This window comes from Eubalaena glacialis, chromosome 2 (genome assembly GCF_028564815.1).
Source record: "Eubalaena glacialis isolate mEubGla1 chromosome 2, mEubGla1.1.hap2.+ XY, whole genome shotgun sequence".
Classification (NCBI taxonomy): domain Eukaryota; kingdom Metazoa; phylum Chordata; class Mammalia; order Artiodactyla; family Balaenidae; genus Eubalaena; species Eubalaena glacialis.
In genome coordinates, this window is record NC_083717.1 from 67,970,116 (window position 1) to 68,212,505 (window position 242,390).

Here is a 242,390-nt window from a genome sequence, read left to right on the forward strand (position 1 = left end):
AAGCACATTAAAATGATAGAATCAGAAATCTAGAGCCGTAAGATTTTGTTATTCTCTAGACTTCAATGTCAGTTTCTTACAGCATGGCCTTTCTCAGCTGCCCTTTAGCCTATCTTGGTGGCAGCAGTCATTGGTAAAAACCCCCAAGGGGTTCCAGTGCCAACAGTGGAGTTTCTGGGTCTTCCTTTTGTTAAGAAAGGTGGTACTTCTTAACAAGATGGGTATCAGGTGAAGGGGGCTAATACAAACACAACAGAGAGAGGGAGGAGAATGACTCTTTACCAGGAAATGTGGGAGAGCTTCTCTGAGACCTTTCCTAGAGGTCTATAAAAGACAAGTTGCTGTCTCCATCAGTATTCAAGAGCTTTTAGCATCCATACTCTCCCAAAATAAGACACTAGACTCTTGGCTTTAAGCCCCAAGATGCCAGGCAGCCTCTAATCGAAGCAGCTGGCTTAATCATGCTTCTTTTCTGGCATATGACTCATTGCAACCACACCTCACCCCAAACATGAAGTGGCCAGGTTTCTCCACCAGATACGCCTTGGGTGATTGACTTAATACAGACATTAGTAGTGAATGGTCCTGTCTTCACCACACTGGCCTTTGTTTTTACCTTTAGCTAATGTCACGTTGCCCTTTATTCTGCACTACTTCTTACCTTTAAAAAAAAAAAATCCCCCCAAATTATCCTTATATTACTATTAATGTCAACTAGATCCCTCTCAAAGGACAGTCAAGCTTAATCGACCACATTAAATCTGCAGAGTGCTTTTGTGTCACTGTCTATTCCATTAGCTTTGACATCACACTAAAGTAGGACAGCATGTTCCAAACAAAAACTGAAACCGGAACATAGGAGCTTTGCTGGTGTAGCTTGAAGGGAGGGTTACAAGCCTGGCACCTGGCCTCTGAAACTTTTCAATAAGATATAGGCTAAAATGTACCTAGCAAACTCACAAGGCTCAAAGTAGGGTATGAGCAGAAAAATATTTTTTTAACACAGATGGGGGCACCATTCCTTAAGGACTCATCCTTTCTAATCAGTTGTGCATGTTCTTTGTTCCTGTCTCCCTGGTACTATATTAAAAATGATGATGGTAAAGTTTTCTGAAACGTTTTCAGAAGATGGCCCAAGCCAGAGTTCAAAAGTAACGTCTTAAACTTTCAGAATTAAAATTTGAGGAAAAATAGAAAATCAGATTTCAAATAGAGACATCTAGCTGGACAACAAGCTTACCAAGGACAGGGACCATGATTCTTAGTTTTTGTATTCACATCCCTGATACAGTGCCTGACACACAGTAGGTGCTCGATACACAGGAATTTCCAACTGTTTCTTCCTACTGGTTGAGGCCAGAGCAAACCCCAGTTCTGTTCTCCGGATGAACTGAGCAAACCAAATTTACAAATCACAGGCAAATTAGAATATATAATTTTGTCTAAGCTTGCCAAAAAGCTAAGATTTTGTGAGCTACCTGAAATTTGCATCTCATACTGAAATTTTCTAGATCAGGTATCTGATGAAATATATTACTGCCAGCATTTTCTTTTGTCTGGACATCTGTTGCTTTAATACAGCAGACATTACTTGAAATACAGAAAAAAAAAAAAAAGATGATTTAGAATTTGGATGATTTCTGCAGTCCAGTCAGATATTTTTGCCAGGCACAGATCTGGCAGAAATCCTAAGATGAGCTTCTCTGGTACTGGTGTGAGAGTCTTACAGTGAAAGAGCACTGTTCAGCGGGTCAGTAAACTCAGAGCCTACCTCAGGCTCTGACACTTGGTCCTTGTGCGACCTTAGATGGACAAGTCACTTCTTTGTGAGCCTGTATCCTCAACTGTGAAGTGACAGAGTTGCCCTAAATGATTTTTTCAGATCTCTACAAAGGGACTCCCTAAATCTAAATGTGAATGCAAACATGTGCGGAGGATGTGCTCCAGTACCACCCTTTAATACCCTTCTGGTAATCTTAACTATTGTAATTAGGTAAAGGAAAGAAATATGAGGTATGAATACTGGAAATTAGAAGGCAAAATCATCATTACCTGTAAATGATGATTAGTGTATCTGGGACATCCAAATGAAGCAACTGAAAAAAATTTTTTTAAAAAAAAGGGAAATCCATTAAAATGCCTATATCAAAACATTAACATTTAGAAGTATATACAGTGGAAGAAAGGTTCCTATCTACAATATAAACAAACTAACTAATGATTAAAAAAAGGAAGATATTTGCAAGACCTTCATTAAAAATAAACTTTCTGGTTAGAGAAAAAAGGCAAATGAAGAAACATCAGCCCCACTTATATTAATACTTAACATTTAGCAGGCACTTCACTGTTGTAAGCACTACATTAAGCGTTTTAATTCTCTCACTTGCTCATCACAACCTAGATAATATTATTGTCCCAATGTACAGAAACTGAGACTTGGATCGAGGTCACAGAGCTAGTAAGTGATGGAAAGAACCCAGACAGTATTCCTCAGGGTTCCACCACACTGCCAGGCCAACAGAATAGAAGAGAGAACCCAGAAAGAGATCCAATTACTTTATGGGAATTTAGTTTATGATTCATATCAGTGGAAAATAATTAAGAGAGTTCTTGGCTAGCTGGATCCTTAATCAAAATAAATTCCAGGTAGATAAAAGATTTAAACCAAAGACGGCGAGAAGGAAAGGATGTGGAGGAGAAGGAAGAGAAGAAAAAAGAGGGGTGTGGTGGGAATGGGGAGAGAGAACTGGGAGGGAAAAGCCATAAAAGCACTAGAAGAGAACATGGGTAAAAAAGATATATGAACTTGGAATGGAGACAACTTTACAAGCAAGATACAAAATTCAGTAGATATAAAAACTACTAAAAGTCAAAAAACAAACTACAAACTGTGACACATGACAGAAAATTTCCTTAAATTTCCAAGGAATTTCTAACTCGTAGCAAGAAAAAGACCACAACCCAAAAGCAAACAAAAGAAACAAAAAAGGTCAGTAAATATGTCAACCTCATTCATAATAAAGGAACACAAATCAGAACCATGAAATAATATTTTCCATTTCCATCATCTTGGCAAAAACTAAATGATTAGATAATATTTGATGTCAGTAAGGATGTAGGGAGATGGAAGGCAACTGGATCACCTCTGTCAAGATTTTAAACACTCAGTCACTAAACCAGAAGTTCCAGAGCTAGAAATGAATTTGTTCTATGAATACAGTATATAAGGATGTTCACTGAAGCAGTATTTGGAATATCAATAAACTGAAAACCTAAAAATCCAACAGTAAGGCCTGGTTAAATAAATTTTAAGTCCATCCATAGGATTAAATGCTATAAAATTGTTTTTTAAAAAATCTATACACACCAAAATGAAAAAATGTCCAAGATATATTGAATGAAAACAAGATGCAGAATAGCAAAGGAAAGTTAAAAGTCCATTTGCATCAAAGAAAAAAAAACAAAAAGGAGAAAATACACATATATACACATAAAATTCTGGGAAGCTACTCAAAAAACTAGTGAGTACCCTCTGAAGAGTCCAAATGGCAGGCAGAGAGAAATGAAAAAGTAAAGTTTTTTTTTTACTATTTGAATTTTTCTTAACTATCTGAATTTTTTCCCCCATGCACATGTATGTAACTTTCACAACTTTTTAAAAATGAATTCAACAAAAGATCATCTCAACACTGAACAATAAAGACACACACTTCAAGGCAGTTTTTTTTTTTTTCAAACATTTACTGAACACAAACACCATTTTTTCCTATTACACAGCAATATTGTTAGTTTCAAATTAGCTGGGCTATTAGGACTGTCAGTTACCACGAAATTAAAAATGATTCTACATGTCAAACTCAAATAGAAAATGTCATGCAATATATAAATCACTAACAGGCCTCTGGTGCAGTCAGCAAGTTCACTATGTTTATTAAAGTCATGTAAATGGTTTGACAAAAGTGCACAATAGAATGACATCACTGGTTTGTTATAAATCACAGTGAGTTACTAGAATACAACAATGTAATTCCTCTACGTGGAAGATTGCAGGATGGGGTGAATATTATAAAGGATAGGATCTTTCAACACGTTAAGCCAGTCAGAGTTTACTCCCCAGCTATATACTTGATTGGTTAGCAAAGCTGAGGTTTTTTTCCCTCATCTTTTCTCCTCTACCAATTACTAAGCAACAACAACAAAAAAAGGCCATGCACAAATTTTACAACACCTGATAAAAAAAGTTACAAAACCTTGTGCATTGCTTGGATGAAGCTTACATCTTTGCTCCTTCATTTTTCTGATTAGGCCACTCACCACATGACTCGCCCCTAAATGAAAAGCTGTTAACAATTTAGCACTTCTCACCCCTGCACACACATCAAGATAACCCATAACCATCAAGTCAGTGTCCCTTTCCTATATATTAACACAAATGAACACACCACAAACCTAGGACTAGAGACCACATTTACTTTACAGTTTTAAAAATTAATATATCACCACTATCCATGTAGTATTTATTTCAGATCCCATATTTGGAGAAGGTACTGTACAACCCAGCCCGTCTGAAGATTTGGGCAAGTCTGCCAGGAACGTATGAGAAAGCTCGGCAATGTGCCATACACATTAGGAGCTCTCTACTTTCCACAGAAGGTATCCAGAGCAGGGCTGTGCATTTTCAGAGTCGGAGTCAACACACAGCTTAAAATCTTATGGACTAATAACTTTTCATAGAGCAAAAGGCAGAGGTTTGTTTTCTTTAACCCATTTTAATGTTATAGTATAGTCAGTGAGGAGAACAGAATAGTCATCTGTACACTGATATATCTGGCTAGCCTGAAAAGGAACATTTAAGGTTTTTACAGAAAACCTACCATAAAAGCAAGTCCTTTATACTTTTATCCGTCTACTCTCTAGTTCCATCACTGGCTGCTTCTAAAACCAGCAAACTAATCCAAGGTCCAGCAACTCATTCCTCACCCTGCCCCAGTCCCCCAGAAAGAAATGCTTCTGCTTGAATAATCTAAAGTGGCCTTATTCCTCAAGTAGCTGCCTCAACTGAGATGGAGACTAGTGACAGGGTACTGTTCCCTCGGGATTCTGATTTTCAAAACCACTTGCCAAATGCAGAGCTGACACTCACGGAGCTGCTGCCCCCACATCACATTTTACTTCAAACAGTGCTATCATGCCTAAGTTTCTCATGATTACAGTTATTAATCAATGATCAGCGTAATGCAATAAAACCCTTCCCAGAAACAAGCAAGACCAAAGTTTGCTTTTTGGTTTGTTTGTTTGAAGTGCCCACAGCAAAGAACCTTAAGGTAGCTGGACTGTGGCCTACTAGAGAGCAATCCAGGGTAGACTGAAAACAATGTTGTGTCAGAGTTCTTATGTCAAAAATTTCCTTTCTGATCAGTTGAAGGATGGATTTGCTGCCCATTCCTTGACTTAAATAGTTACCTAAACTCAAGAGTTCAATTTTACCAACTCTTAAGTGCAAAACCCACCCAAGGTTTCACATGGTTTGCCCAGGCATTCATCCACTTGGGCCTCTAGTTAACTAAATTTATATGACAATTACTGAGCAAGACCAAGAAGTTTTGATTGAATTTGTAATGTTATCAAGGAAGACGTACAATCTAAAGCATAATTCTACCAATAATAAACACAAAATGACAAAAGTGGCTAAAAAATGGCAACAGCCCAGAGTTCTCAGCTGAGATACAGAACTATCACCTTTCTTACTTATTTATTTTCTTAAAAAAACAAAACAAAACAAAACTTAAGTTTGGGAAGGGTTTGGCTAAACAGATTTTAAAATAATTCTACCAAAAAAAAAAAACACAAACCAGGCATGTAATCCCTTGTTTCAAGAATGGTTTTATACAGGTGTTTCACAATACGTATTTGGATTCGTTTTACAAGACAGAAGTAGATCCTTAGCAATACAGTGCACAATGTACCGCTATACTATAGTTTAAAAAAAAAAAAATCTCGGTTACCATTAGCAAACTTTAGTCCATTCCGCTGTCTTCAAATTCTTTCTCCAGCTTGTCAGCATTTCAGTCAGCAGTTTTACTCTCTCCAGCATTCAGTCCTCCCTTCTCAAAAACACTGAGTGTCATTAAATTTTGATGTCTGAATATGTACAGGTAATCATTATCCTCGTTTTATAAGTAAGTAATATCTAAAATAGTTCTCGTCCTGGGTAGCCAAAGGGATGAAATGGTTTTTAAAACATGCAACATTATCTGATATTTTAAGTTTTGATGTTTAAAAATCATATGCATTAATAATGGAACCAAGTAAATACCAAGTATCATAGCTATTCCTCAGACTGTCAAATAAGCAGGCCTTGAAGTCTGAAAAATACAGGGTCTGATCTGAGCTGTGAAAAAGGCGTGATTCACTCACCTGGAGGATGAGCATTTTCTCTTTCAGGCCATGAGAGTTGCCAAGAGCAAGGTATAGTAGTTCCCTGATTCACACCAGGAAGATCAAGGCCAGTAATTTTCAAATTAGGGCTCATTCAAATACCTCCCTTTAGACCATCCTAAAAAACCTTCCTTGTAAAAATCTCAGGTTAGGGAAACAGAAATATATTACTATGACAGAATTTACCATCAAAACATTCCTAACTGAAGCAAGAAGACATGTGAGGTATAACTACAGCACAGTAAAATTATCTTGCGTTCTTGGGGGAAGAAGTTTTTAAAGTACCCCCATCCATTCCCTCCTATCCTCCAGAGTGTTTCATTTCATGGGGTATCTATTTTGTTTAAGGCCCTAGGTGCTGATTTTGGCTTAGTCATTATGTTTTATACTGATCCGGCTGCAACCTTTTTCTTACACTTCACAAAGCAATATCCATACATAAAATGTTAACTGAAACCTTACCAGTGGTTTTTGTTGTTGTTATTTTTAGTTTATATCTGATGTTGCTGCATCATTATAATGCTTTTCATTAAAGAAAAAAAGCTGCAGGTCTTCACTTACAGTACCATGCACTATGATAGCTAAGGCATTCATTTGGCACTAGAGAGAAAAATACAGATATAGCTAATTTTATTTTCTTTATCATTTTTAACATTGAAAGAAATAGGTGTGTACCCTTTACTTGAATTTCTGTGATGCTTAACAGATAATCACAGAATATTCTTTTAATTTGACAGTTTACAATGTTGCCATTAAAACAAAACAAACAAACAAAAAAACCCCATAAAGACCTCTGTACAGCCTGTCGGAATAAGCGACATTTTGTGGTTCCAAAATTTGCTGCCCTCAGGCAGAAATATCTTTCCAAATGGCATTGAGAATTATTTTTATTATCAAAAACATTGAATTTCCTATACCACACTAGTGATTTTTCTACTTGTCACAGACTGAATAAAGTGAAAAAATTAAAAATATCCCAGTTCCTTTTCATCTGTCATAAAAACCTTCTTAAGGAGGCACAAATAATGCCCTCTGGAAAAGTAGTTTCCAATTTTAAAAGATACCACACAAGAGGAAAGGGAGAAGGGGACAAAAGAAGAACATATAACTATATTGTGACAATTTGTTTCCTAAGAGAGACACAGCATTCATAATTTTTACATGTCTGTGAGCTGAGTCAAATGCAGACTGCTACAATTTAGATTAATTACATTAAAACAGAGACTTCCACACATTTTAGAATCCAAGCCCAAAGGCAAATAGTCCATCAATATTCTCTGAAAAGTTGCTTTAAGATTACTGCTGTGTAAGTACCACGCAGCATAATTCAACAATTTCAATGGATTTAACTTCATAAATTTGTAACTATTATTAAGTTAGCACATTTTTCAGATTAATCTGCAGTTATATTTTTAAAAATCCTCCTGATGTTATAATGCGTTGATCTCTTCACATAAATAATGGAAGAGTGAAAACTACCTATAGCAGTTTGGCATGTGCAGAACATCTAGATATTCCATTACTTTTAATGTTCCTTTTCGTTGTTTTTCTTCATGAAATCCTCAAAACTGCTGTAGAGAATAACATGCTGACACAGGCTTAACAGAAATACTTTTCTAGGCAGTTTTTTTTAAACATTATCAACTTCAAATCATAAGGGCCCTTGTTACATAAACAAAATATTTTATATTCATTCCTTAAAAAAAAGAAAAATAGTTAAGTGACCAATATCCAAACACCTTATAGTTACACCTAAACAATGTGGTTTTGTTTAAAGTGTATTTGAAATCAGTAACCATATGAGGCAAGAAGACCAAATACAAAACTAAGGAAGGATGAGTAGGGAGGAAGGGTAGTGGAAAGAAAAGCAGATTTTATGAACACATAATTCTATTGTCTGTGATTAAAGTCCTTTACTTTTTAGCACCACATTAAATGATTTTACATATCCAGTCACTTAATGAAATCCAACAAACTCTTCAAGAGTTCTGGGGATCTGGTCTTGGTAGTTAATGTCATTAGCCCGAACTGCCCGGGCGGCCAGGCACTTGAGACTCATCTTCATTTGAGTTTTAAGTAGTATTTCTGATACCCCAGTTGTACTTTTGTCTAGCGGAGTCTTATTCTGTTTATTTGTCATGTCGGTGTGAGCGCCAGCTTCAACTAGGCTAATGATGATAGAGTGCAAGGTCAAAAAATCACTGATGGGCCTGTTGTACTGAACGATAATGTGAAGGGCACTGTTCCCTTCATTGTCCACAGCATTCACCTCGGCACCACAGTCCAGCAGGAGCTTTGTGACAAGCGCGTTTGGAAAGCTGCAGACATCATTGGTGTGGAAATCATCAACTGGGGTATTCGAGTTGACAGCTAGATGCAGCAAGGTGAAACCTTCACGAGTTCTGGGATCAAGGTGAATCAGGTTGTAGATCTGCTTGTTAATTTTGCACTGATCTTCTTCACTGCACTGTGTTTTGGTGGAAATGCACACTAAATACAGAAAAGTATAGAGATTACATTCATAATTGTCCATAGCACTGTGGACGTCAGCATCTGGAATATTTTTTACTCTGTTCATACTTTGTTCTATTTCCAAAACACTGCATCTCAAAACACATTCTATGTCTGGGGCCTTCACAGTTTCATTCAAATGTATCATCTGTGAAAAAACTTGGGCAAATCGAAGAAGATCCTTATGGGTATTCCTGTTACCTTTCTGTCTGAGGTGCAGGGCATGAAGCCACAACTTGATACACTGTTCGAATTCCATGTTATCTGCATAAACAGCTCCCCTGTAAATGATGGGATGGGAAACATCAATGTTGTCGGCACCTAAAATCCGTTCCCGAACTATAAGGCCTTCCATATGAAGAGCATCTCTGTCTTGCCGAATGGATTCCAGTTCCTGAGGATTTCTACATTCAGTTCTATTCCCATAGGCATGGATTGGTGGGAGAACCTCTTTCTCAAGAATGTTATCACCATCTTGAAACCTCTCCAACATAGCTAAATATAAATAGTGGTATGTCTTCATGATGTCATAGTTCTCACGGTCATTTGCAAAGGAGGCACCCAAGAGCTCCAAAGCTTCAATCCGACTTCTTCGGTCACAATCAGCATGAGAGAGCAACAGTTCGACAACATCAGCTTTACAGCTTTCAGCAGCTACTTTTAATGGCGTCATCCCATGGCCGTTCACTACTATAGCAGCACGCCATTTTATCAGCTCCTTCACAATATCTATGTGCCCAGCTTCAGCTGCAAAGTGCAATGCTGTGGCTCCACAATGTGCTTTAGCATTTGGATCAGCACGTTGTTCTAAAAGGTATCTGACCACATCAGTGTGTCCTTTATATGCTGCAATCATTAGGCAGGTGTTGTCATACTTGTTGGCAATGCTGATGTTGGCATTATTTTCAACCAAGTATTTCACAATGTCCAATCTGCCATCAAAGCATGCTGCCCGTAGGGGGGTTGAGTTAGTTACTGTGGTATGGTTCACGTTGGCTCCATGACTGACTAGAAGCTTAACAACTTCAAAATGTCCTGCCCCTGCTGCACACCAAAGAGCGGTGGCACCATCAATGACATACCTATTCATGAAAAGAACGAACAGTTAGAAAATGGAGGTAACCTGCCCTAACGTAAATTTAAAGGATGTATTCATTTACACTGACCCAAAACCTCAATCTGCAGAGCGTTAGTAAAACATTAGTTTGGCTGAAAATAAAATCAGGTAATTTAAGTAAAGCACTTTGCATAGTACTTGTACCTAGTATGAGCTCAATAAATGTTAGCGACTGTTGTTATTACCAAAGTATAAAAACCTAAAAAAAGAAAAAAAAATGAATCACTGACTTGCTACTAGCAAAAGTAAATAAAGTTCAGAAAACAAAGAGGAAATGTATGGAGTTTTGTAACTTCTTGACCACCAAGCTGATTCACTGGCTCTTAGGAGCACAGCATGTTCCTCCCTCCCAGCACCCCCTAGGTACCACAGTTTCATTCAGTACATCAGTGAGAAAGCCACCCCAATCTCTGCATTAACATTGTGTTAGAAACTGCTTTAGGAAGAAAAGTATTTAAGCAGATAATTTTTCCCTAAGATTATCTAAGCCAATAAGTATTATACTCTACTACAGCAATGAGAAAGAAACAATTATTGCCCCAACATGAATGGTACAACCTTATAACACAGGTCAAATTCTATCTCCCTTGAAGTGAAAAAGAGTAAAATCCGCCTGGTATAATATAAATATCATAGTTTAACCGCAATTATCAACACCATCTATCACTTCTGAAAATAAAAGACGCACTTTATAAACATGCAAGCAATTACTTCTTCAGTTTCAAATAATGACGCAAAATGTTTATAAGCAAAAGCATTCCCAGTAACAGCTACCTATGGGGTTACCTATGGGGGAGGGTGTAGGATTGACTCAGATGAGGCTTAAAGCTACTAGAAATGTCCTATATTTTGATCTGGGTAGTGGCTACATGGGTGGACATTTAGGGGAAAAAACTCATCAAACTGTACATGACAGATTTGTACATTTTACTGTATGAAAGACGTACCTCAAAATAAATTTGAAGACTTCTGAAGTTTCTTTTTAAAATTTCATTTTTTTAATGTCATTTAATTGTTAACTGATTTTTTAAACTAAAGAATGAATCAGGAAAATAAGACATTACATCAGTTGAAATGTTTTAGTGTTTGCCAACTGTACCTTTTGCAAACAATTCAGTTTCATTAAAACTCACTTATTACATTTTTATTGTCATGATTATAAACACAAAGTTCAAAAAAAGTTTTCTTTCACTGTCAAAAAAAATACAATTTACAACAGCATCAAAAAATACCAATATCTGATAGTAAATCTAATGAAAAATGTACAAGACTTCTACATTGAAAATTACAAAACATTCCTGAGATAAAGACCTAAAGAAATGGAGAAATATTCCATGTTTATTGTTTAGGAGATTCAATAATGTTAAGATGTCAATTCTCCCCCAAAATAATCTACAGATTCAATGCAATCCAAATCAAAATCCCAGCAGGGATGTGTGTGTGTGTGCACATGCACAAATGTGTGCATGCATCCACATATGTGTAGATATTGACAAGTCAATTCTAAAATGTATATAGAAATGCAAAGGGGGGCTTCCCTGGTGGCGCAGCGGTTAAGAATCCGCCCGCCAATGCAGGGAACACGGGTTCGAGCCCTGGTCCGGGAAGATCCCACATGCCGCGGAGCAACTAAGCCCGTGCACCACAACTACTGCGCCTGCGCTCTAGAGCCTGCGAGCCACAACTGCTGACCCTACGTGCCACAACTACTGAACTGAAGCCTGTGTGCCTAGAGCCTGTGCTCCGCAACAAGAGAAGCCACCGCAATAAGAAGCCCGCATGCCGCAACCAAGAGTAGCCCCTGCTCGCCGCAACCAAGAGTAGCCCCTGCTCGCCGCAACTACAGAAAGCCCACACGCAGCAACGAAGACCCAACACAGCCAAACATAAATTAATCTTAAAAAAAAATGCAAAGGACCTAGAACAACCAAGATAACCTTGAAAGAAAAATAAAGTTGGAGGACAAAATATAGTAATTAGGATAGGGTGTCAGTGGCACAAGGATAGATAAATATATCGATAGAAAACAACAACAACCCAAAAATAAATAAAAAAAAAAACCCTCCAGAAATAGATTCACACATACAGGATCAGAGATTAATGACAAAAGCTCCAATGAAATTCAGGTAGAAAGTATGTTCTTTCTAATAAATAGTGAAGAAGCAGCTACCAGATATCTGTTTGGAAAAAAATTAACCTTGACTGTACGCACAAAAATTTGATAAGTGGTGTAGACCTATAATATGCAAAGCAAAACAATAAATGCTTCTAAAAAAAAATAGACTATCTTCATGACCTTGGAGTTGATGATGATTTCTTAAACATAATTCAAAAAAAGCACTAACCATAAAAGAAAAAAATTGATTAGACTTCATTAAAATTAAAAACTTCTTTTCATCAACAGACACTGTGAAGAAAGTGAACAGGCAATCCACTCACTGGCAGAAGACATTTGCAATCGATTTATCTGACAAATCACTAAAAAGGCAAACAAGTCAATTTAAAAAATGGGTGAAAAGATTGAACAAGTATACTTCAAAAGTATATATTCAGATAACCAATAAGCATATGAAAAGATGTTCAAGATAATTACTCTCACCAGGGAAATGCAAATTAAAACCAGGAGTTACCAATACACACTCACCAAAATAGCTGAAATAAATAATACTGACATGACAATACTAAGTATCCGCCAGGGTGTGAAACAACTCAAACTCTCATTGCTGATGGGAATTGCTAGTGGGAATGCACAATAATTTGGTTCAACCACTTTGGTGGTTGGCTGACAATAACTATTAAAGTTAAACATACACCAACCTATGACCCAGCAGTTCCACCCCTTGGTGTATACTGAAGAGAAATGAACGCAAATGTCCACCAGAAGGCATACACAAAAATGTTCATAGCGGCTTTATTCATAGTAGTCAAACGCTAGAAACAACCAAAATATCCGTCAACAGGATAAACTGACATATATTCATATAATGGAATACTACAAAACATTTAAAAAATAAAAAAACTACTGATACATGCAACTCCATGGATGACTCTCACAGATATTGTGTTAAGCAAAAAGAAGCCAGACAGAAAAGAGTACACTGTATGACTCCATTTATAGGAAGTTCAAGTATAGACAGAACTAATCTATGGTGATAGAAGTCACAATAATCATAACTTCTGGGAGGGGAAAGGAGGGGAATTGACTGAGAAAGGGCACAAGGGAAACTTTTAGAGTGACATCAATGTTCTGCATATTGATCTAGAAGGTGATTACATGGATGTAAAAAAATTAAAATTTTATAACATTGTACGCTTAAGATTTATGCACCTTACTTGATGTTATATCTTAACTAAAAATAGATATAATTAAAAAACAAAAACAAAAAGGAGGCACTACATTACTACTATAATTTAACTTCTAAATCAATTTAAAGAAAAAGTTTAAATAAACACAAATAGCTAATAAATAATTTCCATGTGCCAAGCACTGTATTAAGTGCTTAATATACAGAATATCTTATTTAATTCTCATAATAACCTTCTCCCAATAATCCTATAAGGTAGATAATATTATTACGCCCATTTTAAAGACATATAACTAAAAGGCTTACATGAGATTAAAAATACAAAAGTACTTTGGAAACTATATAATGCATCAAATGTAAGGAATACATGTCATTTTTCAGACATGTTTCAATTTAAGAAGCTTTTTTTTTTAAAACTTCTTAATATAATCTATCCAAAAAATCAATACATAGTTAACATATAGTTATATTTACATAGTTACAAAGTTTCCTTGCATGCCTTAAAAATATTAAATTGTAATATGCCAGGAACATGAACATAAACTAAGTAAAAACTCAAGAAATGTTACATTAAAATAGGCATTCACATACATTATCTTTAACTCTTGCAATAACCATACAAGATAAATAGGACCCCCATTTTAAAGATGGAAGAAAAAGAGACAAAAGTGAATAAAATTTTTTTCTGGCCTCAAATTTCCCAGAACTAATGACATGAGTAAAAATTAAATTACAAGTATATACTTCACTTGGTTTTTATAATCGTTTAATACTTTTCCTGGTGTAATCTAATAATTTCCATTTTCCCTATGGTGATGTGACAGGAGCCTAAAAAACGTTTCAATTATCTATTTTTATTGAGACAATTAAAATTTTTTAAATAGTTTATGACAAAACATATTCACTGTAGAATGTGTTACAGAATGACTAATCCTTCAGAAACATTAGCCTTAGTGATTTTTAAATTTCTACATCTAAATAAAAACATTAAACATATTAAAGGGAATTATAATCCTAACATCTATAACATTTTTTGTCCATAAAATACAGCTAAAATTATAGCCATATACTGCCTCAAAACAAAATGCCAAACACATTTATAACAAAATGAACAGAAAATAAATAAAAATATAATCAAATTAATGCAATATTTACTTAATGCCTATGGGAGAAGCACTATAAAACAATCTTTCTAGATTGAGTCTAAAATTGCAATGCAAACTATCCATTATGTATTTCATCTTAAAAATCAAGAAACTTGGGACTTCCCTGGTAGCGCAGTGGGTAAGAATCCGCCCGCCAACGCAGGGGGCACCAGTTCGATCCCTGGTCTGGAGAAGATCCCACATGCCGCAGAGCAACTAAGCCCGTGCGCCACAACTACTGAGCCTGCGCTCTAGAGCCTGCAAGCCACAACTACGGAGCCCATGTGCTGCAACTACTGAAGCCTGCGCACCTAGAGCCCATGCTCTGCAACAAGAAGCCACCGCAATGAGAAGCACACGCACCACAACGAAGAGTAGCCCGGGCTCACCGCAACTAGAGAAAGCCCGCACGCAGCAACAAAGACTCAACGCAGCCAAAAAAAAAAAAAAAAAAATCAAGAAACTTTAATCTGATATTCACCTTTTAAACAAAATGTATGCATCAGATGATGGAAACATTTCACAATAAAAGATAACATTTCTGATCACAAAACTAAACTCATGTATTTCCTGGTTCAATCTGAAATAAAAATGTCTGGTTCAAGCATTTGAAATAGAAATAAAAATTCATTAAATGTAAATGATCAGCACTTTATTTTAACCAAAGTCCTTAAAATCATTTATTAGATCATATGTAGTTCCTTGAAATATACAGTGGAAATGACTTTCTAAATGAAGCCAAATGACGCTGTGCCCCTTACGCCTTTCCTCTACCTGGACATTTATTAGAAGTATTAGTACTAGCACTGACTTTAAAAGAGCACTCAACAAAAAGCCTCAGAATTCCCAGAGGTCCTGTTCTCCTTCCCATCCATGTCAGCAAACTTCTTCTAGGACAAGAGTTCCCCACAAACTCTGGCACACAGCAGTCAGGCCCTCAGAACTCAAACCAGCACAGTACTCCAAGGTCACATGACACCTCCCCTTTGTTCTGTTCCATTTCTATAACATTCTTAACAGCTTCCCATACTCCAACTAAAGGTTCTTCTTTCATTCCCATTCATGTAATTTTTCTCTTTTTTTTTACATTTATTTATTTATTATTATTTTTGGCTGCGTTGGGTCTTCGCTGCTGCGCACAGTCTTTCTCTAGTTGTGGTGAGCGGGGGCTACTCTTGTTGCGGTGCGTGGGCTTCTCATTGCGGTGGCTTCTCTTGTTGCGGAGCACGGGCTCTAGGTGCGCGGGCTCAGTAGTTGTGGCGCACGGTCTTAGTTGCTGCGCGGCATGTGGGATCTTCCCAGATCAGGGATTGAACCTGTGTCCCCTGCATTGGCAGGCGGGTTCTTAACCACTGCGCCACCAGGGAAGTCCCAATTTTTCTTCTTATCCACTCATCTATGTCAATTTTGGTCGTTACACAGTAAGCCATAAATAAAATAATCTCAAATGTTACTCCTAAAAATATGTACAAGGACTCAAATATCAGCATCAGGCTTCATCTAGGTGGGTGGCACCGTCCCCCTTTTGAGGCTCTATTATGAATCTACTTTAGTTTTCTAAGGTATTATAGATGTTTTTAGACAGAGTATAGGCTTTTTAAAATAAGTTATTTTAATGTCTCTGTGTGTGTGTGTCTCTCTGTCCCTCTTTCTCTCTCTCTCTCTCTCACACACACACACACACACACACACGCACACACGCGCAGAGTACAATATCAAACCCCATAATTACACAGATACTGTTGCTTAGGATGAAGCTAAGAAGTGAGACTTTTTTTTAATATTAGGCAAATAACAGGATAGGTGGTGAACGATTTGGCAAAAAATTGTGAAGATGGTACATAAATTACTGAAAATTAGGAAACACTAATCTACTTCAGCCCACAAAGACCCTGTTTGTCCCTATCTGGCCATGGGTCTCAAGTACCAATGGAATCTAAAGAAGGGGGGCTGGCTAAGTACCTCTCAAAAGCCAGTCCCTGAGGGGTGAGTGAGCTTCATATTATTAACACCTCACTCAGACGAACATTTTCACACTGTCTGGAATGAATGTAAAGTGAAATCATGACATTTGCAAGTAACACTCTCTTCATCTATTTCTGAAATGCCTAAATGACTGGAACAAACTGCAAAATAATCTCACAGAGTGGTGTGAGTGGGCAGAAAGGTGGCCATGAATTTCAATCCTTCTCTTTTGTTAATCTGTAAGCTCCTCGAAAGTAGAAACCTTACATTTTCTTCTACATCTTCCACATTAGCTGTGTGGCACAGGGCTAGGCCCATCACAGGCATTTAATAAGTTAAAAAACTAAACTAAACTACTTTGACAGAGCAGCTAATAAATCCATAACTGTAATAATCCATAAACAAAAAAAAGATTGAAGAAGGCTCACACAAAATCTCAAATGACAGAAATCTTTGCAATTCCAGTCTCACCAGTCTGACTCTTGATATTTTACATAAGGATCATCAAAATCTGGCCTCCACCTCACTCTAGTCTCCCACAATCTCTTTCTTAATTTCCCAGGCTTGAACCCCTTCCTGAAACTGCACTGAAACACTTGTCATTGCAAGAGCACCATGCTGCCATCCCTCTTCTTCACTTTCTACTATCCTTTAAGACTGAGCTCAAATATCACCTCGGCTGTGAAGTCTTCCCTGATTCTCCCAGGCAAAGCTGAGCCCTTCCTCTCCCTGTGTTCCCTCAGTAGTCCAAAAGATTTCTATAACCCTAAATGGCATGGCATCTACAATTACTCATTTTCATCAATTTCTCACCTCTGCCATACACCACGCCCCACCTCCAGCCCCCGCCTAGGGCACCAGACTGTCTTCCTCTGCAGTGGGAACAGTATGTCATTCATCTCTGCAAACGCAATCCCTACTACAGAGCCTGGCACACAGTAGGTGTTCAAAATATGTTTGCTTATTGAACCCCTTAATTTCACTGGCCAGTGCAAAATACTGGGCAAGGTAAGCCACTACACAGGCTCAATGCTACATTCCTAGCTATTTCAGGTTCTCTTAATTGCCACCTCAAAACACCTTTCTCTTTGATGGTTAAGAAAGATAAGCAAAGCCTTTCCAAATGCTTTAGAAAACTATATTTTCTCGCCACTATTCTCTCCTAATCAAAACAGGCCTCAGCAAGCTCCTTAGCAGCAGTGTAACCAGTAGCTGTTACTGCAGAGATTCATATCTCAATGGATGCTTATGCCTATACAACTGGAATGGTGCTGGAAGTTCGGGGGTCATCCTACTTCACTCCTCCTCTGCGTATAGGAAAGGCTGTGGGAATGCAGGGAGTTACAGAAAGGACACAGAAGCTAGTAAAAGAAAACGAACAAGAATCAGGTTGCCATATTTGGTTAATATGAAAAAGACCATCTCCTTAACGTCTAGAGAGGTGGTACCAGAGGTTAGCCACCACCCGTGGGCTATCATTTCAGTAAAATGTAATACCCTGAAATATTTTCCTCTCATCTAAAACAGAAGAAAAACTCTTATTATTTCAACCTACAAAAAGAATCAACCAAAATTCAACAATGCCCTAGTCATCTTCAAGAGGAATTGTTTTTTCCATCAGGTTTTAACCAAGCAGTTTTCAATCACCAAAACTAATGATACGTATCTTTATGCTAGGACCACATCGATCTCAAAAGAAGAAAATGCTAGAATAGCTTATGTACTGGCACAATTCAACAAAAACAAAAACAATTAATGCATCTTCATGCAGTTGTAATCTGTAAAACAGGTTATAACCATCCAGCACAGAAAAGATAACGTCAAACCTGACAATTCTGCATTCAACTCTATCATACCCAAAAATATGTACAATTAAACCTAAAGGGCAAGTTTTAACTCTGACAATATGAATTTTTGAACTCCCCACCTGGAATAACAGTATATCATCAAGCTTCCCCACAACATCACAGAATAACATGTAATTTAACAATGGCATCATCTTGTCCTACACCAGGTCCGGTGCCATCTTCGCAGCCAACATATCTACCCCCAGCAATGTGTGAGAGTCAGTATCATGTCTTGGGAAGCCTGGCTGCTTGACAACCCCTCAAGAGGCTGCAACTGCTGCTGGTTCTAGGGGCTTATTTTGACATTAAGGTCCCACAACCCACTAAGGGGCTTTATCGGACACTCACGTGAAGGGACAAAAAATGGGTGGCCAAATAACTCATCAAACAGAGGTCTTCAACGTTAATTGCTGACCTCGTTAATTTCTGATCTCGGTTACAACCCCAGTACTGATAAAGGGAAAGCCTGAAAAGGCGGCTACCTCCTCCATACTGCTTCTTCACAAACTATCTAGTAAAGAATACGGAATACCTATTAGGTATCAAGACAGAGGATGTGGCTATTTACCTATAGAGGGAATAAGGGGTAGGGGCCAATGAGGATGAGCAGCAAAACATGGGATGGAGTATTCGCCCCATAAGATGAAGTGGGCATTAATGAGGCAAGTCAGGAGGTACAAAATGGGAGAAGTGATACCTCCATGAAGCGAGGGGGGGGGGAAGACCCATAAAGTGGTGGGTCCGCGCGCGTTAGAGAGGAGGCTGGAGTTGGGATGTACCTACCCGTCGAAGCGGACAGTGCCAGTCTGCTGAGTCTGCACCCGGTAATGTTCTAACAGCAAGCGCACCACCTTGGCGTGCCCATTGCGGGCTGCGATGATGAGGGGTGTGGAGCGCTGCCCTCCCTGCTGGCTGACATAGCCAAGCAGATAGCGGATGTCGCTTTCAGACCGGTTGAGAAGCAAGGCGGCCAGAGTCAGCACCTTGCCCTCGCTGGCCGCCTTGTATACATAGCCAGCCAGGCCCTCCATGGCCACTGCCAACTCCAACACCCGTTTGGTCGCCACCGCTGCTGCTGCTTTGCGCCCCTGGAGGCCGCGTTCGCCAGCGCTTCAAACCTGGGCCCTCACAGCCCATTCAACAGGGCGCCGCCGCCGCCGCCGCCGCCGCGCCCAGGCAGCAGCGCGGCCGAGGGAGGGCGGAGACGCAGAGGTGGCCGAATGCCGCGGGGGGCAGGTCAGCGATCCAGGCCGGGCAGGGAGGAGGGCGGTCAGGGCCGCCCCCAAGGCCCCAGACGCCGGCCCTGGGCCGAGGGGATCTCCATGGTGGCCTGGCCTCAGGCTGGACCCCTCCTTCCTGCGGGCTGCGACAGGCGCGTGCCCGAGCTACGGGTCGCCGGCGAGGTCCCAAGAGGGCCGCGCGCGCCCTGGATGGCGAATGATGGCCGCGCTTCACCCGACCCAGCCCGCCGGGCCTAGGGCTTGAAACTGCTTCTGCCTCCGCCTCCGCTCTGCGTCCTCCCCAGCTGGAGGAAACCTGCAGGCCCTCGCCCACTGGAGCTCAGAAGAGCCAGACGCTGTCGATAGCTTCAGAGGTCCACGCCTGGGGAGGCCCCCAGAGAGAGGCGGAACGCTGCGGCCACAGCAACCCCTGGGCTCTGGACGGGGAGGAAGGCGGGCCTCTGCAGACAGGGCTGCGACGGGGAGGGTGCGAGCGGGGGACGGTTAAGTGGGGTGTCTCTTCCAAAGCAGACCGGCCGGCGAACGAGGCCCGATGAAGAAAGGTTCTGCTGCGCGACGGCGGCCCATCCCCAATTCGGCTCGGGATGTCCTCATTGCCCTTGATGCCTGGAGCTTCCAACTCGCCCCCACTAGGCCCTGGGGGTCCCTAGCCAGGGAGTGGGACAGAGTGAAGGCGCTGAACCGTTACTGCCGGTGGGTTTTGGGGCCCGCCCCGTTTTACCGTAGACATCGCGGGGCTCTTCTCAGCCCCTGTTTGGGGGCCCGGGGAGGGGGGTGCGCGCACCCGGCGGGGTCCGTTTTGAGAACAGGGCGGCGTCTCTGAGCCCCCGAAATGTGGGAGGACTTTGAGGGTCTGCACGAGGCTCTGAGAAGGAACTGGAAGTCCGGCCTGCCCTCCCTGGAGAGGAGGATTAAGTGTGTGAGAAAGGTCGGGAGAGATGGGGAACTGTGGAAAGGGGCGAGGTACCCTGGGAAGGAAGACGAAGTCTGTGTTCGGACAGAGCAGGACTCTAATCCTGAATCTGACGGGACCTTCGGTTTTCTCACAGACCTCACCAGATTGTTAGGATTTGAAAAGATCATTCATCCAACGAATATTAGAGATCTACTATGTGCCAGGCTCTGCTTGGCCCTAGGAATTCAGTGATAGACCAGATAGACACAGTGCCCCTTCAGGGACTGTGTTGTTGCGGGGGAAACAGACAATAAACAAGTAAACAAATAATAGACAAGACTGGCTGAGTTAGTATCATTACCATTTGCTATGAAGCAAATGAAATAGAGTGATGGGGGGTGGGAGGCGGAGCTAATTTAGTTTGGGCGGTCAGACAAGACCTCCATGACAGGTAAGGAGAACAGGTGGTATTCTGGGCAGAGGGAATAGCTAGTACAAAAGCCCTGAGGAGGGAACAGTCTTGGTGAGTTCAGAAACAAAGGTCAGGGTGGCTGCAGCAAAGTGGGCCATAGGAAGAGTGATAGGAGATGAAATCAGCAGGGTGCAGGTCATGTTAGGGCCCAGTTACCCATGGTAAAGTGTTTAATTTCTACTCAAGTGTAGTGGGGGCATTTGAAGAGTTTTAAACAGAAAAGTGACAAGATACAATTTATATTTTTTAAAAGATCACTCTAGCTACTATGTAAAGAATAAACTAGTAGGCAGGAGTCAAAGCAGGAAGGCCATTTAGGAGGAAGGGTTTGGGACTAGGATGGTAGGAGTGGAGGTGATGAATCTCATGGGGCAGTCACAGAAAGTATAAGTTCAATATGGAGGTCACTCCCTCCATACACACACAAAGGACAATATCTACCATAGAGAAAGAACAAATACATTTATTTGGTCCCAAGGGACCAGGCTGGGCTCAATGAGTTCACATAAATTATTTCATTTGAACCCCACCATTCCAATCCTAGTTGGTGAAGGCCTCGTCTTAGTTGCAGAGCTATTGGTGAGGGTTTGGGCCACTTCTCAGATTTTTCTCTTCCACTCTACAGTACAACTTTACCTATTTTCAGATCTCTACACTTTTTCACCCATGTTAAACAAAAACAACATTGGAAATCAGAGCTGAAGGTGGGGTTCTACCAGTAGAGTCTCTGAAATAACTGGTGGAAAAGAAGGGGAAGCTGGTTGTTCTCATTCTGGGGCTTCAGGGTTGGAAAAAATTCCAGTTCTTGACAGACTGAGCCAGGCTTTTTGGCCTCTGGGCACTTGGCAGTGACACATTGGGATGTAGGACCTGGGGGCTCCCTTCCAACTGATTTAATTCCTAGGCTCTATAGAGCAACTAGGCTCCTCCTCTTCTCTGCCCCTCTCTCCCTCTCTCTCTCCCTCTCCCTCCCTTCCTCCCTCTCCTTGCAGCCCTTTGCCCTGCATCATTCTTTTCACACCCAACTTTTCGAAGGTGATCCAGACACAGGCCCCTTTCACACCCAGCTTTTGAAGGTGATCCAGACACAGGCCCTTTCTTCCCTTTGGTTTCATTTTCTGAAAGAGACCTGATTCATCCAGCTATTCAGTGCTGAGTAAGAAACTTTCTTCTGGGACTTTCCTGGTGGTCCAGTGGTTAAGACTTCACCTTCCAATGCAGAGGGTGCGGGTTTGATCCCTGGTAGGGGAGCTTAGATCCCACGTGCCTGTGGGCCAAAAAACCAAAACATAAAACAGAAGCCATATTATAACAAATTCAATAAAGACTTTAAAAACGGTCCACATCAAAAAAAAAAAAAAAAAAGAAACTTTCTTCTTCCTCCTCTTGCCCTTTTGAGATGAACTAGGGTTCATCCTGGTGCTGACACCTCAATTTGGTTGTGTAAATGGATGAGTCCTAGAAAGGGTGACTAAACCAAGAGTCATGCCAGAGAGGGGCTCAGAACTTGCACTTCGGAGCCTCCTCCCCCAGATGGGAATATACTTCTGCTCCAGCAGCCCAAGGTCAGGAACCTTCTTTATTTATCACAGTTGCCTAGTATAGGGTTCTGGGCGCCTTGGGTTGCTCAGTAGCCATTGACTGGAGAGTATTTGGTAGCCTATATTTACCTGGGCTTGGAGGATGATGTTTCTGTGGTCAGGCTGGAAATGAGAGAGAGGATGTATAAACAGGACAAGGCTGCTTTCCCAAAGACCAGAGCCCACAAATAGCTCCTTGTGCTTCTGACCTATTCCCTTCCCCTTTGACAGAAAGCCACTGAGCAAATGATCAGTAGTAAAATGTAACTGAAAATAGTTGTATCCAGATGGAGATTGATTTGCTGATGACAGCAAACTGCAACCTTCTACCTGGACAAAAGACAGGACCAACATCCAGTACTTTGTTTTCTGGGGATTGGAGGTGACCTATGAGCAGAATTAGCTGTACCTTCCATAGAATATTCCTTTTTCCAAGCCAGGTCAGCCCAGCCTACAGCTCTGAATCAATGGAGTTTCTCAGATTTTGTATAAAATGTATTCAAAATGTCATTTTTCAAGCACCAGTAAAGATACTTGTTTTAGTCCTGTAAGCCTCCCACATACTCTAATGGAAGAGGATGACTTTCGGTGTTGAATAGATCTGGGTTGGACTCCCTTCTCTGTGGGTTAGCTGTGGCCTTGGGCAAGTTTCTTCATCTGTACAATGGGGGTAATAAATACTTTCCTTGCAGGGCTGGTGTGATGGTGACAGGCAAGCTCCTTCACCCAGCCTCGTCCTGCGAAGGAGTGCCTGTCAGTACACATTAGTTTCCCTTCTCCCTAGCTCCCACCCCAGTCATACTTCTATGGTGCCATTAACCTGTTCAAGAAAGGACTTCCCACCCCATCTGCATTCTCCCTGCAGGATGTGTCTGCCTCTGGACACATATGGAAAGTAAATCCATAGTATGCAAGGGGCTGGGGAGGTTAATTGACAAGAGCTGAGAAATTCCAACAGAACCTCCGAAGGAAGATGTCAAAAATCAGACTGATGACCAGTCTCTATTAGCCCAGTTTCAGAGGACTGGCAGCCCACTAGCCTTTGTCTCCTCCTCCTCTCTCTCCTAGACTTCCCCTGAAAAGCAGATGTAATAATTGTCAAAGACAAAACCTAAGGTGGAGGAGAGGGGGCAGCTGGTCTGTGTTATTTCCCGAGCCAGTTCACCCCTGCCACGTTTAGGTTTACAAGGAAAGTAGACTGAAGTCGACATGTGCCTTCTTTCTTCTGACCCCATTCCTCCCTGAATCATGGTACCAGTCAGGTACCCTGGGATTACAATAACAGAAATAACAATAGCGAGCTCATATTGAGTGCTTACCGTGTGCCAGGCATCATAGTAAACACTGTATACAGATTAGCACGTTAAATTTGAGCAGGCCTCTGAGGGACATGCCATTATTATCGTTCCCATTCTTCAGATGAAGAAACTGAGATAGAAATGTTGTGTAACCAGATGTAGAGAACAAACGTATGGACACCAAGGGGGGAAAGCGGCGGCGGGTGGGGGTGGTGGTGTGATGAATTGGGAGATTGGAATTGACATGTATTCACTGATGTGTATTAAATTGATGACTAATAAGAAAAAAAAAATAGCACAAAGAACATACAAAAAAACCCAAAAAAACAAAAAAAAAGAAAATGCACTGGAGAGCAGGGAAAGATTTAAAAAAAAAAAAAAAGAAAGAAATGTGTAACTTGCTCATGACCTCATAACTTGAGTGTGCTAGAATGTCAGGATTTGGATGCTGGCTGTCTGACCCCCATGCCCTGACCCTGCTACCAGCTTTCTGTTCCCTCTTTATCCCCCTCTGAGTGGCCCCCACCCAGCCTGCTCTCTGCAGCTAGGATCTCGGCTGGAGGTCCCCAAGGCTTTCTATGGTCCCGATCACTTCTCCTGGGCTTAGGTGCTAGTTAGCTAATCTGATCATCCATCCTTTGTTAATGGGAGAGGGCTAGAGGAAACTCTTCCCCACCTGGCAATCCCACACACACCCTGGACATTCCTCATTCCTACCCAGGAACACAGGTCCAAATCCAAAGCAAATGCTATCTCATCCTAGAGATCTTCCTTGTTTTGCCCTGAGCTCTGTACCACTTTATACCTCTCTTGGAACCCTTACCTCTTTCTTTTTTTTTTAATATTTGTTTATTTATTTGGCTGCGCTGGGTCTTAGTTACAGCACACGGGATCTTTGTTGCCGTATGCGGAATCTTCGTTGCGGCATGCTGGATCTTTAGTTGCGGCATGCGAACTCTTAGTTGTAGCATGTGGGATCTAGTTCCCTGACCAGGGATCAAACCCGGGCCCCCTGCATTGGGAGCGCAGAGTCTTAGCCATTGGACCACCAGGGGAGTCCCTTACCTCTTTCTAATAATAACTCATGTCTATATAGCACTTTATGGTCTACAACACTTTCCCATCCACCCAACCCAGCCCCCGCCTCCTAGGCTTCTTAACCACCTTCTGTAACTGGGGTGACAGAGAGCATGGTGGTTCAGCACCCAAGGTCTGGAATCTACTCTGCCAGCATCCCAGCTCCACCATTTGCTAACTGTGTGACACTGGACAAGTTGCTTATTTAGCTTCTTCACTCAGTTTTCTTATCTATGAAATGGGATAATAGCAGTGCTTCTGTCTGGTCATTGTGAGGGTTAAATGAGATAAACACAGAGACACACAAAAACACACACACAACAGCACACATACACACACAGCAAGCAACTCATTAAGTGTTGGCTATTGTTATCATTATATCATTGAGTCCCCAAACCCTGTGGGAAAAAACAAAGCAAGTCAGTTCTTGTCATCAGTAAACACAAATTTAAACCAGATAATCTCTAAGCTCTCTGCCAGCTCCATCAAGCTCTGATTCTACCATGAATCACGGTTATTTATGGACACATCTTAGTTCTTCTATGCTGTAGCAACCCCTGAAGGCCCAGCCCTTAATAGAGGGCCTTGTATATAGCAGACTGTCCTGCCAGGTCAGGGTTAGCATGTAACAGTAGTCCCTCCCTCATCCAGGCAGTGGGAGGAACTAACGAGAAATTCCTACATAGCCTTTAGCACAGTGTCTGGTACTAAGTAAGCTCCTAATAAATCATAGTTACTATTGTTCCATCTTACAGTGAGTCTCCCAAACATGGTCCTTAAAAACATAGACTCTAGAACCATACTGCCGGGGTTCATCTTAGTGCTGATCCTGTGAGACTTTGAGTAAGTTAATTAACCACCCTGGGCCCCAGTTTCCTCATCTGTAAGATGAACACGATGATAACAGCATGTGCCTAAATAAGGTTGTTGCATAGATCAGATGAGTTACTATAAGAAAGGCACATAGATTTGTGCTTGGCATATGCTTGGTATATGTAAGTGCTTTTTGTCATCGTTTACAAATGAGGAGACCCAGGCTCAGAGACATCAAGTGACATCCCCAAGCAGTGGTGGAGCTGGGATCCAAATCTAACTGAGTCTGTCTGATTCCAGAGCCTCAGTCTTTTTTTTTTAATTAATTAATTAATTTAGTTTTGGCTGCGTTGGGTCTTTGTTGCTGCAGGCGGGCTTTCTCTAGTTGCGGCGAGCAGGGGCTACTCTTCGTTGCGGTGCATGGGCTTCTCATTGCGGTGGCTTCTCTTGTTGCAGAGCACGGGCTCTAGGCGACCGGGCTCCAGTAGTTGTGGCACGCAGGCTCAGTTGTTGTGGCTCACGGGCTCTACAGTGCAGGCTCAGTAGTTGCGGTGCACGGGCTTAGTTGCTCCATGGCATGTGGGATCTTCCCGGACGAGGGCTTGAACCTGTGTCCCCTGCATTGGCAGGCGGATTCTTAACCACTGTGCCACCAGGGAAGCCCCAGCCCCTGTCTTAGTATTAGGATATGTTGCTGCCCCAGGCGATCCATGTATATTTTAACAGGAGCCTTCTCCTATGGTGGAGATCTCAAGAGTGGAGGAGAGTGAGTTGGCACCAGAGACCTCTGGGGTAAGGATGCCCTCAAATCATGCCACAGAAGTGGCTTTTTCCTCACCTTTGTCTGGCCATATGGTTTTAGCGTTCCATCAGGGCTCAGGCCCAGAAGCCCAGAAACATGGCACCACCTACAGAGGCCTCTAACCTGGAATCTGCAGCAAAACTCTCATTATGCACATTGATGGCACACTCAAAGCTGGGCCCCAGCTGTTTAACACAGACAGGCCCTGGCCTTGAGGCTTTTTCCATTTCTGAGGCATGATTCAGCCCAGGAGACAAGACCAGACAGACTTGTACCGGAGGAAGGAGGGCTTGGTGGTGGAGGGAGGGGGAGAAGAAAAACAGAGGTTAGATAGAGCAGGGCGAGTCTCTCAGCTGCTGGGCTGCAGGGGGAGGGGGCAGGAGCAAGCAGAGGGAGCCCGCCTGCTGGAGGAGCTGCACAAAACTGGGCCGCCCACTGACCAATGTATCTTCCTTGCAGTCAAGTTTATTGATTTAAACATGAATCCAACCATGCTTCTAAAGCCCCAGAAAAACACTAATAACATTTCACAATTGTGTAGCACAGTATGATTTCCATAGCATTGCACATAAATAAGCTCAATTTTGAGCTGCTTTTGAGAATAATTGGCTTCTCTTATTACAAAGCATCACATGCTTATTGAGGAATACTGGGAAATGTTTTAAATGTAAATTTTAAAATGTCAAATATGTATATATTATACCACTAGCAGTAACGTTTTCAGTAAAATTCTAACTAGGCTTTTTTTCTGAGCCTATATACATACATAGGTCACTTAAACAAAATTGGAGGCATACTACATAAAGAGTTTTAGATTTTTTTTCCCACTTAACATAAAATCATAGGCATTTTCTAATGGTGCCAAACATTCAGCTATAAAAATCCATAATGACTGCATTTATCAGTATAGAAGTGCCACAATTTCTGTAGCCATGCCCTAATTGTTGGACATTACAGATATTTACAGAAGTGTTTACCTATAAATAATACTGCCGTGAACATCTTTTTACTTACATTTCTGTCTATATATCTGATTATGTCCTAATAGTAAATTTCTAGTAATGGAACTACTAGCTCGAAGGATTTGAATATTTTTGAGTACATATAGCCGAATTACTCTCCAGAAAAGGTATTCAATTTACACTCCCACCAGCAACGTGTGACAATGTACCTCTCTACGTTTTGAGCCAGTGAGTTAGGTAACAAGCATCTCATGTTACAGATAAGGAAAATTGGGGTTCATACAACTAAAAGTCAAACTCTAGTGCCCTGGATTTGGTGCCAGGGCCCTTCCCACTCTGCCTTCTAGACAAGAAGAGCTCTGAAAAGGTTTTCCTTAGTAATGGAGTTGTATAAAATTTTATTTTTATATCCACACTTATTGGTGAAAATATTTTTGAAAATCTTCGGTTTCTTGACCTTATTTGTGCCATGGGCCCCTTTGGCAGCCTGGTTAAGCTTACCAACCCCATCTCAGAGTAATGTATTTGTATGCATACAATAAAATCATAGGATTATAAAGGAAATGAATTATATTAAAATATAAAAACAAAATGATGATAGAGTAATACATCTGCTCCTTTATAAATGCATTAATGACAAGATCTAGTACTACATGTAGGAGAGGCAGTCCACCAGGGGTTCTGGACATCCTTGCTGAGTTTACCCTTGTGATATTGAGCGGTTTCAGTAGGTAGTCACTTAGGCAACAGACTAGCTTATTTGCTGCTTACTCAAACAAGTGCTGGGCCCTCGGCTCTAAATTCTTCTTATGTAACATAATCTACTACATGTGCTCCAGTCACCTGGCCCTCCACATTGCCCGGTGGGAATTAGAGCTCAGGGAAACAGCGCAAATACGCTGACACTCTAGCTACCCCTTTTGCTGTGAGTAATAAAGTCTTACATTTGGGATCCAGGAGTTTTGTGTCTTCTGTCCTTATCCAGGAAACTATGGCAAGCTGACTTGTTAGCTTGCAGGGAGGGTAAAATCTCAGCGTCTTCACAATTCTGACCCTATCATTCATTTCAAAGTAGTGTTAAGCGTAAATGATATTTTGAGATGTATGCAACAGCTATAATGCAGACTGAAAATACCTGTAATTTTTACTTGTGCAAAAGTCACTGCGGTTTGTTGTGCACATTCATAGTTGAAGGAAATGCTCACTTTCAGTTAAAGGTTTCTGAAAATAAATGGCAGTTTTTTCTCATTCAAGTTCACAGATTTTAGGAGAACTCTTGGCTACTGTCGACTCCTCAAAAGAAGACCAGAAAAACCTGTTGATCAAGCAAAGTAAGTCTAAGTTAATTCAGTATTTACTGCAGAAAGGGAGAATAACACCTTGAAAGAGACTTGGTGTAGTTTCTAAGAAGGAGGATTTCAAGAAAGGGCGTTTATAGGATTTGGAGGCCTGGGCTCCAGTGGTTTTTCAAAGCAAGAAATTGATGGGGAGTGGGCACAGTTTGTGACATTTAAGACAGTTTAAGATCCGTAGACACAGAAAAGCAGGGGTCTTGAAGCAAGTCTCGTTAAATAAACTTGGTCATATATGTGAGCTCTTTGCCTATGTGAGCAGTCTGTGGTCCTGAGAGTCATCTGTCCTGTCCCAGATGAGCAAACTATTTGCCCAGATAAATTAATTTCTGGAAGCAAACAATTAATCTATTTATCCTCCTGGACTAGAATTTCCTAGAGCAGTTGTGTCATGTTGACATGGGTGGTCTCAGTTCTTATTTAACAAAACCAACTTCTTAGCTTGAAATCCCCTTTCTCACAAAAGTGGAAGCCTGCCTATTTTTGCCTGTTTTTGCTCTGTCCTTTCCATACTGTGAGTTCACTGTGTGTGTGGGCTAAATGTTATACTCCTAGATGTGGGGTTCATTTGTTTTCTATATATGTTTACCCAAAAGACCCAGTAAAAGACCTTTTTTAATATATGGGGGTATTTATTTGGTGAGGATTCCTTGTGCAGTACACTTTTCCATACATATGTAATACTTGAATAATTAAGGTGTGTTTTTTTTGTAATACCCTTCTGTTGACCCTGATAGCTGTTGCTTTTTTTTTCCTTTTTGCATCAAAATTCCAAAAAAGAGCCATCTGTACTCATTGTTTCTGATTACCCTTTCATTGTCTTTTTTTTTTTGAAATAAACTTCTTTATTTGGAAAATTACAAACATAAACAAAAGTAGAGAGAATTGTAGAGTACGAATCACCTGGATTCAATAATCATAAGCTCATAGTCAGTCATGGTTCATCCATACCCCATCCCACACACATTCCCATTGTATTATTTCGAAGCAAATCTCAGACATTTTATCATTTCATCAATAATTATTTTAGTATATATCTTTAAAAGATAAGATTTTTTAATCTAACCTATCATAAATCTGAAAAATAGTACCATATTATCTAAAATATAATATTATAAAATAGCATAATACCATAATATCTTAAAATCAACAATTAATTCCTTAATATCATTAAATATCTAATCAGGGTTCACATTCCTAAATGTCTCATAAATGATAGCACATGTTTTTTCATTTGAATCAGGATCTAAATAAGACCCATATATTGCATTTGGATGCTATGTACCTTAAATTTAATTTAGAGAGTCCCTATCCCTCCCCCCCGCCTTTTTTTTTCTTCTTCTTTTTTAATTTATTTATTGAAGAAACTAGGTCACTTGTCCTGTAGAGTTTCCTACGGTCTGAATTTTGCTGATTGCATCCCCTTGATTTGGTGTTTAACATGTTCTTCTCATCCCTATATTTTCTGTAACTTGTTAGCAGTTAGACCTGGTGACTCTCAGATTCAGTTTGAATGTTTAGGCAAGAATAGTTGAGAGGTAGCACAGTGGTATCCTATTACGAAGCATAGGATGGATGTCTACTCATCTCTTTCTCGCTTTATCTTGGTCTCTCTTTGCAACCATTGATGATCATTGCCTACATCCATCATTTCCTTAGTGGTTGCATTATTTCTTCTTTATTTAATAATGAGAATACTTTTATAAAGAGAAACTTCCTCTTGTTAACTATTTAGCTATGCTGACATACAGTTTACATAGAAAAGGCAGGTCATACTTGATTCTTTCCTTTTGTTTTTGTTTGTTTGTTTCAAAATAATGAATTGTTTCCCTAACATCCTCCAAAAATGAACATTACAGATTGCTGGGGAAGTTTACTGTATTACTACAAACTCATGGACTTAAACGTATTTCACATGTTTCTGTTCATTCTTATTGACGTAAATACCATTTTTAATCTAGCATATTGTCAAAGATCAAAAAGTTTGAAAACATACAGTGCTGGGGTGACTGTGTAAAATGGTTCAACATCTATGGACAGCAATTTGGCAATATTTAACAAATTATAAAATGCACATTTCCTTTGACCCAACAATTTTACTTTTAGGAATTTATCCTAGAAATGGACTTAAAAGCACGCAAAGTGATGTATGTACAAAGGTATTAATTGCAGTCTTGTTTATTTTAGCAAAATAAATGGAAAGAGGTATTTATACACACACATTTATAGCAGCATTATACACAATAGCCAAAAAGTGGAAGCAACCCAAATGCCCATGGCTGGATGAATGGATAAAATGTGGTATATACATACAATGGAATATTATTCAGTCTTAACAAGGAAAGAAATTCTGACATGTACTGCAATATGGAGGTGTTGGTTGCACAACAATGTAAATACTTGATGGTACTGAGCTGTACAATTAAAATGATTAAGATGGTAAATTTTATGTTGTGTATTTTGCCACAATTAATTTTTTTAATTAAAATATATAAAGTAAATTAAAATTAAAACTGTAATTACTAACATGAATTTTACCATTCATCTTTCTATTGTGCAATGCCAGTTTTAAATGCAACTATCATAGTATTTCACTCACACACGGAATCACACAATACAGAAATTACACAATTTGTGAGTTACGGTTTGTCCCCAGGGGTGCCTTGAGCTGTCCATAACTGACAAACACAAGAAAGACGGAGGAAGGTCGTTAGGAGGAAAAGAGCCCTCCCAATCCTCCCCCAAGCTCGGAGCCAGAGTAGGGCGCGCTTCCGGAACACGCGGACACTCTCTAGCGAGAGCGGTCCCCCCAGGGCGCATCCCTCCTGCAGGGTTGCAGCGAGCGCAGGCCTGCGTGCTGCTGTGTCCGGCTCCTGCCAGCAGATGACCGCCCTAGCCTGGCGGAGTCTGGAGAGGTCAGGCCAGGTGTCTCTCCTGCCCCAGGGCCCCCTGCCCAAACCGGGGCAGACAGGCGACTCCCAACGGTACTGAGACCTCGGCGCCGGTGAAACTCTCGCCCCTGGATTGAGGTGGGCGAGAGACCCTGCGCAGCCAGCCCGGGGAAGGGATGGGCACCATCACACCCCTGACCCTTCCCATGGCCGCGCCCAGAACTCTACCAGGGACGGAAGGGAGCAGCAGTCGCCGGGCAGGGCCAGGGACACCGGGAGGAGGAAGGAGGCGGGATGGCGCGTGAACCAAGGCTTCCAGCCCCTGGCGCATGCTCCATTGTTCTAGCAGACTTCCTTCTGAAACGCAAATTCAAAGATACAGTTAAGGATTTCGAGGCAGTAACAGCACTGCAGAACATGGGACCCCCTGTACGACTGCACCGGCCACACACCCATGCAGCCGACTCTGGTAGGTAGGGATCGCAAGTCTTGGTGATAACATCTAGAGCTGTGCTGTCCAATAGAAATAAAATGTGAGCCCCACAGGCGAGCCACGTATGTAATTTTAAATGTTCTAGTGTCTAATTAAAAAGGTGAGATTAATTTTAATGTATTTTATTTACCCTAACATATCCAAAAATATTATCATCTCAACATGTAATCAGTATTAAAATTACTGAGACATTTTACTTTTTTTTTTTTTTTTTCATACTAAGTCCTCAAAATCCAGTGTGTATTTTACACTTAGGTCACATCTTGTTCCAAGACGTCAGTTGCCACATGGGGCTAGTGGCTGATCAAGTGGACAGGGCAGGTGTAGAGCATGAAAAAGGAACTGGGTGGCTGGAGGACCGTTTGTGCTGTTGCCACTTGGTGGCATAACATTGGCTGCTAAAACAGAAATACCTACCAACGTTTGTCAGTCACTTCCTGTGACTGGTGCAATTTGGCACCAGAATTCCTGTGAGTAATTTTGATGACTATTGTGAATATTGTGCTGCTATTTTAACACTGTTACTGATTTTTAAATATTCCTGTATGTAACAGTGTCATCCAGACATCATTAAAGCAGTGGTTCTAATGCTAATGCTACAAAACCGCCCCTAATCAATAAACATTAGAAGGGGAAGTTAGATGTGTCAATTGCCAAGAGGGAAACCAAGTAACCAACGTTATGCTCCATGTTGTTAATTTAGAAATGAAACCTTGGGAAATACTGGAAAGTTCTGAAAAATAAAAATCAACATTTAAGCAGATACACTTTTAAGTTTTCAAAAATGGTTACATAAGGCAAAAAGAAAGGAAAAAACAAAACCTGACAACAGAGCTGCAAGATCCAGGTCAGAGTAATGTGCACCTGAGCTGCCCTGGTTGTGCATGTAAACACTCAGAACAAAAAGCCCTGTTTTACATTTTGCATGTGTTCCTACAGGGGAAATTGAGTGCTCACTAGAACACTGTCTTTAGGTACAGTTCCATTTTCACTAGCCTTTCCCATTCAGGAGTCACTTTACTGGCGGACTAGCCTGCCATGGAGTGGTGAAAGCGGGAAACTACAGGCCACTTTTTAAGCATTTTATGCATAGTATTTGAAACATCAAAATAATAAATGCAATATAAAATAAACACCTGGAAATGCACCATCCATCTTAAGAACTAGAACATTACCTATTTTTTAAAAAAATATATTTATTTATTGGCTGCGTTGGGTCTTCGTTGCTGCGCGTGGGCTTTCTCTAGTTGCGAGAGCAGGGGTTACTCTTCGTTGCGGTGCACGGGCTTCTCATTGTCGTGGCTTCTCTTGCTGCAGAGCACAGGCTCTAGGCGTGCAAGCTTCAGTAGTTGTGGCACATGGGCTCAGTAGTTGTGGCTTGTGGGCTCTAGAGCTCAGGCTCAGTAGTTGTGGTGCACGGGCTTAGTTGCTCTGCAGTATGTGGGATCTTCCTGGGCCAGGGCTCGAACCCGTGTCCCCTGCATTGGCAGGCAGATTCTTAACCACTGTGCCATCAGGGAAGCCCAACATTACCTATTAATGCATCCACCTGTATGCCTTTTTCTTATCTTATCCTGCCTCCTCATTAGAGATAATACTGGCTTGAATTTTATGTTGACCATTTTCTTGATTTTTAAAAATAGGTTGTTTTATCATTTGTATATGCATCCCTAAACGAAATATTGTTTCATTTACTCATTTGAGCTTTATAAAAGTGCTGTCATGATTTTATGCAGTTTTCTGCAACTTGCCTTTTTCATACATTATATTTGACCATGTTATGTGTGTAGCTGGAGTTGATTCCCTGTGGGAATAGATAGCTATTTATTTATCCGTTCTCCTATCAATGGACATTTGGTAGCCTCCAATTTTTGCCATTTTTTAACAGTATGGCAATGAATATTCTTATGCATGTGCAAGAACTTCTTTATAACATATCTAGTTCAATTTTACAAAATACAAATAGCCAAAGTGTCTTTCAAAGTTGTACCAGTTTACACTCCATTTGTGGTATATAAAAGGTCCCAGTGATCTTCATCTCCATCAGCAGTCGGTGTTACTAAATTTCTTAGTTGTTGCCAATGGAGTTGGAAAACAGGATCTTATTGTGGCATTGACTTGTATAATATTTCCCTGGCCATCAATGAGGTCAAGTGTATTTTAATTTTTATTGGAGATTTGTTTCCTTTTTTGTAAAGTGCCTATTTATGTCTTTTGCCCATTTTTAACTGGTTTATCTCTTTGTAATTTTAAGATTAAGATCTTAATCTAGGGAGATATATATCAGTTTCTGTATTTAGCAACCTTGGTGAATTGTTTTGTATTTAGCAACCTTGGTAAACTCTCTCATTAATTCTAATAATTTGTCTGTAGATTCTTTTGGGGTTTTCTACGTAAACAATTATATTAGCTACAAATAATGACAGACAGTATTGTTTCCTTCTCTCTCCTTATATCTGTCTTATCCTTGCCTTGTGGAGCAGAAGAGGTGATGGCAGACTCCTTTGCCTCGTTCTGCTCTTAAAGGAACAATGCTTTCAATGATTCATCATTAAGAATGATGACTACTGTAGGCTTTTTAAAAAAGATTACCTCTTAATGTTAGGAAGTTTTTTTTATTCCTGCTTTACTAAGAGTTTTTACCAGGCATGAATGTTGACTTTTACTGACTGCCTTTACTAGATCTATTTAGATAATCATACAACTTCTCCTTTAACCCATTAATGTGATGAATTAAATTCATGGACTTTTATGTTAAATGATCCAAATATTCTAGGGATAAATCCAGTTTAGTTATGATGAATTGCCTTTAATATATGCTGTTGGGTTTGATTTGCTAGTATTTTGTTTATAGTATTTCCATTTAATATGTTCATGAGGGATTCTGGTCTGTTATTTTCTTTCTCATACTTTCTCATACTTGACTGATTTTATTTCAAGGTTATACTAACCTCATATGAGTTGAGGAGCATTGCTTCTTTGGATAGTCTTTGTTTGTGTGAAATTAGAATCATTTGTTCCATGAAAATCTGCTAGGAATTGCCTGAAAACCAGCAAGGCTTGATTTTTTTTTAAGCCACTGATTCAATTTCTTTAATACTGTTGGGAACTCAAGCTTTCTTGTTACAGCTTCGATAAGTTATATGTTTCTAGAAATGTTTCCCTTTCTAATAAGTTTTTTAATTCATTGATGTAATATTCTTTATGGCATGCTCATCTTATCTTTTTAATCTCTTCTGTATTTTCAGCTTTCTCCTGTTCTCCATTCCTATTATTGCTTGTTTATGCATGCTACCTACTACCCTCTCATTTAATGAATCTTACCAAAAGTTTGTCTGTTTTATCTGGCCTTGGCTTGTTGATCATCTCTATTGTATATTCGTTTCATTTCATTAATTTTTGCTCTTATCTTTATATCTTTTCTTAAACTTTCTTTGTGTTTATTCTACTGGGGTTATTTTTCCTCTTAGAGTGAAAGCTAGCTCATTAATTTTCAGCCTTTTTTCTTTTTTAATGTAAGCATCTAAAGCTATAAATTTCCCTGTAATTACCATTTTTGCTGCATGCACCAGTTTTGATATGTACAATTTTCATCACATATCATATAGTTGTTTCTATACAACTTTCAATTTCTATTATGATATCTTACTTGACTCCTAAATTATATAGAAATGTACTTTCTGGGACTTCCCTGGTGGCGCAGTGGTTAAGAATCCGCCTGCCAACGCAGGGCACACGGGTTCGATTCCTGGTCCGGGAAGATCCCACATGCTGCAGAGCAACTAAGCCTGGGTGCCACAACTCCTGAAGCCCACAGGCTCTAGGGCCCGCGTGCCACAACTACTGAAGCCCGCGCACCTAGAGCCCATGCTCCGCAACAAGAGAAGCCACTGCAATGAGAAGCCCGCACACCGCAATGAAGAGTAGCCCCCGCTCGCCACAACTAGAGAAAGCCCGTGCGTAGCAACAAAGACCCAGTGCAGCCAAAAATTAATTAATTAATTAATTAATTAATTAATTAATTAATTAATTTTTAAAAAAGAAATGTACTTTCTAATTTTCAAAACTCAGGAGGGGATGTCATTTATCTTTCTGTTAAAGACTTAATTTAATTGCATACGTTATAACTATGATCGTAGGTCATAAAATGTGATTTATGTGAATCCGATTCTTTGAAATTTGTTGAAACTGGCTATAAGGCCTTTTATATGGTCAATTTTTGGAAGTGTTCCATGTGCACTTGGAAAGAATGTCTATTCCTTGATTGTTGGATATAGAGTGATTTATAAATATCCACTAAATCAAGCTGGTTAATTGTGTTATTCAAATCTTTTTTGACCTATTAATAATTGAGATCATTGTATTGAAATCTCCCACTATGTTAGTGGGTTAGCAATTTATTTTTTTTTTAATATTTATTTATTTAGTTAGTTTTGGCTGCATTGGGTCATTTTTTTTTTTTTTTTTGGTTGCACCAGGTCTTAGTTGTGGCCAGTGGGCTCCTTAGTTGTGGGAGGCAGGCTCCTTAGTTGCAGCACGTGGGCTCCTTAGTTGTGGCATGCAAACTCTTAGTTGCGGCATGCATGTGGGATCTAGTTCCCTGAGCAGGGATCAAACCCGGGCCCCCTGCATTGGGAGTGCGGAGTCTTAACCGCACTTAACCAGTGCACCACCAGGGGAGTCCTTGCATTGGGTCTTACTCGCAGCACGCGGGATCTTTTCTTTTCATTGCAGCACATGGGCTCTTCATTGCGGTGTGTGGGCTTCTCTCTAGTGTGGGCACGGGCTCCAGGGTGTGTGGGCTCAGTAGTTGCAGTGCATGGGCTCTCTAGTTGTGATGCATGGGCTCAGTAGTTGCATCACACGTGCTCCAGAACACGTGGGCTCTGTAGTTGTGATGCGCGGGCTCCAGAGTGTGTGGGCTCTGTAGTTGTGGCATGCAGGCTCTCTAGTTGTGGCGCGTGGGGTCAGTAGTTGTGGTGCACAGGCTCCAGAGTGTGTGGGCTCAGTAGTTGCAGCACGCAGGCTTAGTTACCCCGTGGCATGTGGGATCTTAGTTCCCCAACCAGGAATCGAACCTGCATCCCATGCATTGGAAGGCGAATTCTTAACCACTGGACCACCAGGGAAGTCCCAGATTAGTCAATTTCTATCCATAGTTCTATACATTTCATTTTATGTATTTGGATACTATTTTAGTAGGTACCCACAACTTTTGGACTATTATATCTGGTGGATCAAACCTTTTATCATGAAAATGATGAAAGGCCCTAATAATACATTTTGCCTTATAGTCTATTTTGTCTAATACCAATATATTGCACCAGCTTTCTTTTAATTAGCATTTTACTTTTGTTCATCATTTTACTTTCATCTTTTCTGTGTCCTTTTATTTTAGGTTTGTCTAGTTTTTAGGGTTTTTTTTTTTAATCTAGGTCTGAGAATCTGTCTTTTGTTTATCCCATTTGTACTTATTGTGATTACTGATAATATTTCTATGTCTTAATTTTTATTTTTTATTTGTTCTCTTTTCTAAAGTTCTTTCAACTTTTTTTTTTCTAAACTGACTTTTTGTTTTTGTTTTCTTACTCTATTTTCTGCTCTACTGGTGTGGAAGTTATACTGTCTGTGTTTTAAGTAATTACCCTTGAAATTTTACCAGGCACATTTAACAAAGTCTAAAGTCAACAGTACTTGCACCTTCTCAAGAAGAACTCAAAACACTCTACCTCCTCTCACCAGCCTCACTCTCCTTCCCCCACCTATAAATTATTATTGTCCAGTATTTGTGCCTGTCGTTTTTCAACCCCACAAATTACATGCCATCACCATCTTTCATTAGTTGTTTTTTGCAGACAGTGTGTTTGGAATTATCTACATATTTACTGATTTCTTTGCTCACCATTTCTTCTTGCATTCCAGACCTTCCTTCTGGGCTCATTTTCCTTCTTCCTGAAGTGCATCTTCTAGAAGTTGTTTTAGTGAAGGTCTGTTAGTGGTAAAATCTCTGTTTTTTTTCTAAAAATGTCCCTATTTCACCTTCATGTTTCTATCTTACACTTATTCTTGAAAGATAGTTTTGCTGGGTACACAATTCTGGGTTAACAGTTATTTTCTCTCAGTACTTTGAAGATATTTTTCTATCTTTTAGATTCACTGTTGTGGGGACTATATTCAATATCCTGTGATAAACCATAATGGAAAAAATATATAAAAAAAGAATGTATAGATTCACTGTTGCTGTCACTGTCCAATTGTTTCTCTGTAGACAATCTTTCTTTTCTCTCTAGCTGCTTTTAACGTGTTTGCCTTTAGTGCTCTGTGGTTTCCCTACAATATGTCCAGGTGTATGTCTTTTTTAACCTGCTTGATGCATGTTCTGTTTCTCCTATCCATGGGTTGGTGTCTTTTATCAGATCTGGAATTTTTTAGCTGTTAGCTTTTCAAATATTGCTTCTCCTTTATTCTCTCTGTTCTCTGCTTCTGGGATTCTGACTGGATATTTTTTAGACCTCATTCCATCTTCCCTTCTCTTAACCTCTAGTCATATTTCTCATCTCCTTGACTCCCTGTGCCTCGTTCTGGGTAGTTTTCTCAGATCTATCTCCTGTTCACTAATTCCCTATCCAACTGTGTTTAATCTGTTGTTTAGCCTGTCCATTGAGGTTTTTTTTTAAATAAATTTATTTATTTTATTTATTTATTTTTCTGTGTTGGGTCTTCATTGCTGCCCGCGGGCTTTCTCTAGTTGAAGCAAGTGGGGGCTACTCTTTTTTTTTTTTTTTTTGGCTGTGTTGAGTCTTCATTGCTGCGTGTGGCCTTTCTCTAGTTGCGGCAAACGGGGGCTACTCTTCGTTGTGGTGCGCGGGCTTCTCATTGCAGAGGCTTCTCTTTGTTTCAGAGCATGGGCTCTAGGCGTGCAGGCTTCAGTAGTTGTGGTGTGTGGGCTCAGTAGTTGTGGCACACGGGCTCTAGAGTGCAGGCTCAGTAGTTGTGGTGCACGGGCTTAGTTGCTCCACAGCGTGTGGGATCTTCCCAGACCAGGGCTCGAACCCGTGTCCCCTGCATTGGCAGGCGGATTCTTAACCATTGCACCACCAGGGAAGTCCCCATTGAGTTTTTAATCTCAAGAGTTAAATTGTTAAGTTCTATTTGCTTCCTTTTCAGATGTGTCTGGTCATTTGCAGTTGTCTCTTTGCCTTGCTTATTTATTTTTTTTTATAAATTTATTTATTTATTTATATTTATTTTTGGCTGTGTTGGGTCTTCGTTTCTGTGCGAGGGCTTTCTCTAGTTGCAGCAAGTGGGGACCACTCTTCATCGCGGTGCACGGGCCTTTCACTGTCGTGGCCTCTCTTGTTGCGGGGCACAGGCTCCAGACACGCAGGCTCAGTAGTTGTGGCTCACGGGCCTAGTTGCTCCGCGGCACGTGGGATCTTCCCAGACCAGGGCTCGAACCCGTGTCCCCTGCATTGCCAGGCAGATTCTCAACCACTGCGCCACCAGGGAAGCCCACCTTGCTTATTTTTTAAATATAACAGCTCTATTGAGATATAATTTGCAAATAATAAGATTTACCCTTTGAAAGTGTACAAGTCATTGGTTTTTAGCATATTCACAGAAGTTGTGAAACAATTATCATGAATTCTAGAACAATTCTGTCACCCTCAAAAGAAACTCTATACTCGTTAGCAGTCACTACAAATTCCCTTCTACCTCTGTCTCCCAAAAACCACTAATCTATTTTCTGTCTCTATGGATTTGCCTATTCTGAACAATTCATAAGAATGGAGTCATACAATATATGGCCTTCTGTAACTGGCTTCTTTCATCTAGCAAAATATTTCCAAGATTCATCCATATTGTAGGAAATATCAGTACTTTGTTCCTTCTTATGGCTGAATAAAATTCCATTGTATGGGTCTACCATATTTTATTTATTTATTTACCAGTTGATGGACATTTGGGTTGTTCCTACTTTGGGGCTATTATGAATAATGCTGCCACGAACATTCATGTACTAGTTGGTTTTTTTTTAAATTTAATTTAATTAATTTATTTTTTATACAGCAGGTTCTTATTCGTTATCTATTTTGTACATATTAGTGTATACATGTCAATCCCAATCTCCCAATTCATCACACCACCACCCCACCCCGCTGCCACTTTCCCCCCTTGGTGTCCATATGTTTGTCCTCTACACCTGTGTCTCTATTTCTGCCTTGCAAACCGGTTCATCTGTACCATTTTTCTAGATTCCACATATATGCATTAATATACGATATTTGTTTTTCTCTTTCTGACTTACTTCACTCTGTGTGACAGTCTCTAGGTCCATCCACGTCTCTACAAATGACCCAATTTCGTTCCTTTTTATGGCTGAGTAATGTTCCATTGTATATATGTGCCACATCTTCTTTATCCATTCATCTGTAGATGGATACTTTGGTTGCTTCCATGACCTGGCTACTGTAAATAGTCATGTACTTTTTTGTGTGTGGATGTATATTTTCTTTTCTCTTGGTCATATACCTGTATACCTAGGTTATGTGATAACTCAATATTTAACAATTTGAGGAATTGCCAGAAGGTTTTGCAAAGGGGATGCACCATTTTACAATCCCACTAGCAATGTAAAAGGGTTCCAATTTCTCCACATCTTCCCCAACACTTGTTATTGTTTGTCTTTTTGATCCCTTGCTTATTCCTGTGATCCCATCTTTTATTTCTTTAAACATTTCCTATCTAGTTATTTTACATCTTCTTCTATCTGATAATTGCAATAACTAAAAACCATAGGGATCTAAATGTGTTACATTTTGTCTTCTCTTCATGGTAGCTCATTTCCTTCTGTATTTGATGATATATTTCTGTGAAAATATAAGGTAGGGTTTTTCTTGTGTTCATTGCTAAATCCCCATCATCTAGAACAGTGACTGATATGTAACAGGTGCTCAACAAATTGTTGTTGAATGAACAAATGAGTCCTAAGGACCTAAGCAGGAAAGGAAACCCCAGAGAAGATGTGCATTTGCTTCTGCTTAGTGCCAAGATGCCTATAGACCTACGGCTATGTTAGCCTCTATCAGTCACAGTCTCCTTGGGGAAAACAGAAGCCATACACTCTATGTATTCCAAGTGTATCCACCTGTGTCCAATCAGGAAACAAACCACACAATGATTTAAACAGGGGATGTTTAATATAAACAATTATTAAGCTATAATAAAAGAATAACTGTAAGATATAAAAAGAACTATAGTGCTGAGAGAAAGTACCCAAGGAAGGACAAACTTTGAAGGGGGGGTCTCCCTCCCCAAAGGTGGGGTTCACACCTCACTGGAGAAAATGTGGTTGCAGACCACTGTATGGCAGAGAAGTTCGCAAGGTGGCCTGGGCCAGAGCCTGTCCTCAGTTTCTGGAAAGACAAGAAGCAACCCACTGGAGCACAGGTGAGCTGTGCCCAGGGGCCAGGTGGTCAGGCGTACAGGTGCACAGAGGGAATCTGGCACCACTGCAAGAGGGAGGCCTGGAATCCACCGTCTGTGAGCACCATGGGAGGTGATCACCAGGCCAGGCAGGGGCTGTGAGGTCACTGAGAGATTGTGTGGTCTGGGTGTGTGGCTGGGACACAGCACCACCGGAATTGCTCCTGCCCATACCACTCTCCAAAGGTACAGCGCCAGGACCAGCAGGAGAAACGCTTCCTCCCCCAGTGTCTTTCCAGTGCCGTCTACCAAAAAAGCTTACCATCAGTAAGCTCATAGTAAAAAGGTATGTTTAAAGGAATTTTGCCCATAATCACAGAACAGGTATTGAAAAGTGAATTTGGAACAAGAGGCAATAAATTGATAGTTGGCATGCCAAGCATCTCAGTTTTGGCTCCAGGGAAACAGAGGTCTATACAACCTTTGGAAGTGTTGGGGGAGCAAAGGTAAGGGAACCTTCAACTGCAGCTTCAGTCTGTAGCACCCACGCGGGTGATTCTCAGGTTTGCCCCGAGGCCACTCTAATCTCAAGAGCCTCTGGGAAGCCCCCACCCACCCTCTCAGGCAGCAGCCCGTTGTAGGTGATCCTCAAGAAGCACATCCAGAAGCTACTGTGAACTCCTGTCTGCTTGTGAGTCTGCAACCCCTCTGGAGAACCGTGCCCTCTCCCTTTCACCCCGTTCACCCGCCTTCCGAATCTCTCCCAACAGCCTCTCGTTTGCAGCCTCTACTGGAACCCCACGGGGCAGAGGATTCTGGGAAATGTAGTTTCTGCTTCGCCTCAGCGATGCAGCGGAGACCTCAGAAGGGGAGCCAGTGACAATACACAATCCCTTAGAGACCTGAGCTAAGGTGGAGTCCTGAGGCAGATCCCCTACGTTGCCACTGGCCCAAGGGCAGGCTTCCCAGGAGTACCTAAAATGGGCGTTTGCCCTCACGGCCGCCCAACCTTTTCTTTGCTTTCCCGTCAGTGCTTCTTCATCCAGTCTCAGGTCCGTGATTTTTGTTTGTTTGTTTAATTTTAGTGGTGAGGAACCTTGGTGATTTCCCCTACTATCTGCATACCCAGCAATGCATTAAAATTATTTTTTTCCAGGATCCAGTTGTTTTACAGGGAGGGAGCCCTTCTGGGAATCTAGTCCATCACACCACCAAGTGCAGACGATCCAGGCTACTTTTTAAAAGAATGATGCCAACTCAGCAAGGCTCTAAAGTCAGTGGAATAATTTTAATGCCACTGCTCACAACAGAAAAAAACATAAGAAATAAATGATTCAAATTTGTGGCTGTTATCACAGAGGCCTGTGAGGATCTGATGAGAGCTAGAAGTTCCACACAATATATATATCCTCAAAACATGTTGCATACAATTTCAGGTGGTCCGAAGTCCCCTGACGCCCATCTGTGGACCCTGTCCATGGAAAGTAAAAGCTTGACAAAAGAGAAATCAGGTCACGTACAAAACATTAGTCCAGCTTTTATAAAGAGCCCAAAGCAGTTGGTATTTTTCTCACAATGCTTTTCTAAACATTAATAAAAGCATTTCTAATTAAATGTTCAATGTTTACTGTTTCTAGCATATTAGTTTTAAATCATATTAAAGACATAGTAAAGTTTTTCGTGTTTCATAAAAAAATTTGCAGTGAAAGTGGCCCCTTGTATAATTAACGTCTACAATGACTCCATGCCTGTTTCATAAGGACTGAGCATGGCTTTACTAACAAGTTATTATAAGGGTTTGTTTATAATAACTTTACTTGTAAGACATTTTCATCATTTAATTTATGTCAAATCAGGAACAAGCTCCCAACTCAAACAATGTTCTTATGGGGAAAACACAGTTTTATGCAATGGTCAACTCAAGAATGCCCTGGGGAAAAAACTAGATTGTCTTGTTTCGGGTATTTTAGCCTTGTCCTCCACCCCACCCCAAACCCGGCTACCTTACATGTTTCCCCAGGGAAGGGACTGCAGAGCAGGAAGACCTGGGAGTCCATCCTGGCTTCTGCAGGGTAAACTTGGCCTCACATCTCCAAGTTTCCGTTTAATCATCTGTCAAGGAGCAATGACAATACCATGGAGTGGGTGGGCAAGGACAGTAAGGTTACGAGAAATATTGGTTCCATGTGTGCTATCCTGGTGCAGCTCAACAAATGCTTATTGACTGACTAGGTAACTGGGAACTGGCTCTGGCTAGTTGTCTAACTAGGAAAAGGGATCCCGCTTTGCCTGCTGGGTCTATTCAGAGTTATGACTTGCCCATTGTTCGATGGGGGATCCTGTAGCCAAACAAATGAATAGTTAAAGTCAGGCAACGAGGGCTTTTGGCTTTGGGTGGAAACTTAATTCCCAGATAATACATACATTATGTATAGACTGCCTATAGCTGCCTCTGCGCTTGGCACTCAGGCCAGAGCCCCGCACAGGAAGATCACGGAAAGGCAGGGGAGGATGAGACATAGGATGGTGGTGAATGACCCAGTTTAGAACTCCCCTCTCACATTGCAGGGGTGAGGAATCTCCAGGCCATGGGAGTGAAATGTACAACTTGATTTGTCATCAGGGTGATACTGCCATGGTTACCTCTGCTGTCACCCAGAAGGTAATCTTTTTTGCAAGGCAGAGCATCTGAAGTTTTTAAGATTAAAGATCACTTGAAATGGTATTGCTACTTTGGAAAATAGTTTGCAGTTTCTTATAAAGTTAAATGTATAGTTACCATAGAAGCCAGCAATCCCATTCCTAGGTGTTTACCTAAGAGAAATAAGACATCTGTCCACACAAAGACTTGTACATGAATGTTCCTAGCAACTTTATCAAACTGGAAACAACTCAGATATCCTTCAAATGGATTAACAAACTGTGGTACATCCAGACAATAGAATTCTACTCGGTAATAAAAAGAACTGAACTCTTGAAATGTACAAAAATACGAATGAATCTCAAAAGCATCATACTAAGTGGAAAAATCCAGATGGAAAAAGCTAGATGATTCCATTTATATGAAATTTAAGAAAAGACAAAACTATAATGACATAAAGAAAATCAGTGGTTGTCAAGGGTTGGCGATGGTAGAAGGGAGGGACTGCAAAGGGATATGAGGGAATTTTTGGAAGTGATGGAATTATTCTGTATCATGACTGTGGTGGTGGTTACATGAGAATATACATTTGTCAAAATTCATTGACTTATACTTAAAATTAAAGAATTTTCTTGTGTGTAAGTTATACCGCAATAGAGCTAATTTTTTTAAAACCCTGACTTAAAGCTATCATGTTTATCTCTCAATTAAACCTGAAACTAGCAAAGTTTACTTAAGTTTGATCTTAGACTCATTTTCCAGGCAGGTCAGTGGGCCTCAGAAAAATTCCTAAGGACTGACTTCGGAGCTGGTGGTGGGAAAGGCTGATACAGGCTTCTAAAGCCAGAAGTTACGTGATGTTCTCTGCTTTGGGAGCCCATGGGTTCAAAGCCCAGAAAGGAATTCAGGGGCACCCTTACAATGTGGAGCAGGATACAGACTACCTGGTGGGATTCAAGGGGATCCAGAAAGTTCTCCTTCAGATGGCCCCCACGTTGGTGCTGAACTTCTGGTGCTTCCTCTGGATTGAGCATTGCCTTCCCCGAGCTTCCTACCCAGGAAAACACATTCTTGCCACTGGGACAATGACCATGAGTTTTCAGGCTTCTACCACCTTCTTAGAGCTTCCCAATAACCTTGGAAGGGGGCTGTTATGATCATCCTGATCTTGGGTGGCTGTGTGGTGGCTGCAGTGTGTGGCAGCTTGAAACGAGACCTCAGTTCCCTGGCCAGGGATTGAACCCAGGCCGTAGCGGTGAAAGCACTCAATCCTAACCGTTAGACCACCAGGGGTTAGTGGCTAGGAGCAGGACCCTGGCTCTTGTCTGCTTTGAAGAAAGTTTTCATCAAAGAGATGAAAAGTAGCGAGGCAAGTAACTGTGTTTATTAGGAGAGAAGATATGTTCAGAGAAAGCATGGGTGGGCTGAGATAGAGAGAACCACGCTTTTGGGGTGGTTTAAATCACTTATATGGGGGCAGTTCTTCCAGGTTTCCTCTGGCCAGTCCTCTTGCTTTGTCTGTCTTAGAGTCCATGTTTGGTGAGGCTCAGGGCCCTCCCCTCTGTGCGAGCGCATCTTTTACCCAAGATGGATTCCAGCACGAGGGTCTCTAGGAGGTTAGCAGAACATATTATAGTCTAGTGGATCTTTTCTGTCCCTGAGGATCTTTTCTGTCCATGTGTAGCTGAGGATCTTTTCTGTCCATGTGTAGCTTGAGGGGGTCTCCTTGACCTCAAGAATGAGAAATATGTGACCTCCTTATCTTTTATCTAAGCAGGGCTTAGCCCCTATTTGTTTTTGTCATTCCCATTATGTTGAAGTGTCCACAGGAGACAAAGTCCAGCTGCTTATCATGTTCCTGTTATTATCTTTATTTTCAAAGTATAAACAGGAGGCTAGTTGTAAATGTCTAACCTGGGGCCCATCTATCTCCTGCCTCAATCCCATTTTACAGGTAAAGAAACCAAGAGCAGAGAGCTTGGGTGGCTTTTCCCAGAGCACACAGCCCTGAGTCAACCTCCATGGGGCCAGATCCTATCTAAGGCTTCTCTTTTCAAAGCCCTCGCTTTCTGCAGCATGGCTGTCCACTCACATGAATGACTTTTCTACTTTTTAAAGATCAGGCCTATGAAGATGCCCCTGGGAAAAGCCTAGATTTTCTAACACTAACAGCTCTGGGTCTCTTGAATAGATGATTAATTTCAAAGTCCAGTCACACAGAGTTCAGGCTTAACAATTCTTAAATAGTTTTTAAAAGCAGATATTACTCCTTGCTCGCCATGGCCATGGAGAAACCTCCCTCAAGTCTGCATGGCCTGTCTGGCCAGGCAGCTTGTGTGGTGGTTTCTGAAGAGTACGGGCCCCAGAGGCAGGCTGCCCAGTTCATTGACGGCCACACCACTGACAGAACAGGCTGTGGGATCTTGGGCAGGTGACTCAGCCTCTCTGTGCCTGAGTTTCCTCATCTGTAAGCAAGGCAAAATTTATTCCTACCCCTAAGGGCTATTGTGAGAATTAAATGAGGGCAGACACATAAAGCACTGAGACCAGGGCCTAGCACATAGCAATTGTACAATAAATGTTAGCTGTTAAGAGTGAAAGAAAAGGGGGGACTTCCCTGGTGGTCCAGTGGTTAAGAATCCACCTTCCAATGCAGGGGATGCAGGTTCGATCCCTGGTCGGGGAACTAAGATGCCACATGCCGTGGGGCAACTAAGCCCGTGAGCCACAACTACTGAGCCTGCGTGCTCTAGAGCCCACGCGCCACAGCTAGACAGCCCACATGCCGCAACTACTGAACCCACACACTCTGGAGCCCGCGTGCCACAACTAGAGAGCCCACATGCTGCAACTAAGACCCGATGCAGCCAAATAAATTAATTAATTTTTTAATAAAAGTGAAAGAAAAGGACCCTGAATTCCTTTCTGGGCTTTGAACCCATGGATTCCTAAAGCAGGAAACACCACGTAAGTTCTGGTTTTAGAAGCTCACATCAGCCTTTTCCATCACAGGCTCAGGAGCAGGTGCTTAGAAATTCATTTGAAGGAGTAATTTTGAGGCCCACTGACCTTTCTTAAAAAATGAGTCTAAGATTAAACTTAAGTAAATTTCACTAATGTTCACGTAAGAGCTAGGGATGTGGCATCAGGGCAGCGGCAGGCCCTGGGACCCTGTTAGCAGCAGATGGGAAGGGGAGGGGGCTAGCAGAGAACAATTCAATGGGGGAGGCAGACTTCCAGACAAGGTTTATAACACATGTAGAAAAGAGTGATCTCTTCCATTAAGCCATGGGGAAAGAGCACAGAATCTCCTATCTTAGGGCTTTTGTTGAAGCCCAGGGTAGTGAACCGTCCCCTTCTTCCCTGGCCTATCTGGCCAGAGAGGGAGCAGCTGTGACTGTACAGCATCTGGCCTCACTGACTGGCCCAGGGTGGGCACCTGCCTCAAGCTGAGCCAATCATAATCCCTCCACGAGAACTTAGAATTGGGCCTAGAAGAGTCCAGGCTCATTTTGCTTAACTCCTGGATGAAAGCGAGGTAAACTTGGAAGCTGCCAGCTGAGGCCATTGGCTGCCAATGCTCCCTAGGACACAGGGCAAGCCAGTTTCAGAGAGAGAGAGAAGGATGGAACAGAAGCAGAGTGGGAGGGAGGTGGCTTTCGGGTTTCTCTAAGTCCAGGCCCTGGTTCTCATCTGTTCCCCAAGGCCCAGCTGCATCCTCGTACTTAGATTCCTTTAAAATCGCTTTTTGCCATTAACCTGGCCCCAGCTGTTTCTAGCAGTCACAGCCACAAGACTCTTTTTTTTTTTTTTTTAATAAATTTATTTATTTATTTTTGGCTGCGTTGCGTTTTCGTTGCTGCGCGCGGGCTTTCTCTAGTTGCAGTGAGCGGGGGCTACTCTTCGTTGCAGTGCGCGCTTCTCATTGCAGTGGCTTCTCTTGTTGCGTAGCATGGGCTCTAGGCGACCGGGCTCAGTAGTTGTGGCTCGTGGGCTCTAGAGCGCAGGCTCAGTAGTTGTGGCGCACGGGCTTAGTTGCTCTGCGGCATGTGGGATCTTCCCGGGCCAGGGCTCGAACCCGTGTCCCCTGCATTGGCAGGCGGATTCTTAACCACTGCACCACCAGGGAAGCTCCCACAAGACTCTTAATGAAAGCAGTTTGAGGCAAACACCTCCTTCTGTCTCTTTCCCCCACAGTGTGGTCACCCTCCAAGCTTCCTTAAGGAAGACCTCAGCCTGGAGGAGGGTGTCCTACAGGCAACACCAGCTGACAGGGGAAGCCATTCTCCATCTCCTTCTATGGTCCCTCCCTCTTCCCCCAGGCCTATCCTCTCTTCCCTGGGGTCTGACCATGTGTAACCCCTGTTTCCCACAAGCAGAGGTCCCTAAATCAGGCCTTTCCTGACTGCCTTTCTCCCAGTGTAACTGCCCCTTCCCTGTCCCATTTCTTCTTTGTCTGCCCTCCTTAGTCCCAGCTTCTGAGTTCAGAGGGCTGTGTGTCATGCCTCCCAGGTGGTGGCTACAGCCTAACAGGGGACTTCAAAGCCTTCCAGAGAGATGATGGATATTAGCTGAACCTATTGTAAACATTTCATAATTATGTAAATCAAACCATGATGCCGTATGCCTTAAACTTGTGCAGTGATATATGTCAGTTATTTCTCAACAAAACTGGGGAGGGGTGTGGCGCGGAAAGCCTTCCCAGGGCAGACCAGCATGGGAAGATGTTTTGGGAAAAGAAAAATTTTCAAAAGTTCTTATGTAAACTTGATAGAAAGATGAGGATTCGTCTCACCGGATTAGGAGTGAGGAGATTGGAGTCTAGTCCTGGCTTTGCTTCTAACTCACTGTGTGACTTCAGGCTTCAGTTTTCTCAGCAGCAGAATGGCAGAATTGAATGAGATCAAAGGCTTTTGGGAGCCTTGTAAGGAGGCCTTGGTCATCGCCTTGGAAACGGTAGGGGGGAAAGAGAGATGGCACCTGGGCCCCTGTTTTTCTTCACTCAGAGTAGCCCCACTTGTATCTGTTTTATACACTGAGCCTCCTTCTCAGATGTTATCTTATCCCAGGTTTCCGAAGAAGCAGATCTTGAGGCAGGAGTGTATGTGCTAACACTTTATGATGGAGTGCGATGCTGGGGAAGCTGAGGTGGGAAAAAGCAGGGTGAGAGAGAGAAAAGGAGGGAGAGGGCACAGAGGACTTTGCTGAGCTGGCTGCTATACACCTCCCCTGTTGCTAAATCTTGTGGGACCTTCTTTAATGAGGCTGTATGAAGCTTAGGACAGTTCACCCAGAAAGAGGAAGAAAAAGGAATTTATCTGCCAACCCCTGTCTCTTACTGGTCAAAGGTTCACCCCATGGAGTGTCTGACACTCCTGCACTCTCAGGCCAGAAATTTGGGGGATCGGGGGGTGCCATTGGCTTGTGCTGGAGTGAAACAAGTGGCAAGACCTGGAAGACAGGTGTAGCTGAGAGGATCTTAGGTGGGCATTAAAAAGGAGCTCATACAGCTCTAGTTGGAAAAGAGTGGGAACTTCGGCTAAAATAAAAGTTGAAACCACTGGTCTGTGTAATCCCAAAGGACCTTCCCAGCTGCAAAGTTCCTTGATGCTGTTCACTGAAATTGCAGCTTAGACCATTTGCCTTTCTGGTGGGCAGGAACCATGTCCCCAGAGAGTTGGAAGCAAGATTCCTGGAAATGTGTATCCCTCAGTGCCCAAGAGTTGGTGCCAACTTTGCTCTATCCCCCACCCCTGGCCCTGCTCCCCTCAATTTCCATGCAATTTGAGAGCTAACACAGATGGTATTTTTAAAGAGTCCTGATGGGACAGGAAAGACGGGGGGCTGATAATCCCACCAGGCTGGGGGAGTTTTCATCTTGTTCATTCCAAAAGTCCCAGCCTCCCTGCCAGCCTGGACTCCCCTGCACTCAGGAGCAGCTGTCGGCTCCAGACAGGAGGCAGATTTGATGGTATTTAAGGGATTGGAGGATTAAGGGAGCCAGAGAGGCCCCCATTGCACAGCCTCATCCTCTAATGGCTGGAAGCCCACTCCTGGGTATTATTAAATCAATGATTACATCACGGGCACTGCATACCCCTACCTTTGGAGCCCAGCAGGCTTGCAAAGCCAGCAGAGAATGAGAGATTAGGGTCAGAGTGGGAAGCCTCAATCCTTCTTCTCTGGTGTATGCATAGATCAATCTGTAGATGGAAGATCAGACTCACCAAAATTAAATCTGGGGTCCATTCTGAGCGTTGTCGTTGGCTGACCTTGGGTACACTACTTCAGCTCAGGACATTAGCTTTCCCTGATGCAAAACGGGGACATCCCCTGCTTGCTTATGACATGGTGAGGAACAAATGAGAGAAAGCAAGCTATAAAGCAACCGTGCCCTTTAGTGGGGCTGGCGTGGGTGTTGGGGGTGTGACCTGTGGGCTGCTGGAGCCCAGGATGGAACTGATGGAAAATGGTCCTGATGCAGGCACCAGCCACAGTCAAGATGGGACATGCGGGCTCTGATCAAAAGGAGAAGGAATAAACCCAATAAAAGTCTCTCAGGAGAAAAGACAGGAAAGAAAATAGAATGGAAGTAGGCATAGCTCAAACCCCTCACATCATGGAGGGAAACCTCAGGTCCAAGGACAGACTGTTGTAAATAACAAACCCACCAGTGCCAGGCTCTGTGCTAAGCGCTTCACGTGCATTATTTCACTGAATCATCACAACCCCAATGCAGTAGATGCAACAAGCCTCTCCTTGTTACAGATGAGTAAACTGAGGCTGAGAGGGGTTGAGCAATTTACCCAAGTGTCACAGCTAGTTAGCAACGGTATCAGGATTGAAATCCAGGCAGTCTGCCTTGCAGATTGTTCTCCGGCTTTTTTTTTTTTTTTTTAATTGAAGTATAGACGATTTACAATGTTGTGTTAGTTTCTGGTGTACAGCAAAGTGATTCAGATATATATATATATATATATATATATACCTATATATATATATATATATATATAGGTATATATATATATATATATATATATATATATAGGTATATATATATATATTCTTTTCCATTATGGTTTATTACAGGATGCTTATTCTTTTATATTTTATATTCTTTTCCATTATGGTTAATATAGTTCCCTGTGCTATACAGTAGGACTGTGTTGTTTGTTCTCAGGCTTTGCCCATTGTTCTCTTTTCTCACAGGGAAGCTGTCTCCCCAGGTAGCCTCTAAGGTTCTAATTGTCATCTACATTCCTGTGACTCACAAGTCTGTCTGCCCAACTCCCAAGTCTGGCCTAAGTTTCAGATCCATGGGTCCATCAGCCTTCCTGACCCCACCTCAAGCTTAATGTGTCCAAGGATGAATTCTCATTTAGCCTAAACCTGCTCCAACCCACTTCCCAAGGGGTACCTCCACCATCCACCCAGCTGCAGAAACTGGCCACTGCCTGAACTCTTCTCTCCTCACCCCTGACATCCAAGTCACAGCCTTGGTACCTCCCACACAACTCTTGATGTCATTAATTCTCTCCTTTCCACTGTCACTGTAACCAGTCCAGGACCCTCACTAGAAGAACTGGGCCCCAGTCTCTAGTCCTGCCTCCTCTCATCCACCTCCCCGACCCATCATGCTGTGGAGGGAAGGGTCTAAAATGCAAATATGTTGGTGCCACTCCCCTGCCCAACAGCCTTGAACTGCTTCCTATTGTTCTCTGGATAAAGGCTCTCCTCCTTTGCGCTGGTTCCTTCCCCAGGTCAACTCCTGTTGCTCTTCCTCCCTGCCCTCTGCTGCTCTCACTGAACTTCTTTCTGTTCCTCCAAACATCAGGGTCTCTCTGGATGCCAAGTCCCCTGGCTGGCTGTCCCCTCTGACTGGAACACTCTTCCCCACTCCTCATGTGTTTGGTGGACTTCTGCTCAGACTTCATTGTCAGCTCAGAAGTCCAAAGTCACAGCTAGGATGTCCATCTGAAGCCAAGTCCCCCTAAACTGAGTTCATGATTAATCTCTCTATCCAAAACTTTATTCCCTTTCTCGTCCCCTCTGACCTCAATCCTGTGCTAACTGAACACTAATCAGCCAGAGTCAGATGACTAAAACTGTTGTTGTTAACATCATTAATGTACTAAAATTGCTACTATAGATATCATCACTAACATACAAACCCAGGTTGTTTCTCCAGGGCAAGATGAGCTAACAGACCCCCCAGCCATGGACCAACTCGTTGGAGAATCATAACCAGAGATATCTGGACTCCTGAAACAACAATTAACAAATGTCACAAGATGATGATTAATCCCAGCCTCTTTGTTCTTCCCCTTAAGAAAAAAACCCTAACTCAAAGACTAAGTTGGAGTGGATCTGAGGCTTGTCTCCCACTCCCTTGCTTGGCACCCTGAAATAAACGCTGTACTTTCCTTTACCAAGTGGACAAAAAAAAAATAACGTTGTCCACCATCAAGCCATCAGCCACTGCAGCTGCCCCCCATGGCGCACCCCGAGGGGAATTCAGGATGGAGAAAAACAGGATTCTGGCCCTAGATAGTTAAGATGCAGATCAAAGGTCAGTAAGCCCAGACTCTTGCATCTTCCCATACACTAAAATCATTAACTTGAGATGTCTGTTTTTTGTGATTAGCGGTAATCTTTTGATGTTCGACTACATTTTTTTTTTTTCAGCAAAAACTCCTGTGTATCCTGGCTCCTCCCTTACCTCTTTGGAACAGTTCCTCAGAGCTATCTGAGCTATCTGGCCTACAGTTCTCAGTAACGTCCCCGAATAAAACATAATTCTCAACTTTTAGGTTGTGCATTTTTTTTCAGCCGACAACCACAACTCATTGTCAGTAAATTGGCTTTGCTCCACGTTTGCAAATGGAGTTCAGTTCCCCAAGGCCTCCTCCAGAAGCCTTGTCTGACCCCACCCCCTCCAAGTCTCCACCCTCACAATACTCAGTACTTTCCCCAGCACACCACTTACCAATCCGCACCCCGAACACCCCATGTAAGCCTACTAGGGTAGGGCTCATCCATTCTCGTATGGGATGGGGCGCTGCTCAGGAGTTAATACATGTTTGAATGGAAGAGAGGGGAAGTAACTTTTACAAAGCCACAGAGTCCAAGAGAGTGACAAAGCCGGAACTGGAATCTGCATCACCCTCCTCCCCAACCTGGGAAGAATTCGCTCTTCTTTGCGTCCTACCCTCCTATCCCACCGATTTTTGATTCCCAGCGTCAAGGGCCATAGAGTTGACATTTTAAGGAGTGCTATCTTCCATCTGAGGATGGAAAGTGCACAGCACAGTGGGGAAGGACATTGAACCCGTCCCCCCAAGCCTTCCCGTCCCCAAGGACAAGGGAAATCCAGTCTCGTCTCCTCCCCAGGGGAGCATTTGGGTCGAATTAGTCTTTCCCCACGTCCCTAGCCCACCCTAGACTAATATCCGGGTCTCGGGCAACCTAGGCAAAGCTTCCCGCCCCCGGCCATGCAGAGGACCCCAGCAGATCCCAGCCCCATTAGGCTACACGTTGTGCCCTCCAGGCTCCGTCCCCACCCACTGCCTGGGACGCCACAGTCATCGGGCCCCTCCTTCCCCGCGCGGAGCCGGCCCCGCCTCCCGCGCTCCCGCGGTCCCGCGGCGCGTCTCTTGTCCCGCCCCTCGCCGACCCCGCCTCCGGCCCGCGCCTCTGGGGTCGAGCGCTCTCCCGCCGGTCCGCACCCGCTTTGGGTATTTGCTTTCGCGGCAGTCAGGCCAGCCGAGCCCGTCTCCAGCTCCGGGCAGCGGGGCAGAGGGCCCGGCCGGCGGGGCAGCCATGGAGGCGGCGGCGCGAAGGCGGCAGCACCCGGGAGCGGCGGGTGGCCCGGGCGCGCAGCCGGGCGCCTCCTTCCTGCAGGCCAGGTGGGCGCGCGCCGGCGGGCGGAGCGGAACCGCAGCCCCGCCACGTGACGGGGAGGGCGGGGGACCGGGGCCACGGAGCTCGGGTGGGTCGTCCCCGCGCTATCCCTGCAGCTGCTTCTCGCCCACTCGCCTGAGCCCCGCCTCCGCTCTCCTTTCTCTTCCTGCAGGAGCCCCGTGCCCAGGGAGGGTCAGCGGCGTGGTTCAACGGCCCAGCGGCCCGGCCGGCTCTAGGACAGTCGCTCAGCTGGGGTCCAGGAAACTCGGGGTGGGGACGGCGGCGGCGGGCCCAGAGGACATTTCTGCTCACTAGGGTCCCCAACGCGCCTGCAAGCCCCGGGCGCCAACCCGAGTTCTCGGGGTGCCTCTAAACTTGACTTGGGTTCTGATGTTAACAGGAGGCTCACTCCTTGCCCCGAGGAACCAAAGAATGTGGGAATGTAAATGGAAGAGACAGCGAAATGTGGAAGCTCCCCTCCAGAGAAAGAATTAGGAAGGGCTTTTCCCACACGGTTGCTGTTCCCTTCTCTCAGTAAGGGGAAGTTATTGGTTTATGTAGCTGAGACCAGGTGCTTGGGGCAGAGGAAAAGGTACAGAAGCCACCTTTTAATCTTTCCCTCCACTCGACTTTCATACCATTTTACAAATTATAGACATTCATTGCATGGAGCAGGCATTCATTAAGCATCTCTGTTGTGTCCAGCGCTGTGCCAGGCACTAAAGCGGTGGGGAAGGTGAAGCTGGGAGGGTCCCACAGTCCGGTAGGGCGGGCCTGGGAGGAACAGTCCAGGGGCTGAGAGGTCGTCTTGGAGGGCTGCCTGGAGGAAGTGGAGCTTGAGCTGCATCTCAGAGAACTCAGTAGGTGACAGGGGAAGAAAAGCTGTTCCAGCCAGGGGAAAGCTTGGGAAAGGCAAGGAGTGCAGTGGTGCTGGAGCTTTCTTTGTGTACAGTGGCAGGAGGATGCAGACTGATTGTGAAGGGCCTTGAATGGCAGCAGAGCTGGGACCAGAGTGAGAGCCTTGAGTGCAAAAATTAAGGAGATGCTCTCGGGGCACTAGTGTTCAAAAACCTTCCATGGCTCCCCTATGCCTACTTAAATGTTGGGCCCTGTGTGCCTCACTTGCCTCACCCTAGTTCCTGCCCTAAATGGCAGGTTAAGGATGCAGCTTTTGTTCTGTAGGGCATGGGGGAGCCATGGAAGGTTTTTGAGCACTAGCGTGCTCAGTTTTAGGAAGTTTGTGGTATGATTTGGGATGAGGGAGGAAGTCTGAGAGACTTGGGTGAGAGTAGCTCTTTTTCATGCTACTAAGGACATCTCTGTTCCAGATCACCTGTAAGTTGGGAGTCTTTGACTGCCTTGAACTGTGGTAGTCCAATTAGAACAGCATGTGAGTAGCAGATATGGTCACCACTTTATCTCATATGCGGGGTTTCCACATGCAGCCTCTTACTCAGTCTTTTTGTATTTTGTATATGTGGAAACTGAGGTCTAAGGAGGTTTACATCATTTGCCAGCAAGAACCAGGGCCTAAACCCAGGGCTTCTGATTTCTGTTTTCTGTTCTTACTACTCCACTCTGGCTACTCCTTTTTACTCCTACATGAGCTCCCCACCATCCAGGTTGCTCGTGGGGATGGCATGAGAGGCTGGCTCTCTTCCAGGGTGTCTCTGCCGCCCCTCATTGGGTGCCTGTAGGCCGGTTCTCAATATCATTGCTGCACAAGACAGTAGGCAGAATCATCCTGTCTAACTCCTAGGATGCTTGGATTTCCTCTGCTACATTCATGCTTTGCTTACATACCTCTAATGACAAGGTGCTCACTACCTTTCAAGGTACCCTATTCCAGCTTCCACCTGCTCTGTTGACAGTTTTTTGTATTGTAATCAAAGTAATACATTCCCATGATTAAATAAAATTGCACAGACAGGCTTAGAGTAAAAAGCGGTGGCCCTTTTTCCACCTCTCCCTAGTACCAGAGACAACCATGTTAGCTTCTTTTAACTGTTTCTACCGGAATTAAATTCATATTTCTAAATAATAATAACAAATACTACATACATACCACTTTCTGTGGGCCAAGCCCTGCTAAGTTTTTGCATTAAAAAAAAAAAGTTTTTGCATAATTTAATTCAGCCACAACTCTTGACGTAAGATCTACTATTATCTCCCATTTTACAGATGAGAACATTGAGGCCCAGGAGGTAACTTGGTCAAGATTTGGTTAGTGGTAGAGCTGGGATATGAACCCAGGCAGTCTCCAAAGTCCACACTCAAAAGCTATGCTCCACTGCTATTTCTTGGTTTATCAGTTGCTATTAGCCTCTAAGCTAATGTTTACCTACTAATTTCCTGTTATGATTTGGTTCACTTATGCCTCTCCTATCTTCACAAGATGGTTTTGTATCACCATTTTTAGTTTTGCTCTTTGTTACCTTTGTAGCCTTAAGGAATATGTATATACCATTATTTCTTTTTCGGTCAACTGTAAAGTAATATCTTTTTTTCCCCAAAGTTTACTTATTTATTTATTTATTGAAATATAGTTGATTTACAATAAGGGCAGTATCTCTTGATTCCTTTTTAAAAGAATATTAGTCTCCTACCCTAATCTTTAGCATTCTTTACCCTTTCCCCAACTCCTGTCATCTATAGTTTTACTTTCAAGTTGTCAAGGTTAACAGTAGTATTTACTTGCTGTTTTTAAACCATAATTGCCTTCCATGTTTTGTTTGTGGATTGATTCTGCACTTTGAAAATCAGTATACAATGTTTTTATTAGTTAAGCCATGTAAATATTGTTCCCTACAGAGTCCAGTAAGTTTAACAGTTACATTTGCTTTCTTATATTGCTTTTGTTTTTCCTGGAGTTTCTAATTGCCTTTCCTTTTTTTCTCTTATTTTTTGCCTTCATTTTCTCATTTTTTGTTCAAACTTGTCATCATGTCAGGTATTTCACCGTTGTGTATATAGAACCAAAATCAGTCCCTCTATAGTCCCCATTCATAGGTCCCTGCTTGACTCCACCATGGCTGAGACTGCTGACCGCTTTGAATATTTCATCTATGTGTTATGTGCTTTATGGCAGGGGTCCCCAATCCCCGGTACCAGTCCATGGCCTGTTAGGAACCGGGCTGCACAGCAGGAGGTGAGCAAGTGAGCGAACCTGCATCTGCCACTCCCCATCACTCCCCATCACCACCTGAACCATCCCCCCCATTGCTCGCATTACTGCCTGAACCATCCCCCATCTCCGCCCCCCCCACCGCCCCCCGTCCATGGAAAAATTGTCTTCCACAAAACTGGTCCCTGGTGCCAGAAAGGTTGGGGACCACGGCTGTATGGTATGTGCTCCCCAACTGTCGTGGTATCAGTTTTCCCAGATGGTAGACTTGTAAAGCCGTGGAGGAGATTAAAGGCCATCCTTGTCTTGGGTTACCTGCCATTGTGCTTTCACTGTTGTTCTCAGCAGGAGAAAACCAGTCAGATGCTCACCAATCTTGATTCCCAAGTTAGGTGTCTGCCCTGCACCTGCCCTTTTTCTTCCTGCTCTGCTCAGCCAGGCTGGACTCATGACAGGGATCCCCATTGACTGAGTGCCTCCTGAGGTGGAAGAGGAAATAGTCACTGAGCCCCTAGTGTGTACTTGGTATCCACAGCTTCCAGAGACCCACACTTAAGTGCTTCCCGGGCTTTCAAAACGCCTTTATTTCCTGTACCAAACATCCTGCTCTTTGCCCAGTTTGAAGGTTTCCAGAATAAAACACTAAGGACTGTTATTCTCCTTCCCCATCAAAGTTCTTCAGGCCCGGAGGTTGCCACCATCTGCTTTTTGAGGCCTTGCCCTGATGGTCACAAAGGGGAAGGGGCATGGTGGGGCCTCTATACCAGTCACTTGTCTCAGACAGTGACTGAATATCTGCCCCCGTCCGAAGGCCCAGCAGCCTCTCCTCTTCCTTCCACCAGTAAGCCAGGCATCTGAGCTCCCTGCAGCACCTTTCTCACTTCCACCTCCAGGCCTTTGATCCTGCTCTCCTGCTGCTTTTCTGCCTACTTGAATCCACCCATCCATGCTTCCAGGCTCCCTTTCTTCCTGCAGGTTTTGCATACTGCTTCAGGCTACGCCTAGATAGATCCCTCTCTATCTTGATCTCCTGATATGCCACAAAGCTTATAATAATCACCAACAAAATAGCAAGATACTTAGAGCACAGGTCTTGAATCCATATAGACCCAGGTTTGAATTCTCTGCCTTTCAGGACTCCTGGATTGCGAGTGACAGAAAGCCAGTGTGAACTACAGCACCCTTAGCAAAAGGGAATGTATTGGCTCTTGTAGCCAAACCATTGCCTTGGGGACGCCTGGAACTGGGAATGTGAACCCTCTCAGGCCTTCTTCTCCTCTTTTTCCCTGCTCCTCTCTGCAGGACTACTTCATTCTCACCTGACTGTCCCTTGAGGCTGGAACCTTGGCCACAGGCAGCCCCGTGCTCTCATCTTTAGCGTCCCAGCACCCGAAAGGAAGATGCTCTTTTCAACTCTAGTTAGAAAAGTCCCACTGCGCCGGCCTGGGTCACTGGCCCTCCCTGTGGCTCAGGATACATCATCTCTCACCAGAAGAAGGAGGGAGTAGGAAGGCTGACAAAAGGAATAGTTGATGCAGCTTCTTACTAGCGGGGGTAACCTTGGTTAAGCCTCAGTATCCTTATCTGTAAAATGGGAGGGTAACAGCCTCCTGGTATGGCTGTGGGGATTAGATGAGATGGTGCTGGTGAAGCTCCTAGCACAGCACACAGTCGGCACTCAGTAAGTGGTGGGCACTGAGTAGAGGGGACAGGAAGACTTAGTTGACCTAGGAAAGGCCCACTCCACCCGCCTTGTCTGCCGCCAGAGGATGATGAGATCCCCCAAGAGCTTGCCTCTCTGTGTCTGGGTTGCTCTAGCAGCCCAGTGTGGACCATACTTGGAATTGGCTAAAAAGGATCCCAGAAAGTTATGGAAGCAATAGCAGTGTTGACAGAGGAAAATCTTCATGGTGCCTCTAAGCTATTGTTTGCCACTAAAACAAATGAGTAACTGGTAACTGAGATTGTTTTATATCAGCCAGTAATCACTGAGCATAAATCAGGTACTGAGCTGAAAACTCTGGAGAATATGGACTCACATCACACAGCTCCTGGTCTTGGCACTAGTGGGGCAGTACAACTTACACCTCAGTCGTCTTGGGAGGAGTGGGCTGCTTGTCACTGGAGGTATGCAAGTAGTGGCAGGGACACTATAAAGAGGATTTGTACTCTGATGGGAAGGTTGGTGAGTTGAGAGAACCTTAAAATCACCCTTCTTCTTGAGGGTCTAGATACGAGCAAAACTCCAGCCCAGTGATGTCATGGCCTGAGTGGGAGTTAGGGATGATGCACTCCCTGTAGTGGGCTTTGGGAAAAGCTTCATCAGGGAAGCCTTCTTGGAGGAGGTGGCACATGCACTGGCCCTTTAGCTTCAGCTCATTTGTGAAGAGCAGATGGCTGACTGCTTTGCAGGAGAGACAGGCATCCAAAGGTGTGTTGTCAGATGGTTCTCCTCTTCTTGCCACGTCTCTCACATCACCTTGTCCCTGCTACCTTCCTTCTTAGGTTTCACTGTGGATTGGTGAGAAGAAGGACACCTGCAGCCCCGTTCCTACCTCCTCATGGTTCAGAAACCAAGGGAAAGGGAGATCCCCTGTTCATCCCAGTCTATAGTCTGTAAGGCACATCTCACCAGAGGGCTCTAATTGATCCAGCTCAGGTCACATGCCCATCCCGTGGACCAATCACTGTGGATACAGTGATGGATTAGAGGTTAAAAATATAAGCTCTGGAACCTAATCATTTAGGTTCAAATATTTAGCTATGTAACTTTGGGCAAGTTGCTTAACATCTTGGGCCTCAGTTTTTTCACTTGTGTAATGGGGGTAATATTCTAACCTCAGATGGTTTCTGTGAGAATTAAGAGAGTTAAATGAGATGGTACATGCAAACAGCTATAGTAGTGCCTGGAATATAGAAAGTGTGCAATAAAGGTTAGCTATCATCATCCATCACCATGTTTCATGCTTTTCAGCCACATTCGCATCCTTTGCCCCATCTGATTTCCCCATCATTCTATAGGTAAGAAAACCCAACAGTTATTATACCCTTTGGGCATTTTCCTGCCTGAATCATAGAGAAGCAAAGGTCAGGGCAGATGGAGTCCACTCCCAGGATACCTTCCCATGGACCACAGTATTTCCAGCAAAACCTTTTCCTAGAACTTAATCATGTGTGTTTCCTCCTGCTCCCAAATCTCTGAGGCTCATCTTCGTGAGGAAGCTTCGCATGGGAGGAGAGAAGAGCTGACCCCTTTTGTCTGCCCCTTTCCCAGGCACAGCTCCGTCAAGGCTGATGAGGCTGCCAGCACGGCTCCCTTCCACCTTGATCTCTGGTTCTACTTCACCCTGCAGAACTGGGTTCTAGACTTTGGCCGCCCCATTGCCATGGTGAGTGTGAAGCTGTGGACAGAGCCCTGACCAGCAGTGAGGAGACAGGGTGACTTGAATTGTCAGAGTGACCTCAGACAAGTCATTGCCTCTACCAGTACACTGTGAGAATAGGTCTGGATGCTTTCATGTCCTTTAGTTCTACGACTGTGACCAGTGTGGCAGCTGCCAGCGAGTGGGGGATCCGGGGGGGCCTGACTAGTCCTACTGCACCCCCCCCCATATCTCACACCCAGGTTTAACCAAAGCACCAATTCAGACGGTGGGGTATGAGAAAGGATCCCACCAGCTTTCCCCACAGCCTTGGGATAGTATTGTTTTTCTGGAGGTGAAGAGTATAGGCTGAATTTGCATATCATGTATGACTTGAGCCTTGGGTAATTTTTAGTGTCATCTGGTGAAACTGTCCCCTTCCCTCCAAGGCTACTTCATGCATCAGTGTACAGTGGTGGCCTCTATGGAGATTAATACTGGAAGAGCACCAAATCCCCTCACTTGTCACGAATAAGATAGATAGATGATAGATAGATAGACTGAATGAGTAACAACAGTAAGCTAGAAATAGCGGTTAACATACATTGAGCGCTTACTCTTTTCTAAGCTCTTTATGTATTTAAACTTACTCAGTTCTCCCATCAATGCTATTATTAATCTCAATTTTATAGATGAGAAGACTCGAGGATAGAGAGGGTAAATAACTGGCTCAAGGTCACCCAGCCAGCAAGTGGAGGAGCCAGCACCTGCCCCAGGCACTCTGGCCCCCGAGCCCACCCCCTTCCATCATGATTTTATCCAGAACCCTAATACATTCATCCTTCCTGACTCAGTACGACCCCTCCCAAGAATCTGCCCTGAAGAGGTAATCAGCAAGAAGACAGCCTCTGTACCAAAGGTGTTCATTGCAGTGTTGCTTATAATAGCCAAAACTTGGAAGGGACTTGAGTGTCCAGCAGGAGGGACTGGGTAAATCAACTTTGCTGTATGCAGTCTAGAGGATGCTACCTGGGCATTAAACAGGAATTATGAATACTCTAGAGCAACCTGGAATGTTTAAGGAGAAAAAACATGCCTAAGTGGCATGCATATTGACTGCCTGCCAATTAGTAACGGCCCTAACAGTCTTATATACATGGGATCAAAGACTTGAAGGGGATGAAGAAAAGCTTCCTGGCAATGGTGTCGGGGAGGAGGTATGGTAGCTGCTGATTCTTCTTTCTGCAGGCTTGCCATAAGGTTTACATGTTTTTTAAATGTAGGTGAAATTAAAGGGACTGAGCCAGGAGTCAGGGCACCCAGTCAGGTTTATAAGTGACTTTGGGCAAGTCAGTGTCATCTGGGCTTTGGTTCTGTCATCTGTAAGAAGACTGGTCGGACTAGCTGCTCTGAGCCCCTGTGCAGCATGAAGGTTCCACATACTGGGGGACAAAGGAGCTGCCCATCAAACTGGTGTCACAGGGAGAGGGGAGATGAGGCCAGGGCCAGGCTCATGGCTCTCCTCATTCACTAGGACTCAGCCTCATCAGGTCTAATAGGGGTCTCCTGCAGGGCAAATCACTTCCCCCATCCTGCTCAGAGTTGCTGTGGCCACTATAACCCTACGTGGGCTCATCAGGAGTATACATTTGAAAAACTCGTATATACACTGGAGCTTTTCAAATGTACCCATGATAGTCCCAAAGTTGTAATAACTACAAAATAAAACCTTTTACAAGTTATAAAAGTAATATGTCATAGTTATAACAAGTCACTTCATACCCAGGGGTATAAAGAAGTGTGAGACTCTCCCTTTCCAGTTCCACCCCTGACAGTTTGAGGCTCATCCTTCCACTCCTTTCTCTACTCATGCAAACATATGTATACATCCTTTTTTTTTTTCCTCTAACCAAAATGAGATTTTACTTTATACTTTATTTTACAGCTTGCTTGTTTTACTTTAGAATATATCATGGCTATCTCTCCATGTCAGTACATATGAGGGGTCATTTCTGTTAATGGCTACTTAACCTTCTATAGAAAAGATGTACTGTAGTGTATTCAAGTAGTCAGCCTATTTCTGGTATTTTGCTATTACAGAGTGTTTCAGCCAACATATATATCTTGCTATAGATAAAGATACAGAGATACATGCACACAGCAAGTAAGAAAGGGAAAGAGATTGAGATTCTTGTATCCTGAGAGTTTTATTTCTGCAGGGTGAATTTTTGATCAAAATTTATGGTCATTACACGTGTTCTCAATCAACAGAGAGTGGGCGTACAGTGTGGCAGGGCGGAGGTTGTGAAGTGTTTGGACCTCGAATAGGGGTTTTCCCACTGACACCGACAAGGCTGGGTCTCACTGCGTAGAGCAGTAGGGGGAACAAGGGCATTCTAGACAGAGGAACGGCCCTGGCCTGCCTGCCTCTCTCAGGGAAGGTAGAAAAGGAAGAACTGAATCTACTTTGTAGAACTCACTTATTTTCTCCTTTGTTTCATAAGGTATAGTTTCGACCTGATTTGGAAGTGGTCCATCTACTCAGTGGACAGAGTGTTTTTCCATACCTGGGTGGCCAGGAGATCTTGTCATCATCCTAGGACCTGGAGTGCCAGATCCTTAAGGGTCCATGTAGATCACCTGGGCCACATTTCGTGTTATAGATGGGGGAACTGAGGCCTGAAGAGGGGAAGAACTTGCCCAGGGTCACCCAGAAAGTTGGTGCACAACTGAGTCCCAAAGGAGCCTCCAACTCTCAGGCCGGTACCCAGGGACCTTTATTTAGTACCCACAGGGAGAGGGACACAGGGTCAGGCCCTGGATTTGTGTCTACTGTGTGCTTACCTTCTCTGGGACTCAGTTTGTCTGTCTGAAAACACCTTCACTTCAGTGCTGCTGAGAGGATCCCAAGAGATCACAGAAAGAATGAAGTGTGTGCAGAAGAGGTTCTGAGGGTCTCACGGGGCTGTGCCTAGTAAAAACCATTCCTCCCCTTGCTCCCCAGCTGGTGTTTCCTCTCGAGTGGTTTCCTCTCAACAAGCCCAGCGTGGGGGACTACTTCCACATGGCCTACAACATCATCACGCCCTTTCTCCTGCTCAAGGTACAGTCCAAGGCTCCCTGCCCTCCCTTCCCAGCCTCATTTCTTCCTCCACCCGGCAGGGAGCTGGTGCCGAGCCCCGGGAGTGCCCTGAATCAGGCTGTCCCCTGCCTGACTCTGGGGGACGAAGGCTGTGATCGAGGGACATGTCAAGCCCCAGGAGAGGCGGGACTGCCTCTGGCCGGGAGGGATGGAGAAGGCCTCCCCAAGGAGGGGCGTTTGATTTGGGCCTCCGCCTGGTGTGCTTGGGGATGAACTGGGAGAGACCTTCAGGCAGGAGCACCTGAAGACAAGGCCCTGCTGGAGGAGCCATAATACATCTGGGGAGGCTGAGGTGGAAGGAGTGGCTGGATCGCCCAGGGCGAGGTCAGGGACCAGTTGGGAAGGCAGGTGGGGGCCAGGTGGCAGGAAGGGCAGCAAAGGAGGGTGAACTCTCTCCTCTGGCCTGGAGATCCCTGACTTTGAGATACCACTGGGAACAGAGCTATCTCCTAGATAGCTGCGGGAGATAGACATCTGGGTGATGGCTATCTCCAAGGTAGCTCTCGGCAATGCTGGCTTTGCATTTTGCCACATAAGGGCTCTTAAAACTATCGCTGTTTACTGTCCCCATCATTTTGTTTTTAGAGAGACATTTCAGATCTCCAAAAAACAGGGAAGGTGCAATCTCAGAATTCAGAGGGTCTTTAGTAAAATAATTTAGTTTCAGAAGCACCTGCCGCATCCCTGTCATTTTCATTTTTGTTTGCTTGGATTGCTCATTTGCTCAGAAATGGGAGGGTCTCCTCAACAGGCCAGCCCAGTGACCCAGGAGCAGAACTGGGGGTGGTGGGAGGGCAGGGCCTGGAGCCTGGGTGCCTGTGTTACCTCCAGCACAGCCCGTGGGTGTGTGTGACCTTGGGCAGAGCTGGCCCTGCTGCGTGTGTTTCCCCTCCAGCACAAGAGGGTGCTGATCCCTGGCCCCTGCTGGGTTCACAGGGATCTTGTGAGACTCTGGAGGCTGGACTGGCCCCACTAAAGGGACCCACCAATTTGAGAGTGACGTTCCAGCTGGTGGTATCCATCCCACCCTGGGTGTGAGGGAGGGAAGCAGAGGGTGTCTCCTGTCATGGTGGAGGCGGGGGTCATGCTGTCGGGCCTCCCTCTGACCTCAGCTCATCGAGCGGTCCCCACGCACCCTGCCGCGCTCCATGGTCTATGTCAGCATCATCACCTTCATCATGGGCGCCAGCATCCACCTGGTGGGTGACTCTGTAAACCACCGCCTGATCTTCAGCGGCTACCAGAACCACCTGTCAGTCCGTGAGAACCCCATCATCAAGAATCTCAAGCCGGAGACGCTGGTGAGCCTCCATCCCGGCACTGCGGTCTGTCCTGGGGGCCAAAGAGGCTGCCCGACCTATCACGGTGCCCTAGATGAGGGCAGGCCGCCCCGCCAAGCGAGGATGCTCCTGTGTTACTAGGAAGTGGCACGTAGGCTCCCACCAGGGCCCCCTCCTCCGGGTAGGGAGGGACTGAGGGCAGTTGGGCGAGGCCTGGGCATTGGGGGGAGGGGTCCGCCGGGTTGCGTGGGTCCCTCATCCTCCCTGAAGCTCCTCCCCGAAGCCCTTCCCCCTCTGCCCCTGCCTCGCCTCTGCCGCCCCCAGATCGACTCCTTTGAGCTGCTCTACTACTACGACGAGTACCTGGGCCACTCCATGTGGTGAGTAATGGGGCCCGTGGCCCCAGCCAGCTCTGCCGCCGGCCTTGGTGACACTGAACAAGGGCCTGGGGTCTGCAGGTGTCGAGCGCAGCGGCTGGAACGGCGTGCTCTTCCCCGGCGTGGGCGCTGTCACTCAGCTCTGGCTCCCGCCGCGCCGCCTTCCGCTCCCGCCAGCCCGCGGTGCCCGCGGCGGCCACTAGAGGGCAGCGAGTGGCTGTCCTCCCTGGGCCGAGGCTGCAGTGCTGATAAACATCTCCCCCACCCTGGGGATGGGGTCGGGCTGCGGTCTTCGGCATGGAGGCGGGGAGGAAGATGAGCAGATCCGGCTGGACTAGGTCGGGGGTGCTGCCTGTGCCCCCGCTCCTCCGAACTCCCAGGGGAGCACCTCCCACCCCTTCACCCACAGTGGAGGAGACCTCACGAATGCGGGCTCAGCCACAGGAGATGCAGGGCCCCAGCTGGGGGCAGTCATCTGTTCCAGGCCCACACCTTACACAGGATAAGCTGGGGCCAGTGGGAGGGGGTTTGGCCATGGGTTGACAGCTAGTGACAGAGCCAGCCCTGGGCCTGGGTGGCCCCACTCCCGAGCGAGGTGGGCTTACTCTTGTCGCACTTGCCCTACGCTGTGTTTCTAGGTTCTGTTTGGGGGCCTGGAAGGTCAGGGGCTTCCTGGACAGGCAGGCCTCTTGCCAGTTCTCCCTGGCCTGTGCCAGAAGACCCTTCCCATGGAAGGCTGGGGACGGGAGGAGGAGAGAGGAAGAGAGGCCTGGAGAAACGAAGGAGCAGGAGAGGACTGGGAGGGCGCGGGGGCCACATGAGGGGGGAAGAGGGGAAGGTGGGGAAGGAGACAAGATGGTGCGTGGGAAGAGAAAGGGGGTGTGTGTGATGGCACAGCTGCGTGGGGAAAGCAGCCTGTGTGTGGAGAGGAGAGAGGGCGGTACCTTTGGGGTGAGATGGTGTGTGTGGAAAGGGGGTGAGGCTGTGGGCTGAGTGTGGGTGAAGGGGCTTCACAGAGCTCTTTGGAGGCCCCTGGCAGGTGCTGTCCCCCCCACCTTATTTTAAACTGGCACCTCGGGCCTCTCCCTCCTCGACCCTGCTGGGTACACCCCTTTCCAGGGCAGTGAGGGGCTGGGACTGCTGGTATTTGGGTGCGTACACGAGGCAGACACACACACACACACACACACACACACACACACACACACACACACGAGTGAGTGGGGTGGCCAGCGCCACGTGGGAGAGAGCTGCCCCTCCCCTCACCCCCCAGCCTGCGGGGCTGTGATTGGCATGTGCTCAGGGAGCAGACCTCATCTTCCTGCTTCCCACCTGGGCCCCCTGCTCGGGAAAGGCTGCCAGGGAAGAGTGCCACCCGAACCAGGCATTTTTGTAAGCCATGAAGTGAGACTGCATAGGATGGTGCAGGGAACCAGTACAAGGATGGGCGGGGAAGAGGCCCTGGGTGGGGGCAGCTGGGTGGGGCAGCTGGGCAGCTCAGCACTGGCTTCCCTGCTGCAGGTACATCCCCTTCTTCCTCATCCTCTTCATGTACTTCAGCGGCTGCTTCACTCCCACCAAAGCTGAGAGCTCAATGCCAGGGGCAGCCCTGCTCCTGGTGGTGCCCAGTGGCCTGTACTACTGGTGAGTGGACGCTGGACCTGGGGTGCGGGGAGGGTGGGGGCCCTTAGTGAACCAGGTAGTGAAAATGTGCTCTTGACCACAGGGCTGCTGTGTGACCCCAGGTGAGACTCTCCCTGTTGAGGTCCCTGCTTCCTGCTCTTTCAGTGGGGACTGTGACTGCCTAATGGTGGCCGCTCTGTGACCAGGAAGCCAGGCCTGAGTGTGACCTCTTCACATTCACAGTGCAACCTCGGGGCCAATAGAATCCATCTCCGACACCAGGCCCTGTAAGGCCTCGCGACCTCAATTTACTCCTCTGTGAAATGGGGATAATACCCGCCTGTCTCCCTCTTAGGACATGGTGAGAATCCAGGGGGAGAGAAGGGGGCTTTGTAAACTATGAAGCATCATGGAGATGACAAGGACAGATATGTGGGGAATTCCATGGCCTCAGGGGCTCCCTGCCTGGTTTCCTTTTCCCTCCAGCTCTCTCTCCCCATTCCAGAGGATCCAGGCCTCAGCCAGGCTCCTACCCCTCCTCTGTCACTTCCGCTCTGGAGAAAGGCTCCCCTGGGATTGTGGGTGTCCTGGAAACAACTAGCCCTTCTCTGGTGGGAAGCCTCCAGCCAAATGAAAAGGGCCTCCTCTCCTGGGGCCAGCTCCGGCTCATCTCCAGGGACTGCCCCTGGCCAGCTGTGGGGGTCCACCAGAGCGAATCCACATACCCGCTGAGGGCAGGATTAACAAGAATGGGTGGTAACTACAGCTGGAGGGAAAGAGGTGAGACGTGGGAAGGAGCTTCGGCCCGTTCTTACCCATAGCACTACCAGAGTGATAGCTACAGGAGGCCGTTTATTAAACAATATGCTTTTCCAAGTATGTAGTTCTTGAGAGATAGGGCCATTTATGCCCCCTTTATGAGCAAGAAAACAGAGGCTCCAAGATGTCATGTAAATTCCCCAAGGTGACACAGCCACTAAGTTGCAGAGCTATGTAGTTCTTGAGTGGGATGGGTCAGCATTGCGGTTCTCTCTATAGGCAGGGGAGTGGACGAGATAACCTCTCAGAAGCCCTCTAGCCAGTGTTACTGAGTTCCTGGCCACATGCTAGGTACTGCCTTAAGAGCTGGAGAGAACCCTGGGAGATGAGACTATCCCAGCCTTCAAGGAGACAGTAGTGACAACTCCCATCAGCTGAAACTGCATTCCCAAACTCAGACGCCTTTAGGAACCAAGCTGGTAACAGAAATGCGTGAAGCAGGCATCAAGTGAGGCAGTAGGGAGTGGTGGGGACTGTGGCAGGCTGCAGAACAATGCTCTCTCTAAAGGCAGCAGCTGCTTTCTCCTCATCAGTTATTGTCATGTGGGAATACAAGCCTAACATGAGCAGGGAAACCAGAACTCCACATTGGCAGGTAATCTGTTATTTACATATTGGCAACAAACTCAACGTTTTAAAAAATAGTAACTCTACAAGCCAAATCAATATGCTGCGTATGGGCCATGGCTCAGAGTGAAGTGGTTGCCTGAGCCCCTCACTTGATGCGCTATTCTGACCGACTGGGTGGGCAGCCTGGTACTTGGGTAGAGGGAGGGACGCTGGGCAGGATGGGCTGTCACGGCACCCACCTCCCCTCACCCACTGGCCTCCTTAGGTACCTGGTCACCGAGGGCCAGATCTTCATCCTCTTCATCTTCACCTTCTTCGCCATGCTGGCCCTTGTCCTGCACCAGAAGCGCAAGCGCCTCTTCCTGGACAGCAACGGCCTCTTCCTCTTCTCCTCCTTTGCCCTCACCCTCCTGCTCGTGGCGCTCTGGGTCGCCTGGCTATGGAATGACCCCGTACTCAGGAAGAAGTACCCCGGCGTCATCTACGTCCCTGAGCCCTGGGCCTTCTACACCCTCCACGTCAGCAGCCGACACTGAGTCCGGGGCACTGGCCACTGGTGCTCTGCCGGGTGGGAGATGGGCCATCGAGGGCATCTGAGCATGGGGAGTGTGTGTGTGTGTGTGTGTGTGTGTCCACCCACGTGTGTGCAACCCATGGCTTAGAGCATGGGTGAGAGTATGCATCGTGCGTGTGGTTAGTCGTGTGTATGTGTGTTTGTGTGCACATGCACACACATGCAGAGTGTATCACTGTGAGACTGAATTGTTTTGGTCAAGTTTCCATTTGGTTTGCCTCTTCAGGATGGGATGTAGTTTGAGACAGTGTGTCCAGGCCAAGAGCTGGGGCCTGCCTTCCTGTGCATCTGATGGAATCGGGCCCTCTCACTTCCACTGCTCAGGGCTACCTCTTCTTCCCGGGCTGTCTTCTGGTAGCCGTGCTGGAGAGGCCTTGGTGGGGCAGAGGTTGGGAGGGGACTTGGTCTTTCACCTACTACCTGGTTCACTCCTCAGGCCCGCCCTGACCCTGGAGGCCAGATTACACGGGTTACATGAACTCGCCGTGTATTAATGAGCAAAGCACATCCCTTCCCTGGGCCTCATTTGCACGAGTTGGGCCCACGGTCCCAAAGCGGGTTGGTGGGCGGGTTGCAGTCTCCTCTTGGGGCACCCTTAGGAGGGGTGAGTGGTTCTACCCCGCCCCTGCCCTCTCTGACCCTGGGAGGGGTATGTGCACCCCAGATCCTCACCCAACCTCAGGCTGCACGGGGTGTTGAGCCACCCGACCGTGGGGAGCCAGAGGCCAGCCCTCCCCGCCACTCACCGGCCTGATCTCAGGGTCTGGCAGTGGTCTCTGATCTCCTTCTGCCAGAAGCTCCCTCTCCCTCCCTGCTCCAGGATCATGGCACCCCTTCGTGTGAGGCTGACTGCAGGTTTCTGAGTGGCCGCCGAAGGCAGAGTTCTCACGCACTTGCACTGTTCCCTGAGCCGCTCACTAGGGGTGGGCACGTCGTGAGGCTCTTCAGACAGCCTTGTCTCAGCCTCAGTCTCTGCCTGCCGCCAGCAGGCCTGCTCCCAGGAAAGGGGCCCTCGTTCCCCATGGGATGCCACCGCCCGCCTCCCCCGAGGCACTGGGGCCCGGTCTCCTCCCACAGCTGCAGGCCCACGGCCTCATTTCCCAGCAGTGCCGGCCTGCGTGTGCGCAGGGGTCTCGGGGGCCTGCCTCGCCTCCCCCAGCCCCGCCTCCTCTCCTGTGCTCTCAGGGAGTCCTGTGCCTCAGGGCCTCCTTTCACCCTGCATGCAGTGGTCCCCCAGCCCCCGTCAGTCCCCGTCTGCTGGCAGCATCAGGGGTGAGAAGTGTGACTAAAGGCGGTGTGGAGCCCAGCCTGGCTGGCTGCTGCTGCTTCTTACTTGGGAGTGAATTTGGGAGGCAGGAGGAGGGCGGTCCCTGGAGCAGGGGAGGGAGTGGCTGGTCTGGGGCCCAGGCAGGAGCCCTGGGCTGACCCCAAGGGCCCACTCAGCCCCGTGTGGCTGAGAGCAGGTGCTGCCACTGTCCCCTGGCCCTCCGTGCCACTTAGTAGGATCCTGCGGTTGGGGGTCACCAGCAAGAAGGGCCTCCTCTAGGTCCCAGCTCTCTTCAGAGGAGTCTGGGGGGGGAGGTCACAGGGGTGGGGACCAGCATAGGGCATCTCCAGACCTGCCCCTCAGAGATGTCCCACTGAGCCTCCCAGCTGTGCTGCCAGCCCGTTCCAGAGGCTGAAGCAGAGAGGGTGCCCTTTGGGGGAAGGTGGCGAGCCTGGTTTGTGGGAGGTTGGCACTTAGCCTTGGGCAAGCTGTTTAATCCCCCGGGTCCTCAGCTCTTGATCTTTGAGGGTCTCAGCCTCACCACACGGCCACCAGGGGCTTTGTGGGCTACTGTTACTAGAAAACACAGGGGAGGGCCACGCTGAACAGGAGACGCATCATTGTAGGCCATGTTGTGATGAGAAAAACAGCTTCTGAGGAAAGCAGCTTTGTTTTTCAGGCTTGCTGCTGAGACATGTTACAGTACGGTAACCCTCCTCACACCCGGAGTGTGGACATAAAGACGGGAGTTTAGGATTCCCACTTTGCTTTTCCCAGGCACCTTTTAAAATAACCACTCAGCGTTTAAACCCATAAAAAGCTGGTGACTTCCGCCCCTACCGCTGTATGATAGGTGCTTGGTACCCTGCTCTCCTCTCCCTCAGGACCTGGGACGGGGGATGGTCCTTCCCCTGGCTCATTGCGCCCCCTGGCCTCTGGGATCTGAAATAATAAATCTTGTGGCTCTACTTCCTTCGTGTGGATGTATTGAAACTGCCTTCAGTCAAAAGGACCCCATGGGTTTCATTTCCCCAGAGTGGGAGCTGGATGCTGAGGGAGACGCCTGCCGCCCCCCCCCCCCGTGGGTGGCTTGTGCCCCCTGACTCAGCAGGTCACAAGTCTGCACATTCTTAATTCATAAGCCAGCTGCGGCCTTTCAGCACACAAGAGCCCCCACCTGCCCAGCAACCTCGTTTGAATCCTTCCCTACCTCAAGGCCACTGTTAACTCCAAAGCCTGCTCCAGGCCTTTTCTCCATAGAAGGACTTAATGGATATCTTCTGAGCAGGCATAGGCCTGGTTATGTGGGGTCTGAAGCTTATACAATTTTGGGGGTGCTTGATAAGAAAACAGTAAAAAAAAAAAAAAAAAGTAAAAAATTAGGTATGAAAACGAGTATTCAGAATGGAAAAGAAATCACAGCAAGTTATATTGGAGCCTTGGAGAGTCATGTCCCCCTTGACCAAGATCTCTTTGGGCAGTTTACTGAAAATATTGCCCTAGAAATACTTCTTAATTGCAACCTGGCTTCCCTCCACCTAGAAAACTCTAGGCCAATGGTTTTCAAAGTACGGCCCTGACTGGCAGCATTTGGGTGGCAGAAGAAAATGCAGATTCTTTCCCCCTTTCACCTGCTGAATCAGAAATTCTGGTGATGGGGCCCTTCAGGTGAACAAAATCTCAGCCCCCAAGTGGCATTGGAGGGGGTTTCTGTTTTGCGTCCTGAGTTGAAGTGTAGCCTACACACAACAAGGTAAGGCATACACCTTGAGAAGATTTGTATAGTGAACCCTCAGGTAACCACCACCCTATTCAGGTGTTTTCAACATTAGAAACACCCCTTAGAGATGCCTAAAAACACGTAAAAAAGAAGTTGGCCAGGGTGTCTCAGTTGGTGTGCCTTTGGGGACACACAGCCCCAAACTCTAGCACACACTGACCTAAACTCAAGGAAATGTCACGTGTATGGTCAGGGCATTCAAGATGGCTGTTCTATTCCTCTCTGTACATCCCCAGCTCGACCAGGCCCAACTTCACTACCATGAGTATCCAATCCTCGTAATTGTAGGGCTTAACTAGTCCCTGGTAACTGATGAGCCCACCTGAAGTCAATTCCCCCTATAACTGGTAGCCTCCTTCCCCCGCAGAGCAGCAAAGGCGGCTGCCGAGTCCCGTCTGCCGCCCACGGCGGGGTGTTGCTCCAGGATGTTGCTTCGAACGTGTAAGATCCCCTATCCAGCAAATCACTGATGTCTCTGTCACTGTCTCTGGGCTGTTCCTTTGGTCTCAAGGCTGGGCCACTACAAGGCATGCAGGCCTGCGGGAGTGCAGCCCAACAATCGGCGAGCCAGCCGAGAAGCCAAGGAAACTCCCGGGAGCACCGAGATGTCAGGGAACAAGGACGGGAAATGGAAAGTTGTGAGGCATCCGGGGGTGGCCATCCACTGGTGTGCGGGGCCCTGTGGCGTCTGTCCTTGATGAATGGGGGCCGCCAAGAGACGGGCGAATCCATAGACCAGCCCGAGGGTGTCGCAGAGGTGTCGCTGCCATTACTGTGGGGAAAAAGAAGCTAGACGGTGGAAGGGGTGGCCGTGACTGTGGGCTGGCTGCTGCTTTGGAGGCTGAGAAAGGCCACAGACACTGAGCAACTGCCCGAGGCTCAGGCTCGGGGCCTACAGGTGGGATGCCAGGCTGGCCCAAACCAAAACTGCTGGAACCTTAATGGCCAGATTGAGGGAACAAGATGGGAAGCAGACACTTAACCCGCCACGCCGCGTGGCTGAAGGGGAAGGCAGCTTCCCCGACAGGGAGTCCAGATGGCTGGGGCCCGTCCAAATGGGAACCCCACGGCGTGGGACCCTCCAGAGAGCACTGATGAAGAGGAAGAAGATTGGGACGAGGTCATCGAGCTCCCTGTCCCCCAGGCACAGATGAAGAGCTCTTTTCTCCCCCAGAGCGGAGGCAGCTGACCATCAGGAGGGATGCCTCGCTCTCCCATCATAATGGTGATATTCTGTTAACCTCAGGGTCTGTTTCCCGTTTCACAGTAGCAGCCCCCACGCTTGGAGCTCATTTGACAGCAGACGGATGGCTGGAGAACGCAGACAGAAGGCAAAGACCTGGATGCCCTGTCAGATACTTGGGTGTTATCTGGTCAGGTAAGCCAAAAGTAGTACCCTCAGCAGTTACTGGCAAAATGCGAGCACACCTGTGAGCCATCACCCCGAAACAATGACAGACCTGGCTAGGGCTGTTGGGCTATTGGAGGCCTTCCACCCCGCATCTGGCCCAAACTTTTGGACCCTTGTTCAAGCCGCTAAAGAAGGGAGCTCAGTGGGAGGGGACCCGGGGGAGGAAGATGCCTTCACCCAAGCCAAGGTGGCTGTTAAACAGATCCAGGGCTTTAGGGATATGAACTCAGGGACAGGCTTGTGAGTTGGACGTGGCCAGTTAGCTGCAAGGGTTTGGTTGGGGCCTGTGGTAACAGCGTAATCACAAGAGTGCCCTTGGGCTTCTGGTCCCACCCGTGGAAGGGGGCGGAATAACGATGCCGTGTGATGGAACGACAGCTCTGTGCGATCTACAGTGCTTCACAACAGGTGAAAGACCTCCCAGAAGGCACCCCAGTGACTGTACGTACTCAAGATCCCATGGCTGAGTGGCTAAAGGATACCTTCCAGAAGCCCAGGTCTGGGCATGCACACGTCCAAACCATAACTAAGTGGCATGTCTGTTGAAGTCAACGTAGCCCTTGACCTACTGGCCCACTGAGTGCAGAGTTACACGCTATCTGAGGCCTGGTGACCTACACCATGGAGGACCCCACTGGCCTGACGGAGACAGCTGATCCTCCTGAGATAGCACCTTTAGTGGAAGAAGGCACAGGCTCCATCCCTTGGGAGGTTTCGTACACTGATGGGTTGGCCTGGGGTAATCTGTGCAGGTGGGCAGCAGTGGCCAGCAGGCCTGCAACGGACAGCATCTGGATGGATACAGTGGATAGCCCAGGAGTGGATGGTGGCGGGGCGACCCTATGGGGAAAGGACCCCGATAGCCACCAAGGAACCCACTTTATGGGCTACGAAATTCAGGCATGGGCCGATAAAAATGACAGACACTGGCATTTCCCCCTGCGCTACAATGCCCCTGCTGCCGGGCTAAGCGGAGGGATGAATGGACCACTTAACCAGCGAGACTGGAAACCCGCTCTCTTGACATGTGGACCAGGGCGCTAACTCAGCCCCTCCGAGCTATGACTGAACATACCAGGAGCAGTCGACCCAGGGCCTGCAGCACGTTAACCCAGAAGCAACGAGTCAACACCATCCAAGTTCAACTGTTGACCACCGAAGGAGCAGTACTGATCAGGACAATAACTTGTTTTCACCCTGGCCACCAGACGTGTTCCTAGGGGAACCCAAGACAAAATGGCCTGGGACTGGCAGGTAGGTCCCCGGCGGTTTGGGTTTGCGGCTTCATGGGGAATGGGATTAGAAAGGGACTTACAGGCTTCACCTGTCCTCCACTTGGCCCTGCCTAAGACCACTAAGGTAATTAATCCAGGCCCCTATTGGAGAAAGCACCATTATATGAACCCTGTGGTGTGTTATACGCCCTCTCCGGTATTTGGCACTGGCTGTGGGGACTGAGGGAGGACAGACGGTGTGGGACTGCAGGCTGGGACGCAGACCACAGGGAGGGGTGCTGTGATCTCAGAATGCTGTTACTGCTTGTGTTTGGCTTCAGGGTCATGATCTTCCCCCCGTCTTGTGCCTGTAAAACATCTCTATATTTCGTCCCTAGCCTGAGCAGAGGAAATCTGTCTGGGAACTGGACAACAATGGTGGCCTCGCCATGGGTGAGTCTGACTGCTGGGTCTACAGCGAGATGTGCTTGTCATCCTCCTCTGGACTTCCATGGAAAGTTGGCCCAATAAGCGCCTGGCTCCAAAGTCTGCCCACCTCTTGGACTCTTGATACTCCTTAGCAGCTGTTGGCTCTGTTGCATTTGTGGTATTTGGTTGCGGCGCCCTCTGCATACATGACCCCAGGGATATGGCGGAAGAGGGTCGGACCAAGATTGTAAGGGTCGTATAGGGTGTGTGGGGTGGAGCGTATGGTCAGGCCGCTCAAGATGGCTGTTCTCTTGCTCTCTGTACATCCCCAGCTCGACCAGGCCCTGCTTCACTCCCATGACCATCCAATCCTCGTAATTGTGGGGCTTAACTAGTCCCTGGTAACTGATGAGCCCACCTGAAGTCAATTCCCCCTACAACTGGTAGCCTCCTTCCCCCGCAGAGCAGCAAAGGCGGCTGCCGAGTCCCGTCTGCCGCCCACGGCGGGGTGTTGCTCCAGGATGTTGCTTCGAACGTGTAAGATCCCCTATCCAGCAAATCACTGATGTCTCTGTCACTGTCTCTGGGCTGTTCCTTTGGTCTCAAGGCTGGGCCACTACAAGGCATGCAGGCCTGCGGGAGTGCAGCCCAACAATCGGCGAGCCAGCCGAGAAGCCAAGGAAACTCCCGGGAGCACCGAGATGTCAGGGAACAAGGACGGGAAATGGAAAGTTGTGAGGCATCCGGGGGTGGCCATCCACTGGTGTGCGGGGCCCTGTGGCGTCTGTCCTTGATGAATGGGGGCCGCCAAGAGACGGGCGAATCCATAGACCAGCCCGAGGGTGTCGCAGAGGTGTCGCTGCCATTACTGTGGGGAAAAAGAAGCTAGACGGTGGAAGGGGTGGCCGTGACTGTGGGCTGGCTGCTGCTTTGGAGGCTGAGAAAGGCCACAGACACTGAGCAACTGCCCGAGGCTCAGGCTCGGGGCCTACAGGTGGGATGCCAGGCTGGCCCAAACCAAAACTGCTGGAACCTTAATGGCCAGATTGAGGGAACAAGATGGGAAGCAGACACTTAACCCGCCACGCCGCGTGGCTGAAGGGGAAGGCAGCTTCCCCGACAGGGAGTCCAGATGGCTGGGGCCCGTCCAAATGGGAACCCCACAGCGTGGGACCCTCCAGAGAGCACTGATGAAGAGGAAGAAGATTGGGACGAGGTCATCGAGCTCCCTGTCCCCCAGGCACGGATGAAGAGCTCTTTTCTCCCCCAGAGCGGAGGCAGCTGACCATCAGGAGGGATGCCTCTCTCTCCCATCATAATGGTGATATTCTGTTAACCTCAGGGTCTGTTTCCCGTTTCACAGTAGCAGCCCCCACGCTTGGAGCTCATTTGACAGCAGACGGATGGCTGGAGAATGCAGACAGAAGGCAAAGACCTGGATGCCCTGTCAGATACTTGGGTGTTATCTGGTCAGGTAAGCCAAAAGTGGTACCCTCAGCAGTTACTGGCAAAATGCGAGCACACCTGTGAGCCATCACCCCGAAACAATGACAGACCTGGCTAGGGCTGTTGGGCTATTGGAGGCCTTCCACCCCGCATCTGGCCCAAACTTTTGGACCCTTGTTCAAGCCGCTAAAGAAGGGAGCTCAGTGGGAGGGGACCCGGGGGAGGAAGATGCCTTCACCCAAGCCAAGGTGGCTGTTAAACAGATCCAGGGCTTTAGGGATATGAACTCAGGGACAAGCTTGTGAGTTGGACGTGGCCAGTTAGCTGCAAGGGTTTGGTTGGGGCCTGTGGTAACAGCATAATCACAAGAGTGCCCTTGGGCTTCTGGTCCCACCCGTGGAAGGGGGCGGAATAACGATGCCGTGTGATGGAACGACAGCTCTGTGCGATCTACAGTGCTTCACAACAGGTGAAAGACCTCCCAGAAGGCACCCCAGTGACTGTACGTACTCAAGATCCCATGGCTGAGTGGCTAAAGGATACCTTCCAGAAGCCCAGGTCCGGGCATGCACAAGTCCAAACCATAACTAAGTGGCATGTCTGTTGAAGTCAACGTAGCCCTTGACCTACTGGCCCACTGAGTGCAGAGTTACACGCTATCTGAGGCCTGGTGACCTACACCATGGAGGACCCCACTGGCCTGACGGAGACAGCTGATCCTCCTGAGATAGCACCTTTAGTGGAAGAAGGCACAGGCTCCATCCCTTGGGAGGTTTCGTACACTGATGGGTTGGCCTGGGGTAATCTGTGCAGGTGGGCAGCAGTGGCCAGCAGGCCTGCAACGGACAGCATCTGGATGGATACAGTGGATAGCCCAGGAGTGGATGGTGGCGGGGCGACCCTATGGGGAAAGGACCCCGATAGCCACCAAGGAACCCACTTTATGGGCTACGAAATTCAGGCATGGGCCGATAAAAATGACAGACACTGGCATTTCCCCCTGCGCTACAATGCCCCTGCTGCCGGGCTAAGCGGAGGGATGAATGGACCACTTAACCAGCGAGACTGGAAACCCGCTCTCTTGACATGTGGACCAGAACGCTAACTCAGCCCCTCCGAGCTATGACTGAACATACCAGGAGCAGTCGACCCAGGGCCTGCAGCACGTTAACCCAGAAGCAACGAGTCAACACCATCCAAGTTCAACTGTTGACCACCGAAGGAGCAGTACTGATCAGGACAATAACTTGTTTTCACCCTGGCCACCAGACGTGTTCCTAGGGGAACCCAAGACAAAATGGCCTGGGACTGGCAGGTAGGTCCCCGGCGGTTTGGGTTTGCGGCTTCATGGGGAATGGGATTAGAAAGGGACTTACAGGCTTCACCTGTCCTCCACTTGGCCCTGCCTAAGACCACTAAGGTAATTAATCCAGGCCCCTATTGGAGAAAGCACCATTATATGAACCCTGTGGTGTGTTATACGCCCTCTCCGGTATTTGGCACTGGCTGTGGGGACTGAGGGAGGACAGACGGTGTGGGACTGCAGGCTGGGACGCAGACCACAGGGAGGGGTGCTGTGATCTCAGAATGCTGTTACTGCTTGTGTTTGGCTTCAGGGTCATGATCTTCCCCCCGTCTTGTGCCTGTAAAACATCTCTATATTTCGTCCCTAGCCTGAGCAGAGGAAATCTGTCTGGGAACTGGACAACAATGGTGGCCTCGCCATGGGTGAGTCTGACTGCTGGGTCTACAGCGAGATGTGCTTGTCATCCTCCTCTGGACTTCCATGGAAAGTTGGCCCAATAAGCGCCTGGCTCCAAAGTCTGCCCACCTCTTGGACTCTTGATACTCCTTAGCAGCTGTTGGCTCTGTTGCATTTGTGGTATTTGGTTGCGGCGCCCTCTGCATACATGACCCCAGGGATATGGCGGAAGAGGGTCGGACCAAGATTGTAAGGGTCGTATAGGGTGTGTGGGGTGGAGCGTATGGTCAGGCCGCTCAAGATGGCTGTTCTCTTGCTCTCTGTACATCCCCAGCTCGACCAGGCCCTGCTTCACTCCCATGACCATCCAATCCTCTTAATCGTAGGCCTTAATCAGTAACTACTAACTGCCTATGTGCTTGCCCCTGCCCCAGCTGCTGGTTTGCCTGGTAACTGAGGAGCCCACCTGAAGTCAAATCCCCCTATAACTGGTAGCCTCCTTCTCCCCTGGAGTAGCCAAAACTGCTGCCGTGTCCTGCCTGCCATCTTCCATCCACAGTGGTGAGTCGCTCCAGGATGTTGTTTAGGACACGTAAGATCCCCATCCAACGAATTGTCATCTCTGTCGCTGCCTCTGGGCTCTTCGGTCTCGAGGCTGGGCTACTACAAGGCCCAACAGTCATGTCTCCTCCAAGAGACCCTCTCCAAACACAGGGTGATTCCGAGTAAGCACTTTGCCCGGCCCTGCCGGCCTTCCCCCCAGGCCTCTGCTCTGTGCTCCCCGCCCTTCCAAGGCCCCACGTGACGTCCCGTCTCTTTTCCCGTAAGGCTGTTAGTGAGAAGTTCCCCTCCTCTCCTGCCTCCCTCCAGTCTCTCCTCTACTCAGCCCAACCGGGAAGAGTGAGAATCCTCCAGCTGAAATTCTCTGGGTCTAGAAACGGGTGTGAACAGGTGACTCGGGAGACACAAAGTGGAGGAAAAGAGAACCTTCCACATGGAGGTGGTCAAGGGACAAAAGAGGGCCCCAGCTGTCCATGTGCCAGTTACCAACACATCCCTCTGCGCACATGCAGCCCCTTTCTAGGACCCACTTGTCCCTGGTCCAGGAGCTCTGGTGCAGTGCACAACATGTGCGGCCGTACGTGCCGGTCCCGACAATGTGGGTGGACCCTGGAGTTGGAGCCCACAGGCAGGACAGCCGCCAGCCGTGGACAAGGGATATAGCAGGTGTCTGGGAGAAGAACGGGGAGAACCCAGCTGTGCCCAGCGCTGTAGCTCCAGGGAACCACCCCCCTCACTTCCTCGGTGGGTGTGGGGAGTGGTGGGGGGCAGCACAAACCACTGAGAAATGGGGAGAGTCAGCAGCTTCTGCCGGAAGGGGTGGGGGCTGCGGTGGGGAGAGGAGGGAAAGGAAGAAAAGGGGGAGACTTCCCAGCCGGGAAAGTCACTTAAGAGGCCTCTCTCTGAGCCCCCTGGGCAGCCTGTGGTGGGGCCGCAGACCACAACGCAGGCACCTACTGCATCCCCATCCCAAACCGCCCCCCCCCCACCAGAAGGAGGGGAGAGAACTGACACACATGCTGAGAACTGACAGTGCACCAGCTATTTGACCATCAACAGCCCTGCGATGAGGCCCGGCCAGGACACTGAGGCACAGAGCAGTGAAGTGACACGCCAAAGTCACTCAGCAGAGGGGCTTTAGAGCAACAGTGGCTGTGTCCCTTCTGTATACGGCATCCCAAGGCTCTGGCAGTGGAGGCGGCTGTGCTGTCACAGTGGGGTTTCCTTCCACCTACAAGGTGGTGTGTGATGAGCCTTAAGTAAGGCGGTGTGCAAAGTGCCCGACACCTAGGAGGAGCCTGTCAGCCCCCAGCTTAGTCCCTGGAGAGAGAGAGGAAAGGCCCCCGGAGGCAGGGCCAGGGACCCCCTTTCTGTGTGTCACTGACCCCTTCTTAGTGTCCACTGAGGGCTCCCAGGAAGGAACAGCAGCGTTTGTCCTCTGGCTACAGAGAATCAGCCTCCTGATGCAGGATCGAGTGCTGGGGAAGCCCTCGTGCAGCCCCGGTCTCTCAAAATCCAACCTGCCACTAGCCCAGGCAGGGCCGGCATCAGCAGTGCACGTGAAGCTGGAATCTGACCCCTGGCGTTGGGCCTGGTCTCCATGGCAGCCGTGGATTTATAACCGGGGCCTCCACCCAGCTTGGCGGACTTTCGACTTGAAGCCGGGAGGAAGGGGAACAGCAAGGCGGTTCTGGGAGCAGCGAGCGCACGGGTGGCAGCCGGAGGCCCTGCGATGGTGAGTGAGGGTCTGTGTGGCCCTGTCAGGCTGTCCTGGGCTGGGGTGGCCTGGGGGCTTTTGTGGAGTCCCTCCATGACTGTTCTCCTCTCTCTGCTGCAGGCCAAGTTTCTTTCCCAGGACCAAATTAATGGTAAGTTTGGTTTGTTCTTTCATTAGCAACTCACAGCAAAATATGGGTCTCGTTAGGCAATTTGCTCTGCTCATTTTTTGTTAGTGGGAGGGAAGGAGGTTGGTGGGAGACCTGGGCCCACCCACAGGCAAGGGGCCGGCCGCCGCAGGGAAGGGCTGGGTTGGAGGTGCAGGTGGGGGGCAAAGCTTGGAGGTAAGAGATGTTGGTGTGACACTTGTCAGTGTGATTTACAGGAGGGAGTGATAGGAGAGGGAGCTCACTGGGTTTTCCTCCAGAACTTGATAGTTGGATTTGGGGAAGGAGAGGGAAAGGGGATGGACAGAGAGACACCGGCAACTGGCTGTGGCTGAGGACCCGACCAAAGGAGGGGGCTTTGTAACTGGCTGAGAAAGAGAAAAGAGCCCAGGTTTGCACTCTCAGGCAGGATGCTTCTATCCTCTGGGCCTCAGTCTCCCCATCTGTAAAGGGGGGAAGGTCAGCTTAGGTGGTCTCTGAGGTCCCTTCTGTCCTGACAGCAAGCCTGGTTTTGGTGTTTGGAGCACTTTGTTCCCGGAGTCCCCTGACCTGCTGGTCCTCAAGCAGGCTTCAGTTTCCCGCAGTGCATGGTTCTCTTTCCACAAGGCCAAGCCAACAGAGTTGGGTTACACAGAACTCAGGGGCCCAGACCTGGCTGGGGAGGCCCATCGGAGCTCAAGCAGGGAGATGAACTGAGGGTTACCTGGGCAGGGATTCCAGAGTTCTGGGTACCAGGAGCTTGGTCTATAAGGGAGAGTGGGTGGGTGGGTTGTAGGCACCTCCCCACAGACCCCTTGATATCCTTACCCCACGAGGGGGAACACAGCAGGGACTCTTAAAACACAAGGCCCAGGGCAGGGGCCTCTCTTGCCCAGGTCTCGAGGCAAGACTTGAGGAGTCTCGGGGCTGGAGTCCAGCTGTCAGCCTCAGCCTCTCCCCACCAACACCTGGCTCTGAGGCTCACTGACCCTCCCTCTGGGGCCTCTGAACCTCCCAGAAGCGAAGAAGGTAAGTTCCCCTTTGTATCCTAATGTCTGACACAAAGAAAGTGACCACAAACGTTAATGAATGAAAGACTGGAGTGGGAAGACCAGGGACCTTGGAGGCAGTGGACCTGGGGTCCAGTCACCTCTGAGCCTCAGTTGTCTCATCTGTGAAGTGGGGCTAATGACACTGCCTCACCAGGCTGCTGTGAGTGAGAGAGACAGCAGATGTCAGCCACGTGCCTGACACTGGGCCTGGGTGTCACCCAGACATACGCTGGGGCCAGCTTGCTCTTGCTATTGTGAGCCGGACGGTACGGTTTTAAGAAATTTGTGAGCTGGTTGTTAAAATCAGCCATTATTAAATAATGGAAGATGAAAGAATGCTCCAATCCCTCCATCTGTATAAACATTTTAAAAAGACATCTCTTGGGGCTTCCCTGGTGGCGCAGTGGTTAAGAATCTGCCTGCCAATGCAAGGGACATGGGTTTGGACCCTGGTCCGGGAAGATCCCACATGCCGCGGAGCAACTAAGCCTGTGCGCCACAACTACTGAGCCTGCGCTCTTGAGCCTGTGAGCCACAGCTACTGAGCCCGCGCGCCCAGAGCCCGTGCTCCATAACAAGAGAAGCCACCTTAATGAGAGGCCTGTGCACCGCAACAAACAGTAGCCCCCGCTCGCCACAACTAGAGAAAGCCCGCGTGCAGCAACAAAGACCCAATGCAGCCCAAAATAAATTTATATATATATAAAATAAAATCTCTTGCAGTCAATAGTGCTGAAGATTTGAAAGAGATTTCAGTTTAATGAATATAATTTGCACAAAGGCGAGAAATAGTTTAATAGTAGATCACTTATCAGGTAATGATAGTATAGTCATTGGGAAAAGAGTGGCATTCATTGGCATGCAGCCTACCTCACTTATGGTTAAATCAAAACTGTAGGTTGGCAATGGCTACAAGAGCTGTCAAAACTCACTGTGATAATCAATTGGCTAGATGGAATTTATAATCAAGAGTATATTTTATGATTTGTAAATTGTGTGCTGCACATCCTTAAGTCTATAAAACTTAAACTATGTACATATATCATCAGAGCCGGTTGTTACATTCCGAGCATACAACTGGTGTCACCCTAGGCCCTGGGGAGGATTCTTTCTTGCCTTGGGGTATTTGTATTTTCAAAGGGAAAACCTAAAGGGGATTTTTAATTCAATTTATTTAACCCAATTTGTTCTTTCATTCAACAGTTATGAGTCCTTTCTTTGTGCCAGCCCAGTTCTAGGCATAAAAAAATATAGCAGTGCACATAATAGCCCCAAATACCTGTGCTCACAGGGTTCACCTTGCAGGGATGGGGGGGACAACAAAGGAAAGTAGTAAAATAAACAGGATGTTGGATGGCCGGCTGGCCTATCAGAAGGACAGCCAGGCAGGGAGAGGAAGGAGGTGTGGAGGTCTCAGGGGGCGGGGCAGGGGGTGGAAGGAGAAGAGCCCTGTTGTTCCAGCGCAGGACTCCAAGTTCAGAGCCAGACTCTCAGGTATCTAAAGGGCAGGAAGACAGAACACATTTTATGTAACTGAGGAGATGGGCCCCCATTTGACCCTAGCCCTGCTGGTATCAGGGACCACGGGCCCCCGTGGTGCAGGGCACGGGGGTGGGGGGCAATGTGCCCCCCTGTAGAGCCTGGTGGATTCCAGGCCCCAAGAATGTGATGTCCCCACCTGGCCACTGTCGGAAGATGGTCAACTGTCATAGAATGAAGTCTCAGGAAGGCAGCGGGCCCACCCCTCGTGCCGAGGCAAACCAGACAGAAGAGAAGGTGGGGTGGCCAAGAGTGGTCCCCAGGAGGGGGAGGGGGAGGGGGAGAGCTGAGTTTAAGCCCTGCACACATGGTGGCCCTCTCTCTCTGCCCCCATCCCCACTGGCACTGGGCCTTCTTGGAGGGAATTAGGTTTTGCAGGAACCAAAGGTGGGGTTAGGCCAGGCTCTGGCCCTGCTTCCCCTGGGCCACTCCAGCCCCTGCCACCAGGTCCTGTTGGTGGTCTGCCCCTCCGAAGCTCAGGCTCTGGAAAGTTCTGAAAGGGTGGAAGGTTCCCATTCAACCTCTCCACAGGCACAAAAGCAGCTAATTGTCTCTAAACCCCACTGCCTGGCCTGCCTTTGATTAGCAGCCTCCCTGAAATCCTCCGCTGCCAGGAGAGGCCTTAAGGAGGGACCATGAAAGGGCCCTAGGCCCGGGCTTCCTTTTGCCGTCTCTCCTGTTCTGCTGCCCTCTGGTGGCTTCTGCCCGGGAGTGGAGATCCAGTGTGGCCTCCGGGGCAGAGCAGGCTGCCCACTGCGAGTCCTCTGCTGCTCCAGCCTTCCTTGCCCCATCTGCACCATGGGAACAACAAAGGTACCACCCCACAGGGTCACAGTGAGGATTACACAAGGGCCTGGGGGGCAAGTGCTAGTAGCGGGAGCGGCGGTTGCTGGTTTTGTTATTATCAGCTCAGGAGCCACTGGTCTAGGCCTCTGAGGAACCAGCTGGGTGTGGGAAGCGGGAGAGCAGGGTGCTGAGGACAGCGCAGGGCCCTGCACGTTCCCAAGCGGGGCTCAAGCAGGAGCTCTACCCGGTGGGCCCCAGGGACTGGACGAGAGGGGAGTCTTGACCAATTCTGATGAGAGCCCTACCCCCAGCCCGTGGTCAGAACCTCTGTGAGGGGCTCCTGATCTTCCCAAGCTCACGGCTGGCCTCACTGTGCCTCCAGGGCCTGGGGGTCGGGGGAGATGCAGGTGGGCGTCGGTTCTGCTGGGCCTGGGGGGCTGTGGATCTGGAGGCTACTTCGCCCCCAGCAGGGGAGAGAGGGTTTGGGGAGAGCAGCAAGCAGGATCTCAGCAGAGCCTGGGAGGACTTCCTGGCAGCGCCTCTTGAAGTCTTGAAGTGGGCCAGGGCCTGTGTCAGAGAGCAGCTTGAGAGTTCAGCAGCCTGGAGGCCGGCGGCTGGAGCAGTAGACTCAGAGGTGCCCACAGTTGTGATTATTGTTATCACATATGAGAGCCTCTCTGCCAGGCCTGCCCAGAGGGGATTTCTGGTCCTTCCCAGAAAGGAAGACCAGTAGCCCTGAGGCATTATTGTCCCTGTTTCCCACATAAGCTGTCTTTGCCAAGGTCCCCTGGGAGTCTGGTGCCCTGCTGTGGGCTCCTGGTCTCCCTGGGCTGGCCCTGGAGGGTGACAGAGCGCTTTCATCTGGTTTTAGTCGACTGAGGAAGGGAGCAGGGAGGGCGAGAGGGAGGACGCAGAAGGGAAGTCAGGAGGGGGAGGGGAGAGGGTTGGCAGATGAAACAGGACACCTAGTTAAATGTAAATTTCAGATAAATAACAAATACCTTTATAAGTATATCCCATGCAAAACTTGGGATCGACTTGAACAACGAATACATTTTTTAGAATATCTGAAATTCGGTTTACCCTGGCAGCCCTGGACTTTTCTTTGCTGTCTGGCCACTCTAGGAGGGGAAGAGGAGAGGGGAGCAGGCAAAAGGAAGGGGAGGGGCAGAAAGAGGGGGAGAGGACGGAGAAGCGGGGTGGAGGGTGAAAGAGGGCTCCTGATTCTCCCTTCTGGGCTTTGGCAGAGTACAAGGAATGCTTCTCCCTGTACGACAAGCAGCAGCGGGGGAAGATTAAAGCCACTGACCTCCTGATGGTGATGAGGTGCCTGGGGGCCAGCCCGACGCCGGGGGAGGTGCAGCGGCACCTGCAGACTCACAGGATAGGTGAGTGGGCTGGGCCCGGCCAGTTGCCAGGGAAGGAGGAGTCTGGGCTGAGGGTGGGCTCTGAGCCCCACAGCTGTGGTCCTGGGGAGGGCCCGGCAGGCAGGTGCAGATGATCGGGGTGTAAACAGCTCAGAAGTTTGAGGGGTAGGTTGTAGCTGGAGCTCACCGGCTGGGTGCTGTGGAGGCACCTGGCCAAGTGTGCTGTGTATCACTCGGGCTTCCTTGAATCCTCCCAGCAACCGGTGACACCCCCATCCCAGAGGACCAAGGATCTAGGCATTCCAACAAGGTTATCACACACCTGCAGTCCAGACGGTGCTAAGTGATCCCAACGTTGTTTTGATAGAACGATGTCCCTTTACTATTTGTCATGTGCTTAGTTCAACAACCCAGTGAAGGAGGCACTATCCTAATCCGGGTTTTACAGACAAAGATCAAGATTCAGAGCCCATTAGGTAACTTCCCCAAGTGCTTACGCCAATGGTGGAATCAGGCTTGGAACCCAATTCTGATCTCCAAGTGGTTCTCTGGTGATGCGATTATGGGTGATTTTCATTCCCCTTGTTGTTTCCTCTGTTTATGACAATGGAAACATATGGGACTTTTCATAACCAAAAACAAGTTTTGTTGTTGTTGCTGGTGGTGGGTTTTTATTTTTTAAAGAAAAAGAGGGAGGGATGGCAGAGGCCAGGATGGCTGTTTGCATTGGTGGCTGGACACTCAGGAAGGAAAGAGAAGGGTGGCCTGGAAAGAACACTTGATCAAGAGCCCATCTGGACCTCAGTTTCCTCATCTCTCAGATGGGTTCCCACCATCTGCTAGCATTATCCTGAGGTCCCATCCGAGGGTGCCTGAAGTAGCACTGGGAGCCCGTCCTGAGTACAGCCTGGGCCTGGGGGTTGGGTCTCTGAAGGCCTCAAGCCCGGTGATGGGGCGCTCAGCCACTGAGATCCACTGCTTCCATCTCCGAAGGGGTGGTGGTTTCCTCTGGTTTCTGTCTCCTGCAAACAGGAAGCTGTGGTCAGGGGAAGTTCTGACTTCCTGCAGTTGTAGCCCAGCCAGGGCCTGGGCGGAGGTCCCCAGGCATGCCTGGAGGAGGGGTGTGGGCTGGGGGGACTGGGGTGGAGGCTGCAGTGAGGTGAACAGCCTGGGTGGGACAGAGGCTTGAGGCCCCAGGTGCGGGTCATCTGTCCATCTTTGTAGATGTGTTACAGTGGCTGCCAAAAGGGGAGACAGACACGTTGGTGCACTTCCCTCCAGTTCAGGGCAGGAGAGAAGCATCCAGAAGGGGGTAGAGGAGGCAGTGCTTCATCCTGGTCCTGCCACTGCTTTGAGGTGACTCTACGCTCTGAGCTTCTGTCTCCTTAGTGGGCAAAATGCGATGATAACCAGTCACTAAGGGGCTGTTGGGAGGATTAAATGAGGCATATCCATGGTGGGAGCTCAGCAGGACAGGCTGCATCCTCTTCCCCATGACCACTGCCTCCAGCATGGTGCTTCCTGAGTTAGGTGGCCCTTGAGCTGGCCATGAAGGCAGGAAGCCAGCTGCCTTTCCCTCCCTGCTCACTCTGCTGTGTTTGGGGGTCTCCTAGACAGAAACGGAGAGCTGGATTTCTCTACTTTCCTGACCATTATGCACATGCAAATAAAACAAGAGGACCCAGAGAAGGAAATTCTTTTGGCCATGTTGATGGCAGACAAGGAGAAGAAAGGCTACCTCATGGCGTCTGAACTGCGGTCAAAACTCATGAAACTGGGAGAGAAGCTCACCCACAAAGAAGGTAATGGCCTGGGTCCCTCTTTCCCAACAGCAGGAGGTGATTAAGGGGTCAGGGGAAGGACACCAAAGCCCAATCCATGCCACCTGGGTTATGTAGGCACTGCATTTGATGGATGCCCCAGAAGGTTGTCACTAGATGTTGAGCTTGGTGAACTCTGGATTGGATCCCAGAAAAGAAATAGGGACCCTGTGGGTGGCAGGAGAAATTAGCCAGGGCGAAGGGACAGCTTGGGGAAACCCAGTTATGATCTACTTGGGCATTGCACTGTGTTCTAAACTTTCACTGTGGGCCTTCATTTAGTGATTATGACATCTCTGGGAGCACTAGTGCCCCCTCATACTGATTAAACAGGTACAGTGAGTGGCTTGTGAGTAACAGAGCTGGGAGCTACATGCAGGTCTATTAGACACTCGGACCCCCGCCCCCCAGCCCCTCTCAGGCTCTTTTCTCTCACCACAGCTGTCTTCTGAAGCTGCTACTGCTGCCAAGTTTCTAAATTGAGATGTTACTTTGCTCCCTTTCCTCACGACTCAGCCAGCTCTAAGAGCTTTTCCAGAAGGGGTGTCCATGGTGGTCTTTGACTCCTACCTTCCCTGCCTTCCTACCTCAGAGAGGATGAGAGGCTTGGGTCTTCTAGGAAAGCCCAATGTCCATGGTAAGGGCGACCCCAATGTTGGGCCCTTTGCAGGTGTTCTCCCAGCCTGCCTGGTGGGCCCCTCGGTCCAGCCACGGCAGCCATGCCAGGTCGCCGCCAGAGTCCACACCCAGCAACCCCAGAGGCTGGGATTTCTAGTTAGGCCGCTGGGCCACTGCCTATGACTGAGGCAGGAGGAAAAAGGCTTCAATAGTGATGGGCCTTTAGCCTTTGGTTAAATCACAACAAACAGACTTGAATCCTGGCTCCCCCTCATTCTGGGGGACCTCAGGTGAGTTTCTTAACCTCTCTCACCCTCCTCAGTTTCCTCGTTGGGAAATGAGGTTACAATAGACAATCCCTCAGGTCCCTCCAAGAGCTAACATTCTATAAAGCAGTCTGCTGAGATTTTATCTGCAGTCACAAAGGCACAGCGCAAAGCATGTAAAAATAGCTCTACAGAAGGCAGATGGAGCTTCCCCCGCTTTTTCAGGCCAGCAGCTATCACGATCTCGTCTTTCATTGTGGCTGTTTTAATGTGAACAGGGAAACACGGGCTCTCCTTCCCTCCCCGGCTCTGAGGACACTGCTTGGCCTTTTATGTACCAAGTGGAGTGTTAGCAGAGGGCCAGCAGGGGCCTTAATTCTTATGGTTAATGATCTCTGTCTAAAGAAATACCATGGCCCCCAAACTCAAACATATCTCTCATTTGTTTAACCAGTAAAGAAACATTTCAAAGAAACTGACAATGTCTTCCAGACAGAGAATGATGTCCCTTCCTCTGGCTGTGGGAGAAGGAAAGATGGTACTAGAAGTAAGACTCCTTTACCCTCAGTGATTGAAAGAAAAGCTTCAGTTTTACTACAGAAGCATCCTTGGAGCTGCTGAGATGGCTGGGAGGGAGGCCTCCTTTGAGACCTGGTTCTTTGTGGGTTCACAGGGAACCGCCGTTCTACCCAGAAGGCATCATCAGACTCCAGCTGCCCTTCTTCTGGACAGTTGGAGGCTGCAGTGGTTGGTGTTAGACCTGTCCATTGGGACGGTTTTAGCCAAGTGGTTGATGGTAGACGCATCTCTATGAAATAAGATAAATTACAGTCTCAACATTCTGAAAATACTCAGAACTACTATCAGCTTTAGCACAGAGCACAGTAATTACATTTTTGGAGGAGGATGGTTAAGCAGGAAGTCACAGGATATTTTCTAACAACTACCCAGGATTATGTTGGGGACGCCTATGGCCGGGGAAGTTAACACAAAGCAGTGAGATAGTTTTGTAAGAGGGTGAGGATGGTCCGGAGAAGCCACCGTGGAAAAATGTAAGCTGAAATGGCTCTTCTTGTGAACTCCTGGGACAAGCTAGTATTTTGTCCCAGGGATCCAGAACCAGTAAATGTAGGGTTTTCGTTTTTGTTTTTTCTTTTTTTGAGCAACATTAGAGAACAATGGCAGTTTTTTGTAGGCTTTGAGCTTAGACACAGCTGAATATATTTTCTCTTATGCTACCCCACCCCCGAAACGCACACTTTTTAAAAGAGGTGATGGTGGCAGGTACCACTTGTCACCGAGCCCCCTTGGGGTGGGGGGTGTCAAGTTGGAAGGCAGACTGGCAGGTCAGGGGCAGGCCAAAGACTGGGCTGGGGGGCCCGGGATGGAGCTGCAGAGGGTGTCTGTTCTGCAGGGGGCTGAGAGGGTGGGCTGTAGAAGGTAAAATTCATGCCAAAGCTTTCTGGAAATACTGGCACAGGGGTCAGACATCTTCTGAAGGGGGAAAAAAAAAAGCACAAGGTGGTTTCAGTGACTGAATCCTTACCAGTACACCCCTACCCTGGCCCCTGCAGAAAGCCTGATGAACTCAAAATTGGATACATGGTCTCCAAGGGGTAGGGGGTGGGTTGTCCTGTTCCCTCCACTGGTTTATTTCCTTATCTACGGGAACAGTCAATTAGATGCTCAGGGAAGACCTCCAGGGAGTCCCAACCCCCAACTGGATGTCCTATAACGTAACACTAAAGCCAAACTGAAAAATTAATGTGATTTATTGCAGTGGATGATCTTTTCAGGGAAGCAGATATTGAACCTAATGGCAAAGTGAAGTATGACGAATTTATCCACAAGATCACCATTCCTGTGCAGGACTACTGAATGAGGAGAAGGCAAGAGAGCCTCCCCTGGGCTGGAAAACTCAGACCGATGAATTTTTAAAAAGAAAAGTGTTCCTTTCACTTGCGGGAGATGGCAAACACAGCAAGATGACATACCTGACCGCAGCAGAGGGTAACTTAGCAAGGAAACAAAACGATTTCAGCTACAGTATTAGCATGTCTTTAATAAAAGATTTTTACTGATTTTAATAACTACCATCAGTCTAGCCCTTTACATCATGGAACGAGCCTATGGTTGGGCCAGGGTTCCAGTCCTGACTCTGCCACTTCCGAGTCAGATGACTTTGGGCAAATCATTTCACCCCTCAAAGCCTTAGGATCCTCACTGAGGTTGGATTCCTACTTCTTACCTCATGGAGCCTGTTGAGAATGGGCTTCAAAAGGCCTTTGCAAATTGTAGAGCACTGTGTAATCCTGGGTTGCCATGGTCGTGCTTCTCCTAAAAAGGTAAATTTACTGAAAGACTAATATTCTGTATTTGGGTGCTAGAATCATCTTCCGCATTTCCAAGATAAAGCTAGCTGCGAAACAGCAACAAGCAGAGAGCTCAAACTATGGCAACAGTTCTTGCAGCACCACAGGGTCACATACAAATTCTCATTCCCAGTGCATACTAATGTAGTTCAGGATATTCATTCATAAACAGGATAAAAAACAGGTTTAAAACAAGGCAGCATCAGCTAAACCCTGGGAAGAGTGATCTGACTACACCCCAAACCAAAGGAAACCAGATGTGACGAGCTGCATTCACTGAGGCCTTGCAGAGCTTGAGCAGACCTGTTATGATGCTTGTGTCAGAATTTTGAGCTCCTCCCTGACCCATTATCAGAGAGGTTCATGGGACTAGGATGGTCTGCTCAAGTGGGCCAAATTGATAATGGCTTCAAGCCATTTCCTCAGGACTAATGGAAAGTAATAAGGGGATGGAACAGGCCACAGCCATGACCCAGCGAGAGCCCTGGAAAACAATAGTAGGGGTACTAGTCCTGCCGGGAGCTTTTCCAGCTCAAGTGGCTTTTTAAGTTAGTTATGTAGCCAGGAGGTGCCAGGCTGGTGCTGCCTGTGCACTCATCAAAGTTGTGGATCCATTGCTAGCGCCAGCACAGCCCTAAAACGGGCTGGAGTCACACACCAGCATGCTGAGGTGCGGGCAGGGCAGAACTCTAACTCCAGAGATTTTCATCCTTATGTGTATCAAAACTGGGCTCTCTGGGCTGTGGCTTTTTCTAATTGTGCCTTAGTGGCTAAAGCAAAAGAAAACCAAATTAAGAGGGAGGTGCGTCTCTGGGGAGGTTTACACAGAACACAAATCTAAGGGCCAGGAACAAGGGAAACTTCAGGGGACAAAACAGTCAGAGTCTTAGTGCAACTATCTCACAATGCTGCACGGCCTCAGACCAAATGGAGGTCCTGAGAAAGGCGAGCCGCTTTCATTTCCCCAACAGTGTAACTGCCAATGAAGTGAGTAGGAATTCCTAGGAGCTGTAGAGGAGGCTTCTGTGGGGGCAGGCAGTATATGGGCCCCAAAACACCAAGTAGGTGACCTTGTGATCATCAGGCTGGGGATCTTGGGCTCACACGGTACAGGGGCAGATCCAGGTTTTGTGGGGTCTGAGTGCTATACGATTCGGCAGCCTTCTTCAAAAATATTACAGTAGAAATATAGAATTACTAGGGCTGCTCCTGGGACCCTGGAAGAGACCAGAGCAAGTGAGGGGCCCTGGTGCTTAAACTTCATTACCTTCATGGTAAATCCATCTGAGGGCTGGTTCGATGTTGGCACCCCATGGAGAACTGCTATATGTCACTTTCAGGCAAGGCTCAAGGGTCCTAGTGCGCCACATTTCTTTTTAACTCATCATGGACATGAGGAAGTTAGTCCTGCACAGCCACTCTGGAATACCAAGGATTAGACAGTAGATACCTGTGATTTAGATGGGACAGGAAAAGGAAGTTCTGGGCTATAACAATAAACGAGAGTACGTTCCCTCAAAGCTTTGTCTTTATATGCCACTGAATGGTACCCGTATGGTTTCAAAGCAAGTTTTAAGAATCTCATTTGCCTAACAGGAATCTGAAGTAGACCTTGCCAGAAACACATAAGTGGTGTGTAATGGCCTTGAGAACCTGGGGCTCGTGTCCACTGACTCGGTGTTCCTCATTAAGGGTGTTCAGTGGGTAGGATTCCAAGATCCTGGGATGTGCTCTGATTTAAACCTCTACCCCAGGAAAGGCTCTGACACTACCCCATGTCTGGGTTTCATGCTCATTCCTGAAATTCCTGTTGGTTTACCTAGCACCAAGTACTGTTTGCAAAAAAAGGCCACAGTGCTCTTAACAATCAAATTGCAGATTAAACAGATTTAAAACTAAACGGATGCTGTGGCTCATTACAAAGCTAGCCACATTTCAGTAAGAAAGGGGAATGATAGCTGTATATTCATTACTTACCTCAAAGCATGTTGCAAGAGAATGAGTTACTTGTCATGCTTTGAAATCTCTGGATCAAAGGGGCTCTGGAAGCACAAAGCATTGTCACTTTTTCTCGTAGGGATTGTCCCCTTGTATACGCAGCAGTGTATTTTACAGAAGACAAATTAACTGAAGGCTTTTCTTTTATTACATCTAAAGAGCTCTACATAAACAGGTAACATTCAATAGGTAAACAATTTTTTTTTCCAATGCATGTAATAAATATTTTCACTTGGTACTTTTATACAAACTGACATTGGTCTACTATACATTTTTAAAAGCCATTTTACTGGTTTGGCATGCGGTATGGAAATTCTAAGAGAAAGTTTTAAGGCAATGAATCACAGATTTAAGTTCATGGAATTTATGGTAACTTTTATATCTGTTTATATACATTTTTCCCCTTTGTTAATTAAACAATTAACAGCAGCACACTCTGTGACCACCAGCTATTCTCCCTCCCTCTTTCTGAAATCTAAGCTTTGTGTTTTCTTTTAATTAAAAAACAGAATTCAACATGTATTGATAAAACAAAACTCTTACTAAAATAATTTCAAATGTGCTTTAAAGTCCTAAAGATCTTGAAGTGTTTTATGTGTTTAAAATTGGAGCTGTTTAAAAACAATGTTCTTTCCACAATTAGTAATTTAAAATTGGGATGTATTTTCATTCAGTTTCAGACATTTGACTCAAAGGAAAATCTGCCAAGAAATCACATTTCTCAGAAGCTTAAGTGTATCTTTTCTAAGTCAGTAATACTAGAGAATTGTGATAATGTCTACATTAATAGAAGTAGAAAATTTTTAATGCTCAAAATAAATTAGTCAACCAAGCGTGGCATGGTTAAGGTCCAGATACTTTTAAAAACATGTGTTCAATAATGCCCACAAAATAATTACAAGCCACTTCAACCCTGCTAGTCAAACAGCTATTATACTAAAGATGTGTGTGTGTGCATATACACACACACCCCCACCCACAGTACTGTACAGACACACAAACATATGCTCACCTATCATGAGTGACCAAGGCAAGGGGGATGGTGGTAACTTGACTAAAGATTCTGAGAATCATTATTTATCCACAGACAGCATGTCAATATTAGCATGGGTGGGGGAGTGACGGTGGGCTGGGGAAAAAAGAAATAACTGTGCTTTAAAAAAAAAAAAAACGAAAAAACCTTAGAAGATAAAGATGCAGTGCATGACTCCACTAATAATTACTATGGACCATAAAAAGTCTGATTGACTAATAGCGGCCATGAGACCAACAGAGTAATAGCTACTACTACTGCAACATTTTAGAAAGTTAACAACTGAAGGGAACAAACTCCTTAAGAGTGGAATGAACTAAAAAAGGCAAACTGAATGGTTAGTTTCTCCCGTGGAGACACGACCAAAGCTACTAGACAGACATTTATTTCTCCCTGTTACCTGTTCTTCCCTTCGGTTGGTACAACGCAGGACCCTGAGGGAAAATAACCCTCTCCAAAACTGGGCTGAAGAAAGTAGAGGGACGGTTTTTCAACTGGATCATTCAAAGAGTTTGTTATTCAGCATCATACACAAAGTTATTGATCAGAATTCTGAGACCACTAACAACAACAAACAAAGAAAAAACTATTCATTTTATCTTAGGTAGCTGAATTAACAGAAACGTTTCCTATTACAATGTGAAATAAGAAGCAACTCCCTACAATTTAAGTAATTTCTATCCCAATCTGAATTTAGACACAAATTATAATACTATTAGATATTAGCCTAAGTTAACATGGCAATGAGAGTTCTAAAGTGTGTACTCACATAACACCAGATTCATTTAAAAACTTAACTATTTCCTGTTTTAACTGACAATGAATTTTTTTTTAATTGCAAATTGTTTAGTGACTATAACTCAGCCATGTATGTGTGGAATACACATGCGTAGGGAAGACTATATAACTCAGTTGTCACTCACACACACTTGTCTATAAATACATATATACACACACACATATACATATCAATACCAACTTGTTTTTCAAAATTCAAGTCAACAATTTGGTGGCAGAGAGATCCTGTAAAAACAGGTATTTTTAGATGCCACACAGTCATGTGAACCATTAATTTCATCAGACAACAAGATACAGCCATCTTGAACTCTAACTGGATTAAAGTAGGTCAATTTGTTATCACTGCCAGGTTTAAAATGACAATTTTATACACAAAGGTGGTCCTTCATCAACTCTGAGAACAACTCTGAGAACATTAACAGTTGTGATATAAAAAGCCAGTCTGGAAAATTGGTAATCGTTATGCCCCTTCTTTATCTTTTCTGTTAAATCTGCTAAACCTTTCAATCAGATAAACAATATTTTCAACACCTTCAGATATTACCTGAAAAACGGACCTTCTCTGACGAGGATTTTGGAACACAAGTAGAACCACTTTTTCCTTCCCTCCAACCCTCACTCATTTCCTGAAAAACAGTTTTCAATATATTTACATTTCCATTATTAATAAGAGTAGATCAGACTGATCCAGGAATTCTTAAAAAGATTTAACTTTCCTATGTCATGCTTGTCTTTAAAAGGTGAAGAAAAATATAAAACAAACAAGATAACTAGGCTAAAAAAATAAGTACACTCAGAACCAGAGAGTGAAAATGACTAAGGATCAAGCCCATTTTGAATTTCAACTGTTTATCAGATGATAGATTTCTACGGACTGACATGTGCGGGGCGTTGTATTTTCCGAAGAGAATTTACTTTTAAGGATAATTGACTGTCTGTCTTTCTTTTTTGAGGTGATGTAGCCTTACCTCTGTCAGCTGCACAAGACATCCAACAGGGCTTTCTAAGCTATTTTTACTTCCTACTTTGGTATGAAGATCTTACATGAAAACTTGTTACCCTGTGGCCAAAAAAGCAGGTGTTCACAGACTTGGTTTAAATACATAATACTGGCAATCCAAATTTAAAATAAAGAACTAGACTAAAGTGTATTATTCACAGGTCGGCTAAGCCTACTCCTTACCCAGATAGCTCTACTCCAATCTCTGAAACATATTCTCAGGGGGTATCTAGCAAATAAGAGACAATATGTGATGGAGAACATGCAATTGGGATAGTTGATAAAGATGCTCATATGAGAGTTCAAGACCTTCAAAGCACTTTGAAAGAAGCAGGCAACTGATTTATCAACTGAATGCAAACTCGGGAGAAGGAACAGTAACGACAGAAAAATACACACAGACACACACACACCCACAAGCTATGTCCTGAAAATACATAGGGAATGCAGAGGGACAGATGAGATTTATAACTTAAGGCTGGATAAAATATGCACACACACAAACAGAATCCAAGTCTGTCATTTTTAGAAAATGGAAATTAAAACTATCCCCCCCAGCCCCTCCCCACAACAAAGAAAAGCCCACAATTTAAAACTTCATACATGCAATTCCTTTTCTGTTATTGCAAATAAAATAATGCCATTGAAGTAAAATAAAACCAAATAGGACAAATGATGAAAAAAAAATCTTCAGAATCCAGAAAGAATGAACTGAAGGTGGTTTGTGGGTACTTGTTTTTTTTCTTTTTTTTTTCTTTTCTTTCCTTTTTTTTGTTTTTTACAAGTGTTTTTTCAGACAGGCAGTCTTAGATTTATATACAAAAGTAAAACTGAAAATATAGTTTTGTTCTCTGTACATTTCTTTTAATTTTTTCCCTAAAAAAAAGGAAAAAAAAAACACGCTTGTGTACTTTTCTAAACAGAATAAGGTAAAACATAGCACAAAGTTCTCTTCTTTCTACCAAGTTCATTTAATCTGGGGTAGGGATGGGAGCAGCAGGGGCAAGGGAATCAGTCCAATGAAATGATGTCTGGTATGATGCCGAAGATGGATGCTGTGTCCGTGCTGCTCCTATTTGCGACGGTGTGGCTATGGCTCTCCCTTAGGCTGTTGGAGGATACGAGGCTGCTGTTACTGCCACTGCTGCTTCCATTGGTGGTTGGCAGAGAAGTACTGCCTCCTGCACTTAACTGATCGAGAAACATCTGTGAGGAGGTATATGGAAAAAACCGAGACGAGTGTAAGAGGTCTTGATCGTCTGAAACCGCTGCTGCTGCAGCGGCAAGCAGGGACGTGTTATAATGCTAGGGAGGGGAAACAAAAGACAGAAAATAAAGTTAATTATACTTATAAATTAATAAACTTTCTTCTCAGCAGAACAAAGTCCTAAATTTAATATATTCTGAGTACCTGGTGTTTCTGAAATATTTAGTAAAACATTTTGTAAAATCAAATGGTCTTATGTAATGATCACATCATTGACCTTTTTTAATTTTAATTTTTATTGGCACATCACTGATCTTAAGAGACATTTTTGTAGTTGAGACTGGGGGGGGGGGTTGTGGGAGGGAATAAAAATATTATTTTTTTGTTTTAATTTGTATTGCAAGCAATTTTCATAATGCTATTTCCAAAGAGGCATATACTCAGAAGCAGCAGGAAACAGGAGAGTCCACTTTCTTTCTCTTCTGGAGATACATGGCCAAGAAATTTATCAGTCAATATGACTCACTGCCCTGTTTTTTATAAAACAGTACTGGGAACCAACAAATAGACACTGTAGTTACTATATATTCAGGCACAGCTGAAACAAAGGGACTTTTATTTAAATTTTTAAAACCTTAACAATAATGGGTATAACTACTCTGAATTTCCTAAGGAAATTTATTTTCTTTCTCTTGGCTACATATTATACTTTTAAGTATTTTAACTTAGAATTAAAATAACAGTATTTTTTTCATATAACATACCTGATTGTCTCCTGATAAGAAAGGAAAGAAATCTAATCCTGTGGGAGAAAAAATTATTTTAGTTTAAAAAAAAAAAAGAAAGAAAAAGCCTTCCAAATGTCCCAATACTACAAAAACAAATACAATATCTTAAAAAGCTAATTCTGAATTCATTTAGAATTTTATTTAAACATGAAGAGTTGAGCTGAAGGTTTTACATCTCTCCCATCTCTAGACTACAAAGCCTAGAGTTCAAGCTTTAGCAATGATTTGCACTCCCGGTGACTCCATTTGTGGGACTTGGGCCACTGCTGCCCTGTTAAGTCCAACACTGATCCCTTAAACTGACAGAGCACTTTTCACCAGATGCTCTCATCGACTCCCCTAAAGTCACCTTTCAATCTACTCGAATTTACTCCTCACAAGCACCTCATGAGGTATGTAATTACTTTGGTCTCATTTTGTGGATAAGGACGTTTTTACATTAAGCAAGTTATAAGACAGATTTTCTTTCTCAAATTCCTTCACTTCCCACTATCTGTTCCAGATTCTAACTCAGAGACTCCTGAGTGACATGAGAGGGGAAGAGATCTGAGGGGGTGTCTGACTGCTGGCGCGGAGGCTATTACAGAAGGACCAGCTCTCATCCCTGGCTGCCAGCAAGTCATTGTAAGCCGGCCCCTTCCAAGTCACATTCTTGTCCATATTGCCCAATGTGTAATGCGACGAAGAGCAAGTAAACCAACATGAATAAAATGCCTCATTATGGTATCTAAACTTGGAGAAAAGTACAACAAGCAGGTGTAGATAAAAATATGACAACAACACGAACACTTTGGGGATCCATCCACTGTCTACACTAGAGCAGATTATAACATGAGGATCCTGCAAAATGTATAGTACTGTGTTTTTTGTTTGTTTGTTTTGGCCATGCCGCAAGGCATGTGGGATCTTAGGTCCCCAACTGGGGATCGAACCTGCATCCCCTGCACTGGAAGCGTGGAGTCTTAACCACTAGACCGCCAGGGAAGTCCCAGTACTGTGGTTCTTGATAGTGAGTTTGGCAGTGGGCTAACAGGCAGTGAGAAACGGGGCTACACTGTCTAACAGAGTAGCTGCTAACCACCTGATGTGGCTATCTAAATTTACTAACGTTAAATAAAATGAAAAATTCAGTTCTTTAGTCATACTAGCCACATTTTAAATGCTTCATAACCACATGTGGCTAGTGGCTACTGTACTGGTCAGATTACATTTCCCTAATTGCAGAAAGTTCTATTGGACAGAGCTGAAATAGGGTTTTCATAACAATCACTAGGAATCCACTCAACTATCTCAGCTCCCAAGATCCTTGCCAGTGACCCTGAATTTTACTGTAGGAAATGGGTGGAGGGCACTTTGTGCTTTTGTATTATATTTTCTACAATGAGCATATATGGCTTTTTGTAATTTAAAAAATGTTCTTAGATTATATGGCTAATATACAAATTATTAAATTACAAAGATAATGAGAACAACTAGTAATTCTTTTTGATAATGTAAATGATTATTATGAACTCAAAATACATCATAGAAATGAGTATACTGACATTTCAAATTACTTTCAAAAAGAAGAATCAGGTTCACCGGAATAAAAATGAAAGCGTTCCAATGTTTCAATTCTGCATTATCTAAAATACAATATGACATAGCTACCCACAATGCCTGCTGCATTATAACTGGATTCAGGGAACAAAAAATAATTGTCATAAATATCAAAATTTAAAGCAACATATTGGAAGTCATTCAAAAACAACCTGCAGACTACTTTGAAGCGCACAAAACCTAAAGATCATTGCACTGTTCTTACCACTGGTAGTAAAACACTGGCTACTGATGAAGGTACTAACAAGGAACTGAGTCTGTATTTATTTATGACCACAGTGTATATTTCTCCCAGTTTCCTAGATCCAACCCCCTCTTTTCCTAATCTTTCGACCTTTCTTAGACTTGCCCAGAAGAAGACTATACAGATCAAAGGCATTCACAATGCTATGTGACGACACAGAAGAATGGGTGACTCACCTTGCAAGTCATAAGGCATGGGTGTCATGTGGAAAGGATGTCTGTAGTCTTGGATGAGGGATGTGTTAATATAGCTTGTGTCTACAGCAGGGAGGCTTGGGGTGCGGGACACTGGAGATGCTTGATGTGGAAGACTTAATATGCTAGAAGAAGAAAAGGTTTGCAAAATTTTCATGAGTCAGTTGAACTTTTAAAAAGGGTTGCATCTCACAATGAGTCCTAGTTTTTGTGCTGGAAATAAAAACAAAAGACAAGTAAAGCAATATATAATTTAGACTACCATAATTATTAGGAAATAATTTGTATACTTAATAGCATCTTTCAGAGGCTATAGGGAAAAAGAGATGGACACAATGGTATCCAACATTCATAAATCACATGTTGTCTTTGGAACAACGTCATCTACACTTTCAGAATGCAGGGGGAAGGCACGGCTGAGCCACTTCAATGGAATATGAGTGAAAAGTATCTACAGCAGACAAAATTCTGAAACCTTTAAAAAATAAGCACTAGAGTGCTGGCTAGTAAAAAGTTTAGGTAAATCCTTGCAAAGAAAACACATATAACAAGACTAGGGGAATGCAGCAATCTGAGCAGTGAGGAGTTAACAGTGGCCCTCAGACTTGTAAGATTTATGAGAATAAAAACTAGGTACTGTTTATCTTGGTATATTCAATGCCCGGCACAGTCATTAGCACGCTATTTACATAAAAGGCCTGCTGAATGAACGAAGGCAGCAAGACAAGGAGTAAAGATGCTCCATAATGAACAGGTGGTACAGCGTTTTTAAAGGGAGAACAGTATAAATGGAAAAAGAAAAAAAGAACAAAGAGAGGGATTCTGGAAGAACAGAGTGAAATGTTTAAGTAGCTGAGTAGTTAAATCTTTTTTTCTTTACCAAAAATCAAGGAAAAGCAAAAAGGAGGGAGAAATAAAGGAAAAAGAAAAGGAAGAATTAAAATGATTTTGAAAAGAGAAAGAATTCTAATAGTCCTGAGTGAAAACATAAGGGCCATATGCTATCCCAACCATACAGAGGCTAACAGACATATAAGTTATAGAAAATAAAGAGAAAAGAAGGTAGAAACAGGCTGTCTTTTGCTTTTAAAACTTCACGTAAAGTCCTCAGGGTATGGAGATGCAATTTCAATGGTAAAGAATATTTCAAAAGATGCCAAGGATGGATTTCCAGGAATAGAGTTCTAGTTATGACCTTCTACCATATTTTTATGAATGGGATATGAAGCATAAAATATACTCTCATCCACCTCATAAAAATGTTTTGTCTAATGGAAACTTAACTAAACCTCTTACATCTATAGAAAGTACCATTTTCCATTAGCTATCTCCTCTGACAATACCTAAGGGATTACAAGAGAGACAAAAGGAGTTGAAATGCTAGTCTTTGAAAACATCTTGGTATACCAAACAGCAAAGGTAATTTCTGGATGAACACTCAGCAGCTGAAGACAGCAAAATGTTTTACATTTACTTATCTTTGCCTCTTTCTGATTCCTGGCTGGCTCCTTCTCTTTCAATTTTATGATAATATTCTAAAATGCATTTCCACCTTCACACTGCACAATAACAAATACAATATGCTGGGTTTAGGTTTCTATTTATTGGCTAGTCATTACTGAAAAATGGTCACTGGTACTGAATATGGTGTTATTCTTCTAAAAATGTTATAAACTTTCAGGTTGCTTGTTTTTATCTGAAAATCAAGAGAGAAAGGTCTGGCATTAGCAAATACTCTATCTGGGTTCAATTAGTCACTGGGAAGCTCAGGAAGTAGTTAATGCATCTAATGTAATTTCCCAAACATAATAAACAAACTATTTCTGGAGAAACAGCAAAGCAAGTATTCAAAGAAGAAAAATTAGATTTCTAAACACTCAGAAAGTTTCCTTTAAGGAAAAGTGTTTAAATATGTATGACTACTATCAATATACTAAAGAGCAGAACTAACGTATATATAATGATGCATTTAATGCATGAAGTATTTATATACCCAGATTGATGAAATATATTTTAAGGTGCTGTTTTATGGCATTTAAAGTAATAAAATGATGATATGTTTTGGTCATGCTATGTTAAATATACCATTTAAAAATATATATAAAACATAAAATATCTTAGAGTCAAAATTCTACAGATATTTGCTCTAACTACACCAGCTTTTGCTAATTTGACTCTTCTTCCCTCCCTGCCCCCCACCCACAACTCAGCTTTAAGCTTTAAGAAAGAAGCTGGTATAATAATACGGTCAGGTTTGTTGGATAACAGCCATCAACGTAGGCTTTCATCAGAGGTGAATGTTCATAAAGTAGGATGTAAAGCAGAATTAGTGTTTAAATATTCATTTTGTTTAGAATAATGATACTGCTTTTAATGTCTTTTATTTGTCTCTATGATAAAATAAGCTACTCTAGAGTGAAAATATCAACCTGCGTCATATGTCTGGTTGTACTATAAAGATTCCTGAAATAGCCAAAGTCCTCTAATGAGAGAGGAGCCACATTTATCATAACTGTGCTCTTTTACTGTTGCAACTTCATTTTTCAAGTAACTACAAATATACTCAAATAGAAGATCTTTTTATCTCATCAAACAATATCAAGCCTGAAAATAATTTGACTCCAAGCACAGAAGTGCCTGCTCTTGGTCTGGTGTTTACTTTCCCTCTTTAACCTTGCAATCTGTAACAATGCTTTCTGCAGACTTTCCCTTCCTCACTTACATTCTTCCTTCAGGCACTACAGTTTGCTGGAAGATTTTCTGAATAGCTTCTATTCAATTACATCAGGCCACATAACTCTCCTGATCTATACCTAAAAGGGGTCACACATGGATTTCTAGATTTACCTTTGGTGTGCTACAACTGTGCCTCAGCAAAACATGAAGTCTTTTGCTGAGGATCCCCGAAGTGTCTCATAAGACTAACAGTCTGTTTAAGAGTACAGCTAGAGTCAGCTACTTGTTTTATCATCCTCTACAAAATGTTAAACTCTTTAAGGTTGGGACTGTACTTACTTACTTTATTATCACCCATGTTTAGCACAGCGTGTTTTACATAAAGTAGGTAACAGTGTTTCATGAAGTGACATGAAGCATAACCAAGGTACATTATTACCGATATGAGACTAATGGGAAGTATGGGAAATGAGTCTGCAAAACATAAAGCATTGTGTACTGCAACTTAAGTCCTACACTTCTTTCATTGCCAGTCTTATACATTCTGAGGCAGGTTTAAAGCAGTCAACTGGACTTCCTCTGCTTTCTGCTTGAAACACTCAACTTAGGGTTAATTTTACAGCACACATTTTCCAGTTTGAGTAAATATTTTAAATCCTACGACCAGCATTAGGATCACCTGGGAACTTATTAGAAATACATTTTCTCAGTTCCTATTCCTGAATCAGACATGGGGGCTAGGGAAGCAATGTGTTTTAATAAGCCCTTCAGGTGATACTGATGTATACCCAAGTTTGAGAACCACTGTACTAGAATCATCTTTTGGTACGATGAAGATCATATCCAAGTGACCCCTTTAATGCATTATCCCAACCCCTTAAGAAACACACCTGAGAAAAATTCAACCTATTCTCTGATTACTAAGTTAAGTTTTACAATCATTACTAAGTTAAGTTTTACAATCATTTTATCTAGCAGATCTTTTAACCCTATTTGCAAAATTAACTTTCACAATGAGTTTTTTTTTTTTTTTAAGATCTCAGCACTTACCCTTTATTACTTAGTGGTGATGTGGGAGAGAGAGAAGGGCAGGTTCTCTTGGCAGATGGCTCTTCCTCCTCTTCATCGGATGAACTGTCTATGGTTAGGTCAATCACCTCTACTTTCTTACTTTTATTTGAGGACTGGTGATGAGAAGCCACTTGATGCTCTAATGTGGAGCTCAAGCATCCTGTGTGGGAATGATTGAAACACAAGGCAAAAAAGACCTGTAACATCTCTCTTTTTCTCAGCCTATGGATTAGATTATCAGTTGTAGTTTAGACTTTATCAGTTACAGTATATTGCTAGGGTCCAAGAATACAGAAGCAACAGTGGCTCTGTTCCCCTAAGCTTAAAACTATTATTTATTATCGGTTGTTAAAGGATTTTTTTGAAAAACAATTCTGAATTAGGGCAAACAATCAAAATATATGTCCACCTCAGAATAAAAGTAGTCTGAGGGCAAACACTATATATTACACATGTTTACCTGTACAATATCTGATATACTGAGAGACGTTATAGTAACATTTTTAAAAAGTCAGAGTTTCCTTCCAGCAAAAACGTACTAAAAAAGCCAGGAAAAAAATGTAAATGAAAAAAGAACATTCACTAACCTGTACCAAGTCTGTAAAAGATTTAAAAGGATACCATTTCAAAAGCATGACTTTACAAATAACTTATTAGATTATGTTATTCTGAAATCTTATACAACAAAATTTTAAAAGCTGGCAGAAAGTGAATTTAGAGTTTCACTACTTCTGAACATTTAATCAATAATTTAATAAGAGTTATTGAGCTATCCATAAACTGCTGAGTATTCTTAAAATTTTTATGTGTTTTAATATTGAAAACCAAGGCTTCACAACAACAGGGAGACTGCCCCACCCTTTTGGAAAACTAACACTCACCATCAACTCCATTGTAAGAGGCAGAAACTTCCTGTACTTCCTTTTTTGATCTCATAGGTGCCCAAGAGCCATCCTCCTTAAACTGTATTTCATCACAATCTGTACAGTACTTTAGGATTTCCATAAACAAGCTATAAAAAACAATTTGTCCTTTGAATATCACATTCTAAAGTAAGACCAATTAGAATTACTACTATTCAAAAAACATTCAGACCTTCTATGTTTTGTACAAGTATAAATGAGAAAGTGTAACCGACAAGGTGTATTTGTTCTCAAAATCTAGGGCTAAATAGGAGAATAGTTACTTAAATTATGGTACCTGTATGCAAGAAAATATTATGTAACCATGAAAAATGAGGTTTCCAAAGATTTTTTTAATAATATGGGGGGAAATATATGTTCACAGAAAGTGTGAAGAGGCCAAGAAAAGAAAACTCTATATTTTAAAAATAAAATTCTGTGTGTGAGTGGTATATAAATAGTGCTTATCTCTCAGTGGTGACATTGTGGATATTTATTCTTTTCCTTTATACTTTTCAACATAATCCAAATTGCCTACAATAAGCACATCTTATTTGATAACTGAAGAAATACATGCAAAACTATGTATTGAAAGTTAAAGCTCCTTGATAATTACCATGCAGATATTTAAAAATGAGATTTTCAAAAATGTGTAAAATTAATGATCAAATTCTCAGGTTGTAATATTAAATGAAACCAAAGGATAAAAAATACTAATACTGGGTTTCCCTGGTGGCGCCGTGGTTGAGAATCTGCCTGCCAATGCAGGGGACACGGGTTCGAGCCCTGGTCTGGGAAGATCCCACATGCCACGGAGCAACTAGGCCCGTGAGCCACAACTACTGAGCCTGCGTGTCTGGAGCCTGTGCTCCGCAACAAGAGAGGCCACGGTAGTGAGAGGCCCGCGCACCGCGATGAAGAGTGGCCCCCGCTTGCCACAACTAGAGAAAGCCCTCGCACAGAAACGAAGACCCAACACAGCCAAAAAAAAATAAAAATAAATTAATTAATAATAATTAAAGGTGCTAATAATTAAAAAAAAATACTAATACTGTATAATCACAAATATGGGGAAAAAATCAGAAAATAACATAACAGCTTTTTATTTTCGTATGTTTCCAATTTTTCTTTAGGGGTGTGTGTGTATGTGTGGCTTTTATAGTAAGAAAGAATAATCCCAATTGATGCAGGCATCTGAAGTTACATAATATACAGAGTTGGTAAAGTATTATTCAATTCTGATTTATTAGTGATCACTGACATCTCTGAAAAATCAAACATAAAACATTTAAGTTACATGTTTACTTCTCCCCATATGACTGGTCTGACATCTTTCAAGCTCTGGATTACACTTCTATTGCTAAATGTATTCCATTCCTTATGTTATACCTTCAGGCTTCTATGTTTTCTCAAATATTATAGGTAAGTTGCATTAAGCATTTTTCTAAAGAGTACAGGAAATCTCAAGAAGATCCTTCTTTTTTCACAATTTATCTTTGTTCAGCGGCAAAAAGGAAAAAAAGGAGGCTAGAGAATAGGAGAAAACTGAAAGGGATATTCGAAGATGTTTGGAAGGACAGATAAAACACCAGAGTGTTAAAAAAAAAAATCGACTGTTGTGATGCTATAGGTGGAGAAGAAAGACAAAGACAAGTATTTTAGAGAAAACAGAAAAACAAAGAGCTGCTATTCAGTGTGTTGATCAGTTTGAGGAGCCCGTATGGTAGGGAGTAGGTATGCTGGCCCACAACTGAAGCACCAGGAAGTCTCCAAAAACAGGCCAATTTCTGGTCAGTTAGGTTAACCAGAGTTTCACAATTCTTTCATTCTCTCTCCAAAATGGTCTGCATGTCTAGGGATAGATGGATTCATGTTAGGAAAAGGTGTAAGTACACCCTGCTTAGAACCATTGGTGCTTTAAAATGGTAAATGTCAGGAGGCACTGACAGTAAGGCACACATTTTCAAAACAAGGGGACATAAAGTTAAAAAGGAAAAATGTTCACCATATTAATTACTTAGAAAACTACTGACTTCTACAGTCATGAAAATCCTAACAATACATAACTCAGAAAACACTACCTATAGAATTTAAATCCCAAACGTGATGGAAAACAAAACCAATAATAGATGGTTACTTTGAAGTACAAGGAAAAACTTTAAATTGACATACCCATCAATAATAAGGTGTTCATACGGAGCCTTCTTATCACAGACAGGACAAACCCAAGTTGGTTTTTTCTCATTCATCTGAATATAAAGAGTTGCATCAAAACACTGCAGATGAGAACATGTAAGGGCCCGACATGGAATTGTCAGCCGCATTTTACCAAGCTTTGAAAAAGGGAGACAAAAGTAAATATTAGACAACTGTTATACAAAATTTTTCCTGAAACACAAAGTGTATTATTCCAATTTAAAGCGTATTCTGTCTACTTTTAACACATTTTCTGTGAAACATCTACCGGTTAAAAATTACAATATTTCTTTGGATATTAAAATAGAGAGACTATGGAAAGTTACAGCAGAGGTTATTTACCCTCAATCCACAGCTTACAGATCCGCTTTTAGGGGGAAGAACTATGAACCCCTTGAAATTACATGCAAAATCTTGTAAGTGTGTGCATTTTTCCGGAGAAAGTGCTTTCACCAAATTCTTAGAGTAGTCCCTAATCCAAAAAAGTTAAGAACCACTTTACTAGGTATTGGGAAAGGAAAAAGGAACGCCTTATTAAATGCTCCAGATACAGATACTTACTCTCATTAAGATATCAGGTTGATTGTAATTCAGAGGTCAGAACAGAATAAGCATTCCCCACAATGCTTGGCATAATTGCCAAACAGCAGCTCTGAGAAGAAACCCAGGTGTGTGCACTCTCTTCCCTCACTGGGCACCATCACAGGCAATTCAGCAAACACCTCCGGACCTCTAGCATCTCTAGCATGTTATGAGACTTGCTCTTCTTGCCCTGCAAATAGTGCTTATGCTGACATAGGTTGAGTCTGTCCTACGAACAATGAAATCTGCTTCATCTGGTCCCTGAACTGCCAGCTTTGGACCAAAGCAGAGAAGCTGTCCAGAGATCTGCCCAGGGAGCTACCATATCATGACCTCCTTGCATGGAAGACACTTCGTACAGTACAGCTGGATAACCACTGTGGGGTCCCCGTAGGTCACAATGGCCATATAGTATAGAAGTCACCTACTTTCAGTAACCACATTTTTTGCTAAATATCAGGAAAAGATTTTCCACATGCTTGTGAGCTTGAAAAACATAAGGCCTTGGAAAGGATATGAGTTAAATGAGGAAAAAAAGAGGAAAAGATTCTTGGCTTAGGAGAATTTCACGGAAATGTGCAATTTCCTAGTCTACCAAGGAAATTAACTGTCATTTGGGGCCCTAAATTATTGTTCTCACACCAGTGATTTACTGTGCCTCTAGGAAAGGCACTTAACCTTGCTGGGCCTCTTTTTCTATCTCTGAAGTAACATGGTTTCCTCCTTACTTCAACAGGATGTAGTGATGAAGAATAAAAAAGGACCCAGAATGTGTCATCAACTTGAGAAGGGAGTAATGCCAGTTTACAGTATCAGAAGTATGGACAGGAGGGATGCAGAGAAAACTGACAGCTCCCTTCTCTGTGCTCCCAACTCTACACTGCATATGATTACACTATTTATTTATGTGTTTCTCCTCCTACTAGAAACACATTGGGCTCATCTCCTTATCCTTGGCACTGGGAAAGGTACCTGCTATACATACAGCAAGAAGATGGTCCTGTGTACTGATCAGCCTTCAGCTATGCATGCTGGGTAGTTCTAGGAGGCACCCATTCATTGAGGGTATGACTCCTGGAAGTTATTTAGTCTCTCTGAGCCTTAGTTTTAGAAAATGGGGATAAAAATAGCATCTATACCATACGACTGTGGGGTCTAAATTATATTTATTGCACAGGGCCTGACACAGAGCAAGTACTCAATATATGTCCCCCATTATTAATTAAAGTACAGAAACATATTTGCTTCAAATCACTCTGCAAGCTAGTAGGAGACCCACTCAAACCTCAGCCCAGTCAGTCTTCTCTTCTATGCTCACACAGTATTAAACAACTCCATTACTCCCTTCCTACACTTCTATTCAGGTTTTATGATTTGATTTACCTAAGTACCTGATGGAAAAGGCACATACACAAAAAAAACAAACTAGCTCTTATAACAGAAATATCATCTATTTACCATTAGCCAAGACATGCTGCGTTAGTCTAGAAACATCTTCCAAATAACGATCTAGGTGGTGGTGCTAAATTACATTTTTATGTCTTAAGTCACACCTTAACTTATCTGTGAAGTGCAAATTCCTACTGAGTAGGTATATTTGCTACTGCCTTAATACTAAGTAGAGAAATCCTAGATAAATACAGTCATTGTAGACAAGGTTCATGTAACTGCAGAACTAGTAGGCTACTTCTGATAGTTTATGAAGACAATGGATAAGAAGATAAGAAACAAAGATTGTTTCAGAATCCAAGCCATAGGCTGTAGAACTTATACTATGAAAAGCAGTTATTCTCCAAAGATCATCACCTCACATAACTTTAGCCCTATAATTCCCAGCTGTCAGTTCATCTTTTCGTTGGGAGAACAACTCTCAAGCCCTTATATGATCAGCCACACTGACAAGTTTACCTACAGAATTTTTAAGGAACACTGCTACATGAATGCCACAGGAAGGACGTTTACAAATAGGTATATGAAAGGAGAAGTTCAATTTCAAATGCAGTTTATTAGCCATCACACAAATGTCTTGCTTCAAAGAATTACAAAGTAATTGTTATATGACCCTCATACTCCTGATTTTTAAAAACAATCACTAAATTCTAAATACTTATCTATGAATGGACACTGAATTCTCTAACTTCAGAAAAGAAGCTGAGCTTTGAACATCTTCATCTGGTAATTACAAATTCCCCTTTTCCCTTTATAGGATGGGGTGGATATTTGCATCATTTGCAAATAAACACTTTGAAAACAACTCCCAAATAAGCTTTCTAATGCCATTAACCTTACTATAACATAATAGTAACTGATGATACTTCAAGAGAAAATACCCTACTTAGATATAAGTTCAAACCAGCTTATACCAAAGGACCCCCAAAACATCAATAATATATGTACTTTTTCCTTATAAAAAGAAAGTAGTGTGATATTGAGAATTTTATAACTTTTTCATCATCATTATGATAAGTATTTCATGAATAAATTTCCAAGGAGTTTATTTTTTTTTCTTCTATCAACTCCAAGTGATTTGCATTCGAGTTTACAGGTCTAAGGAGTATCTCACAAAGCAGGTTCACAAACATTCTTCCAGCTCTATTTTTAATAAATTAGAACTGAAAAATTCCCAAAGAGCAAAAACATCTTTAATTATTTTCATTGCCTTTAGCTAAACAGCACACAAAAAACAGAAACTCATTTATTTTGAGCTGTGTATATCACAACAAGGGTAATTCAAATGCACAGTCAGACATCATATTTACATATTTCAAAGGGAACAAATCTCTTTTATTATTCTATAAATTTGATATATAGATGAGTTGCCATTACAAAGTTTTACTTTTTAGAGTAAAAACATACCTAAAATATATTGCCTTACTGTTCCAGAATAATTGTAAAGGGATTGTCCCTTTGGCCAAATAGAAATCCATAAAAGTATTATAATTATGGGTTATATATATAGTTGTTTTTCCTATAATCTGAATTTTGAAAGCATAAGTCAATTTAAAATGAACTGCTGTAACTGCTGAAACTAAAAAGGGAGGAGCAGGGGGATATGGAAAGAAAAATGTAAAGCTCGCCGAGTAAATTAAGAGGTGCAACAAGCAAAACATGATTAACATTTTCTAATAATATAAAGATCACCTGAACTATGAAATTCAAAACTAGTTATATAAATAAGAACATCAAGATTTATATTGTAGTCCTTATTTATATGAATAAATGCTTCATATAAATGTTAAATAATATAAACATCATATATATTAGCACAACTGTAAACACTTTTAAAATGAGACTGCAGAAAAACAAGACTCCTTCCAGTGATTTGAATGGAAAATGAAGCTTATGCACGTTCCTGAATTTCTCACGTTCTCTGAACTGGTGTTTTATAATGGAATGGGGCGGCAAGGAATCATGTCAAGGGGGAGGGTAGATAAATAGGTGTTTGGAGGAAAGAGGGTATGATAGGTATATACCTTTAAAAAAAACTTTGTCTTCTTCCCACCCTCCACTTAGCTGGTCTGTGAACCATTTTTCTAAATGTTAAAAAATACCACATTCCTTTACACCATAGTCTGTTATAACACCTGATTACTTAAGAATCCACCCCATGTCCCCCCGGCCAATATTTTTTATTGTGGTAAAAACACTAAACATTAACATTAAACCTACCACCTTAACCATCTTAAAGTGTACAATTCAGTAATGCTAAGTATATTCACACTGTTGTACAACAGATCTCTAGAACGTTTTCATCTAGCAACACTGAAACTCTACACCCACTAATTTGCCCTCCCCAGCCCTTGGATCCATCTTTCTACTTTCTGCTTCCATGATTTTGACTACTTTATATACTTCATGAGTGGAATCATACGGTATTTATGCTTTTGTGACTGGCTTATTTTTCTTATTGTAATGTTCTCAAGGTTTATCCACACGGCATATGACAGGATTTCCTTCTTTTTTCATGTTCCATACATTATATTCTATTGTATGTATATATACCATATTTGTTCATCTCTTGATGGACATTTGGGTTGCTTCCACCCTTCGGCTATTGTGAATAATGTGATGAACGTGGGTATGCAAATTATTTCTTCAAGATCTTGCTTTGAATTCTTTTAGATATATACCCAGAAGAATCGACAGATCATATGTTAATTCTATTTTTAACTTTTTGAGGAACCTCCATACTGTTTTTCCATAATGGCTGCAGCATTTTACATTCCCACCAACAGTCCACAAGGGTTCCAGTGTCTGTGGCATCCTCACTGAAACTTGTCATCTTCTGATTTTTTTGATAGGCGCCATCCTGATGGGTGTGAAGTGATATCTCATGTGATTCTGTTACGCATTTCCTTAACGATTAGCGATGTTGAACATCCTTTCATGTGCTTGTCAGCCATCTGTATACCTTCTTTGGAGAAATGTCTATTCAAGTCCTTTGCCTATGTTTAATCAGGTTGTTTGTTTTGTTGTTGTTGTTGGGTTGTAGAAGTTCCTTATATATTCTGGATATTAACCCCTTACCAGGTATAAAATTCTGAATTATTTTCTCCCATTCCCTAGGCTGTCTTTTCACTCTGTTAACTGTTTCCTTTGGCAAGAAAAGGTTTTAAGTTTTTAAGTTTAAGTTTTTAAGACCAATGGGTGTATTCCCATTGGTCTGTCCTTGCTTTTGTTGCCTCTGCTTTTGGTGTCATATCCAAGAAGTCACTGCCAGATTCAACTGAAGCCTTTCCCCCATGTTTCTTCTAGGAGCGTAACAGTTTAAGGTCTTATGGTTTTGATCTTTAATCCATTTTGAGTTAATTTTTACATACGGTGTAAAGTAAGGGTCCAACTTCATTATTTTGCATGTGAATATTCAGTTTTCCCAATGCCATTAGTTTAAAGAGACCATCTTTTTCCCATTATGTAGTCTTGGCACTCCTGTAGAAAGGCATTTGACCATATTGTTTCTGGGCTCTCTATTTTGTTCCATTGGTCTATATTATCTACCTTTCTGTCAGTACCACACCATCTTAATTACTACTGCTTTGTAGGATGTTTTGAAATCAGGGAGTGTGAGGGCTCGAACTTTGTTCTCATTAAGATTGTTTTGGCTACTCAAGAGTCCCTTAACATTCCACAGAAATTTAAGGATTTTTTTTTTTGTATGTCTGCAAAAAATGCCATTGGGATTTGATAGGAACTACACTGAATCTGCAGATCACTGAGTAGTATGCACATTTTAACAATATTAAGTCTTCCAATCCATAATTATGGGATATCTCTCCATTTATTTCTATCTTCTCTGAATTCTTTTTTGTCATGTTTTATAGTTTTCAATCTCCTTGGTTGAGCTTATTCCTAAATATTTTATCCTTTTTGATGCTATAGTAAATGGGACTGTTTTCATAGTTTCCTTCTCAGTTTGGTCACTGTTAGTGTATAGAAATGCAACTAATTTTTGACTGCTGATTTTGTATCCTGCAACTTGGTTGAATTCAGTTCGAACAGGTATATTTTCGGTTTTTTGGTGGAATCTTTAGTGTTTTCTACATAAAAGATCATGTCATCTGCAAACAGATTATTTTACTTCTTCCTTTCCAATCTTTTTTTTCCTCCTTGTCTAATTGCTCTGGCTAGAACTTCCAGTACTATGCTGAACAGCAGTGGTGACAGTAGGCATCCTTGCCTTGTTCTTGACCTTAGAGGAAGAGCTTTCAAGTCTTTCCACATTGAGTATGATGTTCATTGTGGGCTTTTCATATATGGCTTTTATTATGTTGAGGAAGCTTCCTTTTATTCCTAGTTTGCTGAGTGTTTTTATCATGAAATGGTGTTGAATTTTGTCAAATGTTTTTGTCAAGTTTTTTCTGCATCGATTGAGATGATTATGTGGTTTTTGTCCTTCATTTTGTTAATGTGATATATTACAATGATTTATTTTTGTATGCTGAACCAGCCTTACATTCCAGCTATGAATCCCACTTGGTCTGGTGTATGATCATTCTAACGTGCTGGTGAATTCAGTTTGCTAGTATTTTGTTTAGGGTTTTTGCATCAATATGCATCAGGAATACTGGTATGCAGTTTTCTGGGGTTTTTTTGTTTCATTTTGTCTTGTCTTATTGTGTCCTTGTGTGGTTTTGGGATCAGTAATGCTAGCCTTACAGAATGAGTTTAGGTGTATTCTTTCTTCAATTCTTTGTAAGAGTTTTAAAAGGATTGGTGTTAATTCTTCTTTAAATGTTTGGTAGGATTCTCCAGTGAAGCCATAGGGTCCTAGGCTTTTCTTTGTTGGGACATTTTTCATTGCCGCTTCAATCTCCTCACTAGTTATAAGTCTGGTCAGATTTCTTATTTCTCCATGATTCAGTCTTGGTAGGTTATGTGTTTCTAAGAATTTATCCACTTCTACGTTATCCAATTTGTTGGCACAGTAGTGTCTTATAATCTTTTTAATTTCTGTGACATCAGTTATAATGTCTCCTCTTCCATTTCTAATTTTAGCTATTTGAGTCTTCCCTCTTTTTTTCTTAGTCTAGCTAAGGATTTGTCAACTTTGTTGATCTTTTCAAAAAACCAACTCTTGGTCTCGTGATTTTTTTTTTTTTTTAAGATTTTATGTATTGATTGATTGATTGATTGCTATGTTGGGTCTTCGTTTCTGTGCTAGGGCTCTCTCTAGTTGCGGCAAGCGGGGGCCACTCTTCATCGCGGTGCACAGGCCTCTCACTATCGTGGCCTCTCTTGTTGCGGAGCACAGGCTCCAGACGCGCAGGCTCAGTAGTTGTGGCTCACGGGCCTAGTTGCTCCGCGGCATGTGGGATCTTCCCAGACCAGGGCTCGAACCCGTGTCCCCTGCATTAGCAGGCAGACTCTCAACCACTGCGCCACCAGGGAAGCCCCGGTCTCGTGATTTTTTTGGACTGTTTTTCTATTCTCTATTTCATTTATCTCTGCTCTAATCTTTATTTCCTTCCTTCTGCTGACTTTGGGTTTAGTTTGTTTTTCTTTTTTTAGTTTCTTGAGGTATAAGATTAGGTTGTTGATCTGAGATCTTTCTTTTTTAATGTAAGCATTTACTCCTATAAACTTCCCTCTTCTGCTGCATCCTGTAAGTTTTGGTATATTGTGTTTTTATTTTCATTTGTCTTCAGATATTTTCTAAATTCCCTTGTGATTTCTTCTTTGACTCATTGGTTGTTTAAGAATGTATTGTTTAATTTCCACATGTTTGTGGATTTTCCTGTTTTCCTCCTGTTACTGATTTCTAGTTTCATCACATTGTGATCAGAGAAGATACTTTATAATGATTTTAATCTTAAATTTATTAAGACTTGTTTTGTAGCCTAACATGTGCTCTGTCTTGGAGAATGTTCTGTGTGTTCTGAGAAGAATGTGTATTCTGCTTTGTTGGGTGCAGTATTCTGTATATATCTGTTAGGTCCAATTGGCATACAGTGTTGTTTAAGTCCTTTGCTTCCTTATTGACTGTCTGTCTGGCTGTTCTATCCACAACCAAAAGTGGGGTATGGAAGTCTACTACTATTATTATGTTGCTGTCTATTTCTCCCTTTAGTTCTGTCAATGACTGCATTATATATTTGGGAAAGAATTTAAAAATTTAAAGTAATAATATAAAAAGCCTGGAGTCAAAATACTTTCCCTATAAAAATGACTGGCTATAGTAAGGAATAAAAAGATAGAAGGGTATATACAAAATTATACATTTGGTGGTTTTTATTAACTTCACTGTATTTTTTTCTGTACTTTATAGGTGTTTAATAGTGAACAGGAGTTCTCTTAGCAATTATAAAACAAAAAAGTTTTTTTTTAAAAGAGCTATGCAAAGTACTCTATTATAAACTAATTCATGAGCTAATGACTTTCTCATATTGTTTGAGGTTTTATAAATTATAAAAGACTAAGATATAAGACAAATAACACTTAATTTTTGTTTAAATTTTTTGTTTAAGAATAAATAACTTCATCTCAGATTAGTAGGATTTCAATATTAAAAGCTTTCAATATCAGGCTGGCCTGAACAATCCTGGCAAATCAAGAAAGAGCTGAGTCCTCTTATTTTCCATACTTTCTCCCCCAATTTAAATATGATTAATTTGATTAATTACAGAACAAAAGGCAATCAAAATATCAAAGTAATTTACTCTCAGTTTTTCACATATTTTTGTATGAAAGTATCATTCAACTATCATTCCTACTATTGGTGGACCTGACATCAAACTAGTTAAGAAATAAACCTTAACACATTTTTGGAAACTTTTTCACTACCAGTTTAATCATTTGGTATGTCTTGAGCCTTATATTTATTTTGTAGAAATGACTGAAATTGATCTCATTTCCTGGTTTAAAAATATTTCTAGTTGATTTTTATATGCATAACCAATTCAACTTTTCAGGCTAAACAGAATAGTTTTTAATTGTTGTTATAGTCACTGTTGGCAAAATGGTTAAATTGAATGTGTGAATAATCATGGCCAGATTTTTATTCAGAAGTATACTATTTTAAAAAATGAAATTTTAATAAATATACTAAGACAATAAAATGATTATGTGGAGATTTTACACTTAAGTCTGAGAGAAAGTCATTTAATAACCACAAGCAATATTTAAATATAACTTACTAAGAGTAGAAAATTTTTATAGACATAAATTTGTTTAGATTTCAAATCCTAAGACTACATGATGTCTTTTACTTTTCATAAACTCTAACAAACAAGTGGGCATGTTTCAATTTAACAGAACTTGTTAAAGACTGGAAATACTTAATAACCAAAGAAAATGTATATTAAGCCTCCTGGAGAGCAAATATTAGTTAACACTTACTGGACATAGTAGAGAAACCCTCAGGCTGGTTGTAGCTATTTCACTGTCTGGATCCGCAGTCAATTTCTCTTTAACTGACATTCATCAAAGAGAAAACAAACAAACAGAAGAAGTTTATTAAAGATACATCACTGATGCAACATAAGAAAAAGAATGAGGAACTTAAAAAAAAAGAACTCAAAAATAATCTGCTCAATTATTTTCCAATCAATTCAAAGAAAAGATAAAAACAATTATAAGGTTCATAATCTCTACAATAAGCAAAGGAAGGAAAACAACTGTATATCTATAGACTGACTACATTTCCTATAAGTCTCCTATTTCTCACCCACAAAACAAAAACTGCATTGCACTAACATAAAGGAAATTTATATAGCAGGTTAATATATTCAGCTGATGGCAGACCATCTTCCTTTTATAACTCTAAGATACTGGATAAAGATTTTCTTTCTTTTAAACTATGACAATATTATTTTAAAAGAAACTAATAAAAAACAACTACAAAACTAACATGTATAAGTTTTTACAATGCTCACATAATGCAAATATTTATTGTAAACACATTAATTCTAATTTCAAATTATAAAAAGAAAAAAGTTCAATTGATTTTTTTACCATATGATTATTTGAGTTTTATATTTATTTATCCATAACCTAATTAATTATGCTACCTTGGGCAAGTCAGTCCTCCTCTCTGAGCTTAATTTTACTTCTTGGAAAATAACAGCCTACACTAGATAATCTCTACATCTTCTCAGTTCAAATTTCCTATGGTTCTTAAGAGAGGAGGCACTGGTAATTTTACTTTTAAAGCTGTTCTGTTACTCTCGGTCAGTCTAACATAACAAGGACCTTTATACTTCTCATCTGAAAACCTGAGACATCTGTTACTTCTGAAAACCTCAGAACTTTAATTAAACTTCAGCACAGAAGTGAGACTGGAAATGCCTAAATGTAATATTTCAATAATTTTAGAAGCTGTTCCACAATAACTTTAAAGTCTATATGTGTAAGGGGGCACAAGTGGAGTAGTTGTGGAGTCAATCATAGAATTTCAGAGCTGAGGCACAATTGAATGTGACAGGAAGGGAGGGAGGGAGGGAGGGAGGGAGGGAGGGAGGAAAGAAAGATACAAGAAAATGGAAAGGGGAAAAGTACTTGGGTAAGGAAGAATAATTCCAGATGTCTGTTGAACTGGTAACTATTTATAAAAACTAAGAATTCTGGGCTTCCCTGGTGGCGCAGTGGTTAAGAATCTGCCTGCCAATGCAGGGGGCACGGGTTCAAGCCCTGGTCCGGGAAGATCCCACATGCCACGGAGCAACTAAGCCCGTGTGCCACAACTACTGAGCCTGCGCTCTAGAGCCTGCGAGCCACAACTACTGAGCCCGTGTGCCACAACTACTGAAGCCCACGCGCCTAGAGCCCGTGCTCCGCAACAAGAGAAGCCACCGCAATGAGAAGCCCGTGCACCACAACAAAGAGTAGCCCCCGCACGCCGCAACTAGAGAAAGCCCGCGCGCAGCAACGAAGACCCAACACAGCCAAAAATAAATAAAATAAATAAATTAAAAATAAATAAAAGAACTAAAAAAAAAAAAACATTGAAAAAAAAATCCCTGCATTCAAGAAAAAAAAAAAAAAAGAATTAAGAATTCTGCCTTTATTAAATTTGATGATCACAGAGTCTGGAATTTTTTGAGATGGTCCAAATCTTAGATATTCTATTCAACTGCCTCCATAAACTAGTGGATCTCAACTAAGATGCACATCAGAACTACCTATAGAGCTTTCTAACTTATACTGCCCACTGAACCAAAATGGGGAAGAGGGACACTAATAAGTAGTTTTTAAAAAGCTCCAGATGTGATTCTGATGACAGACTAGAAAGTCATTTTATGGCCTGGAAATTCAAAAATTTTACAGTCTATATAACTCATAGGCTGTCTATCACATCTAAAAAGGCACACAATCCGTGGGTTTTAGTTTGGAAAATATAGTTATCATATCATTTATGCTAATTAATATTATATGTAAATTATGAAAAGTATGCTTTTGCCATTATAGACCCAATCTTACGCCAACCTTTCTTATAAAGATACATTTAACGAACAGTATCTTTTTAAAGGTGACAAACAATTGCCATACGAAACAAACATGTAAATAGAATTCTAATGTGATTACTAACCATTCTGCATGTCTTCACCAACCACTCCCTAACACCCACCATGCACACAGCAATGGGAACAGTAACTGACTTTACATTTTATCTATTTAAACTTCGAGTTAAATAAAGCAATATCATAGATCATATCAGCCTTATGCAAAACAACGTTCAGTGTTAGTACTTTGAAAAAAAAATGAAAAAGGAAAGGTAACCTGAGGTAGTGGTTCAGAGCACAGGATCTAAAGCCAGCCTAGGCTGTGATTCAGCCTTAGTCATTTAACTTTTCCGTGCCTCAGTTTCCTCATCTTGTAAATGGGAATAATAACAGTACCTCACAGCATTGTTTTAAGGATTAAATGAGTTAATACAAATAAAATGCTTTAAAATAACCTAACATTATATTAAACATTAGTTATTGCAACTTAAAATAAAATGTGACTTGTATGTTTATTTTCTCTGAGGTCAAAGAATTTTCTGAAATTATTTTAGAATTAGCTTATCAAATTTCTATTTAAAAAAAAAAAAAGCTTCGCTTTTCACCTTTGCCATTATAGACTCAATCAATTCTTTCCTGTAAAGATACTTTTTAATACTTTAGGATCTTGATTGGATTGAATTTAACCTACAGATCAACTTGGAGAGAACTGACATTTTTCCAATAACAATACTGAGTGTTCTGATCCATTAACATGATGTCTCTCTTCATTATTCAGGTCTTATTTTAATTACTCTCACCAATGTTTTATATTTTTCAGCATACAAATCGTGCACATATTTTGTGTAACATATTCCTAAGTATTTCATATTTTTAAAATTCTTATTATTTGAATTTCAATTTCCAGTTGTTTACAGCTAGTAGAAATACAAATTTTATAAACTGACCATGTATTCTGCAACCGTGCTAAATTCACACATTGGCTTTAGTAGCTTTTTTATAGATTTTTTGGGATGTTTTCTATACAATGAAGTCATCTTCAAATAAAGACAATAATTATTGTTCATTTCTAATCTGTATGCTTTTTTCTTGCCTTATTGTGCTGACTAGGATCTTAAGAGCAATGTTGAATAGAGGCATTAAGAAAGATATTCTTGCCTTATTCTCAGTCTTAGGGGTGAAGTTTTTTACCATTAAATATGATGTTAGCTAAAGGCTTTTTGTAAATACCCTTTATTACATTGAAGCAGCCCCCTTCTCTCTATTTTGCTGAGTTTTATCATGAATGGATATTGAATTTGACCAACTGCTTTTTCTGAATCTATGGAGAGGATCACATGATTTTTTCTTTTTTAGTTTGCTGAGATGAGAAGGTGAATTATATTGATAGATTTTTGAATGTTGTATGAACCTAATATTCCTGGAACAAACTCTATTTGATCCCTATGTATTACCTTTTAATATACTGTATTTAGTCAAAACAATTCTGAAAAAGAAATATAAAGTTGGAGGACTACCTGATTTCAAGAATTACTATCAAGCTTTAGTAATGAAGACTGTGTTATTGGTATAAGGATAGATAAATAGGTCAATGGACGATAATGGAGTCCAGAAATAAATTCATACATCTATGGTCAATTGGTTTTTGACAAAGGTGTCAAGGTAATTAAATGGAGGAAAAATTAGTATTTTCGACAAATGTTATGGAACTGGGTATCTGTATGGGGAGAAAATGAACCTCTAAAGCTTACTTTGCATCATACACAAAACTTTATTTAAAATAAATTGTAGACCTAAATCGAAGAATAAAACAATAAAACTTCTAGAAGTAAAATGTTTGTGACCTTGGGTTGGACAAAGATTTCATAGTATGCAAAAAGCACAAACTATAAAAGAAATGGAGGGAAAAGTTGAATAGACATTTCATCAAAGAAGCTATAAGGATGGCACATAAGCACATGAAAAGATGCTTAACATCATTAGTCATTAGAAAAGTTCATATTAAAACCACAATGACATATCACCTACACAGTGACCAGAATAGCTAAAATCAAAGCAGCCTGACAATATCAACTGCTAGAGAGAATGGGGAAAAAACTCTAAATCTCATATCTTGTTGGTAGGAATGCAAAAATGGAATATGCACTTTATAAGAAACTGCCAACCTCTTTTCTATACATTTATCGTGTGACCCAGCAATCCTAGTCCTGAGTATTTACCCAAGAGAAATGAAAATGTATGTCCACAAAACTGATATTCATATGCAAACTGCAAATGTTTTAGCAGCTTTATTCATGATAACGAAAAACTGGAAACAATCTAAACGTCCATCAACTGATAAATGGATAACCAAATTACAGTATAGATAAATGGAACACTACTCAATAATAAAGAAGAGCAAACTACATGAATGAACCTAAAAGCATTATACTATGTGAAAGAAGCCAGAAACAAAAGGCTACATGCTGTGGGATTTCAAGTTGTGGAAAAGAAAAAACCACTGAGACAGAAATCACATCAATGGTTATAAGAACTGGGGGAAGGAGATGAGACAGAATGCAAAGGGCCACAGGGGAACTTTCTGGGGTGAAGAATGTTACATATTTTGATTGTGGCATTTAGTTCATGATTGCATACACCTGTCAAACTCATCAAACTGTACACTTAAACAGGTGAATTTTTACTGCTTGTAAACTATACTTGAATAAACACAACCAAAATAAAAAAAAAGAAGAAAGGTGGGGGGGGGGAATCACTATGTTAAATTTCATAAGAAAGTGAAAAATAAAAATAAGACATCAATATTCATCCTGCTGCATCAAACAACACCGGGTAAGTCTTTCAGGAGTTCAGGTTTTCTTGTGTCACTGTGAGCTGCAGCCGTAACAGTATTTTACTATATGACCTATAATACAGCTAGCCACACTTAAAATTAATCTTTGAAAATCCCTGTTGTCATGTGCTATGAGAGTCAGCCACTAGTCAAATGTGGCTATATTTAAATTTAATTAAATTTAAAATTCAGTTCCTCAGTTGCACTACCACATTTCAAGTACTCAACAGACACATAGTACTAGTGGCTATCACACGGGACAGTGCAGATATAGAACATTTCCATCACCACAGAGTGTTCTATTAGTGCTGTTCTAGGTTTTCAAAAAATTTTCTATCCTTTTTAGAATTTTAAGGCTGGAAACAATTGAACATATTAAGTCCAATACTTCATTTTATAAGCAAGAAAACAGAGGCACAGAGATGTGATCTTTTACTCAAGATCTCTTTTCATCAGTTTACTTAACAAAAGTCTGAGGATCTACTATGTGCCAGGCCCTGAGCTAAGCACTAGGAATTCAAAGAAAGATAAGATTAAGTTCCTGCCCAAAGGAACTCACAGTCTAGTAGAGAGCAAAGATACTTCTCTAATGTGCTGTAATGGAAACTAGCTGAAAGTCAATGCATCAACTCTGGGGGTTCTGAGATGCCTCCTGGAAAAAGTGAAACATGAAGGATAACTAGAATTTAGGCAAAGTAGGTAACAGGGAAGTTTGAGGCACAGAGAACAATACTGGCAAAGCACTGAAGAAAAGAAAAGAATTCATTATTTTTGGAGTAAAAAGAATGAGAAGAAGAATGAATACAGATGACACCGGAAAGTAATAAGCAGGTGCCACACCATGGAAAGCTATATGTTTAAGTCATGCTAACAAGTTGGAGTTTTTATCCCATTGGTGTTAGGAAGCCATGGATTGCAAAGAAATGGTAAGATTAGATCTGTATTAATCACTTAGATTGCTACCAGAAGAGAGATATAAAAAGGGGGGCCAAGAAAGGAGAGGAATATATAATTCAAGAATAGGTTTTTAAAATAAAGGCAGGATATGAGAGTTTAAATGAGGTCAGTGATGGTAAGGAGAGAGAGAGCTCGACAGAGTTGAGAAATATTTAGGGTTTATGTCTGATAGAACTTGGTGAGTTCAGTTTTCACTACTTGAATCTGAGGAACCAGTGGTATATTTCAGTGAAGACAGTTAGCTATGTGTATCTACATTTGAAATTCAGGGGAAGGTCTGCAATGAAAATATGTATTTGGGAGTTGGTGCTAATTTAAACCACAAGAGTAAATGTGATTATCTCTAGGGAAAGTACGTATGTCCTTGTAGAGAACAAGAACAAAAACCCAGGGAAAACAAACATTTAGGATACTACCCTTAAGAGAATCCATTGAAGGCAAGTGATTGAGAAGAAATAGAGATGAGAATTTCAAGGAGAAAGTTGTTGGTATGAAATGCAGCAAAAATATCTAAGACATAAACTGAAAAGATAAAACTTTAAATCTGGTAATCAGATTGTTACTTGTGACACCTGCAAGAGCAGTTTCAGTGGAATGATGGGAGTTAAAAGTTCACAATGGGTTGCAGTGAGGAGGTAGAAAGGGAAGTGTAGATGACTCTTTGAAGAAACTAGGATGAGAACAGGAGGAACACAGATCTCTATCTAGAGAGTAGCTTGCTTTTGTATTTTCTAAAGGATGAAAAAGACTCGACAGTGAAGGTTGACAGAAAGAGCCTATAGAGCGGAGGAAGGAACTGAAAATACAGGACAGAGAGCAGATAAGTGAGCAGAGAGGCCTCGTAATACTGTTTCTGAGCATCTCCATCTGTATGCCTCATAGACATCTCAAATACCAAAAGTCCAAGAGGGCACTCTGATCTTGCGCCTGCAACCGGATCTTTTCAACACTGTTTTCCATTTCAGTAAATGGTACTACCATGTAAGCTGGTGCCTAGTAAGTAAGGAACCTAGAACTCCTCCTTCACTTCTTTTTCTTCACTCCCCACACGTAGTCACCACTTCTCCCCTTTAACACCTCTCAAACCATCAACTTCTATTTCCATCATCATTACTTTAGTTCAAGACATCATCATCTCTTATCTGTACAACAGGTTCCTAACTGGCCTCACTACAACAGCCTAGCTCCCCTTCAATTCAGTCTTCTAAGTGAACTTTTTATTGCCCATATCTGATCGTACCACTCTGCTTAAAAATCCTTTAAGGGTTTTTTATCATCTGTCTTCATATCATCTATATGAACTCACCCCATGGCTATCTCTCTGGCCACTTTCCTCCTTTGTTCTCTCCACTCCAACTCTACTGGCCTTGTCTCTTGGCATATTCTTCTCCCATCTTGGAGCTTAACTCCTCCTCATCCTTATAATCTTGTCTTAAACATCACAGCACCAGAGAGGACTATGTTCTCCTGCTGTTACCTCCAGAGTTCCCGTCTTTCTTCTTTAAGACACATGTCACAACTGTAATTCACTAATGACCTGTACAATCATTTAATTCTGTCTTTCCCACTGGACTGCAAACTTCTGATGGATGCAGAGACAGTATGTGTTTTGTTTAATGCTACAGTCTCCTGTGCCTGGAACACAGTAGACTCTTAATACAATTTCTTCAATGAGAAGAATAAATGAATAAAAAATTAACTTTGGGCAGGAAACGGGACATTTCCTCCTGAGACTGAAGAGAATAAATAAGGATGGGTACAACTGAAGATAAGTTGAAAAGTAGTTATGTGACATTAAGGAAGAAATGGGCAATTTAGAGAAGTCACATCTTATAGCACCAATTTTCTTGCGCTGACAGTGTTGAAAGAGGGGGAATATTGTTTAAGTATGGCCAAGGTTTAAACTGATTGCTAAAGGGAAAAAGAAGAGGAGACAGGAACTTGACCAAGAATTAGTAAAGGACTGTTTCGTGATAGTGGTGAGGGGACAACTCTACACAAAGATGGAAACTGCAATACAAAAATCTACTAAATCAAATGAATCAGCGTGGATTTCTCTGTGAAAAGTCTAAATACCACTGACTTTATTTCAAGAATAATGTCTGATTTGACTAATAAAATTTTGCCAGTAGAATTCATTGATAAGATTAAGAATGACTTACAATGAACACATTTGTAGGTAATTTGATTCTACAAAAATATCTGAGAAACCCACCAACATTTTCTTCTGTCAAGTTGTTTCACACAATCTTTTAATTACATAATTAATTTGTTGGGTAAGTTATTTCTTTAGAGATAGCATAAAGGCAAACAATATGTTCTTTAGTCAATTATGACAAATGTTTTATTGGTACGATCCAAATTAAAGTTTTGTTGGTTCCCCAAGCCAATAAGATAAGATACAAAGTGCCACAAAAATCCAACCCAATCTGCAACTACTCTCCACCTCCAGGATGTATTAGAGATGAAATAAACAGCTTTTGAATTAAGTAGCTTTTGCTGCTTAACAGTGGCTAACAGTGGTTTGTTCTGGTAAATAAAATAACTCTAGGCTCACCTTCCCACTCTCCCTCCAGATGGTGCCACGGCTCCAAGAGGAGAAGAGTTTACAGCTTGAGCAAAGACAGCTTGCCTTATTATTATTATGCAACATAACAGCTTCATCAGCTTTCAGCTTTATTTCTTGGTATGACCTTTTCTACACAGGCTCACACAATTCCATAATACTTTCTGACTAAATGAAATTCTAACACTATTGGCAAATACGAAGATTCTCAGGAGAATGACCAGGAATGGAGTGTGAAAAAAGAAAAATTCTTCTCTTGTGTGCTCCTTCAAAGCAGGTGTCTGTCCCTCCTCTTCTTTCAGGATCCCCCACTCATCTCCTTGTCCTTGCCAAAAGGTGCTTCCACTCCCCTAGACCTCAAACCAGACCTCTAGCTCTCCACTGTCTATCAAGGAATGCCTACAGAGGCATTAGCCACTAGTGTGCTCCTCTTGACTCAGAATATTTGCAATTTTAAAAGGACCCTTTTAATACAGAAAAATCCTTCAATGAACTCTTAAGGGTATACTGATATTCAGAGGTAATGGGATCTTTTAATCTGGCATAGAAACAGGTTAGAAAAAGAGATAAAAGCTATGTCGCAAAGGGAAGCAAGAGGAAAGGTGGTCTTACTACCTTAGTTTCTTTCTACCAGAATGTTCCTAACTACAAATCTGATAGTGGGCTTCATTAATCAACTCACATCAAGAATCCTTAAAGGGTAGCTATCGAACCCCCATCTGTAAAAGCTTTGTTCTCCAAGTGCCCATCCCCATCCCCCAACCCATCTATCTCTCACAAAGAAGAGAATAAAGGAAGAACTTAGTTCACCTCTTTGGAAAGGCCACCAACCTCTGGCCTTAAGCCTCAAACACTGAGGCCAGAAGAGTCAATGTGCACTTACTACCTCTCAAGCTCAACTGGACAAAAGGAACCATCTAGCTATTCCTACCTAAGAACCTAGATTTTGAAGGAGCTTTAGATATCATGTATAAACTTCTTGTTACAGATGAAGAATAAGAGATTCAGAGTATGAGTAGACTGACTTTCCAAGGTCACATAACTGGTTAAAAGCAGAACCTACTTCATTATTATATCTACCACCCCACTGACTCTCTTTTTACTTTGTTAATGCAGGGATGTTGTCATCACATGTTCTTGGACATTTTTCCCGGATAAACCTTAAATATAAAATAATTCTTGTAAAATATATGCCAAGATTTCCTTTCCATCTCCTAGAATTCCTGAACATTTATTTATTTTTATGAAGCTTTGGTAAAATATTCTTCTGTATTCATGTACTGACTTTACAAAGTTAATTTTAAGATCAGTAAAATATAAATTATAAAATATACATCATGACAAAGATATTAAAACTACTTTTTTTTTTTTTTTGGCCCCGCCACACAATGTGTGGCCTCTTAGTTCCCCGATGAGGGATCGAACCCGTGCCCCCCGCAGTGGAAGCGCAGAGTCTTAACCGCTGGACTGCCAGGGAAGTCCCTAAAACTACTCTTAAGCCTTGAATTACTCTAGCTCACAAAACAAAGTTTTCAGTGTTTTAATCCACTGTGACAAGCTCTAGTTAAAAAAATAAACCCTAAAATTTCTTGAGTTGAAAAAACACTATTCTAACCTTTACCAAAATAGTTCAGCTGCATAAATAAAATAAGGTTATCATACGTACTTAAAGCTCTAGAATGATCCGGATTCCTTATTCCCTTTGCTCGTAACCTCTGAAGAAGAACTGTTGAGGACAACTGTTTTACAAGATACACTGCCATGGAATAGTTCTGGAAAAAAAAAAAAAAAAAAAAGATGTAGAAAGCAAACAACATATGTAAGTAAATAGGTACATCTATTTTAATCCCACAATGATAGGGAAAGAAAATTAACACCTGTTTAAAACATCTACTGTGTGCCAAGCACTCTCTTAGGTGTTTTCATGAATGGTAATTCATTTAATCTTAACCAAAAAGCTGCTGAGGTAATCCTATTTTTATGGATGAGGAAAGTGAAGTGTAGAAAAGTAAAAGAACTTGTTCTAATTTTGCAACTTTCAAGAGATAATGCCAGGTCTGTCATGCTTCTGTATTACCTGACTACCTATGCTTGAAGTTAATCAATTCAGGCACTTATGTAAAGAACATTGTTAAAAATAAATATAAACCAAGGCCAATAAGATGTCAAAGTCATCATAAAACATATTTAGCAGGTAACAGTAGCTATTTAAAAAATTAGACTGGCATCCTAATTTATACCATTTAATTTCTCTCTATGCCTTTAACTAGTTTTGAAAAGGCCCTACTTGGGCTATTATCACAACAAGCAGAGGGAATATTAAATATTTTCAAAGAGAAGCTGATGGTTTGGCAAAAGAACAGATGAATATCCATTACCAGCAGAGGGACTACCCAGAGATGGTACTAGGAGAAGGGGGACAAAGAAAATAGTTTATCAACAAGCCAAGGCAAAGTAAAGGGTACATGACTGGATAAGAGGAAGAAAAGAGGGCTGAGGCTTATGAAGGGTAAGAGAGAGATTTAAATGAGAAGGTCCACTTTCCACTTGGTGTTGGAATCAAGAGGAAGATCAAGAGATTTGGAAAGAAGCAAAAGGAAAAATAATTATTGCCATCTTCTATTTATTAGCTACATACAGTTTTACACGCACTCTTAATATATACTCTCCACTTCATTTAAACCTCAAAGAAGGCCTGTAAGAGATAGGTAGGGCAAGTATCTTTCTAAGTAAAGGACTGATGAAATGTAGGCACACAAAAATGCTTTTAATTTTAAATTTTAAAAAATATATGTAATCTGCTCATGATCATGCACCTGCTTGGTGACAAAGGTGGCGCTAGAAATCAAGAGGAAAGTGTAGGGATGTCAGGACAATGGACTAATGGCCAAGGCCAGTGTAGTTCTCTATAGTTCTTGATTTCAAACACCATTTGCTTTGACCCTCCTAACCTTCCAATGTACATTCCAACTTTCAGTTACTTTCGCACTTTGGAAAATGCATCCCCCTCTTTTGGCAAGAAGAGAATATATGTACAATACCCTCTGGAAGGTCAAATTTTCATTTAGAGTTCAGAAACCTATCCGTGTTCACATGCTACACATTTTCCAGGAAAAAAATGAAGTATGAAGTAAGTATCAAAAAAGCTAATTTGGGAGGGATAAATTAGGAGTCTGGGATTAACATATGCACACTACTATATATAAAATAGATAATCAACAAGGACCTACTGTATAGCACAGGGAACTCTGCTCAATACTCTGTAATAACCTAAATGGGAAAATAAGCTGAAAAAGAATGGATATATGTACATGTATAACTTGAATCACTTTGCTGTACACCTGAAACTAACATTGTAAATCAACTATACTCCAATATAAAATAAAAATTAAACATTTTTTAAAAGCTAATTTACTTTCATTAATAAATCCCATAATTTATTAATGAGGAACAAATAACCTTAAAACTTACCCAAATTTTAGACATACAACATACCAATCTAATATAAAACTAAAAAGTTCCTTTTAGAAAAAAAATCCTTATTCACCTTTATTATTTGATTAATGGTTCAAGTATGATAGAAACTGGAGAAATGCTAATTAACACTGTGAAATTATTATATATACTTACACCCTGAATCTTTATATAAATTTTTAAGGAGAGGTCAAGTAGAAACTACAAGTTCAGTGAAAAGGTATGTTCACTCTAGTTGAAACACGTAACCAGATAAGAAATAAAAAAAAAAAAGGAAGTAAAAAGAAGGTCAGGTATTAACAAACACCACTTGTACCGATAATATGGAATTAAATTTTATATCACATGAAAGAGATTCAGCAGCAACCCCCGCCAAACTTTACAGTGGTATAATATCTCTCCTAGGTAGATGATATATTGTTCCTGCTAACCCTTCAAAGTACTACTTAACTCCAACTACTGAAATATATTGCTTTACACTGATGTTTTTGTCAAATGCTTTTTCAAAGTCTTCAAAATTGTCTATCAAGTTTATAGGACATTTTCTTCACTATTAAGATATGATCTACTCATTAAGTGCCCTTTACTCCAGTATCTAAATAACTTCTCTACAAACAATGACAGTTTAATAAATGCTAGATGCAGTGATTACTGAGGTAGGATAAGAAGTTACAACATAGTTCACTTATTTCCTTCAAGCACTGTACTAGCTCTTCTTTTTCTCTTATATTACAATTTTTTAAATTGAGCTATAATTGACATATAATATTGTGTAAGTTTAAGGTGTACACGTTGACTGCATAGAGTTATAATATATTGTAAGACGATTACCACCATAGCATTAGCTCTTCCATTTATTTCCTTTCAAGACATAATGCTAACATTTCTCAATGGCAACTAATAATACAGAAATTAATCCCCAAAACAGTAAGAGATCCTACATGAACTATTCAGAGTATCTTCACAAGCTGAATAAAACTAGGATCAAAAACCAATCTAATCAATTATCTTTTGGACTTTAGAAAAGAATAATTTTCTTTCAATGTTTTATTTCAAAAAGAAGGTCTCCAACTTGCAGATCATGGTCTACGCAAATCTTACCTGGGAGACCTTCAAATCACTGAAGATTACTGTTTTCTTTCTGAGGTGTGGAAGGCTTCCCATGGAAGAATATTTCCTCCTCTCCTCTAGTGCTATACATCAGCAACCACATTTCCCTCCTCTCCCCCAGTTTGACTTCTTTCATAGTTCACTGTAACCACCCTGGTGTTTATACACTTTTCACACACAGACAAAACCCAAAACATCTGCAATACCCTCTTCAAAAAGGGGGACAAAAACAGGGAGCCCAAGGTACACTAGAAAAAAACATTTAAAAGGATTTTAAAAACCTAATAGTGACATATTGATTAAGTAAAGAAAAAATATATAACCTTGATGGATGTCAAAAAAGGATTTTGATAAAATTAAAAATCCATTTCTCTCAAAGATATACAGTAAAAAAGAGGACCATAGGATTACATTATTGCTATAATTAAGTTCTATCAAAAATTAATAGCCATTATAATAATGTTGTGACACTAGTATTCTCATTAACATAAGGAACAAGTCAAGTATGTCCACTAGCACTCACATTACTTAACATTGTTCTGAAGGTTCTAGACAGCACAAGAGAACAAGAATAAGAAATTATGGCATAAGTATTAGGATTATCATTATTCATATAATGATACATCTCAGACTCGAAACTGCCTATTTGGAAATACCAAGAAACCTACTAAAAAGCTATCAGAACCAATACGTGAATTTATGTACTAAGTAAATATTCAACAATAACTAGCTTTTAAATAAATCAACAATAAATACATTTTTTAGAAAATACAACAGAAAAAAGATCTATTTACAATAGCAGTAATAATAATAAACAACACAAGAATCAATAAAAATATGGAAAATTTCTAAGAAGAAACCTATTAAATTACTGAGGAACATGAAAGAGGATTTGAATAAATGGAGAAACATACAGTTCCTGAAATAAGGACATTAAATACTGTAAATAAGTTAATCCTCTCTAAGTTAATATACACATTTTAAAGCAAGCTCATTTATTCCCAGAAAGATTTGGGGGAATAATGCAAGGGAATATGTCTTACTCCATGCAATTACTTTTTCAACATTTTCACTCTCCTCAAGGCCCCGATTTCTTCTCTCACTCTCAGCAGACTTCTCTCACTTCCTATCTCACAGACTTAAGAGAATTCATCAGATCAGAACTTACCATCTCTCCAGTACCAATCATATACATGCATCCAATCCTTTTATTCCACTAAATAAAGAAGTTGTCCCTCCTAGCTACAATGAGTTACTTAATGAAATTCACTATTGATTATTTTTCTCGTGTATATTTAATCTCTTCCTCCCAAGAAGATACCTGCCATCATCCTTTATACCTGTTTAACACTCTCTCATTAAAGCAAACAAATAACTCTCATCTCAAATTTCCCTCCAGCTCAGCTGTATCTATTTCCAAAGCTACCCTTCTATAACTCACTATCTCCACTGCCTTACCTCCGCCTGGTCACAATCGGGCTTCTCCTCCCACCTCCACCAAAACAGCTCATGCTAAAGTCAACTTTATGTTTCTAATCCAAAAAGTATTTTTTTAGATTTCAACATGCTTGACTTCTCAACATCTGTTCAATACTGCTTACCATCTCCTTTTTTTTTTTAATAAATTTTATTTTATTTTATTTACTTATTATTTTTGGCTGCATTGGGTCTTCGTTGCTACGCGCAGGCTTTCTCTAGCTGAGTGGGGGCTACTCTTCATTGCGGTGCGCGGGCTTCTCATTGCGGTGGCTTCTCTTGTTGTGGAGCACGGGCTCTAGGCACGCAGGCCTCAGCAGTTGTGGTTCGCAGGCTCTAGAGCACAGGCTCCGTAGTTGTGGCGCACGGGCCCAGTTGCCCCATGGCATGTGGGATCTTCCCGGACCAGGGCTCGAACCCGCGTTCCCTGCATTGGCAGGTAAATTCTTAACCACTGCGCCACCAGGGAAGTCCCTGTCCTTCTTTTTTGAAACTCTTCCCTTGGCTTCTCATACCCACCCCCGGTTCTGCCCCACATCTCTAGTACTATTTCCCCATGTCCTCTGCAGGTTCATTCTCTTCTATCCAGTATTAAAAGTTATAGTTCCTCAAGAATGGTAAGTGTTCAACACTCTCTTCTTTTTACTTGTTACATTCCCCCTAAACAATGTCAGCCTGCTTTTATGGCTCTAGTAACCACCAATATGCAGATGACTCATTTTTTTCTCTAGTCCAAACTTATCCTCTGAGCTTATATGCCCAACTGCCTCTTCAGAATGTCTCAAAGGCATCTCGAACTCAAAAGCTTCAAAACTGAACTCATGATTGTCTCCATGTAGTCCTCCAATACTCCTTCCTTCAAAGCAAAGCAAAGCAAAACAAAACGCACCTAAATTCAGTCCTTTTTCAGTGTTTCCTCTATCTCAGTAATATTTTCATTTACCTTGTCACTCAAGCCAGAAACCAAGGAGTCATCCTTGACCTCTCCCTTTCTCTTAGCCCCTATTTCTAATCTATCACTTATTCCTACAGATCCACCTATTTATCTCCAACCCCAGTGCCACCACTCTAGACTAATATACTATTTCTCTCACTAACGCTTCAGCAATAGTAAGAGGTAAGAATGCTAGGCTAAGAAACCATACAGAAAAGTTCAGAACACACACAGGATAAATAAAAGCAAATATATAATAATGGTGGCTTCAGAATTAGCATTTATTTAGTTAATGGTATTAGAACTGGCTATTAAATTTTTATTTCACACTACACATAAATTCACAATGGATTAAATATTTAAAGGTAAAACTAGAAACCTCAAAAGTCAAGAAAAAAATATAAACAAATATTTATGTAAGATTGGGAAGGGTAGACAGACTAAACTTGATGGAGGCTGACTGGAAAGACTATAAAGAAACAAAACTGTGCAACTAGAGATTATCATACTAAGTGAAGTAAGAAAGAGAAAGACCAATGCCATATGACATCACTTATAGGTAGAATCTAATATATGACACAAATGAACCTATCTATGAAACAGAAACAGAATCAGGTACGTAGAGAATAGACTGGTGGTTGCCAAGGGGGAGGGCAATGGAAGAGGGTAGGAGTGGGAGTTTGGAATTAGCAAATGCAAAGTGGTATATATAGGATGAATAAAGAACAAGGTCCTACTGTATCATACAGGGAACTATATTCAATATCCTGTGATAAACCATAATGGAAAAGAATATGAAAAAGAATGTGTGTGTGTATATATATATATATATAACTGAGTCACTTTGATGTACCGCAGTAATTAACACAACACTGTAATTCAACTATACTCAATAAAAAATAAATTAAAAAAAAAAAAAGAAAAACAAAACTGGTTAAGATTTGGCTCCGTAATAATTTAAATCTTCTACACATTAAATAAAGATAAAGGGCAATAAACTAGAAACAAACATTTGCCACATGTAAAAGGGGGTTAAATCAATATATAAAGAACTCATAAACAATAAAAACAGCAATAGAGAAATAGATATTGATATGATTTTTAAATGTGAATAATCACAAACATAAAATATGTCCAACCTCAATAAGAGGATTACTAATTAAAACAATGTGGTACCACTATTTACCTATTAAAATTAGTAGAGATCTTAAAGAAAATAAAACTCAATGTTATCCGTCGACAGGCATGTGAATAAACACAAAGTTAGAGAATAAATCTGTACAACATCTTTTGGTAAGGTAATCTGCCAATGTACACAAAATTTCTTTAAATTCTGATGCTCTTTGACTCAGCGATTCCACTTCTGGGAATTTACTCTAAGGAAATTACCATGTATGTATGCAAAGTTAGAGCTACTAGGATGGTCTTCAAAATGTTCTTTGAAATAGTAATGAATCAACCAAATAAATGTTCAACAACAGGGAACATCATATTGGAATATGATGTAGCCAATTAAAATCATGCAGATGAACATGAAATGACATAGGAAGATGTTTATGAAAACTACTCAGTGAAAGTTATCAGGTTATAAAACACTGTTTAAAACATTTTTTAAATGGGAACATGTTGAAAATTCATTGTGAGACAAAAATAAATCCTTTTGCAACTCATTTTATTTACATACAAGCTCAGGTAGCCATGGAGATTAACCATTCCTTATAATACAAAAATCTGGTAGAAACAAAAATTTACTTACTCTTCCAATTTCTGCAGTCCATGAAACAACAATGGTGTTTGGTACAGTTGTGGACAATCGGACAAGTGAGGTGATATTAATTGGTCGGCTGGGTCGCTTTGGTTCCACACCATTTTTAGTAGGTGGAAGATAACCCTAAGGATGAAATATAATTTATTTCTACTTATTACTTCCACAATCATTTCAACTTCCATTCCTTAAAAAAAAACCCTACAAACTACATATGAGAAAATATGAGTGTTTTCATTTAAAAGTAGAGAAGCAAACGTTTGTAAGAGTTTCCTGTATGTTTCTCTAAACAACCATACAGTCTCATAGTAAGCCTGAGAAAAATACTGGTGGCAGAACTTAAAAATCTCTAAACTTTAAGAATCAGGTTGAATTCATAAAGAGCTTGGATAAGTATATAAGGACTATTTTAAAGGTGAACAATAACAGCCCCCACTCCTCTGTTAAAGGCACAGCATTCTTCAAATCTCTATTCTACCACAAGCTTCCAGACTTACACGAATACATCTGAGGTTTTGTTGAAACAATCTCGTCTTCCCAAAATTCAGTAAAACACTAAAGCTACCACATCCAACTCCTAGACTATGTCTCCATAGCTAATGTCACAGCTGTTAATTGTACATAGTTGGTGCAAGTGTTTCACTCAGTCACATGAATATATATCCAAAATAAAGATGTTTTCTTAATGAAAAAATGATTAACAACAGCTGTGATGACTTATTTGCTAGCTATGTTGGCAATGCACTTTTTAAAAAATAGCTTTTGGGACTTACTGGAAGGCTGCAAGGTTTTGTATTCACTTTCACACAAAGATTGGGTGGGAAGTGATCTTCTTGTGGACAACTGGTTTCTGATAAACAAAACCTAAACAATAAAGGACAAGTTTAATTACCTTTATTAAAGGATGACACCACATTAATATTTTTGTTCCATAGCTAATCTAAAAGATGGTCAAACTTAATAAAAACAGCAAAAAACTACTAAACCTGAATAAATACATGAATAAATGTATTGAAATAGGTTCAAAATAAATAATTCTGTCAATGTAGAGTTTCAGTGGTCACAACTACCAACCTGTAGTTGTCTTCATAATATTTCCAGTCATTTGTTCAAGCATGTTTTTTGGGGGAGGAGGTGGGGAAGTGCTCTGTGGTTGAATAAATTTAAGAAATTTTGAATCAAAAAATTAAATTAAGTTTCCTCCATATAGAACTTCTCAGAGCTAGGCTAACAATAACTGTAACTTTTTAAGAGGGAAACATAAATATATAGTAGTTCCCAAATTTATTTGTCTGTGAAACATTTTTTTGGTTCTCAGCAGACTATACTGAAAATGCTAGAAGTCCATCCCTGGGATCAAGTTCTGTCCACTAAGCCCAGGTACTCCATTATTCCCTGAAAACTGAAGATGCTGAATAATAACATTAATTGTATTATACCCACATGTGTTTAGAATACTATTTTAGAAACTCATGAAAACATTTATTTCTAAATTAAATGCGTTATCTTTTGGGAAAACCAACGACAACTACATAATTTGTTCATTCTCACTCCATTCTTACATAGATCAAGAAATAAATTATTAATTTGCTATTTAAGACAACTATTCTTGATTATTATACTTCCTTATTCCCAATATAGAGCTGAGGCTCATTCCACTTTACAGAATGTTCACAGCACCTTTGAGCTTCATGTTAAGAAGAACGCTATCTCTGAATTCTGTGAAATATTCATCATGCACCAACATCTTCTCTCAACATCTTGATCTGCCTGCCATGCAATCTGTGTGAGGGAGTATCCACAAAATGGGACAATTTTCTATGTAAAATTTTACGGGTACATATAAATATATGGTCATCTTTAAGCAGGGACAATCTATAGCTTCCATTAGATTCTCAAAGGGGTTAGAGATCCATATAAAGGTTGAGAATTACTAATCTACAAAGATTTTCTCAAAATATACTTAGCAAACAGATGTCAAAGCCCACAAGATCATCTCTAACCCCAGCAGAAGCTTCTATTACAGGCGAGTTCTTTACTTTGCAACAGTAAGAGGATGCCATAAAGTTTTAAATCAATTACTCCAATGCAGAGATAAATTAGAAACGTGAACCTGGCTGCCTGAAGCTACAGAAAAGCAATAATTTATATGACAAGTTGACTCCTATTCAATTAAGTAAAAAGTGAAAATCTAAATCACCCTTACAAACCAAAGAGAAAAAAAGATTTTAAAAATGGGGAACAAAAAAAAAAAAAAAAAAAATGGGGAACAAGAGCAGAAAGTTTCTATATAGGAGTTCATGGGGGTGGGGAGGGGAAACAGATAAATGAAAACATTAGGAATCTAATAGAGAATATATTGATCCTAATTCTGACCAAATTGTTTTCATGTTTTAGATAAAGACTTACAATTAGGATAGTGGAAGGTATACGCTCCCAACTTAATACACTGGGATTGCTGTAGGGGGTGAGGAGGGTGGGGATGAAAACAATTTAGTAAAATACAAAGAACCACCTAACAATTACCAAATATAATACAAAATGGTTCCTTATTCATCAAATTCTGGAGATAAATTTGATGGCTAAGCCATTTTTAACCGTCAAGATTCCCTTAGAATCTCTGAATTGATCTTAGAAAGAAAACCTTCTTTTGGAATGTGAACCATACCTCTTTGCTGCTTTAAAGAATGCAGGCGTACGTTAATACTAAGGATAGTAACTAGATCTTTTGCTTTAGCGCTATGGTTTTCAAACTTTATTTTAGTCTTAGGATACTCTCCTCAAATAAAAACTAACCCAGAAGTCAAACATGTAGAACAGATCAAAGCCACAGTACTTTGGTTCAGAGTGTGTGTATATGCATGTGTCAGGTGGGGGAATTGGGGGGGTTGGGGGAGAGAAGGTGGAATGGTAGCCAGAGGGTAGCCCCCTAACAGTGGCTCCAAGCAACAGTCTGAAAACCACTGTTTTAAAGGACAAAGTCACATATCAGTATGAACAAAATGTAAACTATTGAGGCAGGGAAGTAAAAAATGTTACAGCAATATATAATTAATTATGAAGGCACCATATTTTAGTCCTTTAATTTATTCAGTCATTATCATAGTCTGCCCCTGACAGAGGAAAAAGTACCTTTTACACAGAAACACCTTTGTCAGTGCCTTCCAAAACCAAGACCTCAACCTCTCTGCTTTCTCCGTTTTCATCACACTATTTTTGAACCTAGATCAGAGTTTTTCACATTATTCCATGAAGCACTGAGCTGGTGCTTTCATCTCTTTTCTGATCTCCTAGTGTATTTATAATATGTACATACAACTTAGTATCTGATTATTGAGACTGGGCTATCTGTTTGACTTATCCTTCCCACTTTACAGGGAAAACAGCTTGTTGAGGAAAACAACTATCTTGAATTTCCTCTTCTATCCCTATTGCAACAAGAACATTGTGGGACACTTAGGTTTACACAAGGATAGTCACTGAGTAAAAAGAACAGCATAAGATGGTTTATGTAAGCAACAAGAGAGAGACATATTAACATAAAAGATGTCTTAGATATTCTTAGAAGAAATGGGCTAAGAAAAGAAACTGAATATGGGCAGTAGCATGTTGGAAAATTTTCGTTTTCCAAATTGTAAAATTTCGTCTTTACAAATCTATCAAGAGATGTCTCACATGGAATCTAAATTAGAGAGTATTTAAATTAATGGTTTAAAAATACAGGACAAAACAAATTAGACTATTTTGGTTCTTGTTAGTCCATGAGACACTGCAGACTTAACCTAAGTATTAGTTCTTTATCTACAGTAGTTTGCCACTCATGCAGATAAGGTCTTTGCTTTCATAAAACTTGGTACTTCTAAAGAGCTGACCACCATATTTAAACATATCATTAGCTGGAGCTTCTCAACCAACCAAGGGCAACCAAAATAGAGAAATATGGTTAAATATATGGCACATCACTTGCTACATTAAAATCTAACTTTGATAGTAATTAGGATGTATCATAACAGGAAAAGGTTTTCCCTCACCCAAACATCTAAACCCAATACTTTCAATATACTTACTGAAAATTAGGCAGATTTTTTAAATCTTTAAGAAATATTAACTTTTAAACTTTGGATATATACTGTAGTCAACACTGTACCTTAACTGGACCTGCACTGTGAAGTCACATTTGGTCCCAGAAATATCCCTAGAAAAGACGGAGTAAGAACTACAATTATTTTAAAGATATACAGAGGAAAGCTGATTCAAAGACACTGTTACTCCAGAAAGTATTTCAAATTTATCAGAAATATTAACAGTTATTAGGGTAACTAACACTATAATAATATTTTCAATACTAATATTTGCATGACAATAATACTCATCCAATACACTGTTTTAAAAAGTCACTTATTACAGACAAAACTGGACTCAAAGGTCAAGCTGCAAGTTACACTCGAAGACAACTTACATGGAACTACTGATTTGCTGCACTTGTTGTGGTGTCAATGCAAATGCAAAACAGGTTTCTCGAAAGCGCTGACTGTTGTCTGATGCTAAAGAAGAAAAGAATTATATTTTTAATTACCTTCAAATTCATCAATATAGAACACATCAGCAAACAAAACAAAACAAAACAAAAAAACCCAGCCATTCACACACCTTTAATTAACTAGGACGGATTCTAGAGTTTAGGTAACAACTCAGTTAAGACACTGAAAAATAAGACATGTGCCAAATATCTAATCATATAGATGTCTGCATCTAAAAAGCACACTTGTATAAAAACATGCTGATATTAATTTTATTTAAAATAATATAAACCCATTTAAAGATACATGGCTTCTGAGTTAAGTAACAAACATATACATACACCTTGAGATCTGCACAGGTGAGATGACAGTTGGACTTGAAGGCAAATTAAGAATTTTATCATCTCCCATCTAACTATACCATGCCAAGTTTTATACAATAAATACCATATATAGTTTCTCCTATGCTTAGATGAATTGACGTCAAAATGGGCCTGTGGTCACTATCTCAAAGGAGGAAAGGAGTTACAAGAAGGGAAGGAAGGGAATAGAGAGAAGGAAGGGGGGGAAGTGGAGGTGGGGAGAGAGAAAAGAGCAAGAGAACAGGCAGGAAGGCACAGGTCAGTGAAGACCAGGGATTCCTACAGGGCGCTGCCGTGAGCAACAATATTTCTATTGGCTTTTAATACACGTTATATCTATTTTTAAAATCAGTGGTCAATATCCCTCTTGTTCACTAATATTTCCTCAGTGCTTGGCACAAAGAAACACTGAATGACTGTTTGTTGAATGAACAAAAGACTGAAAATAAGAAATACCAAACTTAATTATTTAAACTGTCCTTTTCCAGGATAATCTTCTAGAACAAATGGATCACTGAAAGTTATTACCAAGGAACTCCTGACCTGTGGGCCACTTAAACTGGTGCAGAAAAAGGAGCTGAAGCCATCTCTAAAAGGGTTCAAACAAAGTATAAATGGAGGAAGTGAAAGGAAGGTTGAACTCTATCTACATCAATGGTCTGCAAGCTCATTTGATTATTTGTACCTTTCAGCAAAATAATTTAGCAAATACCATGTATATGTTATGTATGTTAAACTATTATATTGATATTGTATATGCTATAGAACACACCAAAAATAGAAGTTTAAAAAGTTAAGATTTGACATAAAATTTTAGATATTTTTGTGAATTAGATTTTATGGAAAATCTCAACTTTAGAAACTTCTATTTTACAGGTAGATATTTTTTCCTTTATCCCTATGGATTGACTTGTGTACCCACTGAGATGCATACCCCCAACATCAGAGATCATTGTTTCGGATGATTTGCCTGCAAGCAACACTTCCTCCAAAATTACCACCAAACACAAATGTCAAAAAGCCGTACAAATGTATCACTATGAGAAAGAAATGCAAAAGAACACTGTTGATCTACAATTTCATGTCAATATAGGAGTATCTTTTAAAGTCTACATTTGCTTTTCTGCTTTCTGTGATCTGCGAAGGTTTTTTCTTAAAAACTCTATCCCCAAGAAACAGTTAACTAACCAGAAAGTTATCTTAATCATGAAATATCAACGTGGCAAAAGGCAGACAACCAAGGACCAGAATGTAGAAAAGCAAACAGTTTCCTCTGTCAGGCAATGAAAGTAACTTCTTTTGCTTCTTAGAGGATATGTCTCTATAAAGATTTTAGTCCAGTAGGCTTATCCTGATTTAGATTTCTGGCTCCATTCTAAAACAGTGCTATTGATAAAACAATTTCCCGAGTACCAAAATTAATATTATTCTCTGGGCAAAATTTCAGATTCATTTTAGAATACATGGGTACAGTAAGTTTTGGACACACACACACGCAGATTTAGATAGAGAAGATATGACTAAAATAACAAGGCTGTTTCTTGAGCCACACATAGAAATCAGGTTTATTACTTAACAGTAACACCTTTTTACATCCTCTTATATATAAATGCTCATGGGGTTATTACTGTTTACCTGGAAAAGCATCTTTCGCACTATTTGATTTTCAGGTTTAATTTTGCTATGAATGCCAGTGAATTTATAGTTTTGGTCTTAGGTAAGACTATTTTAAAACTTTTCTAAAAGTTAATTAAGCTATCATTATCCCTTTCAGTAAAGTTCAGGCCAAACAGAATCATGGAATCTTCATACTGAAAAATGAGTCTTACAAATCATCCAAAACAATGACCTCCGATGTTGGGGGTATGCATCTCAGTGGGTACACAAGACAATCCACAGGGTTAAAGGAAAAAATATCTACCTGTAAAATAGAAGTTTCTAAAGTTGAGATTTTCCATAAAATCTAATTCACAAAAATATCTAAAAATTTATGTCAAATCTTAACTTTTTAAACTTCTATTTTTGGTGTGTTTTATAGCATATACAATATCAATATAATTGTTTAACGTATATAACATATACACGGTATATGCTAAATTATTTTGCTGAAAGGTACAAATAATCAAATGAGCTTGCAGACCATTGATCTAGATAGAGTTCAACCTTCCCTTCAATTCTTCCATTTATATTTTGTTTGAACCCTTTTAGAGATGGGGGAAGAGAAGCTATCACCTTGTCAAGCAGAAGATGACTGGTGATAAACAGTGTAATTGTAAGAAAGCTTGCAGCCCAACAGAGTAGCAAAGTTTAGTGGAAAGAGATGAGATCACATACACCTGGATTCCAAACTGGTTTTACCACTTATTTGCCATGTGACCTTAGGTACTTATCCACTCTGAATCTGTTTTCTTCAATATTTAAACGTAAACATACGCGAACACAAAAACCCTCATAGGATTATTTTAAATTTAAATGAGGTAAGGTATTTAAAACAAGCACCAATTTCCCTTTCTGTCTCCCTTCCTCCTTATGCCCTTACACTGAATCAAAATATATAATGCTGTAACTCCCACCCACTGATGTCATATAGCATATCCAGTCATAGCCATTCTTCAAATATTTTAGACAGCATTAATGTGCCCCCTCTCTCTCCATCGACTCTTGCCACTGTACTTCAGGCAAGACTTCAGAATTACTCACCATTCTGATCTTTCTCCTCTGGACATATCCCAGTCTATCACACTTTTAAAGTGACAGCCAGAATTGAACACACTCTGTCATAGCATACTATTTCTCCAAAATATTTGCTGCCCCTCTGTATTGGCCCATCCCCACAGGAGGAATATGACCCAGTGCCACCGACGCCTTGGTCAATGAAATATGAGTAGAAGTGTACCACTGTGGAGCAGACCTTTAAGAACTATCCTTGGGTTTCAACATCTTTCTTTCCAGTCTGCCTTGATTCTAGAGTGGAGAGAACATAGAGCACAGCCACGACCAATCCACAGCTAATAAGTAACGTAAGTGAAAAATAAATCTTAGTTGTTTGCCATTGAAATTTAGGATTGCTTGTAAGCTGACTTATTATTCAGATGTGATATGACAAGAACAATATTTTTATCAACAACTACCATCTACTACTGTTAATCCATACAACAATCATAAAGAAATCTACTCTTTTTTCAGATTTAGAAATTGAGGTTCAAAGTAGTTATGCAACTGTCAAGGCCTCATACTAGGTAAGTAGAACCCGAACTGGAAGTCAGATCTACACATTTCCAAAGCCCATGCTCTTCTCAAAACATAGGTCTATTAGCTCCCCTGATCTAAATGTGCTGTACTTCTATTAATGCAGCCTAGCATTATACTGAATCATAGAAAACAGGAAAAGAGGGCTTCCCTGGTGGAGCAGTGGTTGAGAATCTGCCTGCCAATGCAGGGGACACGGGTTCGAGCCCTGGTCTGGGAAGATCCCACATGCCGCGGAGCAACTAGGCCCGTGAGCCACAACTACTGAGCCTGCGCGTCTGGAGCCTGTGCTCCGCAACAAGAGAGGCCGCAACAGTGAAAGGCCCGCGCACCGCGATGAAGAGTGGCCCCCGCTTGCCACAACTAGAGAAAGCCCTTGCATAGAAACGAAGACCCAACACAGCCAAAAATAAAATAAAATAAAATAAAATAAATAAATAAATAAATAAGTCAGGAGCTCTTTAAAAAAAAAGAAAACAGGAAAAGAATTACCCACTATACCCTCATCATAACTGCTTGTCATTTTTACATATTTCTTTCCAATCAAATTACACATACAATTTAAAAGCTCGCTTTAAAAAAATTACTCTTATCACATTTTCAATTACAATCTCTATTACCGTATTTTAATTATTGCATTGTATTCTATCTGTGGGGTGTATGAAAATTTTAATTGCTCCCTTGATAAGCCATTTAGGTTTCTCTAATTTTTCATTATTTGAAATGACTCTGTATACAGGGCTTATACGTTTGTTTTTTGGAACAGGGGCGGGGGGGGGTGGCTATTATTTTCTTTGGATCAATTCCCAGACGTGGGTTTTCTGGGTCAAAAAGTATGGAGATTTTTTAAAATGAATCTTGACATATCACAAGAGTGGTTTGCAAATGCTTGTAACACTACAAGACCATTAGCAATTTGTGCATCTACTAAATGCATCCTACTCTGGCCTGCACGGGAGTTGCTGCTAATTTAATGGGTGGATCTGGGCAACTCCTTAGTAGTTTAATTTGTATTAAGAATTTTTTTCTTGTTTTTAACTTCTTATTTAGTTAATTGCCTAATCTTGTCCTATGCCCATTTTTACATCTGCATAACAGTTTCATATATAAAAAATATTAACCCTTTGGAAATCTGCTGCAAATATTTCCCCCAGTCTGTTATGTTTTTTCATTTTGGCTACATTTTGGGATGATACAAAAGTTAAGTTTTATGTAGTCTAATCTGTCAACCACCTCCTTGTAAATATGTGTTGTTCCCCTTCTTAGGTTCAATCAGTACACAATTCAATTCTTTGGCTTGTTGTTTCTATGTAATTATCAATCCATCTGGAACTTATATTAGTATGTGATATTTTTTAAAAATCTAAATTTTTGTTTCTCCAAATTGCTTAGTTATACTAACACCATTTGTTAAATAATCCTTCTTCCCTATGGATATGTGTGCTTCCTTTATCATATATTAAATCCTTATATCCAACATGTTCCATTTCCAGGCTATTTTCTCATTGGTCTTTTTTATCCTGGTGCTGGCACTCTTTTTTAATTGTTATAGTTTCACTATGTTTTAATATCTTCTATCAGGTTTCTCTCCATCCATTCTTCTTTTTTCAGAACTTTAACATCAACTCAAAGTTTTATCATCTAGATAAACTTCTGAATCCTTTTGCCATGATTCTCAAAGCTCAATGGTATTTTGAGTAGAATTACAATAAACCCATGAATTATTTTGAGAGCTGACATCTTTATATATCTTTACATCTTTAATCTTCCGATCCTGGAGTACTGTATCTGTGTCCATTTATTCCTATTCTTAAGGTTTTGTCATTTTCATCATATAAATTAGTCACACAGTTCCCATTAAGATTATTCTTATGCAAAATATCAACAATAGGAGAATGACTGACTAAACATTCATATAATGGAATACTCTGTAACCAAAAAAATAGAGAAAAATCAACAACACCAGAAGCTAGTTTCTTTTTGAAGATCAATAAAACTGATAAACCTCTAGCAAGACTACTAAAGAAAAGAAGAAAAGAAAAATAAGAATAAGGAATAAGAGGTAACATCACTACAGATTCTATAGACAATAAAAGTATATAGGAGAATATCATGAACACCTTTCGGTCAAAAATTGACAACTTAGAAAAAACAAATTTCTTGAAAAACAAAAACTACCAAATAGATAACCTGAATAGCTCATGTCTAATTTAAAGTTTGAATTTGTAGTTAAATATCTTTCCTGAAAGAAAAGTCTAGGCCCAGATGTTTTCTCTGTGGAATTCTACCAAATATTTAAGAAAGAAATAGTACCAATTCTACATAAATTGTTTAAAAAAAACTGAAGAATTCTATCAAACATTTAAGCAAAGAGTAATACAAATTCTAAACAAACACTTGCCCCCAAATTAAAAAGAGTATTTCGCAATTCATTTTATGAGAGTATTACTCCAGTACCAAAACAAGACAAAGACATTAAAAGAAAATCACCACTGTTACCTCTCATGAACATAAATACAAACATTCTTAACAGAACTTTCACAAATCAAATCCAACCATATAAAAAAAAGGATAATACATCATAACCAAGAGAGATTTATCCCAAGAATGCAGGGTTGTTTCAACATTCAAGTCACTAGATTAACAAACTAAAAAAGAAACATGTTGTCATTTCAATAGATGCAGAAAAAGCATGTGACAAAAATTTAACATCCATTCCTGATTTTTAAAAGAACTCTCAGCAAACCAGGAATAGAAGTGAACTTCCTCAACCCAATAAAGGATTTCTATGAAAAATTTACAGCCAACGTTACACTTAGGGACTTCCCTGGTGGTCCAGTGGTTAAGAATCTGCCTTCCAATGCGGGAGATGTGGGTTCGATCCTTGGTCAGAGAACTAGGATCCCACATGCCGCTAAGCCTATGTTCCACAACCACTGAGCCCGCGCGCTCTGGAACCACAACTAGAGAAGCCCGCTCGCCACAACGAAGGGTTCCGCATGCTGCAACGAAGATCTCACGTGCCAAAATAAATAAATAAATAAATAAATAAATAAATAAAAACAAAAAACAACAACAAAAATTACAATTAAAGATGAGAGACTAAAGAATTAGAAACAAGACAGTGACATCCACTCATCATTTCTATTCAACAATGTACTGGAGATTCTTGCCAGTGCAATAAGGCAAGAAAAAGAAAGAAAAAACATCAGGATTGAAAAATAACTAAAACCATCTATTCACAAACAACATGATGATCTATGTAGAAAATCTGACAGAATCTACCAAAAGGTATTAGAGTAAGTGAGTTTAATAAGGTAACAATGATATACAAAAATCTGTGCTATTTCTATAAATTAGCAGTAAACAATAAGAAATTGAAATTTTAAAAACACATTTATAGTAGCATCCCCTCAAAATGAAATACTTAGGCATAAAACTGACAGAAGAGGAGCTAGACCTGTGCATTGAAAAATGCCAAATATTGCTCAGAGAAATTAAGGACCCAAATAAATGAAGAGCTAGACAGTGTTCATGGATCAGATGACTCAATGCGGTTACGATATCAGTTGTTTCCAAACTGATTTACAGATTCAATGTAATCCAATAAAAATCCTAGCTAGTTTTTTTTTTTGAAGAAATTGATAAGGTGCTTCTAAACTTCATGTGGAAATGCAAAGGACCTAAAAGAGCTAAAACAACTTTGAAAAAGAAGAACAAAGTTAGAGGGCTAATACCACTTGATTTTGAAACTTATTATAAAGCTACAGTAATTAAGACAGTGTGATGCTGGTGTCTAGATTAAAAAAATAGATCTATGGAGCAGAATAGAGAATCTTGAAATATACCCACATATATATGAACGACTGATTTTTGACAAAGGTGCAAAGGCAATTTAGTTGAAAAAGAACAGTCTTTTCAATGAATGGTGCCAGAACAACTGGATACCCATATGCAGTGGGGGAAAAGTGCTTTGAGTCATATAGTGCACCATATGCAAAAATTAACACAAAGTAGATCATAGGTGACATCAGAGAAAATGGTAGAACAGAAAGCTCCAGGAGTTAGTTCCTCCTTCCAAACAACCATTAAGCTGAGGGGAAAAAAATCAGAATCAATGATTTCAGAACTCTGAACCTGATCAGACACACAGCAACCAGGGGAATGCTTGATGAAGAAAGAGACTGCTGAATCTGTTGAGAGAGCTGTGTGAGTGATCTAGCAATTATCCCCTATTCCTCAGCCCCACTGTAGCTGTAGGGACTGTAGCCTGTCATCTATCACAAGATTTAAACAGATGTACACCCTTTTGGGGGGGCAGGGTGAGGGGTGATTGGATGTTCGGAGAAATCTCAGTCAGATCACAGGCCGACTGAAGAGACAAAGGAAGAGAAACTTCACAGACCACACACAAGGAATACAGACTTTGCAAAAGTAGTAAAGGAAAGTCACTATAGTCTCCTTGCAGATCTAGCTCCAGCTTCTCACTGAGGGTCACTAAGTTGCTGAAGACCTCTTTGGACTCCTCATCCACCTCAAATCCACAAAAATTGTGAACAAACTGTGGGCAAAGGTTCTTCCAAACCCCATTCATGGTGATGGCTGTAACCTCATGGCAAGCAAAGTCAATGTTTTTTATGGCCTTGTAGATGTTATAGTCCTTCCAAAATTGTCGCAAGGTTGTTCCTGATTTGTCACTCACCTTTACTGCCTGACGAAAAGCGTGATGTAAATAATATATCTTGAAAGTCGCTATAACTCCCTGGTCCATAGGTTGGACGAGCGACGTAGTATTCGGTGGCAGATGTACTACTCTGATGTTGGGATGAAAGTCATCTATGAATGGCGGGTGGCCCGGAGCACTGTCAAGCAGCAAAAGAATGTTGGAATGGGATGTCCTTCTCCAAGCAATATTTCTCTACCTCTGGGATAAAGTGGTGGAAAAACCAGTCCTGGAAAATGGCCTGTGTAACCCAGGCTTTGGGGTTACTCTTCCACACAACAGGAAGAGAGCCCTTGGCTATGTCTTTAAGGGCTCTTGCATTCTCTCAATGATAAGCTAAGAGAGGCTTCAGCTTCATATCACCAGAAGCATTGCCACCAAACAACAGAGTTAGCCTATCCTTTGCTGCTTTATAGCCTGGCATCAACTTTTCCTCCTTACTGATGTAACTCTGGTCTGGCATCCTCTTCCAGTACAGTCCTGTCTCATCCACATTAAAAACCTGCTCAGGTAAATACTCGCCTTCATCAATAATTTCTCGAAGCGTTTCAGGAAATTCCCGGGCAGCTACTGTATCTGCACTTGCTGCCTTGACACTTACTTTTACATTGTGAAGGTTGGCTCTAGCCTTTAACTGATGAAACCAGCCAAGGCTGGCATTAAAAGATGCGCAATCTGATTCTTCATCGTGTTTCTTCAAGTCTTCATAAAGGTTTTTAGCTTTCTCTTGAATCAGCATTAAACTGAGTGGGACTTGATGCTGATACTGCATCCATACACTGAGCAGTTTCTCCATCTCCTCTATCACTTTTCCATGCCTCTTTGATATTATTGATATTGTCCACTTCATCGGCACAGCAGACTTTACACGTTCCATGATCTTGTCCTTGTTCTTTAGAATCATGCCAATGGTTGAACGATTCATGTTATAAGAATGAGTGATATCTACCATCTTTTCGCCTTGTTCCACTCTCTCAATTATTTTCACTTCTGTTTCCATCGTTATCACTTGGCACTTCTTAGCAGTACCAGCTACACCACCGCTACTTTTACGCTTGCTTCCAGACATCCTGGGCTTGAAATAAAGATACTGTACTACGGTACTCTATACAGTACTGTACAGCCGGGGTCCCCAACCCCCAGACCAGTACTAGTCTGTGGCCTGTTAGGAACTGGGCTGCACAGCCGGAAGTGAGCGGCAGGCGAGTGAGCAAAGCTTCATCTGTATTTACAGCCACTTCCCATCACTCACATTACCGCCTGAGCTCCGCCTCCTATCAGCATTATGGTGAGTTGTACAATTATTTCATTGTATATTACAATGTAATAATAATAGAAATAAAGTGCACAACGCTTGAATCATCCCGAAACCATGCCCCCCTAACCCCGGTCCATGGAAAAATTGTCTTCCACGAAACCAGTCCCTGGTGCCAAAAAAGTCGGGGACCACTGCTGTATAGTAAAGTACACAAAAGCACAACCACTTGTAGAGAACGCATGCACGTGACAATGTACGCCAGATACGTGATCTTACATGACTGGACATGAAAATGCGCGTTTGCATCTCTGAATGTTCGCAACTTGAAGGTTTGTATGTAGGGGAATTACTGTACACAAAACCAGAACCACTTCACACTGACTAGGATGGCTACAATTAAAAACAAAACAAAATCACAAGAGTTGGTGAGGATACGGAGAAACTGGAACCCCTCATACACTGATGATAGGAATACTAAAATGGTACAGATGCTGTGGAAAACAATTTGGCAGTTCCCCCAAGAGTAAAACATAGAATTATCATTAAGACTCAGCAATTCCAATCCTAGGTATATACTAATGCAAAGAAATGAAAGCAGGGACTCAAACAGATACCTGAATGCCAATGTCCATAACAGCTTTATTCACAATAGCCAAAAGGTAAAAGAAACTCAAGTGTCCATCAAGAGATGAATAGATAAACAAATATCTATTCCAGGGATGGATTGTGAGTAAAGATTTCTTTAGGTACAGTCCCAAAGCACGATCTTTTTTTTAATTGATGAATTGGACTTCATCAAAATTAAGAACTTATGCTCTTGGAAAGACACTGTTAAAAAAAAAAAATGAAAAGAGAAGCCACAGACTGGGAGAAAACATTTACAACTCACATATCCATTAAAGGACTTGTAGCCAGAATCTATAAAGAACCCTTACAAGTCACTAACAAGAAAGCAAACAACATAACAAAATTTGAATGTGCAAAAGATCTGAACAGACGCCTCACCAAAGAAGATAAATATATGGATGACTAAAAAGCACATTAAAAGATGTTCAACATCCTTAGTCTGTGGGAAATGCAAATTAAAACTACAATGAGATACACACCTATTAGAATGTCTAAAATCCTTAAAATGACAACACCAAGTGTTGACAAGGATGGAGAGCAACTGCAAAGTTCATATGCTACAGAAAAGAATGTAAAATGGCCTAATGGTTTAAAAAAGTTTGGCAGCTGCTTACAAAGTTAAACCTGTATCTATCATCTGACCTGCTTACTCCATTCCTAAGTAATATACCCAAGAAAAATATAAGCATATAATTATACAAAGATGTGAGCCCAAATTTTCATAGCAGATTTGTTCTCAACAGCCAAAAACTGGAAACTCAAATGTCTATCAGTGGGTGAATGAATAAATAGTGTTATATCCATATAATAAATACCACGCAGCAATAAAAAGCAACAAACTACCAATACAACAACATGGGTAAATGTTAGAATATAATCTTGAGTAAGAGAAGTCAGCCTCACCCCCCTACCCCCCCCAAAAAATAAAAGATTATATATTCCATGATACCATTACATAAAATTTTAGAAAATGCAAACTGATCTATAAGTGACAGAAAACACATCATATCTAGGGGCTGGTTGGGAATGGAAGGGGCAGCTGGGAGGAATTACTAATGGGATGAGGAAACTTTGGGAAGTGATGGATATGTTCATTATTTTTATAATGATGGTGATTTCACATAGTCAAAATGTATTAAATTGTACATTTCAAGTATGTGAAGTTTATGGTATGTCAAGGATATTTTGATAAAGTTGTTTAAAAAAATAGTAACTAAAGCAAAATGGTGCACACACACACCCACACACAAAAAAACCGGCAGATGGTGAGGGGGAATGAACAACAGAACAGAACCCTTGTACCACATTTAAGGCTCAAGTCAAAGAAGAAGAAACAGCCAGAAATTCAGAAAGAAAAACAGGAGGAAATGGCATCCTTGACATCAAGGGAAGAGAGAATTTCAAAGCGGCAGTGGTACATGCTCAGAAGTCAGGATAAGAATTGAGAACTAGACTTAATAACTAGCAAGACACAGGTGATCTTGGCTGGACCTGTTTCAGTGGAATGTGGAGCAAACGTCAGATTGCAACAGATTCAGGTATGAATGGTTATTGATTTTAATACTTAAATATGAGAACTTTGTTTTCATATCTGCAATAGGAAATTAATATCTCAGATTTGTGAATTAATTACCATTCTGTTTTGAATCACTACAGCCAATCTTGAAGGTCTCCAAAGTTCTATAATGTAATTTGAAATTTCGCTAAGATAGGACTTTGAATATTAGCTGTTTTGAGGACGTAGGATGAGTGTCCCGGGTAATAACTCAGCCTCTCAATGTGGCCTAAATTGCATACTTGTCAGTAGCTCTCGCTGAGGGTAAAAACAGTCATTCAGATTTCCACCTTTTCCATACTCCAATTCAGAGAAAGGATGAAATGTTCTAGTGGAGTTTGTAATTAAGGATACCTATAAAGGTCGTGGAGGATACCTCTGTGAATATTAAGGGCTCACTGTACTTATAGGAGAAGATTTTCAACAACCCGCCCTGCCCCCATAAGTATTAATTACCAATGTTTCATCTGTAAGAAAGAAAACCATTGCCCATAATAACCAGAGTATAATTATCATTCAAAACATAAAATGTGCAGAGAAAAAGTTAAGGCTTTAGAAATTTCATTATTTTTTTTAAACATTGTTCCATAGAGAGATGAACTAGACTAAAAAGAGAAAGAGGAATCATGTTGCAATTCACATAAACTAAACATATTGGAAGGCAAAACCTAGATACATAACATAAACAAAGTTATTGAGATTCTGATGATAGAAACACTAAGCTAATCTAAGTGGTTGTACTTTCAACTGCTCTAAAAATATTTGTTATTCCACCTCACCAGCAGAAAGAAAAGCTAAAAATAGTCATCTTTCTGTTATAGAATATTTCTTGCTGTCTTGGGGAAAGTGAAACTAAAGTACCTATCTACAAATGTCAGTCTTAAAATCTTTATTGAACATTTTGGTTTATTCAAAAAAACAAACAAAAACCTGGACAATAAGGTAATTTTTAAAAATATACCTGAAATTACATAATTTCATCATTAGGCTGCTAACTACCATTAAAAAAGAAGGTTGCAGAAAATTTGTTTCCCCCAATAAAAGGCATATACCAAATCATCAACGAACTTATACTGCTTTTGACTATCTATCTTTAATATGGGAAGTATTTTAAGCAAACAAAATATAATGACCTGAGAACACACTCATAAAATATTAAGGTAAAAAAGGCAAGATATAAACTTGAAATGTACAGCCTAAGTAAATTTATTTATATATGTGTATATAGATGTATATACGCATTGAAAGATCAAAAGAAGCAGCAAAAACCGGTTTCTTTGTAACTTAAAAATTTTTTCACATTGAGTATGCACTGCTTTTATAATAATTTGTTTCACATATCTTAAATAGAAACCAATGTAATATCACACATACACGTTAATAAACACACAGCTATGATGTTCTACTGCTAGATTTTAAGAATTCTCATGGTGGCAAATATTCCACAATACTTGCCTGGCTAAAGGCAAAAGTTCTTTGGGGGTACGACAAAAGCCACACATGAATTTCTCCATGAAGCAGGAAAGAACATTGTAACATGCAATTCTGTTGGACTCTAGCTCTATAAAACCCTCCGATATCATTTTATCACATCCTAATTGTAGGTTCCTAATAAATTCATTTTCAGTAAGCTTACTATGCTTTTCATCATCTTTCTCCTCTGGAATTTAACTCTACCTGTCCTATTTATTTTGTCTTTATAATTTCTCAGATAGTTTACTGAGTTAGTCAGCTGGTCTCCTGAAGGACTTAAATCGTTATGAGCCTATACAGACTCCTGAGTAACTTTAGAGCTAACAGTATGGTAAATATTATATCTGGCCTATCTATTCTTTCACAGCTGGCAGGCTATCAGGCTATTTTAAGTCCAGTGGGGTTAAGAAACAAGACTGGGTCAAACCAAGCCAGCCAGCTATGAACAAAGTCTGATGATCAATGTTTAAATGCAAAAATAGAAAAAGGAACAAGACTATAATTGGAAAGCTAGTTTTCTTTCTTTTGTAAAAATTTTTGATTTTCTTCTTTTTCTGATGTTGGCAATACAACCAATCCAAGTTAGAAAAACCCTAAAATTCTGCCACCTATAGCAGCTAAAAAACATTTTGGTATCCATTTTTCCAGGTATTTTCCCATATATACACACTGTGTATACGTACATCCATGAGTGTAATATACACAATGTTTCCTACAAAAATTGTTCTGAATACTTTTCTCACTTCAAAATGTGTAACAAAAATCTTTCCATGTCAATAACCTATCTCTGTCATCATTTTAAGTGGCTACATGGTATTCTATTGTATAAATATGCCATAATTTAACCAATCACCTATTGTTGGATATTTAGGTTGTTTTCAATATTCTCCTTTTATAAACTATGCCTTGATGAATCCTTTCCTCTCCCCCTGGGGGTGTGTGTTTGTATTTGTGTGATCTTTATTTCCTTAGGACATACTCTTAGAAAAGGAATGCGTGGGTCAAAAGATATACACATTTTTAAAGCTTTTGTACAAGTTGCCAAACTGCTTCCAGAAATGCTGTTCATTTGCATAAGTAAGTGGTATATGAGAGTTCCTTGCCAGCACTGGGCACTAGATGAAAAACATCTTATTGTCTTAAATTTGCATTTCTTTAGCTACTCTATAAGTTAACTACTTTTCATACCCTTACTGGCTTTATGTTGTGAGACACTCTAATCGTACCAGTCATATTTTAATCTTTTCTGTTGATGCTTCAAAACTGAGCAATGACTTGCTTTTAGTGACATAATGGTCACTGATGACCTATATAACAGAAGTTTCTTTGGCATGGGTTAAGTGAAAACCTACTTGGAAAGGATTCATGAGAGAAAAGGCAGGAAAGAAATCAGAGACAGTGAATCGAAACACTCCTGGCAAGGAATTTTGTGGTGAAGGAAAAGAAAATGGGGGTATACCTGGAGGGAAATTAGGAGAAAAGTGGTTTGTTTTTTACGATGGGAAAGTTAGCACAAAATTGTATATTAATGGAATGATCTAGTACACAGGCAAAAAACTGATGACGTATGAGAGAGAAGGAAGAATTAATAAGCAATGTTTTTGAATAAGCAAGTGAATGGGATCTAACACACAAGTGTAAGGATTGGCCTTAGTCCAGAGACCAAAGAATTCATCCGGAGTCACGGAAAAAACATATATAGCATGTGGTCAGAGACGTAGGTAGGTGTGGATAAAGTACTTATGGGGTGGGAACTTTTAGAAGTTAACTTTTGGGGACTTCCCTGGTGGCACAGTGGTTAAGAATCCACCTGCCAATGCAGGGGACATGGGTTCGATCCCTGCTGCGGGAAGATCCCACATGCCGTGGAGAAACTAAGCCCGTGCGCCACAACTACTGAGCCCACGTGCTGCAACTACTGAAGCCCACGTGCCTAGGGCCCATGCTCCGCGACAAGAGAAGCCACTGTAGTGAGAAGCCTGCACACGGCAACGAAGAGTAGCCCCCGCTCACCACAACTAGAGAAAGCCCGCACACAGCAACGAAGACCCAACGCAGCCAAAAATAAAATAAAATTAAAAAAAAAAAGAAGTTAACTTTTGACTGGTTCCATTTTCCTGGTGAAGAAAAATAACAAGCACAGTCATCAACAAAGAGAGTGGAAAAATAGCTGTGTGTGAGAAAAAGTGTGTTGTGACAGAATAAGATGAAATAGTCATTCAGCGAAGTGGAAAGAGTGTATGAACCAGGGTAACACTGTCTGATGGCTGGGTAGATTAAGCACTCCTGTGCACACACAAATTATTTCTAACAGCCTTTCATATATTAAAGGTTTGTAATATGGTCGTATATTGTAAATATTTTCCCTTGGTTTATTTATTTTGACAGATAATGTAATAAAAAAATTTTGAGTCCTCACAATTCATGTTTTTCCTGAAGAAAAATTCCTTCCTAACTCCAGTATTATTTAAATATTTTTATGCAGTGTAATACATTATTTATGCATCTATTTAAAGGCAACCTATACTTCCCTCTGACATCACTATAGTTTCATTTTCAAGCATTTAAATCTTTAAACCATATTTTGATATTATTCTGACAAGTTGCAAGGTAGGAATTTAACTTTTTAATGGTTAATTAGATACTCCTGAACAATTTAATATCTAATTCATGCCACTAATTAGAAATTTCACTTTTGTTATTTTAAAATTATATTTCTACTTCACTAACTGCTTATTCAGGCATCAGTTCCACAGTTTCAATATTATACCTTTGTCATACATATAGACAGTATATTTTACATGTGGTATGCCATACATCTCTTTTTCAGAATTCCTCTATTCTTATTTTTTCTTCTAAATTATACTGGCTATTTTAGTCATGCTACCTACCACATCCAACTTTCCCTCCTAGTTGAACCTTCCCAGCCCACACCTTCTACCAGGAAAGCAGCTATAGGCTGTTTTCTGTACTGGACAACCATTGATAGCAACAGGGAGCATAATTTTCCCAGGGGTGGCCTATCCACTGGGTAACCCATAAAATGACTATGCCTGAAGGGATCCATCCATTAGCAACATATTTACTAAAAATCAATTCAAACTAGCTTCTTCCAGGATTTGGAGTATGGAACATAAAGGGTCTCCAAGAGCTCTCTGTAGTCAGAGGCAAACAAACTAAATGCTTAGAAAGATATAGAGGTGCCATAGAGGGAGAGAATATATACAACCAGTCAGAGAAAGTACATAATCATAACTTTCTAATTCTTATACAACCTTAAAATAAACCTTTCTTAGCTGGCCTGAGGTATTACCCTTTCTTGCAATCAAAAAAACCTACAACACAAAGGAACTTTGGAAGTCATTTGATAAAGCTCTCTTTCTCTTCCCTTTACCTCCCTCTCTATTAAATTGGATTTCTAATTACAACTACGCTAAATTTATTGAGAACAGACATCTTTCAAAGGACTGTGTCTTTCTAAATATTCAAGTATTTGTGGAATCAAACATTTTTTCTTCTAATAAATCCTGTAAATTTGAAGAGTATTCCTTTGTATTTTTTCTTTTGTTGCTGTTGCATGAGATTTTTCTTCAATTTTCTAACTAGTTCTTAGCAAGCATAACAATATTTCTCATTATGTGGGCCATGAGAATATACCATGAGATGTTCTAAAGGGAAAAGGCTTCCATGTTCAAAGAATTTGGGAACTTGTTGCATAAAACATATCCCACTTAGAGATTCATAGAGTACATTATTATATTTAAAACCCTGAGAAATTCTGCAATAACAAAGCTTTTTAAAATTTAAGTTTCCAAAATTAATGGGACATGGTCAAAGAATACCTACTGACATCCCATGGAACCAGTATCCAAGGATCACATTTTGTAAAACAGTGGTATACAAGCTAATAGACATTTCTTGTATTCAGCAGCTTCTATTCCCACAACAGACATTCTTATTTGTGACTTTACTTCCAGTCTCAGAATGGAGCATATGACCAAAGTCTAGGCTGAAAAGGGCACCCCATTCCCCTGCAGGGTTGATTGGTCAAGGGCGGGACATGGCATTTAAAGTAGTTCAATCATAGTGAACCTCAGGACCTTTTCCTGGGGATACTGGGACAAAGACTTTTTCTCTTTGGGGCTAGATTTGAATCTGGAAGTATTCCAGGACCTGCTGGGAACTACATAATGGCTAAAACAATAAGACCAACAGCACCTAACATGTATAAGACATTATTCTAGGTGCTTGGGATAATCAATGACGAAGAAACCAAAACCTCTGCCCTTATGGGACTTATATTCTAACAGGAAAAGAAAGATAATAAATGATATCATAATAAATAAAGTATGTTAGAAAGTGATAAACATTACAGAAAAAATAGCACAGGATAATAGGGATTAGAAAGAATGAGGTGGAATTTTAAATAGGGTAGTCTGGGTAAGTCTTATTAAAAAAAAATAGTATTTTGGCTTGAAGGAGGTGAAGGAGATAGCCATGTGAATACACTGGGAAGAGCATTCCAGGTAAAGAAAACACCTATGCCAAGGCCCCAAGATAAGAGCATACAGTGTATCTGAGGAACAGCAAGAAAGCCACTGTGGTTAGAGCCAAGTTAAAGAGAATACTAGTAAATAACAATACCGGACGGGTAATGAAGAGAGGGCTAGATCATAGGATTTTGGATTTTACTCTGAGTCACATGAGAAGCCAACAGAGAGTTTTAAACAAAGAAGTAACGTGATTAAAAGAGTCACTTAATGGAATCACTCTGGCTGCTAAATTGAGAATATTGTAAAGGAGGGAAATGTAGCAGCAGAAATCAATGTAATATGGCCAGATCTTCTGATTTTCCAAGAAAAGCCCAATATCTATGTTTTTAATGTGAAATCTTCCTATTATCCATTTTTAAGACTGGGCTATTTGTCTTTTCTGTTATTGAGTTTGATTATTGAATTATAAGGGTTCTTTATGTATTCTGGGTAGAAGTTTCCTTATCCCGTATATGATTTGAAAATACTTTCTCCAATTCTGTGGATAGCCTTTTTACATTTTAGATGGAATTGTTTGCAGCACAAAAGTTTTTGTTGTTGTTTTTAAAAAAAAAAAAAAGAAATCAATGTAATAATCCAGGTAAGAGATGATGGTGGCTCAGATCAGGGTAGTGGCAGTGAAGGTTATGAGAAGCAGTCAGATTCGGGATATATTTTAAAGATAGAGTCAAAAGAATTTCTTAACTAATTGACTGGGACATAATAAAAGAGAAGAATCCAGGATGACTCTAAAGATTTTAGCCTGAGCAACTAGGCAGATGGAAGATGCCCTTAATCAAGACGATGACTAGGGGTAGAATTTGTTTTAAAAGAAAGAACAAAAATTCACTGCTGGACATATTAAGTTTGGGATAGACATCTGAATAGTGATTTTATATGGGCAGTTGGATGAGACTCTGGAACTCAGAGAGGACTTGGCTAAGATATAAATGTTATTTTGTCAAATAAATGTTATTTTGTCATATAAATGTTATAAATGTCATTAATGTTTAGTTACTATTTAAAGCCTTGAGACTAGATAAAATCACCAAAGAAGTAAGGACAGCAAAGAGGTCTGGGAGAAGAAGAGAAACAAGAAAAGAAGTGTAGAAGACACACAGATGGCCAAGGGGCACAAGAAAAGATGTTCAAAATCACTAATTACTAGAGAAATGCAAATCAAAACTACAATGAGGTATCATCTCACACTGGTTAGCATAGCCATCATCAAAACATCTACAAAGAATAAATGCTGGAAAGGATGTGGAGAAAAGGGAACCCTCCTACAGTGTTGGTGGGAATGTAAACTGGTACAGCCACTATGGAGAACAGCATGGAGGTTCCTTAAAAAACTAAAAATAGAACTACCATATGATCTAGCAATCCCACTCCTGGGCATATATCCACAATAAACCATACTTTGAAAAGATACATGCACCCCAATGTTCACTGCAGCATTATTTACAGTAGCCAAGACATGGAAGCAACCTAAATGTCCAGACAGATGAATGGATAAAGAAGACGTGGTACATATATACAGTGGAATATTACTCAGCCATAAAAAAGAATGAAATAATGCCATTTGCAACAACATGGATGGACCTAGAGGTTATCATACTAAGTGAAGTAAGTCAGACAGAGAAAGACAAATATGATATCGCTTATACGTGGAATCTAAAAAAAATGGTACAAATGAACCTATTTACAAAACAAACAGAGTCACAGATGTAGAAAACAAACTAATGGTTACCAAGAGGAAAGGGGTGGGGGATAAACTGGGAGATTGGGACTGACATATACACACTACTATCTATAAAAGATAACTAATAAGAACCTACTGTACAGCACAGGGAACTCTATTCAGTGCTCTGTAATGACCTATATGGGAATGGAGTCTAAAAGAGAGTGAATATATGTGTATGTATGGCTGATTCACTTTGCTGTACAGCGGAAACTAACACAACACTGTAAATCAACTATACTAAAATTAAAAAAAATTATTTAGAAAAGAAGTGTAAGAGGAAATGACCAGCAAGATATAAGGAAAACCAAGAGAGAGAGAGTTATGTCCTGGAATACTTTGTCCAGTGACAAAGTGCTGCAAGTAGGAGAACCTGATTAACTGTGTCAAATGCTGCTAACAGATCAAGTGAGCTGGGGACTGAGAAGGGACCATGGGCTTTGGCATCAAAGATCTTCCTAACAAAGGAAGTTTCAGTGAAGTGACTGGAACAAAAGCATGACTGGAGTGAACTTACAGGAGAATGGAAAGTGAGGAACTGGAGACACAGACTACAGAAGACTTGTTCGTGGAATTTTGCCACAATAAGGAGCAAAGCAATGGGGGTAGAGGTTCACAGGGGAAGAGCAGAGGGATAAGAAAAGGATCAAGTGATGTCATTGAGCTGAGCATCAAGCCTCTTATTCTTTGGTTATATAAACTAATGGATTAGTTTTTACATTTATGCCCAGTTATAGGTGGATTTTTCTATCATCTGTAGTAAAAAGAATACTGATTTTTTTCCCCACAATAACCTTAATTAGCTCTCACGCTGAACTCAATTAGTTCTAACAGCTCCTCACAGTTGATTTTCTAGTAGTTTTCTTGTAGAAGAGTTTCTTGTATTTATATTAAAAAAGAGTTCTTGTATAAAAGTAGCTAGAAGTTTCTAGCTACACTACTACTCTTCACTAGAAAGGGAAATTACTTTAAATAATGTTTCAGTAACCACCTGGTAGTACAGACTGAAACACATGACTGTGCACTTAGTTTTTTCTTAAATGTGTATTTTCTCCAGTAAGTATAAGCATTAAATGTTTATCATGGACTTTTTTTCTTGTTTATAAATGTTGGCCACTTTGTCATCAGACATTACTATTAGCTGTATAACTGCATTTAGATATAGTTTAACAGCCATTTTCAAATTCATTCTACACTATTCTTTCTTAAGTAGAAGGGTAAAATATTAAAATTTGAGTAGCAACCTACTTCATGAACTCAGAAAAGGCTCCAAAGACTATAATTATCTAGTGTAAATATTAGGCATTTAATAACATTTACCCATAACTAATTTTATATTTACAACAGACGAACTAGAAATTCCAGGCATTTGGGTAAATACTGATTTATACTCTTGAAATATACTGCTTAAGAGAACTCAGTCTTACAAACTATTATGTTTACTTTCCCGCAGGAAGAAATGGAATTTCCTTCTGATAAGGATTAAGAGGACTCATGAGGTGAAGGTGGCGGCAAGTGAGCCCATATCCAAGCATATTTGCTGTGAACAGTGATCAGAGGGAAACCAGCTATAAGTCAATGGATAATTCCTGACAAATACCTAAATTACAAATAAGCAAACATGTACAAATAGCTACTACTATCCTGGACTCCCATCCCTAAGCAGAGAACCTATAGGTTCAAAAGTAGAAATATCATGAGTATCAAGGTTAATTTAATGGAGTTGACCCAGAAGAATCCTCAAGCAAGATGTATGTACCTCTCCTAACAAGAGCACCTCACCATGCTCATTATGATTCTAGTTTTTTAAAGATCCATTAATAATTTTCATACAACGACCCTAAAGATAAGCCAACTTCCTCTGTGTTCAACCAATGAAACAGCAATCTGTTTCCTCCAATGCTGGAAGAAAGCTTACTGTGCTGTATATCTATTTAAATATGGTACACTATTATAACTGACAAGATAATTTCAGGAATTCTCAGTAGTAAGGCTAATACACTGACTTTTAGAACCAACTCCCTTCACTCTACAGATCAGATTGTTTTCTTATTTCACAGACAACATTAGAAAGACAATGGAGGGGTTTTGTGGAGGTTAAGAGGTACATCTGCAGGCCAGGAAAAAATGCCACAGTAAGGAGCTAAAGACACTAGACACCTAAGAAGAAGGCAGGAGGAGGTGGGAGAAGCATGAAGAAAGACAAATGGGAAGATGCCAAAGACAACTTTCCACTGAAATTTGGCCTGGGCCAGTTTTGCACACGAGTAAGAGAATAGTTTCTTCCTGCTCCTCAAGTTCACCTTCTTGTACCACAAAACCCTCCATTCAGAAAATCTAGAAGGCCTAGAAGCAAAGGTTATTTTCCTCATGGGCACAGAAACAGGTGTTTAACCATCATTTTTAGCCTTGATGGGGGGCAAGGGGGGGTGCAAATACTTTAATATCTCCAATGTACACATTCGCATTTCTTTCTCCTATTCTTTTGAACTCTGAGTGCAAATGAATGCACTCTGTCTCTTACACACAGATATTCTTGTATGCAAATGTATATATATGCAAACCAGAGTATTTAAAAAAAATCAAATGGAAAAATAAGTATCACCTTTAATTGAATCAGTATCTAAACTGTAGTTTGCCATATAGCAGAAAAAGTATGTTTTGCAATGACCTTCAGTTGAAGAACTGAATTAGACTGGTAATTATCATTTTTTTAAAGGGCAAAATGTTTAACTGTGTGAGGTGGTTTCTTAGGTATCAAAAAAAAAATTAAGTGTCTATCCTCTAATTTTACATATTAATAGAAAATCTAATATATGTAGGACAATAAGAGATATAACAAACTACTATCATTAAGAACTATAATTTCATTTTGTAAAAGTTAAAACACATTTCAGAAGTTACTTTAAAAGCATAATGAGGGTAAAAGTAGAGGTGAAATGCTAGATTGGGGAGCAAAGAAGTAAGCTGCAGACAGAAAGACTGATATAGATTACTCATTAGGTAGTAAAAGCTCCAGCATTTTAATTCTAGTCACACTAAGTTAAATGTCATTCTCCAGTCTTCTGATTTAGCAAATCCAGATCTTACGGTGGGAAGGTGAGAATTAACATGAAAAAAATCATCACATGTATGAATACAATTTTGGCTTTAAACTGACTCAAAAGCACACCAAAATCTACACAAGCATAAGCAAGTTATACACAAACACATAAACAATAAATACACACATATGACCTTATTTACTTTATCTAAAAGTAACCATGGGGGACTTCCCTTGTGGCACAGTGGTTAAGAATCCACTTGCCAATGCAGGGGACACGGGTTTGATCCCTGGTCCGGGAAGATCCCACATGCTGTGGAGCAACTAAGCTCGTGTGCCACAACTACTGAGCCTGCGCTCTAGAGCCCATGAGCCACAACTACTGAGTCCACATGCCACAACTACTGAAGCCCACACGCCTAGAGCCTGTGCTCCACAACAAGAGAAGCCACCGCAACAAGAAGCCCGTGCACCGCAACAAAGAGTAGCCCCTGCTTGCCACAACTAGAGAAAGCCCACGCGCAGCAACAAAGACCCAACACAGCCAAAAATAAAAATAATTTTAAAAAAATTTTAAAAATTAAAATAAAAATAAATAAATAAAAGTAACCATGGGATGAATTCTAAAGAAATTTCAGCCTTAAGTAGAAATACAAGTTACAGTATCAAGGCTATCTGTTAAAGAATAATGTATTATTTCTATTAAAAAGGAAGTTAACAATTCACATCTCTGGTGAACTTGAAAATACGAATTTCCTAATCTGCTTAATGGATAAAATTGCAATTTAACATGTTAAATATTGTCATAACTCCACTCTTTTGGTTGAGTTTTAACTAAATTCACAATGTATTCATCAGATTTTCTAATCCCCACTCTATCTACTTTGATTTGAAAGACTGCTTGTTAGCTTTTGGATTCTATAGAGACCTCTCAAAATAATATGAAATAAACCACTAAAGTGAATGTCTGTTTCTCCATTTGACAGCAATTCTTTCATAACCATAATTATGGAATCTATTAAGATTTCTACTCTTATCATGCAATGAGGGAAAATGCTTCTTCTGTCAAAGACTCTCATGTAAGCTTTAATTGTTAATATAAACTTTGAGGAAATAGCCATCAACACATTTCTGATAAAATAAATCAATGAATAAATTAACGAGGGGGAAGGAGAGGCAAGACACATTGATTACACTGAAAAATTAACAATGTTGGTAAGAAAATTTAGGTTTAAATGTGCTTGGTAAACTTTAACTAGTAACTACTTAAGGAAACAAAGGTGGCAGAACAAAGACCAAATGTAACAGTGACAATATAAAAATGAGAATATGTTACATTTTTAGATTGAGTTTTTTTAAAAGCCAGCTAGATGCTTGCTATGTATAAGAGCAAAAACTGCCACAGTGAGATACCACTTCATACCCACTAGGTTCTCTATAATCAAAAAGAGAATAACAAGTGCTAGCAAGGATATGGAGAAACAGGAACCCTCACGTATCACTGGTGAGAATGTAAAATGGTACAACTGCTTTGGAAAACACTCTGGCAGTTCTTCAAAGTTTAGACAGAGTCACCATAAGACCCAGCAATTCTGCTCCAAGGTATATAACCAAGAGAACTGAAAATACATATCCATACAAAAACATGTATATGAATATTCATAAGCATTATTCATAATACCAAAAAAGTGGAAACCCAAATGTTCATCAACTGATGAATGGACTTTAAAAATGTGGTATACCCATACAATGGAGTATTATTTTGCCATAAAAAGGAATGAAGTACTGATACACGCTACAACATGAATAAACCTTGAAAACATTATCCAAAATAGGCAAATCCATAAAGACAGAAACTGCATTAGTAGTTCCAGGGGCTGGGGAGCTGGGACTGGAAAGTGACTGATAATGAGTACAGGGTCTCTTTTCGGGGTGATGAAAATGTTCTAACATTGACAGTGGTGATGGCTGCACGACTCTATGAATATACCGAAACCAATGAACTGTACACTTTAAAAGAGTAAATTTTATAGTATGTAAATTATATATCAATAAAGCTGTTATTTAAAACACAGAGAACATCCTAAAATAAAATGCCACAAGAGGTTGAAAAAAACAAAGAACACAGCTTTTACCAAGCAAATGCTAACAATAAGGAAGCTTAAAAAAGAATAATAACACAAAACAAGGTAACTTGATGAGGAAAAGTCTGAAAGCAGGTGGAAATAAAAATCAGTTTATCTTGAGACTTTCATCCTAAGATTAAAAACAAAGGATGGTAATTCTCACCATCAGTATTCAACACTCTGTTGGAATCCCAACCAGTTAAAAATAAGATAATGGCATAGAAAATGGTAAAAGAAGAAATAAAACTGTCCCTATTTCCAGATGACATTGTAATCTATGTAGAAAATTCCAAAAAATTTACAAAAGCCTTCCTAGAACTAAGAAATGAGTTCATCAAGGTCACAAGATACAAAATCAACAACAAAAAATCAACTGTACCTGTATATACTAACAACAAACACATGAAAATCAAAATTTAAAATACAATAACATCTGTAATCACTCGAGAGTGAAATACTTATGTATAGCTCTAATAAACATGTGCAAGACTTGCATACTGAAAACTACAAAATGCTGATGAACAAAATAAAAGAAAAAATAAATGGAAAGACATACCATGTTCATATATTGGAAGACTCAACATAGAAAAACTTTTTTTTTTTTAACATTTTTATTGGAGTATAATTGCTTTACAGTGGTGTGTTAGTTTCTGCTTTATAACAAAGTGAATCAGCTATACATATACATATATCCCCATATCTCTTTCCTCTTGCGTCTCCCTCCCACCCTCCCTATCCTACCCCTCTAGGTGGTCACAAAGCACCGAGCTAGAAAAACTATTAATTATTCCTAAATTGATTTGGAAGTTTAATTCAATTCCTATCAAAATCTCAGTAGGTTTTTTTTGTAGAGACAGACAAGATAATGTTAAAATTTGTATGGAAAGGCAAAGAAACTAGAATAGCTAAAATAATTTTTAAACAAAAGAATAAAGTTAGAGAAATTACTCTACCCAATTTTATGACATTATATAGTTAGTAACCAACATCTTGTGATATATAAGTGGGAGACAGACTACAGATCAGTGGAACAGAACAAAGGACCCAGAAATAGACCCATACAAATAAGGACAACTAATTTTTGACCAAGGTGAAAAAGCAATTCAATGGAGGAAGGATAGCCTTTTTAAACAAATGGTACTGCAGTAGTCAGACACCTATAAATGAACCTGAACCTAAACCTCACCTTATATAAAAGGTAACAACAAATGGGTCATAGATTTAAATGTAAAACATAAAAATATAAACCTTTTAGAAAAAAACATAGCAGAAAATCTTTCAGATCTAGGGTTGGGCAAAGAGTTCTTAGACTTGACATCAAAAGCACAATCTATAAAAGAAAAAAATATTTAACTTTGCTTTGCAGAAGACCCCATTAAGAGAATTAAAAAAAAAAAAACTACAAAATTGGAGAAAATATTTGCAAACCACATACCCAACAAAGGACTAGCACCTAGCATATATAAAGAACTCTGAAAGCTCAATAGTAAAAAACAAAACAAATAACAAAAACAAAACCCCAAATACTCCAATTAGAAAATGGACAAAAGTTATGAAGAGGAAATTCACCTAAGAAGATATTCAGATGCCAAATAAGCAAATAAAATGATGCTCAATATTATTAGCCATTAAGGCAATGCAAATTAAAACCATGAGATATCACTAAACGTCTATCAGAATGGCTAAAATAAAAAATAATAATAATACCAAATGCTGGCAAGGATGCAGAGAAATTGGATCACTTATACATGGCCAGCAGAAATGCAAAATGGTATAGTTATTGTAGAAAATAATTTTGCAGTCCCTTTTAAAACTAAAAATGAACTTACCATATGGCTCAATTGAACGCTTGGGCATTTATCTCAGAGAAAGGAAAACTTATTTCCACACAGAAACTTGTATATGAATGGTCATAGCAACTTTATGCATAACAGTCAAACACTGAAAACTATCTAAATGTCCTTCAGTGCATAAAATGGCTAAATAAACAGTATATCATACAATGGAATACATCCCAGCAATAAAAAAGAACTACTGATAAACACAACAACTTGGATAAACCTCAAAGAAATTATGCTGAGTGAAAAAAGCCAATCTTCAGAGGATACAAGGCATGATTTTTTTTTTAAATATAACATTGCTGAAATAATTTAGAGATAGAGAACTGATTAGTGGTTGTCAGGGACTAGGAACAGGGCAGGAGGGTAAGTGAGGCTATGAAAGGGTAGCAAGAGGTGGTCTTGTGGAGTTAGTAAATATCTTGATTGTGGTGGTGGTTACATGAAGCTACCATGTGATAAAATTGCAGAGAGGTATACACACACACAGAGTGCATAAGTAACTGATATAATTTGAATAAGCCCTGTGAATTGTACCAATGTTAATTTTCTGGTTATGATATTGCACTATAGTTAGAAAAAATGCTAACAATGGGGAGGCTGGGTGAAGGGTATACGGGATGATCCTTACTGAAGACTTCTTCGCCACTCCCTATGAATCCATAATTATTTCAAAACTCAGATGTTTTTAAAAAAAGAAACACAAGCTATACCCTGGAAGAAAATATTTCCAAATCACGTATCTAAGGACTAATATCTAGAATATATATTGCAACTCTTAAAATTCAACACTATAAAAACAAACATTGCAATTTAAAAATGTGAAAGACATCCACAGATATTTCAGCAGGGAGGCTACAGAGACAGCAAAAACACACATGGAAAGATGTTCAACATCATTAGCCATTAGGGAAATGCAAACTAGAACACAAGGAGATATCACTACATACCTACTTAAACATCTAAAATAAAAAGTGACAATAACAAATATGCTTGCAAGGATGCAGAAAAACTGGGTCTCTCATACACTGCCAGTAGAAATGTAAAATGGCATAGACACTCTGGAAAACCGTCTGGTATTTTCTCAAAAAACTGAACACACACTTATGACTCAGAAATCTCACTATTGGGCATGTATCCAGAAAAAAAGGAAACTTATGTCCATACAAAAACCTGTACATGAAAAAGAAAAAAAGAAACAAAACCCCTGCACATGAGTGCTTATAACAACATTATTTGTGATAAACAAAAATTGGAAAAAACTAAAACACCCTTCAACAGGTGAAAAGGTAGAGAAACTGTGACACATGCATACCATGAAATACTACTTAGCAATGAAAAGGAATGGAATGCAAATTTCCAACACCAATCATAAATAAAGTCAAAAGATATCACACTAGAAAAAACAGCTGCAATTTATATCATGAAAGTGCTAAATTCCTTAATTCTACAAATCAGAGAAAAAAGTCCTATAAACCAATTTTCAAATGGGCAAAGTTCACAAACAAAACAATTCAAAGAAAAAGAAATACAACCATCTCAAACAAACTTCACCATCACTTTTAAGAGAAGTGCAAGTAAAAACTATAATGAGTTACAAATATTCACCTAATAATTTGAAATGATCAAAAAGTTTAATAACACAGCATTGCTGAGGCATAGGGAAATAAACACTCTCAACATAGCCGCTAGGATTATGAATTTGCACAAACCTTCTCTGGAGGGAAATTGGCAACATCTATCAAAATTTTAAACACACATTCTACTTCTAGGAATTTATCTTATAAAAACATTGGATATATTTAGACATGTGCATAGGGATATATATCACAGGACAATCTCTGTAATGCAGTTTTAATAGCAGGAAACTATCTAAATGTCAATCAACAGGAGAATATTTAATAAAGCACACTCCAATCAACTACATACTAAGTAGATGGTAAAAAAAGAATGAGGCAAATATGAGGATGAGAACTTTCTGGAACGACATAAAAGGAATTGAAAACAACACCTCTGGTTGAAATAAAAGTAGGAGAGGGACTTCCTTTTCACTATAAACTCTTGTAACTTTTGACTTTTGTATTAAGTAAAAATGTATTAAAATGCATTTTAATTACAATAAAAATTAAATATAATAATCACATGTTAGTGCAGAATATATAAACAGATCAGGAGAACAGAATAAGGTCTGGAAGAATATTCATTCAAAAAAAGTTTTGGAGAAAATAAGAGCCTTACTCTCATATAAATAAAAATAAAATCAAGAACTGATGCAAAAAAACCCACAAATGTCAAATAGAAAATGTAGGCGCTTGCAATTTACTCATCTAGACACAGGATAGGTCATCAAAAATCAGACAAAATCCATAAGTCACACTGTTTAATATAGGAAAAGCAATCAATATAATAAATAAAGAACAAAAACCACAGAGACATCTCAACAGAGAAAAAGCATTTAAACAAATTCCAACATACTTTCATGATTTTTAAAAATTCAACAAAAAGAATATCTATGAAAAAAAATCCACAGCTAACATCATACTCAATGGTAAAAGACTAGATGCTTTCCCTCTAAAGAGCAAGATTAAGAATGTCCACTCTTCAAATTCAATAGCACATGAAAAGGATTATACACCATGACCTAGTGGGGTTTATCGTGAAATGCTAGGATTAAAATATGACAATTAATCAATGTAAAATACCACATTAAAAGAATGGAAAAAAAAAAAAAAACGGAAAAAAACCAAAACACGTGACCATCTCATTTGATGCAGAAAATGCACCTGACAAAATTCAATACCCTTTCATGATAAAAATACTCAATAAACTAAAACTAGAAGGAAACTATCTCAACATAATTAAGACCATATACGAAAAACCCACAGCTAATGTCATACTGAATGGTAAAAGATTGAAAGCTTTTCCTCTGAGATCAGGAACAAAGTAACTTTCTATTCAACACATCATACTGTAAGTCCTAGCCAGAGCACTTAGGTAAGAAAAAGAAATAAAATGAAGTAAAATTATCTCTGTTCACAGACGACATGACATATATGTAGAAAACCTTAAAGATTCCACAAAAAACTAGTAAACAAATTCAGGAATGTTGCAGAACACAAAATTAACACTCAAAAAATCAGTTGCATTTCTATACACTAACAATGACCAATCTGAAAAGGAAATTAAGAAAATAATCCGATTTTCTATTATAGCATCAAAAAGGATGAAATACTTAGGAATAAACTTAACCAAGGAGGCAAAAGACTTAACATGCTGAAAATTACAAAGCATTGCTGAAAGAAACTAACACAAATAAATGGAAACACTTCCAGTGCTCATGGATGGGAAGACTTAATATTGTTAAAAAAAAGTCCATATTACCCAAAGTGATCTGCAGATTCAATATAATCCATATCAAAATCCCAATAGCATTTTCTGCAGAAATCGAAAAAAATCATCTTAAAATTCATCTGGAATTGAAAGGGACTCCGAGCAGCCAAACAATCTTGAAAAAAAAAAAAGTCAGAGGTCTCATATTTCCTGGTATCAAAACACATAACAAAGCTATAGTAATCAAAACAATATTGTACAAAAACAAACAAACAAAAAACAATGTGGTACTGACATAAAGATACATAGATCAAGGGAACAGAAAAGAGCCCAGAAATAAACCCTTGCACATAGGGTCAAATGATCTTTGCAACGGTGCTAAGACTACACAATGGGGAAAGAATAGTCTCTTCAACAAATTGTGTTAGAGAATCTGGATATCCATACACAAAATAACAAGGTTGGACCATTCCTTTACAGCATACACAAAAATGAATTCAAAATGAATTAAAGACCTGGAACTGTAAAACTTCTAGAAAAAAATATAGGGGAGACACTTCATGATACTGCATTTGGTAATGATTTCTTAGATATGACACCAAAAGCACAGGCAACAAAAGCAAAAACAGACACTTGAGGCTACATCAAACTTAAAAACGTATTCACATAAACACACCATTGTAAAGCAATTATACTCCAATAAAGATGTTAGGAAAAAAAAAACTGTATTCACATAAATGGAAACAACAGAGTGAAAAGGCAATCTATGGAATGGCAGAAAATATTTAGAAATCATATCTGATCGGTGTTCTTTTTGTTTGTTTGTTTTGATTAATTTATTTTTGGCTGTGTTGGGTCTTCGTTCCTGCGCGCGGGCTTTCTCTAGTTGCGGCGAGCGGGGGCTACTCTTTGTTGCAGTGTGCGGGCTTCTCATTGCAGTGGCTTCTCTTGTTGTGGAGCATGGGCTCTAAGCGTGGGGGTTTCAGCAGTTGTGGCACGCAGGCTCAGCAGTTGTGGTGCACGGGCTTAGTTGCTCCACAGCATGTGGAATTTTCCTGGACCAGGGCTCGAACCCGTGTCCCCTGCATTGGCAGGCGGATTCTTAACCACTGAGTCACCAGGGAAGTCCTGATCAGGGTTTAATATTCAGAATAAATTAAAAACACTTACAACTCAACAACAGAAAAACAAATAATCCAATTAAAAAAATGGGCAAAGGACCTGAATAGAGATTTCTCCAAAGATATACAAATGGACAACAAATACGTGAATAGATGCTCAACATTATGAATCATCAGAGAAATGCAAATCAAAAGCACAACAAGATATTACTTCAAAACCATTAGGATACCCACCATTAAAAAACAACAAAAACAGAAAATAAGTGTTGGAGAGAATGTGGAGAATCTGGAACCCCCTGTACACTGTTAGTGGGAATGTTAAATGGCATAGCCATTATGGAAAACATGGCTGTACCATGTATGGTGGTTCCTCAAAAAATTAAAAATAGAACTACCATATGATCCAACACTCTCACTTTTGGACATAAATCCAAACGAACTGAAAACAGGATCTCAGCTATTTGCACAATCATGTTCATAGCAGCATTATTCACAACAATCGAGAGGTGGAAGCAACCTAAATGTCCATCCAGGTGAATGGTTAACCAAATGTGGTACATGCATACAACAGAATATTAATTAGCCTTAAAAAGGAAGGAAATTCTGTCACACACTACAATACAGATGAAACTTAAGGGCACTGTGTTAAAGGAAATAAGCCAGTCACAAAAAGATAAGTACTGTATAATTCCACTTATATGAAGTACTTAAGTAGTTAAATTCTTAGAAATGAAAGCGCAATGGTGGTTACCAGGGGCTGGGGGGAAGGAGAAATGGGGAGTTGTTTTTTGGGTACAGAGTTTCAGGTTTTTGTTTTTTGTTTTTTTTAACATCTTTATTGGAGTATAATTGCTTTACAATGGTGTGTTAGTTTCTGCTTTATAACAAAGTGAATCAGCTATACATATACATATATCCCCATATCTCCTCCCTCTGGCGTCTCCCTCCCACCCTCCCTATCCTACCCCTCTAGGCGATCACAAAGCACCGAGCTGATCTCCCTGTGCTATGCAGCTGCTTCCCACTAGCTATCTATTTTACATTTGGTAGTGTATATATGTCCGTGCCACTCTCTCACTTCGTCCCAGCTTACCCTTCCCCCTCCTTGTGTCCTCAAGCCCATTCTCTATGTCTGCGTCTTGAAGATAAAAAAGTTCTAGAGTTCTGTTGCACAATATGAATATACTTAACAGTACTGAAATGTACACTTAAAAATGGTTAAAAGAGAAATATTTTTACAATTTAAAAACATTTTTAAGGAAATTAGACATATCCCACTAAAAATAATTATATACCAACCTGCAAAAGAATGAAGTACTGATGCATGCTGTAACATGGGTGAACCTTAAAAACATTATGCAAGTGAAAGCCAGTCACAAAAAGGCCATATATTATATGATTCCATTAATATGAAATAGCCAGAATAGGCAAATCCATAGAGACAGAAAGACAATTAATGGTTTTCAGGGGCTGGGAGGAGGGGCAAATGGGAGTGACTGCTAATCAGTATGGTGTTTCTTTTGGGGGTGATTAAATTTTTTTAATTAAATAGTAGTGATGGGTACACAACTCCATGAATATACTAAAAACCATTGAATTGTATGCTTTAACAGGGTGAAGCTGTTACTTGAAAATCCAAACACCATAAGAGTAATAACAGAGTTGACAGCTTAACTGTTTTCAACTTCTGTGTAATGAAAGATATTAGAAATTACATAATAAGATCTGTAACAGACCAAGATAAAATATTTACAACATATAATAGAGGGCTGGCTAGTATGCAATACATACAAAGTACAAACCAATAAAAAAAGAAATATAGAGACTAGAAAAATGAGCAAAGAATATAAACAAGCAATTCATGGATGACAAATGGTTAATAATCATTAAAATGTTTGGCTTCAGCAGTAAGCAAAATACATAAATTAAAACAAGATGATTTTCATTTTATCAGTTTATAAAAATTATTTAAAGTATTGATAAAACTGTGGATAATAGGCACTTTCATAACAATGTTGTTGGTCGGAGTGTAAACTTCTTTGGGGGGCGGGGGATGAAATTTGATAGCAAATTAGAAGTATGCATATCCTTTGACCTAGCAAAATTATTTTAAATTTTAAAAAATACTCACATAATTATACAAAAATATATACTCATATATAAGGATGTTTGCTGGAAGAGGAGCAAAAAATAGAAACAACCCATACATTCATGGAAAGGAGAAAACTTAAGTTTACGACTATACTATGATACATTCTGTAGGAGTTCAAAGAAATAACATGATCTACGTGAGAAAGTTTTTATAATGTACTATGATGTTAAATACAATTCAGAAGATCTGGAGTGTGGAAAAATCTCTATTTTTTATAAGCATCCTCAGTAATTCTGACTCAACTACTCCACAAGACAAAAATGTTAAATTCATGCTCCCTGGTAAATATAATCTCTTTAATTTTTATCCTTAGGTTATGCCTTTTAGTTTACTTTCCCTTGTGTTTTCTAAGATGAACTATATATGTTTGACTCCTCTACTAGATCATGAAATCCTTGAATAACCATGTCTTATTTTTTCTCAGAAACCAGAATGATGCTTGGCACAAAAAGGAACTTAATAAATATTAGTTAAATGAATAAATTTTTTAAAAATCAAAAATATTATATATTTGTATCTATGTTGTCTAAAACATTGGGAGGAATAGATGGAGAAGACTGTACTTTCATGACCATGGGTATTTACAAAAAAATGAAAACATGCTTTATTATGATCTTTGTTCTTTTGGAACGTTTTACAGTGGCTTGATCCGTATGGAAAGGATAAAAATGAACAAAAAAAAAGAACTAAAGAAAAAATAACCAATAAAATAATCCTCTATAACTTCATTTTATATTTCTCTTCTATTTATGTAATTTTAGAACTTTAAACTTTTTACTTATAATTTTTTCCCTATTGTTTTTGAGGAGTCTTAGAATCTTCATCTTATTGTTAAGGTCTCTTTATATCTTATAAAATACCATAAGTTATTTTCTTTAAGGCAAACAAGATTTTGCTCCCCACAAATATCAGAAAATCAGGGAGATTTTGAGATTAACTACACATACTTGTCATTTCAACAGAATGAATTTAGCAAACACCTGAAATCTACGCTGGGTTGAAAAAAACTTAATTCCTCTTTAATATACTTAGGTATTGAGTTATGAAGGGTTTATAATTTTAACACCTTAAAAAAAAAATTCTAGGACTTCCCTGGTGGTGCAGTGGTTAAGAATCCGCCTGCCAATGCAGGGGACACGGGTTCAAGCCCTGGTCCGGGAAGATCCCACATGCTGCAGAGCAACTAAGCCCATGCACCACAACTACTGAGCCTGCACTCTAGAGCCCGCAAGCCACAACTACTGAAGCCCGCGTGCCTAGAGCCATGCTTCGCAACAAGAGAAGTCGCCGCAATGAGAAGCCTGCTCGCCGCAACTAGAGAAAGCCCACGCGCTGCAAGGAAGACCCAACGCAGCCAATAAATAAATAAATAAATAAATTTATTAAAAAAAAAAATTCTAGTGACTAAGATCTAGAGGTGCTAAATCAGAATTCCTCACATGTACTGTGAATTTCACACAGGTCCAAACTGATCTATTGAAATAAAACTCCATTTACAGTATGTACTGGTAAAAATTATCATGTAAAATTAAAATGTCAAACCCTCTTTCAATGTATGTATGAAATACAAAAGAATTTACTGTATGAATTCACTGTATGGAGTAGCTCTCCATACAGTAAATTTCAACACAGTGATCCCACCTGTAGATCCAATGAATTCTACTGGAAAAATAAAAAAAATCAAGAAGACTTCACTATATAAAGATGAGAGCAAAAGATGTTATAAAATTGCAAAATTATTTTAAAGAACAATTTTTAAAATACTTTCATTTATTTTTAATATATTATGTTATACAGGAGCATTGGCTTTGGAAGCAAACTTAGTTATTTTCAAATCCTGACACCTTCCCCTCATCTCTGTGAATTACCTTCTTCAGATCTCAGCTACTACCACTTTCATAAAATTTAGGCTATTGGTCTAACCGTCCAAAGCTGTTTGGAGGCTTAAACGAGATAACAGATATAAAACTCCTAGCTTAATGCTTGTCAGAGTAGGAAATAATTTTTAGTTGTGTATCTAATTTCTCTCCTCATGTATTAAAGACTTTATAATAATTTTAACTGATCCTTAAAAAATTCTCTACAGTAAATATATCAGTTTAATTAAATGTTATTCTATAATTGGATATTTAAGCTATTTCTAATTTTTATACTGGAAATAATGTTGCAATGAATATTCTTAGGCTTTGAGTTCCCAAAGGTGGAACTAATAGATCAAAAAGTATTTTTAAGCTCTTGCTGCATATTGCCAAAATGTACTCTCAAAGAGCTGTATTATAGTTTATATTGCTACCAGCAATGAACACAACATTTTAACACATCTCATGGATACTGTATAAAAATTCATATATATTTTAATGTAAGCTATAGACAAGATATAAAACCTCATTATTGACTTATTTTGAATTTTGGTTAAGAACTAGTGAAATTCAGTATCTTTTCATGTTTCCTAGCTGCACTTCCTCTTTAATAATTTACATTTTCATACACTGTCTAATAGAGTCTTAGTATCCTACCCCATATTGATTTGTGAGTTCTTTCCTTCAGTCTTATATTTGATTCAAATATTTTTATTCGGTATTTACTTTGACACTTGGGCTTTAAAAAAAAAAAACAAAAAAACTGATGCATAGGGGTTTGACATTTATATGTAATCAACTCCATCATTTCCTTTTGAAACTGCTAATTTTACATTTAAACTTTACATGGAGAGGTGGTGAAAAGAAACACAAAATGCCACGAGTACTTACAGATAAGTGATTTTCCCCTCTAATTCATATCTTATGTAATAAAATAATTTTAAAATTAATAAGAGCAGAAATAAAATATTCAAAACTACAGCACCAAAATAAACAATGAAACAGAATTCTAAGAACTGCAGAGAACATGTAGAGGTGATAAATTGAATTTGTTTTGTTAAAATAATTCAGCCTTTTTATTTTTACCTACCTTAAATTGATTTAATTCTAATAATACATTCAACATCCAGCTTCTTTTAAACTGCAAAATCCCCATCTTTGGCATATCTAAGGCTTATTTACATTTTAGTGTTAATAAGTTTAGCAAGAGTAGTGCCAAAAAACTAGAATGACTAATTGCCACTCAAAACCATTGGGGACATCTGCAAGCACTGTCAACACCGAAATAGTAAGGCTCAAGAAAGGGAATGGCAGTCCAGTGGTTAGGACTCTGCAATTCTACTGCAAGGGGCACGGGTTCGATCCCTGGTCAGGGAACTAAGGTCCCATATGCCACAAGGCGGCCACAAAAAAAAAAGAGAGAGAAAAAAGGGAATGGCTTAAAATTACCTTCCAATCACCCAGATTTCTAACAACAAAACTTCTGTTTTAAAAAAAGCAAAGAAACAGAATGCCAAAAATGGGTTCTCCCTTTGTTGTACCATCCTACCTGTACCACCATTACCACAACCAAGTCCTCCAGCTGGCTGGTCTGCAGCTTGTATGGTAACTCAACTTGTGCTGGGAAGACTGGACCAAAGTGCTGTAGGATTCATTGACAAATTCTGAAACGCTACATTTCAAGCACTATATATACTACATGTTTGATCTTTAAATTTCATCCCAATAAAGTCTTATATGTTGGATTTCTCTGTAAAACTATACTTGCTTGCTTCTGAACCTAAATGGCTGGCTCATTAATCTCACAATTAAAATTTTTAATGTCATATTTACAATTATACACAAGGATTCTTTACTGATTCTGATCATCAAGATTCCTTCCCAACAACAACAAAGTCCATCATTCTAGTTCCCAAGATAACAATCAAGAACACAAAGATTCATTTATTAAAAACACAATAGGGAGATTAACCAAGATGGTGGAGTAGAAGGACGTGCTCTCACTCCCTCTTGCGAGAGCACCAGAATCACAACTGGCTGCTGGACAATCATTGACAGGAAGACACTGGACTTCACCAAGGAGGATACCCCACGTCCAAGGACAGAGGAGAAGCCACAGTGAGACGGTAGGAGGGGCGCAATCAGAGTAAAATCAAATCCCATAACTGCTGGGTGGGTGACTCACAGACTGGCGAACACTTATACCACAGAAGTCCACCCACTGGAGTGAAGGTTCTGAGCCCCACATCAGGCTTCCCAACCTGGGGGTCCGGCAACGGGAGGAGGAATTCATAGAGAATCAGACTTTGAAGCCTAGTGGGAATTGATTGCAGGACTTCAACAGGACTGGGGGAAACAGAGACCCCACTCTTGGAGGGTGCACACGGAATAGTGTGCGCATCGGGACCCGGGGGAAGGAGCAGTGACCCTGGGGGAGACTGAACCAGACCTACCTGCTAGTGTTGGAGGGTCTCCTGCAGAGGCGGGGGCTGGCTCTGTTTCACCGTGGAGACAAGGACAGTGGCAGCGGAGGTTCTGGGAAGTACTCCTTGGCGTGAGCCCTCCCAGAGTCTGCCATTAGCCCCACCAAAGAGCCCAGGTAGGCTCCAGTGTTGGGTTGCCTCAGGCAAAACAACCAACAGGGAGGGAACCCAGCCCCACCTATCAACAGTCAAGTGGCTTAGTTTTACGGAGCTCTGACCGCCACAGCAACAGTCAGCTCTACCCACCACCAGAGCCTCCCATCAAGCCTGTTAGATAGCCTCAACCACCAGAGGGCAGAGAGCAGAAGCAAGAAAAACTACAATCCTGCAGCATGTGGAACAAAAACCACATTTACAGAAAGATAGACACGATGAAAAGGCAGAGGGCTATATACCAGATGAAGGAACAAGAAAAAACCCCAGAAAAACAACTAAACGAAGTGGAGATAGGCAACCTTCCAGAAAAAGAATTCAGAATAATGATAGTGAAGATGATCCAGGACCTCGGAATAAGAATGGAGGCAAAGATTGAGAAGATGCAAGAAATGATTAACAAAGACCTAGAAGAATTAAAGAACAAACAAACAGAGATGACCAATACAATACCTGAAATGAAAACTACACTAGAAGGAATCAATAGCAGAATAACTGAGGCAGAAGAACGGATAAGTGACCTGGAAGACAGAATGGTGGAATTCACTGCTGAGGAACAGACTAAAGAAAAAAGAATGAAAAGAAATGAAGACAGCCTAAGAGACCTCTGGGACAACATTAAACACAACAACATTCACATTATACGGGTCCCAGAAGGACAAGAGAGAGAGAAAGGACCAGAGAAAATATTTGAAGAGATTATAGTCGAAAACTTCCCTAACATGGGAACAGAAATAGCCACCCAAGTCCAGGAAGCACAGAGAGTCCCATACAGGATAAACCCAAGGAGAAACACGCCGAGACACATAGTAATCAAAGTGGCAAAAATTAAAGACAAAGAAAAATTATTGAAAGCAGCAAGGGAAAAACGACAAATAACATACAAGGGAACTCCCATAAGGTTAACAGCTGATTTCTCAGCAGAAACTCTACAAGCCAGAAGGGAGTGGCATGATATACTTAAAGTGATGAAAGGGAAGAACCTACAACCAAGATTACTCTACCTGGCAAGGATCTCATTTAGATTTGATGGAGAAATCAAAAGCTTTACAGACAAGCAAAAGCTAAGAGAATTCAGCACCACCAAACCAGCTCTACAACAAATGCTAAAGGAACTTCTCTAAGTGGGAAACACAAGAGAAGAAAAGGACCTACAAAAACAAACCCAAAACAATTAAGAAAATGGTCATAGGAACATACATATTGATAATTACCTTAAACGTGAATGGATTAAATGCACCAACCAAAAGACACAGGCTTGCTGAATGGATACAAAAACAAGACCCATCTATATGCTGTCTACAAGAGACCCACTTCAGACCTAGGGACACATACAGACTGAAAGCGAGGGGATGGAAAAAGATATTCCATGCAAATGGAAATCAAAAGAAAGCTGGAGTAGCTATACTCATATCAGATAAAATAGACTTTAAAATAAAGAATGTTACAAGAGACAAGGAAAGACACTACATAATGATCAAGGGATCAATCCAAGAAGAAGATATAACAATTAGAAATATATATGCACCCAACATAGGAGCACCTCAATACATAAGGCAACTGCTAACAGCTATAAAAGAGGAAATCGACAGTAACACAATAATAGTGGGGGACTTTAACACCTCACTTACACCAATGGACAGATCATCCAAAATGAAAATAAATAAGGAAACAGAAGCTTTAAATGACACAATAGACCAGATAGATTTAATTGATATTTATAGGACATTCCATCCAAAAACAGCAGATTACACATTCTTCTCAAGTGCACGCGGAACATTCTCCAGCACAGATCACATCTTGGGTCACAAATCAAGCCTCAGTAAATTTAAGAAAACTGAAATCATATCAAGCATCTTTTCTGACCACAACGCTATGAGATTCGAAATGAATTACAGGGAAAAAAACACAACCACATGAAAGCTAAACAATACGTTACTAAATAACCAAGAGATCACTGAAGAAATCAAAGAGGAAATCAAAAAATACCTAGAGACAAATGACAATGAAAACACGACGACCCAAAACCTATGGGATGCAGCAAAAGCAGTTCTAAGAGGGAAGTTTATAGCTATACAAGCCTACCTCAAGAAACAAGAAAAATCTCATGTAAACAATCTAACCTTACACCTAAAGAAACTAGAGAAAGAAGAACAAACAAAACCCAAAGTTAGCAGAAGGAAAGAAATCATAAAGATCAGAGTGGAAATAAATGAAATAGAAACAAAGAAAACAATAGCAAAGATCAATAAAACTAAAAGCTGGTTCTTTGAGAAGATAAACAAAATTGATAAGCCATTAGCCAGACTCATCAAGAAAAAGAGGGAGAGGACTCAAATCAATAAAATCAGAAATGAAAAAGGAGAAGTTACAACAGACACCGCAGAAATACAAAGCATCCTAAGAGACTACTACAAGCAACTTTATGCCAATAAAATGGACAACCTGGAAGAAATGGACAAATTCTTAGAAAGGTATAACCTTCCAAGACTGAACCAGGAAGAAACAGAAAATATGAACAGACCAATCACAAGTAATGAAATTGAAACTGTGATTAAAAATCTCCCAACAAACAAAAGTCCAGGACCAGATGGCTTCACAGGTGAATTCTATCAAACATTTAGAGAAGAGCTAACACCTATCCTTCTCAAACTCTTCCAAAAAATTGCAGAGGAAGGAACACTCCCAAACTCATTCTATGAGGCCACCATCACCCTGATACCAAAACCAGACAAAGACACTACAAAAAAGAAAATTACAGACCAATATCACTGATGAATATAGATGCAAAAAACCTCAACAAAATACTAGCAAACAGAATCCAACAACACATTAAAAGGATCATACACCACGATCAAGTGGGATTTATCCCAGGGATGCAAGGATTCTTCAATATATGCAAATCAATCAATGTGATACACCATATTAACAAATTGAAGACTAAAAACCATATGATCATCTCAATAGATGCAGAAAAAGCTTTTGACAAAATTCAACACCCATTTATGATAAAAACTCTCCAGAAAGTGGGCATAGAGGGGACCTACCTCAACATAATAAAGGCCATATATGACAAACCCACAGCAAACATCATTCTCAATGGTGAAAAACTGAAAGCATTTCTTCTAAGATCAGGAACAAGACAAGGATGTCCACTCTCACCACTATTATTCAACATAGTTCTGGAAGTCCTAGCCACGGCAATCAGAGAAGAAAAAGAAATAAAAGGAATACAAATTGGAAAAGAAGAAGTAAAACTGTCACTGTTTGCAGATGACGTGATACTATACATAGAGAATCCTAAAACTGCCACCAGAAAACTGCTAGAGCTAATTAATGAATATGGTAAAGTTGCAGGATACAAAGTTAATGCACAGAAATCTCTTGCATTCCTATACACTAATGATGAAAAATCTGAAAGAGAAATTATGGAAACACTCCCATTTACCATTGCAACAAAAAGAATAAAATACCTAGGAATAAACCTACCTAGGGAGACAAAAGACCTGTATGCAGAAAACTATAAGACACTGATGAAAGAAATTAAAGATGATACCAACAGATGGAGAGATATACCATGTTCTTGGATTGGAAGAATCAACATTATGGAAATGACTATATTACCCAAAGCAATCTACCAATTCAATGCAATCCCTATCAAATTACCAATGGCATTTTTTACGGAGCTAGAACAAATCATCTTAAAATTTGTATGGGGACACAAAAGACCCCGAATAGCCAAAGCAGTCTTGAGGGAAAAAAGCAGAGCTGGAGGAATCAGACTCCCTGACTTCAGACTATACTACAAAGCTACAGTAATCAAGACAATATGGTACTGGCACAAAAACAGAAACATAGATCAATGGAACAAGATAGAAAGCCCAGAGATAAACCCACGCACCTATGGTCAACTAATCTATGACAAAGGAGGAAAAGATATACAATGGAGAAAAGACAGTCTCTTCAATAAGTGGTGCTGGGAAAACTGGACAGCTACATGTAAAAGAATGAAATTAGAATACTCCCTAACACCATACACAAAAATAAACTCAAAATGGATTAGAGACCTAAATGTAAGACTGGACACTATAAAACTCTTAGAGGAAAACATAGGAAGAACACTCTTTGACATAAATCACAGCAAGATCTTTTTTGATCCACCTCCTAGAGTAATGGAAATAAAAACAAAAATAAACAAATGGGACCTAATGACACTTCAAAGCTTTTGCACAGCAAAGGAAACCATAAACAAGACGAAAAGACAACCCTCAGAACGGGAGAAAATATTTGCAAACGAATCAACGGACAAAGGATTAATCTCCAAAATATATAAACAGCTCATGCAGCTCAATATTAAAGAAACAAACACCCCAATCCAAAAATGGGCAGAAGACCTAAATAGACATTTCTCCAAAGAAGACATACAGACGGCCAAGAAGCACATGAAAAGATGCTCAACATCACTAATTATTAGAGAAATGCAAATCAAAACTACAATGCGGTATCACCTCACACCAGTTAGAATGGGCATCATCAGAAAATCTACAAACAACAAATGCTGGAGAGGGTGTGGAGAAAAGGGAACCCTCTTGCACTGTTGGTGGGAATGTAAATTGATACAGCCATTATGGAGAACAATATGGAGGTTCCTTAAAAAACTAAAAATAGAATTACCATATGACCCAGCAATCCCACTACTGGGCATATACCCAGAGAAAACCGTAATTCAAAAAGACACATGCACCCGAATGTTCATTGCAGCACTATTTACAATAGCCAGGTCATGGAAGCAACCTAAATGCCCATCAACAGACGAATGGATAAAGAAGTTGTGGTACATATATACAATGGAATATTACTCAGCCATAAAAAGGAACGAAATTGAGTCATTTGTTGAGACGTGGATGGATCTAGAGACTGTCATACAGAGTGAAGTAAGTCAGAAAGAGAAAAACAAATATCGTATATTAACGCATGTATGTGGAACCTAGAAAAATGGTACAGATGAGCCAGTTTGCAGGGCAGAAGTTGAGACACAGATGTAGAGAACAGACATATGGACACCAAGGGGGGAAAACTGCGGTGGGGTGGGGATGGTGGTGTGCTGAATTGGGCGATTGGGATTGACATGTATACACTTATGTGTATAAAACTGATGACTAATAAGAACCTGCAGTATAAAAAAACAAACAAACAAAACAACTAATACTAAACTTTCATTGGGTTATTTGTATGGAAATATGTTAATATAAATGTTTCAGACATTACATGAAATTTCTATAAATCTTATATGTTCTGGTATAATGTTATAAGTCATAATCCTAGTTATTACTTTAAAATGTATATCTCAGAAATAACTAATTTTCTTGTCAACTGCATTATTATGAACTTTCATCAAATCTTTAACCGTGGTCATTTTTAAGTCTTTTGTCATTTACAGACAGTTCTGGGTGTACTCTGATGCTTTTGCAACTATGTTCCCATAAAAGGGTTTCATCTTCAAGGAATTCATGGAAAAGACTCTGACAAGTACAGGTTTCTGGTAACTGACTGTACTGCTGAACTGAATGAATAAGCATTTTCAGAACTCTAATGAAAAACTGATGAACTCATAAAAGTGCTAACAAAAGATCAAATGAAAAAAAAAATTAATTACATGGGACTGAGTGAACTGATGAGGATGAGTATAATTTTTGTGACTTTCTGTTTGAATTAAAAAAAAAAAATCCCACAAGGACTCAGAGGCAAAGAATATACAAATCAATTTTCACTGCAAAGTAAAGGAGCTGTTACAGTGGAGGATTACTGGACTGAATGTCAATATTATGACATAGTATGAGTGTGTTTCATGTTTGGTAATTGCAATCATTGTTGCTTTTGTTGTGGTCATCCATGTACAATGCTTGGTGTCAGTCTATTTATCTCTTGTAAAAATAAAATACAGTGTGTGTGTGTGGAAAAAAAAAAAAAGAAGACTACCTGAGACCAGATTAGAGGAGTGCAGGCCCTGCGCACACCCTAATCTTGTCAGCAACCCCACCCTTGGGAAGCACTGCTATAAAACTCCTTATCAAATCCTACTGGGTTGGGACATATAGTTTTTCGAGGCAGGAGTCTGCTGTGTCCCCCTTTGCCTGGCAAAGTAATAAAGCTATATTTTTCTACTTTACCCCCCCAAAAAAATAAAATAAAATAAATTTTAAAAAAACACAATAGATGGCTTCAGGCTTCTGGGCCACTTATACAAATGATAATAAAAATATTAAATTAAATTCACCAGATAAAAAGATTATCTACAAGGGGATGTAGATTTAGAAGTAAATTTTAGATTTTGTTTTGAAAGTCAGAAATCAGTGCTGCTCTCCAAAAAAAAATTGCAGAGGAAGGAGCACTTCCAAATTCATTCTATAAGGCCACCATCACCCTGATACCAAAATCAGACAAAGATACCACAAAAAAAGAAAATTACAGGCCAGTATCATTGATGGACACAGACGCAAAAAGCCTCAACAAAATACTAGCAAACCGAATCCAGCAATACATTAAAAGGATTATACACCATGATCAAGTGGGATTTATCCCAGGGATGCAAGGATTTTTCAATATCTGCAAATCAATCAGTGTGATACACCACATGAACAAACTGAAGAATTAAAAACCATATGATCATCTCAATAGATGCAGAAAAAGCTTTTGATAAAATTCAACATCCATTTATGATAAACACACTCCAGAAACTGGGCATAGAGGAAACATACCTCAACATACTAAAGGCCATATATGACAAACCCACAGCTAACATCATACTCAATGGGGAAAAGCTGAAAACATTTCCTCTAAGATCAGGAACAAGACAAGGATGTTCACGCTCACCACTTTTATTCAACATAATTTTGGAAGTCCTAGCCCAGCAAACAAAGAAAAAAAAGAAATAAAAAGAATCCAAAGTGGAAAAGAAGAAGTAAAATTATCACTGTTTACAGATGACATGATACTATACATAGAAAATCCTAAAGATGCTACCAGAAAACTACTAGAGCTCATCAATGAATGTGGTGAAGCTGCAAGCTACAAAATCAATACACAGAAATCTGTTGCATTTCTATACACTAAGAACGAAAGGTCAGAAAGAGAAATTAAGGAAACAATCCCATTTACCATTGCATCAAAAGAATAAAATACTTAGTAATAAACCTACCTATGGAGGCAAAAGACCTGTACTCCGAAAACTATAAGATGCTGATGAAAGACATTGAAAATGACACAAATGGAAAGATATACCATGTTCTTGGACTGGAAGAACCAATAGTGTCAAAATGACTATTACTACCCAAGGCAATCTACAGATTCAATGTAATTCCTATCAAATTACCAATTGCATTTTTCACCTAACTAGAACAAAAAAATTTTATAATTTGTATGGAAACACAAAAGACCCCGAATAGCAAAAGCCATCCTGAGAAAGAAAAACGAAGCTGGAGGAATCAGGCTCCCTGACGTCACACCATACTACAAAGCTGCAGTAATCAAAACAGTATGGTACTGGCACAAAAACAGAAATACAGATCAATGGAACAGAACAGAAAGCCCAGAAATAAATCCACACACACAGTCAATTAATCCACAACAAAGGAGGCAAGAATATACAATGCAGAAAAGACAGTCTCTTCAATAAGTGGTACTGGAAACAATGGACAGCTACATGTAAAAGAATGAAATTACAACATTCTCTAACACCATACACAAAAATAAACTCAAAATGGATTAAAGACCTAAATGTAAGACCTGATACTATAAAACTCCTAGAGGAAAACATAGGCAGAACACTCTCTGACATAAATTACAGCAATATCTTTTTGGATCCATCTCCTAGAGTAATGGAAATAAAAACAAAAATAAACAAATGGGACCTAATCAAACTTACCAGCTTTTGCACAGCAAAGGAAACCATAAACAAAACAAAAAGACAGGCTTCCCTGGTGGCACAGTGGTTGAGAATCCACCTGCCAATGCAGGGGACATGGGTTCGAGCCCTGGTCCAGGGGAATCCCACATGCCATGGAGCAACAAAGCCCGTGCACCACAACTACTGAGCCTGCACTCTAGAACCCACGAGCCACAACTACTGAAGCCTGTGCACCTGGAGCCTGTGCTCCACAACAAGAGAAGCCATCCCACTGAGAAGCCTGTGCAATGCAACGAAGAGAAGCCCCCGCTCACCGCAACTAGAGAAACCCTGCATGCAGCAATGCAGACCCAACGCAGCCAAAAATAAAATAAATGAATTAAAAAAAAAAAAAGGCAATCTACAGAATGGGAGAAAATATTTGCAAACGATGTGACTGACAAGGGATTAATCTCCGAAATATACAAACAGCTCATACAGCTCAACGGCAAAAAAAAAAACCAAACAACCCAATCAAAAAATGGGCAGAAGACCTAAAAAGACATTTCTCCAAAAAAGACAAACAGATGGCCAAGAGGCACATGAAAAGATGCTCAATATCGCTAATTATTAGAGAAATGCAAAGCAAAACTACAATGAGGTATCACCTCACATTGGTCAGAATGGCCATCATCAAAAAAATCTACAAATAATAAATGCTGGAGAGGGTGTGGAGAAAAAGGAACCTTCCTACACTGTTGGTGGGAATGTAAATTGACATAGCCGCTATGGAGAACAGCAAGGAGGTTCCTTAAAAAACTAATAATAGAGCTACCATATTATCCAGCAATCCCACTCCTGGGCATATATCTGGAGAAAACCATAATTCGAAAAGACAAATGCACCGCAATGTTCATTGCAGCACTGTTTACAATAGCCAAGAATGGCTAGCAACCTAACTGTCCATCAAGAGATGAATGGATAAAGAAGATGTGGTATATATACACAATGGAATATTACTCAGCTATAAAAAAGAATGAAATAATGCCATTTGCAACAACATGGATGGACCTAGAGATTATCATACTAAGTGAAGTAAGCCAGACAGAGAAAGACAAATATCATATGATATCACTTATATGAGGAATCTAAAAAAAAGGATACAAATGAACTTATCTACAAAACAGAAATGGACTCTCAAACATAGAAAACAAACTAATGGTTGCCAAGGGGAGGAGGGGAGCGGGATAAATTAGGAGTTTGGGATTAAAATATACACACTACTATACATAAAATAGATAACTAACAAGGACCTACTGTATAGCACAGGGAACTATACTCAGTATCTTGTAATAACATATAATTGAGGAGAATGTAAAAAAAAGAATATATATATTTATATACATGTGTGTATAACTGAATCACTTTACTATGTACCTGAAACTAACACAACATTGTAAATCAACTATATTTGAATAAAAATTTAAAAAATAAAAATAAAGATAAATAAAATACCAATTTATAATACTTAATGGACACTAGTTTATGGTGATACTGTTGTATACAACAACAAATGTAATTAAAACGCACAAGCAATAAATTAGTCAAATTAGCCAAAGTTTAAAATAAATAAGTAAATTCTCTCTACATCTCTTAAAAAAGAAAAGAAAAGAAACCAGTGCTGCCAAGTTAGGAAGAAAAGTTCCTAGGGAAGAAACCTGCCTACAGAAAAAAATTAGTGCTTTTGATTTCCTAAAATTCAAGTACAGAAGAGCACAGCTTGTGTTGAATTGTTAGAAGGCAAATTTTCTAAAAGCAGAGTAGAGTAAATCATAAAACCTCTGAATGCCCTTCCCAATACTTATCGGAGTCTGTGTCCTTGAATTTGCATCACCTGATCTTTAGGCACTGGCTATTAGGCATGTGGAGGAAGGCAAACTCAATTATAAAAAATGAGAAGAGAAGGAAACTGTGAAATCTAATCCAATGCCAGTCGAGCCCTTGGCAGAAAACACTGGTAACCAATGTTATTAAGATGTAGCAGAAACCTTACTCGCACTGCACAAAACAAGATGGATCGTTTTAACTACTTAGGAGTGCTGAAGCATCTGCTGCCTTGTTTCCTAAGGCAAAAAACCAAGTGCATATATATAAAACATATATATATTAATTCAAATCTTTTCTATAAATTATTCATACATCTTCCCAAGCCTAAAATAATTATAATTTTCTATATACAAATGTTCTACTTTAAAAAGGAAACAGACTGACCTAGCTTTCTAAAATACTGAAACTATAAACCCTATACACCTAGGTTGTTGGACATCCCTAGGAAATACCAATACACCGTCCCACATCAAATTAAATTATAACTACTTGTAACAGAACTCAGGAAAATCAAATATGTAACCCAGAGAAGAGATATTTGTGGTGTTTAACGGAAAAGATTGTTTGACAAACATTAAAACTTAAATAGAAACCACCTTCCAAGACGTAAAAAAAGAGGGAGGGAGGGATAAATTGGGAGACTGGGATTGACATATACACATTACTATATATAAAATAGATAAGAACCAGTAGTATAGCACAGGGAACTCTACTCAATACTCTGTAATGACCTATACGGGAAAAGGATCTAAAAAAAAGTGGATATATGTATAACTGATTCACTTTGCTGTAAAGCAGAAACTAACACAACATTTTAAATCAACTATACTCCAACAAAAATTAATTTTAAAAAAGACTTAAAAAAAGAGAAAGACAAAGAAATAAGTGACTTGTTTCATGACAAACTGAAGAATGACATCCATATGACCAATTATAATGTCTCAGTGTTTCAGATTCTTCAGTATGTAGCATCCAAATACTTTGCAAAAAACATTAAAACAGACTTTATTGTATTTAAATAAATTGGAGAGCTAATAATTGTTTACTGTGGTTACCACATAAGAGGTTCATAGCTCTGTATATTATGGGAATATACAGATGAATGCAGCAGAGCTGATTTTGAGGAACTAACAACAACAAAATGTTATTAAGAGCATGCAGGAAAGTGAAATTGATTTGGATTGGGGAAGAACAGACAGATGTAAGGGGGACATCTTAGAAGGATTAATGGAAAAGGTTTTTAAAAGCATTTGAAATGGACCTCATAGAACAAACAGGATTTTAATACTAACAGACAAAAATACACAGTAAATCAAGCATTTTACTTTACAACCACCTTTACTTCATCTCCCAATTAATGAAAAGAATTCTCTTTAATATGTGTTCCAAAATGAATAAAGACCTTAACATTACTTATTGTTAAAGAAATAATAACAAGATGATTATAAAAATGGATAAGAATTATCTAATAAAATGGGGGAATACCAAAACTATTGTTTTGATTTTAGTTAGAAACATGAACCATGCATACAAACATTCAGCTTACACTAGAACACCTTAAACTCTGTTTAAATCTAGTGCTCACAGATAAAATGGAAGGGGAAAAAATGAAAAATTAAATTTACCCATCACATTCTGGACTCAAGTGATTAAATGTGATGAACCAGCTAAGTACAGGTCAAAACTAAACTCTTAAGAGCTTGTAATGATTTTAAATGTATTCAATATGTATACTAAGAAAGAAAATGCTGCAAGCCATTTAATTTTTCAGAGAATATTGTTTTCCTAGACTTAAAACAAACAATCTACTGGCGAAAGTAATCCCTTAGAAAACTGAATTCCATGATGAAGTAGTCATTTCATTTAATGAAATACAGAGATAGTCTTTTAACAATGTTAAAAATCTTATAGATTCCTTTTTTCAATTTTTTTTTTTTTTTTTTTTTTTTTTTACTTGACAGGGCCTTAACATATGTTCATCCTAAACTCTTGCAGATTACTCAGAATCTTTTTTCAAATTCTCTGAGTATTTCCATCCCCTGAATAGTTACTGAATCAATAAACTTCCACAAATTACTTTCTGGTGATCTTTTTATGCATAACCAAAATGTTTGCTTTTATTTTAATTCTATGATAACAATGAGAAATTAGAAATCTATTTACATACCACCAAGCAATTCCATACCACCTACTCATTTTGTTTATATCACAAACAATGGATTTATTCATGAAAACTGGTGTTCTATAAAGTTGCCACAAACAATGAGTTAGTGAATACTGAACCATTGCTCCTAGGAGAAATACAGGGTTAGATTCCTGCAAGCCTCTGAGCACAACATTTTCATCAACTGATCAATACCTAACCTTGTTTTATGTGTGCTTCTGTTTAAAGACACCTTATTTGATATATATGGATGATTCATTCACACTAAGCTCATTGCCAACAGCACTGTAACTCAAGCCTGAACAAAACTGATCTAATACATGTATTTTCTACATAATGCACATCACAGCCTTTGTGCATACAGGAACACTAGACAAAACTTCAGCACTATGCTTGGGGGCCATTTTAAACAATGCAATCACCAACAAAAAGCACAGAAATGCAAAAAATGTGGCATTAAGTAGAATGCAAAGAGGACATTTGTTTACAATATGACAGCAGAAAACATGAAAGCAAGAACCACCTAGTTCAACCACAGGTGGGAAAGCACACATGAGCCAACTCAAATTCTTTGCAGCTCTGTGCATGTCTATAAATGGCTGTGAAACTGTTGTGAGTAGTGATTTTGGATTTACTGAGATAGCAGGCATTCATCCACTAGCATGTGCAAATAATGAGGCTTGACAATACAAAGGAAGTCCAATTAAATAAATCTTACGGGCAATATTTTAGTACTTCAACCAGTCAATTTTGTAAATGCAAGGGTTTACTTAATGGTTATCAAGAATGGGCAAAACTTTATGACATTGCTCTTAAACTGTTACACAAAAATACCCCATTGAAGCATTCTATAAATTTTCAGATGAAGAGTAAAGACAGAAAAATTATTTAAAATTTATTGACTATTCTTTAAAAACAGTCATTAGGGAGAAAATACTATAGAAAGATAGCAAAAACTATCTGCAGCTTTAACAACACAATTTCTTATGAACTACCTGCTTCTCATATCTTTTTAGGGAAAAACCAGATGTTTGCCCACTATTATTACACACTAAAAAGTTCATAAGGATAAAGTACCCTGAAGTATTAAAACAATAAGATATAAATTATGATATATTAAGTTAAACTGCAAAGGCATAAAAGGACAGTGTAGACAACTAGAAATGAACACATAACATATATATTTAAGCAAAGTACCTCAGTAAAATAAAAATAATTTTAAATGCTCTATTTTTATTTATTAATATTTAAAATATTATCCAATATAACCAGAATTTATGTCCAGTTTGCATTTCTACTTTTCATAACAAAATTTAGATATGTATGTAAACATCACCTATTCACACCGGTACTTGAAATTTATATTAGTGAAACTGAAAACAACAAGATATGTTAATTATTAAGACCCAAAGAAAATTTGAGAGCTGGGAATCAAATCAAATAAAAGCCACCAACATTCTTTTCCTTTCAAATTTCAGATGATGTTCACTATAGCATGTTTTTTGGCAGCGAAAAACTAGAAAATACGTCTTTTAATAGAGAACTTATTTAGACCATAAAATAATACAGTCTTTAATAAGAAGTGAGCTCATATATATATATACACACACACATGCTCACACATGTACACATAGACACTATATATACGTGTGTGTATGTATAGCCTTCAATTAAAAATGGGAAAGACAGACAAGGAGAAATGTCTAATATATTAGTAAGGCAAAAAAGGGGGTAGGGGCAAGTCACAGAACACTATGTATTAATATAATATGATTCCTTCTCAAAAACAAGAAACATAACTTGCTTATATATGCATATATACTGAACTGCTAACAAGGAAGGGACTTTGGCACTTTCATTTTTTATAATGAGCATGTATAAGTTTTAAAAGCTTACAGTAGGTTCTCAGCAAGTGTTTTCTTATTAATGGCTATTTAAAAAATAAAGTCATGTGAAAAAATTCATGTTGTTTGAAAATGACTCCTATAATCTTAATTTATTCAGTTATTCTGCTAAAAATAATTTAAAACAAACATTTCCCAGTTCAAAGAATTTCTGTAAATGTTCTCAAAATTCAACACTCACCAATCCCCCAAACTGAAATGTCTACTGATTTGTAACAGGGGTTGGCAAATTTTTTCTGTAAAAGCCAGACAGTAAATATTTTAGGTTTTGCAGACATACATGGTCTCTGTTGCATATTCTTCTCTGTTTTTGTTTTATTTTACAACTCTTTAGGAATATTAAAAAAAAAAAAAAATTCTTAGCTCAGATTCACCAAAACAGGCTGCAGGCTGGATTTCCCCTGCCAGCCATAGTTTGCCAACCACTGATTTATAACAACAAACCAGCATCTGGAAGTCTGATATTTTAAATATATTACACCAAAGGTAGCACAGATCCCAACAGGGTCAATTTTCTTCTACCTTAAATAAAGTAAGGTAGCATTATAGCAATTAAAATTTAAAGTTGATTAATACATCGAATTCTATTAATAGGCTAGGCATTTATCAAATGATGGGAAAACATAGTACATGAAATTTCAAGTGATTTTATAACCATAATCATGTGTGCAAATGAAAGGTACACATATCCCTTGAAAAAGTCAACTGAAATTAAAATACTACACATCAAAGCTCAACTCTCCTTTTATAAAAATTTAAACCATTTACTCATTTAAATAATCAAAAATAGTCATTTGATTTAGATGTCATCAACCCTTGAAAATTAAAAACTGAATTCAGAGACTGATAGTAATTACTGGGTTTTAATTTTAATTTTGTAAGGGTTATTATAAAATAGTAATCAACAATCTAAAATATTGCACTTTAAAAACGTTTATATTCTTGGAAAGTTTTTAACATTTACTGTGTCAGCAACCATCACGGAAGACGTGAATATGCTTTTTTTCTCTCTAAAAGACAGCTTTTATATATTTGATTTTGTCTAAAATTGAAAGATCCTTTTTACCATCTAGATCCTACCACCAAATATAAATTTTATTATGAATAATAATCTGGGTCAAATTCAAACTCAAAAATGAAAATGTATCCTCCAAAAGTAACCAAATAATCATTACAGAATAATCTTACCTAGACTGGTGGGTTTTATCAGTTCATCCAGTAAATCATAAAATGGTAATTTTTGAAGTTTTATATCCGGATGGACTGGGTGAAGAGCTGATGTAAGATGTGGGAGTTCCAGTTCATGTTTAGGTCCCAGAAGAGAAACAGGGAGTAACGGTGATGATGCAGGGTGACCATCATAAGTGAGTTGTGGAATGGTAGATGGAGACAAAGTTGCTGGCATAGGACTTGAATGTACGTTGGGGATGGACAAGTCCGCAGGCGTCATGATTTTCTGGGGGAACCTCCGCCTATAGAGTTCTTTAATTTTCATTTGTACAGCAGGACTGCAGCCAGCCTTTAGCAAATGCAGGGCTTTTGTGAGAAGTTCGTGTTTGCGCCCGTGCTTGTTTCTCCCAGCGTAGCCCAACAGTACTTGGAGTTCAGAAACTCTAAGGCTCATAACCATTTGCTTAGAGACAAAACAAAATGTAAAACATTAGTATTCCAATAATATAATTTACAACATTAAACGATACTTTAACACTTTATCCTTATGGTTTGTTTACAAAGGCCAATTCATTTACAGTCAATTCCAGTTATTTCAAACTTAAAATCTAATCATTTGATATAACCAAAGAAATTTAAAATTAATATTCATAAATTCACTAACTTCTACCTAGGGTTATGAAAGATGTAAAATAAGTATACACCAAGTAGAACCACATCTCACCTCATTCCACTGTTATAATGAAATTTTCAGGTATTTATCAAGCACTTACTAAGTCTCCAGGAGAGTACTGAGTGCTGTGCGGATGGCAAAAGATAATGAGCCCTCAAGAACATTTGTTTTCTTAGGGGAAAATTATATAAGTATATGTGAAACATATAAACAGTCCACCTCAAGCACCAGATGTAGGCAGGATACAAATAACATTATATTACATTCTACACTGACTTTGGGATTTATAGGGCTTAAACTATACCTTTTTTGACCCATTATATACCAGATACATTTGATATTTTCATATGGGTTGTCATTAAATCTTTACAACTCCACAAGGTGTTACCCTTCCTGCTTTACATGTGAAGAAACTAGTTAGGAAAGGTTAAACAACTTACCTAAGGCCACATAGCTACTAAGTATCAATGAGGATTCAAACCCAGTTATGTGTAATTCTAAAGCCCATGCATGATCTTTCCACTAAACCATTAGGAAAAGGATGACACTGGAAACGTATTATTGACACTCTATTGGCAAAGCCAGGCTAAAAGGTCCAGGAATTGGGAATTTCCTGGCAGTCCAATGGTTCGGACTCTGTGCTTTCACTGCCGAGGGCCTGGGCTCGATCCCTCATCGGGGAACTAAGATCCCACAAGCCACGCAGCAAAAGTCCAGGAATTCAATCCACATGCCATAATGCATAAGGCTGTAGAAAAGAAATCTATTTAACTTTAACTCTGCGTTCCCAAACTGATTTCTCCTTTTTCCCCAACTACTAAGAGACTACCAACAGGAAATACCCACACCAATTCTCTCATTTTAAAGTTGAGGAAAATGAAATCCAAAGGGAAGACAAGATCATACAGCTATTAACAGAAGAATCCTGACTTTACCACCACTGACAGGGAGATGTCAGGATGAAAGACACATGTAAGGTTACCACGTACTCTCTATTTGCACAACTGTTTTCTCCCCTCACCTCATCCCAAATACCACAAAAGCTAAGCTGCCTTCCCTAATTTACCACCACTCCCTGGGATAACATCCATCTCAAGCCAATCATCTAGAAGTTATTTGCAGATTACAAAACAATTAAGAAAAATAAAACAGTGAGAAAAACAAGTGTATAAAGAGCTTTAAATGCAATATAGCGGGTTAATCAAAGAAATATGAGCCCTTCCCCTACCTTCCCTGGCCTGGAGAATGCTTTGTTTCCTCAAAGCCCAGATTTTGTCAGCCTTGCCCTTTAGGCCTGGCAGAACTAAATGACTCTCTTTTCACTACTCTTACTGGCCATTTTTCATATCTTTATTTTAGCACTTATCTTGCTGTATTATAATTTTCTTTTTTTACAAATGATTCCATGACCAGACTGAGGTCCTCTACGGCAACAGTCCCCAACCTTTTTGACACCAGGGACCGGTTTCGTGGAAGACAATTTTTCCATGGATCAGGGAGGGGAGGATGATGGTTTCGGGATGATTCAAGCACATTGATTTATTATGGTCTCTGTGCAGTCAAACCTCTCTGCTCATGATAATCTGTATTTGCAGCTGCTTCCCAGCACTAACCTCACCACCTCAGCTCCACCTCAGATCATCGGGCATTAGATTCTCATAAGGAGCACGCGACCTAGATCCCTCACATGCGCAGTTCACAGTAGGGTTCACGCTCCTATGAGAATCTAATGCCACCGCTGATCTGACAAGAGGTGGAGCTCAGGTGGTAATGCAAGCGATGGGGAGCAGCTGCAAATACAGATGAAGCTTTGCTTGCTCTCCCACCGCTCACCTCCTGCTGTGTAGCCAAGTTCCTAACAGGCCACGGACCAGGGGGTTGGGGACCCCTGCTCTATGGTACAAGGTCATGTTACCTTCAGCATCTAACACTAGGGCCCAACAATAATGACAGGACAATGAATGAATGATGAACAAAATAAGAAAGTCACACCAGAAGGAAGGGTGGGGGTGGATTCTACAGTGATAAGTTATACATATAACTATAATATAAATCCAAATGAACTCCCAAGCTCTTATGTTCAAAGATATAATGTAGCCCTTAAAAAACAAATTCTAGCCCAAATCCTATAATGTTTCTCTCTTTAGATTGTTATCAGAGATTAAATAATTACTATAATGTCAGCAGGATATCAATTTCTCCCTACTATCCAAACTGTCCTAAGAGTACAAAATAGTTTTAAAGATTTTTTTTTTACTTATTTTAAAAGGAACAGAGATTTCAACAGAAAAGCACTGTATTAATAAGCTTCTGCTCTTAGAGAAATAACATGAATTATGCTTCAAAGATTATAGGTTAAAACTAAATTTAAGTTGGCATTGGCCAAATGTATTTTGTTTTACAGAGAAAACACGATAAATTTTTAGAAAGAGAAGGATGTCTTTCCATTTCAATTCAGCTCCATTTTCTTAAGTCAAACACAAAAACCGAAACTCAGCAGTTACCATAAACTTATGACAGCTTTTGTCCTAACTCTATGTGTATAAGGATTTATTTAAATGCAGCACAGGTGTATTATTGTTCTATTTCTATGGAAGAATACATTGACAACTCGCATAAAATAAAGTCTCTTGCTTGATGATCAAAAGAAAAAAGTTAACGACATAGGCATAATTTTTGTTTTCATTTTCACAGGACGCATAATTAATCATCACAATTATAAGGTAGGTATTGTCCTCAATTTACAGATGGGAAAAACTGAGGCCTAGGAAGGTTAAGAAATTTGTTGAATGTTACAAAACTACTTCTACTCCAAATGTTGTACCTTTACACTATGTTAGTGTGTTTTAGCGAAAACAAACCACATGCCTTTTAATTAGGAAAGAGAAAAACTTCTAAAAGATCAATTTATTTAACATTCAATCTCAACTTCAAGCTTCAACATTTTAGCTTTAAAAAAAATTGGTGGTTAAGATAAAAGAAAACATCTGGATTCAAATTAACCATTGCACCTTGTAATCAGGTACAGTGAAAGATGAGGTGCTATCTATTGCTATTATTGCAGCAGCTGCTGCATAATCTTAAGGACTGTAATAAGCATGCACTGTTTAAAAAACCAAATAAAAGAGGGCAGGAAACGCAACCATCTGAAGTATCTCTAAACCAAAAAGCTTCAAAGAAGCATGGAGCAGTCAATTCACAATGTAAAATGTTGACAACACAGAGGAAAACTAAACACTTAAATGTGAAATGTTGAAATGCAATGTATTTTAATCTTTCGTGTGTTTAAAATCTCCATTTGTTAGCACTACAACAAAATGTATATTTATAACTAAGGATAACATCAACCACTGCTATTACTAGAAATCATTACCTCCTTGGATAGCATTCTGCTGACTCTACAACCTCAAATGATAGAATGCCTGAGAAACGTGTATATTCTGTACAGAAGCATTCTGTGAGGGGCATCTTTTTAAAATGAATCTTTTTAATCAGAAAGACCTGCACACCGTTTTAAAAGTCGAACAGTTTTATAAGAAAAACAGATGTCACTTGCCCTGTCCCCATTTTTCACATACCTACGGCAACTACTTTCAAGTCTTTTTAGCTATTTCTTCAGGTGTTTTTTTCACTATTTCTACTATATAGTAGGCCTATTAGTTATTTAAAATTTTTTCCCTTTAGGAAAAAAATTGACTTCCTATTAAAAGATAATGATTTAGATCTGTTACAACTTCCCATCATCATTTTTGGTTGAATCAATTGTTAGAGTTTATATTATTACTATGGCCGTAAATAATATTCACAGACAAGCCAAAAGTACATCATGTTTACTGTTTCTTTTTTTGTATGACCTTGTTTTCCTTCTAGTTAATAACTGCACCATTTCTGCATTTGCTTAATTTTCTGTGTAACTACGGTTAATTCATCTTTAAATTGCTAGTGTTAACTTTCCTCTCAACGTATTCAAATATATCAGGTAAATCTCTGTTTTAATTTCTTTTTTGTTAATTTTATTTTTGGTTGCGTTGGGTCTTCGTTGCTGCGCGTGGCCTTTCTCTAGTTGCGGCGAGCAGGGGCTACTCTTGGTTGCGGTGCGCGGACTTCTTATTGCAGTGGCTTCTCTTGTTGCGGAGCATGGGCTCTAGGCCCATGGGCTTCAGTAGTTGTGGCACACAGGCTCAGTAGTTGTGGCTCGCGGGCTCTAGAGCACAGGCTCAGTAGTTGTGGCACACGGGCTTAGCTGCTCCACAGCATGTGAGATCTTCCCAGACCAGGGATCGAACCCACGTCCCCTGCATTGGCAGGCAGATTCCTAACCACTGCGCCACCAGGGAAGCCCTTTAATTTCTTTCTTAAAAATATACTTCATACAATCCTCCATCAACTTCTAATTTAGACTGCTTGCTCTCTAGACCTGGTACAAAACTATGGTCATGGAATTTCCCTTTAACTTATCCTGGGAATTCCCTTATCACTCTTCGCGTTGGACCCCCTGTTTCCTTGATCTCACTTCTTCCTTTCTTGATTTTCTCTTTTTAGTGGGGTATTTCCTCCAGTAGCTTCCTGAGAAGGGGGCATGGGAAGTACACTTTTTAAAAAATCCCTTGCATTGTCTAAAAATATCATCATTTACTCATACTTAGTAACTGAGTTTGGCTCAGTATAGAATTCCAGACAGGAAAGTATGTTCCATCAGAATTTTGAAGGCCTTTCCTCATCATCTTCTCTTAAGAAGCCTGGCACCATTCTGATCCGCAGTCTTTCACAGTCACCTATATATCCTCCTCAAGAAGCTTCCAGAAGCTTCTCTGTATGTGTTCTGAAATTTTACAATATTGTATCTTGGAGTAGGTTTGTGTTTTTTTTTTAATTGTATGAACTGATAATTGCTAAGTCTTTTACATTTATAGATGTATGTCCTTCAGTTCTGGGAAGTTTTCTTTTTTTTTTTTTTTTTTAAATAAATTTGTTTTTGCCTGTGTTGGGTCTTCGTTGCTGCATGCGGGCTTTCTCTAGTTGCGGCAAGCAGGGGCTACTCTTCGTGGCAGTGTGCGGGCTTCTCACTGCTGTGGCTTCTCTTGTTGCGGAGCACGGGCTCTAGGCATGTGGGCTTCAGTAGTTGTGGCACACAGGCTCAGTAGTTGTAGCTCACGGGCTCTAGAGCACAGCCTCAGTAGTTGTGGCGGATCTTCCCGGACGAGGGATCGAACCTGTGTCCCCTGCAGTGGCAGGTGGATTCTTAACCACTGTGCCACCAGGGAAGTCCCTGGGAAGTTTTCTTGCAGTAATCTTCCTTTGACTTTTTTCTGTTCTCTTTCTTGCATGCCTATTATTTAGATACTGGCCTTGCTAGACTGTCTAATTCTCTTTTGCTCTGTTTTCTTTTTCCTCTTGCATTTACATCTCTTGTCTTTAGCTCTATTTTCTGGGAGATTTCCTCAACTTCATCTTCTAACTCTTCTATTAAAATTTTAATTCCGGGGCTTCCCTGGTGGCGCAGTGGTTGAGAATCTGCCTGCTGATGCAGGGGACACGGGTTCGAGCCCTTGTCTGGGAGGATCCCACATGCCGCGGAGCAACTAGGCCCGTGAGCCACAACTGCTGAGCCTGCGCGTCTGGAGCCTGTGCCCCGCAACAAGAGGGGCCGCGACAGTGAGAGGCCCGCGCACCGCGATGAAGAGTGGCCCCCACTTGCCACAACTAGAGAAAACCCTCACATAGAAACGAAGACCCAACACAGCCAAAAAAAATAAAATAAATAAATAAATTAAAAAAAAATTTTTTTAATTCCTATGAGCTCTTTTCTGTTTGCTGCATTTTTCTTTTTCTTTTCTTTTCCCTCTACATCTTGTTCTTATTTTACATGAATGCAGTATCTTCTCTCTTTTTTTAAAATTTTATTTTATTTTTTACTACAGCATCTTCTTTTCTCTTGAGAATATAAATAAATAGGGTGTTTGACGTTGTTTTCTTCACCTGCCTGCACTGTCTCTGTAATCTGAGTTCTTTCTTGCTATTCTCTCTGGTCTCTGCCTTTCATGCTTGACGTTTTCCTCAAGTAAGAGGGAACCTTTGGCTGTACATTTATATCTAAGAGTAAGACACGAAAAAGATGATCAGATGAACTGTGTGAGTGAGCAGACCGGAGTACTGCACTCTAGGATGATAAGGCAGGAACTTGGCTATCATGAGGATTCCATTTTTTCCTTTTATCTGATCACTTTTGACACAGAGGAATCCTCCAACCTCCTGCTTTGGCAGTATAAGGTTGACTTCCAGTGTTCTCAGGGCAGAGTAGGGGAATGGGGAGGGAGGAGGGGAAGGTCCTCACCATTATATAAGAACACATTTCAACTTAATCTCCTTCTCAGATATGTAACATTTTACACACACACACACACTTATGTGTGTGTGCCTGTATAAGAACACCATTCCAACTACAGAGACAGGGACTATATTCTGAGAAAAAGAAATACAAGAAATAGTCAAGCAATATTAATAAGTATTGTAGACAGAGAGCTTTTTGAGATTAAATAAAAAGTGCCAATGTTACTGTCTCATTAGCTATGACCCTACGTTGTTAAAGGTCATACTTAAATTGTGAATAAGAATTAGGTACTTCCTGTTGAACCACCTAATTACTCTTGTTCACACATCCCACTGCAGTATTTTAGGGGATGAATCATAAAGCAGACTCTATATTATGAATCTTTATCTGGTATCAATTTGTAAACAACTGTAAACCAAAATGAATTCTAAAGACAGTCAAAATAGGCATTTAACAATGTCATAATATTTCATTTATACTTTTACTTTCTATCCACAAAAGCAATCATCAAAAATACTCTAACTGCATAAAGATTGTACAGTACTACAAAAATATTTTATTCATTATTTTCAAAGTCAGATTCTTCATTCAATGGAACTGACTTCAGGAACATTTCTAATCCTCTCCACTTGAAATAGTTAATAAACAGCTGTTAGATTAGCAATTTGTCAACAATGTCCAGTTCAACCAGAAAACCTAGTTAGACAGTTTCTACTAAAGCAGCAAGTCAGGCTGGTTACATACTTCTCCATAATCTTGTTCCACCTGATTTCTCATCTTTTATTTATTTCTCAATATAAGATGACTGAAAAATGACCTGTAGTGCCTACTCCTCTAGCTGATTATCTTTCTCCCCTTCTGGTATCTTCCATCACATGGGTTGCATTTAGCTCCCACATAATGACAAAACATGAAGATTCCATTCTCCTTCAAGCAAAGTATAAACCTAACGCTCTGTTGAAATGGCATATCATGGCTCTGATTTTTGATAGATAATTTAAATATCATCCCCATTTATGTACTACCACATTTCATGAAACCCATGGATATGTCCTTCAAAAGCTCCTTCTAGATGATAACTCGAATGCTAAAAATAACAAACCCAAATCAAAACAGTTTAAAATTTGGATTAAATATTTTTTACAATAAAAAAAGTTTAGCTTAATTTAAAAATTAAGAGTTTAAAATTCTAACACATTGCCAAACTTCTTATGCAGAGGTAGGACAAATATAACTTTAAGTAAAAAGCTGCTCTGCACACAGATGTTCAATAAACGCTTTTTGGATCCATGAATGAGCCCTAAATGAGTTGTAGAAAGGGAATATAGGAACAAACAATGAACACATAGAGATAAGCTATTCTTCAGAGACAGAGACTCATAATCATATTAATTCAATTCTCAAATGTGCTAGGTACAAATACTACATAATATGGTACTAGTATATATAGAATTTGGATTCTAATACTAACTCGGCCACTAATTTACTGAATCACAATCTTTCAGGGTCTATTTTCTCTCTTTAAAAAAATGACAGATTGACTAGAGCTTCTCAAAGATTCCTCAATTTCAAAATTCTATAATGCTATAACTATTAAGTGAAATCTTTCTTTTCGTTCTTCTCTTCCACAGATTAAGGAAATACAAACAATCTGTATGGTCAGTGAAATCTCTCCATGAGCAATGTCTCAATCAAAAATGTAAGTGTCATGCATGAGTTGATACAGTAAAAATAATGATAAACCTAATATGTATTAAATGCTTATAATATGCCAATTACATATTAATTATAGTAGCATGAGTATCTTACTTAACCCTCACATGGACCCAAGAGACAGACCAATGTTATTCCCATTGTATGGATAAGAGAACTGATGCTAAACAGTAAATAAGTAAATAAGTGATGGAGACAGGGCTCAAACCTGACCTGACTCCAGAGCTCAAATTTATAACCACTAACCAATACAAGTGTCTTATCACAAATCTTAGCCAGGACAGAGTATGTGTTACACTGGGATGGGGGCACTAAATGACAGTGAGAGAAATTAGACTCTACAGAGTGAACAAGCAGCGGAATAAATGCTTATTTGGGGACAGTAAACATGTGATAAAAATAGTTTAAGGTTATTCAAGTAGCCACCTATAGGATGGATGAAACAGACTAAGAAATAAGACTTCTAGCTAAAAGAGATGGCAACAAGCAAGAATTATTTATCTACATGTAAGAAGAAACTGTGACAGTGGAAATAGAGGAGACAGGACCAAGAAATACTGCAAAGAAAATCTGCAAGAACGTTCAATAATCTAGATAAGGTGCCTTTTAAAAAGCAGTGCTATACATGATCATGAGAACAATCGTTCACTTTTCAAATAAAATCTAAAATTTAAAAATAATAAAGCTTTATGGACTTCCCTGCTGGCACAGCGGTTAAGAATCCACCTGCCAGTGCAGGGGACATGGGTTAGAGCCCTGGTCCGGGAAGATCCCACAGGCCGCGGAGCAACTAAGTCCGTGTACCACAACTACTGAGCCTGCGCTCTAGAGCCCATGAGCCACAACTACTGAAAGCCCATGCACCTAGAGCCCATGCTCCTCAACAAGAGAAGCCACCGCAATGAGAAGCCCACGCACCACAACGAAGTGTAGGCCCCACTCGCCGCAACTAGAGAAAGCCTGCGCACAGCAATGAAGACCCAAAGCAGCCAAAATTTTTTAAATATATAAATAAATGTATAAAAAAATAAAATAAAATAAAATAAAGCTTTAAGAAATTTTAAGTCTATCAAATTATAAAAGAATGAATATTTTTTCACAAACTCCTCCAACCAAAACCAAACAAAATGTTGCATTTACAACTGGAGATATCATCTAATTTAAGTTTCAGACAAGATGCAATGAAAGATACATTATACTCTATCTGAGAGAAAGTTAGTAAGTGTAAAAGAATAGATAAATATTAACAAAACAAAAAGTGAGAAAAAATGCATTCTGTAACTATACAAAATCTTTAAATCACAGCCTCCAATTTGGGTCCCACAAAAGTGATTAAGTAAAAACCTTAGAGGGAAAGTATCAAGAGAACTATTTCAGAGTAACAAGTGTAACCTATTCAATCAAAGTTAGAGCTAATAAATAGCGGAGCTCAGACTCAAAAGTCAGATGCCAAAGTCCACACAATGCTGCAGAGTACTGACAATTACAGACATCATTAGGGAATTTGAAATGATTTTTTTTTTTTTTTTTTTTTTTTTTTTTTGCCGCACCATGCGCCATACGGAACTCCCCTGACCAGGGATCGAACCTGGACCCCCTGCAGTGGAAGCATGGAGTCTTAACCACCGGACCACCAAGGAAGTCCATGAAATGATGTTTTTCTTTTTTTAGTTTTTTTTTTTTAATTTTTTATTTTTGGCTGCGTTGGGTCTTCGTTGCTGCACATGGGTTTGTTTTTTTTTTTCTCTAGTTGCGGAGAGCGGGGGCTACTCTTCATTGCGGTGCACTGGCCTCTCACCGTGGCGGCCTCTCGTTGCGCAGCACGGGCTCTAGGCACGTGGGCTCAGTAGTTGTGGCATACAGGCTCAGTAGTTGTGGCACAGGCTTAGTTGCTCCACAGCATGTGGGATCCTCCCAGACCAGGGATCGAACCTGTGTCCCCTGCATTGGCAGGGAGATTCCCAACCACTGCACCACCAGGGAAGCCCTGAAATGATGTTTTTAAAAACTGTAGAATCATAGGATCATAACATAAAATAGGACTTTATTTTTTTAATTTATTTTTCTTGACGTATACTTGACTTACAATGTTGTTAGTTTAAAATAGAACTTTAGCAATCATCTTGTCCAACTCTCCATCTAATATATGAAGTTCTACTGTAACCTCCTTAATTGATGGTCTCCCAGCCTCTGCTGAAACACTTACATGAGTTCACAATCTAATCTTAAAACAGCCTACATTACTGAAAAGCTCTATGAATTGAAATTTTCCTTAAACTTCTACCCAATGGTTCTAAAATTTCATCCTGTTGGTATAGACCCCTTCCCACCCTGGCCATCGTACTCACAGTGAATGAAATAATCCAGATGATAGTTTGACTACTCTTAGTACTATCTCTCTTATTATGAACAGAGCTATTTCTACCAGTGCAACCTAATAAGGCATTTTAGACTGACTAGCCTGTTTTATTTAGGCAAGTGGAAGGATGTTGTACGTTATGCTTTTCTTTCAGCAGGGACAGGGAGTCACGTCCACATCACATTGTCGCTCACATTAAGCTTGAGGTTAACTAAAACCTTTATTCAATTGTTTTCACATGAAATGCTACTAGGTTAAACCTCCTCATCCTCTAATACAATTTTTAAAATTTAAAAATAGAACTTTATATACAGTGCTGTTAAACTTCGTTTTTTCCAAGTTCATTATTCCAGCCTTTCAAAACCCTGTTGAAGAATTGCACCCTGCACTCTCTGCTGTAGCATTTATCACACAGTGTTGTAAACAGCTGATTTTCTAGTCTATGTCCTCCCCTAGACTTTGAGACTTTCAAAGATACTTTTCTCCATATCACCTATGCTAAGTATGGTAGATGACATCTAGTAAGTGCACAGGAGATGATGATGACGATGAATTAATTCCTCTTGATTTTGTCATCTAACATTCTTCCCAGTTTTCTGACACCTACAAAATCTGAGAGTTTTGCTTCTTAAATATTCATAGAGGTCATCCTTAAAACTTGGGATATAACAGGGTCAAGACTATAGAGCCCAGTGGCACATGATAAGAAATTCCCCTCCAGATAACAAAGTTTAAGGTTACAAATAAGATCGTTCAACTACTTAGGATTCAGATGATTATTTTTCCCCAAGATTCTCCAATCTTAAGGTAATTATTCAATAAACACTCTCCAGGGTGCACAAGAAAAACAAGGTTATCATACGCTAGTCTTGATTTATAGCTTTCAGAGAAAAACAAGCTTAGAAAAAGATATATACAGTTTTGTTTTGTTTTTTTTTTGGCCGCACTACAAGGCTTGCAGGATCTTAGTTCCCCAACCAGGGATTGAACCCAGGCCCTTGCAGTGAAAGCGCTGAGTCCTAGCCACTGGACCTCCAGGAAATTCCCACAAATGTTCTGTTTTTAATTTTATTTTATTTAAAAAAATTCTTTTCCATTATGGTTTATTACAGGATATTGAATATAGTTCCCTGTGCTATACAGTAGGACCTTGTTGTCCATCCATTCTATATGTAATAGTTTGCATCTACTAACCCCAAACTCCCAGTCAATCCCTCTCCCACCTCTCCTTCCCCGCTGGCAACCACAAGTCTGTTCTCTATGTCTGTGAGTCTGTTTCTCCTTTGTAGATAGGTTCATTTGTGTCACATTTTAGATTCCACATATAAGTGGCATCATATAGTATGTCTTTCTCTTTCTGACTTACTTCACTTAGTATGATAATCTTTAGGTCCATCCAAGTTGCTACAAATGGCATTACTTCATTTTTTTTGTGGCTGAGTAATATTCCATTGTATGTATGTACCACGTCTTCTTTATCCATTCATCTGTTTGTGGACATTTAGGTTGTTTCCATGTCTTGGCTATTATGAACATAGGGGTGCATGTATCTTTTTGAATTATAGTTTTGTCCAGAAATACACCCAGGAGTGGGATTGCTGGATCATATGGCAACTCTATTTTTAGTTTTTTGAGGAACCTCCATACTGTTCTCCATAGTGGCTGCACCAACTCACATTACCCCCAACAGTGTAGGAGGGTTCCCTTTTCTCCACACCCTCTCCAGCATTTGTTATTTGCAGACTTTTTAATAATGGCCATTCTGACCAGTGTGAGGTGGTACCTCACTGTAGTTCTGATTTGCATTTCTCTAATAATTAGCAATGTTGAGCATCTTTCTCAGGTGCCTATTGGCCATCTGTATGTCTTCTTTTGAGAAATGTCTATTTAAGTCTTCTGCCCATTTTTTGATTGGGTTGTTGTTGTTGAGTTGTATGAGCTGTTTGTATATTTTGGAAATTAAACCCTTGTAGTATTGTCTGAAGTCTGGGATGATTATGCCTCCTGCTTTATTCTTTTTCCTCAGGATTGCTTTTGCAATTCTGGGTCTTTTATGGTTCCATATAAATTTTAGGATTATTTGTTCTACTTCTATGAAAAATACCATTGGTAATTTGATAGGGATCACATTAAATCGGTGTATTGCTTTGGGTAGTATGGTCATTTTAACAATATTAATTCTTCCAGTCCAAGAGCATGGGATATCTTTCCATTTCTTTGACTCATCTTCAATTTCCTTTGTTAATGTTCTATAGTTCTCATCATATAAGTCTTTCACCTCCTTGGTCAGGTGTATTCCTAAGTTTTTTTTTTTTTTGGTGTGATTTTAAAAGGTATTTTTTTTTAAACAACCCATTCAAAAAATGGGCAGAAAACTTAAATAGACATTTCTCCAAAGAAGACATACAGATGACCAAGAGGCACAGGAAAAGATGCTCAACATCGCTTAGTATTAGAGATGCAAATCAAAACTACAACGAGATATCGCCTCACACAAGTCAGAATGACCATCATCAAAAAGTCTACAAACAATAAATGCTGGCGAGAGTGTGGAGAAAAGGGAACCCTCCTACACTACAGGTGGGAATGTAAATTGGTACAGCCACTATGGAGAACAGCATGGAGGTTGCTTAGGAGACTAAAAATAGAGCTACCATATGATCCAGCAATCCCACTCCCTGGGCATATAGCCAGAGAAAAACGTGGTTCAAAAGGATACATGAACCCTAATGTTCATTGCAGCACTATTTACAATAGCGAAGATGTGGAAGCAATCTAAACGTCCATTGACAGATGAATGGATAAAGAAGATGTGGTACATATATACAGTGGAATATTACTCGGCCATTAAAAAGCATGAAATAATGCCATTTGCAGCAACATGGATGGACCTGGAGATTATCATACTAAGTAAGTAAAACAGAGAAAGACATATATGATATCACTTATATGGGGAATCTTAAAAAAAGATACAAATGAACTTATTTACAAAACAGAAACAGACTCATAGGCTTAGAGAACTTATGGTTTCCAGTGGGAGGGGTGGAGGGGGAGAGATAGACTGGCAGTTTGGGATTGACATGTACACACTGCTATATTTAAAATAGATAACGAACAGGGACCTACTGTATAGCACAGGGAACTCTGCTCAATATTCTGTAATAACCTAAATGGGAAAACAATTTGAAAAATAATAGATTCATGTATATGTATATCTGAATCACTTTGCTGTACACCTGAAACACAACGTTGTTAATCAACTATACTCCAATCAAATAAATATTAAAAAAATAAATACAATTTTTTAAAAGGTATTGTTTTTTACATTCCCTTTCTGATATTTGTTAAAGAAATGCAACTGATTTCTGTATGTTAATCTTGTATCCTGCTACCTTGCTGAATTCATTTTTCAGTTCTAGTAGTTTCTGTGTGGAGTTTTCAGGGTTTTCTATATATAGTATGTCATCTGCATATAGTGACTACTTTATGAGGTTATATTTTTTAAACTTCAAATTTTACTCATTGTAATAAAGTTAGCTGCCCAGATATGACAAAACAAAATCCCAAAAAAAACTTATAACTGAGAAGCAATATGATTGGGCTTCACATTAAAAAGCTCCAATTTAAATGACAGGATACTCCAAGTCACCATTTTCCAAACTACGTTCATACGGTTAATAGATATTCAGAGTAATAGGGTGCTGGGGTAAAACTGGTCCAGGAGGGACTTCCCTGGTGGTCCTGTGGCTAAGACTTTGCCTTCCAATGCACAGGGTGAGGGTTTGATCTCTGGTCAGAGAGCTAAGGTCCCACATGCCCTGGGGACAAAAAACCAAAACAAACAACCAGAAGCAATATTGTAACAAATTCAAATAAGGACAAAAAAAAAACCGGTCCAGGAAATTCAAGAGTCTATAATTCCCCATCATGCCCTCCCTTCTCAAATAACATTCACACATTAAAGGTCCTAAGAAGTCCAGCAGAAGAAGTATGTTAACTTTGCATCCAACATTTTGCAAATTTACTTGGCCACAAAACTCTTCTTTATTATTATCATTTTTTAATCTCTGTCATCTCATTTCTTAGCACTTCACAAAAAAAGTATTTTAGAAAAAATTACAAGATCTTCAAGTTTTCCATTTTACATCTGTTGTTCTAGCAACATTATTAAAAGCATCCCCTTCCACTCTTAAAAGTGTCCCACTTTGGTTGATAAATTATATATGGTCACCCTAATACTCTAAAACTAAACACAGGGACTTCCCTGGTGGCACAGTGGTTAAGAATCTATCTGCCAATGCAAGGGAAATGGGTTTGAGCCCTGGTCTGGGAAGATCGCACATGCCGCGGAGCAACTAAGCCCGTGCACCACAACTACTAAGGCTGCGCTCTAGAGCCCGCGAGCCACAACTACTGAAGCCCGCACACATAGAGCCCGTGTTCCACAACAAGAGAATCCACTGCAATGAGAAGCCTGTGCACCGCAACAAAGAGTAGCCCCTGCTCACTGCAACTAGTGAAAGCCTGTGTGCAGCAATGAAGACCCAACACAGCCAAAAATTAAATTAAATTAAAAAAAAAAAACCCACCACCACTGATCTTATCCAAAAAAAAAAAAAATCAAGTATTGGGAAACTGTCAAGCTCAAAGTGGCAAACACAAGTCCTCCAAAATTCTATTTTCACTTGAAAGCTGAAATTTTATCATTAGCAACAAATATTGTCAGTTTGTCTTGCTGTGACAGGCTCACTTGGTTTAGTTTTGAGAAAACGTCTGCCGAATACCCAAGTCTTTATAACCATATTTCGTCAGCCATTCTTTCAAATAAAAATGGTATCCCATTAAAAAAGTAGCTAGTTCAGCATGCCAACTCAAACAACTGCACAAGTTCTTTTTCTTGAATTAACCATCATCAGATTTGGTGTTCAGTAAAAGTGGTTTACAGGACTTTTCATCACACAAAATATATTTTAAAACGTATACAAGAATTGAGACATAATGAAATTAATAAGTTTTATTGCTTCATCATCTTAATTCCAAGTGCATGATGTCGTAAACTAGTACAGTTTAGTGTTACTGCCTTAATTCATGTAATTTTACCCACCACTGATTTTGCAAATGTCAATATAGCAAATAATGTCTTACTTCTATTGAGAAAATAGTTTTGACCTGCAGGATCCCCAGAAAGAGTCTGAAAAACTACCAGAGGTCTGGGAAACACACTTTGAGAACCACTGTAATAGGTGGTGCATTACTTGGATGATTAAGAAACAAATATTTTTAGTACATATCCCACTATAACAAGAGTGTTTAAATAAATACACACATTTATATGGTGATATGCTCAAACCAACTGATAATCTGGCATTTCACATACAGTCGGAACTCAAACATATAATCAACGACAGAATATGATACTTCCTGAATAAATAACAAATAATTACCAAATACCTACTATAAGCTAGACTCTGAGCTAGGTGCCTCTACGTTCTCTTTCTTGGGTAACTCACAGAAGCCCATAGACCAGACTGATGATTTTAATATATGAGAAAAATATTTACCCTGAAATCTTTCAGATCTTAAGATTAGACCTACATGGCTACAAGAAAAAGTCTTAAAATTCACCATAATGCACAAGATAGCATGTTTAAATTCTATTTTAAGCACTATGCCATGAAGCTAAAAACAGGCTTGCTCACATTCAGAAACCCAAATACAAAATGAATTGCTTTGGCTGTGTACTGCCAGCACCCCATAAAGAGCCTACATTCATTTCTCCTCAAGCCAAACAACCCTTATCTGTTACAGTTTTCATTCCTATTTTTAAGTGAAATTCCAATATTAATATTATAGGAGTTACATTAAATGTGGCAACTATTTTTTTTTATAAAAACAATATAGCAAAACCATCAAAACAAGAACTTTTAGACATATACATTGATAAATTCAAGAAGTAAACTTCTATAAACATACATATGAAATATTTGCACTGTAAAAAAGAAAGAGACCATCTCGTTTTGGGACATGTCATGGAAAGAGCTTCAATATAGTATATCGTTAAGTGAAAAAAGTCAAAGGATACTGTATATAGTATGATTATGTATAGTAATACATGTACATTCATTTAATAAATATTTACTTACTGAGTTCCATGTATGTTCCTAATTTGTTCTGAATCTAGACATACACACATACAATAAATTACAAATGTTATACAGACATACATAATTAAATGTCCAAAGAAAAATGAATAGGTCAGACACAAAAGACTACATATTATAGGATTCCATTTATACGAAATGTTCAATACAGGCAAATCTATAGGGACAAAAAGTAGATAGCGGTTGCCTGAGGGTGGGGTGGGTTGTGGCAATGGGGTGATAGCTGAAGGGTGCAAGATCTCTTTGGCGGGGGCGGGGGGGTGGGTAAGAAAAATATTCTGAAACTGGTTGCGGTGATGGTTACACAACTTTGTGAATATATTAAAATACCATTTAATTATGCACTTAAATGGATGAAATGCATGGTATGTGAATTATACCTCAATAAAACTTATGCTCTCTCCTTCTCAAAAAATAGAATAGGTACCAAAGAGGTTGCAAGGGGTAAGGAGTGGGTGGGGTGAAAATGAAGGCCTTTAAAATTTTATTCTACTTACTGCTATAACATTACAATGAGAAATGTATTCATTTATTATCTATATAACTTAAAGAAATGTAAAAGGTAAACCTAAAACAGTCTTTCATAAATTATCTGGATTTAATGTTATTCAAGTTCATCTACGCAGCAGCCACAAGAAAAAGTATGAAGATATGACCCTATCGCAGAACATTCACAATTTAGACTTGTCATATCAACATGTGCATCTGCCCCCTCACTAACAGAAACAAATCTTGAATGTAATTCATTTTACGAATATATCTTAGGCACCTACTGTGTCCACAGGGTAGGGATGAGGGAAAATGGAGTGGTGTACAAAGCAGAACACTAGTCAACAACAAAAAAGCAAACTAACAGCTCTGGCTTTAAGTTAAAAACTTTTGCTATACAGTGGAGGAGACAAAACAGACACATGAAATGTATTGGAGTCAGACTATAGAAAATCTTGAATACCAAACTGAGAGCTAAGACTTTATCCTGTTTTCAATGGAAAGCCAGTGGAGTGACAGGATGAAAGGAGTGTTTGGGGAAAACTGACCTGGCAACCAAAGGGGGGAAATTGAAAGCAGAAAAGAATAGCAGGAAAGGTAAGAAAGAGATGGAGCTTTTAAAAATAGGAACATATATTAACAGTCCTGTGAAAGTTATTGATATTTCAAAGCTACAGTTAATGTTCAAAGGGTTTATGTTTGTTTTGTTTGCTTGATCTAATGTGAAGTAGAAAAGGAAAAAAGGTGATTTCTTCATTTCGATGAATTTTAGAAGTTCATGGCTAAGAATGAACGTTTACCAGAAAATTCTGAGGGGAGTAGGGGCTTAGGGAGTTTTTATTCACATGCTACCACGAAACCAAGAGTAGCGGGAATCAAAAGCAATGGGAGTTCCACAATTTTTAACATGGAAGAGGAAGTAGCACTCAAACATTTTGCAGTAAGAATAGCAAAAAAAAATGCATAACAATTAGTACTATTTCTGAAATTGATAGTAAAAGACAACTAAGTATTTTAAAATATCTCTATCACCTATTTCTGAAAAATCCTAATGATACAATTTGTTATATAAATGCTAAAGATTTAGGTGAAGACCAAATTTAACACATCAAATTTAGAGTATGATCAATTTCATACCCTTAATTTCATCAGCTGTTCCTTCTACAGTGCAGTACTTTTTCAGATGTTGCACAAATAATATTCTTAATTCAATTCACACATGCATTTATTAATTGATTTAACCCATAAAGGTTCTTAAGATAGAAAAATGTTTTCACTGCCTGTGTAACCTCCTTTCTCTAACAGCCTCTCCGAAACAATGTTACCTACCAATCTTATACTATAGCAACACTTTGCTTTGAGATTAAAAATATGGGTAAAGCAAAAATTCTCATAATCTATTTCTATTTTCGTAATCTATTCCATACTTTATCAAATGTTCTGATTCAGATCATTTATATAATGTTTACTGACAGATTTATAGGAACAGATATAATAAAGGTATAAACAACGAACAAATCAAAAATTACTTTTCACTCAACCCTTCATCTAATCAAAATCCTATTTGCACTGTTCCCTGAAGCACAAAAAAAAAAAAGTCTGTAGAATATACTTAGTTAGAATAAAACATTTGCAGGGGCTTCCCTGGTGGCACAGTGGTTAAGAATCCGCCTGCCAATTCAGGGGACTCAGGTTCGAGCCCTGGTCTGGGAAGATCCCACATGCCGCAGAGCAACTAAGCCCATGCGGCTCAACTACTGAGCCTGCGCTATAGAGGCCGCGAGCCATAACTACTGAACCCCATGAGCCTAGAGCCCGTGCTCTGCAACAAGAGAAGCCACCACAATGAAAAGCCCACGCACCGCAACGAAGAGTAGCCCCTGCTCCCCGCAACTAGAGAAAGCCCACTTGCAGCAACGAAGACCCAACACAGCCAAAAATAAATAAATAAAATAAAATAATTTTTTTAAATTGCAAACTTTACTACCAGGCTGTTTGTCAAGAATGTTTAAAATAGCAAAAAAGAAAAAAAAAGTGGAAGTAATCTGATTGCCCAGTGATAGGGGACTAGCTAAATAAAATACAATGTTACCTTTCAAATGATCATATAGACCTATATTTACTAACCTGGAAAGATAGCCATAAAAATAGCAGATTACAAATAAAGAGTAGTACAATCTCTCTTTTGTGATGTATATACATATGCATTTACTCACAGAGAGAAAGTCTAAATGGATACCCAGATGTTAACCATGATATTTCTAAGTGCTGGGATTACAGGTGCTGTTTATTTTTGTGCTTACTTTTCAGTATTCGCTGAAACTTTCTCAAGTAAAATGATATTTGCAAGAATTAATGTCTATGATTCCAACTAACAAACTCAAAAATCTTCCTTGCAAAAAGCCCAAGGAATATCCAAAAATACCCTGGCATAGAGCAAGAGGGAAAGTATTAGCAACAACATAACTAGAATTCTTTGTGAGCGAGGCACCCTAGAGGGCTCCAGGACTGACATGGCACCTTTAATGCAGCCTACAGTACAGGATTTTGAACTCACAAGACCTAGGCTCAAGTCCCTGCCACTTTTATTTGTATGACCTTGGGCTAGTCACTTACCTTTTCTGGGCTTACTTTATTGGTAAAAGGGAGATATTACCTGCCTTTCCTACCTTAAAGAACTGATGGAAATATCAAATGAGATAATGTGATACATTATGAACTGCAAAGTACCATATAAGATATTATTCAAACATAAAAAAAAAAACAACAACAAGGTCCTTAATGCCAGAGCAGAATACTTCTACAGAACACACTACAATCAATTCTATGAAGTAATGAACCAGGGGTTTTGTTTGTTTTTAAAGGCTACGTCTCATCATAAACACTGCAGTTTTCCAGAAATTTAGATAATTCTTCCCGTCCCTACTACAACTCTAAGACATTTTCTTTTCTTATCCCTAGTTACAAGCAAGAAAGGGTGCTAATTACACTGAACTCAAAAGCCTCAGCAAGAACCCTGGAGCAGCATGTTGATGGAGTTCACCAGGAGAAACCCAAGGTTAATCAGCTATGGACTCACCACTAAGCACTACTGCAATCAACAGGGATTACAAGAGACGCTTTGAAGAGAGACAATACAATCATCCAGGAGAAAACGGAGGAGGAAAAGGAGATATTTCAAAACAATTATATGAAATACTCAAATATTAAAGTGTTTTACAAATTTTTAAATATTGTTCATAAAAATGGTGACTTTAAAAAGCCATCTAAATGTGGCACTTGAGAAAAGCAAGTTATGGAGATTCAATTCAAATCCATGAATAAACTGTCAGATTTACTTGCTTCTATCTGAAATAAAAGCAGACAAATTACACCACAAATATCAAAATTAAGTGGCTAGTTCTTGAAAACAGAGAGGCAGAATATGACAACAGAATTTACTGACACGCTTATACAGATACTACTTTTAAAGGTATGGTTTTTAAAGTACAATTTCTCTTCCCCTTGAATTCCATTATTTACTCCACTAAAATGATAATGAACTTCTTCCTTCCCACTGTTCCTCCGGTGAGTTAAAAACGGCAATATAACGCAATTTGACTTTTAATGCAAAAAAACATTTGTAATTTTTTTTTTAAAGTACTTTAAGAGGAGCTACATGAAGCTGTCAGATTCCAAAATCACCTGGCCATCACACCCTCCTGCTTTTAAGTTCCTAAAGACAATAAAATGCTCACTCTCTACATTCTTACAAATGTCATTTATGGGTATTCCCCTAATGAAAAATTAAACCTTTCATAAACAAATAAGTACAGAGAACTTTTTGATATGTATGACTCACAATCTAATTTTTATTGGCAATATCTTTAAGTGTTGCAGCTTGCACAATTCCTACAGGGGGTACAGATCTATCCATTTTTCCCATCTGATCTTGCAGATCTGTTATACATTTAAAAGGACTCACTAAAATGGGTCACGAGGAAAAAAATTATGAATACAATCCACAGCAAAATGAAATGTGGGTTGTAAATGAAGATAACAAAAGTCACTATTTACTCAAAGCCTCATAGTTGGAAATCCACTGGAATACTGTTGTTTTCACCTAAAACTGTGAAAAATCTGAGTTTTTCTTAATTCTTACTCTGACCTTTCATTCCTTATTAGGAATAAGTGCTACTTACCTCCAAAAACCACAAAAAACAAAGAAACAAAATACCACTCAGAAAATATAATTTCAAAAGGAGTATTTTCCAAAGCTTACTGCACAGAAAATTACATATACACATTCTTAAATAACTATGGTAGGCGTTCCTAAGAGCATCTCCTCCCCTTCAAAAAAAAAAAAAGAGCAAATGTAACCACAATCAAATATAAACATAATGTTTAACACAGCTATTACCAACTAAGCAATTTATCACAGCTCCTCAAAGTACTGGGCACACACAATGACAGATCAGTATGTCAAGAGCAGTTATTATAATCTGGAGAAAAAAACTGTACAACAGAACATAATTTTAGAAAAAAACTCCTTTGGAAAAACTCAAGTAGATTTTGGAGTGAGCAAAACAGGAGACCAATTTTAGAAAAATAATGTTTCCCCCCAAGTGTTTAGCGTTCATCTGATGCAGGCTCATTTTTGTGAAGAGAAACTTTACCTAACAAGACTCACACCAGGGATCTGATCTATCCCCAAAGGCACTTTCTTAAAATGAGAAAGAACAAAGGAGGAAATCTCCCAGCATGTGCTTTCCATACCAGTTTCTTTGGACAGCATCAAGAGTGACAACATAGCCAGCACAAGCTTTTCAGCTTTACTCTGTAGTCCACGTAAAACAGAACTGATTAGCTATCATTCAAAAGGATTCCTAGCAAAATAAATATTAGAAGGCAAAGATCACAGCAACATAGTGACTACATTTTAAAACTACAGAAAATATGTATCTTAAAGTTGCACACTTTTTTATTTCAAGAGTTAATTACCTCCAAATATTCAAATTCCTGGGGCTTTTTCATTTCAGTCAATAGTTTGAAACTGGAAAAAACGAAACCATCCATTCTAAATCTGCTCTCCCTTAATTTGCAATTAGAAGTAAATTAAAAAAGAATGACACTCAAAGGCAGAGCCTAAATATACAAATTTTGGAATGTTAACATTGAAAAATTATTGGGAAAAACGATCTCTCAGCGAAGGTTTCCACTGAAAAACTCTCCAGAAACAAACCTGGCGTTTGCTTGTTCTAGGAGTTGTCGTTTCATTATAACCGAGATAATTCTTTAAATAATTTTCATTAATTATAAAAAGACGACTCTCCCCAAAGATTTACAACTGTATATCCCAATCTCCACTCTGACAGAGATGTCAGTTCCCTGGGTCAAGATATAACCAGCTACTCGGTTCACACACAGGAAGCCACAGAGAAGGGAATATCGCGTTCAGAGCCTCGAAATAATACGCGTTAGTTAAAAACTGCTTGCTACTGAACCAAAATTATTCAAGCGGAGCCCCATTTGTCACAATCCAATCATAAGGGTTCCACCCCCCCTCCCCCAACTGCTTGTGTAGTGGCATATCTGCTTCGGTAAAGAAGCCATCATCAGGTAAAGACTGGGGTGGGAGAAAAAGCGGGGAAAAGGGGGCACCCTTTCATCCAATTTCGCGAGGCGAGAGTAATTGGTACAGTTGAGAGAAACGAAGGAACGTTCTATTTATTGGGGGTTGAAGTAGGATGAGGGGAGAATTTCGTTCAAATCAACATGGCCAGCAAGATGTCCCTACAAACAAAAGGCAACGGGGGGATATAAACACTAACCATTCACCTCCATCAGCTATAACATCGCCATCATGGTGTGTGCAGAGACCCCCGAAGGCTCCTCTCACTCTCCACACCAGCCAAAAGGAAGAGACGAAAAAGCAGGGAGAGTAGCTGCTTCCCACCACCTACCACTGCTTCCAAATACACACCCTTCGAAGGGGTTTCTCCCCCCGGTTGCCCGGAATCAGAGAGAAAGAGTACCGTCCCGCCCAGACAGACTCCCCCGTCACCCCCCAGTCGAACCCCAACGCCAGCCCGGGGTTCACTAAACTTTACTGGAGCTTCTCCCCCACATCCCCACCCCATCGCCCCAGGATCGCGCTGCCCACAAACGGGGCACCCCGGGCGCCTCCTGACAGGCGGGCAGCCGGGGAGAACCGAGTCCGGGGCGGGGGCGACAGGGAGCCCCGGAGGGGCGGGGCGGCAGGAGCCAAGTTCCCGGGGGTCTGAGGAGAGCGCCTGACAGGAGCCCGGGACTGCAAAGGAGGAAGAGGAAGCGGCGGCGGGGAGCTTTCCCAATCCCCCCAACATGAACACCCTGCCCCTGCCCCCGCTCCCCACGGGGGGCAGGGAGGCTGCCTGGAAGGTGAGGAAGCCGAGCCCCGGGGACAGCCGCGGCCCCCACCTCCCGACTCCCGATCTCTTCCCCCGCCACCCCCGCCAGAGGCGCCCACAACAATAACACGCTGGGGACGACCCGTCAGCGCCCCCGAGGCACCCGGGGCCCGCGGCCCGCCGCTGCCGGGCCCCCTCGGCTGGGGCCCGGCGCGCCGCTCCTCTCTACAACTCCAGGCCCGGTTGGAGTCAGGCCCGAGCGGCCCCCCAGGGTCGGACGCATCCCCCCTGGCACCAGCGGCACAGTCTCCGTGGACGAATATTAGAAGTGAATTCGAGCTGCGCTTTACCTTTAGTTCCGCACTGTCCGCCATCTTGCGTCTGTCAGCGCAAGCGCAGTGAACATCGCCGGGGACCGCCGCTAGACCCGCCCCTCTAGCCAGCATGGCCCCGCCCCGGCCCGCCCCCGGCCTCCGCCCCGCTCCGGGGGCTCGCAGCCCCACCCCGGGCACGTACAGCTGCGAGACGGGCACGTACCATTTAAATAATGGCGCCAAGCGAGGAGGTTTGACAGTTACTACCCCCCAGGCTCCTCGCCCCTCCTCCTTGCCCGGCTGGCGCCTCCGGGGAAAGGCCAGAGCGGGAGGGCTTCTGGCCTGAGCCCCGCCCCTCCGCGGCCTGCGGAACCCTTCCGCAAAACTTCGATGCCTACAGTCACAGGAAAAAATAATACCTCTCTCCCCCAATCAGCAAGTCCTTTTCAGCACCTGCTACCTGCGAGGCTACACGTGGGCCGCAAACAACAATACGTTACATTTAAGGATCACTTGATGAAGCATTTCCAGGTTTATTTGCTCAGATCCTCCTCGTGACGATGCGGTGAGGTAGGCAGGGAAGAGATTACAATTCCCGTGGCATATGTATTCAGTTATAAAAGCTCGGAAAGGAAAAGTGACTTGCCCAAGCTAGTACTTAAAAGAGGTTGCCTCTACGACAAAATTCTGAAGACGTTTATTCATTAACTTATTTGTTTTAACAAATAATTATTTAGTGACTATGTACCGGCCCTGTTTCTAAGGGCTATATATACATTGGGAAATTAAATACAACAAAGTTCCTGCCTCCCTGTAGTTCTCTAAAGTGGGAAACAGACAACTGAACCAATAAAGATACAATTACAAATGGTGATGAGTACCAAAAACGAGCAAACGGTCCAGTGAGAGAAAAGGGGGTTGGGAGGAGATGTACTTAATCCTGGAAGGGCTTGCTCCACGAAATTGACATTTAAGTATTCGTGATGAAAGAATTATTTCACACTCTCCCCTCTCTACTAAAAGCCTCCTCCCAAACCACTTTTTGCTGTTCAACTTTGTCTCACACCTGATGGAAAAGATATCAGATACTAACTCCTTGTCTTCTCACCACCAAAACTACTCTTATAGGCATAGTAACATTGGGGTTACTATGAATGAAGTTTCCCTGTGCCTATGAAGGCCTGTCCCTCCACCAGGGACCTGTTTTCTTTTTCCCTCCCACGTTCCTAAGGATTTTACTCTTACAATTACCCCTCCCTCCAACATCATTACATTCTCTCCCCGCCCCCATTAGATTATTTCTATCTGCATATAAACATACTGAAGTTCCTCCCATCTAAAACAAACCTTGACTCCAAATTCGCCTCCAGGACTGCCCAATTTCTCGGCTCTCTTCACTGCATAAATTCTCGGAAAGGTTTTTCAAGAGCTCTCTACAGTGCTTGTTCCCACTTCCTCACTTCACATTCACCCCTCAGCCTACTCTGATCCAGCTTTGACTTCCCTCATCAAGATCACTTATCAAGATTACTAATGGTCCCCAGGTTTCCAAAGCCAACTGCCAATTCTCTATTCTTATCTAAATTGACCTCTCAGCAGAATTGCAAACAGTTGACAGCTTCCTTTCTTTTGAAACACTTTTTCCCCTGAACTTCTCTCAATATCTTACTCTCCTGATTTTCTTGTTCCCTCACTGAGCCTCATTTTCAGAATCCTTTGCTAATTTTTCCTCTTTGGCTCAATCTTTAAATGTCGCAGTGTTCCAGGGCTCAGTCCTTATACTCTTCTCTACTTTACTCTCCCCGGGTGATCTCCTTGACGCTAAGTCTACAAACTGATGACTCTCAGATTTCTGTCCAGCCCAGACCTCTCCACCAATACCCAGATTCACAAATCCAACTGGCTACTTAATATCTCTACTTCATGACTCATGGTCATCTCAGATCCATAGCAAAAGCCCTTGATTTTACCCCCAACCCTTCTTTCCCAGTATTCTCAGTGGATGGCACTATCATCCACCCAGTTGTTCAAGCCAAAAATGTAGAAATCATCCTTGGTTTCACTGTTTCATTAACCTCTCATATCCAATCCATCGGTCAAATCCACCTGACTCTACCTCTAAAACATATCCCAAGCCTGCCCATTTCACTGTGTTTCTACTACCATCACCCTACTCCAGGCTGCCATCATTTCACAAATGGACAGCTGGGAAGGCTACTCAACTGACAGGACCACATTGACTTTTGTGGCCCCAGGCACTTTTGCCTTCTAGGAACTGTGGTATATAACAGATATTATTTGACTTTGTCCCTGGTTCCTGGCACAGAGTTCCTAAAACCCTTATTTCCTGAGTGATAGGATTGTCTTTTGTTAATCATAACAAGCCCCTTTCCACCACACCTGAATTTATGTTAATGAGGTGACTCAGGGTGGGGCTCTTGCGTAGTTTAAGGATGGGAGCTGGTCAATAGAAAACCAAATGTGATTAAAGAGAGGTCAGTGAATAAACGGAAGTACTGGGAGGCATATCGGGAGGCAAGGTGGGGTGCCTGAAGAGGGTGTGGAAGCTTCACATCCCCTCCCCCCCCAACCCCGTACCTTACCCTATGCACCTCTTCCATTTGGCTGTTCCTGAGTTGTTTTATTTATAATAAACTGGTAAATGTAAGTAAAGTGTTTTCCTGAGTTCTGTGAGTCATTTCAGTGAATTATCAAAACTGAAGAGGGGATTGCAGGAATCCTCAAATGTGGTCAGTCAGAAAGCGATGGAACTGGTGACTGGTAGCTGAAGTAGGTGCAGTCCTGTGGGACTGAGCACTAAACCTGTGGGGTCTGATCTTACTTCTGGAGTTAGTGTCAAAATTAAATCGTCAGATACCCAGTTGGTGTTGGAGAATTGATGTGGAAAGACTCCACATATTTGATGTCAGAAAGAACCTCAGAGGCTCTTTCTTCCATAAAAATTTTATATATTTTTTTTTTTCTCTTTTTTTTCTGCACCACACGGTATCTTAGGATCTTAATTCCCTGACCGGGGATCAAACCTGTGCCCCCTGCAGTATAAGCATGTAGTCTTAACCACTGGCCCGCCAGGGAAGTCCTAAAAGTATATTTTACGTCTGCATCAGTATAAAGACTAATGTAATCCAAACAGAGTGTACTTACTTTTTCTTCTGATTTTAAAGATTTAGAATATTTTTGTGAGACCCTAAAACTCTTGTGGGTCTCACTCAACACTTAAAAATTAACCCCAAGAACCCTCTTGCATGGTTGGTGGGAATGTAAATTGATACAGCCACTATGGAGAACAGTATGGAGGTTCCTTAAAAAACTAAAAATAGAACTACCATATGACCCAGCAATCCCACCACCGGGCATATACCCTGAGAAAACCATAATTCAAAAAAGAGTCATGTACCACAATGTTCATTGCAGCTCTATTTACAATAGCCAGGACATGGAAGCAACCTAAGTGTCCACTGACAGATGAATGGATGAAGAAGATGCGGCACATACTATGGAGAACAGTATGGAGGTTACTTAGAAAACTAAAAATAGAACTACCATACGACCCAGCAATCCCACTACTGGGCATATACCCTGAGAAAACCATAATTCAAAAAGAGTCATGTACCACAATGTTCATTGCAGCTCTATTTACAATAGTCAGGACATGGAAGCAACCTAAGTGTCCATCGACAGATGAATGGATAAAGAAGATGTGGCACATATATACAATGGAATATTACTCAGCCATAAAAAGAAACGAAATTGAGTTATTTGTAGTGAGGTGCATGGACCTAGAGACTGTAATACAGAGTGAAGCAAGTCAGAAAGAGAAAAACAAATACCGTATGCTAACACATGTATATGGAATCTAAAAAAAAAAATGGTTCTGATGAACCTAGGGGCAGGACAGGAATAAAGATGCAGACTTAGAGAATGGACTTGAGGACACGGGGAGGGGGAAGGGTAAGCTGGGATGAAGTGAAAGAGTAGCACTGACATATATACACTACCAAATGTAAAATAGATAGCTAGTGGGAAGCAGCGGCATGGCACAGGGAGATCAGCTCGGTGATTTGTGACCACTTAGAGGGGTGGGATAAGGAGGGTGGGAGGGAGATGCAAGAGGGAGGGGATATGGGGATATACGTATGCATATAGCTGATTCACTTCGTTATACAGCAGAAGCTAACACAATGCTGTAAAGCAATTATACTCCAATAAAGATGTTAAAAAAAAATTAACCCCAAATAAATCATAGACCTAAATATGAGTTAAAACTATAAAACTCTTAGATGAAAACTGTGGAGTAAATCTCAATGACCTTGGGTTAGGCATAGTTTCCTTAGATACGGATCACACATACATTGTTGATAGGAATAGTATAGCCACTTGGAATATAGTTTGGCAGTTCATTTGAAAACTAGAAATGTACTTACCATACAACTTAATTGTGTCCTTGGGCATTTTTCCCAGAGAAACGCAGGAAGTTGTACCAGAATTTTCATAGCAGCTTTATAAGAGCCCCAAACTGGAAACTATCCAAATATCCTTTAGTGAGTAAATGGCCAAATAAACTGATACATCCATACCATGGAATGCTGAAACTGCACACCTCAGGTGGGATTTGATCCCAGTCAAAACTCAGACTGGGACTTGAACCCATGGGCTGGGACTCAAACCCACTGTCTTTTAATTAAAATCACTCACCTGGTGTCAGGACTTATGGAAGCTCAGGTTCTTCACGTCTCGGCATAGAAGGAATTCAGTGAGAGGCAAAGTGATAGGCAAGAAGTAGATTTATTAATATAGGACACTTGTGAGGGATACAAGTGGGCAGGCAAGGGGGGCTCTGCCCCAAGAACTAAGTGGGAAAGCAGGTTTATTTAGGGAGATACACATTCCATAGACAGACTGCAGTCAGTCTCAAAAGGCAAGAGCAGCCCCAAAATATGGTGGGTGGTTAGTTTTTATGGGCTGGGTAATTTCATAGGCTAATGAGTGAGAGGATTATTCTAACTATTTTGGAGAAGGGGTGGAGATTTCTAGGAATTGGGCCACCGCCCACTTTTTGGTCTTTTATGGTTGGCCTCGGAACTGTCAGGGCACTTGTGCATGTGTCATTTAGCATGCTAATGTATTACAATGAGCATATAATGAGGCTCAAGGGCTACTGGAAGTCGAATCTTCCACCATCTTGGGCCTAGTAGTTTCTAACAAGTTTTTGTCATATTCACAAAGCCTATGTCATTCTTTTAAAGGTTGTGCCCTGCCCCCTTCCTTCCTGTCTCAATACTACTCAGCAATTTAAAAAAAGATCAAACTATTGAAACACACAGCAACTTGGATAAACTTCATGGAAATCATGCTGAGTGAGGAAAACAATCCCAAAAGAATTGCATGAATTATTGCATGATTCCATTTATGTAATATTAATGAAATAACATAATTACAGAGATGGAGAAGAGACTAGTGATTGCCAGGGATTAGGGATAGAGGGAGAAAATAGTTCTTACCTGTGTCAACTTCCTGGTTTTGATATTGTACTGTACTTCCATAAGATGTTAACTTTGAGGGAGAATGGGAAAAGGATGCATGTAACTTTCCTGTACATTTTTTTTTGCAATCTCCTGTTAATCTACAATTGCTTGAAAATAAAAGTACATATATTTTTTCATATACGTTTGAAAAGTATATATATTTTAAAAGTATATATATATATATATATGTATTAATATATCAAAATTTGTGGAGAGAGGGACATCAACAAAATAGCAGAGTAAATAGCTCCAAATCCCATACCACAAAACACTGAAAAATTAACCAGAAGCTGTCAGACCAACTTTATCAGAACTCTGTCTGGAAAACAAAGGTTTACAGCAACCAAATGCTTAATTTAAAAAAAAAAAAAAAAAAGGCAAGTTAAAAATGGTAAGAAAACTTTATGACAGTTTTATTTGCCCCTGCCCTACTCCCTCCCTGACTCAGCAGCAGTCTTAAAGACAGAAGCCCACCTTCCCAGGATGGAACCCTGGTCCCTAGTAATCATTGTGTTTGTCTGTTCTAATCTGTCTGGGGGCTACCTGAAGGACTAATTCAAGGCTCTTGTCTTCATTTTGCCAACTCTGGAACCCATAACAGAAAAGCAGTGGTCATTGCTTGAAAACACTGTAAGGTGAACAAATAACCTGCAACTGCCTGGGGCCAAAGATTACAGTTGGTTCATACAACAGACCACCTAAAGCCTGGAAGTAAAAGCTGAGGAGATAAATTTGCTAGGAAATTAGGGCATTCAGATTCAAAAGTGCTTGTGCACACAGGGCATTTAGAAAGCTACACACATGCCTGAGACAGGATGCATGCTCAGGAAACACCTGAGAAGATCCTAAGACCTGAGAAGATCCTAAGACTCCACCACTGGCTGATTTATACGCTCAGTGCAACCAGGAAGTGAAGGCTGAGGAAGAATTTCAAATGGCCTGGCTAAGTGTTAAAGGAATACAATGCAAAGATTGGGAAAGGTATTTGTTTGTTTTAAGTTCTCATTGTTCAAGAATATACTGGCTGAACACAAGCTGAGGCTTCAACAATCAAGAACAGCAAACCCTGGGCAAGGGAGAGAGTTTGATTTCCATAGATAACCCATTATAATATTCAAATGTCCAGTTTTCAATGACAACAACAACAACAACAAAAAATCACACAACATACAAAGAAACAGGAAAAAATGGCCCATTCACTGAAAAAAAAAAAAACTGACAAAAACTATCCCTGAGGAAGCTCAGACATTGAACTTATGATACAAAGACTTTAAAACCACTGTCCTAAATATTCTTCAAAAACCAAGGAAAACTGGACTTCCCTGGTGGCACAGTGGTTAAGAATCTGCCTGCCAATGCAGGGGACACGGGCTCGATCCCTGGTCCAGGAAGATCCCACATGCCACTGAGCAACTAAGCCCATGCGCCACAACTAATGAGCCTGCACTCTAGAGCCTGCAAGCCACAACTACTGAACCCACGTGCCACAAATACTGAAGCCCATGTGCCCTAGAGCCCGTGAGATGCAACTACTGAGCCTGCGTGCTGCAACTACTGAAGCCCACGTGCCAAGACCCCATGCTCTGCAACAAGAGAAGCCACCTCAATGAGAAGCCTGCGCACCACAACGAAGAGTAGCTCCCACTCACCGCAACTAGAGAAAGCCTGCGCGCAGCAACAAAGACCCAATGTTGCCAAAAAAAAAACTAAGGGAAACCAGGAAAATGGTGTATGAACAAAATGAGAATATCAATAAAGAGAAGGAAAATTTTTAAAGAAACCAGGTAGAAATTTTGGAGCTGAAAAATTTGATATCTAAAATGAAAAATTCACTAGAGGGGCTCAAGAGCAGATTTGAGCAGTCAGAAGAAAGAATCAATGAACTTGAAAATAAGACAATTGAAATTATCCAATCTGAGGAGCCAAAAGGAAAAAAAGTAATAAAGAAAAGTGAACAGATTCTAAGGGACCTGTGGGATACCATCAACTGGACCAACACATATGTTATGGGACTTCCAGAAGGAAAAGAGAAAGAGAATATTTGAATAAATTATGACCAGAAATTTTCCAAATTTGATGAAATATATAAATCTACATATCCAAGGATTTCAATAAACTCCAAGTAGGATAAACTCAAAACAGAATACTACATAAAAATCAACCAAAAAAAAATTTGTTAAGGCAGTAATGGAGGAATTGAGAAATAAAAAGTATATAAACCATACAGAAGATAGTTAAATGACAGAAGAAAGACTTTTCTTATCAATGATTACTTTAAATGTAAATGGTTAAGCTCTCCAATATGAATCCCTTGGTTAAACTTATTCCTAAGAATTTTATTCATTTTAGTATTATTATAAATGAAATAATTTTCTTAATTTCCTTTTAAAATTGTTCATTGCTAGTGTATAGAAATACAACTAATTTTTGTGTGTTGATTTTGTATTTCACACTGTTGCTGAATTTGTTTAACTCTTAAGTGGCAGTTTGTGTCATATAATTTACCACAATAAAAAATTTAAAAAACAAATAAACTTAGAGGGAAATTTATAGCCATTTATGCCTATATTAGAAAATTTTAAGGTTGAAAATCAATTATATAAGTTTCCATCTCAGGCAGACCTTAAGAGACGAGCAAATCAAACTCAAACTGGCAGTAAGCAAATAATGAAAATGAGAGCAGAGATAAAATTTAAAATAAATATAAAATAGAGAAGATCAACAAAGCCAAAAGTTGGCTATTTGAAAATTTTAATGAAATTGGTTACCCCCTAATAAAACTGATCAAGAAGAAAAAAAGAAAGAAATTATCATCTTCACAAATGAACAAAGGGTCAATACAGATCCTATAGACACTAGAAAAGATAATAAAAGAATACCATAAACAGCCTGATTCCAGTACAGCTGATGATTTAAATGAAATGAACAAATTCCATAAAACATACAACTTACCAAAACTGACTCATATCCAAGAACATGAGAACAGTCCTACATCTATTTAAAAAGTTGAATCGATTATTTAAAACTCTGTTACAGAGAAAACTCCAGACACAGATGATTTCACCAGTGAATTTTCCAGACAATTAAGAAAGAAATAATAACCAATCTTAAAGTCTTCTCAAGAATAGAAAAAAGAGGGCTTCCCTGGTGGTGCAGTGGTTACGAATCCGCCTGCTAATGCAGGGGACATGGGTTCGAGCCCTGGTCCGGGAAGATCCCACATGCTACAGAGCAACTAAGCCCACGCGCCACAACTACTGAAGCCCACGCGCCTAGAGCCCGTCTCCGCAACAAGAGATGCCACCGCAATGAGAAGCCTGCCCACCCCAACAAAGAGTAGCCCCCGCTCGCCACAACTAGAGAAAGCCCACGCGCAGCAACAAAGACCCAATGCAACCAAAAAAAAAAAAAGAATAGAAAAAGATATAACATACTCAACTCTTTATGAGGCCAGGACTGTAAGACGAAAACCTGACAAGGATATTACAAGAAAGGAAAAGTATAGACCACTCTCTTTCATTCCCATAGAGTGAAAATCTTAAGCAAAATATTAGCAAATTGAATCCAGCAATATATATATTATATATATATATATATATATCCATTATATATATATATAATGGAATATAACCAAGAGGAACTTATTCTAGGAACACAAAAAATTGTTTAACATGTGAAAACCAACCATTTCAATTTACCACATTAACAGAACCTAAAATAGAAAAATGATATGATCATACTGATAGATGCAGAAAAATCATTTAATAAAATTTAACACCTATTCATGATACTACTTCAATAAACCAGTTATAGGAGGAAACTCCTTTATATGATTATAAGTATCTACAAAAACCCACAGAAAACATAGTTAATGGTAAAACATTGGAAGTATTTCTTTTGATAATGGGAATGAGACAAAGATGATAAGGTAAGTAGAAGAAAAAATCAGGATTAGAAAGGAAGTAATAAAACTGTCATTCACAGAGAACATGATGGTGCATGGAGAAAATCTCAAAGAATTCTCAGAAAAACTATTAGATATTAGAATTTATTAATAAGTTAATTTCACTGGATGCAATGTGAGCTAACAAAAATCAATTACATTTCTATATATCAGCAATAAACAAATAGAAGATATAATTCAGAAAAAGATGACAATTACAGTTACATTTTAAAAATAGCAAAAAATATGTTGGAACACATTTACAAAAAAGGCCTCTACATTGAAAGCTATTAAATTTTTGCTGAAATTAAAGACCTAAATAAAAAGAGGGATTATACTCTTCATAGATTTGAATACTCAATATTGTAAAGATGTCAGTTCTCCCCAAATTGATATATATTTTATTGGAATATATTCAATGTAATTGTAATCAAAATCCTAGTAGATTTGTTACAGATACTAGTAAACTGATTCTAATGTTGATAGAAATGCAATGATTCAGAAATAGCAAATATAGTCTTGAAGGGAAGAACCTAAGTGGAGACCTCACACTACCAGATATCAAGACATATTATAAACCTAGAGTGATTAAATCATTATAATATTGGCACAAGGATAGACAGACCAAGGAACAGAAAAAAATAGTTCAGAGACACTTGGAAAAAGCATGTTCAATAAAGATACAGGTCAATCAGATATCATTTAGCAATAAATGATGCGTGACCCCTACCTCAAATCATACACTGAAAGCAATTACAGACAAATTATAAATCTATATATGAAATGTAAAGTAAAAAAATTTTCTGTAAGTTAACATAGAAGAATATCTTTACAGCCTTAAGATAGGCAGAGATTTCTTAAATGAGATGCAAAAAGTGCCAACCACAAAGGAAAACAGTAATAAATAGGAGTATATAAAATTAAAACTTTTCTTCATCATGAGACACTATTAAGAGAGAGAAAAGGAGGACTTCCCTAGTGGTCCAGTGGTTAAGACTCCGCGCTTCCACTGCAGGGGGCACGGGTTCGATCCCTGGTTGGGGAAGTTCCGCATGCCGGTGGTGCGGCCGAAAAAGAGACAGAAAAGCAAGCCAATAGTGGGAGAACATACTTGAAATACATGTATCCAACAAAAGAGATCACCTAGAATATTATACAACAAGTTTACAAAATTTATTCAAAGCAATTCAACAAAATAAAAAGCAGACAACCCCGTAGAGCAAATAGACAAGAGGACTGAGTTGGCACTTCACTAAAAAGCATATTCCAAATGGCCAATAGATATATGAAAAGATGCTCATCTTCATCAGTCATCAGCGAAACGCTCATTAAACCCACAGTGTGGCAAATTTGGGAAGAGGAAGAAACAGGGTTGGTTCAGCTTAAATGTTATTCTTTCTGAGATGCCTTCTTATCTAAAGACAGTACTTGATAGAGTTTATTTCACCTCTAGTCAATATTTGCCCTATTTTTGGTGACCCACATCTAAGTCACCTCTATTGTAGTAGACTTCACAGAGGGAATTCCCTATGGTGTGGTGTTTTGGTAGGAAGCGAGTGTCCAGAGCTAACCACCCAACATGGTGGCCAGAAGCTGAGAGAGAACAGCTTCGTGGTTCAGGTAGGGGGACAGTTGTGTGAATCAAGCCCGTTCAAGTAAAACCTTGCTGTTGGTTCCCTGGTTCTCTGTTGAGACACAGAGACACAAGGGCAGAGACCCAGCAAGCACAGTTTTCTGCAGCACCACCTTTTCAGTGGTTCCTGCTACCCAGTCTCTGGACCACTCAGTGTTCTAGTTCACTTTCCAAGTCCACTTGTCCAGACTCCCTTTGATCCTAAGAGTTCCCAATTACCTTCTAACCTAAGTGGATCTGCTTGCTTACAATCAAGTATCCTGTCTGATGCATCCTTCTCTCGTTCATTTTTTTTCATTATAGTTATCACAGTGTACAATTACTTTATCTCTTTGTCTACTTGGTGCTGACCCTTACCTAAGAGTAAGCTCCAGGAAGTCAGGGTTCATATCTGTCTTGTTTTCCACTGTACCCCCTATACTTAGAACAGGACCCGACATATAACAGGAACTCAATGAATGCTAGCTGAATGAATGAATGAATGGATGGATGAATGCCTCCTTTGCTTACTTCCCTGCTGTCTTGTCTGTTTCTTCACAGACAAGGGGTTTTCAGCAGCCATCCCCTCTGTAATGTTTAACTCAACATATTTTCTGTCAAGGCATTTTCATCCAATGATTAAGAAGCGTGCATTTAGGGAACTTAGCTTCAAGACAGACCTAGGATCTAATTTCAGGATGAAAGATTAGAAAGCTGCCTCATGTTGCTACTTCTCCAATATGCCCAGATATTTATATTAACCTTTTAGTTGCTAAACAACAGTTCACTTTTCTCTCTCACTAACATTCTTCCATTCCACAAAGTAGATCATCAAAACTTTATGAATATCCATCATCTTAGGGAAATAAACTAAGCCATTTTAAAACTTTGAACAGAAACAAAACAAGACTTTTGTTTTGAATAAAAACAAATATTTTAAATTTCTCTGAATTGACCTTCTTGCAAAACACAGTAATAACCAGGGTTTTCAGTCTTTAATAGAATTGCAGAATGAAGTATCAGGTAAGGAAGAAGGATAGAATAAGGAGATATCCTAATTATAACATATTCTGAGTGAGTGTGGTTTAGTGGAAGGAAGTCAGTCTTAAGGATTCAGTATTTTTATTCAGCTTTAAAGCAAAATTAAATTTTTTTGAAGGTGGGCTCAGAACATGGTGGCCCATCCTCAGAACCAGAAAAATAGAGTAACAGAAGTCCTACTTGGAGTTAAAAAACTAGACCCAGTGACGTGGATAATGAGAGGTTGTTATTGTCACCTATAGTCTATTTCACTGCAATAAACCCGCAAAACAAAAATACCTGTGATAGCCGTTTGTGAGAGCCACAAATATCCAAGTGTTAGGAGAAGGAAGATGTGTCACTTCTAGGCAGAGCCATGCATCTGTGCCATATCCCCCCTCCCTGCTGTGATGACTGTAGAAGCATATGCTGAAGTGGACCTTCCATCAGCTAAGGCTCCTGGGTGACTTCAATGAACAGATGGCCCTGCTGACCCACAATGGACATGTAGCATAGGCAAGAAATAAACTTTTATTGTTTTTAGTGATTGAGATTTGGGAGTTTGTTACTACAGCATAACCTACTTTATCCTGACCTGATCCCTAAATATGAGATGCTGCCAGAACAAAAACCTAAAATGTGTCATTGGCAGTGACAAGGATGATGAGTCACGTCACCCGATGGTGAAATATTTAGTAAAGCTGTTGCCTGAAGTTACTTGGAAGGTAGGTCACGTACCTAGTGAAGTTGTAGCTCTAGAAGAAGCAATTAAAAAACATAATGTTAACAGTATGATTTGGCTGTATTTGACAAGTTATTACAGAGAGAGAGAGAGAGAGAGAGAGAGGTTGCGTGGTTTGCAAGCAGGAATGAAAGGCAAAAGAAAGAGTCCAGAAATTCAGAGATTTGGGGAGTTGGAAGACAGACTGCTTCTCATAACAAATAAGAGATCAAACAATGAAAACCCAGTCTTACAGCAAGAATCTAATCAAGGCTATTCCCTCATATCCACATTTAAAACCTCCGAATGGATTAATACGTGGGAATAAAGGTCCAATCAGAATGGGACTTTAGGGTTGACTCCCTTCAAAAAGGGTGAGTGAGAATATTTGGATTGTGGGAAAGGCATTTGGTGGCTGAAATGTGGATTATAGTAGTCCTCATGGCTTTTCACAAACATTTTGGTTTCCTTCTCCTAAGCACATGGTAGGATTGTACTTCCCCTCTCCATCTGAAATTAATCCTGACCATACAATTGAATTTGGTCAATAAAATGTGAAAGGAAATCATGGATGTTGTTTTGGGGCAGAAGCTTTTTTTGTTTTCTGGGGTTTTTTTTGGCCGCACCGCGCAGCATATAGGATCTTAGTCCCCCAACCAGAGATGGAACCCGTGCCCTCTGCAGTGGAAGAACGGACTCCCAACAACTGGACCGCCAGGGAATTCCCAGGGCAGAAGCTTTAAGAGCCAGTGCTGACTCATCACGTCCTCTTCCTCTTCTTCCCTCTGTGTTGGTGCCTGTAGAAGCACGTCTTGAGACACAACCTCCTTTTAGCATGGGTTCCTGAGTGACCACAACTCATACAGCTTTCTGCCCACCCAACATGTAATGTAAGCAGAAATACTTTTATTGTTACTCCACTGAGATTTTAGAGCATTTTTTTCCCTCTTATCACAGCACCCCTAATCTATCCTGACCAATATAGTGACCAGTGTGTTTATCTCTGTAGGAGGAAAACATTAAGCAAAAAAAGAAATCCACAGCCATAAACTAAAAAAAAAAAAAAAAAAAGCTACATTGGACTATATACTAGTTTTAACTTCTGTATGGTAAAAGACACTACAAAGAAATCATATGCTAGAAAAAACACTTGCAATACATATATAAAAGTTTAACATTAGCTATCTTCAAAGACCATCAATCAATTGATAATAAAACCACCCAACAGAAACAACAGGCAAACGATACAGGAAGTTGAGGTGGACATTTGTTGTTTCCTTCTCCAGCATTGTTTTTCCTTCTGCCAAAAGCACATAGATTTTCCTTTGGAGGAACTGCTCAACTTACATTCTCAGGCATGTGATTAGGTAGGTTTGACCACACCCTCAGTTCCAATGGGTCCCAGACTAGATTGAGTCACATGCCAAACTCTGAACCAATCATTGAGATTGGGAATGATTGGATAAATGTTGGCATTTCCATGAGATATTTCTGAACAGCTTTTTAAAAATGAGATTGCTCTAGTATGCTTACATGGAAATATGTGTATAATATATAGTTTAATGAAACAAGCAAGTTTCCAAGTAATGTGTATACTCTGACCACAATTTTTTCTAAATATAAAGGGGGGGAAGCCTATAATACATGTGAATATATCTTTGTATGAGCACAGAGAAAAGCATGTAACATACAGACAATATCGTTAACACTGTGTGCTTGTTGTTAGACCATTGTTTCAGGTCCAGAAACCTTTCATTCTGCTTTGTGATGCTAGGGCTGAGACTCCACAAACCACATTTCTGGTTTGCCAGCTGCTGTCTGTCACACTCTGTTAATACGGGGTGCCGGAGGGACTTCCTATTTGCCTCCTGAGGGCTTCCTGTTCCTGTCAGAGTAGCCCCAGTAATTTTTCACCCTGGCAGCAACAGGATTTTCCACATCCCCAGAATGAGCTTCTTGATGACCCTTTAGAGCACTGGCACTCCAGTGCCCGCTCCTCAGAGGTCTGGGTCCCATCTCCACAAGGCCCCTTCTCCAAGTTTCTGGGTTCAAACAACCTTGGCCAATTCCCTTTGTTCCCCAGCCCTAGGAGTGGGGAGCCACTTCCTGCAGCTTCTCTGTTATCTCAATGCCCCCTTTTGCCTCCTCAGTCCTCTAGTACCTGTTAAGTCAATTGTACTAGTTTGCTATTGCTGCTCTAATAGGTTATCACAAACCTAGTGGCTTAAAACAACACACATGGTCTTCCCTGGTGGTGCAGTGGATAAGAATCTGTCTGCCAATGCAGGGGACACGGGTTCGAGCCCTGGTCCTAGAAGATCCCACATGCCGCAGAGCAACTAAGCCCGTGCACCACAGCTGCTGAACCTGAGCTCTAGAGCCTGCAAGCCACAACTACTGAGCCCACATGCCACAACTACTGAAGCCTGCGCACCTAGAGCCTGTGCTCTGCAACAAGAGAAGGCACGACAACGAGAAGCCTGCGCACCACAACGAAGAGTAGCCCTCACTCACCGCAACTAGAGAAAGCCTGCGCACAGCAACAAAGACCCAACGCAGCCAAAAAATAAATAATTTATAAACAAACAAACAACACACATTTATTATCTTACAGTTCTGGAGATCAGAAGTCCAAAATGGGTTTCATTGGGCTAAAATCAAGGTGTTAGCAAGCCTTCATTCCTTCCGGAGGGGCTAGAAAAGAATCTCTATCCTTGCATTTTCCAGCTTCTAGAAGCTGCCTGCATTTTTTGGTTCGTGGCCCCCCTCCTCCACCTTCAAAGACAGCAGCACAGGACCTTCAAATCTCTCTCTGACTCTCCTGCTTCCCTCTATTCCTTTAAAGGACACTTGTGATTACATTGGACCCACATTAATAATCCATGATAATGAAATTTCCACATTTAATCGTGCAGGAAAATGTTAAAAATATATGAACATTTAATGGGACATTTACCATATAATGGGACTATCCCATTATAAAACAATAGACACCTTACAATCCAATTTTCAAAAGGTGTATTTATATATGGAAAAACTATGGACAGGTATACTCTGACACATTAAACTGGTTATCTCAGAGTATGGGGTTTTGAGTAATTTTTATTTAAAATTTTTATATCCTTGTATCTTTTTTTTTTTTTTTTTTTAAACATCTTTATTGAAGTATAATTGCTTTACATATATCCTTGTATCTTTTAAGAGAAACGTTAGATGTGTCATATATATATACACACACACACACACATACATAGAGAGAGAGAGAGAGAGAGAGAGAGATTGATTTATATATATCTTTGAGATACAACTTAGGGGCCCTACTGCTTTTTCACCTGTATCTCTTTAGCTACAGAGTAATATTACAATTCCTAAGTTACTGCTTTCCGGCATCCCATACAACAAAGTAAAACAACGTAGCTCTAAGAACCAACAAGCAGTCCTGATCCCAGCAAGAACTGCCTAAGAACTAGCCAGCTATTCTTCAAAGCCTATGGCAAACAGCAATCTTTCCATCCATCCCCTCCTCCTTCCACTCCAGGTGAATGTCACTCCACCTCCTCTGCATGTCCTAGGTACTTTAGTGGCACCTCAGAGGCATTCATATAAAGAATCCTCCCACCTAGAATAGAAGCACCTTGTGGGCAGGAATCCCATTTTAGTTTGAGAATTAGTCTCAGTTCGTAATAGGAGTGATAGCTTTGGGGTCATTAAGACCTACTTAATCTCCGGCAAGTGTCTTGAGTTCTTTGAGTCTCAGTGTTCTCATCTGCAATTTGGGATAATAAGGTCCACGTGACATGACCGTAGAGGTGTAACTGCTAAGAATCAGGGCTTTGGAGTTGAACTGGGCTTCTTATCCAAGCTCTACCACTTGTGCGCTTTGTATCCTTAGGCAAGTCACTCTACCTCTGAGCCTGAATCTCCTCCTCTACATATGAAGAATCATTGTAATACCTATTTCAGAGGTTTGGTGGAGGGTAAATGAGAATGTAATCATGATGACCTCACTGGTCCAAGGATCAGCATCACCTTTCCCCCAGCAGACGGCCTTGGCCTCCTCACGTCTCCATGCTTCTCCCTCCAGTCTCTGCTCAACACAACAGCCAGGGTGCTCCAGCTGAAGCTCCATTACATTCTGTCATTCCCTGCCAGTGGGCATCAGCAAACTATGACTTACAGGCCAAATACAGCCCACAAGCTCAAAATGGTTTTCACATTTTCAAATGGTTGGGGAAAAAAAATCAGAAGGGGAATAATATTTTGTGACACATGAAAATTATACAAAATTCCAACAGTGTACATAAATCGAGTTTTCTTGGACCACAGCTACACTGGTTTGTTCACACAGCGTACCTCCATGGTAGATGGCAGCTTTTTGAGTAGTTGTGACAGAGACTATACCGCCAGCAAAAGCTAAAATATTTACTATCGGGCCCTTTACGGAAAAAGTTACCAACCCCTGCTTTAAAACACAGATTAACAAAGCAAAACAAACTAAAACACCCTGAGGGTTTCCATCACACTCAAACGGCACTTTCCCAGAGACCACCTATTTAATATTCAATCCCCCTCTGTACCTCACTAATGTAGGCACTCCTGATCCACCCAACTCAGCTCTATTCTTTTCCACAGTAATCGTCATCTTCTAACACTCCACTTAATTTGCTTATTTATTACCTCTGTGGGCCTGTCTCTCCCACCAGAATGAGATCTCTTCCAGGGCAGGGATTTTTATCCACTGATGGCTCCCAGCACTTACACCTAAAACAAATGTGTTGAATAAATAAGTGAAGTAAAAGAAAACATAAAGCATTAAGCACTGTGTCTAGACCATAGCAAGTCCATCAAAGCACTTATTATTGTTTTTATTATTTTTGATTGATTAGTAGTATGTATACAAGTGCCTAACATAAAACAAACTCGTAGATTTTAATTTCCTTCCCTTCCTTTTATATCTTACAGCACTTGGAAAAGTGTCTTATCCTTACTAAGCCCTCACTACTCTGATGACTTTTCACTCACCCCTGTGCCCGTCCCTATCAAGCCAAATACTGGGCCTCTAATCCTTGTCCTGTCCAGCTCCCAACATTCAGCTCTGTGGCTCTGTCACCAGGGGGAAAGTGTGCATGTGACTGAAGGGATGCTAGTGGCCCCATCTTACCAGATCTGCCTGAACTACTGTGGACGGTGCTGTAAAGAACTCTAGTTCTGATACCAACCTCAGAAAGACCATTCAAAGGCAAAACACTTAGGAGGTATGGATGCTTGTACCTAAGATAAAACTGTTATAAAGTCTCCAGGGTTTGGAAAAAACCTGGCTGCGTAATCACCATGGCTTGGCTTTGTTTAAATAAGAGTGTTTGAGGAATGCGTTCAGGACTATTTAAACTCAGATCATTTAAATTCTAAAGAATTCAAAAAATAAGGGTAAACACTTAAATGATTTTAAAGATAAGCAAGATAGGAGACTATATAACTTATAGAGCTTCCACCCTTGGTTCTGAGGATCAAGTCATTTTATGTGGAACGTCTGGGGGAAATAAAGGTAGGGGGTGGGGGAGATGGAGTCCAGGTGTACAATGAAGTCATACATCTTGGATTTTCTGGGGGCACACTTAATATCAAATCTTGTGGCATTAGCAGACAGTGTATCTTGGATTTTTATTTCTGAGAATATGGCCATTTTAATCTATTTAGATCATCTATTCCAACACCCTTATTTTACGAAGAAGAACATGAGGCCCAGAGAGGGATTCACAAGTGCTAGGCATAGTTCCTGGCACATAGGTGCTAACTAAATATTTGCCAACTAACTAAAATTGGACCAATGACTTGCTCAAAATTAGTAAGTTGAGGAGTTAGGACATTTCCTTAGGCCCTCTCAGCTAGAGACCATCAAGCCCGCCATGTGCAGCCTCAACTCCACACAGGTTCCAGGCCAGTATTGACCACCATAGAGAGAGCATTAGCCACCAAAGGTCCTTCAGGCAGGTGGGTTTGGGATTAAGTGAGCTTCTGCATCCTTGTTGGGGCCTCTGGGCACCAGTTACATATTTCTCCAACGCCTATCGCACTGGTAGCACGTGATGCCATTTTTTAAAAATTAACAATGATTTCTTTTTTAATTTAATTAATTTATTTAATTTATTATTTTTATTTTTTGGCTGCATTGGGTCTTCGTTACTGCGCGCAGACTTTCTCTAGTTGCGGCGAGCGGGGGCTACTCTTCACTGAGGTACGTGGGCTTCTCATTGCGGTGGCTTCTCTTGTTGCAGAGCACGGGCTCTAGGTGCACAGGCTTCAGTAGTTGTGGCTTGCAGGCTCTAGAGTGCAGGCCCAGTAGCTGCACATGGGCTTAGTTGCTCCGTGCCATGTAGGATCTTCCCGGACCAGGGCTCAAACCCGTGTCCCCTGCATTGGTAGGAGGATTCTTAACCACTGTGCCACCAGGGAAGCCCCAGTGACACCATTCTTACACACCCTTTTGAGAAAGCTGTCTTGCTCTGAGTCAGGTAGCTCTGCAACCTATGCCCCCATCTGATTAGATAGAAGATAAGGCCCAGGTCAATGGTGGCCATCTTTATAGACTGGAAATACGGGAAGTCTGGAGGGTGCCAGGCATGAGACTCTGACAAACAGGCACCTTCTCCACAGCAGAGTGACTGGTGGACCCACCAGAACTACTCTTTAGGGCACAGTCAAACAGAAGATGTAGGGGATGCTGTGAGGTGCCACCACACATCCCCCCTTTAGGATTGAGGCACTCATTTTTCCCCACAGCAGGCATTATTGGCAATTCACAACCCACCCCTCTCCTAGACTTGCCCTCAGCCAAATTATACCCCTTCCCCAGGAGCAGCCAGCATCTAATGCCTTGTGAGAGTACAAAGGCCTGACCCCATTGCCTCAATCTGAAGCACCTTTGAAAGGCCATCCCAGCTCCAGAATTCCCCATGGGGTTGGCTGCGGCCTTTGTATTGACTGCATCAAAGTCCAACTTCTCCCTTGTCTCTTACTCCTCATAGGTATTGATCTTGAGAGTTCTTCGCAATAAACTTCCTGCAGACAAATAGCCACCTCAGAGTCTTTTCCTAGGGAATTCTAAGACAGAAGGGGAAGCAGACAGTGGAACAGGAGCCTAGACACATTCAGAGAAGACACTGAGCAAAAGGCATGAGGTAGCAGACACCATGTCCTCGCAGAAACCATTCGGAAGTCAGGAGCTACAGTTAAAAGGAGAGAAGAAAAGTTGAGAAAGCTCAAATCACTTTCCCAATGCATTGTTAAAGCCAGTTGAAGTAACCTGAGTTGTCTCCTTTCCTTCTAACCAGAAAGAGCCCTAGGACCACACTCAGCTGGACATCTGCCTCCTGTCCTTATTGTTTTTCCACTTCCTGCCTTGACTCTGGGACCCCGTGACCAGGACACTCTGCCCACGTTCATCAGCCTCTCCCTTTGAGGAACTGGCCAGTATTCTCTAAACCCCCAACTTCTGGCTGCCGTCTTCTTCTGAATCAATTGATGACCCAGAACAAAAGTGCTTCCTCCTGTCTGACTGTGAGTACTGCATGTCCCTTTGGACACTGTCTTGGATTGCTGCCCCCGCTGGGGGCTAGTTTGATGGCAGGGTCATTTTCCCTAGCTCCACGCCCTCAGGCTCTGGCTCCCCTTCTCTCCCCATTATCCCATGATGTTGAGGGTACAGCCAAGTACACTCAGGTTCTATAATCTCCTTTTCCTTTTCGGCTTTAGTTTCACCTCTAAGAAAATACAGACAAGGCTTCTTACAATTTTAGTTTTTTTCCCTTCATTTCTTGCTCTCTTTGTCTGCATGTCTCATCCTTTAGCAAGAAAACTTCTTAGGTTTTAAAATTTCATTAGGTCAGAACTAAGGGTTATAGAGAACATCTAACTAGTAGAATAAAGTGTTCACAGTGAGTCTGAAATATTAGTTCAAATATTTCTTGTCATAATATAAAAGTTGATGGATCATAAAAAGTTGCTTTAAAATGGATTTATTTACTTATTTTTTTAAATGTTAGTATGCAAAAGTTTAAACATACACAAAAGAAATCATATGATAATACTTCATGTACCCATCATCCAGCCTAATTTATCTAAAATGTACATATTTATTCTACTTTGTTCAGTTGAGTGAACGCAGTCAATAGATGATGAATCAACTAATTTACTTGCAGGTAACTCAAGGTCAACCTAAAATGACAACTACTGATCACTTTGTCTGACTGACCTGTGCATTCCATGACTCCCACATTGAATTGGTTGTCAAAAATGAATGATTCTTCTACACATCTCTTGACTTTATCCCCGTCTATCTCCACCCTACTTCTATAGTTTAGGGGCCTCAGTCATCTCTTGACTGTATAACTAGATTTTATACCTTGAGATTTTAATATGTTGTCAGTTCCCACCCCCCCATATTTGCTCTTCTCTATTCCTCCCATTCAAGCAGAGGTTCAGCTCTGAACTCTGAAACCTTAAGAAAGATCTGAAGCAGAGCAGAAGGCAGAAGCAGGCAAAGCTTTCTCACTTTTTTTCCCCCAAAACCCACGGAGCTTGAGGGAAAATTAGAGGGTTTGCAAAGGAAAGAAAGGAAGAACGATATTTGCAGGTACAGATAGTGTCTAGGGGCAAAAACGGAGTTCCCTGGTGGGGGAGGTCCCTGCTCCACAGGGAGCCTGGTTCTGATTCCTGGGAGGTAGCAAGTCCCCAGGGAGGAATGGCTACGGGCTGCATCTAGGCTGGGTGACTATAAGCAGACTCACAATAGATGCCCAAATCCCCAGCGTGGCACAAAGATAACAGAGAATTGCTGGGCCTAAAGGGACCATGTGGGCAGGACTGATGGTTGTCTCAGTGGTACCACATGTCTGATGGGAGCACATTGCCACACACCCCCACCTCAGCACTGGGGGAGACTCCGGAGCTGTGTAGCACCGCCCCTGTCGGTGAAGCAGGGAAGAACTCAGTTCCAAGTCTCAGCGGGATGGCCAGTGAATCAGTTAAGTAACTTGCCCATGTTTATACAACTGCTAACGCATGGCAGAGCTGGTATTTAAGGCCAGGTTTCTCGGCTTTACCCCCCCAATTACTCTATAGAATTGCAGAAATTCAGTGCCTTAACACCTCCATCAGCTTCCTGAGGAGTGACTGATACCCTTCTGTCCCAGAGGCATGAAGGTGTATCAGACACAATTTCAGGTGACCCCTTTCCTGAGGCAGCTGTGGGAGGTGAAGGAGCTCAGGCTGGCATAGACTCAGACTCTCTAAGACTCACTGAGCCATGTGACGGGTGTCTGGCCTCAGGCTCCTCATCTGTGAAATGGAGCTACAACACCTACATCATAGGGTTCCTGGTGAGCATGAGATAAGATAATGGAGATGAAATGTACTATAACAATGTCTGGGTTTAGGAAAAATATCAGGAAGAACAATAACAACTGGCACTTTCTTAGTAATAGTGACGCCCTGAGGCCTGCTGGACCTTCTAGGGCAGTTCAGTTCCTGGAGGCCGAGCTCTCTGGGATCTCAACCTCTGCATAGCCTCTGCCTTTTACTGGAACATCTTGCCCTGCCCTGCCCTCCCCTCCCTTTGCAAACTCCTGTTGATCTGGTCTCACTGTAAAATGTCACTGCTTCTGAAGGCCCTCCATGAACCATGTGTGACAAGCCCCTTCTCTGGGCAGCCCTACCTGCATGCATTGCCCCTTTAGCACTGAAATTCCCTCACTCACCAGCCCATCAGCACACTCCACTTCCCCTCAGCCTCCCCTCTCCAACTAAACTAGCAAGCTCCTGGAGAGTGGGGGCTGTGTCTTGTTTATCGTTGTATTTCTAAGGTCCAGAAGAGGGCCTCACATATAATAGACACTCAGTATTGCAAAATCTGTTAAATGAAGGAAGGTACAAATATACCCTCTGAGTCATCAAACACAGATTCACTTATGGCCCCCAATAGTTTCAGTGCCAAGTATGTCTTACTATAATTGAATTTCCTAAAAATTGGTAATCCAAATACAGTTTAAATATAACATAGCTAGTCACCAACCACCCATAAGCAGAACATAAGTTGCTCCTTGAAGGGCTTGATAATTCTTTGGCTTACCTAAGAAAGTTCACGAAACATTTGCTGAAAACATTCTCTGACATAAATCGTACCAATGTTTGTTAGGTCAGTCTCCCAAGGCAAGCTTACAAGCTTGCCTTGTGCACAGCAAAGGAAACCATAAACAAAACGAAAAGACATCCTAAGGAATGGGAGAAAATATCTGCAAACCATGCGACCAACAAGAGCTTAATTTCCAAAATATACAAATAGCTCATACAACTAAACAACAAAAAAACCAAACGACCCAATTGAAAAATGGGCAGAAGACCTAAATACTGTAGACATTTCTCCAAAGAAGACATACAGATGGCCAATAGGCACATGAAAAGATGCTCAACATCGCTAATAATTAGAGAAATGCAAATCAAAACTACAATGAGGTACCACCTCACACTGGTCAGAATGGCCAGCATTAAAAAGCCTAAAAATAACAAATGCTGGAGAGGATGTGGAGAAAAGGGAACCCTCCTACACTGTTCGTAGGAATGTAAGTTGGTGCAGCCACTATGGAAAAACAGTATAGAGGTTCTTCAAAAAACTGAAAATAGAATTACCATATGATCTAGCAGTCCTACTTCTGGGCATATACCCAGACAAAACTATAATTCAAAAAGACTCATGCACCCCTATGTTCATAGCAACACTATTCACAATAGCCAAGACATGGAAACAACCTAAATGTCTATCAACAGATGAATGGATAAAGAAGATGTGGTACATATATACAATGGAATACTATTCAGCCATAAAAAAGACCAAAATAATGCCATTTGCAGCAACTGAATGGAACTAGAGATTATCATACTAAGTGAAGTAAGTCAGAAAGAGAAAGACAAATACCATATGATATCACTTATATGTGGAATTGTTGGGCTGCACCCCACAGGCCTACAAGGCCTGTGCTTGCCCAGCCTCAAGACTGAAGAAAGAGTCCAGAGTCAGCAACAGAGACATCAGTGGTTTAATGGATGGGGGAGCTTACACAGCTGAAGCAAGGTCCTGGGGGGACACCCCACCGTGTGCCACGGACGGCGGGCAGGACATCGTGGTGGTCTTTGCTCCTGAGGGGAAGGGGAGATGATCAGTTATAGGGGAATTGATGTCAGGTGGGCTCATTAGTTACCAGGGAAACCAGTAGAGGAGCAGGTCCCTCAGTGCCCCTTTGATAAGAACAATCACTAGCTCGGCCCTGGGGCAAGTATGTAGGAAGGTCAGTCATGTGTGTAAGATATAGGTGAAGCAGGCACTGGTCAGCCAGGGGACGTACAGAGAGCAAGAAAGCAGCCATCTTGAGTGGCCTGACCATACAGGAATCTAAAACATGACACAAATGAACCTACCTACAAAACAGAAACAGACTCACAGACACAGAGAACAGACTCGTGGTTGCCAAGGGCAGGCAGGATGGGGGTGGGGCAACGGACTGGGAGTTTGCGGTTAGCAGATGCAAACTATTATATATAGAATGGATAAACAGCAAGGTCCTACTGTATAACACAGGGAACTATATGCACTATCCTGAGATAAACCATAATGGAAAAGAATATTTTAAAAAATGTATGTATATGTATAACTGAATCACTTTGCTGTACAGCAGAAATTAACACAACATTGTAAATCAACAATTAAAAAAGTTCTTGAACCTAAGGAAAAAAAAAGAAAGAAAAATTTGCTGAGTAATTGTTCAACATAATATATCCTTCCTTGACCAGTGTGGGGACAGAATTCACTGCATAAATTCTTACTGCTCACCACAAGCTGAGGTGTGTTCTATGTTTCATAAATTATAGGAATTGGGAACAAGTCTTTTCCTCTTAAAAAAAATATCAAAGTCTAGTATATTAAGGCCTGATGCCAGGAGCTATGAGATCGTTGGGGTAATCTAAAGTCTAGATTCTAGACAGTCTGGCCTTCAATTTTTTTACAGTCTAATACTGGAAGATAATAAAGAGTATACCATCCCCATCTTTTAAAGAGATTGGAGTTTATTTATTTATTTTCGGCTGTGTTGGGTCTTCGTTTCTGTGCGAGGGCTTTCTCTAGTTGTGGCAAGCGGGGGCCACTCTTCATCGCGGTGCGCGGGCCTCTCACTATCGCGGCCTCTCTTGTTGCGGAGCACAGGCTCCAGACGCGCAGGCTCAGTAGTTGTGGCACACGGGCCTAGTTGCTCCGCAACTAGTGGGATCTTCCCAGACCAGGGCTCGAACCCGTGTCCCCTGCATTGGCAGGCGGACTCTCAACCACTGCGCCACCAGGGAAGCCCCACCATTCCCATCTTAACCTTGGCTTCTGCTCAAGTCCACAGATGTGTGCTCCTGTCTTCTGTACCTGAACTGGTCAATGAGAAGTTAATGAACTAAGAAGTCAGCCAAGCCCTAAACCAACAACTGCCCTAAATATTGACTAGACTGAGCAGCCACAGACATTTCACAATGAATGATGGGGGAAAATTCAGTCTTACCGCAAACAGAACCAGATGAAAATGTCTCCCATAACACCATGGCAAGCAGCTGGGCCATTAAAATCACAAACTGCCACTTAGTCTAACGTATTTTGTTTGCCTGATGCCCTCTGGAGCTGTTTATCTCTCTGCAGAGATGACACAGGTATGTGATATCCTGGTTTTATCTTAGGTTGGAGTGAGAACAATGAGGTCTTCTATAAAGTTTTGGATGGCTAGTCTCCAGAGAGCTGTCTTTTGCAACACCCAGTGAACTCAGAGTACAAATGATGCATTTACTCCTAAGGAAAAAAATGGACATAGAGTTAGAGTTTTTTTCCCTGTCTGGCTTCCATATCTCCCTCAGCTTTGTCTTATAGAAGAAAAAACTTTTATGGGTCCAGGGCTGGGTATCTGGAGCAAGCTGAGCCAAGAATCGCCTTCCCTGGGAATCTAGAACCAAGACAAAGAGATTCCATTTTCAGTGGGACTGGTTTATAGACACGACTTACAAACTCAGGATCTGGGAGTGGCGACTTCTGCCACATGGCCTGTAGAACAAAGAAAGCCAAAATGCAGTCAGAAAAAAGGAAAGAAGGAGAGGATGAAAAATGAGAGAGAAACTTCTGATAACATTCCATGTACTTTTCTGAAACTTGGCTACTTATTGGGATTCCGTGAGACTCTTCTGTATCCTCATAATAGATCCCTTTTTGCTTAAGTTGGCACAAGTTGGTTTCTATTACCGATTTGTAATTACCAATTACATTTATTCTACTACCAATTTGGCTTAATCTATTGGTCAGAAGATTCAAAACTAATACACAGGCAATTTTGTGGTAAATATAAACTGCAATAGGAATTTGAGCACATACAATACAATGGTGCTAGGTCGCTGTCAAGAAATTCTGGTGGAATGAATTGAGATCAGTGATTTGCTGGTAAATGCTTAACAGGCTTTGTTTGTGGGGAGGTGGGAGGGGTAAGCCCTAATTTGTAGCATTTGCCAATTTCCAAGGTGTAAATGTTCCATTCATGGCCAGTTTCAAGCTATCTATGTGAAGTCAGCACACACAGAGTTAGAGCAGCATACTGTTATATAGTATTTCTACAATACACATACAAAGGATGTAAATTACCTCAAGAGCATTGCTAATAGTAACATGTAGTAAAATAATTAGGAAGTGATGAGTATTGAATAAGTATTTATCACTTTTGTTTTAAACAGAATGTATTTAATATATTCCAGTTTACGTGATTTAATTTTAATAATGGCTATTTAATAACTGAAATTCCTGTAAATCTGACCATCTGCTTTTGCAAACTTGTACAAGCTGGCTCTAGCATACCACTGATTAAGATGAATGTTTGTTGGTCAAGTTCACATACAGGTTTAATACTGGGTTAATATAATAGCTAATACAGAGTAATCTCACCTAACTCTTTACTGCTAGTGCTTGACATGACACATACATTCTTTTGTTGTTGTTGTTCTTTCTAAGTCAGAACTTTCTCATTCCCTTTGGAAGCTTCTAAATTTTTACTCATCCTTCTTTCAAAAGAAGTGATGCCCCACCCTTTCCAAGCCCTCATCCCCCAACCCCAAGCTCAAGCTCCCAGCCATCTCTTCTGGGACATCAGGTCATTAATTGCAGTTAGCACATCCAAAACCAAACTCATTATTTTCTGCCTGAACTTGCTCTTCCTCCCCCCCCCCCACCTATTTTACACCCTAACCACAAAGAACTATTTGTTTCCTATCTCATTTAATACCATTCCAATTCACTCCGTTTACCAAGGTGGAACTCTGAGTGCAGTGGCTCCCAGCCTTGGCTACATTCAAAAATACCTGCACCTGAGTCCCACAGGCAGCAATTCAGACTTAATTGGTCTGAGGTGTGGCTTGGGCATTAGGGGCGGGGAGGCTTAAAAGATTGCCAAGTGATTCTGATGTTCAGCCAAGTTGCAAACCACTGCTTTAGTGTCAACCTTACCGACACCCTCTTAGCATTTATTATTTTAAATTGGCTGCCAAAGACCAGTCAATTCTGCCTCCAAAACGTCTTTCAATTCCACTGCAAATCTCCATTTCTACTCTCCTTGCTCCGTCACTCCCTCACCTGGACTACCATAGTTGCTTCTTGACCGGTCCCCCCTAGTCAATCCGTCCTCCTCTAGAACCTCCTCTTGCACTTACCAGAGTGATCTTTCCCAAATATAGGTCTGGTCGTGTCTTAACATGCACTGAAAAGCCATTAGAGTGGCAAGCAGTTGCACCACAATATTTGGATGCAAGAAACATCGCATCTCATTATCTTTCTCAATCAAACTAAATTGACTTTGAGCATCCATTTTCCAGAAGAGTGGCTTATTATTGACTATCTTCTTTCCTAGAATTATACAAGAATCCCAGGAGGCCCCAACAAGCCAGAAAGTGTGGTCCTTCTACGTCCATCTTGGTCACTCACTGCTGACATGCTATTTACCCAACTTATGAGCCAATTCCATCCCCTTTGAGTCAAGCAGGTCACAAAGATCTTTC

At 40.6% G+C, this 242,390-nt stretch overlaps 4 protein-coding genes and 1 long non-coding RNA gene across 8 annotated transcripts; 3 read left to right on the plus strand and 2 right to left on the minus strand.

Annotated features, from left to right (window-relative positions):
• Positions 1-8,216: 8,216 nt before the first annotated feature.
• On the minus strand, positions 8,217-20,007 carry FEM1B (fem-1 homolog B). Its single transcript, XM_061180149.1, has 2 exons — positions 19,112-20,007; positions 8,217-10,031 (listed from the first exon to the last, which is right to left on the minus strand). The coding sequence occupies exons 1-2, from the start codon at positions 19,357-19,359 to the stop codon at positions 8,396-8,398; spliced, it is 1,884 nt and encodes a 627-aa protein (XP_061036132.1). The 5' UTR covers positions 19,360-20,007; the 3' UTR covers positions 8,217-8,395.
• On the plus strand, positions 19,577-53,052 carry LOC133084087 (uncharacterized). Of its 2 annotated transcripts, XR_009699372.1 has the most exons (4): positions 19,577-20,262; positions 28,723-28,799; positions 52,705-52,840; positions 52,957-53,052. It is a non-coding gene; the product is annotated as an uncharacterized LOC133084087 (long non-coding RNA). The 2 variants fall into 2 exon arrangements; XR_009699371.1 differs by lacking the exon at positions 52,705-52,840 and having other exon boundaries at positions 19,597-20,262.
• Positions 53,053-54,012: 960 nt separating this feature from the next.
• On the plus strand, positions 54,013-71,266 carry CLN6 (CLN6 transmembrane ER protein). 2 transcript variants are annotated; one of them, XM_061180150.1, is made up of 7 exons: positions 54,013-54,176; positions 60,570-60,684; positions 63,662-63,760; positions 64,912-65,100; positions 65,404-65,459; positions 66,978-67,100; positions 68,734-71,266. In XM_061180150.1, the coding sequence occupies exons 1-7, from the start codon at positions 54,091-54,093 to the stop codon at positions 69,002-69,004; spliced, it is 939 nt and encodes a 312-aa protein (XP_061036133.1). In that variant the 5' UTR covers positions 54,013-54,090; the 3' UTR covers positions 69,005-71,266. The 2 variants fall into 2 exon arrangements, with proteins under 2 accessions (XP_061036133.1, XP_061036134.1); XM_061180151.1 differs by having other exon boundaries at positions 67,017-67,100.
• Positions 71,267-80,463: 9,197 nt separating this feature from the next.
• Positions 80,464-90,252, plus strand: CALML4 (calmodulin like 4). The gene is made up of 5 exons (XM_061181967.1): positions 80,464-80,587; positions 80,690-80,720; positions 85,339-85,479; positions 87,072-87,260; positions 89,943-90,252. The coding sequence occupies exons 1-5, from the start codon at positions 80,585-80,587 to the stop codon at positions 90,038-90,040; spliced, it is 462 nt and encodes a 153-aa protein (XP_061037950.1). The 5' UTR covers positions 80,464-80,584; the 3' UTR covers positions 90,041-90,252.
• Positions 90,253-96,155: 5,903 nt separating this feature from the next.
• On the minus strand, positions 96,156-214,507 carry PIAS1 (protein inhibitor of activated STAT 1). Of its 2 annotated transcripts, none has more exons than XM_061181969.1 (14): positions 214,474-214,507; positions 190,048-190,492; positions 137,334-137,418; positions 137,022-137,069; positions 133,648-133,738; positions 132,866-133,000; positions 125,782-125,887; positions 115,658-115,731; positions 106,217-106,377; positions 104,024-104,154; positions 103,122-103,302; positions 99,378-99,520; positions 97,335-97,372; positions 96,156-96,569 (listed from the first exon to the last, which is right to left on the minus strand). In XM_061181969.1, exons 1-14 carry the CDS (start codon positions 214,495-214,497, stop codon positions 96,375-96,377), a joined length of 1,857 nt encoding a protein of 618 aa, XP_061037952.1. In that variant the 5' UTR covers positions 214,498-214,507; the 3' UTR covers positions 96,156-96,374. The 2 variants fall into 2 exon arrangements, with proteins under 2 accessions (XP_061037952.1, XP_061037951.1); XM_061181968.1 differs by having other exon boundaries at positions 96,156-96,668.
• Positions 214,508-242,390: the final 27,883 nt, after the last annotated feature.

Coding starts and splice junctions, on each gene's coding strand:
- FEM1B (XM_061180149.1), bottom strand. CDS start 19,359: ATGGAGGGCCTGGCTGGCTATGTATACAAGGCGGCCAGCGAGGGCAAG. Junction 10,032..19,111: donor GGCACTGTCCGCTTCGACGG/GTAGGTACATCC, acceptor TTTCATGAATAG/GTATGTCATTGATGGTGCCA.
- CLN6 (XM_061180150.1), top strand. CDS start 54,091: ATGGAGGCGGCGGCGCGAAGGCGGCAGCACCCGGGAGCGGCGGGTGGC. Junction 65,460..66,977: donor TACCTGGGCCACTCCATGTG/GTGAGTAATGGG, acceptor TCCCTGCTGCAG/GTACATCCCCTTCTTCCTCA. Junction 67,101..68,733: donor CCCAGTGGCCTGTACTACTG/GTGAGTGGACGC, acceptor TGGCCTCCTTAG/GTACCTGGTCACCGAGGGCC.
- CALML4 (XM_061181967.1), top strand. Junction 80,721..85,338: donor TTCCCAGGACCAAATTAATG/GTAAGTTTGGTT, acceptor GGGCTTTGGCAG/AGTACAAGGAATGCTTCTCC. Junction 85,480..87,071: donor CCTGCAGACTCACAGGATAG/GTGAGTGGGCTG, acceptor GGGGTCTCCTAG/ACAGAAACGGAGAGCTGGAT.
- PIAS1 (XM_061181968.1), bottom strand. CDS start 214,497: ATGGCGGACAGTGCGGAACTAAAG. Junction 103,303..104,023: donor CTCTTACAATGGAGTTGATG/GTGAGTGTTAGT, acceptor ATTCCCACACAG/GATGCTTGAGCTCCACATTA. Junction 99,521..103,121: donor TCACCACTAAGTAATAAAGG/GTAAGTGCTGAG, acceptor TTCTTCTTCTAG/CATATTAAGTCTTCCACATC.